Source organism: Diceros bicornis, chromosome 5 (assembly GCF_020826845.1).
Source record: "Diceros bicornis minor isolate mBicDic1 chromosome 5, mDicBic1.mat.cur, whole genome shotgun sequence".
Classification (NCBI taxonomy): Eukaryota; Metazoa; Chordata; class Mammalia; order Perissodactyla; family Rhinocerotidae; genus Diceros; species Diceros bicornis.
Genome location: NC_080744.1, coordinates 47,692,457 through 47,980,814, shown reverse-complemented (window position 1 = coordinate 47,980,814; position 288,358 = coordinate 47,692,457). Strand labels below are relative to the sequence as shown.

Below are 288,358 nucleotides of genomic sequence, written 5' to 3'. Positions count from 1 at the left end.
CAAAGGCATGAATATGCCAGGCACACTTTGGAAAATGGGAGTAGTTTGACAGGGCTGGGGGAATGAACACAAGTTAGCACCAGATTTAGAAGGCCTTGATTGGATGCCAAAACTTTTAGGTTGATGCTAAAGGCAGAGGAATTTAGATGATACAACTAGTATTTTAGAACAATAGTTCTGGCATGGATGGGAAGATAGGTTAGATGAGCAAGAAATTGGAGACAGAGAGAGGGTAGGAGAATCCATTGTTTTGTCTGCCCTGCATCCAATCTGCCTTATTCTGGTAACAATACTCTGACGTCCTTTAAGGAGCCACTCTTTCCTGTGTAAGTCAGAATTCTTTCTGTTACAGCGACAGAAAACCCAATCCAAACTCTGGTTTAAGCATGAGAGAGAGAGAGAGAATGCGTCTCTGGTGGACACAGAAAGAGTTTGACAATACAAGCAGTATTCGTGGAGCAGAATCAGCTGGACTTGGTGAATGCTTAGATGAGTGAGGGATAAGTCTTGGGTCACCCAGTTGCTCCCTTGTTGCCTGTTTGAGTTTAAATTCTCTCCTTAGGCTACTTGTTTTATCTTTTTACAATTTAGTTACCATCTTTCTATGAAGATAAACTACCAATATCATGATTTTCAAGATGGAAGGAAAAAATAGATTTTAGAAATATAGACCACTAAGCTTGATGCCAATCCCTGGAAATTTTCTAATAGAAATCATTGAAAACAGTGTATTAGGGAAAATGTAACAGTTAACAGGAGTCATCACAGATTCTTTCCAAGTAAGTCATTACAAAGAAATACCTCTTTCTTTCTTGATAGGATTATTGCATTACTGAACAAAGATGTTGGTCATCTCTTTTTTTTTTTTTTTTTTTTAGTGAGGAAGATTGTCCCTGAGCTAGCGTCTGTGCAAATCTTCCTCTATTTTGTATATGGGACACCGCCACAGCACGGCTGATGAGCGGTGTGTAGGTCCACGCCCAGGATCCAAACCCGTGAACCCTGGACAGCCGAAGCGGAGTGCTCGAACTTAACTACTATGCCACCACGCTGCCCCAAGATGTTGCTCATTTCAAAAAGTCAAGATACCTTTGTGGTGCTCACTTCGGCAGCACATATGCTAAAATTGGAACGATACAGAGAAGATTAGCATGGCCCCTGCGCAAGGATGACACGCAAATTCGTGAAGCGTTCCATATTTTTTGAATATGGTGTAATCTATGCAGAAATAGAAGTATAATGATGTACACCTGAAATTTATACAATGTTATAAACCAGTGTTACTGCAATAAACAAAAAATAAAAAATAAAAAATAAAGACACCTTTGTGGATAAGATGAAGAGATACGATTTGAGATTATTGCAAAGAAAGGTTGATTCAAACAGTGCTGATTAATGGAGTGACACTAATCTGGAGGCCTTGAGTTCTTAACACAAGCTATACAGATTTTTCCCCTTTTGTCCAGTCCTGAGTAATATTTTTATCAATGTTTTGAGTTGATACTTAGCAAATGTAAGGAAGGTGCAGAACTCAGATCAGAATATGATAGATGACAATAATTATTCAAAATCATTGTTTAAAAAGAGATGACTTTTGACTGCAATATATATAAAATATAGTATTGTTTTTCAGAAAAATCATTTGAAGATGGCCAGGATTTGGGAGACTTGGCTTGACATGATAATGTAACAATAAGTTACAGATATTCATGCAGTGTGAGCAGCCACCAGAAAACTAGTATAATGTAAACTGTGTTAATGGAAAACAGCGTTGAAGTCACAGCAGTACCAGACCTGTGCTATTCAGCTCAGGATTTCTGAACTTATGTGTTCAAAGATAGACACCACATAAAAAGAGATATCACACATAGCAAATTAGAATTCATTAGGAAGAGACATCTGAAGAGTGTGAAAACCATGTTCTCTGAAGAAAAGAAGAGGGAATTGGGTCTGCTTAACCTGCAGAAAAGAGATTTGCTAAAGGTTGCTATGCAGAGGAGAGAGTATATTTTTTCCATGTTCCTCTGGAGTTCAGATCTAAGGCCATGGAGAAGGCTGTTACCGAGAGGAACATTTTGGCTCAGCATAAGAAAGGACAGTTTTGGATATTGGAACTGAGCCACAGTGGACAGGACTTCCTGGTGAAGTGAGCTCTACATCAATGGAAACATTCAATCCGAAAACAACGGCCACCTGTCAGGGATGCTATGAAAGGAACTGCTGGGGAGAAAAGGAGTCAGCAAGGAGGTGATAACGTCCAAGGTCTTCTCTAACTTGAAGCAGGAGAGGCAAAGAATTATCTGTGCTGGTGGATAAGGCATCCAAGGCTGCTGCAGAGCCCAGCCGCCCACACGTGGCAACTGCATTTCCTGTAGTAAACGCTGGCTTCCATGCTGGTGGAGGTAGGAAGTGGGGGAGGAAGGAAGGCCTTGTTCCACTGCTGGGGCACGTTTTCCCGTGGAAATAATGTTGTGGGTCACAGTTCTCATCCTCTCACAGTCAGCTATATGTGGGCTAAATGGGCTTCTACAAGTTGGCCTGAGGACCTAACCAGTGTTTGTCACCTTGTTTCTCTGGGGAAAATGCATTTTCAGTTTCAAACAACTAAATTAGAAATCAACTTTTGGGAACATAACTCAGTCATACAGGGACTTTCTGTACCTTTCCTGTACTTTTCTGTACCTTCTCAGAAATGCTGAGACCACAGAGAATGATGGTATCTGTAAGTTCCAGATAAACAACTAAACGTTAATGAGAAGGTTACTAATACTAATAACCTCACTTTATCCTCTGGGTGGTATGAAGAGTCCAGTCCTTCAGATTCGCTACTTGAAGAACTTGATTGCTGGTTCATCAGGGATGATTGGTCTCTGGCAACCAGCACACACCAAACAAACCCAAGAGACTGCACCTTAAACCAGATTCCAATCCATTAAGAACACAAGAAAAGCTGTGCTGAGTTGGGCTAAAGATTCATCCTGTCTGGTATCCTCTGACAATGATTGTCAACTTCTGTGTTTTGTTCATTATAAACTCTAGTGTTGAGCATAGTGCTGAATATAATATTCTCTCAATAAATGTTGAAAATGAAGTGTTTTTGAATATTGTAATTGCCCTCTATGACATAAATTTCGGAAAGGTGAATGAGGATTTCATCCAAATATCCACTTACTTAATCCTGTTTTTAGAGCAACTTTCTTCTTAGGGAATCTATTTGATTATTTTAGTTGCCCTTTTCTGTGACCTGGTGTATCTCCTAGGCTCTTTTTTTTAAGGTTTCGGGGCAGAATTAGATGCAGGACTCCATGTATAGTTCATTACCATTTTGTTGAATGTAGCACAAAACAATGCTTTCAGTTTTGTTTTCCACATTCTTAGCAATGAGGCCTAGCATTTTATTGTTACTTGACTTTAGGAAACAGTCAACAACTCGTGGTTCTCTTTCTTGAAATAAAACGTAGCTCCAAGCTCATCTTCTTTTAAGTGTACTTCAGACTAACAAGCCTAAATGCGTTATCCAAAATCAGTACAGAATGAAACTCATTTGCCATACTTCTGGCCACTCACATCACTTTGTGCAATTTATCTTTTTTTCAATTTAGATCCATCTGCTTGGTGTTTACTACTCTGGAGAGCTTAAGGACATCTCAGCCCAGTGACTTTTCTTATATGAGCCTGCTTTCAGACAGTCCATGAAAGTTTTAAATAAGACAAGTCCCCCAGCAGGAATCCTTGAGGGCTCCTCTCTGGAATCGGAAGAATCCATCTGGTATCCTGGCACCAAGAGTAGTCAGCAGCCCTGGGTACTGGCCCCAGTTCTGACACTTACTAGTTGTTCGAGTCCAGGCAAGTCATTTAATTTTATCTCTAAAATGGTATAAATAACACCTGCCTCACCTCCCTTGCAGGGTTATTCTGAGGATTACGTGAGATAATGTGTGTGAAAGCACTCTGAAAATGCTAAAGGACTGTGTAAATAAGGGATGTTATTAATATTTCCATCCAGAGGCTTGCCTCTTTAAACCACGGTTTCCTTAAGCCAGCTCTCTTCTTTCATTCAGTTCATTCCATAGGTATTCTTTAAGTGCCCACTTTACCCAAGATAGAACTTTCTCCCCACTTTCTTGGTAATTTATTTGGGTAGGGCTTTTTTCAATGTTTAATATCTACATTGGTAGGAACTTTTTCAAAAATGTAGCATTCATTCTTTCCATGCTTATTTATCCCTCAAAGAAATGCAGTCAAATAGTGAAGCATGAGACATGCTCAAGCATGTGGCTGCAAAGATAGAAGACCAGAACACCATCTCTGCCTGCATCTCCCCACAGAAAGCAGGAGTGCCTTCTACCCTTAGCCTAGGAGAGACAGAAGGGAAGGGCCGGAGCAGGGCACAGCTGAGAGGACGGTGAGAAGGGGATGAGGAGTAACTGTATACAACCTCTCAGAGCCCAACAAGCAGTATTATAATAAATAGATTTACTTACATGAAAGCAGCTTAAGGCAATCTCCTTTAATTTAGCCTGTGGTCCATTCAGCAAAGAAAAACTTCTGTGTTTAAAAGCCTGTGATGAAGGTTTATAGACACTGTTTCCAAAGGAAAAGTAAAAGGCAAACGATTCTTGGGGAAGAGGGAAAAGGACAATTTTTTAAAATGATTTAGCTGTACAGCAGGTTATGAAGGAGGGAAAAGGAAGAGATTAAAATGGTTCGTTCCCTCCTCCTTCTGTGACTCAGAGAGTAATCCTAAAAATAATCTTCATCCCAGTATGGAGAAGCTGAGCCGAGACTCACATCTCCACATTGCAAGTTCCATGATGGCCTTGGAGAGGAAAGGAACAAAAGGAGGAGGGAGATAGGACACAGTAACTATTAAAGATAATCCAGAAAAGACTTTACCTACTCAGAAGAGGTGAGGTGAAATTAAAGGCCAGTCTAACTGTGATGAAATAGGCATTTTCTGTTCTTGCCCTATTCTGAAGTATGTTGTGTCAGCAAGGATGAAGCCTCAACTTGCCTTGTCACTAATTCTTCTGGTGATCTGTATTTTACTCATTCAAAGGAATTTTTGTCTTTCAACATCATTCTTTCCTTGTATCAGCAACAAGTGGCTCTTTTTTTAGGTATGTCCTTAATCACATTTAATTTATGTAAGTATATTTTTTTAAGTTTTTTTAATGTTGAAAGTGTTTCAAACTTACGGAAAAGTTGCACACATAGCATAATGAACTTTTTTTTTTTACCTGAATGATTTGAGAGTGAGTTGCTGACATGATACCTGTGGTGGACATTGAGATGCATTGACCTGATGCCCTTCAAAGAAGGACTTGTTGCCCAGCTGTGGGGACTGTGGTCAGCACACAGCTGTCAGCTGTCATTTCCTTCAGGGTTTGCCTCATTGGCAGACAGCCACCTTGTCCAAGGAGATGCCCCTTTCCTGGGTGGCCCAAATTCAATGGCGGATCAAGGCAAGGATAGAAAGGCCCGGCTATTTCAGCCTTGTGCAGGACAACTTCAATGGGCTATTTCCACTCAAGAGCTCCCAGTGGGGTTAGCTGAGGCTTTATCAGCCTGCATCTCAGATCAACTTCTCCCTCTGCCCAAGCTTGTTTTCTTTCCACCCCTTCCACAGATGTTGATCCCAAGAGCTCTCCCTAATAATTATCCTGAACACTAAGGTCTGTCACAGAGTCTGCTTCCTGGAACACCCAAACTGCCACAGTTGGAGCCCAGAGAGGTCTGAGAAAGCAGATGATAAGATGGGGTTTTGGAGCTGATCACTCACCACCCAGCTGGTAAGAGGACCTCGTCTCAGTGACAGATGGAGCACAGACAGTCCTTGGCACAAGGTGGCAGTACAGTTATTAAAACCTTGACCAGTGGTGAATTGGAATGGTATACTGGTGAAAACATGTATCAGCTGGTGCAATATTTGGAGGAAATAGTAACTATAAGGACAATGGGATAGGATGGTTATTGCTTAGCTCTGTTGAAGCTCTAGGAAAAGAAAACAGAAAGCTGAGAGAGGGACTAGCAGGCAACTGAAAGCCAAGTGTGAAAGCCAGAGGGTCTCTTTGATAGCATGTAAAGAGGCTTTCATAACCTGCAGCGGGAGGGCAGAGAAAGCTGAGGACCAGACCGAACTAAATCATCGGTGTAGCCAAGCTCCAGAGAAGGTTAAACTACTAACTAAACTAGGTCTCCTATGCCAAGGACAGGGCTGTGGTTAGAGACCCTGACACATGGGATGGGGACATCTGAGTTGCCCCCAAAATCCTGAATTCCCAGATGTCTGTTGACCCTCTGAGCCTGCAGAAGTGAGCCACATTTTCCTACCAAGAGCTACACACTCCCTTTGCTTGAGACAAGGCCTCTCCCTACAAAACAACATGTGACCCCCTCAGGATCTGCCCCCACCTACCCTCCTGTCTACTAAATCTATGGTTAGGGTTAAGTGACAGCATAACCCAGCTGGGGACTGTTCCACGGGAGGATCTGGAGGACACACCATCTACCAAAGCAACAAAGAATGTGTTGAAGAAGGGGCACCAGAATCATTATGAAGTTCAGTGGTGGCTCTCTTTTGCAGGCCAGACTGATGGTAGGAGATGCTGCTATAAAACTGAGCTCCTTATTAGCAATGGAGATAATACAACCCAAAGATAATTGAGCCAGATGGCATCACGCAACCGTCAGAAACCATGTGGACGCAATTATGATGAGTGGCAAGATCAAAGTGGCAACCAGGGGCACATAACCTGCAGAGAGTTATGGAGATAGTTAATAAAACATGGTGTCACCTACTGAAAAATAGCTGGATAGCCAATAAGGGTACTACTCAGTCTGTATAAGCAAAAGAAAACAGAGGGTGAAGGGAATGCAACTATTTGGGAGCAAAGCTTTTGTATACTGTTGAAATTAAGTTGGTATTAATCTGAACTAGATTGTTGTAAACTAAGATGTTAATTGTCATCCCCAGGGCAACCAGTAAGAAAATAACTCAAAAAATATATATAGTAAAAGAAATGACAAGGGAATTAAAATAATACATTGGAAAATATCTTTTTAACACAAAAGAAGGCAACAGTAGAGGCATAGAGGAACAAAAGAGACATGGCATATAGAAAAGAAAGCAAAATGGCAGATGTAAAGCCCTCACATATAACGTGACTCAGCCAGTTGTCTCCACCTCTGTCACTGACCACACCATCACTGGCACAATGGATACATGAAGGAAGTGGCCGTGGTGGCAGAGATTGAGGCTATTCCAGAAACAATAGCATGGATTCCCATTTATCAGGACTGATCTAGTTATTGCCACTGCCAAATGTCCACCTGACAGCAAAGGAGATCAGTGCTGAGCTCCTGGTATGGCACCATTCCTCATCTTCCACAAGTTGACTACTTTGGAATCCTTCTGCCCTGAAAGGGCCAGTGATGATTCATTCAGGTAGAAATGGACACATATTCTGAGTAAGAGTTTAAGTGTCTTACCTTCAGACCTCCCCCTGGGGTTGTACAATGTTTGGTCCACCAGCAGGGGACCTCACATAACATTGCATCAGACTAGGGGACCCAATTTACAGCAAAAAAGGTGTGAGAGTGGACCCATGACAATGGCATCTGCTGGTCCTACCACTTACTGCAGCACCCTAAAGCACCTGGCCTGACAGGGCATTGGAATGCCTTGCTGAAGGCAGAGCTGAAGTGTTAGCTCAGATGCAGTGCTCTGTGAGTGCCATCCTCTGGGATACATTAAACACATTGCATCAAAGATCTGTCTATGGTGCTGTGTCCCCAACAGAAAGAATACATGGGTCTGAGAAGCAAAATATGGAAGTAGGAGTGATCCTGCTTATCATCACTCCCGATGACCCCTTGGGGAATTTATGCTTCCCATTCCTGCTGTTCCGGACTCTGCAGAGTTAGAGGGCTTGGTTCTTAAAAGGAGAATATTTCCACCAGAGGATACAGCCAAGTCCCTTTGAATTACTAGCTAGAACTGCTGCCTGGGCGCTCTGGGCTCCTAGCATCCAGGGACAAGTGGGGTGGAGGTAGAGGAACAATCTTGGCGGAAGTATTAACCCTGCTCATCAGAAGGAGTTAGGTCTGCTGTTATCCACTCAGGGTAGGGAGGGATGTTTCAGCACCCAGACGACCAACTTGGATGCTTTTTGTGTTCCCTTGCCCAGTTGCAATGGTAAATGGATAATGCAGTGAGGACATGGTGACCAGAAACTCAGACCTCTCTGGGATAAGAATCTAGATCATGCTCCCGGGTAAGACCCTGAGGCCAGGAGAAATGGTAGCTGAGAATAAGAGGAATTTAGAAAGGATGATCGAGGAGGGAGGCTGTCAGTTTCCTTTGCAGCCCCAAGACCAGCTGCAGCAGAAGAGGCTGTAGTTTGTCCTACAGACGTTCCTCTTTTAAGCTTCCCCAAGAGGAGGGGCTCATCAGAAACCCGGAGAAGCTGCTAGTCAACATATACAAAGACATGGATCCAAGACCAGCAAAGGGAATGAACATAGAGATGAGCCACAGAGATTTCCCTTTGCAGAAGGACTTCTTCTCTCAGCTGCTTGGAGTACTGTCAGCAGATAGCCTTCAGTTATCAGCTCCTACAGCCGCAGAGAGCGCCTCATCAAAGCTCATGCCCTTTGGGGAGCAGCCCACATCCAATGACCAATCAAGGCATAGTTTTAAAGCCCAGCCATTTCAGCCTGGTTTGGGACAATGCTGAAGGGCCATTTCAGCTCCAGAGCTCCTCATGGGGTCACTTGAGGCTGCTGGGCCTTCCTTACATGCAGCTTGTTGTTTCCTTCTGTCTAAGCCTGCTTCCTTCTCTTCCCTTCCACAGGTGTTGACCCCAAAGGCACTTCCTAATAAACATCCTGGACACTAAACTCTGACTCAGAATCTTCTTCCTGCAGAGCCTAAGCTGTGGAGATGAAATGCCCCATCATCCCAAATACATTAGTGTGTATTTCTTACTAATGAGAACATTCATCCAGATAACCCCAGTACAAATATCAAAATCAGGAATTTACATTGATATGTTAGTATCTAATCCTCAGATCCCATTCAGATTTTGTCAATGGTCCCAATAATGTCCTTCTTATAGTAAAAGGATCCTGTCCAGAAATTATGCATCATATTTAGTTGTCTCTTCAGTCTTCTTCAATCTTGAATGGTTCCCTAGTTTTTCCTTTACTTTCATGACCTTGACACTCTTTAAGATTACAGGCCACTTATTTTTGTAGAATGTCCCTCAATTTGGGTTTGTCTGAGGTTTTTTCATGATTAGATTCAGGTTATGCATCTTTGGCAGAACTATTAGAGAAGTGACGCCATGTTCTTCTCATTGCATCCAATCAGGTGGCACATGACTTCAATTTGTCCCATCAGTGGTGATGTTCACTTGATTAAGGTGGTGTCTGCCAGGCTTCTCCACTGCAAAGTTACTCTTTTTCCTGCTTGTAATTAAATACTTTGGGGAAATACTTTGAAGCTATGTAAATATCCCATTCTTCATCAAATTTCCTATTTATTCTTCCATTTATTTACATCCATATTGGCTAAGGAATTCCTATTTTATTCAATGGATTATAGTCCATTACTGTCATTATTTTGACACTCAAACTGTTCCACATTTGGCCAGTGAGAGCCCCTTCAAATGCTTAATCCTTTTGACATATCTCCATCATTCTTTTTACACTTCGTTGCTTGCTGCTCAAGATAGTCCAAGCTTATTTTGTACTTTCCCTGCCCCAGCCCTGGAAACAGCCATTTTTCCAAGAAACTCTTGTTCCTTTTGGTGGAGGATAGCATTTAGAAACGAAGATCTCAGCGTTAGGTGTGCTCATTGCTATTGAGGTGTCACTGTTCTTGGGCCCTTTCAGTAGAGCTAGGGACTATATGAAATATATGTTTGTATGTACATAAATACACATATATTTCTATTTGTATATAAGTTTATATATATGTTTACACAAACACACATTTACATCTCTATTTATTTTTGTACCTACAGACAGTCCCCGACTTATGATATTTTGACTTTATGGTGGTGTGAAAGTGATATGCATTCAGTAGAAACCGTACATTGAATTTTGAATTTTTATCTTTTCCTGGGCTAGTGATATGCAGTACAATGCTCTCTGGTGATGCTGGGCAGTAGCAGCGAGCCACAGCTCCCAATCAGCCACGCGATCACCAGGGTAAACAACTGATACACTTAGAACCATCCTGTTTTTCACTTTCAATACAGAATTCAATAAATTACATGATATAGTCAACACTTTATTATAAAATACGCTTTAGGTTAGATGATTTAGCCCAACTGTAGGCTAATATAAGTGTCCTGAGCACGTTTAAGGTAGGCTGGGCTAAGCTTTGATGTTCAATATGTTAGGTGTATTAAATGCACTTTCAACTTATGATATGTTCAACTTATAATGGGTTTATCAAGATGTAACCACATCTATGCATATTCAGAATCATGAGTTCACACTCATACCTCCAATTCCAATCCAACACCAACTAGTTCGTTCTAGTTTTTTCACCTTTCATTTATGTAACTACCATCTCTACCAGTGAGAAACCTGACTCCCGTTATCCTTAATATGAATACTTACTTGATCAATCCTTCTGTACATAAACAATCTCCTGTGATTGCCCATTCCCCCCAGTGTAGACACCCTCCTCACCCTGCACTGGGCTGCTGCTCTGCCCAGATACCTTCTACATCTTGCTTGGGCTCCAATGCCCCAAGCTGGACCACCCCCTGCATAGTCACCCTCCTCTCCTTGGTCTGACTCTGACATTCTGTGCCAGATAGCCTTCCTTCATGGACGCCCACCTCACCTGGCTTGATCTCTGCAACCACAGTAGGCCTCCTCTCTTCCTCTCTCCCATCTGGATAGCTATCTTACCCCCTGTTGTGTTCCAACACCCGGCACCAGGCTGCCCCTCTGCAGGGACTCCATTCTCACTCTGCTCAGAATACCACCCTGGTATCCTCCTCCTTATGGGGACACCCTCCTCATCCCAGTCAGGCCACCCTCCACACAGATGCCTTTCTCACCCCGTTGGGCTCTGACACCTGCACCAGGCTGACCTCTTACCCAGATGCCCTCCTCACACCTCTTGACCACCATGGCTCCACACCCTGACCACAGGTACCCACCTCGCTTGGCCTCATGTAATGGCTTTTGGACTGATTTGTGCAGGAAGGGGAGGGAAGAGAATGGGAAAATGGAGGAAGGGGTGGCAAACTATTGCTTTATTCTTTTAGTTAATTTTTTTTGTGTGTGTGTGAGGAAGATCAACCCTGAGCTAACATCCATGCTAATCCTCCTCTTTTTGCTGAGAAAGACCGGCTCTGAGCTAACAGCTATTGCCAGTCCTCCTCCTTTTTTCCCCAAAGCCCCAGTAGATAGTTGTATGTCATAGCTGCACATCCTTCTAGTTGCTGTATGTGGGACGCGGCCTCAGCATGGCCAGAGAAGCGGTGCATCGGTGCGCGTCCAGGATCCGAACCCGGGCCGCCAGCAGCGGAGTGCACGCACTTAACTGCTAAGCCACCGGGCTGGCCCTCTTTTAGTTAATTTTTAATAGGATCATTTTTCTGAGATTCACTTTCATTTTGGTTTTTGGCTAGATCGATTTCTGTCATCATGTCTGTTAAATCTGTATTTGCTGGGAGAGCCAAAGTACCTGCTCAGCCCATTCCTTATCTATGATGGCCACCATCTCCTCTCCCAGAACCAGTATGGCTCACACGTAACAATACATAACAGGTTGTTCAACTGAAAATTCCCCTTTCTCATCTTTCTTCTCAGTGGGGTTTTCGAGATAACATATAGATATGGGCATGCATATTTGGGAAAAGGGTATCTTGCTTCAACACTTTCAACTTCCTTCCCTTTTTCCTCTTCCTATCAGAACTTTGTGAATCTTGCCAAGTTAGTTTAAATGGAACCTCGGTTGCCTCTAACTTTCTGCTAGACTTTTTCCCAGGGAGATACTTCAAATGTCCTAAAGCTGTATGGACCCCAGATTCAGTAAGAATGGATTATTCTCTTCTATTCAAATATGCCCCAAGCTGTTCTACTTATGTGCCTTAATTCATGCTGGTGCTTCTGCCTGGTCCATCCTTTCATTGTTTCTCCAAAGAACAAAGCCCTATATTCTGCAAAGTATGCTTCACATGCTACCTCCCACCCAAGTTTTTGCCAATATCCCCAACTCTGGACCCCCATAGAACTTTGTATGCATCCATGACGTATATCCTTTTCTGACATATTCTAATTATCATTCCTAGGAGACTTGGAAACTAGTTCCTTGGGTACAGGTACCATTTCTTTTTCATCTCTACTCCCTGGAGGCCTTGCACATAGTAGAGGCTCTATGCATGCTCATTGAATTGAAACATAATAAAGGTTTATATATTTTATATTAATTTTTCTTTACATAGTACACTCTTTAAAACAATTAAACTTCCTAGTAGTCCTTTCTGGTATGAGACCTAAATTTTCTTCCTCATAGAAGAGAAAGATGTTTACTTGTATCATCTAAAGGACAAGAAAGTGAAGGTGTTTATCTTTTTCCCAACATGATGCAATAGGTTCTATTAGTATCTCAAGAGATAAAATCTGTTCTCAAAGCAAATTCTTATTTGCCTATAGAAGCCTATATGTTCATCTTGCCCAAGTGGTACACCATGCTAACTTTTGAAATTATTAAATATTGACATTGTCTCTAGAACATATGTGTTACTTTGCATAGTGAATAAAATCATGTTTTTACCTGCAGAGAGATGGCCCCAATTCCTCACTCCCCTTAGGAATTATGTAGCTACAATAGGAGACTGACCTGCTTCTTTTGTGTTGGTCTTAGCCTTGATTCTTGTAATCTGTTCCAAAGTAGGGCGTTATCAAAAATCTAGGCTGCTTTGTCATATTTTTTCTCCATTTAACTGTTTATCGCAAGGGCAATCATTTGATTGTAAACTCTTTGACTCAGAGGTGTCTTCTAACTCTTTTGTATCCTTCTTTTATGTGTGATAACAGCACACTATATATGTGCAATGAATGATTTCACCAAATTAGTCTTAAGAGTGCTTCACTTCCCTAGGCTGTCACTACTAATCTTGCGGTGTTCAGTAGCCAAAAATGTGGACTTTTGGTGTTCTTCTCATGCTTAATCCTACTGCTTTTAGACCTCTGCTTGTCCCTAGTGTCCTGATAGATATTGCACCAAGTTTTTAAAGTTGGCAGTTTAAAGGATTTTAAGCTTCTCTTTCTGTATCATGCCTTGAAGCTGGAAGAACTGCATGGAGAAAGAAGAGTTGGGGACCATGAAGAGCTGTCCTGTATATTAATAGAACTCTTCCTGACATATATCTGTGGTAGGCTGAATTATGACCCCCCCCCAAAAGATGTCTACATCTTAATTCCTGGACTCTGTAGATGTTACTTTGTATGGCAAAAAAGAATTTTGTAGGTGTGATTAATGATTTTGAGATGAGAGATTATTTTGGATTATCCTGGTAGGCTCTAAATGCAATTACATGTATCCTTAGAATAGAAAGACAGAGGGAGATTTGACACACAGAAGAGGAGAAGGAAATGTGACCATGGAGGCAGGGATTGGAGTGATGTGGCCACAAGCCAAGGAGTGCTGGCAGCCTCTAGAAACTGAAAGAGGCAAGAAACAGACGGTCCCTACTCTCTCTGGAGGGAGCATAGCCCTACTGATGCCTTTCTTCACCTGGTGAAACTGATGAACTTCTGGCCTCCAGAAATGTGAAAGAATAACTTTCTGTTGTTTTAAGCTACCAAGTTTGTGGTAACTTGTTATAGCAGCCACAGGAAACTAATACAGTATCTTGTATTTCAAATGTTTCTATACTTTCTTTTTACTATCCCCCTTCTTTAGACTATATATATTTTTTAACTCCCATTTTATTCTTTCTTTTCTTCCTAATAGATTTTTCCTGTGGATGTCTCTAAGAAAACAACCTTTCATGTCCTTTTCAATTTCCTTAGATGTTGGGTTTCAAAACAATTTAATAAGCATTTAGTGACCATCTGCTATGTGTCCTTTTTATTTAAAGACTTTGGGGGCACATAAAGAACAAGCATAAACTCCATCCTTAAGTATGTATAAATTAATTAAGAAACAGTTTATATAATGTTATGACCCAATGTGTGATAGAATGCAAAGATAAGTACTAAAGTCAGGAAGTGCTATAGAAATTCAGAAAAGTGAGTAATCTGTGAGGCGGCTGGAATAGATTGGGTGAGTTTTATTGAATAGGTAGATTTTGAAGGTAGACATTTTGACAAAAGGAGAGGAGTTTAGATTTCATCCTCTGGGCAGTGGGAATTCAGTGAAGAATTCTCTCCTCGCTGTTATTTCTCTTTGCAGTATAAAAGTAATCTAGACTTTTTAAAAAATATTTCAGAGACGTAAAAGTTAGAATGTAAAATTCCCCTGTGATTCCACTACTCCCAGAGTGAAGCTTTGCTAACAACTTGGTATATATTCTTCCAGATTTTTTTTTCTGTACATACAGTAATATGTTTACATAATTATTACAGAAATGGGATCATGCTGTAAACATTCTTTTGCAACCTGCCATTAAAGGCTTTTGAGCAAAATGAAAAAAAAAAACATTTTAAGGTGCTTAATCTTTCGGCAACATGCAGGTAGATCTTTCTAATCTGTTCTAATTACAGTACGGACTGTACTGAGGGGAAATGGAAACAGAGAGATTAAGTGAAGGCTGTTACAATAGTCTGGGCAAAAATTAGGGTACAGTCTATGGCAGTAACTGATAAAGTAAGGGACTGGGAAATTTTTCTATGAAGGGTCAGGAAATACATATATATATTTCAAGATCTTGGGCCACATAAATAATAACTAATTTCTCCTTTTACTTTTGAGAGAGGGAAAAAAGATAAAAGATTCTGCTTATCCACATTTTAAGATAGTCATACACTCTGATTGTAGTAATAGCAATCCAAAAGAGAAGAAATTGCCTTTTAAGTAGTGACAGCAGGCCTAAGTATTTTATACATAATGATGTCTTTTCTGATTATAAAAGCATTACATAATTATAAAAGCATTTGTAGAAAACATGGAAAATATTGAAAAGTAAAACAAAAAGTCAAATCGGGCCAACCCCAGTGGCCTAGTGGTTAAGTTCAGCATGCTCTGCTTCAGCGGCCCGGGTTCAGTTCCTGGGCGTGGACCTACACCACTCGTTAGTGGCCACGCTCTGACAGTGGCTCACATACCAAATAGAGGAAGATTGGCAACAGATATTAGCTCAGGGCAAATCTTCCTCAGCAAAGAAAAAAAAACCCCAAAAAACAAAACGTAAAATCTCCCAGAATTCCCTCACTCAGCTATAACCACCACGTACATTTTGGCTTATTTCCTTTCAGACATTTTCCTGTGCAAAGGAACATATATATATATACACACATATATATATATGTGTGTGTGTGTATATATATATATGTGTATATATATATATATAAATGAAATTGAGATAATGGATGTGCTAACTAACCAAGTCTTTAATTTTTTTAAAAAAAAATCTTTGTTTTTCCAAATTGGCATTTTTATTCTTTTTCTTGATTACAACAGATACGATTTTATTGTAAAAAATGCAAATAAACACAGAAGTATGTAAGGTGGAAGATGAAAGTCTTCTCATAATCTCATCTCCCAGAAGTATAGAAAAGTGCTGGAGCCTGCTCACACTGGCTCATTGAGCTAACTGTGTGTATCTCTTGCCAAATGCATGTTCAATAACTACACATTGGGGCCGGCCCCGTGGCTTAGTGGTTAAGTGCATGTGCTCCACTACTGGCGGCCCAGGTTTGGATCCCGGGTGCGCACCAACACACTGCTTCTCCGGCCATGCTGAGGCTGCGTCCCACATACAGCAACTAGAAGGATGTGCAGCTATGACATACAAATATCTACTGGGGCTTTGAGGGGGGCGGGGGAGGAAGGAGGAGGTTTGGCAATAGATGTTAGCTCAGAGCCCGTCTTCCTCAACAAAAAGAGGAGGATTAGCACAGATATTAGCTCAGGGCTGATCTTCCTCACAAAATAAATAAATAAATAAATAAATAAATAAATAACTACACAGTGGTAGCTTCAAATCAGTCACAGCAGGAGTATTTACAACATGCAAATTGGCAAACACCACCTATCAGGGCTTTTTTTCCCGGAGAGCTGGTTGTTAGACTTTTACCGGTACATCACTATGTATAGACTCCTAGACATTTTCTGCATATTTGAATATTTGTTTACATAAATATAGAAAACATCCAATTTTCTTTTTTCCCCAGCTTTATTGAGATATAATTGACATTTAACATTGTGTAAGTTTAAGGTGTACAATGTAATGATTTGATATATGTATATATTGCAAAATGATTACCATAATAAGGTTAGTTAGCACATCCATCACCTCAAATAGTTACAATTTTTGTGTGTGTGGTTAGAACACTTGAGATTTACTCTCTTAGCAACTTTCAAATATACAATACAGTATTGTTAACTATAGTCACCATGCTGTACATTACATCCCCAGGAATTATTCATCTTATAACTGGAAGTTTGTACCTTTTGACCACTTTCACCCATTCTCTCCCAGCCCCCACCCCTACCCTCACTCCCACTCGGCCCCTGGCAACCATCAATCTGCTCTCTATTTCTGTAAGTTTTGTTTTTTTAGATTCCACATATAAAGGAGATCATACAGTATTTGTCTTTCTCTGTTCAACTTATTTCTCTTTGCATAATGCCCTCAAGTTTCATCCATGTTGTTCATGGCAAGATTTCCTTCTTTTTTGTGGCTGAATAATATTCCATTGTACATATTTACCACATTTTCTTTATTCATTCATCTGTTGATGGACACATAGGTTGTTTCCATGTCTTGGCTATTGTAAATACTGTTACAATGAATATGAGCATGCAGATATCTCTTCGAGATAGAGATTTTATTTCCTTTGGATATATACCCAGAAGTGGAATTGCTGGATCATATGGTAGTTCTATTTTTAATTTTTTGATGAACCTCCATACTGTAGAAAACATCCAATTTTCTAACTGGCTTTGGCAAGCTAACAATATATAATACTCTTCTCTTCAATACACATTCATCTACCTAATCCTTGCTACTTAGTATTTCACTGTATGACTACATTATAATTTATTTGAACAATTCTCCATTGATGGGCGTTTTGATTGGTTCCAATTTCTGGCTATTATAAACAAAGTTTCAGTGAACATTTTGTCCATATATATTTGCATATCTGTCAAATTATCTTCTCAGGGTAAATTTCTAGACACAGAAATGTTGAATCAAAGAGTATACCCATTGACAATTTAGATAGATGATACCAAATTGCCCTTTCAAAAGGTTGTCTTATTTTTATACTCCCTTAACTAGAATATTACAATACCCTGAAAAACATAATTTAAATGATTGCATAGTATTTCAGTTTATGGATGTCTGATGATTTATTTGATCAATTCTATATTATGGTATTTCCAATATTTCTCATTTCTATAAATAAGGCTATAATAAACACCTTTGTACATCTTCATGTGAATCTCTTATTTTCCTAAGATAAATTCTTTGATATAGAATTACAGAGTCAAAGGTAAGAATATTTTTATGACATTTTGATACATATTGTCAGCTTTAGGCCAATATTTAAAACTTAAGGTTGTTTTTAAGAGTTTACTTTATGCTAAATAGAAAAAAATATATTTCTAATGACTAATATTGTTTTTGGAAGTAAAGTCTTACGGCTCTCGAATAATCTATAGGTTGTTTTCCCTTTAGTTATTTCTTTGGCATTTTAGGCCCAAGATTCTACCCTATTCTCCCATCCAAATTTAGTTTCTGTTTAAGCAGCAGATTAAAAGTATGTGTGTTTGCATGTTGGAAAGTGAAATGTATCCATACATCAACATGAGTCATTATTAACCTAAAATGTCACACCCATTTAAGGTAGGGGATTAACTTAGCCTGTCATTTCCTTAATGAGTAAGGAAATAAATTGCAATCAAAGAAATAAAATCCTCACTGGACTCTTTAGGGAAATTTCATCTTATGGAGCCTAAGAAAAAATTTACATTTCCCCAAAAGGTAACGGTTACTTTATTTAAATGTATCACTTTATCAGTAGATAAAAATCAAATTGCATATAGCTGAAAAATATTTCCTTAGTGTTTGCCACTGCTTTCTTTTTAATTGGGAAAAAAGAGTAACCAAATGGATAAATACTTCTAAGTTTTGTTATAAGAAGTGTTTTGATTACTATCTAAAGTTAGTGTTTTTCAAATCTCTTCTCTCCTTCACACTACCCTCACTCCCCTGAGCCAATTTTTTGCTAAGGAAAAATTGATAAGGGGGTGTGTGTGTGTGTGTGTGTGTGTGTGTGTGTGTGTCTCATTTTGCAGATGAACCAAGTCGCTTCGGGGTATACCATCACCAACTGTGGCCTTTTGCCATATTGCCATAATGCTTTTTTGCAATTGCACGCATGAAATTCAGTGTATCTCCTTTTGGTAATCTCTCTGTAGATTAGGTGAAATATGCTGAGGGCCAGATACAGCCTGCATGCTGGGGCTCCCACTTTATGGCGAGGTGTTATCTCTGCATTAGTGCTATGTTCTCACTTGATTCCAAAACAACCAGTTGAACAAGGAAATCTAGTGAAGAGATTTAATCAGAGTAGTTTTATTGTAAAGTGAAATTTTCCCTTTTGTTTTGTGTTCGAGCCCAATCTGTTTTAGTGGTTCCTTTTGATTTGTAAAAATATTGGCTGGCAGGAGTGTCTGTAAATCTCCTAACTTTTTTCTGTCTCTTTGGTTATACTGTCAGAGTGTTTTCTCATTTTTTTGTTTCAATATTCTCCCACTTTAGTACTATTTTATTATGTTCTTTTTAAAAAATGTTTTTTCCATCCTCTTCTCTTGTGGATAGTTCCTCCTTCCCCTTTATTTCTTTAATCTATTTTTTCCTTCTTTTCTCTCCTTTGTCATACTTCTCATTTTCAGTTTCTTTGGTATCCTGGCTTCAAATCACTTTACTTATTTAGCTTTCTCTACTAGTAGCCGCACCCGCAGCGCGCTCCCCTTTCTACGTCCTCCTTTCTTTGTTCCTTCTAATTCCTTCCCCGGGAAGCTGATGTTCTGGCTCTTCTGGTGTTGAGTGCACTGACCTCATCTGGCCGGCTGCAGAGGTCTTTTAAGGACATAGCTCCCTGGTAAACCTGAAGCTTCAGGGAGGAACCTAAATCCTACCCATTCAAGGAAGCCAGCTCCTAAACCTAACCCTAGATTCAAGGGGAAAGGTTTCAAAAGGACAACCTTTGCTTCAATCCTAAGAAATAGCTTCTGACTCATTACTTTTCTTCTGTCCTTTTTTCTCAACATAAATGCAAATTTTCATAAGAACTGTACCGGGACATTTTCCAAGCTCAGATTTGCCTGTCCAAACTCTTATTTGCATAGGGAACAATTGTTTACCAGGGCTTTGGAGTGGATACTTGAGTCGTATAAAAGTGAGATTAAGGATGGTGAGAAGAAAGAGATTTAGGAAAATCTCTTTCGTTTTGGAAAACAGCTTAAATTCTATTGTGAGATGTATAGTTCTGTCTTTTTCTTGATGGCCTGAAAACTCTTCCATGAGGTAATCGGCTTTACATTCAAATAGCTTTTATAACTCCAACTGAGTAAACAGAGTTCCTATTAAAAAAAATTATTTGAGGCCCACCACGGATTATGACAATAACAATACTTTTCATTTATTAGCCCAAGAACCCCAGATGCACTCATTCTTCAGAATCTGAAGATGTCTATAGTCAGAGAATCCTAGATACCAAATTAGTAGGAAAAATACAGTTAAATAAAGGATATACTCCCTAAAGAAAGTTTTTTCTCCACTTATTCTAAAACTGTTGCTTGTTCATTGTAGAAAATTTAGAAAACATAGAAAAGAACAAAATAAAATAAAAAGCATCCAAAGTTAACTAAGCAGTACTGGCATTTTGGTATTTCTTTTTACTACTTTTCAATTTAATTTCGAGTACAGTCACTTGGTACAAAATTCCAACAGTACAAAAAGGTGCACAGTACAAAGTGGTGTTTCTCTCCTACTCCTGTCCTCTAGTTCCCTTGCTCCTCTCCTCAGAAGCAACCACCATTTCCAGCTTCTGTTGCAGTCTTCAAGAGATAGTCCATCCATTCACCTGTTACACACACACATGCACATTTAAATTTTAATAGTAGCTTTATATACACACTATTCAGAATGTTTTTTTCTCCTTGTTCATGTATCTTGGATCCTTCCATATCAAAACATAAAAATATTCCTCACTAAAATTATGTGTATGTGACATTTTAGAACTCAAATAATACTACTAAACTTAAAATATTCAGTGTTTACAAGTCTTATTAGCTATGTGACATAGGGCCAAGCCAGTCAGCTTCTCTGTGCTTCCTTCAGGTTCTTCATGTATAAAATAGGAATATAATACGATCTATCTTAGAGGGTTGTTATAGAGGATTGAGTAAGTTAGTTCTGGTCCATAAGCCCTTATCCACAATTCTGGAATCCAAAAAGCTCTGAAATGAAAAATTCTTTCATAACTCATTTGGTGGCTAACGCTGCCCAGAACGGATCTAAAGCTGTTTAAAGTTTTGTTTATCCCTCTTAGTTTGGGTTTTCATAAATTTTATCATAGAAATTTCGTTTTGATTATAGGATACTGCTCAGACCCAACTGGATGTGTTAGGTAATAAAGACCATATGCACTGTATTACTTTTCTAAAATCTGGGAAAATATTTGAATTTTGAAATACATATGGCTCCAGGGGCTTTGAATAAAGGACTGTGGACTTGTATATAAAAAGCACCTAAAACAGCGCCTGGCACAAGGTATTACGTATTAGCTGTTATTATTATCAGCTGAGCCACATAGTATACCATATGTACATTCATTTTCTTTTTCCTGGAGTTAATAATTGCCTTAGATTTCCATTTCCTTAGTTTTAGTGTGTCAGTTACAAATTTTTATATACTAATTACAGAAAAATACCCATTCAAAAATATTAAAGCACATCAGATATATGTATATATACAAAGCTTAAAGTGTATATATTTATAAATTTATTAGTATATTCCTTTATTGTGTCTCATCCTCCACCAAAATGCAAGTTTCTGAGAACAGACACTTGGTCTATTTTGTTCTCTGCTGTATCTCCAGTGTCTAGAATAGTTTCCGGCACAGAGAGGCACTTAAATCCTTATTGGATGAGCAGATGTAGCCGGTATTCTATTAGCCTCGTTTCCTTCTCCACCTGCTCTCTCTCGGAGCCTTCTGTCCTCTTGCTCCAGTCTGGACCAGCGGCCCTCGAGGCCTGCAGGCCCAACTCTCATCCTGAGAATTCTTTTTGCCTCTTTCTAATCTTGAGTTTCCTGCCTCTACAGCTTTTCTCTTCCTCGGTTTAGCCCCTCATTTCGGTGGGTCATGATTCATAGATTGTATAATTTTTGAGTACCTTTTCCAATTGCTCTTGCTGTGTAACAAACCACCTCAAAATTTAGTGGCATTATGCCACAATGCTCACTTATTTTCTCCTGATTTCTGTGAGACAGGAATTTAGGAAACGCTCAGCTGGGCACTTGTGCCTGGGGTCCCTCACTGAGGTTGCATTCAGACTGAGCTGGAATGACAGGAGGTCTACAGCAGCTGACAGCTGGTCAGGCATCTCTTTTTATGTAGTCTCGGCCTCTCCATTCGGTCTGGTCTGGTTTGGGCTTCTTCACAGCATGGCAGCCTCAGGGCAGTTAGACTGCTTACGCAGAGGCTGGCTTCCTTGGAATACCATTATTCTTCTCTTGTACTTAATGATAGTTTAGTGGGCATAGAATTCTAGAATGGATCATTTTCCAATGATCTTTTGTTTTCTGACAATTCTCTTGTTTTCTAACTTTCAGAATTGTTTGAGGAGTCCAATGTCATTTTAATTCCAAATCCTTTATATATCAGCTGATTTTTTCTCTCTAGAGGCTTTTAAAATGCTCTTTTTATGCCATGTTCTAAAACTTCATGTGAATCAGGGAATAGATTTGATACACTAACCAAAGTCTTTCTTGGTTGAATTTTAGGTTCTGTTCAATTTTATGTTCCCCAAAACTGGGTTCTCTCCCATTACTTCATTGATCTGGCTTGAATCATCCTGTCTGTCTTAGTCCGTTGGGACTGCTATAAGATAATACCACAGATTGAGTAGGTTATGAATAAAAGAAATGTATTTCTCACAGTTCTGCAGGCTGGGAGGTCCAAGATCAAGATGCTAGAATGGTTGCATTCCAGCTAGAGCCCTCTTCCTGGTTCATAGCAGAGCCTTCTTGCTGTGTCCTCATATGGTGGAAACAGCTAGAGAGCTCTGTGGGATCTCTTTAATAAGAGTAATCCTATTCATGAGGGCTCCACCCTCACAACCTAATCACCTCCCAAAGGCCCCCACCTCTTTTATTTATTTATTTATTTATTTATTTATTTATTTATTTATTTATTTATTTTTTGTGAGGACGATCAGCCCTGAGCTAACATCCATGCCAATCCTCCTCTTTTTGCTGAGGAAGACCGGCTCTGAGCTAACATCTATTGCCAATCCTCCTCCTTTTTTCCCCAAAGCCCCAGTCAAACGTCATAGTTGCACATCCTTCCAGTTGCTGTATGTGGGACACCGCCTCAGCATGGCTGGAGAAGCAGCGCGCCAGTGCGCGCCGGGATCCAAACCTGGGCCACCAGCAGTGGAGCGCACGCACCCAACCACTAAGCCACGGGGCCGGCCCTCACCTTTTCATTTAAAGGAAGCATATTAAGGCTTCTCTTTGGCATATCCAAATTGCCAGTACTCTTGCACTTTGGAGGTCATTATAAAGTAAAACAAGGGTTACTTGAACACAAGCACTGCAGTACCTCAATAATCCATCTGATAACTGAGCTAGCTAAGTGGCTAACAGGCAAGTAGCATATACAGCGTGGATATGCTGGACAAAGGGATGATTCACATCCCGAGAAACATGAGATTTCATTACAGCTACTCAGAACAGCGTGCAATTGCAAACTTGAATTGTTTATTTCTGTAATATTCCATTTAATATTTTCAGACCTCGGTTGACCATGGGTAAGAGGAACCATAGAAAGAGAAACTCTGGATAAAGGGGGACTACTGTACTGTCTGATTTTACAATGTACAATTGTAGCCGCATTTCCTAGCAAAATCAGACTTTTCCCCAGCAAAGTAAATAAGCCAATGGAACCCTCTGAATAGTGTTTTTCTAACAGCAGGTTGCAATCCATTAGTCAATCATGAAATTAATTTAGTGAGTGCACAGTCTACCACCATTAAAAACAAAACAAAAGCTGAAATAGAATAAAATGGAAGAGAATAGGAAATGTCAGACTGCATCTTAGTAGTAAGGGAAATATTGTTTTGTGAAATATTTATTTCAATTTTATACATAAAGTGTATACTGGGTTAGGATGAAAAATTTATGATGTTTGAGATACACTGCTCTAAAGCTGCCGTCGTGGTTTGAGGAAGACGTTTTCAAGGAGTCTGAGACGTCCTCCCTTTGCACATTACCTACATACCTGTATGAGGCCAGATTTTCTTCATATGCTTCAACCAAAACATTTCTCAACAGACTGAATGCAGAGGCAGGTATGAGAATTTCAGCTGTCTTCTTTTAAGCCAGACATTAAAGATATTTTCAAAACTAAAACAATTCCACTCTTCTAATTTCCTTGTTTTAGAAAAAATCTAGTCACTTAAAATTTTTAAATGCTATTTATGTTAACCTATTTATTATTTTTAAATGAATTTTTAAAATTTCTGCTTTAATTACTAATACGGTAAATAGCAATAGATGTAAACCCACATAATCAAAAGCGCTTTGGAATTCTTGACAATCTGAGAACTGCGGGTCAGTATGAAACAAAGGACTTCAGGCCTGATTCATGGCAGGCCACAAGCACCGCCCACTCCACGAACACCCAGACGGGGAACGTCCCACTCCCAGTGAGAATCCTTGCGAATAACAGATATTGACGAAAGGGCGGGGTTTCGAGCGGACGTATACGAGCTGACAGGCATAGGTTCGTGACGTATGCGAAAACTAGGTCACAGAAGGAAAGGAGCCTTTTAGCAATCTTTGCGACACTGTCGCGTTTCGTTGGTTCCGTGCCGTAAAGACAGCCGCGGGGCAGCCCCCAGCTGAGGCAGCCGCGAAGGCGCGGGGCGATGGCGGATATGGAGGACCTCTTCGGGAGCGACGCCGACAGTGATGCTGAGCGTAAAGGTGGGATCGGCCGGGCTTCGGGAGAGGGGTGCGTGGCGGGGCTTCTGCGGCGGGAGCCCGACAGCGGTCCAGTTCCGGGTCTGCGAACGCTCCGGCGCCGTGGGCGAGTGGTGGCGCTTCCTGCACTCCTGCCTCAGCGCCCCCTGCACTCCCGGCGGTGCCAGCCTCCCCGGCGACGGGAACGCAGGGACAGACGCAGAGGGTGCGCCTCGAGGTTCTTCGTGGAGCCGATGTCTGGGAGCGTGTGGAGCGAAGGGGGCGCGGGGCAGGGGTGGAGGCGCGGGCGAGCCTGCGCAGCCCGGGGAGGAACCTTGGCGTCCTGCTCTGTCCTGTCTTGCACAGGCTAGCGCAGACTAAGAGCTGTTTGTGAATGAATGAAAAGTAGGTGTTGAGGAATATGGGGATGGGATGGACGAATTTACAGAGGGGCTCAGAATGCCCTCTTGAGTGAAACCAGAGCATGGCCTGATGGGGAGTTTGAGAGATCCAGGTAAGGAGTCTGGGAAGGATACGGGCATAGGGCTATACATAGGCGTTAGGCACCGGAGAGAATGTGATCTCTGAGAGCCTGTGCAGAAACTCTAGAATTTCTTGAGTCTGTGACATTAGATTGGGGGGCATATGGGGTCTGTGTTTGGAGAGGAGAGATGAAGGATTTGTTGATGAAATGAATGAATGAATGTTTATGGAGCATGGAAGTATTTCTGGCATGAGGATTGCGGATATTTGAGTTTGAAATATGAATAGGAGTTATTTGAAGTGAGAAGGGTCCCCAGACCAAGTTCATAATTCTTGCAACCCTCCAGGCTCAAAGTAACGTATCTACTTTTTTGCTTAGCGAAGTGCATTGTTGTGGGTTTTTTTTTTCTTTTCTCCAACTCCAATTCATATAGTTTAAAGTGTAGTCAAGGGAGCACCAGGTGTACATCTAAAGTGAGGGCTCTGTCGGGATGGGTATCCAGAAGGTTCTAGTCAGGAAGACTCTGGAAGTATCGAGTCCTGTATACTAACTCTTGTTCCTCTACCTTTGCTAATGTTTTCATTTTCCCCTCATTTTTCCTGTCCATATCCCATTTGCCTTTCAAGGCACAGTTCTGTGTGAACCCTCGCATGACTCCTTCCATGAAGTTGTTCATTCTTTCAATAAATATTTATCAATCCCCTATCATGTTCCAGCTAGTCTGCTAAGTGTTGGGGATATAATGATGAAAAGATCGTCTCTGCCCCCCAACCCCCAGTTTACCTCGGTGCTTAATGCATATTTAATAAATAATTGGATGGGTAGAAGCAATAGTTTAGTAAGGTATGCCCTGCGGTTTCTTCCCATCGCAAACTCAGTGAGTGTATGGGGAAGTGATGTATGGAGATGGTTGCTTCTCTGGGCTTCATGTTTTACCTTCTTGTAAGTCGGTTGCTACTTTCTTCTATCTTACCATTAGATAACAGGACTCTATAGGATTTACTTCCAAATCTGTCCTTGAAGGTTGCTGTTGGTCCTGAAGGTAGTATGGATGTGACAGGGTAATTCGTCTTCTGCCTAGCGTGTTTATCTCCTTGCTTAGAGAGTTGTGGAAAATAACTACACCTGACAAATTTCTTGGCATAACAATGGGTAGAATCCCTACCTAGGCCCAGGGTGTTTCTTTTATGTATAAATGTGCCAGGTTGTCTTTAATTTCTTTAAACAATGTTTCATAGTTTTTATTGTTTAAATCCTGCACCTCCTAGGTTATATTTATTCCTAAGTATTCTATTCTTTTGGATACTATTGCAAGTGGAGTTGTGTTCTTAATTTCATTTTTGGATTATTCATTGCTAGTGTATAGACATACAACTGATTTCTGTATGTTAATCTTATATCTTGTAACCTTGCTGCTTGTGTTAGCTCTAATAGTTTTTTTTTGAGGCTTCTTCAGGATTTTCTATATATAAGAGCATGTCATCTGCAAATATGGTTTTTTACCTATTCCTTTTCAATTTGGATGCCTTTTATTTTGTTTTCTTGCTTAATTGCCTTGGCTAGAACTTTCTGTTCATTGTTGAATAGAAACAGTGAGAGTGGCCATCCTTGCTTTGTTTCTGATCTTAGGAAGAAAGCATCCATACCTTCACCATTACATGTGATGTTAGCTGTGGGGTTTTCACAGATGCCTTTTAGGCTGAGGAAAGTCCCTTCTATTCCTAATTTGTTGAGTGGTTTTATCATGAAAGGGTGTTGGATTTTGTCAAATACCTTTTCTTCATCAGTTAAGGTGATCACTTTTTTTTTCTTTATTCTGTTAATATGGTGTTTCACTTTGATTTTTAGATGTTGAACCACCATTGTATTCCTAGGATAACTCCTATTTGTCCTTTTAATATGCTGCTGAATTTGGTTTGCTAGTATTTTGTTTAGTATTTTTGCATTTGTATTCATAAGGAATATTGGTCTGTAGTTTTCTTTTTTTGTGATGTCTTCGTCTGGCTTTGGTATCAGGGTAATGCTGGCCTCATAGAATGAGTTAGGAAGTGTTCCCTCTATTTCAAGTTTTTGGAAGAGTTTGAGAAGTATAGGCATTCATTCTTTTTTGGGGGCGGGGGGGAGGAAGATTAGCCCTGAGCTAACATCTGTGCCCATCCTCCTGCACTTTATATGGGATGCCACCACAGCATGACTTGACAAGTGGTGTGTCAGTCCATGCCTAGGATCCGAACCTGGGAACCCTGGGCCGAACCTCTACGCCACTGGGCTGACCCATAGGCATTAATTCTTTACAAGTTTGATAGGATTTACCAGTGAAACCATCTGGTCCTGGGCTTTTCTTTGTTGGAAATTTTTCGATTACTGATTCAGACTCTTATTATAGGTCTATTCAGATTTTCTATTTTGTCTTGAGTCAGTTTTGGTAGTTTGTGTGTTTCTAGGAATTAATCCATTTCATCTAAATTATCTAATTTGTTGGCATACTATCATTCATAATATTCTCTTTTAATCATTATTATTTCTGTAAGGTTGATAGTATGTCTCCACTTTCATTCCTGATTTCAGTAATTTGAGTCTTCTCTCTTTTTCTTGGTCAGTCTACAGAAGGTTTGTCCTTTTTGCAAATGTTTTCAAAGACTGAACTTTTGGTTTTATTGATTCTGTATTTTTATGCTCTCTATTTCATTTATCTCCTTGCTAATCTTTATTATTTCTTTCCTTCTGCTTGCTTTGGATTTAGTTGTCTTTTTCTAGGTCCTTAAAAGTGAAAGACTATCTTATCAATTTGGGATTTTTCTTCTTTCAGTGTAGGTGTTTACAGGTACAAATTTCCCTTTGAACACTGCTTTCTCTGCTTCCCTTAAGTATTGGTATGCTGTGTTTTTGTTTTCATTCATTTCAAAATATTTTATAATTTTCCTTGTGATTACTTCTTTGAGCCCTTGATTGTTTGAGTGCATTGTTTAATTTCCACGTATTTGTGAATTTTCCACATTTCCTGTTGTTATTCAGTTCATTTCATTGTGGTCAGAAAAGATGGTTGGTGTGTTTTTAATTTTCTTAAATTTGTTGAGACTTGTTTTGTGTCCTAACATATGGTCTATCCTGGAGAATATTCTCTGTGCACGTGGGAAGAATGTAAATTCTGCTGTTGTTGGGTGTTCTGTTGATGTCTATTATGTCTGGTTAGTTTATAGTGTTGTTCAAGTCCTCTGTTTCCTTATTGATCTTCTGTCTAGTTGTTCTAGCCATTATTGAAAGTGGGGTATTGAAGTTTCCAACTATTGTTGTTGAACTGTCTATTTCTCCCTTCAGTTCTGTCAGTTTTTGATTTCAGGTGCATATATGTTTATAATGGATTGACTGTTATCTTTTTATAATGTCCTTTTTTGTCTCTTGTAAAAATTTTGTCCTAAGATTTATTTTGTCTAATACTAGTATAACCACCATAGCTCTTTTTTGGTTACTGTTTACATGGAATATCTTTTTCCATCCTTTTACTTTCAACCTATTTGTGTATTTGGTTCTCAAGTGAGTCTCTTGTAGATAGCTTATAGATGGATTAATTTTAAAATCCATTTTGCCAATTTCTGCCTTTTTGTTGGAGGGTTAATCCATTTCCATTTAAAGTAATTACTAATAAGAAAGCACTTCTGCCATTTTGCTGTTGATTTTCTATATATCATATTGTTTTTGTTCCTCAATTCTTCTATTACTGTCTTCTTTTATGACTGATTTTCTTCTTGTGTACTGTTTTGATTCCCTTCTTGTTTCTTTTAAGATTTTTTTCTTAGTGGTTACTCTGGTGATTACAATTAACATCTTAATTTATCACAGTCTAGTTTGGATTAATGCCAACTTAATTTCAGTAGTTTGCAAAAACTTTTTTTCAATATAAGCTCCATCCTCTCTTGCCTTTATGATGATGTTGTCACAAATTACATCTTTATACATTGTCTGCCCAGTGACATGGATTTATAATTATTGTTTTATGTAACTCTTTTAAATGTAATTGAAAAAGAGGAGTTACTAACCAGAAATACATTAATACTGACTTTTATGCTTTCCCATTTAGTTACCTGTACTGGTGTTCTTTATTTCTTCATATGAATTCAAGTTACTGTCTGTTGTGCTTTTATTTCAACCCGAAGAACTCCCTTTAGCGTTTCTTGTAGGGCAGGTCTGCTAGCAACAAACTCTGTTTTTGTTTATGTGAGAATGTCTTAATTCTGCCAATTTGTTTTTGTTGAGGTAAAATTCACATAAAAAATTAATCATTTTAAAGTGAGCAATCCAGTGGTATTTAGTACATTTACAATGTTGTGCAACCACCACCTCTGTCTAGTTCCAAAACATTTTTATCACCCCAAAATAAAATCCCATGCTCATTAAGCAGTTATTTATTTCCAATTTCTTCTTTCTGCCAGCCCCCAATCTGCTTTCTGTGTCTATGGATTTACCTATTCTGGATATTTCATATAAGTGGAATCATACAATATGTGGCCTTTTGTGTCTGGTTTCTTTCACTTTCCATGATGTTTTCATGGTTCATCTACATTGTAGCGTGTATCAGTACTTCATTCCTTTTTAATGACTAAATAATATTCCACTGTGTGTGGAGATATATATATATATATATATATATATATATATATATATATCCCAATTTGTTTATCCATTCAACTGTTGATGGACATTGAGTTGTTTCCTTCTTTTGGCTATTTGAATAGGGCTCTTATAAACATTTGTGTGCAAGTATTTGTTTGAGTGCCTGTTTTCAATTTGTGTGGCTATATACATACGTGTAGAATTGCTGAGTGGTGGTATTTCTTTGTTTAACTTTTTGAGGAGCAACTAAACCATTTTCTACAGTGCACTGTTTTACATTACCACCAGCAATGTTCGAGGGTTCAGTTTCTTCACATCCTTGCTAACACTTATTTTTACATTTTTTCATTTTTTAATGTAGCCATCTCTGTTGGTGTCAAGTGGTATCTCATTGTGGTTTTGATTTGCATTTCCTAATCGCTAATGATGTTGAGCATCTTTTCATGTGCTTGTTGGCTATTCGTGTAACTTTGGAGAAATGTCTGTTGAGATCCTTTGTTCATTTTTTAATTGGATTGTATTTTTGTTTTTGAGTTGTAAACATTCTTTGTATATTCTAGGTACTAGATACTTATCAGATATGTGGTTTGCAAATATTTTCTCCCATTCTATAGGTTGTTTTTTCACTTTCTGATAATGTCCTTTGTTGGACAAAAGTGTTTCATTTTGAGGAAGTCCAGTTTATCTATTTTTTTCTTTTCTTGCTCATATCACCTTCAGTTTGAAGCATAGTTTTGCTGGGTATAGAATTCTTGGTTGACAGTCTTTTTCTGTCAACCCTTTGAATATGTCATCCAGTTGCCTTTTGGTTTCCATGGTTTCTGATGAGAGATAGCTGTTATCCTTATTGAGGATCCCTTGTTTTGTTTTGTTTTTTGGTGAGGAAGATCTGCCCTGAGCTAACATCTCTTTCTCTTTTTGCTGAGGAAGATTAGCCCTGAGCTAACATCTGTGCCCATCTTCCTCCATTTTGCATGTGGGATGCTGCCACAGTATGGCTTGATGAGCGGTGCGTAGGTTGGTGCCCAGGATTTGAAGTGCAGCCCGTGAACCCAACCACTATGCCACCGGGCTGGCCCTTGAAGATCCGTTGTAGGAGACAAGTTTCTTCTCTTTTGCTTTCTTCGGGATTCTTTCTTTGTCTTCAACAATTTGATGATGATGTGTGTGGGTGTGGATCTCTTTACGTTTATCCTGTTTGGAATTCATTGAGCTTCTTGGATGTGTAGGTTGATGTCTTTCATCAAATTTGGGCGTTTCAGCCATTATTTCTTCAAATATTCTTTCTGCCCTTTCTTTTCTCTTATTTTGGGACTCCCAATATGTATATGTTGGTACACTGGATGGTATCCCACAAATCTTTTAGATTTTCTTCATTTTTTTCTCTTTTTGTTCCTCACACTGGATAATCTCAACTGACCTATTTTATAGTTTGCTGATTCTTTCTTCTTCTTGCTCACATCTGCTGTTTAGCTCCTTCAGTGAATTTTTCATTTCCGTTATTATACTTTTCGACTCCAGAATTTCTATTTGGTTCTTTTTTATAATATCTGTCTTTTCATTGATATTCCCTATTTTCATTTTCGTTGTCTGGGCTTCTTCAAGGACAGTTTCTAGCATTTTTTCATAGGTATGGGCTGTACTTCCTTGTTTCTTTGCATGCCTAATAATTTTTTGTTAATACTTGGGCATTTTGAATATTATCATGTGACAACTCAGGAAATCATGTTCTTCCCTCTCCCCAGGATTTGTTGTTACTATTTATTATAATAGTTATTGTTTAGTGACTCTTTTGAAGTAATTTTGTGAAGTTTGCAGTCTTTGTTGTGTGTGGCCACTGAAGTCCCTGTTACATTAGTTTAGTGGTCAGCTAGTGATTAGACAGAGATTTCCTTAAATGCCTAGAACCAAAAAAAGAAACCTCCCAGTGTTTGCAGATTGGCTCTGTGTGTGTGTTGGGGCATGGGGCATGCTTTCAACACTCAACTAGGCAGTTTACAACCTGTCTTGGCCTTCCTTTCCTGCTTGCGCAGAGCCTGAAGGTCAGCCAGAAGTGAGAGCTTTGGGCCTTCTCAGTGCTTTCCTGAGCATATGCACAGCCTTTGGCAAGTGTGTGGCCTTCCAGATCTCTAGGAATATGTGGGAGCTTTGAAAAGCCCTTACTCCCCATATTATGTCATTTCCCAGCCTTTCCTCACAAGCTTTTGGTTAGTTTATTGTTTGCCCCAACTGCTGTCCATTGTCCGAGGCAGAGGCAACTAATACATTTACCTGTAAATATTTTTGACAAACACCCCCAGGTAGCTGCATCAGCACTGAGAGAGTTCCAAGTCAGGTGAGCTAAAGCCAAGCCCTTTGAACTAGTCCTTCAGTGATCCACCAGACACATCAAAGCCAACAACCATTATTCTTTGCGAATGAGGTCCCTTCTGCTCCCTCCAGTAGTGATACATATACCAGAAATTCAGGCTGTTATCTTTAAGGCACCATTGAGCTGGGGGGTGGATTGTTGAGGGAGGGGGACCAGGGTAAGTTAAAACACCACAAAGTTCTATTTTCTTACTGAGATTCAGCTGGTTTTTCTTGTTCAGCATTCTCGTTGCTGAAACTTTTGGTTAGTCTCCAGAGTACCAAGAAAATTGATTCTGACAGTCTTTGACAGATTTTTCATTGTTTTTATGTTGGAATGGACTTTTGATGTTCCTTACACAGCCTTTTTTGTGACATCGCCTTGTGTTTATGTGATCCCATAGATTCCGATTCTGGATCAGACTCAGATTCTGACCAAGAGAATGTTGCTTCTGGCAGTAATGGCTCTGGAAGTGAAAGTGATCAAGATGAAAGAGGTGATTCAGGAAAACCAAGTAATAAGGAACTGTTTGGAGATGACAGTGAGGATGAGGGAGCTTCTCATCACAGTGGGAGTGATAATCACTCTGAAAGATCAGACAATAGATCAGAAGCTTCTGAGCGTTCTGACCATGAAGACAATGACCCCTCAGATGTAGATCAGCACAGTGGATCAGAAGCCCATAATGACGATGAAGATGAAGGTCATAGATCAGATGGAGGGAGCCATCACTCAGAAGCAGAAGGTTCTGAAAAAGCACATTCAGATGATGAAAAATGGGGCAGAGAAGATAAAAGTGACCAGTCAGATGATGAAAAGATACAAAATTCTGATGATGAGGAGAGGGCACAAGGATCTGATGAAGATAAGCTGCAGAATTCTGATGATGATGAGAAAATGCAGAACACAGATGATGAGGAGAGGCCTCAGCTTTCAGATGATGAGAGACAACAACTGTCTGAGGAGGAGAAGGCTAATTCTGATGATGAACAGCCAGTAGCTTCTGATAATGATGATGAGAAACAGAATTCTGATGATGAAGAACGGCCACAGATGTCTGATGAGGAGAAAATGCAAAATTCTGATGATGAAAGACCACAGGCCTCAGATGAAGAACGTAGGCATTCAGATGATGAAGAGGAACAGGACCATAAGTCAGGTAATCTAGTTATGAGAATCAAAATGGTGTAGTAGAAGCATCCAGATACAGCAGTGCCCATTCATTCTTTTTGCTTTCTCATCTTTAGTACCCTGTTCTTTCTCTTCTGTCTGTCCATTTCAACCTTGTCTAACTCTATACATTTTTCTTTTCAAAAATTTTCCTGGGCCGGCCCCGTGATTTAGCGGTTAAGTGCGTGCGCTCTGCTACTGGCAGCCCGGGTTCGGATCCCGGGCGCGCACCGAGGCACCGCTTCTCCAGCCATGCTGAGGCCGCGTCCCACGTACAGCAACCAGAAGGATGTGCAGCTATGACATACAACTATCTACTGGGGCTTTGGGGGGGGAAAAAAAAGGAGGAGGATTGGCAATAGATGTTAGCTCAGAGCCCGTCTTCCTCAGCAAAAAGAGGAGGATTAGCATGGATATTAGCTCAGGGCTGATCTTCCTCACAAAAAAATTGAAAAAATAAAAAATAAAATTTTCCTAATCCATATATTATTTCTATCTATTCCCCTTCCATTTGTTGATTGGTGATAGATCAAGAAGAAAAAAATTTGAAGAGGACGGTCTCAGAGAAAGATGTATGGTGTTAAAGTAGCTAGATAATGAATAGAGTTGGTTCCATTTCTAAAGGTAACTGAAGAGCATGTCTCACGTGAGAATAGATTTACCTGGAGAAGAAAAACAGTAACACTGAAACATCCCCATGATCAGTTATTTCTCTCTTACCAGTGTGTTCTTTCCCTTGGGGAAAATCTACCTTGGATGCCAAATTATAATAATCGGGAGGTTGCCTGGGAAGCATATCATCCAGGAAATGAAAACATGGCTGGATGATCTCAGTGAGCTGTGATAGCTTGACGCATGCATCCTCGCCCTAGGGAGATGTGCACGGGTCAGAATATTCATTCCCTAAACACTACAGGAAACTCACAGCTGAACTTTGGCTTCTGGATCCTTGTTTATAATAGCTGTTGACACTGTTCTGCTCAAGTTAACATGTTGTTCATATAGAATATTAAAAATTTTTAGAGATCTTGTTTCTTTGTATTTTGTGCAAGTCATCTTGATTAGGTTGGAAGTCTTCCTGAAGTAATATCTGGATTGCTTCATTTCTATAGGTGATTGATTATAATTACATATTGATCTTGTCTTCTTAGAGAGCTTTAATACGGGGGGAGGGAGTCTTTTCCCTTGTAATACGTACCTCACAGGATAGCATTCAAGACCACATTTTATTTATTTTTATTTTTCCCCCAAAGCCCCAGTAGATAGTTGCATGTCATAGCTGCACATCCTTCTAGTTGCTGTATGTGGGACGAGGCCTCAGCATGGCTGGAGAAGCGGTACGTCGGTGCGCCCCCGGGATCCGAACCCGGGCAGCCAGCAGCAGAGCGCGAGCACTTAACCGCTAAGCCACGGGGCCAGCCCCAAGACCACATTTTGGCATTATTTAGGAGAGGAGGTCAGAAAATTTTCAGAGATGGATATAGGTCTATATAGACTATAGGACTGCAGTGAGTATTCAGTAACTGGTTCTGGGTGGTTATTTGTACTGTTAACCAGAATCATTAAGGCTTATGCACTACTTCCTCAGTACTAGCAGACTAACATAAGACTAGGGTCATGGTAGGGAATCTTGTAGCTGGTCATCCTGCTTAACTCTTAATGAGTTCTACAGTGGTTCAGTTGATTATCTTGAAGTTTACAATTAGGTAAATAATTGTACCATCCAGAAATAATGACATATTTGTCTCTTCCACTGCAATATTTTTACCTTTTTTTCCTTCTGTAATGAGTCATATAGAAATTTAATTGTAAGTTTCAGTACTACTTTTCTCATTCTACCAAGCTTTTCTGCTTACAAAAACCGATGTTCCTTTTATTAATTTTGTTTTTGTTTTTATTTTTGTTTCTGTTTTTGTTTTTGTTTTTTTGTGAGGCAGATCAGCCCTGAGGTAACATCCATGCTAATCCTCCTCTTTTTGCTGAGGAAGACCGGCTCTGAGCTAACAGCTATTGCCAATCCTCCTCCCTTTTTTCACCCCAAAGCCCCAGTAGATAGTTGTATGTCATAGTTGCACATCCTTCTAGTTGCCGTATGTGGGACGCGGCCTCAGCATGGCCGGAGAAGTGGTGCGTCGGTGCGTGCCTGGGATCTGAACCTGGGCCGCCAGTAGCGGAGCGCGCGCACTTTAACTGCTAAGCCACAGGGCCGGCCCTAATTTTGTTTTTAAATTTACTACGTTAAGTTGAAAATCGTGTGTGTGTGTACAGTTCTATTAATATTAATGTGTGTATAGATTTGTGTAACCACCACCACAGTCAGGATACAGAACAGTTCTGTCACCCTAAAAAACTCCTTCATACTATCCCTTTTGTAGTCACATCCTGTCTCCACCCCTGACAACTACTCATCTGTTCTGTCACTAACTAAAGTTTTGTCTTTTCGAGAATGTCATCATATAAATGGAATCATACAGTATGTAGCCTTTCTTCTTTCACTTTAGTCTTTTTTCACTTAGCATAATGCATCTGAGATTCATCCAAATTGTTACATGTATCAGTAGTTCATTCTTATTTACTACTGAATTGTTTGCCATTGTAGGGGTGTACCACAGTTTGTTTATCCCTAACATTGCTTTAAAACACAAAATTCAGGGTTATGATATGACTGTGATTATGGAGAACCTTTAATTCTACTCTTACAGAATCTGCAAGAGGCAGTGATAGTGAAGATGAAGTTTTACGAATGAAACGCAAGAATGCAATTGCATCTGATTCAGAAGTGGATAGTGACACTGAGGTACCAAAAGGTACTCCAATTACTTCTTTTATATATTTGTATATTTCCAACCCTCTTTCTGCATTTAACTGTAGTGCAATCCCAACCCTGGGCGTTTACTCCAGACTGCAAGACCCACAGAAAGAGCAGGGATACAGTTAGTATACACAGGGAAGTTGTGCGGATATGAGAAAATCTCATGCTCAATCAGGTGAAGAAGAACTTGCTTCTTCATTTATAGTTACGGTGAGTCTGTTGTTAGGGGGCTGAGGCTCTGGTTGAAGTGGAGGTGGCAATCCATTCTTGAGTTTGAATAATGAGAGTTCCAGGGCAGCTTGTTCTTAAGTTCTTAACAGGTTAATATCAGATGAAGAACTTGGTTCTTTGAGCTGTGGATTAGACCAAGAGTTCATAAAAACAATGTTAGGTAAGGTAGGTTTGTTGTAAGGATAAAAGATCCACCTATTCGTTTCTATGTATGACTGTGTTTCAAATGGTAAATTACCATGCAATAAAGGTGTTAGTATAAAAGTTACAGCCGGGCCAACCCCAGTGGCCTAGTGGTTAAGTTCAGCACGCTCCACTTTGGCGGCCTGTGTTCGGTTCCTGGGCGTGGGCCTGCACCGCTCTGTTAGTGGCCATACTTTGCTGGTGGCCCACATATTAAAAAGTAGAGGAAGATTGGCATGGATGTTAGCTCAGGGAGAATCTTCCTCAGCAACAAAAAAAAGTTACAGCAAGCATAATTTTGATAGTTTGGTTATGCACAACCATTATTGTGCTGAATGGTAAATAGGCATTAATGTTAAATAGCTTATATAAAGGATTATAAGTATCATTATAACTAAAGCAAACATTTAGAGGGTCAGCTAGAGAGAAAAGGAGAGAGTTGGACAGAACAGCAAGTTCTGGGATTTACTTAAAGATCTTTGGATCTATAACTAATAGTTATGTGCACAGACTTCAGAATCAGATGATCCAAGTTAGAATCTTTGTGGTTCCAGTTTCCAACTATATGATTTTGGTCAAATTACTACACTTCAATTTTCTGGTCTGTAAAAGGGAGATATAATGCTAACCATCTTACAGAGTTGTTGTGAGAATTAGATATGTTTATCCTTTCGTTTTGTTCATAGTTCTTTGTTGAGAATGTGCTGTGTACTAGTACTGTTCTGGGCACTGGGAATGTAGCAGTGATCAAAACAGATAAAGATCCCTCTCCCTTGTAGAAGTCACATTCTGGTGGAGTCAGGGTAGGGTAGGGAGACTGACAATAACACAATAAGTAAATTAAATATATAGTATGTTGGATAGTGATAAGAACTAAGAAAATAAATCAAGAAGAGACATGAGAATATTGGTGGGTGGGGTTGTAGTTTTGGTAATTTTGTCATATAGATGAACTTTTTAATACCCTGACCTTCCTTGCCTCCTCCTCCTCTTTTTTTTTTTTTTTTTAATTATCATTAAGGCTTTATTTTTTTTTAGAGTAGTTGAAAGTTCACAGCAAATTGAAAGGAAGGTACAGAGATTTCCCATATATCCCCTGGCCCCCCATACACACACAGCATCCCCCCATTATCAACATCCCCCAAGAGAGTGGTACATTTGTTATAATTGATGACCCCTCATTGACACATCGTAATCACCCAAAGTTCATAGTTTACCTTAGGGTTCACTCTTGGCAGTATACACTCTGTGGGTTTGGACAAATGTATAATGACATATATCCATCATTGTGGTATCATACAGAGTGGTTTCACTGCCCTAAAAATCCTCTGTGCTCTGCCTGTTCATCCGTCCCTCCCTTTTAACCTCTGATCTTTTTACTGTTTCCATAGTTTTGCCTTTTCCAGAATGTCATACAGTTGGAATCATATAGTATGTAACCTTTTCAGATTGGTTTCTTTCAGTTAGTAATATGCATTTCAGTTTCCTCCATGTCTTTTCATGGCTTGACAGCTCATTTCTTTTTAGCACTGAATAATATTCCATTGTCTGGATGTACCAATTTATCCATTCATCTACTGAAGCACATCTTGGTTGCTTCCAAGTTTTGGCAGTTATGAATAAAACTGCTACAGACATCCATGTGCAAGTTTTTGTGCACATATAAGTTTGCAACTCCTTGGGGTAAATACCAGGGAGCACAGTTGCTGGAGTGTATGGTACGAATATGTTTAGTTTTGTAAGAAGCCACCAAACTGTCTTCAAAGTGACCATACAGTTTTACATTCCTACCAGCAATGAATGGGAATTCCTGTTGTTTCACATTTTTGCCAGCATTTGGTGTTTCAGTGACTGGATTTTAGCCATTCTAATAGGTTGCCGCCTCTTTTTCAGTGATCTGTCCTCTGCCTTGTCACAGTAACTCACTCTCATAGTTTTATCCTAGACCATGTCGTTACCAGTAATTGTAACTCTTCTGTAATCTGAATTTTCAGCAGTCTGCTTTCTGACCACCCTCCTATCTTTCTATTCACCCCCTCTACTACCCTACCTTGGTTTATTACAGATTATTGTGCTGGTTGTTTTGCCTATATTGAGGTGAAGTTCTGCCTGAGAGGAGGGGGCTGGGTGGACGTGTAACTTTAAAACTTGAGGGACTGTGTAAAGAATAGGCCTTTATGGAGTGCTTAAGCCCCACACTTGAGCATCTGGAATGTAGGGGGACATTTGGGCTCCTGGGAATAAAGGAGAGAGGAAGAATAAGGAGGCAGTAAGTGGAGGGAGAAAGAAGTGCCTCCTGTGCAGCTCTGCCTGTCGCTGGGTTTGCCCCCTTTCCTCTCCACAGACACGCTGCTCAGATCTTTGAGAGCCAGGCTCAGGCTTCTGTTTGGGGGGTTTCCTGGTGCCTGGTCCAGAAACTTTGGGACTGTGTTGAAGTGATAACTTTGAAGAACCTCTTCTAGATAGTAATACTGTGCACTTTTCCTCCTATATTGAAGATAATAGTGGAACCATGGATCTGTTTGGAGGTGCAGATGATATATCTTCAGGGAGTGATGGAGAAGATAAACCACCTACTCCAGGACAGCCTGTTGTAAGTAAAATTACCATTGTGTACTGGGCGCTTATTCAAGGCTAAGTAAAAAGTTTCAGAGACTACGGGTCTCATGCCGAGAAGAGGAAGTTGATAACTGAATTGCAGTATGAAAATAAAATGAACAGATGACTTTCTCAGTTATGTAGGGAACTCTTGGTTATAAGGGAGAGTGGAAATAAACCCCCTGGCACGACCATACCATGGAATACTACTCAGCAATAAAAAAGATGAACTGTAGATACACGCAACAACTTGGATGAAGTTCCAGGGAATTATGCTGAGTGTGAAAAAGCCAATCCTAAAACGTTAAATACTGTATGATTCTCCTTATATAACATTCTTGAAATGACAAAATTATAGAAATGGAGAAGAGACTAATGGTTGCCTGAGATTGAGGAGGGATGAGGGCAAGAGGGAAGTAGACGTGGCTATAAAAGGGCAACATAAATCTTTGTGGTGATGGAAATGTTCTGTATCTGACTGTATTGGGGTCAGTCTGCTGGTTGTGATATTGTACTATAGGTTTGCAAGATGTTACCATTGGGGGAAACTGAGTTAAAAAAAAAAAAAAAGAACAAACTGCTCAGCATGAGGTTGGTGCCACACCTTAAGAGATTAGACTTTGAGGACTTGTGATTTGAGAACCATTGATTTAAATGTTTTTCTTGTTCATGCCAAGAAATATGTGCTGTGTTGATAATCTTCTCTGATTTTAATTGGTGGAGTGACTTCATATATTGAAGTGTTGCTTAATTTCACACTTCAGTTGGTGAATATATGGAAGATAGATTTATCACAAAATCTTATTTTCTTATATCGATGCTTCCAAACTGATCTTGTTTCCCATGAGGTTTTTGGGTGGCTGGGTGGGTAGGGATGGGGAGTGAAGGCTGCTTTAGTCCTAAAGTGGTGTCTCAGTATTCTTCTTGTCTACCTAAGTGTGGAAGTAGTAGACCATTTCTAAGGTTCTATCAATCTCTAAAACTCCATGATTCTTGTACTAGGATGAAAACGGATTGCCTCAGGACCAACAGGAGGAGGAGCCAATTCCTGAGACCAGAATAGAAGTAGAAATACCCAAAGTAAACACTGATTTAGGAAACGACTTGTATTTTGTTAAACTGCCCAACTTTCTCAGTGTAGAGCCCAGGTAAGGGGATCAGTAAAAAGTGTTTCTAGATGTTGGATAGAAATATGTTGAATATTGATATTTTGCTTATTTTACATAAGTTGACTAATCACAAAATGAAAACCTGGTCATGTATCTCTGAAAAAATAAATCAAGCATATCCTATGATAGAAAAAGTATAGACTATTGGTAAAGGAGACTTTTAATGCTTATAATTGTTTTTAGCAATTTGATACTTTCTTATGAATTAACAGACATCATAAGTCTGGGTATTTTTGGCTAGTGCAGCCCTGAAAAAGCTGAAATTGAGCGTGGTGCAATTTGCTAGAGAAACTGCAAATGTCCTGTAGCAGCTGTTGTGGATCTAGAAACACTAATGGTTTTGGACAGTTGAACAGTATTGATGAGAATTATTCACTAAGTAACACGAAAGCTCTTGTGCGATTTAAATTTTTTTCCCCAAGCAAAATAAGGTGGAAAGCTAGACCTTGTGTGGCTTATTCGTTGGAAGACTCATGTAAGAATAAAGAATATTTTGAATATTTAACCTTGCTTGCACTTTATTTCAAGCAATATTATATTAACACCATTTCAAGGTGCAGTAATTTGAATACTTCATTGAAGTTGAACATAAAGATATCTGACCATTATGATTTTTAATTATATTAAGATTTTTTAGTGTAATGGTGTGTATTAATAGAGATGCTATTACATAACAGTTATACTATTCCTTACAAAATATGATTAATAGTTTATTTTAAAAACAATTTGTAGACCTTTTGATCCTCAGTATTATGAAGATGAATTTGAAGATGAAGAAATGCTGGATGAAGAAGGTCGAACCAGGTTAAAATTAAAGGTACCATTCCATGCTTTACTCCTTCCTTTCTTTCTTTTATAAGGAACCTGAGGATACCAACTTGAGACTTGAGCTTTTGAAAATGATTTTTTATGTTTCCTGTTTTATCAACAGATGAATTGTCTCTCTTTTCAGAATATTTTTAGGAAGAAAATATATAGCTTTTTCTCTGTAAAAATGTCACTTTTCTATCACTTTTCTCACTGTTATACTTTTTTTTAAATTTATTTTTATTTATTTATTTTTTGTGAGGAAGATCAGCCCTGAGCTAACATCCATGCTATTCCTCCTCTTTTTGCTGAGGAAGACCGGCTCTGAGCTAACATCTATTGCCAATCCTCCTCCTTTTTTTTCCCCAAAGCCCCAGTAGATAGTTGTATGTCATAGTTGCACATCCTTCTAGTTGCTGTATGTGGGATGCGGCCTCAGCATGGCCGGAGAAGCCGTGCGTCAGTACGCGCCCGGGATCCAAACCCGGGCCGCCAGTATCGGAGCACGCGCACTTAACCGCTAAGCCATGGGGCCGGCCCCGAGTTATACTTTTTTGATGCTTTTAATAAATGATTAGCTACTTCCTTCAGAATAAGTAATACTGTGGTTTGCTGTTTAGAACAACTACCTCCATATGTACTGTGGGTTAAGTTCTAGCAACTTCCTTCAAAAGGAAATTCATCAGGCTCTTTGATCTATGGATAAGCAAGTTATATACAAAAGGAGAATTTATTCCGAGTACCTAATGCTTCACTCTGTGGCTCTCTTTGTATTCTTCCGATTGCTTTGGTTGACTATTAGGAGAGATTTTTATTTACTTGATTCCTATTAATGCATCAGCAAATATCAATATATCTATTATATTTTCAGACCATGTAATACCAGACTCTAGTATAGGTATCAAAGTTTAGAAATAAATATTTTACTCTAAAACCTTGGTGCTTAGAGTACAAAATGTTGGTGTATGTCAGATGCTATCTTGAAAAGCTTGATTTAAAACCCTGGACTCTTTATTTCTTGAGACTAAGCTGACCATTCTTAAAGAGTCAGCTGGTGGTGTAATTAATTGTTTAATGAACAAGGAACCAGATACAGTTTATTTACCTCTATGAGGTCCTCTGTCTTTAGAAGTGCTTTAATGTGTCTTTCATCCCAGTAGGGTAGGACCTAGCAGTGTATCCTCTCATAGCATCGTTATTGAATCACCTTATATAATAGAAAGCATTTTTCAAAATGGCTTCTCAGTTAATAATGGCCCATATGTGTTTCCCTATTTATATGTAGCTAACCTATTTTGTGTGAGAGGGAAGGCAGGAATAGTGACAGATTATTTTGTTTTGTTTCCTTTATTAAGGAATATTTTAAATATACACAAATATAATGAGAACAGTATAATAAAGTCTCACGTGCCCATCTCTCATTTCAGTGGTTGTCAAGTGGAACAATCTTGTTTCATCTATAGTCCCCACCCCACCTTACCCAGACTGTTTTGAAAAATTTCAGCTATGACATCATATTTAATTCATGAATATTATAGAGGTCTTTAATCAGTTGGCTTCATAGTTGTTTGTTTATTTAGTGAGGAATAAAGAAGAAAAGGGGAAAAACTAGAAGGGAACCATTAGGACCCAGTTGCAAAGACAGTCACAGCTAACAGAGTGGAGATCCAGAAATTGAAGTGGGAATGGGAGCAGCTGCTTTTAGGGTTGGTGGTGGGAGAATAGGCATAGGGAAGCATGGGCTTAGCTCTGTCAGTTTTCAAAATGTTGGCTTCTCTTTGTTGCTATCTTAACTCACCTTCTCTTTATCCTTGTGAGTGTATCCCTTTTTAGTTCTTCACTGTCATTTTAGTGGGTTTCCAGGATGCAACAGTGATAAACTACACGTGTTTAGTGTGCTGTATTTTCCCAGAAGTCCCATTGAGTTTTTAATTTCAATAACAATGGTTTTCGTTTTTAGGAAGCTCTTTTTTTACAGATTTTTATTTTTTATTTTATTTTATTTTATTTTTTTTTTGTGGGGAAGATCAGCCCTGAGCTAACATCCATACCAATCCTCCTCTTTGCTGAGGAAGACTGGCCCTGAGCTAACATCTATTGCCAATCCTCCTCCTTTTTTTTTCTTTTTTTTTTGCTCCCCGAAGCCCCAGTAGATAGTTGTATGCCATAGTTGCACATCCTTCTAGTTGCTGTATGTGGGACGCGGCCTCAGCATGGCCGGACAAGCAGTGCGTCGGTGTGCGCCCGGGATCCAAACCTGGGCCGCCAGTAGCGGAGCGCGCGCACTTAACCGCTAAGCTACGGGGCCGGCCCCAGGAAGCTGTTAAATGTTTTCCAAATCTGCCTGGTGTTTCCCCCTGATGCAGTTCAGATAAAGTTAGACTCTAAACCTGCTCTGACCTGGGGTTTTAATTTTCATAGAGTGCTTCTTTTTCCTTACCCATATGTGGGGAGCTTCCCTGTCTCCCTAAGCCAGTAGGCAGAGTTTTTTGATGTCACGTTTATAGGGTTTTTAGCTCTGTGAGAGAACCTGCTGTATATAGGGAGTCTCAATTCTAAATTGCTACCTCATGTAGCTTCAAGCATTACTGTGTCTTAAAACATCTCCGAACTGCTACAGATTTAGCATCTGCTTTGGCACTCAGCTCGCTCTGTGATTCCAGCACTAGAAGCTCAGAAATTTACTTAAGCATTTTTTTTTCCTGTTATTAATTTATCCAACATCTCTAGGTAACTAAAACAAGAGGGTTTCAATGTTGTCTGTTTTTCTGTCACTACCTATGCATGCTTATTCTATGATTATGTATCTTTTGAGGAGAAAAGAAGCATAAACTACAGTGTTCTAAGGCACTTGTGTTTTAAAACAGGTAGAAAATACTATAAGATGGAGGATACGCCGGGATGAAGAAGGAAATGAAATTAAAGAAAGCAATGCTCGGATAGTCAAGTGGTCAGATGGAAGGTAAGCACAAAATGCCTGAAGAGTATTGAAATACCCAGAATGTGGTTGGGAGGGATCGGGTTTTGGAATAAGACGTTATTTGGGGGCTACCTCGTATTAAAGAATTTCCATTGTTTAGTCCCTGGCATTGCATAGAAAACCTGAGAGAAATAAATAGGTAGTTGCGGGTCATACAGGCTGATGGAAGACATTAAAAGTAGGCCGAAAATGTGATCACCCTCTTCGGCTATAGCATAGTAGTTTGGACCATCTCCCCTCCCCATTTCATGCTGCTCACTGTAAGTTGACAGTTTAGAAAAACTGCTTTTTACTGGGAAAATAATAGAGGCTGAGTAAATGTCACAGCGTGTTTTAGTTGTAAGCATACTTTACTGCTAACCATAAACATACAGCATGTTTTACTTGTATATAGGTTATTTTTCATACCATGCCTTCTTTATTCTTTTCTTTCCTTCTGAATTCTATGCAAGGGGAGAAAGCAGCAGTTGAATCACCTTTTAAGTGAAGTAAAATGGTGGAATGAAAGCTTTATGACTTTAATACGTGAGGTGTTCCTTCTTTCCAGCATGTCTCTGCATTTAGGCAATGAAGTGTTTGATGTTTACAAAGCTCCACTGCAGGGCGATCACAACCATCTTTTCATAAGACAAGGTACTGGTCTACAGGGACAAGCTGTCTTCAAAACCAAACTCACATTCAGGTAACTATTCTTATCAACACACGCTATTATTTGTTACAGTAAAAGCACTGAAGTATAGATGTTGTCCAAAATGTCTGACTCCTGATTGACATAACCTCACGGTATAGTTCGCCAAAGACCAGGATCTGGTTCTCAGCTGTGAAGGTTCAAAGGCTATTTTGTCAAGTGCACTAAAAGTTGCTGTTTCACAGGGAACCAGGTCATGCTAACTATACTTACAAGAGACTGTTATGTAAACCAGAATGTCAATGTATTAATTCCAGTGATTATTATAACTGCCAAGAGGCCTAGAATGCTTGCTGGTGAGTGTGTCTTTTCTTTTTAGTGAAATTGTTCTGGGAGACTAACTCATAACTAAAAGTTATTAGTGTGCATGCAGTCAGAGGAAAGGCAGTGAGGTGGTAGGTGTAAAGGCTGGGATCATCCTGTTCCTGAGGCTGCTTCATCCAATACCACTCCAGGGATGTGTCCCCCAAGCAGCCCAGAACACTCAGGTCAGCTGGCGAGAGCTCTTGCTTCTCTAGATCATGTAGGTTCTACACTGAAATGTTCATGTTTCTCTTTTCTTGATTCTAAGCAGACCATCCTCCTTGGGTAATGCTTAACTTTAGAGAGGGCACAATAATCTTGGGTATGACTTAGCTTTTTGAGAATCATAATGGTCAGAAGCATAGGCTTTGGAATCAGACCTGTATTTGAGTCCCATTTCCACTTGTGTGACCTTGTGCAACTTTCTCAACCTCTCTTTGCCTCAGTTTCCTAGTGTATAAAATGTAACAGTTATCTCCTAGAGTAGCTGTGACAATGAAGTCATATAGCGTGTAAAACATGAAGCGTGGTACTTGGCACTTAGCATTCAATGAATGCCGCTTGAGCCTATCCATTTACTGCTTCTAGAGGGTGATCGTGCTTTGCAAAGCTTTTTTCACTCTAGCTTTCCGTTCTTCACTTTATTCATGAGGTAAGAATATTTCAGTGAGCCACAGAATGAACAAAGTTCAGAATCCCCCACCTAGTATATTCAGTTTAGTGCCTCTCCCTATTTTTTCTAGAGAATAGGAAGTGGTCGTTGGCCTCTTGGTTTTGTGATGTTAATATGACTGGCTCACAGATGCGTTTGGTAAACAGTGAGACATTTTTGTTCATTTCCTGCAGACCTCACTCTACAGACAGTGCCACACATAGAAAGATGACCCTGTCACTTGCGGATAGATGTTCAAAGACGCAGAAGATTAGAATCTTACCAATGGCTGGTCGTGATCCTGAATGCCAGCGCACAGAAATGATTAAGGTATGTTGGCTAAGCTTTATCCTGAGATTTTTGGTATACTAAGAATAGCATTTCCCAAAACATTTATTCATCATCTCTTATTGACCCGCCTTTTCACTTTCCAGCTGGCATGAACAGGAAGCTGGATTCATTTCCTAAGCATCTGCCAAACAATGGGTGATAGGGCGATGGTCATAAAGCAGACAGAAGGGCCAGGTTCTCTCCCACTGGGTCCTGAGAGTTCAGCAACAAACTGGTGACTGAAAGAATCTGAGCTTTCACAGATAATTTCAAAGATGATTAAATCATCTATTTCTGGCTTAGAATCCATGTCAAAAATCAGTGAAAATGCTCGAGATTTAGTCTAAAATAACGTAAAAGTAGACCAGGAGTTTGAATGGGAAAGTGCCTAAAGGAGCATCAGGCCAAAAGTAGCTTGTGGTTTTTAAGGTCAGTTTTCTAACGTTCTACCTGGTGGGTTTCCAGATTTGACACAACTGTCAGTTAGGCACAAATTCAGTTCTGGGGCCTTGTCCCCAAAGGATGGAGCGTGTGCTTGTATCAATACCGTTGGCCTTTCGTGCAGCAGGCGCTTTGAGAAGCCGAATGCGGTGGTACAGTCTCATTCTCTCTCCTCTCCGTCATCTTTGATCCCTGCTGGATCTCGGCCCTTGCACTGCCGGCTTCACGCGATTTCATTCCTTAGTGCAACGGGTACAGTGAGGCTAAGACACTCTGGCTGCCTCAGGGCCTTCCTGACTAATCCCGTTGTTGGCTCTGCTGAAGGTTTGGCCCTGGGCCCCTGCTTTTTCCTTCTGCTTGTGTTTTGTTCCTGGAGGCAGGTTAACTAAGCCACATTCAGTAGCAGTGCCTAACCCAGTGGTGTGTAGCACGTTGGCTTTGGAGTCTGACTTCTTGCTCCATTTCTCCTGCTTTTCTCCTCAAGCTAGGGGAACCAGAGGGACCTGCAGTCTCCAGGCTCAGCATTATTGGAAGAGCCCTCTGGACCACCTTTGGAGATCCACTAAGCCCTCCTCCACTTCCCCAGCTTCCGTGGAATTGCACCAAAAATCAGCTAGTTTGTTCTTTTTTTTTTTTTTTAAAGAACATTTGTATTGACTCCATACTTTGCTCTTAGGGTTTTTTCTTTTTTTTTTTTTCGGTTACGAAGATTAGCCCTGAGCTAACCTCTATTGCCAATCCTCCTCTTTTTCCTGAGGAAGATTGGCCCTGAGCTAACATCTGTGCCCATCTTCCTCTATTTTGTATGTGGGACGCCACCACAGCATGGCTTGATAAGTGGTGTGTAGGTCCACGCCCAGGATCCGAGCCTGCGAACCTCGGGCCACCAAAGCAGAGCACACAAACTTAACCACTACACCACTGGGCCGGCCCCAGCTAGTTTGCTGAGGAAGATTGGCCCTGGGCTAACATCCATGCCCATCTTCCTCTACTTTATATGGGATGCTGCCGCAGCATGGCTTGACAAGCAGTGCGTCGATGTGCGCCTGGGATCTGAACCTGCGAAACCCTTGGGCCGCTGAAGTGGAGTGCACACACTTAACCACTACGCCACTGGGCGGGCCCCAGCTAGTTTGTTCTTAATTGCTGTCCTACCGACAGTGATTTTTACTCTACTCAGTACCAGCACTTACTACTTAATGAAACAATTTGCTGCACAGAAGGTCTAGCAGAGGAATTTGAGTTGTATGTAGTAATACAGTACAATTAAATGAGGAATTCAAAGAAATGCCAGAATATCTCTGACCTCTCATATCCTGTCTCTGTCTTGTGAACCGTGGTGTGTGGAATACCAGGCAAAGGGAAGGGAACGAAGGCTCTACTTTGGGGCTCAGGGACCGTCCCACCAGCACCTCCCCATCCTGTCGTCAGGAGCTGTGGGCAGCTGTCTGGGTTGAGGGGCCGGGACAGGAATATTTGGGCACCATGGTGGTTTGGTGGAGCCTGGGCAAGTCAGGTGTCAGTCTCAGGAGTGAGCAGAAACAGCCTCTCTCGGGCGTCTGCTGGGCATGGCTGGCCTTCCTGGGGCTGGTCGCTGCTCTCTGGACTCTGACTGGCAGCACGGGGGACGCTGCAGCTCCCGAGGCCGGTCCTGTGCCTGTTCTGATCAGCGGTTAGTGTGAGGGAGCCTCTGCCCCTTCACCCTGGTGTTGCCTTCACGCCTTGGAACTAAACATGACGGTCACTGTGTGTGGTCACAGGTGTGGAATAGGGAGAAGTGCGCTCTGAAGACAGGAAATAGGTGTTATCCTGAGCTGGGCGTTTACGTGGTCTCTACGGTAAAAGTAGGTTCACATGGGCACTAAACTAGTTCATTTGTTTAAGTTTGGCAGTTTATTTGCTTCTTTACAGAAAGAAGAGGAACGTTTGAGGGCTTCTATTCGTAGGGAGTCTCAGCAGCGCCGAATGAGAGAGAAACAGCACCAGCGGGGGCTGAGTGCCAGTTACCTAGAACCTGATCGTTATGACGAGGAGGAGGAGGGCGAGGAGTCCATCAGCTTGGCTGCCATTAAAAACCGATACAAAGGCGGCATTCGAGGTGAGTTTGTGCAGAAATTAAGTATCATCATTTCAGGGTTCAGGAATTTATCTTTGCATTCGGCCTACTCTGAATGCCCAGTCACTGGCGTTTTATTTTTAAGGAACCAGGGTTAATGAATGATACGTGTCAAGGTCTAATGAGCTAGGCGTTGCAGAGTTCTTTCAGGTGAGCCTGAGAGGGAGAAACTGCTATTGTTCCCACTTTCAGACTTGTCCCTTGAGCTTCTGCTTTCTGGTTTGAGAGTCTGCCAATTATGTTTGGAACTTTTCCCAACTTTTTTTATTACTAATTGGGAATCAAGAAGTTGAATTTTTCAGAGAATACATGGCGTTTCCTTTCACAGTTCTCCCTCGCGTGTTCCCTTCTTTCACAAGTACAGTCGGCCATCCATATCTGTGGGTTTCGCATCATTGTCCTATGCCATTTTATATAAGGGGCTTGAGCGTCTGTGAATTTTGCTATCCACAGGGGTTCCTGGAACCAATCTTCCGCAAGTACTGAGAGACGACATAATTTATAATGGTTAACATTTATTCAGCACATACTGAATCCCAGGCAAACACTCAAAACACTTTACATACATCCTATTTGATCCTCATAACAACGTTATGACCAAGTTACTGTTATTGTCTTGTTCTTTTTTTCTTATTGAGGTATAATTAACATATAACATTATATCATTTTCAGATTTACAAGATAATGATTTGTTATTTGTATATATTGTGAAGTGATCACCACAATAAGTCTACTTAACTTTTGTCACCATACATAGTTAGAAAATTTTTTTCTTGTGATGGGAACTTTTAAGATCTACTCTTTCAGCAACTTTCAAATATGCATTGCAGTATTGTTAACTATAGTTGCTGTGGTGTACATTACATCCCCATGACTTATTAATTTATAATTGGAAGTTTGTACCTTTTGACCCCTTTCACCCATCTCCCGCACACCACCCCTGCCTCTGGCAACCATCAGTCTGTTCTCTGTATCTATGAGCTTGGTTTTTTTTGTTGCTGTTGTTTTTCTTTTTCTTTAGATTCCACATATAAGTGAAATCATACTGTATTTGTCTGACTTATTTCACTTAGCATAATGCCCTCAAAGTCCATTTTTGTCTTCTTCTTATTGAGGAAATGGCGACATTGAGAGGTTGAGTAACTTGCCCAAAGACACATAGTTGTTAAGTGGACAGTTCTTGAACCAAGGTCCTCTGCCTTCTGAGGTGTCTGTCTCAGCCACAATACTGCATCCAGAGGTTTCCCCACAGCCAGCAGCAAGGTGGCATGCTGAGAAGCAAACTGAGCCAGAAGGTAGAAGACTTGAGCTGGACTCTGGATCCTGCCTGCTCTGATCTCAGTTCCGCCACTTTTTAGTTGGATGACTTTTGGAAAGTTACAATACCTCCCTTCTGTTACCTCATCATGAAAAAGACAGTCGTACTTACAACATGAGGTTGTCTTGAGAATTGAATGATATAATACATATAAAGTACTCACCCAGCACCTGGCACATAACAAGTACTAAATAAATGTTACCTAAAACTATTGTGATTGTTCTTACCACTCATCAGCTTCGGGCACGTGACTTCACATCTCTGAATGTCGTGTTCCCCATCTGTAAAAGGAGGCTCTAATTCTCCCCAGATTAGCTTTGACAGAGCTTTGGGAATCACCGTACAATGTAAGATATACCTTGGGTGACCATGCATCCTAGTTTTGTCCCTGTAGAGTGAGAAATTTTGAGAACACCCGTATTTCCACTTCTCTGACCATCCCATGAAACTCCTTTCTCCTTTTCTTACAGTGACTGCATTTGTTCTGGTGAGCTGCTATACTCTTCCTACCTACCTCTTTGGGGACAGAGACCTTTTATTTTTTGTTAGTGCTAGTTTCCCACAGAAAAGATTAATTGTGAAAAAAAAACACATAAAAACTAAAAAAATTGAGGATGCCTTTAGGGAAAGAGTTACATAATATTCGTTCACCAGAGATGAAAAACCTAAGGGACAAGTTCATTAGCGTTCAGTCCTGTCCAGTAGTCAGATGGCAGGGAGTGGGGGAAGGGGAAGTCTTTGGGTTCTGAGGCGAGGGGGTTGGTCTACCGTCAGCTGCTCTTTTTCCACCCTGAGGCTCAGGGCTGGGGCATCGGGACAGATTCTACATCTCCCTTCGAAATGTCCCCCTGGCAACAAACGGTCTTTACAGAATCAGGAAACCACCTCTTGGTTTTATCTTCAAAGCTTATTTTGGAATTAACGGTTACATCCCAGAAAGAATGACTAGGGCTTTAATAGCTTATTTTGGAAGAGTAGTGGTCTCTGTCTCTTTAGTCACCTTGCACACAGCCTTTTTAATATATAAAGTGGTCAGGTGAACCATTCTCATATTTTGAGAAGGTAAGTGCTTCATTTCAATGTATCTAAACTTACATTTATCTTTAAGTCAGAAAATTTTTATTATTTGTTTCCTTTGGGAAAAATGTATAGAAAGAACTGAAGATATCCATCAGATGAAAAATCCAGGAATGAATAGATCACTGTCTTTGAAAGTCACTCACAAATCTTATTCCTTTGCTTTCAGAGGAACGAGCCAGAATCTATTCGTCAGACAGTGATGAGGGATCAGAAGAAGATAAGGCTCAAAGATTACTCAAAGCAAAGAAACTCACCAGTGATGAGGTAAAACCAAATTTATTCAATTCTAGGGGTTTACCCTGTACCCATGAGTCACCTCCTGGAATGAAGAGGAGCTCCCAGCCCAGGGGCACTGATAGACATCTATACACTTCACTGAAACTCAGTGAGATAAATGCAGTAACAGGACTAGGAGTGGCCCAGAGGAGGCTCTGATACCTCTGCTCAGATGGGTGTTGGAAGGCTGCTCAGAGAAGGAGACCTCTTGCTGAGTGTTGAAGAAAGAGTATTAGCTTGCATAGCACAGTGGCCAGGGTGGATGTTCCAGGTAGTTGGAAAGGCCTATGAGAAAAGAAAAATGGCCCTGAGATACCAAGGCTTGACTAGAGAACTAGAAATAATTCATTGTGGGTAGATCAGAGGGTGTACTCGTCTTTCTTTTTGTTTATTAAAAGAAATTATTCACAGAAATTCACAGAAATTATTCTTATGGTAGAAAAACCTGTTTTCTTTTTATTTAGATGAAATAGTATTTGAAATAGTATTGAATAATTCAATAAATTAAATGTATCTATTGAAATAATTAAAAAATTATTTCAAAGTAATTTTAAAATATTTTAATTTATATTTTTAACAGTATCATTTTCAAATTATAAGAGTATAGCTGCTGAGAAATTTTGTGGGTTTTTTTTGAGATATAATTGATGTAAAATATTAGTTTCAGGTGTACAACATAATGATTCAATCGATATATGTGTATATTGTGAAATGATCACCACAATATCTAGTTAATATCCATCATCACACATAGTTATAAATTTTTCTTTCTTGTGATAAGAACTTTTGAGATCTATGCTCTTAGCAACTTTGAAATATACAATACGGTATTGTTAACTATAGTCACCATGCTGCACATTACATCCCCAGGACTTATTTATTTTATTTAAGTCTTTTTAGATCCTTTTTTTTATCTTTGGTGTTCTTAAATTTTACTTTGGTATCTATTTTGTATTTTTATTTTTTGGATCGTGATTCATTAGACTGAACCTGTAGATTGGTATCTTTCACCAGTTCTGAAAATTTCTCATCTGTCAATTCTTCAGATATTACTTCTGTACCATTCTCTCTCTCCTTTCTTTATGAAACTCTGATGAGATGGATGTTATTCCTTCTCACTCTATCCTCCATGACTCTTCAACTCTCTTTTCTATTTTCCATGCCTTTGTCTCTGCGTTCAGGGATATTTCTTCAGATCCTTCTTCTACTTCACTGCTTCTTTCATCAACTGTGTCTAATATGTTGTTAATCCCTTTCACTGAGTTTTTACTTTGTTTTAGTTTTCATCTCTAGAGGTTTAATTTCTTTTTCAAATTGGCCATTTAAAAATTTTTTAGTTTTAGTTTCTTTTTCAAATTGGTCGTTTTTAAAACTCCTACTCCTAACTCATATTTTCAATTTCTCCTTTTTATGTCTTTAAATATTTTAAACCTACTTATAGGGTCTTCTATGTCTGATAATTCCAATGTCTGAAATCTTTGTGTGTGTGATTTTACTGCCTGTTACTTCTGCTGACTCTGTTTCGTGATGACTTCTCTGTATGTTTTATGATTAAAGGATTGATTTACTTAGCTCAGATCAATGGGAATTTTTGAGGCCTAGATAGATGGATTCCTCCAAAGATGGTTTATATTTGCGTCTGCCAGGTGCCTTGGGCATCAGCTGTCTGGGACCACTTTAAATTATGTTCTTGGAATAAGGTCTTTTTAGATTACCTGAAAGTATGAGTTCTGACTTGTGGTTATGAGTTTTTCTAGAAATTTTTAATTTTTGTTTTTAATCCCCTGCCAACTAGTTCTAATTTATGAGGTTCAAAATTATCCTTGCAGTCATTTAGAACAGGGGTTGGCAAATTACATCCCACTGACCTAATCTGGCCTGCCACCTGTTTTTTCAAGTGGAGCTTTATTGCAACCCACCCATGCTTATTCGTTTATCTATTCTCTATGGGTATTTTCCTGCTACAATGGCCGAGTTGAGTAGTTGCAACAGAAATCGTGTGTCTTACAAAGTCTAAGACATTTATTATCTGGCCCTTTACCAAAAAAGTTTGCTGACCCCTGCCTCAGAGAAATGGGCCTGGGCTTATTTCTGGTTTCCCTTTACACTGAAGATGTAGTCTTGTGGGATCTGCTGTTAATCTGCTCCACTTGGCCCTTGTCTCCTGGCCTCAGCACCCTGAAAGGCAGGAAAACCAAGGCTCATGTTCACAGTTTGGTAAATGTCTTCAGGGAGAAAGCCTGCTTTAGTGCTCTGCTTGTCTCTGTGGGTTCTTGCCTTCACTTAATTTTTGGCCTCTGATTATACCTTATTTTGTTGCCATTACATTGCTTTGTTTATATTTTCCCATCATAGTTATGTTCAGCGAGAGGGTTATTCAAAGGATTGTTCTGCCATATTGTAGGAAATAGATGTTGTGTTCCCGTTGTCCATGATTTTAATGTACTTTGATCATTTTGACCTTCTATGAACTATGAGCTTCCTGAGCTCTTTTCTCATGTGAAGCAGAATTTTTTTCTTGAGTTACTGTTTGTTAATCACAGTGTTTAATATTTCCCAGTCATTCTTGGAAGTGGCATGCTATGCAAGATAACTAGACAGAAAGTATTAAATTATGCTGCAACATATTTGTTTCACATTAGATAGGAAACATCTTAATGATGCATTTACAGTGTGTTGAACTGTTGGCAAATGGGCATCCTCATCTAAGCAGATGCTGTTTTATTTCTTGGCAAGCGGAAACTGTGAATGAAATTGAGAAGTGCCATGGGACTTCTGTTTGTTCCTAGTGTTCTTAGAAATGAGAATACTTTTAAATGTGATCCATCAAATAGCCTTCTTCTAGGCTGAGCAATTGCAAACCTGTAACTGCCTGACTTAAAGATACCTCTTGTGAATTCCTCCTATCTATAATAGGAACTACTCCCTACCTTCCTCACCCAAATACTCTGTTAGGTCTTTCTGTGCCCGTCCCCTCCCCTTTCTTGACAACAAAGATTTTACTTCTGCCTGGACTTCCCAACGCCTGCCACTGCCTCCTCATATTACCCCAGTTCAAGTCCTGGCCATGGGTTACGATGGGAGAGAGGAGGAAGGGTTCGTACCTGCTCTAGTCCTTTCCTCATTTGCACACTAAACCCCACCCAAGCACCTTGAGCCTGGGTACGCCTCTGAGATACAGGGGAGTTTTCAGACCCTAAGTTCCCATACCAGCAAACCACCATTATCACCAGAGCATTCCTTGATATGGGGGAAGGGGCACGAGTCTGGATTAGAACGAAATGGATTATTGAATCTTGGGGCTTCCCTTTACCACTTGTGTGGCCTTGAGCAAGTCTTCCCACGTTTCTGAGTCTGTTTCCTCGTCTGTTCAGTGGGACTCATGCTTGCTGCCCTGTGAAGTTGTATTATAGTAAATAACAGATATGAAAGTGGGTGACACGTAGTAGCTGAATAGGAAATGCTAACTTCCCTTCCCCATAGGGTCTAAGTTACAAAAAGGAGAAAAATAGAGCTTTTTATCCTTTCTTATTTTCGTAAGCAGTAAAAACTTTAGAAAACCTAAATTACTTCAAAGGTAGAAAAATAGGTAGGAAAAGAGACTATGGAAAAGGGAAAGACCTAAGTGGAAAAAAACATGAAGACAATGGGAAGGAAAGGTGTCAGGGCCCGTCCTCAGTTTTCTTAGAAGAAAGAGGTGGCCTGCTGAGAAGGATTACTTAGAACGTGGTGCCCAGTGGTCTGGTTCCTCTCTGTGTCTCTCTTTCCTCTCCCAGCTCTCCCTTATAGAACCTCCATTCGCCGCTTGGCAGCCCTGCCTTACCTGCTAGAGTCCCTTCCCCTCTGTTTATGGAGCCGTCAGCACCTTGGAACCAAGATAGTCCCAGCTCCCCTCCAGTGTGGGGGTTCCCATGATTGGGGTTCTGCATTTATTTCTCTAGAAGCCTTGACTTTCTTGGTGTTGGTTTCTTATACTTTGACTCCCTTATTTATGTATATTCTTAGGTATATTTTGGGTTAAATAAGCTCTGGGAGCTGGTTTATTAGCATGGAAAAAACTGTGTGAGTTTTACAGTTAGTCTTAAAAATAAATTGTTGGAAGACAGCTCCTTCAGAACTGTAGGCTGCCTGTTCCTATATCTATAGGGACCTGTATTCATGGCTATATTAGCAAGCTTTAGTTTAGTGTAATATGAATATTTTTTATCATTCCTTCCATTTGTACATGGCCCAGGGATTTATTCCAGCTAGATTCAGTAAGGCAGAATCCCACATTCCTAATTTCACAGAATGAGGTCTCCTGAAGGATGCCACTCACTTTCTACATCCTGGGAGTGCCAGGCCTGCGGGCCTTTGCTGTGCTTTACTGTGCTTGCCTGTGGCTGCTGGGGAAGTCAGTCCTGGCAGGATTTCCAAAGCGGAATTCTGGAGCGTCCTACCCCGGACAATGGAGTGGGATTGGTGCCAATCAGACTTCTTTGGGAGAACCATGACCATCTTCTGGCTCCTGCACCCATCCAGGGTCCTTTAGGACAGGCTCTACCACTTTTTAGAAGTACCATGCCAGGTCTTCTTTTATTCACTCGAACTTAAACTTATTAAAGAATTTTAGAGCTAAAGAGACCATACACACTGAGGTAGACTTGGGCAAGGTTGCCACAAACAGGCTTGCATGTAAAGTGTTTAAAATAAAGATTCTTTGGTTGAAAATAAGTGAAAAGACAAGTAGTAGGGTTGACTGGGCTCTTTGCCTTTGCTGATGTGGGATTGGGAGAGAAGTACCTGGGTTTGCTCCAGGCTGGGAAGTAGAAAGGAGCACTTGTCACACCCTGGGGCAGGATCCATCTTCCAGGATTGCTGTTTGAGTAAGTTGACTGCTGCCAGCTGGGAAGTAAGTACAGGAGGACTTCTGGATCTCCTACTGTGGATTCATAATTTTGAATTCTCCTATGACACTTCAGGTCTGTGGGGATGCATTTGGGACAGTAAGACAGGAAACAAGTGTGAGATGGTATTTGCTCCTCAGAGGGCCAGACATGGGGACCATCAGAAAAAGTAGCTATACTGGCTTGTATTCTACCTCCAGAAGCATTGTCTGGTTATAGCAGCAAGATGCCTGGCCTTCCCCAGTCTCAACCTTCAAACTATTTGTTCAGCCTATTTAATTTTTGGTGAGGAGGCTAATTAAGGCAGTTCTGGAGTGTCCGTATTTGGTATCAGTTAATTTTAATCACTATTTGATATCATTTACATGTTGATATGTTCAAATTCTATCTGTAAAAATTGGTTTTAGATAACTTCCTGAATTGTTTGTTTCTATTAGAACATCATACAACATGATTTTAAGCAGTGGAAACTTGAGAATGGAAGGCCTTTAAATTCTTTGAATATTTTTTAAAAAATCTTTTGATGTGAGTTTTTAGTACATCTGAAACAAGAAATTGTTATTTTAAAAAACTGACAGTCTTTAAAATACTGAATTTTAGATAACGAAGAGGTGAAATGCTGAGAAAGCAGAGAAAAAAGCTTAAGTAATGACCTGATCCTGGTAACAATATTCAACAGAACAGGTAGATATACAGGCAAACTGCTTTGGGAGAGCCCGGCTCTTGCCAGAGCAAACCGTGTTGCCAGTTTCCTGCCTGCCCTTCTCCATGTGCAACAGCTTCCCTCTGAGAGGTGGGGTTACAATTGCTTAGCTCTCCCTTGCAGTCCTGACGTTGGGTTTGGAAACTGGCCGTGAACTTGACCACTGGTTTTATTCATCTTATGAATGTTCTTATTAAAAGTTATTTTATTTTGGGTTTTCAGAGGGTCATTCAGCTCAGAGATGCTTTTGATAAATTTTCCTAGAAATAGTCTCTATTGACTTTTAGATTTTTAAAAATTTTATCTGTTTAGGAAGGTGAACCTTCTGGAAAGAGAAAAGCAGAAGATGATGATAAAGCAAATAAAAAGCACAAGAAGTATGTGATCAGTGATGAAGAAGAAGAAGATGATGATTGAAGTACAAAATGAAGTGAAAACATTTTATATATTTTATTGTACAGTTTGTTTTATAAATATGATGTAAACATGAGTTATTTTGATTGAAATGAATTGATTTGCTTTTGTGTAATTTTAATTGTAATAAAAAAATTTAAAAAGCAAGTCTGTTCAAGAAATCGACTTTTCCTAAAGCGACTTGATTTTGTTAACATTTTACACAGTCTTAGGTTTAGTGAGTTCCTGTTGCTATGCCCCAGCCCCTTCTCCCCTCCCCCACAAAGAAGCCCCCTGGTCAGGGCAGGTGAGGCGAATGAGGCATGCTTCTGTGGTGCAGAGTTTAAAGGGGCTCAAAAAAGCCTCCGTAAAAAGGGGCTCAAAAAAGCCTCCGTAATTGTATTAGTTTGCTGGGGCTGCTGTAACAAAGTACCACAAACTGGGTACTTAAAACCACAGAAATGTATTCTCTCACAGTTCTGGAGCCTGAAAGTCCTAAATCAAGATGTTGGCAGGGCCATGCTCCCTCTGAAGGCTCTAGGGAAGAATCTTCCTTGCCTCATATTTAATTTCTGGGGGTTCCCGGCAATCCGTGGCTTGCGGCAGCATAACTCCAGTCTCTGCCTCTGTCTTCACGAGGCTTATTTCCCCGTGTGCCTGCTCTGTGTCTCTGTGTCTCTCCAGTCTCCATCTCCTTGTAAAGAGACCAGTCAATGGGTTTAGGGCCAACTCTAATCCAGTGTGACCTCATCTGAATTAATTACATCTGCAAAGATCCTATTGCCAATTAAAGTCACATTCTGAGGTTCCTGGTGGATATGAATTTTGGGGGTCCCTATTCAGCCCACTACAGTAATCAAGATAAATAATAGTGTAATATAATGTTTAAAAAAAATAAAATTAATGCAAAAAAAATCCATGATGAACAAAATGTCAAAATTTTACATAAAGACAGGATCTGACAGGGCTGGGATTAGGGTAAGGCAGGTGAGGAGAGTTGCACAAGTACAGGGCTGGGTGGGTCCTCTGGTTACTTAAAATTTTCATATTTTCATGGGTATTTTGCATGGAATTTAAAAAATATTGTATTGCAATATTATTTATCTTGATCACTGAGATTTAGCACCCCTTATGTTTTTCGCCCAAGGTGAGTAGCTTACTTGTTGCATCCTACTCCTGGCCCTGCTTTCTCAGCGCATGGTGGCTGCGTGCCAAAGGTGAGCACCCTGAGAGAGCGAGCAGGTGAAAGCGATGTGACCTTTTTTTGATATTACCTTCTATGACCAGCATCAAAAGTCACATTGAAATCCACCACGTTCTGTTCATTAGAAGTGCATCACTAATGTGAGCCCATATTCAAAGGGAAGGAAATTTGACTGCTTGATGGTAGGAATGGCAAAGAATTTGCAGATGTTTTAAATCCACCACGCACATATTTGTCTTTTCTGCGGTACGCTTCTACACACGCTAATTCATCTTTCCCTTACGAACGGACTCTACATCACTTCCTTCCTAGTGCTGCTAGTACAGTTCAGGAGTGGTGGCTACGGGAGGCTTACCCTGAAGCCTGGTTACACAGAAAGAAAAGTGACATGGAAAGAGGAGGAGGTCCTACATCACCTTGTGTCACTCTCCTAACTCAAAAACCTGTCCTTTCCAAGGCAACATAGTTTTGGGTTTTGGGTTTTTTTACTGGTAGACCCTTGTGTGTCAGGTATTAAGCTCTTGTCTCTCATCTCTAAACCCTTCTATACCAAGCTTGGCGGTGCTGGGGCCAGCACTCCACAACCACATTTCAGCTTTGCCAGCTGCCCTCTGTTAGGGGGCGCTAGAGAAGGACTGGAAGCCTGGATAACAAAAAAAGGGATTACTCCTTCCTGTTTACTTATGGAACTTTCTGGGGGCTTCCTGTTGACTTGCAGTTTTTCTAAAGGGGGCCCACCAACACTTCTTCACCCCAGCAGCAGCTCAATCCAATTTGCAGTTTTACCAACACTTGGAGAGCCAGCTTCGTTACAGTCCCCTGAGAGACATCAGTACCACCAGGACACTTCTCTTCCTCAGGTATGAGTTTCAGCTCCAAGGGGCCCTTTCTATGTTTTTAATAATTCCACCTCTTCCCTTTGTTCCCTCATCCCTAGGGGTGGAAGTTGCTCTCTGAATTTGCTATTTCTGTGTTCCTTTACAGTTCTCTCTCTCTCTTTTTTTTTTTTTTTGCTGAGGAAGAGTCGCCCTGAGCTAACATCTGTTGCCAATCTTCCTCTTTTTGCTTGAAGAAGACTAGCCCTGAGTAACATCTATGCCAATCTTCCTCTATTTTATATGTGGGTCACTGCCACAGTATGGCTGATGAGTGGTATAGTTCTGCCCCAGGGATCCAAACCTGCAAATCCAGGCTGCTGAAGTGGTGTGCACTGAACTTAGCCACTATGCCATGGGAGCAGCCCCTACGGTTCTCTTTTTATACTTTTTGTAACCTAATCAACAACTTTAAACCTAATTAGAATTTTTTTTTAATATTAAATTCTATCAGTATAGACAACTGATGTGTTTTCTGTTGCCCAACTAGGACCTGACTGGGTAGTCCAGGAAACAAATCCTCAAAGATGAGATTTGTAGATTGTTTTGTGTTTGAATGCAGGTCTGAGCTCCTCACCAATGGGAAACAGGATGCTAGTGATCCATGGTGTGCAGGGTATCATGGTGAATCAGATTCTCTCCTATGGTTGAGGGCTCAAATGGCTGCTACCCTTGTTAGACAGAAATGATGACTATAAGGTCTCTGGTATGGGATGGATACTTCTGAGTGCCATGAAGTACTTACAGAAAGAAAATTACAAGTGTAGGTTTTTAAATGTTCAGCTCAAGTCATTGTCAGAGAACCAGTGAGCTTTCATGACAGCCCTAAAAGAATCTCTTATATCTTGTAGTCAAAGGGCTGAGGTAGCTGCAAATCAAACACATTTATTTGTGTGGTTGCAGAATTACAACATCAGTTGAATTCACAGCCTCTTCAAGTCTCTCATGGGAAAGGGTATTGATTGAGAAAGAAACTAAGAATGGGAATGTCTGTCTGGACTCAGATGAAGCTGAAAAACTTAAATTTCCTAGTCACTTCAAGCCTCCCTTGCCTGTGAGAAGCAACTTCTCCCTATGTCTGAGGAGACTAGTCTTTTCTTACTTGAAAACACTGTAATAGTATCACCTGGGGCAGTTTCCATTCTCCTCAAGACTCACCCAACTGAGTGCTGTCTGACCCACTTTTTAGCAGTAGACTCATCACTAGGAACTCATCATACTCTGGCAAAGAAAGCATCAATTCTGAAGAAGAAGAAGAAATAGCTTATACACCAAAAGAATTCCAAGATTTTGCTGATTAGTATAGGCAGAAGCCTGGGGAATATGTGTGGAAGTGGGCTCAAAAATGTGAGATGAAGGACAGACAAAACACTAGCTTGGGCCACATTTACTGATATGGGTGCACTTATCATATATTTTGGATTTGATGTGTTAGTGCATTTAGCTGGGCGTGGCTCTATACTTGGTTGGTTAACTAAAACAAAGTCAATGGTGGCCTACATTTAATGGAGTTGAGATTCCAGAGCTTCCCTGGCATGTGGAGGGAATCCAAAGGCTCAGGGAGATAGAAGAATTGGAGTAGACATATCTTGTGTGACCTGCATACCACCCCTTACCTTCTCCGACTACATTCCCTGAGAGGGCCAGCTAAAAAACAAGCAACATTTAATGTGTTTCACAGTTTCTGAGGGTCAGGAATGACTTAGTATGGTGGGTCTGGCTCAGGGTCTCTCAGGAGGCTGCAGTCAAGATGTTGGCTGAGACTGCATTATCTAAAGGCTTGCCTGGGGCTGAAGGATCTGTTTCCGCGATGGCTTACTCACATGGCCCTTGGCCAGAGGCCTCAGTTTCCCACCACATAAGTCTCTCCATAGCAGTTTGAGTGTCTTCACATCAGGGCGGCTAGCTTCCTCCAGAGAAAGTGACCCAAGGCAGAAAAGCCACAATGTCATGGCCTAGCCTTGGAAGTGAGGTTGTATACTATTGATCACATAGACTAACCATGTTGCAATGTTGGAGGAGACCACACAAGAGCAAGAAAAACAGAGGCAGGAATCATTGGGGAACATCTCGAAAGCTGGCTATCACAGCGACGTTGCCTTCTACCAACCAACTCTGCTGCCTTCTTTCTTCATAGACACTCTCTTTGAGGGCCAGGCTCAGGGAGCCAGTATGAGGTTGGTTTAGTGGAGATTTGGTTTATGAATCTTGGGAATATGTTGAAGTGATGGGCTAAGAACTGTGTGAAGAATTTCAGTCAGAGAAATTCTGTGCATTTTCCTCCAACATTGAAGATTATAGTGGGACCATGGATCTGTTTGGAGACATAGATGACATTTCTTCAGAGAGTGATGGGGACAATCAACCACCTGTTCCAGGACAGCCTGTTGTGAGTACAATCACTAATCTAACTGGTCGCATTATTCAAAGTTAAGAAAAAAGTTTCAGAGGCTGATAGGTCTGACTTATGTGGAGAAAGGACATGGATAACGTGAATAGCATTCTGAAACATCTGATGAATGGGAGACTTTCTTAGCTCTGTTGGGCATTTCTGGATATTAGATGGCGTAGAAGGAACTGCTCTGAATGAGGTTGATACCAAACTTTAGGAGTTAGATTGTGAGGATTCATAGTTTGAAAACCTTTGATTTAAAAGTTTTTCTTATTCAACCTCTGCCAAGAAGTGTGTGCTATTTAACATTCTTCTCTGATTTTAATAGTTACTTAGTATTCAGGGGTTGCATAATTTCACACTTCTGTTGCTAAATATCTTATGCAAACTAGATATGTCAACAAAATAGATATTTTTTTTCTGGTAATTCAGGCTAACAGATCTTGTTTCCCATGGTGGTTTTTTTGAGGCGGGAGAGGATGAAATTTTAGGGAGAGGCCTGGAAAGGTTGCTGACTGCTTTATCCCTAAAGTGGAGTCTAAATTTACTTCCTGTCAAACCCACATCTGCCTAGTGCAGGAGGAGAGCTAGAGCATTTCTAATGTCGCTTCAAGCTTTCACAATCTGATTCTTGTCTTAGGATGAACGTGGGATGCCTCAGGACCAGCAGGAGGAAGAGCCGATTTCTGAAACCAGAATAGAAGTAGAAATTCCCAATATCCACTCTGATTTAGGAAATGAATTATACTTTGTGAAACTACCCAAATTTCTCAGCATAGAACCAAAGTAAGAAGACTGATTAAAGTTTTTCTTCCAAGATATTAAAAAAACTATGTGGAATGTAAATGTTTTTTCTTATTTATCATGAGTTGGCTAATCACAAAGATGGGGGATTTCTCATGTAACTCTGAAAAAATAAATTTAGGATGTGCTGTGGTTGAAAAATGATGGATTATCAATGTGAGAGATTTTTAATGCTAATAATTCTTCTAGCATTTTGGCACCTTCTTATAAATAGACATACAGCTGACGAAGATATTTTTCACCAATGTAAAGCTGAAAAATTGGAAAATGAGAGTGAGAAAGTTTTCTAGAGAAATCACAAATGTTCGGTGCAAAAGCCATTGTGAATCTAGAAAAGACAATGACTTTGGACAACAAAACAATGTTGATGGGTATTATTCACGAAGGTGCAGGAGTGCAAGCTCTTGTGCAGTTAAACATGACACTTTTCTTAAAAAATAGAGATCATGTGTCACCTATATTTTAGAAGACGTATTTCTTCAGACAAAGAGGGCTTTGAATTAGTAGTCACATTTGGATTTTATTTCAGGGAATGTGTTTTAAAATCAAATTTCAAGAAAGTCCAGTAATTCTCAAACTTCCTTGAAGTTTTACATGAAGTTATTTGTCCACTGAGATTTTTTTCAACATATTGGTGCGTGTTGTAAAGATTATAATTTTATAATATTAATCATATTGATTACTAACTATGGCTAATACATTAAAAAACAATTTTTAGACCTTTTGATCCTCAGTATTATGAAGATGAATTTGCAGATGAGAAAGTGCTTGACGAGGAAGACAGAACCAGGTTAAAATTAAAGGTACCGTTCCACACTTGATCCCTTTTTTTTTTTTTTTTAAGTTTTTCATTTTATCAAGTAAAACACAGGGATAACAACTTGAAACTTGAGCTTAGGAAATGATCTTTTATGTTTACTCTTCAATCAACAAATAACTGTTTAGAACAAGGAATTAAATGTCTTTTGAGAACATTTTTAGGGGAGAAGGTACATACCCTCTTTTAATCCCTGTAGAATTGTCACTTTCTAACCTTTTGTTTTTTTTTTTTTTTGCAGTTGTAATTTTTTGACAGAAGTAAAGATAAAAATTCTTGAAAATTGTTAGTTACTTCCTTCAGGATAAATACAATGTAGCCGGGTATATGGGACTGCCTCCACATTTTATAGTGGATAGATCCTAGCAACTTCCCACAAGAGAAATATCTCAGGCTCTTTGTGGAAATTCAGATTGTGCACAAAAAGAGGCCTTGTCGTTGGGCAGTTCCTCTCGAGGAGGCCTGGGATGGCAGAGCACCACCATTGCTCTCGCAGGCATATGTCTTCTTTAACGGAGTTTCTATGAGCTTCTGCCAGGGGCCCCAGTGGTAGCAAAGAGCAGGATCCATTTTTGTGCTACTTTTATGATTTGGAGTTCCCTACCATATGGATAGGGTAAATTTGAACTGAAAAACAGGGCAAAACACAGGTCTCAGGTTTTAATTTGTTATCAATTAGTTAATTGTTTATTCTTTTATTTTTTTTAATTTAATGCCCAGAGCGTCCCTGTCTTACTAATGGCTAATGGGTACTTTTTCAGTCCTTCTGTCATTGGGTTCATAGCCCTTCAAGTGGCCCTGCAGTAGGCAGGGGTCTCTGTTTTAACTGCCCACCTCGTGTGGGCCCAAAGCCCCACCCCTCTCCTATGGCGCTCTTCCTCTGTCTGATAACACCCTGGTCCTGCATCGTGTGTAGCTTCTGCTTCCACTGCTATGAATTGGAGCCCAGAAAAGATTTAAATGAAACGTCTGGTTAGTAACACCAGACATTAACCACCATCTCTAGGTATTTGTGGCAGGAGGTTTCAGTGTTGCCTGATCAGCTATTTTGTTGTAAGCTTATTCTATCACTATCTGTGAATTCTTGGCATGTGATTATAAGTCACTTGAGAAAAAAGAACATGCAGTTAGTTACACTGGGTTTCTAATGCCTTTGTGTTTTGAACCAGGTAGAAAATACCATACGCTGGAGGATGCGCCAGGATGAAGAAGGAAATAAAATCAAAGAGAGCAACGCCCGGGTAGTGAAGTGGTCAGACGGAAGGTGAGTACACACTGGCTGGAGAGTATTGAAATACCCAGAGGGAGGCCCGGGATGAGTGAAGTTTTCTGTGTACGACCTATTCCGGGGTCATCTTTCCTTAAAGAATTGACAAAATCTAGGCCTCTGGCATTACCTGGGAAACGAGAGAAATAAATAGGGTTGGGGTCATACTGCTGGGCTGGTGGGGGACTTTAGAAATGGACCCAGGTGTGATCAGATGCCTCGTATTTACCTTATTGGGGTGAAAGCCTAATGTTAGCTCCCATGTGTGAGCTATTAGATATTATAAATTGACATTTTTGAAAAATTGTTTCTGTTTTACTGATAAAGTGGTAGGGATTGGGAAAATGACAAAACAATTCTATTTCAAGTTGAAAGGAGGATGGATTTTACTACCTTTTGCTTTGAAAGGCAATAGGTTAGTTAGTTACAGTATCTTTTCTTTGTTTTCCTTATGAATTCGGGATGAGGACAGGGTCTGCAGTTCCACAGCATTTTGAGTAAAGCCAGCAGGGCGGAATGGAAGCTGTAGGATTCACTAAATATCCACCCTCCTAACTGAACTCTCTCTCATTCCCAGCCTGTCCCTGCATCTGGGCAGTGAAGTGTTTGACGTCTACAAAGCCCCGCTGCAGGACAATCACAGCCACCTGTTTGTGAGAGAGGACACTGGTCTACAGGGACAAGCCGTCTTTAAATCCAAACTCACCTTTAGGTAACTATTCACACTGACGGATTGTGACTTGCAGTTAAAGAGCAACAAGGCAGAGAGGTTGAGCAAAATGCCCCACTCAGCCGTGACTGACATAATTTCGACGTGCAGCTCACCAGGGACCATGATCTGGTTCCTATGCTATTTTTTCACCTTTACTACAAGTTGCTATTTCTCAGGGAGCCAGTCATGCTATCAGAACCAACCTGAGACGGCTGTATGAACCAGAAGGCCGGTGTCTTAATTCACATTGACCAGCGCACCTGGTAGAGGCCCAAATGACTTGTCTCTGCCCCTCTGCTGGTCAGCGTGTCCTTTCCCTGTGCTGAAACCTCCCTGGGAAGCTGGCAAGTCTTGAGAATGCTGTGGGTGTGCGCACGCAGTAGAGGAAAGGGAAGACGGAGACACGTGACAGGCTGTGGCCTGACCCCGTGCAGACGGGGCCCAGTGCCGTGCTCATCCGTGCTGCGGCCCCTTCTCTGGACACTACACACTCCCCTCCTCATCCCCTCCCTCTGAAGGACACAGCCTTGCCGTCCTCCACGCGGCTTTCCTTGAGAAGTGGAGCACTTGAAACTCTGTAACAGTATGCACAAGGTTTCTTTTTGGGGTCATGGAAATGTTCTACAATTGATTGTGGTAATGGTTGTACAACTTTGTAAATTAAAAAATCATTTAATTGCATATTAAAATGAGTGACTTTTATGGTATGCAAATTATACTCAATAAATCTGTTGCTCTGTTTTAAAGACTGTACCGGCCAGCTCTGAGGGTGTTTCCCTTCTGTCTGTGTAAGCCTGAGGAAGAGTCTCATCCTCACTCATTTTTAGTTTCCTTTTCTGTAAAATGGAGATAACAACATTTACCTCACAGGGATGTTGTATCAATTAAGGCAAATAATACATAAAACATCATGTTGTGCGGAGACCTGGCACAATAAACACTGCTCAAACCCACCCACTTAATGATCTCTTCTAGAATGGCAACCTAAAAGATCAACGATTCTACGCTGGGTTTTTGTCACGGTGCCCCGTGCTCCACATTGATAATATTTGGCTGACCAGCAGAATTTCTTTTTTTTTTTTATTTATAATTTTATTTATTTATTTTCCTCCAAAGCCCCAGTAGATAGTTGTATGTCATAGCTGCACATCCTTCTAGTTGCTGTACGTGGGACGCGGCCTCAGCATGGCCGGAGAAGCGGTGTGAGGGTGCGCGCCCGGGATCCGAACCTGGGCCGCCAGTAGTGGAGTGAGCACACTTAACCGCTAAGCCACGGGGCCGCCCAACCCAGCAGCATTTCATTCCTTACGTCCCATCTCTCTGCAGCTGTGCCCTCCTGAGGAAGAGAGTGCTCTTTTCTTCTCTCTGATGTACTTAAAATCCACCTTCCTTTAGTGAGGAATGCATTGCTTTCCGCCCCGGGGCCTCCTGTTCTGTTATTGTCGCCCTGGGCTGTCATGAGGCCCGCTGCTACTGTGACCTGCCTTCTTGTGTGACCTTCAATGTTATTCGGATGGAAGGACTCATCTTTAGTTCTTAAATTGTGCCATTCAGCCTCTGCTCTACCCTCATGGAAATGAGATTTCATATCCTTTCTCTCCTCTCTCTGGTTGTAGTCAGGGGTTTTCTTTGTAAAAGCATTTGCCCTGCCTCTCCTCCTTCCATTCCATTCCCACTTCGCCCCATCAGCTCTCCCCGGGAGGTGGTGCAGAGGGAGGAACTTCTCTGGGAGCCAGAGAATGAGGAAGGTTCAGGAGCGCCAGGACCTGGGGCCCTGCCTCCCGGCTCTGCTGAAAGGAAGGTGCTCATTGTCCACAGCCGTTCTGCTGTTGGTATGATTGCCTCCAAATGTTCTTAGTCAACAATGAGACATTTTTGTTCATTTCCTGCAGACCTCACTCTACAGACAGCGCCACACACAGAAAGATGACCCTGCCACTTGCTAACAGATGCTCCAGGACACAGATTAGAATCTTACCAATAGCTGGTCGTGATCCTGAATGCCAGCGCACAGAAATGATTATGGTATGTTGGCTGGGCTTTATCCTGAGATATTTTGGGTATAAAGAGGTGTGCTTTCCAGAATATTAATTCACCGTTTGTTATTGCCACAGCCATTTTATTTCTTGTAGTTATCAGGGAGCCAGCTTAATTTTCTAAGCGTGTGATTAACCATAGTATGTCAATGGCTGCTGGTGAGACATAGCAAACCAGACACTCAGGTGCTCTCTCTCCAATCTATGAGATTTCAGAGGAAAACTGATCATTTAAAAAATGTAACCTTTGAGAGATATCAGAAAACTGTGTTAGCCAGATAGGAAGTGATATAGGACGGTCAAAAGGACATTCCTGACTCATTCAACACGGGCCCCGCCTTGTGAAGCCCAATGTGTGGAATGCCAGGCAGACGGAGAGAAATGGAGTCTACTTTGGGGCTCCGGGACCGTCCCACCAGCACCTCCCCATCCTGTCGTCAGGAGCTGCGGGCAGCTGTCTGGGTTGAGGGGCCGGGACAGGAATATTTGGGCACCATGGTGGTTTGGTGGAGCCTGGGCAAGTCAGGTGTCGGTCTCAGGAGTGAGCAGAAACAGCCTCTCTCGGGCGTCCACTGGGCATGGCTGGCCTTCCTGGGGCTGGTCGCTGCTCTCTGGACTCTGACTGGCAGCTCGGGGGACGCTGCAGCTCCCGAGGCCGGGCCTGTGCCTGTTCTGATCAGCGCTTCGTGTGAGGGAGCCTCTGCCCCTTCACCCTGGTGTTGCCTTCACACCTTGGAACTAAACGTGACGGTCACTGTGTGTGGTCACAGGTGTGGAATAGGGAGAAGTGCGCTCTGAAGACAGGAAATAGGTGTTATCCTGGGCTAGGCATTTACATGGTCTCTACGGTAAAAGTAGGTTCACGTGGGCACTAAGCTAGTTCATTTTTAAACTTAAATAGTTTATCTGCTTCTTTACAGAAAGAAGAGGAACGTTTGAAGGCTTCTACTCGCCAGGAAACAGTCCATCTGCGGGAGAAGCAGAACCCGCAGGGGCCGAGTGCCCCCTACCAGGACCCCAGCAGTGACGAGGAGGAGGAGGAAGGAGATGAAGCCTTAAAAACCACGACCAACGGGAACTCCGAGGTGAGTTGGGGAGAGGTGACACGTCATCACCTCTGGGCCGCAGGGCCCGCTCTTGCTCTGGCGGGCTCTTACTCCCTGTCCTGCTCTTATTTACTTGGGACAACAGTACAAAGGCCTTTTATTTTCACTTTGTTTTTGTTCGGGCCACTTTCCCACAGAAAAACTTAGCTGGGAAAATAAGGCACCTGCAAAATAAAGAAAATCAATTAAATAATTTATGTCCTTATGGTGGAAAATATGTAATAGGCAGTTCGCCTGCTTGTATAATTAAGGACCCAATATTTAAACTTTGTAGTTTTTAAAAATGTGTGCATAAAGCTTGTTGGGTATTTAAAAGTGATCACACAATCTCTCTGAGAACAAAATCCAACTTAAGTCGTTTCAGCATGTCTGAAAGTTATATATACCTTTTCATCAAAACTTTGAAAAAATTGTTGGCTCCTCTGGGGCTGGCCTGGTGGCGTAGCAGTTAAGTTTGCACGCTCTGCTTCAGTGGCCTGGGGTTCACGGGTTCAGATTTTGGGTGCGGACCTACACACTGATAATCAAGCCACACTCTGGCAGCGTCCCACATACAAAATAGAGGAAGATTGGCACAGATGTTAGCTCAGGGACAATCTTCCTCACCAAAAAATAAAAATTGTTGACTCCTCAAGGAAAAATATACAGTGGGAAGTAACAATATTCAGCAGAAGAAAAATTTAGTAATAAACAGGTATTCATCTTTGAAGGTCAATCCCATGTCTCAAGTTCCTTTGCTTTCAGAGGAATGGGCTAGAATCTATTCTTCAGACAATGACGAAGGATCAGAAAAAGATAAGGGTCAAAGATTACTGAGAGCAAAGAAACTCACCAGTGATGAGGTAAAAACCACATTTATTCAGTTCTAAGGGGTTTGCCCTGTACTCAGGAGCCGACTCCTGGACTGAAGAGGAGCTCACAGCTCAGGAACACAGCTGATGTCTACACACTTCACTGAAACTTGGTGGGGTAAATGCAGTAATGGGACTAGGAGGGGCTCCGAGGAGGGTCTGACACCGTGCTTGGGTGGGTGCTAGAGGGCTGTTTGAAGCTGACCTCACTGGGTGTTGAAGAAAGTGTTAGTTTGCAGGGCACAGCGGCCAGAGTGGGCATGCCATGTGGATGGATGGGCCTGTGAGAAAAGGCACAGGGCTCCAAGACACCAAGCTCCCCTGGAGAACTACAAATAGTCCAGTGTGGCAGAGCAAGGGGTCTGTCCTGTTCATCGTGGTAACCGGGCGTCTTTATTGTTTGGGTCTAATGGCAGTTGAGGGTTATTTCATTTCTATGTTATTAAAATATTTTTCCTTTAATTATTTCCTTTTCCACTTATAAGACCACAAGTGAAAAGAAATTTTAAGTCTTAATCATATGTGAATCACTATGTTATTGCTCATATGCCATACGAATTCATTCAATGCTTCACTCTAGATTTTGGAGTCACAGGTCAGAGTAAACATCGCAGTAACAGAAATGTTCGATTAAGCAGTGGTCACTTGTGTAAGGGAGGCATTCATTTTTCATATAAAATATATAAGCATACTGAAAAAGCACATAAAACATAAGCAGTCCTTTTTAAAAATTGACAGGCTCTAAAATACTGAATTTTAGCTGGAGAAAGTGAAGTACTGAGGAAGCAGAAGAATGTATCTTAAGTAATATGCTAGGACTGCCAGTCAGTGCGGAGGGAGAAGGCCGTGTGCCTCCGCCCTGGCCGCTCGCTGCCTGACCTCTAGAGCCGTGTCTGAGACACAGGTCGCCGCGGGGGGTCGGGTTCTAGTGTGCAGGGCTGGCTCCCCCGTCAGCTCAGAACTCCTTGAGCAAAATTTCCAGAAATCTTCCATATGAATTTTACATCGTATCTCTCAATCTGTTCAGGAGGTGAACCCTCCAGAAAGAGGAAAGCAGGGCGTGAAGAGGAAGAGGACGACTGAAGCATAAAACGTGCACTCGTATATATTGTCCTTAACAGTTTGTTTTAAAACAATGATGAAAGGCCTTGTTTTGACTGAAATGAAGAATTGAGTTACTTTTGCATCATCCTAGTTGTGAATAAAAAATGTTCAGAAGCAAGTCGGTGACTTTAGAAAATCCATTTTTCCCAAACGAGAGGTTTATTTTGGTAACTGTTTGCTCTGGGTCTTGGGTGTTCACGCATTCCTGCTGCTCTGCCCCACCCTGTCCCCCTGGCCCGGCTGAGGCAGGCTGAGGTGCAGCTCAGGTATCACCTCCTCCGGGATGTCCCCCCTGTCCTGCCTAGCTGGGTTCGGGGCCCTTCTGTGCTCTGTTGTCTCTGTTGCCATGGTGCCAACTTTCCAGTGACCACAAGGCCCTGTGACCTTGTCAGAGCGAGGACAGCACAGGAGAGCTCACTGGACATGGGGTGCTTCGCCAAGTGCTGTGCGGGCCTTACCAGGGCTAAGCCTCAGAACGGCTTGAGGGGCAGGCGCTGTTATTCCCATTTTACAGACGTGGAAGCTGAGGTTTAACAAACTGAAGACCTCTGTCCAAAGCTTTTTCTTCCCAAGTGAAAGAATAAGCATTTTTGAGACAAAGGTCAGGCTCCTACACACAATCACAATGCTAGGCAGGTACATTAGTGACCTTACAGAGAGACACCCAAAATATCCTCCTAAGATAAAGTCACCAAGAGGTTCACAGAGAACAGTGGGAAGCCAAATACTAGATCTGACTGCTAGCTTTGTGGCTGGTGCAGGAGCAGGACCCTAAGAGGAACCTAATCAATATTTACTGAGTGAACAAACCAATGGGATTATCTTGGGGAAGTTACTCAACTTCTCTGAAGTCAGTTTCCTCAAGTCGGTGGGGTTTGGACTTGACCATGTAAGTCCTTCAGGATTTAATGTTTATATTTCTCTACCTCTGAGAGTGGAATACTAATTAGATACGTTTTTAAAACATTTTTTGTTAAATAGAAATGGTCAGAGAAAAAGAAATGACCCATCATCTCACCACGCAGAAAACCTGGATTGACACTGTATTTATTTCCCTCCCTTTTTTTTTTTTTTTGTGAGGAGATCAGCCCTGTGCTAACATCCGCCAATCCTCCTCTTTTTTTTTTTTTGCTGAGGAAGACGGCCCTGGGCTAACATCTGTGCCCATCTTCCTCCACTTTATATGGGACGCTGCCACAGCATGGCTTGCCAAGCAGTGCGTCTGTGCGCGCCCGGGATCCGAACCAGTGAACCCCGGGCCGCCGCAGTGGAGCGCGCGCACCTAACCGCTTGCGCCACCGGGCCGGCCCCTATTTCCCTCCCTTTTATACTTGTAAAGCATAATTTCGTGGTCGTGCAGTAAACACATCCATAATTAGCACTAGCTCCTGCAAGACAAGTTCGAGACTCATCCATCCAGAACACTGCGAGCTACCAGCACAGTTTAATCGTAGGGTCAGCCCTTCTTCACACGGGCTGCTGGCCTTGAGGCTCTGCTCTGTCTGCCCGCAGGACTGGGGTGGGGGAGTCGGGCTGGGATCTCCAGGCCCTCAACCCTGCAGACATGCAGGAAAGCTCAACACGTGAAGGACAAAAGATGTTTAGTGATTGTGCACCCACATGTGGTCAGCCACCCCATTATTTGGTACCTAAAAGAGCAGGGTGCCACTGGGCTGATCACAAGGGTACTGTCCCCACGGCCAGTTCCTGGCGCCATGTCCACTCGGACTCACAGGAGCTGGAGCTACCTGACAGCTCTAGCCCTTGAGCCTGCGACTCACCAAAGGGGACAGGCATCAAGGCTTCCTGTACGTGAATGGAAGCCCAACATTGAAGCTTGAAGGCCATCCTTGAAGGCCAGCCAACATTAAAGACTCAAGGGGAATTTCTTTATTCCCTTGTTTCAGAACTCTGAAAATTTTAAATTATTTGAAGTTATCCCTAAAAGTTTCCTCAAATCCATTACACGTTTCACTGATTTTCCCTTTTGGTTGGTGGATATCGGTGACTGATAAGAGATGGCTTTGCTTTACTGTAAAAATAATCTCTAGTTCGTTAGCAGGACTGGCTCCCATCAGGTCCAGAGTGCGCTGTAGAGAGGAGCCCATTGCTTCACATTGGTTAGCTCAGTTCAATTTCGTGGATGGACCTGACTGAGTGCTGATGGTATTAGATCGAACCATATAAAATTACTATTTTTATGGGTAAAAATGGTCAAGTATTGACAATTTTATATGGTTTAACAAGGTAGGATAGAATAACTCAGAGAAATTAATAAGCTTGTTCTTGAAGAGCTATGTAAGGAATGAACTTTAGACCAGAGGAACTGAAGGGATTTTTCAAAAAGTCCAAGTCTATGGGGTATTTGATAAACTTTATTGAAATTATTTATTCCAGTATGGAGTGGTAAGTTCTAAATGCCCATAGTACATATTTTTCAAAAGAAACTTCACTGTGCTATTATGAACCAGGTTAATAATATTTTGTAATATCTAAATATCAGTATTATAAAATTCACTGCTTTTATAAAAATTGAAAAAATAAAGCATTTACAGCATTTTGGATATTTTAGCATTGAAAATGAATTTAAATACCTGATTTCATGTGACAGAGAATGATGCATTGTTGCAAAGGTGATTTTCAAGCTCTTAAACATAACTAAAACCAAATATAATTCATCTAAAAGACTGGAAAAAAATGAAGTGGGCATTTATTTGAAATTACAAAAGTTTTTATGCTATCTCTGTGTGCACGTGTGTGCAATTTTTTTTTTACAATTCTTAATCAGATAAATCTAAAAAGTTGAAACAGCTGAATCAAAAATTTCCTTATCTTTCTTTTTTGAGTGGAGGTGAAATTTAAACTCCTAAAAATTGCTATGCATACACACCAAGAAGCACCCAGAATTTGTTCTTAAACTTTACTCTCTGAATGTATAACTACGGACTACAATATCTGACAGAAAAATTTTAGGCCAATTAATTGCTTTGCAGCAATTAAAACATTAACAGTGATGTTAATGAAACATAGCTGGTGGTGTTTCATAGTGTTACAATCTATTCTTTTCTAGCCACTAGAGCAGGTGTCCTAAGTAAAATTCTTTATATGTCAATGAAGGCTTTCTAAAATACTTGGTAATGGCTTATAAGTAGTTTACTTAGTAACGTCTTTTTTTCCTAGATAACCCCTAAGATTGGCTCCTCTGAATGATCAGACTGCAAGTTCGAGTTTAACATGAATAAAATGTTATAAATGTTTTATTATAAAAATTTTCCTATTTGTTTAGTTTTTATAGGGAAGGACTTATGGAACTGAATTATAGTGCAGAAAAATCAATATGACATAAGAAATGACCAAATTAAAATGACAAAAGAATATAAAAATCTTTGCTTATAAATATAATTTTCTCAATTTAAAAATAATTCGTGAAGAGTTTCTTTGATTTGTTTGGTAAGCAAGTCTTATGGTGAGCAATATCTAGAAACCATGCTCCGTGAGAGCTGATGAGAAGACAGTTCCAGAGATGTTTAGACCCAAGGACTCACAGCCCTTGTCTGGGAGCAGCAGCAGGAGTTGCTCTGGCACCTCCATGTGTTCAGTTCTCGTGGGTGCCACGTCTTCAGTTAATACTACTCAAAAGTGAAGTGGCCTTGAGGGCATTAGGCTGAGTGAAATAAGTCAGACAGAGAAAGACAAATACTGCATGATTTCACTTATATGAGAATCTAAAAAAACTGAACTCACAGAAACAGAGAACAGATTGGTGGCTGCCAGAGGCAGGGGGAATGGGTGAAGGGGGTCAAAAGGCACAAACTTTCAGTTATATGATAAAGAAGTCCTGGGGGTGTAATGTACAGCATGGTGACTATAGTGAACAATACTGTACTGTATACTGAAAGTTGCTAAGAGAGTAGATCACAAGAAAAAATTTTTTTAATTATGTGAGGATGTTGACTAAACTCATTATGGTAATCATTTTGCAATATATACACATATCAAATCATTATGTTGTACACCTTAAACTAATACAATGTTATATGTGAATTATATCTCAATAAAACTAGAAAAAAAATTTTTTTTTAATAAGTGCAGTAGCATTGTAACGAATGAGCAAAGTCGGACAGTACTGAACGTGCAGAGAATACAAGCTGCTATGGAGTCCATAAAAAGCCCGATCCTCGGGTCTCCTGGGAGGTAGTGGTGTTTCCTGATTTTATGAGGAAAAAGCGAGGCAGCCCCGGAAACACAGAGCCCAAAATATAAGATTTTATGAAACCTCATGAATCTTTTCATCTTATTTTAATGGCAGCAAGGGTTAAATATAATGTACAATAGAATATGACTAACATTTTATCAAAACATTTTTTTCTTTTATAATTTTTATTATACCATGGGATCCCCTTTTTAAATGAAAACACATCAGATACTGTCAATGAAAAAACAATTTACAAAGTTCTATTTACATGTAACTTTTCCAGAGTCCACCTACTGCACAAAGCAAGTGTGTGGGTTATTTCATTCAAATAACAAGAATTTGCAGTTTAGCGACCAAGGTAATTCTCCTTGAAATCTCTAACAATCTGCTAATTTTTTTAAACACAAAATGTTTACTTGGTCTTTTAAATGACAGGCACCCTTAGAAAATGTATTTCACCTGTACTTTAGACGGCTACAAGTCTATAGCACCAAAATCCATTTTAATAATATCAATATTAGTTATTAATATTGATTTTTTAATACATACAATTTCATGTAGACATACTGGAAAAATGAGAACTCCAGACAAATATGAATATCAAATTTTATAAAATAAAATAGCAATTTAAAAATGCAAAGAATATTCTTTGATTAGATAACCAGATAAGTTTAAATTGGTTAGATTACAAAACCTAAGGTCTTAGAAAATCTTTGGTTTGAAAATCAAGACTATTTCACAACCCTAATCTATTATAAAATTTTAGAGCAATATAGAAATACTGAAAGTTATCAAAAGGTGCCAGATTTCTTAAGATCAAAGTAAACACCAGTTTTCTCCCTTGTAATTACAATTTGTGAAAGATTTTTCTGTATTCAACTGAATGAATGTTCATCTTTAAAGTTATTTATGAAGAAATCTTTTCTTCAATTATATAATGAACGATTGTAGCTCAGAACTGGAATGGTACAAGCAAAACATTCAACTTCTTCATGCTTTGATAAATAATAAGTGAAAAAGACACCACCCATAAGTATGACACACAATTCTAGGGAGGGTCCCATTTACTTATATTTTAAAAAAAACTTAGGGGAGGAAGGGGTAACATACTTAATTTATTGACTTACAGGACAGTGCAAGCAAGGAAGCCTTGCTCAAAGTGTAACGGTAGCCTTATAGACCTGCCCGTGCTCACTCCCCACCCTGCTGGAACCATGCAGTCTCTAAAATCAAGTACATTTCCAAAGTTGTAATGTAGGGAGAGAGAGGGAGAGAGAGGGAGAGAGAGGGAGAGAGAGGGAGAGAGAGGGAGAGAGAGGGAGAGAGAGGGAGAGCGGGAGAGAGCGAGAGAGCAACACTTGCTAACTTGAAAAAAAAAAAATCAGCGACCTATAACTGAAAGGGAATAGTGCAAAGTCAATCTTTGGCGCCTTTAAAAACACTGGATACCGATTCAAAAAGACAAATACACCCAGTTCTTATCAGGGAAGCTTTCGCCTGTTAAGAAGGCTTATTACCATCATCTACAAGAAGCTGCCTAGCTCATTAGATAAACTATTCAGCCCAAGCTGAAGGAGTCGACTTTTTGTAATCCAATTTCACCAAGTTTAAAAAAAATTAACAGCAGACCTCTCTCCTACTCTGAAATAAGATTCTTCCCTTTAGAAAAATCTTCCTGTAAATGATACAGTCAGGCCTGAATTTTTGAGGCTAGGATTACTCAGATTCCTTTCCCCACTGACTTCTGTAGCTGTAAAGCCTCTGCCCTCTCCCGCTCCAGGGGTGCCCGGAAACAGGGCATGAATATACAGGTCCAAATCCTCTACTGCACTCTTGGTTCCAGAGTCAGTCTTCCCACCACTGTTCAATTGTCCATCTTAATACTTTGACCAATAGGAAGACAACTTTTGTTATGAGAAATTACTTTTATACAATACGGACAAAAAAGTACAAGATGACAGGAAACAGATTAGATTTATGAAGAATAGCAATTTCCTTGTTGGTTGGAAAATTTGTAGACAGTGGTGATTAAATACCATTTAAGCAATTCTGCATTGCATATAGGAACTTCTCACTATCCTATGCAACACTTAATTTATACTCATGCCATTTTCTAATTTACTTTACAGTAACTATCAGTTTAAATGACCGTTTTGCACGCTCCTCAGACTTAAACTCCATCATGTTTATCATCTTTGATTTCATGTGTTTAACAAGTCTTCTTTTTCCTTTTACTCTAAATAACCGAGAGTTGGCTGTATGCCTTTTACAGGGAGGAAAATTGCTTTCCTACTCAGATGCTTTTTACTATCAGCTTTCACAAAAATTTAACAATGCCCACATTATTAACATGAAAAACTGTGATGAATTTAGACATAACTATACTTTTAAACAAAGCACGTAACCTGGCCAAGCTGATGACTTTGTTTAAAAAAACTCGAGGTGTTGCTGAGACATATCAGACAGCGCAGTGACCTGGATGTGCAGAGGACCATTTTCTCTGTCCTAGAGATCTGCTTTTACTCCTAAACAGATGACCAGATTTTGAGTCATCTGTTTTAAAATTCTGGTATTTTGCTTTCTTGATGGAAGCAAAAAGCACACTCTTGCCACGTTCAAATGTTCTAAAAAGTCTCCATGTCATGGAATAAGGAAAGCTCTGACGTGCCTTGTACCTAAGAGGTGCAGCAGCAGTTCTGATATCAGCCATGTCCCTTTTTGATTTAAAAAAGATTGGTCCTTAAAAAGTTCATATTATTCTACATAAATGACTTCCTAAACGTTTTTACAATTGCATTTTTTTACCCAAGACTCATCATAAATCATTCAAGTAAGCTAAATTAAAATTGATTTTAGCAGAAAGTAGAAATAATGCTTTAAAATACAAAATATCACCTACTATTGATTTTACAATTTGAAACTGGTAACAACTTAAACTAGAAAAAAGATACATGTAGTTAAAAAAAAAAAAAAAAGAAAGAAAGATAGATTTCCAGTCTTTTCCCTTCTACCCAGGAAAATTTTACATCTGATATCACCAACACAAGCCCTTGGCGACCTTTCGAAGTCTCCCAAAGAGTAGACCTTGGTGGGATTTACTGCTGGTCTCCTTCAACTCGTCTCTTGCGAACTAAGAGAAAAATAAAAGAAAGTATGTTAGAAATCCCTGTTAGTTTGTACAGTGTTAACTTGCTTGTAACAAACAAGTTTCTGTATAATCCAGTTATGGTTGTACGAAAATGAAATGTCCATTTCTAGTTCACATGGCCATTAAAATTAAAAATTCACATCCTTGGAGAAAAGGGAACCCTCACACACTGCTGGTGGGAATGCAAACTGGTGCAGCCACTACAGAAAACAGTATGGAGATTCCTCAAAAAATTAAAAAGAAAAATATGATATGACCCAGCTATTCTACTACTGGGTATTTATTCAAAGAACTTGAAATCAATAATTCAAAAAGATATATGCACCCCTGTGTTCATCACAGCATTATTTACAATAGCCAAGATGTGGAAGCAAGCCAGTGCCCATCAACAGACGAATGGATAAAGAAGATGTAGTATCAGGGCCGGCTCCATGGTGTAGTGGTTAAGTTCTGCATGTTCTGCTTGCCCAGGTTCGCAGGTTCGTATCCTGGGCACGGACTCACATATAAAGTAGAGGAAGATTGGCACAGATGTTAGCTCAGGGCTAATCTTCCTCAGCAGAAAAAAAAAAAAAAGAAAGAAAGAAAAAGAAGATGTGGTATATATACACAATGGAATACTACTCAGCCATAAAAAAAGACAAATTCATCCCATTTGAGACAACGTGAATAGACCTTGAGGGTATTATGCTAAACAAAATAAGTCAGACAAAGACAAATACCATATGATTTCACTCACATGTGGAAGATAAAAAAACAAACACACAGATAAAGAAAACAGATTGGTGGTTACCAGAGGGGTGGAGGAGAGTGAAAGGGGTAAAGGGGCACACGTGTATGGTGACGGATAAAAACTAGACTATTGGTGGTGAACACGATGCAGTCTACACAGAAATGGAAATATAGTGATGTACACCTGAAATTTATACAATGTTGTAAGCCAATATGACCTCAATAAAATAATTTAAAAAAAAATTCCTGTCCTTCATCACTGTCATTTACCTGCTGAAAACTGAGGAGCTTCCAAATGGGAACTACATGTCCTGAGCTCACCTGTGCTGACACAGCAGCAACTTCCGTTAGAAAGCTAGAACAGAATGGTCAGCAATCGCCTTCAAGTCATAGTGCCTGTCTCATTTGCTTATTAAAATAATTTATACCTCCATTAAAAAAATGATTAATAAATTACTGTGTTAAATTTTGAAATGACATTCAGGCAGCTGGAATAAGAAAGTATTAAAAGTAACTATTTGCATGATCTGATTAGGCACTACAAGGTATTTCCTTAGTCTGTGAAAGAACATAACTAAAAACATTTTTGTCATTTTTACAGGGAAATGACTTGCTATTGCTCTCCAAAATTTCCTTCTCTTGTCTCCTACAAAATGAACCGGTGCAGGGCTCTGACAAAACAACAAATGCAGAGTGATGAAAATCTTAGACCCTGGTAATGTGGTGAGGTCCCATTGGCTACCATACACTGTGGCTACCGGAAGGGCCAGCCAACCAGTTCAGCTGATGGAGTAAAGAAAGGCGCGGATATCTCAGGCCCCCCGAGCCTCCTCATGGACTGGTGACCGAGAACCACTACGCTCACCAGTAGCAGCGCAAGGTCTTCATCTTCAGGATCTTGCTACCTTCACGCTCACCGATCAGCCACCAGAGACCCCTCACTGAGAGCCACCAGTCGGGGCTCCTCAGCGCTGTGGCCAATAACTATTTAGGGAGGACAAAACGCACAGGTTTTGGAGTCAGCGACAAACAGAGCGTGAATCATGGCTCTGTCACTTTTTTGTAGGGTGTTCTTGGGCAAGTAAGTGAACCTCTCTGAGCCTCAACTCATCCTCTGTAACAGCAGAATAATAACCTCTGTTCCTCACGGCTGTACCATTAAAGGCACGACACACTGCCTAGTGTAGTACTGAGAACACAGTAAGCATTCACTACAAGACTCAGCTTCATCACTCACCACAGTGGGGTTACAGGATGGTCTGAGGCCCTGGTCAGCCACCATTTTGGGATGAGGAAAGCCAATTTAGCTTTTATAGAGGATTTGCATTTACGTGTTATTGGTTTTGACACTCTTACCACTAAGTTCCTCTGTTTAAGTTAGATTGTTGGTCTATTAATTTTATACTCTCTTCTGTCTATGGAAGCAGTAGGAAGGCAACTGCCTTTGTTCAGCCTGAACTGGCTGTTGAACAGAGGAATGAAAAGCCAACAGGGGCACAGGCCTCCTGGTGCTCTCATGCTATTCTGATGCTGGCTTCTGTCTGTTGGCCTTCAGTAGATGAGCCCCGACATTCAAGTGATGGGCATAAAAGCTTGTCTAGCCACTGGCTGGGTGCTAGCTAGAAAATAAAAACCAGGAGGACTAAAGTATCGAGTTCCCATGAACATTTTTATACTTATCTCATTAAGGACGCCCCGACTCTAGTTTTAGTCCATGTTAACAAAGAACAAGTTTCATGTGTTTACTGAAATATTAAGGGAAAAAATCAAATGGAGACTTGAGTCCTCAAATACAAACCTAATTCTTGTATAGAGATCTCTGAAAAATATAGAAATATCTGAAAGACAACCCAGATAATTCTTTAGGGTAGAACATTTCCAAGAAAATTTTGAATTGTAGCAGAGTTTGGATGTTATTGGCAGACCATTTCAGGTGTTAAAATGCATGTTATAAAAAGATACTCGTTATAAGTAAGACCTATAGGACAGCGGAGCAAACAAAAAAGGTGTAGAAAATTGATGATGAGGTTAGCTGCTGTAAAGACAGTAAATGAGACTCAAAGTTCAATCGCATGTTGCATGAACACCATATAACCTCTTTGCTCTTACAGCTGTGACACATCTTAGCTGGAGAGATGGCGAGTAGGTAAGATTATTTCAATGAATAGTTGAGGCTAAGAAAACAATGAAAGAGGGAAAGGCTATCAAAATCAGAACACTAAAGATCTGATACAGCCCCATTTGCGAGGTGAAGAAAAATATGCCCAAGTTGTATGTACAAGTTGCAAGTCTCGTTCTTTGATATCTCTTTCCAGTGACTACATATTCAACTGCATGTAAGAAAACATGGTCTTCAGGCCCGCCCCCTTGATCTATAGGCAGAGATCAAAGTGTAGGGCTGAAAAACAAAGATCAAGCTGAGGGGGCCGTGAGCACAACACAGCAGAAGATAGGGCAAAGGGCCACTTCCGACTCCTCTTTGTCACCTGGTGCCCACTCGCTACCTTCCAGCAATTCCTCAGTTCACCCTCCAAATGAGAGGCTTATAAATGTGGCATATTAACAATTCTTTGGCAATTTATTTCCAAAGCCCACTCCACTAATATAAGTTCTCAAGACTTCATGATCAATCAATCGCGAATAAGTCCTAACTAACCTCATATCCTATCACTAGAAGAGTAATAAGAATAGTTTTTTTGAAGTATCATTTTAATCATGCACTCAGTGGCCTATAATGGCTCTCAAATGCCTCCCACATAAAATGTAAGTTCTTCACCATGTAATTTTAGTGCCTTCTACCAGCATTCCCTCTTAATCTGCTGACATCACTTTTTCATTCCGTTAGCTTCAAGCAGCAAGTACTTATTGAAAGTTTATTATGGAGGCAGCACCCTGCTATGAGAGGCAGTTCTCAAAATCTGCAGGCTCTCCTCAGCATATAAATAACTTGCTTGCTCCGAAATTTGAGCTTTTATCCATGTAATTCCCCACACAGCAATGTCCTTATTCTCATTTCATGCCTGAGACCCATGACTAGAAATCTAGTTTGCATCACAATGAAAGAGCCCTGGGGATGGGGTAGCAGGGGAGATATCTAGAGAGCCACCAGCACAAAGCTGTTTACTTTCTCTCTACTCTGCTTCGTGTCCAACCACAACTTCTGCAACATGGCCTCCCCATCCTTGATTACATGCTGCCGTGGACAGCTACTCCACTGCTCCATGTCAGCAGAAAGCAGGCTAGCAGATAGTTTTCATCTGTCCCCTCATCTTCCATCTGCCAAAATCTCCCTTGCCCAGAAATCTGGGCAAAGTGCCTGCCACGATCGGCTCGGCAGAAGATCACAACGGCTGAGGCCTCGCAAAGGCTGGTGTCCCTGTCATTGACAGAGGCTCTTGCTGTGCTCCTCCTGCATGACCGCTGCTGAGAGGAACACAGATGACAGAGACGGTTGGGGCTACAAATTTGCTGGTGAGATCCTGGGAGAGCTAAGGCAGTTTCAGAGGAGAGGAAAAATGGAGGATACCTCTGGTTTAAGTTTATGGCTAATCAGTTACCAGAAAACTGTAACTTTGAGCAGGGTTCAAATTCCATCACTTTCTTTATTCACATAATAAATCTTTATTAAGTACCTACTATTGTCAGGCATGCTTTTAAGAGAGTTGTAGATAAAACACCTAGTCACGGCCCCCGCCCTCAAATAGCCTGGAGTCTTTAAAATCGACAATTACAATGAAGTATAACTAACTTACTAAGTAAAAAACTAATTAGAGCCAATAATCTATGTATCCTTAAAACTTTCCAATTATTTGTGAAGTTCAGTCAGACCTGAGAAACAGTGCTCTAAAAAAGAAAAATTAAATACCTGAAGGAAAAAAATAGAAGCCAATTAGTGAACCAAAACTAAAACAATTAGCATGACTTTGCAGACTACGTCCAGAATCAATAATACACCAAAACACACCAATTTTCTCTTAAAGAGCAAGAGGCTAAATTCTTCTATGGGAAATTACAGTCATCAAAGGACAGAAAGGGTTTGAACTAATACTTTTCACAGCGACCTCAGTTAAAGAATGAAGCTGTATTTTTTCTGCTCCAGAAACGTTTAAAGAACGCAAACTCAGATACGGCTGAAGCTTGAAAGAACTGCATCACTTTGAAATGTTCCTCCCTTTAAAAAATCTCATTTAAATTCTTGTCTAAATGCATATTCTAAAATATTTCAGTGACAATCACCAAACTTAAAAGAAGAGTCAATTTTTGGAAACACGTAGAAACAAAATTATAAGTATCATATTCTTTAATTCAGCCTTGGCTGGAAAATTTATTTCAAACAGAAGCCACAAGCCTCAGCAGTTCAATAGGAGCCATGGAAGAAGGGAAACGAGTGCCTGCAGCGTGTGCCGAGAGAGGACTCACTGCCCAGTGACAGCTATGGTAGGGAGACTGGTAGACAGAGCCAACATTTACATACCACTGACTACAAGACTTCAGTTAAAACTATAATTTTTTATATTTTATCACATAAAATTGAATTTCCATCTAGGCCTGTTTGATAAAAAGGGCAAAAAACTTTCCTGTAATGTTGAAATCTTTGTTTTAATAGCTCCAAGGGGTGAGTTGTAACTGAGAATAAAATATTTGCTATAGGAAGCACTTATTATAATGTTTGTTGTAGAAAAATGTTTGTTCACTTCAAGCTGTGTTTGTCACAGGCAGCAGATTTTACCACTAACCCAATAATCACCACAACCACAGTTAAACTGGACTCGAATTCAATCACTATAAAAAGGACAGTGCAGACTTTAGAAACAAAGGCCGAGTAATCTCTCTGTTAAAATTTATTTTAAAAGTAAAAAAAAGTTCCTCCAATACATTAGCTTAATGATACAATTCACAAATTCGATTTGATACTGTATTTGTCTTACCTAAGTCGTTGTTTTTTGTTATAGCATTAGCTGCCCTGGTTCGGGGTCCTTGCTGTGTAAACTGATATCCAAATTTTAGGATATTTGTATTTTCCTCAAGCATCTTGGCCATTTCCAATTCTACAGCTGTCCCCAACTGCTGCCTCTGGAATAATCGAAATAAAGAATAATACTTTTCAAGGTAAGTCAGACTAAGATGTTCAGGTATATGCTGATTCTGTTGGTCTTTCAAAAGTTTTCCCAATTCTTGGGGCCGGCCCCGTGGCTTAGCAGTTAAGTGCATGCGCTCCGCTACTGGCGGCCCAGGTTTGGATCCCGGGCGCGCACCGACGCACCGCTTCTCCAGCCATGCTGAGGCTGCATCCCACATACAGCAACTAGAAGGATGTGCAGCTATGACATACAACTATCTACTGGGGCTTTGGGGGGAAGAAAAGGAGGAGGGTTGGCAATAGATGTTAGCTCAGAGCCGGTCTTCCTCAGCAAAAAAAAAAAAGGAGGAGGATTAGCATAGATGTTAGCTCAGGGCTCATCTTCCTCACACACACACAAAAAAAATTTCCCAATTCTTACAACATAGATAAGTGAAACAAAATTTTAAAGTTTGCTATATGATCATATAGACATCAAAAAGTGTGGATTACCACAGTGAGATACCACTTCATACACATCAGGGTGATTATAATCAGAAAGACAGACAATAACAAGTGTTGGCAAGAATGTGGAAAAATTGGGACCCTCAGACATGCTGGTAGGAATGTAAAATGGTGCAGCTGCTGTGGAAAACAATTTGGTCATTCCTCATAAAGTTAAACACACAGTTACCATATGACCTAGCAATTCCACTCCTAGGTACATACCCATAAGAAATGAAAACACATGTTCATATAAGAACTTGTATATGAATGTTCTTAGCAACATTATTCCTAATATTCAAAAAGTAGAAACAACCCAAATGTAACAGAACATTATTCAGCCATAAAAAAACAATACGTACTGATGTATGCTACAACATGGATGAACCTCCAGAACATTTTGCTAAGAGAAAGAAGGCAGACACAAAAGACCACATGTTATATAGTTCCATTTATATGAACTATCCAAAAGAGGCAAACGCATAGAAACAGAAAGCAGATCAGTGTTTGCCAGGGGCTGGGGTGGGGGCGTGAATAGGGAGTGACCACTAATGGGTATGGAGTTTCTTTTCAGGGTGGTGAAAATGTTCCGGAATTAGACAGTGGTGATGGTTGCATAACTCTATGAATATACCAAAAACCTACACTAAAAATATTAACATTCTGTATGCCTCAAATGTCCTCTCATCCCTTTTCAGGTCCCCACCTTCCCAAAGGGCTCTCTGGAAGCCCTCCTCCCACCTGCCTCCTGAGTCCCCACGCCCTACACAGCCGTGGGGGCTGTAGCTTCCTCAGAGTTGCCGCTGTAGAGCACCGACCTGATTGTCAATCTTGAGCTCGACCAGGGTTTCATTATCTCTTAATGCATCAATCAGTGCTAGAATCCCAGCGCCTGTAATAAAGTTGGACTCCATATTTAAGCTCTTCAAATTTTTGTTCACTCTCAGCATATCTGCAAAAGCCTAAAAATTAAAGAAAATATTTGGAGATTAAAATCTGATAGCACCTATTACAAACTGTACATGCCATCAACAAATACACTAACCAACATAACTGCCTTTATGTTTCTCATTAGACTGTTTTAGCTTGACACACACTACCTCAGGTCTCACAGGTATCTACTTTTCACATGTACCTGTCACAATCTTTAGATTTTTGGTCACATGTAATTCTCTGTTGGTAACATTCTCTACTGCTAGTCACATTCTTATGTTCATTCATACTCTACTTCATGTTTCTTTCTCCTGTGTCTCTCACACTTTCCGTTTCTGTGTAGGACTAACTTCATCAATGCCACTTTAGAACATCTTTTCTTACTTGGGTCCTTTTGCAGCTAGGTTACCAAGAAGCCAAAATGAGGGTAAATTACGGACTAATTTCTAAGGCAGAGACCAAAAGGAATGCCTAGGGCAGAAGGCCAGAAAAGATCACAGATAACTAGACCTACAAAAGCACAAAGACTGTGGAGAGTAGGGGCTAACTAAATATTCAATTCCTCAAGGAGTGGTATGTCTTCAGTCTGCTCCCATTACAGTTCTCACAGGGTATGGTAGTGCTAAGCATTTGACCCAGTGCTTACTAAACACCATATTGATTAACAGATGCCTGCAAGTGAGCAGGGGGTGGGGGAGGGAGAGGGAGAGAAGGGGAGAGCGAGGGGACAGAGAGAGAGAGAGGAGGAAGAAGATGAGTGTGAATTTACATAAAACAGCTCCGTAGAGGGGTCAAAAGCAAGGTCAAACTCCAGAAAATATGGGTAAGATCAAGCTTAAAGGTAAGTCAAGTTAAAGAAAAGGCAATGCGGGCAGGGATACCAGAAAGAACCTGGGATAGGTATCTACACACTTGTACTTTCTATTAGCGACAATCAACTATGTGGCCTGGAACAAATCCCTTATCCATCCATCTGTACAAACTTTTATTCAAATATTACTGACGGCTTATTATTTGATAAGTACTGCTCTGCAGATTCAGAAATAAAACCTACAAGTCCCTGCCTGATAGAACTTACATTCTAGTGGGGGGCCCAAATAATGAACAAGAAAATGTAATGTCTGATGGTAAAAAGGGCTATAGAGGAAGAAAAAAAGCAAAGTAGGGTAGATGGGGAGTGCTGGGGGTAAGGATGGGGTTGCTATTGCATATGAGGGGTTGGGAAAGGCCTCACCTGCAAGTTGACATTTGCACAATGACTCCAATAAAGTGATGAGGTGAAACTGTGTGGAATATTTTTAGGGAGAAAGTTCTAGGCAAGAGGAATAAGTATAGAGGCCCTAAGTTGGGAGCATGCCTGGCATGTGTGAGGAAGAGCAAGAAGGCTGTATGGCTAAGAGTGGAATGAAAGGGCAAGCAAAGGAGAGGAGGTCTGCTTATGGAAGGCCTTATGAGGCCACTGAAAGATTTTGATTTTTACTCTTAGTGAGATAGGGAGCTGCTGGAGGGTTCTGAGTGTAGGAAGGAGATCATTTAGCTTAAGTTTTAAAAGAACCACTTTTGATGCTGTGTAAAGAGTTGGCTTTGGGGTGGGTAAGATGGAAGCAGGCAGCTCAAGTGGGAGGTTGTTACGATAATCCTGAAGAGAGGAGACAGTGGTTTGGACCAGGGTGGTAGTTGTGAAAATGGTGAGAAGTGGTTGGATTCTAGAAATATTTTGAAGACAGGGCTGGATATACATTTAAGGTTGTGAGAAAGGGAAGTCAAGGATGACTCCAGTTTTTTGGCTTGAAAAAATGAAAGAATAAAGTTATTTAGTGAGAGAAGAACGAGGGTGAAGGAAGCAGGTACGGGATAGAAGTCAGGGGTTTGCTTTGGGACATCGATTTGAGATGTCTATTAGACATTCAAGTAAAGCTGTTAAGTAGGTAGCTGGACATGAGTATGGAGTTTAGGAGAGAGGTATGAACTGGAGATAACTTTGGGAGTCATCAGCTTACGCAAATAAGAGGTAGCAATGAAACAGAATGAGATCACCCAGAAAGTGAGTGAAGATAGAGAAAAGAAGAGGGCCTAGGACTGAGCCCTGGGCCATTCCAATGTTCAGAGATTGGGAAGATAAGGAGGAACTGGTGTAGGGACCAGAGAAGGGAGGTCCAGTGAGGCAGGAGGAGAATCAAAGGGAATGATGTCCTCAAAGCCAAGTGAAGAAAAAGGTTCATACCATCATCTAGTGGCTTTTTTTAAGATATAGAACACTTTATTTTATTATTTTTTTAAATTTTATTTATTTATTTATTTCCCCCAAAGCCCCGGTAGATAGTTGTACATCCTGCTAGTTGCTGTATGTGGGACGCGGCCTCAGCATGGCCTGAGAAGCGGTGCATCGGTGCGCGCCTGGGATCCGAACCCGGGCCGCCAGCAGCAGAGCGCACGCACTTAACCGCTAAGCCACGGGGCCGGCCCCATCTAGTGGGTTTTACCTCAGGAATGCAAGGTTGATTTATACAAAAATTAACCAATGTAACATACCATATTAATAGAATAAAGGACAAAAACCACAAATCATCTCAATAACACAGAAAAAGCATTTGACAACACCCTACCACCACAGATCCACAAATGGAATCTTCCGCAGATGTTAAAAGAATGGTGTAGAACTGAATGTGCTTATATGAAAAGATCTCTAAGATATGCTGTTCAGTGAAAAATTAAGTTGCAGAACAACATGACTCCATTTATGTTTTTAAAAACTCATAGAAAAAAATACAGGAAAAGTAAACATAAAAGGGTGGTAAATAATGAGCTAAACATCAATCGAAAAAAAGGAGTACATCTTGTTCATAAAATCACAGTTTAGCCCCCTCTGAAACATACGCTGGTGCACAGTCATAATTTCCATATTATCAACAGCAGCTTACTTACAACAGCAACAGGGTCATTGCTCCGGGTGGCTGCAAGACTGAAATGCTTCACATGTGTGTTGGTTTCCAAAGCCTTCGCAAAATCTTTTAGGGTTGGAATTGGGATGTTCTTGAAAGACAAATAATGTGGACCATTATTACATTTTAGTTTTCAGGAAATTCAGTCCATTAATCAAATATATTTGTACTTACTTTTTTTCATTAAAATGTATTCAGAAATTATATAAACACACAACAGTTAGTCTACAAATGAAAACAATTCAGCCTCCTCCCTATCTGATTTCTCCATTATGGTACATCTGCACAAACTGTTGACCTACAGCAGAGTATATATTACCATTTCTCTACTATTTAGGTTAAAGAAACTCTCACTATTCTACTTTTAATTATTTGTATTACAAGAATTCAACACTTGAGTATTCAAAGTGGATCCACTTTTCTACAAAGAGAGAGATGGGGGAGCCACCTCTAGTGAGTATGATTCCTGAGGGAGATGACATACTATTCTTAGTCACTTAGTTTAAGTACAAAGTATTAAGAGAGATTGACCCTACACAACTTAAAATGTAGACATGTACAGTTCTAGAAGGCACTAATTTCTCCCTTTAGTACCAAGACTTCAATTCCCTGTAGCCTGGTTATTTTCAGATTATTACTCTTGATTTAGAGACAGAGATACATGAGGATGTAATTTTTAAAAAATGAAGAAGATTAGCAATCAACTAGGGATATTAGCTTTTTCCAAGGCTTTCTTTCCTCCACTCACAGGAGGGAACACCCACTAAAGGAGCACAGAGGTCTTATTCCTTAGGTTCTTGTAATCCAGATGCTCCTTCTACCCCCAATTCAGATAAATCAAGATTTAAAATGAAGAATTTGTAATGAAGCTATTATATAATGGCCAATACCCAAGAGATAATCTGAGTTTACTCTTTGGTAATTGTCCCTATGCCCTCTGAACTCGTTTCTTCTTTCTTTACTCCAAGGAAGAACTGCATTTTTATAACCCACTAAGATCCGAGAAAGCCCACTTTTAGGTGTTTACTCAAGATAAATGAAAACATATGTTCACACAAAACATATGACTGCATGTGAATGTGTATGGTGGCTTTATTCATCATTATCCCAAACTAGAAGTAACCCATATGTCTATCAACTGCTGAATGGAGAAACAAATTGCAGCATATCCATCCAAAAGAATATCACTCAACAATACAAGGGACCAAACTATTGACGCAACAACACGATGAATCCCAAATTCATTATGCTAAGTGAAAGAAGCCACACTCAAAAGGCTAGGTACTATTATATGACTCTCTTCATATGACATTCTGGAGAAGGCAAAATGATGGGGAAAGAAAACACATCAGTGGTTGTGAGGGGCTAGAGCTGGGGGCAGAGAATGATGACAAAGGGGTGTGACATGTTCCACATCTGATTGTGGGGGTGTTTAACTGTATGCATTTATCAAAATTCATAGAACTGTACACTAAAAAAGGGAGAATTTTACTACGTATAAATTATACTTCAAGAAACCTGATTAAAAAAACAAAACCCAAAAGACTAAATGCTCTTAAAAGTAGGCAGTACTTTGGAAGCCAGAGAGATTTACACTAACCGTCTGTAGCATTTACATTTTTATATGACACTCTTTAAAAAGCGTGTCAGAAAAATACTATACTACTTTAATTTCTAAAACATGAAGGAATCTATGTTAGCATACTGTTGGGAGCAAAAACTTTACCTTTAAGTAGAAAGAATTACACTATATCAAAACTGCCCGGCTCTCATCTCAGATCCAGCTGACTGAAAGCAACTTAAAACTTTATTATGTGCTTAGCACACCTACCTTTATATTATTCAAATTAACTTCAACAAGACGAACATCATTTTCTTTAATTCTCTTTAAACTTTCTTCAACGTTGGTTGGATTTGGTGGCTCATCAAATACTGGAAGAATCGTTTCACCTTTTACCACATCTGTAGTAACAAATGAAAAAAGCAAGAGTCCCATTGGTTGATACTACTACAGTGGATGCATATATTAACTTGGTAACACATAAAAAACACACATACACACAGAGCAGAACTAATTTAAAAGTTTTTTCCCCACAATTTCTAAAATATCCTTTATGCATTAACACATATATAAATCAAATGAAATTTTATTGACTATACACCAAACATAATTCAACATTTAACTTGTTTGTAATGTATCAGCCTTCAAAAATAAATATTTTCATTACCTCTTGGTGTATTACGAGATATCTTTACACTAAAATATATTTGATAACAGAAGCTAATGATCTTATTTATTTTTAGCAATGTTTAAGATAAATTTCTAATATGATCAAAACTAACATCTCGTATCTCCATTTTCTCTGAGATTTGACTGTACTTGACTGTAAAGGCAGTAAGAATCACAGACTTGAAGAAACGCAGCCTCAATGAGAAGAGCAAGGTGATGGAAGGACACATGAACTCCTCCTCTTATGGGGAGCACTATGCAGTGGGGAGAGGGGGGACTATTAGGAAGAAGAGTAGGACCAGGGAATGGGGAGACAGAGAGGTAAAAGTGCTTGGAAGAGCGATTGTGACAAAGTCCAAAAGTTACTGCCTTCCTTCACTCCAACCCCCAATCCTTCACCATATTACACCCTCACGTAGCCAGCACACAACTATGCAAAGCTGAACAAGGACCCGGAAGCCTTGAGCCCTCTAATGAGATACAAGTGCACTTTGATGTGTGTGGCGGTCTATGAATATCTATAACAGGCAAACTTTTATGGATAAATTTTCTGAGGAGAACACCTTTAGCCTCAGATTTTCAAAGGGGCGAATGACCACAAAAAAGTTAAGAGCAACTAACATGGAAAGACTGAAAGGGTCACTGTCTGGCTTAGTTCTTCCCTTCTGCCCTCCTCGAGCTTTTAGGAGCAAAACTCATCCTAAGACAAGGTAAATTGATAATCATCCAATAAATTCCCTCTTAGAGTACTTTGTTCTTTTCAAATTCACACACACACACATGCACACACACACAGAGCATGCTGAGGAGACCAACTTAGACAAAGGTCTGAAAATTATTTTCCTGAGGACAGTTGAAAGATCTAGATATATTTAACCTGGAAGTATATGTTAAAAGAAAGTATGCTCGCTGTTTTCAGACTTATCCTGTAGAAAGAGAAGAGAGAAAGTTCATATTGTTCTGAAAGGCTGAGTTAGAAGAGGTGTACATTGCCAGGAGGCAGAATTTGGTTTGATACAAGAAAAAGCTTCCTAACAGAGCTCTGCTAAAAGGATAGAGCGGGCTCCCTCTCACGTAAGCTTAGCAAGGCAATCTTCTTCAAGATGGTAGATCATAGGGGTTGGAGAAGAGCTTCTTCATTGAATGGAAAACTGAATGAGTTCTTCCTCAATTCTAAATTTTATAAAACCAAAAGATTTCTTTCTCCACTCCACAGAATGTGTGTATTTAAAGAGCATTGATGGGCCGGCCCCATGGCTTGGTGGTTAAGTGTGCACGCTCCGGTGCTGGCAGCCCCGGTTCGGATCCCGGGCGCACACCGACGCACCGCTTCTCCGGCCATGCTGAGGCCGCGTCCCGCATGCAGCGGCTGGAAGGATGTGCAACTGTGACATACAACTATCTACTGGGGCTTTGGGAGAAAATAAATAAATAAATAAATTGTTAATAAATAAATAAATAAATAAAGAGCATTGTTCCCTAATGAAATAATGGATCCAGTCAACAGCATGCTGAAATCATTAAGAAAGGTTCATGGGGAACTTTAAATGGATGGACCAGGCTGCCGACATTTGAACTCACTGATGAATCTTAACACATTCCCCACAGAGGAATGACCAGACTCGATATGCTCCCTAATGTGATTCAATCACCACCTAGGAAGCATTCTTGCCAAAAAACCAAAAATCAAAAAACTGCACCTGAATCTGATCAAGCCTCTAGAAAATAACAGTTTATAGAAACATAGGAGATAGGGAAACACGTAAAATGATACCACAAGGTTCCAAATCCAGAATGTGGAAAATTCTACATGACAAATAACCCAGTTTCTTCAAGAAATAAATGGCATGAAGAAAGGGGGGAAAGAGGTTGAGGAGGAGAACTGTTAAGAAATTAAGAGGAACTGAAACCAAATGACAACCAAATGCAATATGTGACCCTTATTTGGATCCGGATTTGAACAAACTGACTGTGAAATGACGTTTTTGAGAGAATAGGGGAAATCTGAACATAGACTGGGTATTAGATGATATGGAGGAATTATTGTTAATATTTAAGTTTGATAATGGCATTGTGGTTATTTTAAAAGAACACCCTTTATTTGTGAGAGACACATTGGAAATATTTATGGGTGAAGTAATACAGGTGAACAAGATTTGCTTTAAAATATTCTGGAAAAAATAGTGGAAGGGGTGGGGAGGGAGGCAGATGATAGATGAAACAAGGCTGGTAAAATGTTAACAATAGCTGAAGCTGGGTGATGGATATATCGTGCTCTCTCCTATTATGTATGCCTGAACATTTCTACAATAAAAAGTCAAAAAAAATAGGGGGAATGGCCAAATTATAGAACATTCAAAAAATGGAATGTTATACAGATGTCTGAACGAGGCAGATCTATATGTACTAATTGGTGACATGATATATTGCTAAGTGATATACTATATAGCATGGATTAAAATCCTCACCATTGACTTTGTGTGATACTGAAGTTAGTTATTTAATCATTCTAAAACCTCAGCTCCCTCACATGCAAATTAAGTTCACATTAATAGAATTGTTGTAAGGATTAAATGAGAACAATTCACATTCAAGAGCTGTGTACAGAACATGGCCCATAGTCAGCATTCAAAAAATCAGCCAATAGTATTATTACTGAAAAATTAAGTTGCAAGAAATACTTATAGTATGATCCCATTTTTGTAAAAAACAAGACTATTTATGTATAACATGTATACATATATGTTTGTATAAACATAGTATAATATCTAGAAGGATATATACCAAACTGTTAACAGTTAGGGGTGGGGGTGAGGTGCAGGGGCAGAAGGCATGATGTCTGTGAATAGAGACACTTTTACTTCTGACCTTATACACTTAGGTATTGTTTAAGTGTGCCACCAAAGTATGTATTGCTTTGGTAATTTTAAAACACCCTATAAACAAATTTTTAAAAAAGCTTTGCTTTAGGCTATTTAATACTTTGCATAAAAGCATTAGGGGCTGAATAGTTCTGTGGTTTTTCCTGAATCTGATTTTATAATATACTTTGGCAGCATTGTTATGGATTTCTTGAAAATCAGTAACATTGAAAATAAAATGTCAACAGAAGCCAAGTTTGATTAGTTTTTATATTGTTTACCATTGTATTATTTAGTGACGTAAGAGTTGTTCCTATTACATTTGCTGACACATTAAGCATAAAATATTTAATATTCTATTTTCAAAGATTTTCTATGTCAATATCATCTAACTGGAATCTTAGGTTTCAAGTACATATACATAACACATTTGGTATGTATATAGTGAAGTTGCTATATGGAGAAAACAAAATATATTTAACAAAGAATTAAAAGTCACAAAGCATTATAAGTACTCACTTGAAAAATGTTCTTGGTCGACACCATTACTACTTCCCACTATATTACAGAACTGTGTATTCGTTATCAAATTGTGCATCCCAAGAATAGCTATAAATATAGAAAAAGAAAGTTAATTTTTATTTCCATCACTTTTAAACATAAAGAATTAATTTTACAACCAAATTTTCTATCCATGGTTTAACATTCTCAGGACATTTTCCTACTTAACTAAACAGAGATTTTGCAGCCAAAAGAAGGAGACAACATGATAAAAAATCATCTACAATCTCTTTCTCATCAGTACTTTGCTATTTTCCCCCACATTTGTTAATTTAGATTTCCCTACATTTCTGAATTCAGACACATAGCTGGAGCCAGCCTAACCCTAAACGTAAATCCATGCTTAGCTCCATCTGGTGGCTAAGAGAGAAAATTGAAATGATCTCCTTTTGCTCTTCATCCTTCCCACAAGGTTTTCAGGAACAAGATGTGATAAAAGGCAGATTTTCAACTTAACCTTCACTATTTTTACATTTGTTAACTCTCATATTAATTTACATTCATATTTTAGCTAAGAGTAGAAAACTAAAAGTACAGTTGAATTCTCATATTTAAGATTAAAGTGGCACCCCTCAAAAATGACACTTAGGAGAAACAAATTTGGTTTTTGTTTCTGCTGCCTTTTTGCACAAATGAGGCAGAAGCTACGGCATGCCCCTGGCCCATTCCACTCTGATGAATGCACCATTTACAAACCCATCAGTCCTCAGCCTCCCAAGGAAAAAGACACCTGCTCTTGCTGTGGTACCACACCTTGACTGTCCCTTTCCTGGGTCCTTCCTGTAGAACCATCATTGCTCCTTTCAAACATGTTACTTCTTGGGGTAGCTTGGTACTAAGATCTCCCCATGCATCATATTTTTTTCTGTCTAGGAAAATGGGTGTGTGTGGAGCTAGGTGGGGGAGATACTGGGCAGGCAATGAAGAGAATAACAGGGAGGTTTGGAGTGTTCCATATACACTTCCAAAAAGTTGGGAAAGTGGTGAGTACAGCTCAGGACTGACTGTTTCATCAGCTTTCCAGTTACCCATCTTGGGGTCTCCTGATAAAATGGGACAGCAGTGGACCCTGGAGAATCTTTTTTAGTCCTCAGATGGGACAGCTTCCAGCTGAGCCTCAGCTGATGAAAGATTTTTATAAAGATTTTCAAATATGGCAACATGGGGAAAGATGTCAAATAATACAGTAAATTCCATTAATATAAAAGTTTCACCATTGAGAAAATTTAAAGAAATGAAATCCTTTATGTCAGATTTATACGAAGCCAAATATGAGGTCACTGATTCAACAGCACTTTGCTAGGCAAAGAAAGCATTTGTATAAACTATACAGGTGTGGGCTGGTATCCCCCTCCCCTCCACACTCATTCACAAATTAATTTGTTTTAGGAGATACCTGCGAGGTCACACAATTCTGTATCAGAAGCACTTGTCAAAGCTTCTTCTAATTCTGGATCAAGAGACACTTTTTCTTCTGTAATAGTCTGTATAGGTTTCTGTTTAGGGATAAATATTTTCCCTGTAAAATAAAGCAATTTGTTAATTCCACTACTACTGCAATGAATTCATTACCATTTTACTCATCTAACAAAAAGTATTAAAAGTATGTACAATTGAAGCTGAAGGAAAAAGTCAATATAAACATCTACAATAGGGGCCAGCCCAGTGGCGTAGCGGTTAAGTTTGTGCGTTCTGCTTCGGTGGCCCCAAGGTTTGCTGGTTCGGATCCTGGGCGTGGACCTATGCACTGCTCATCAAACCATGTTGAGGCGGCATCCCACATAGAAGAACTAGAAGGACCTACAACTAGGATATACAACTATGTACTGGGTCTTGAGGGAGAAAAAAGAAAAAGACGAAGATTGGCAACAGATGTTAGCTCAGGGCCAATCTTCCTCAAAAAAAAAAAAAACTACAATAATTTTGTTTCATCTTCAATCCATATTTATAAGTTTCTTGGGCAATACTTTGCTGTACAAGTTGGAACGAAGAAAAAAAATCAACTGAGAAATTTTCCTATTTGTGGAAATAAAAATAGGCTCTTTTTGGAGTAATTATGAGTTGCTCTACAAAAACTGAATTAAAAGATACATAAGGAATGAACAAAAAATCTATAAAACTTCAAAGAGATTAAAAAAACCAGAATCTACTTTCTTATTCTTAAGCAACAAACTGTTACAGTCATGGGGGATGGCAGAGGCAATTATGATTCCAGAAATTCAAGTCCTAATTGCAAAAATTTCCTGTATGTCCTAAGTGGTATGCTGAAACTTTTGATCACTGTTCCGCTAAGCGTCAATGGACACTAACAAGGTTACCTGTTAAGAAAGTAGCTATTCTAGAAACCTAAAATCTTTATTATGTGAAAATCAGTATTTTATTACCATATGTTCAATCTTGCTTTGGGAATGGAAGGGAATGGAAAATGATAATGATCATAAGCTGACCAAACAAGCGTGTGGACGGGGTGACTAAGATTGCCTCTGGTTTCTCTCTCAGGACAGGTGAAAATTTTAACTAAGTGATCCGGAAAGGCCTATGTATGGATTCACAGAAGCGCCAATTATTTTCTTTTCTATCAGGAAACTACCAGGGGATTTAGTGAGAATATGTGGCTTGATGAACCTATGGAGTGCTCTGTCAAAAGAAATGTTTGTGGGCTTATAATTAGTGTATCGAGTGTTGTGTACTTCCTGTTCAAGGTAAATATCAATCAGTGTAACCATAAGAATCCTTCCATAATACAGACTGCCCCCAGGAGTCTGGCAAAGGCTGGTCAGGTATTTTCTGCTAAGCCCATATAAAGGATCTTAATTTCTGATACTGTATTTTTTATTTTTAGCATTTCCATTTGGTTCTTTTTTAAAAAAAGAGTCTCCATGTCTCTGCTGAAATTCCTCATCTCTTCACACATGCTGTGCACCTTGTCCGCCAGATTCTTTGGCATTTTCGTCATAGTTATTTTCAAGTCCCTGACTGATAGCACTGATATCTAAGTCATCTCTGAGTCTTCTATTGACTGTTTATTTTCTTGACTAGGGTCACATGGGTCTTAAGATATGTGACTGCGTGCGGGGCATTTTTGTATTAAAGTATAGCCTAGACTGGAGGACATGATATTTATTCGCAGAAAGGAGCACACTCCTTAAGTCAGGGCTGAATCAATACGCTCTACAGTTGAGCTGCATCTGGGCTTGGTTGCAACTTTATTTGATGCGGTTCCTCAATGGCTTCAAACATTCTGAGGACAGATCAGGACTTTCTCTCCAGCAAAGCCTGGGGTTAGAACCCTGGTGCGAGTTGTGGAGATCTCCTGAGCTGCCTGGTTTTTTTTGATGTGAAGTGTGAGAGATTTCTTCTGATGTGTAGCCCAGGCTACCAGCTTTCTGGGTGACCAGGGAGCTCTCTTTGTTTTCCAGTCCCAGCCCTTGATGTTTAGGCTTTGACAGATCTTTCAGCCCTACTCTTGCCTTGTCTGCTCTACACCCTGTGAAGTTGGGGATGGCCTGGAGGGGATTTCTCTCAGCTCTCCTGCATCTCCTTCAGTCTCTCCCAGCTGAAAACCTACGCCTCAGGAATTTTCTCTCAGCTCTGCTTCACTGCCTCTGTTCTTGGAGTAGTATCCCTAGCACTAAATGAAGACATGTAGAAAAGAATGTGGCGGGGGGGGGGACAGGTAGTGCAGTCTCACTCTGTCTCTAGGGTTACACTGTCCAATATGGTAGCCACTAGCCACATGTGACTATTTAAATTAATTAAAATTAAAAATTCAGTTCCTCAGTCACACTAGGCACATTTCAAGTATTCAATAGCCACATTTGGCTAGTAGCTACCAAACCGGTGAGCAAAGATATTGAACATTACCATCATGGCACAAAGTTCTAGTGGGCAGCACTGGTCTAGGGCTCCTCTGGATTCTAATCTATCATGTGAGCCCACACACAGTCATCAAAAGTTTGTTAAAAGTTAGGCTGATTTCTCCTTACTCCTCTCTATGGTGGTTTTCTCCTTTTCCCTACATTTCAGTCAGTAAAGAGAGTAGGAGTGGATCACCTTTCTCACGGATGGCTTGTCACTTTCTGGAGTCATTTATGTTTTGTCTCCATTATGTTTTGTTTTATGTCTGATTGTTTTTTTAAAAAACTAAGATCACACACTTATACTGCTTGTTTTGGTTTTTACGGTGAGAAGAATAGTCTCTCACAACTTTCTACATCTCAATCAGAAGTCTTTCTGGTCAAGCATTCTCTTATTTAAAAAATGGCACTAGGGGCCGGCTCCGTGGCTTGGCGGTTAAGTGCGCGCGCTCTGATGCTGGCGGCCCGAGTTCGGATCCCGGGCGTGCCCCGAGGCACCACTTCTCCGTCCAACCCGAGGCCGAGTCCCACGTACAGCAACTAGAAGGATGTGAACCTATGACATGCAACTATCTACTGGGGCTTTGGGGGGAAAAAATGAATAAATAAAAAATCTTTAAAAAAAAAATAATAAAAAAAATAAAAAATAAAAATAAAAAAAAATAAAAAATGGCACTTGGTCAATCCACAATGTATTTGTATTAGTAAGGGTATTTTTAACTGCATATAACAGAGCATCCAACTAAAAGTGGTTTAAACTGGTGCTTCTCAAGCTTTAATGTGCATTTTATTCACCTGGTAATCTTATGAAAGTACAGATTCTGATGCAGTAGGTCTGACATGGGATCTGAGGTTCTGCATTTCTAACCTGTCTCCCAGGTGATGCTGATACTGCTGATCCACAGACTACTTTTAAAGTAGCAAAGGTTCAAAAAAGCATTTTTATAATCCCAATAAGTCCACTGGTAGGTGGTTGTAGGGTGGTTCAGCAGCTCAATGTTGACATCAAGGATCCAGGCTCTTTCCATTTTTCTCTTTGGCTACAATCAGCATGGAGGCCTTTGCTCTTCAGTCCATCAGTCTCAAGATGACCTTTGTAACACTAAGTATCAAGTCCTCACTCAATAAGGTCAGGACAGGAAGGAAGGGCACTTTGTCAACTGTCAACTTTTACAGGGAAAATTGTCCTGCAGATTTCTCCTCTGGTGTCATGGACCAGCACTGGGTCACATGTCTATGCCCCAGCTGCAACAGTGGTGAGGAAGACAAGCACCTGGCATTTTCAGTCTATTTCAGAGAGAGGTTCTTCCAGTAAGGAAGAAGGGATTTGTGAACTGTTGCTGAATAGGCAACTATAGAGTTTGTCCCAGTATTGAACCAGATGAAGTAAGTACACTTCTGTGCTCTCTTAATTCCCTGTTCATTTCACTATAGCTCCACAGACACATTCAGCATGTTTGTCTTCTGTGAGCTTTTCAAGGGCATGGCCTATGTTCTGTTCATCCCTGCATCCTTGCCTAGCACACAGTAGGCAATCCAATTTGTTGAATAAATAATTTGGTGATCACCTCCAGTTCAACTGTCTCATTTTATAACGTATAATTTAAATACCTGGTTCAAAGTTACACAGCAGAGTTAACACTAGAAGGCAGCTTCCTAAACTCTTAACCTAATGCTCCTTCCAATAAACTGGTGGTTTTCAAACTTAACATTTTAGCAATGGACTTTTCCCCTCAAACAAATACCTATGTAAATGGTGGTATGCATAATTGATCTCCTTAGTATCAAATTTTGGAGTTCTGATGATTATTAGATAATCTTTTATTATTGGTTCACAGACTAAGGCAAATCTAAATCATTACATCCTAATAATTCCATAGTACTTTTCTCAGTGCTTGATATTAAAATTAAAGCGGCATACAATTCAGGTGGCATGCCTTTAATTGCCATTTCAGAATAATTACATTTTCCTGAGCTCAATCTCACCGCATTTTCAACTGTCTATGGCAGTGGTTCTAAAATTGGCTGCACATTGGATTCACCTGGGAACCTTAAAAAAATGCTGATGTCCAAGTCCCATCCCCAGAGATTCTGATTTAATTGGTCTGCTGTGCTGTACGGAACATCTGGATTTCTTAAAAGCTCTCTAGGGATTCTAATGCATAGCAGTCAACGTTGAGAACCACTGGATTATGGTATTCACTTACTAAACAAAACTACACAAGCTATCAAATAGCTGCCCATGCCTTATTCTAGGGACGAATGGAATCTAAAGCATTATAAAAATTTTAAATGTTTATTTTTGTAATCCTCATCTACATTCCATAAAGGCATTGTTCAAATCTAATTTTTCCCCATACACAAACTTCTGCTAATACTTACAAATACAAAATGCATCTCATCAGAAAAAACAACAAAGCAAAACACAACAAAATTTCCAAGGGCTTATGAAAATTCTTCTGTGATTATAGAATTTTGCTCTATTTTACACAGCTCTGAAATAGTTTGGTATCTCTTCTGGCACTCATCTTTATGATGATTTGTCTGTATGTAGAGATTTTTATTTTGGAGGTATTTAGCCTATACAGTATTGTGTTTTTAACAATATGAAAAGTAATTACTTCATATTTCTTCATGACTAGTTTAACACTATGTTGTAATGTGTATATACAAAATCTATTTATAGAAAGCTAAAAGAAAGGAAAATTAATTTTGTAAGAAAGGATAAAGTAGGCAGAACTGAAGTTTAGTATTATGAGTACAAAACCTAAGGGGATCTCCCCAAACTGATTTATAGATTCAAACAATTCCTTTTAAAATCTCAGCTGACTTTTTTTGCAAAAAGTGACAAGGTGATGCTGAAATTCATGTGGAAATCTAAGGGACCTAGAATAGCCAAACAATCCTGAAAAAGAAGAACAAAGTTGAAGGACTTATACTTCTCAAATTCAAAACTTAATACAAAGATAAATGTAATCAAGGCAGTGTTATGGTGCACAAAGAAAGATATTTAGATCAATGGATTAGAATTGAGAGTCCAGAAATAAACCCTTATTTTTATGGTCAATTGAATTTCTACAAGAGTACCAAGACAATTCAATGAAGAAAGAACTGTCTTTTCAACAAATGGTGCTGGAACAAATGGGTAGCTACAGGCAAAAGAATGAAGTTAAACCCTTACCTCATACCATACACAAATATTAATTCAAAATGGATTACAGACCTAAAGGTAAGGTGCTAAAACTATAACACTCTTAGAAAAAAAATATAAGAGTAAACCTCCATGACCTTGAGTTAGGCAATGGTTTTTTAGATATGACATCAAAAGCACAAGTGACAAAAAGAAAAAATAGATAAATTGGACTATATAAATATATAAATTGGACTATATCAAAATTGAAAACTTTTGTGAGGCAAATGATACCATCAAGAAACTGAAAAGACAACCTACAGAATGGAAGAAAATTATTTCAAATCACATATATGATACGGAACTTCTATCTAGACTATATAAAGTTTATCAATAATAAATGAATTGACTGATTGATGCCAATCAGTAATTTTGAAAAACTCAATTTAAAAATGGGCAAAAGATTTGAAGAGACATTTCTCCAAGGAAGATACACAGATGTCTAATAGCACAGGAAAAAATGCTCAATATCACCAGTCATTAGGGAAACGCAAATCAAAACCACAATGCATTACGACTTTATACCTACTAAGATGGCTATAATCAAAAAGATAGACAACAAGTGTTGGTGAGGATGTGGAGAAATTGGAACCCTCATACACTGCTGGTGGGCATATAAAATGGTGCAGCTACTTTGGAAAACAGTTAGGCAGTTCCTCAAATTGTTAAACACAGTTACCATATGACCCAGCAATTCCACCCCTAAGTATATACACCCAAGAGAAATGAAAAATGTATCTCCACAACAACCTGTCTACAAATGTTCATAGCACCATTATTCATAATAGCTAAAAAGCAGAAACAATCCAAATGTCCATCAACTGAGGGACAGATAAACAACATTTGGTATATCCATACAACGAAATATGATCTAGCCATAAAAAGGAATGAAGCATCGATACATGCTCCAACATGGATGAAACTCCAAAACATTATGCTAAGTGAAAGAAGCCAATCATAAATATACGTTGTATGATTCCATTTATATGAAATGTCCAGAATAGGCAAATTTAGAGAGACAGAAAATAGATCAGTAGTTTCCAAGGGCTGGGAAATCGAGCGAGGATGGAAATTAGCTGCTAATGGGTACGGGTTTCTTTTTGGGGTGATGAAAACGTTCTAACCTGAAGATTGTGGTGATAGTTGCCAAACTCTGAGAATATACTAAAAACCGCGGAATTGTATACTTTAAATGGGTAAATTTTATGCTGTGGATTGCATCTTAATAAAAATGTTCAAAAAAACCACTAAGAGGCTAATGTATTAAATATAGGTTTTTCTGTCTTCCTGAGTAAAATTTATAATTGCCCCCTAAAATGTAAAGGGGAAAAAAAAGATAATTTTCTGAGGTACATTGAGTCAGACAGCACGCTTGTGCTTCTTAGTGAAAATCAGCTGTTTTCTGAGAAACGCAAAATTAGCAAACTGCTGGATTGATTCCATATAACAGAAAATGCCTTTCTAAATATGTATCCTAATTTAAGTTCATCTTATATCAGTTAGATTTAAGTTTAAAATCTTCATGACTATAGAATGCTGACAACTATAATAGATCTCTTTTATAATGGGTAGTTTGGTTTGTGCCCTCAATGTCTTGCAGGATGGGTGAAATGTCAGGCTTCTATTGGATGCAGAAATATTTTGTAGGGGGTGTGTGTTTGTGTTTGCAGAGAGTAGGGAAATGCACAACAAATTGGATACTACTTTTATCCATAACCATCTATTAACAAATTTATTAGTAGTTCACTTTACTATGATCATCTTGATTCTTTTTTTTTTTTGGTGAGGACGATCAGCCCTGAGCTAACATCCATGCCGATCGTCCTCTTTTTGCTGAGGAAGACTGGCCCTGAGCTGACATCCGTGCCAATCTTCCTCCACTTTTATGTGGGAGGTCGCCACAGCATGGCCTGATAAGCCATGTGTAGGTGGCGCGCCGGGATCAGAACCCCAGCCACCAGCAGCGGAGCACAGGCACTTAACCACTACACCACGGGGCCAGCCCCTGATCATCTTGATTCTGATGTGGTTTTTTGTTTTTTAAATCATGGGTTATTTCTTTAAAGAAAACTCAATCTCATTCTGATAAAATGATTTAACAAATATAAAGGAACTGGCATATCGTAAACATAATAGATACGTGTTAATTCTTTATTCTTATTTCTCCTGGAATTTCTTGCATGAGAGACAGAGACAGATACAGAGACATAGAGACAGAGAGAGTTTTCCAAAACAAACAACCCAAGAAGATTGAAAACCATATAGTCCCAACTATCTGTATTAGTGGTTCTTCAACTCAGGGAATGAGGATTGGCTAGACATGGATAGTGCTGAAAAACCTCCGCAGGTGATTCTGATTCTTACCTACTCAGGTTGATAAGCACTAATCTGTATAATCATAGTTCTGAAAAGATTAGGATGAACTATCCTGGACTGATCTAACTTTACTTTTCTTCTCCTTGAAATATGGTCAAAAACCCCACATAACTTTTAATATTTGTATTTATTTCAAATAACATAATGTCTGAGAAAACAGCTACTCATTTTTATCCTTTAGTAGACACCAATCTATCTAAATGACTTTAATATCCTTATTTAACATAGCAAAGTCCAAAACTGGAAATTTTTTAAACTGAAATTACAATTCTTCACATTGTAGCAAAATAAGAAAATAAGCAATGACCAGACCAGAAAAAAAATCTCTCAGACAAGTATGAAATGACATGCCACCCCCCTACCGCCTCCCAAGTGAAACTAGACAAACAGAAACAGGGCCATGACTCTTGGTTGCTAAGAATGTTAAAATAGTTCAGCAATGTTTCTGAAACTACAAAATGGCAGCTAAGGAAATAGAAGAAACGAAGATATGAATTCATAGAACAGTAACTTAAATGCATGGCATTTATCCAAACCCATGTTTGTGCCAAGAGAGGAAAAAAAAAGGAATATCTTGCCAAGATCCTTGCTATTGTCACAAAATCAGTAAGAGATACCATGAACCACGTTAACAATTTCATTGCCAGAATCTTTCTTCACCAGTCCTCATCTCTTCTCCTCTGATATCAAGCTACAGCTACTGCAAATGTTAAGAATTATCTTAGTCATAGCTCCCATCCTTGCTGAGTACATAAAAAGTATAATAACAAGAAACAGAGATGGCTTTTATTTATTTCATTCCTACAGAGGTGAAAGGCCCTAGCTAATTTTACTGTTTGTTTATAAGCTACTTTGTTTCAGAAAAGATTTAAGGCAACCAGGCCTTAAATAACCTCCAAAGGGCTTTGGGATATACCTTTTGACAGGAAGCACACAAACCTCAAATCAACTAAACTAAAGGGTAAGGGGCAGAGCCTGAAAAGGCATTTTTGTTTTTACCCAATGATACACATAATACCTGCTCAACACTGCAATATGATCACCAATAAATGCTTATTTATTCAACAAATGTTTAGCGGGTTTGTGTACACTAGATAATGAGCTAGAAAGACACTAAGGAAGATAAGAGATTCTTTACTACTGTGGGGAGATATAATTCTGGAGACTTCCACTTCTGGCCACGATGGAGTAATAGGAACAGGATTTACACATATGCTTGAAACAATCCTCAAAAGGACGAAATATATGACAGAAGTTTTCAAGACACTGATGATCAGGCAATAAAGGACAGTGATCCCTGAGAGATGAGAAATGAAAGTGAGTCCTATGATCGCTCAGATACTGCCTGGAGAAAGCGCCCAGGCTGTAGCACCAGGAGCAGGAACCCAGGCAGGGCTTGGTGAACATTCTGAAGCGAGGAGACGGAGCTGAGGTCCAGAAAGACCAAGGCGGCCAGCATTTGCAGGACAGAGTACTGGAGAGCAGAGAGTTACACAGAGCTCGAGCTCTAGAGATCTGTAGACGGCTGCCTTTCAGTATTCAGCAGAGTACTCATAAGCACATGTCTGTGATGAAACTACCTTGGGCCAAGGAAAAAGCCATCTGAAAAGATTACAGGTAAAAGTGCCTGTGCTCATGCAGGGCTGAGAATAGGACCTGTTCCCGCCAGCCAGACAGGAAAACCTCATAATTCACAGGGCACTAGGTAGGTTGCCTCAGCAGTGGAGAAATAATTAGCCCCAGACCCACCTAACACTGCTCCAGTTCCACCTAACAAATCTTAAAGCAAGAACCTAAAGGATCAAACTGTTTCCAAGGAACTTAAATGTGTCCCAGAATGAAACTCAAGAATATTTATAGGGATACCAAAATATCCAGCACCAAACAAATTAAAATTCATAATGTCTGTATCCAATAAAAAATTACCAGGATGCAAAGAAGCAGGAGAATTCGATCCATAGGGAAGAAAAAAAAAATCAATCTATCAAAACTGACTTAGCAATGACAGGTGTAAAATTAGCAGGTAAGGATATTAAAACAGTTATTATAATTATATTCCATATGTTCAAAAAGTTAAGTAGACACACAGATGATATGAAAAAAAAAAAATAGAAGAAAAAGGGAACAAAGAACTGATGGGACAAAGAGAAAAGATATACCATGCTAGCACTAATCAAAAGAAAGCAAAATTGGCTATATTAACATCAGACAATGTAGATTTCAGAGTAAAGACTATTACCAGGGATAAAGAACGTCATTTCATAATGACAAAATTGTCAATTCATCAAGAGGACATAACAATCCTAAATGAATAAAAACTAATAACAGAGCCTCATAGTATATGATTGTGGAACAATTAAAAGCAGTATTCTATAGTATGTAAATTATACACAGAGATGTGGGAGGGAAAGGAATATTCAGAGCGGGTATGGTTATCCAGGGACAGTTTCCCATAAAACAAGGTCTTAACATGAGTGATGAACAATCCATCTGGCTGACTCCTTATCCCAAAGGAGGAATGAGTGAATCATTCAAAGGACACAGTGACCAGACAGAAAAGGAGATGCTGGGATCTGCATGACTAATTTAAGTAGCCCATTTCAAATAGCTTCAGCGTCTCGGAAGACCACTTTTTGGAGGTATAAAAGGGACATTTAGAATTCATAAGATGGGCCGGCCCCGTGGCTTAGCAGTTAAGTGCGCACGCTCCGCTGCTGGCGGTCCAGGTTCGGATCCCGGGCGTGCACTGAGGCACTGCTTCTCCGGCCATGCTGAGGCCAAGTCCCACATACAGCAACTAGAAGGATGTGCAGCTATGACATACAATTATCTACTGGGGCTTTGGGGGGAAAAAAATAAATAAATAAAATCTTTAAAAAAAAAAAAGAATTCATAAGATATGAGTACAAAAATAAAAGCCAGTCTTTACCTTGAACTTAATGGAAATCAATTGCCCACTAGCAGTTATATAATCCTGTAGATTTAGGCAGGTTATAACCACAATGTTTCTGGTTTACTGATAGTAAACCAGCTCTGCCTTTCCTTCAAAGAAATCATGTACTCAGCAAGGCGAGGGAAGCTTCTTTTAGTATAAGAGGGACTACCATAAGTTTTCTGGAAAGCTAAGGTAATTGTGAATAAATAAGTTGGAAAGTATATGAGAAATCCTTAGTTTAAGACAATCTAGTTAAATTCACCTTTAGGAAGCAGGGTGGGGCATATGAGATTCGTGGGAAGGAAACTCAAGGACATTCCTTTCTCAAGGAGGGGAAGGGAAAACAACAAAAAGCATAGCTGGCTCTAGCCCGGGGGCCAACAGGGAGAACACGTGTGCTCTGCAAGGAAGGGAAGAGCCCAGCCTGGGTGAGTCAGCAGCTCAAATGGAATTCGCTGGCACACCTGAGTGTAGGGTACAAGGTGCAGCATGGCTCTCATCCATCCATAAAATAAGGGACACTCAGGAAAAAAACCCTACTTAGGCTAGGTAAGGATGAAGTGTGATACTAGAAATGAGCAGGAAGACTCCTGGCAAAGCAAAGCAAAGCAAGAGGATAGTCAACACAAAATATTAAAGACTAGGGCAAATTATTTCCCCAGTGTCAAATTCATGGCAAGGCTCTATGCCTTATCTTCTTGGAGAAAGAATATTCAAGATACGTAAAAATATGATGGGAAATAATAACCAGCTATATAGTCATCACTCTGCATCTTCACTATTCTTAGGAATGAGAAAGAGCTGGATGAAGATGCTCTTTTACCCTTGTCTTTGTCTATGCCTCAGTTAAATATTTTGTAAAATTTCAAGGAGAAAAAGGTAAAAAGCTTCCTAACATTTTAATATTATATCTTCAAGTAAAAAGAATGTATATTAGAATTATGTTATTGTTTTAATCTTCTTAAACATTTAGTTTCTCAACATTTTGAACATAGTAGACTCAGAGGAAAGACATTTCCTTTCATCTTTGCCAAGATTACTCAATACCACGATACCATTCCTACTATGAGTTTGTTGGATTTAGATGAACTTAACAGATGTATATATATTGTGTACTCTACTGTAAAGAATGCACTTAGGGCCGACCCCGTAGCTTAGCGGTTAAGTGCGCGCGCTCTGCTGCTGGCGGCCTGGGTTCGGATTCCGGGCGCACACCGACGCACCGCTTCTCCGGCCATGCTGAGGCCGAGTCCCACATACAGCAACTAGAAGGACGTGCAGCTATGACACACAACAATCTACTGGGGCTTTGGGGGGAAAAAATAAATAAATAAAATCTCTAAAAAAAAAAAAAAAAAAAGAATGCACTTAAAAATAATCCTTAATACATCTTTTGTCGGCTGTGCCTGACTAGATGCCTAATACCTTCTTTTTGCTGTTAATAAAACTACACTATTAAAAGCAGAACATTTACTAGTATGTGATAAAATGTCCCCCAAAATGCATCAAAGACAATGCCTTGAACTTCACTTAGTTAGGATTAATTCCTCCTTCTCAGATGTTGACATACGCTTTCAAGTCTGTAAAATGTACAATTATAAACAATTATTTCACAAATCACAAAATAAAATTATTGATTTATCTATATATAAAACTCTCAAGTGTCCTTAGTCTGACAGGTCTTTTTCTTTTTTTTTTTTTTTTTAATAATTTTATTTGTTTATTTTTTCCCCCAAAGCCCCAGTAGACAGTTGTGTGCCACAGTTGCACATCCTTCCAGCCGCTGCACGTGGGACGTGGCCCCAGCATGGCCGGAGAAGCGGTGCATCGGCGCGCGCCCGGGATCCGAACCCGAGCCGCCAGCAGCGGAGCGTGCACACCCAACCACCAAGCTACTGGGCCAGCCCTGACAGGTCTTTTTCAAACATTGAGAGATGATCTAGAAAGATGAAATTTGGCAAGAGTACATGGTTTTTTTTGAGGTCAAAAGGAAAAATCCTGAAATATCTAATTTTCGGTTTTATGTAGGATTCCCTTTGTCATGCCAGTTCCATGTAATTTTAGCTCCAGAAAGAGGGTGTGCCTTTAAGTGAAAGAATAACAAATAATTATTCATCATTTAATTAGTCTCAGAATATGAGAAAGTAGTTGACTTTAATGATTGGATAACTATTCCTTTTAGTGGTTCCCAATTTTTTGTTAAAAGAAAAAAAACTGAGTAGTCATCTGATCAGTCTTTAAAAATAATTTACAGTGAGATCACTATGTGATTTTGGCATATAACTTGGAAGGAGTCCAAGGAACTAAGTGACATCACTACAACATTCTCTGGCACAGAAAGCTAAGACTGCCATCAGTACTAACTCTGAGACCAGACATCTTAGTATGAAAAATGATTTAGTTTAGAAACTAATGGCACATTTTACGGATTCTAACTAGTCCAAGTACATCAAAAAAAGTATAACGCTTTTATTTGTTAACAGAGGTAGGTTTGCCAACTGTTTTACAAAAAACTAGGAGAACCTCTACTGTCTGGGAAGGCATCCTCAATCTGAAAGTCTATTGCCTCTGAAATAATCTATTAAGAAATTTGGGACTTGACCCAGGTGTTCAGGGTAAAGCATCATGGGAGAGGCATCTGAAAAAAAACAAGCTTTGGGGCTGGCTCAGTGGCATAGCAGTTAAGTTCAGCGTGCTTTGCTTCAGTGGCTTGGAGTTCCCAGGTTCAGATCCTGGGTGCGGACTTACACCACTCAACAAGCCATGCTGTGGTGGCGTCCCACATAGACAAAATAGAGGAAGATGGGCACAGATGTTAGCTCAGGGACACTCTTCCTCAAGCAAAAACAGGAAGATTGGCAATAGATGTTAGCTCAGGGCCAATCCTTCTGACCAAAAAAAAAAAACAAGCTTCTAAATTTTCAGAGCTAAGGAGGGGAATTCACATTTAGCTTAATTGGGAAGTATGCTAATAAGATGTAGATGAATTATTCTGCCTTTTGGAATGTGATTAAGATCTTTGGAATGAGACCCAAAGAAGGAAGGCATATTAGTGGCTAAAAGTAACCAAGGCTAACTGATTCAAGGATGAAAGCCTAGGGTGGATTTGAGAAGATTAGAGCTGGCTTTTAGCTATATTTCAAAGTAGAGCTCTACAACCAAAGTTCCCCAATTGTTGAAGATGAATTCGCCCTTCTTCAGGTCTACGGCATTGTAACAGGGCTTTTAGGGCTTGACCCCACCCAGGCTCTGGTGGTAGTATTTGCTTCCATCAGATGGATTGCTAAAACTCAAAAACTCATCTCTGTAGTTCTGAACCACTCCATGACAGAGAACGGAAATGTCTTGTTTGGTAATAACATCACCATATGATCCTTTACAATGATTACACTATAAAGGAATTTTTCAGTGATTTCACTATATCCATTAACAAATTTGATGCTCACAAAAACTATATGAAGTAGGCAAGGCAGATACTCAGACCGTATGACTCCATTATATAAATTTCAAAACAAGTGAACTAATCTATTGTATTAGAAGCTATTATGGTGGTTACCTTCGAGAAGAAGAAAGAGAAAAGTGGCTGGGAGGAAGCATGAAGGGACCCTCTGGAGGTGCTGATAATGTCTTGACTTGGGTGATGATTACATATGTGTGCTTATTAAATAATTCATTGATCTGTATCCTGATCTGTGCATTTTCTCTAAGCATGTTACACTTCAATACAAAGTTCACTATTTTTAAAAATGCCATGGTCTTCATCACTGCATCATAGCTGCCCATAAATAGTATTTAACAGACATATAGAGCTAAAAAAAGGCAGTAAAAATACTGAATGTATTAAAAAAAGAAAACCACTGATTGTGAATGCAAAATTACCTCTTTTTTTTTTTTTTTATTGGTGAGGAAGATTCACCCTGAGCTAACGTCTGTGCCAACCTTCCTCTGTTTTGTATGTGGGTTGCTGTCACAGCATGGCTGACGAGTGGTGTAGGTCCACAACCAGGATCCAAACCTGTGAACCCCAGGCCGCTGAAGTGGAGCAGGTCAAACTTAACCACTACACCATGGGGCTGGCCACAAAATTACCTTCTTTTTAATTCAACTACTTTCACTTATTTCACACTCATCTAAAATCTAAACTAAGAAATAAGAAAAAAAGATTTAAATATATAAAAGGAAACAAAAACTATTACACTACAGTTCAGAATATAGCATTTTCTCCTTACTGTCATCCATATTCTTCACACTATTGTTTCTCCCCTCTGATTTTTTCTTATTTTCCACAATTCTTCTCTACCTTCTTGCCCACCTCCTCTAATCCTCCAACATCTTTTCCTAGGTAGCTGCAATTATGAAACAAGAGCATAGTGGGAGGCTTCCTGGGTCAGCTTAGGACAAATGCAGCTCTCTCACATCACTTATTTTCTCTTCTTGTCCTCAAATTCCATAGCTTTTTCTGCTATCTCTTTTTCTCATATCTCTCCCTCTTGTTTCTACCTACATTTTTCTTCCTAATTATACCCCCAGAATCCATATTAAATATACATAATAGTAAAAGGTCATCAACCAATGTTTATTCCCATAAAATTATGTTTTCCTATATAAACAGGATTGAAACTATAAACATGGTGTTACAGGTATGGCTGTACAGATGGAAATATAGCCAGCAGTCTTCTCTGTGACAAATACTGATGAACTGATGCTTTTGCCTATCTTTGTGATTCTCCATACTTCAAAACTATGCACTGGTTTTCAGTCCTTTTTCTGGCCCCAAACACCTGAGGGAGATGACATTCCCATCTCTAACAGTCGTGTGATGGTTAAATTTATGTGCCAATTTGGCTGGGCATAGTGCCCAGATATTTGGTCAAATATTATTCTGGATGTTTCTGTGAAGGTGTTTTTTGGATGAGATTAACATTTAAATCAGTGGTCCATAATGTGAAGCCATAATGTGGTGGGCCTCATCCAATCAGCTGAAGGCCTTAATAGAACAAAGACTGATCCCCCCTGAGCAAGAAGGGATTCTGCCAGCAGACTGCCTTTGGACTTGAACTGCAACTCTTCCCTAGGTCTCCAGCCTGCCAGCCTATCCTACTAAGTGTCCACAATCACATGAGTCAATCCCTTAAAATAAATCTCCCCCCTCCTCTCTACACACACACAAATACACACATCCTTTTGGCTCTGTTTCTGTTTTTCTGGAGAACCCTGACTAATACAAGTAGCTAAGGTAGTGATGCTCAACTAGAGATGAGGGGAGGTGGGGTCTACAGAAAGAGCAGAGGGGTTGGGGATGCTAGATAATTTTGAAAAGGCCTGGTGCAGACTTTGCGGAATACCTACTCACAAGTCATTCACTCGCCTTCCTCTGTTACAGAGGCTAGAATGCTAAAATGAATTTTCCAGCTTCCCTTGCAACTAAGGGCAAGGTAAAATTTTACCAACTAAGGGGTCACCATGTGACAGAGTTGTGGCCAAAATTCTTGATAAGGGCTTCCTTCCTAAATAAAAAGCTAAATTCACTAGGAGAAAGCACTGTGCTCTAACTGTTCTCCCTGCCTAGACTACTAAGGATTCAGAAGTAACAACAGTACCTGGGAGAGCTGATCTTCAGCTCTACTACTGCGGCCACCATTCCTCAGTGTTCCGTGCATGATATCCTAAATAAGAGTGCAAGTAGAATCTGGCTTCTTAGGCCACTCTGTATTGAAAGCTGAGAATCTTAACCTACTTCATCTAAGTGTTTTTATACGTGAAACTTAAAAAAACATAGTTGTACTCAGTCTCCACTGAGGCTACCTAAGGTCAAACTCTGCAATGGGAGGGACTTGGACTAGAAAAATTTCCCAAACGTAATGACTATGAAGCATTGACGATTATAACTATGAATTACTAAGGAAGGCTGTAGGATATCCTTTAAAGAGTCTTTGAAAATATGGCCTGAATTATTTTATGGCATTCCACTTTAAAGATAGGAGCTAGAATAAGCAGTGCTTATACATCATTTGCATTCTGTGAATTTAAAATTTTACCTCAGCACACTTTTAAATTTGTTACAACAGAGAACCAAAGAGAGTTACATACAATCATGGTGTAAGAAAACCTCACTAACAAATCATTAAGAAGAAACTTATTAGCCAAGTTGATGAAAAACATAAATGAAGTGCCAATTTATCTAACAAATTTTTAAGTCAACAGTGTCATAATCTCTAAGGCTACCAATGATGCAACTCAAAAAATATTATTTTCTCCAGACCTACCCATAAAAAGAAAAATCAAGTGCTTTCAAATAATGACTTCAAAAGTCTGTGTTTACCTTTTTTTTCCCCAGTGTAGGGCACATAGTCTTCCCTGTCCTTATGCTCCAACGCTTCCTTCTCCAGATACGAAAGGAGGTGCTCTCTATCAAACGGCCCCGTGGCGGACTTGGATGTCTGGTTCTTCTGCCGGAATCCTGCAGGCAGAAGGGCATTCTGCCAGAGAGAATGAATCAGCCATTACGACCACCAAGAATGCCAACGCTATAGGCTTTCACAGATTACCCATATAAGAAAGAATTATCGACTAGAAAGTGATACAGGCATTAAACAATTTGTCACAGGATTTTAGGGCAGTTATGTAAAAGTGTTCCAAACAAAGTTTTTTTATTAGGTAGAATTCACTTATATTATAAAAACAGGCACATACACATTTTCTTCAGAAAGTATTCTACTAGGAGGAAACACTCTTTACTTTTTAAATGTCTTGGGATGGTAATAAATATTTTTCTTAATGCTTAATAACTGCTCAGCATATATGTGTACACAGAAAATAATTCTATTACAAAGAATGCTAAATGACCGTATATATCATATTCTTTCATAATGACTTCTATTTCACTGTCAAGACTTTCTCATGATAAAAACATGCATACCATACAGTAGGATATCAGGAGATTAACATTTACTTGTTTGTCTTTAAATACAATGTGAAAGGTTCAACTTCTGTGTGTATGTACGTATATACACATCAGCGCTGGGACATATTTGCAGCAACCACTTTATTATTCATGCACCAAGGCACCCCAAGATACTCACAGCAAGAGCTATGTCTCTGGGTTTCCACATGGGTACAGTCTTTTTTGAGTGCATGGACTGACTGAGAGTGGGGCAATGGTGGGAAGCAATGGATTAAAGTTGTCTCCTGTAGTCCCTACTCTGTATTTTCACTAAGCCCGGGAATGACAAGCAGTGACTAGACAATGTGAGCTCCATCCTTTCGTTAAAAGCCAAAGAAGTGATATTGCCTTGTCTCACTATTCCTGAGTATTCTTTTGCTTTGAAAATGGGAGGCAGCCAGAGAAGGCACACAAAAGGGCCAACTCTCTTTTGCAATACCTCCCAATATTGGCAGTGATGCTCAATCTCATGGATGTTACAATTTTTTATTACAAAAGGAGATTTTATATAAATAATGATAATAGGAAATATTCATTTTATAACTAGAAAATCTAGCACTTCAACTTTGGCCATTTGCTAAGATCCATAGTAATTTTCATAAAACTCACCTTTGTGTTCTTCTCAAGTAATGGTATGCATTACACAGAAAGCTCACCTATAAAGATTAAACATAAAGGAGGTCTGTTCCTAACCCTGCATCAAGAATGTTTTTGTTACACAGAATTGTCTATGGGAACATAAAAAAGAGACACAAGATTTCTACCCACAGACTTTGAAATCAAGACAAGAACTACATGTGAAGAATTGATTCCCAATCAACCATCAAGTCCTATCCATTTTACTTCCCAAAAAACTCACTAGTCTGTGTACTTGTCTCCATCTCCAACACCATACTTTGGTCCAAACTATGATCCAAGCTGGCATGGAATGTTACATTAGCCTCCCAAGTGGTCTCCTTGGATCAGTTGCCTGATACTCTGCATCTCTCACTCCCACCCCACAATCTGTTATCCTAGCCTCATCTCACTCACCCTCTCCATTCTAGTCACACTCACCCTTGTTCCTCCCTTGTACTTGCCATATACTTCCTTCAACCACAAGGCCTTCCCTGGAATGCTAGGCCCATACTTTTTTGCTACGCATTTTTCAGACTGCAGCTCCATTCCCGCAAGGGAGGCTTTTCCTGACCTCCCATTATATGCTCTTATATTAATATGGCATGATTATTTGATTAATGTCTAACTCGCCCCACTCCTACCAGCTGCATCTTGAGGGCAAAGACTACATTTGTTTTGCTCATTCTTGTATCCCTAAGCCTAACATAGTACCTGGGCTCTATAGGTTGCCCCCCAAATATTTATTGAATAAATATTTGAGAATGCTTTTAAAGAAAAATTCTCATTAAGGCAAATTAATAAGTTACTTTCCTTCATCATCAATAAGGCACGTGTGTACACACTGCTATTCCACAGCAGCAGTGTCGGAGCTGCACTCTTCCACCCCCTCGCTCAAGCCCAAGGGAAATGTACAGGTTTTAAATGATATGTTAGCTGGAATTCTGGCTCCTTAAATACAGTTTCTGACCACAAAATAAATGACAGCTAACTGGCTTTGGAGGCTATAAACCCATGAATCAAGCTTTATTAGAAGTACACTTCAATTAAGTAAGTTAATGGATCTCAACTACTTAAACAGATAAAAATCTCATTTAAATGATTGCCACTAAAAAGTACATGTTTCTCCCCTGCAGTGGAATTTTGATGTAATAATATATCCCCAGGCTTGGAAATGAAAAAATAGCTTTGCCTAAGCTGACTGGCTGTCTTTTGGAGATTGATGCTTTGAGAAAATGCAGTCAGTTAGCAAATAAATATACTGAGTGCAGCATAAGGAAAGTACAATAGCCCTACGAAATACAACAAGGCACCATAAACAACATTCCTCTGCTCTTCTCTTATCTCCCTTCTGAGACTGTAAACACAATGGTGCTTCTCTGGCTGAAGCAGCTGCTACCCTTGCCTCTTGTCTTTCCTGGTCCCTTACTAGCATGCTTTCCAAAAACTTCACCTAACAAGTGGCACACTGTCCATAAACATCACCCTTCTTCCAGCCTCAACTAGGAGTATCTGAGGTTGGGGGAGTTGCAGCTGGGGTTGGGGAGCCAGCAAAATACATCCAGAGGTTAGAACGTGAGCCTCCCCACACAAGAAGCAGGCCATGGATTTGCACATAAGAAAATATACAGCACCAGTTTTTAGATCCATAGCATAGCACTTGTGTTAATAGGGGACTCACTGTAGTTTAACAGAGAGACCACTAGACTCTGCCAGGGATCAATAAGGCAGTGAGGGATCTAGTCTCAATTCTTTCCCTAATTGTAATAACTGACGCAAGTCACCTAAATTTGCTTTCCATCTGTAAAACAAAAAGCAAGTGCTTGATCAATGTTTCTCAACTAGGGGCGTTCCCCCAGGGGACAACTGGCAACGTCTGGAAACATTTTTGCTTGTCACAACTGGGGGGAGAGGGTATTAATCATGTTTTTTATTTTCTGTATTTTATGACACTTTGACATCTTGAGGGCCTTGCTAATCTTGGAAAGACTGCCCCTCCCAGATTAGCTAATTCCTAAGGATAGCAAACAACCCCCCCTCACCACTAGTGTGCCTTTTACATGAAAACTAACCAATCCAGAGCCCATACCCCCAACCACCTCCTTTATCTCTCACATACCAAGCCAACATTTGCCCTGCCCTAAATCACCCAGGGCCAGGTACTGGACAACTAGAGACTCCTCCTGTAGCCTAGAGCCCACTGAAATTATTCAAGCCATCCAATACTAAATTTGCTCAGACTTGCCTATCCTGCTTCGCCCATTCCTTCCCTCAGAAACCACAATCAGGGTTCTGGGCCATGCTTACTCCTCACTCCTTCTGCCTCTGGACCAACCTTGGGGCTTCCCCATGTGGCCCTGTGTGCATGGTGTGCTTCCTACTCTTGGCAACCATAAGTAATAAACTCTTCTTTCAAGGCAGTTGTCTCCATGTCTGTAATCCTACCATACCTGATTAAAACAAAATCCCAGGTACATTTTAAAACAGGGGGGTGTAGTGAGTAGAGGCCAGGGATGCTGCTAAACAATCCACAATGCACAGGATGCCCCCTACAACAAAGAATTATCTAGCCCCAAATGTCAAAAGCGCCAAAGTTGAGAAACTCTGGAATAGATGAGCTCTTATGCTCCTCCCAGTTCTACAACCACTGGATTCAAATAGGTCTAATAGGTTGAACTGCCAGTAGAAGATATTGCTGTGACAGGATCAAAACAGCATTGTTATTCTGAGTTATCCCCCAGACTTAGGTGTACTGAAAACTTTTCCTTATAATAACAATCACAGTTAAGGGTTTTGATCTATGGTACAGACACATGATCCAAGTGCTAAAGTAATGATTAGAATAGGAGTATAATTCTCAACAAAAATTCAAAAAACTTTCCAGCAGGAAATAAATGCGTAGTAGTAACAAAAATAATTTTAAAAAATAAACTCTAGCTCAATCTTTAAAAGGCACTAAAAATCAGTGGCTCGGCATAAAGAAACATGTGGTAAAGAAAAGAAGCCTAGCAAATAACCATTACCTTCAGGTTAAGTAGCCATAACCTTAGAGTTCTCTCCTAACTGCCTCCCCCCGACCCACGACCATACATACCAGAGAATAACAATTCAAGGGTCAAACAGAAAGTTATTCAGTTTGGTCAGCATCTTTCAGAAAGGTAATAATTAGATTTAAGGCCACAAAGAACTTTCTAGAGACATTCTACACTGTAGCCATCATGGTATATATATAGAAGCTCCGAAGAGGCACACACACAAAGAGCTAACCATCTGCTGCATTTTACTAAAAGCACTCCTCCTTGCCCAGAGAGAAAAGATTTCTTACAGGGCAGAAAATTTCTGGAGATGTTTGAAAATAAGGATGTTGGAGAAAATAGTTTAGAACAGGCATGTCAGTAGAGGTACAGAGGCAGAAGTGGGGGAACTGGAGAGGAAGAAAAAGTTCATCTGGATAAAGAGGAGGAGGGGATGGGGGTGCCAGGGAAAAGTCAGGAAAAAGCTAACTGCTCAAAGGGAGCTACTTAGTTTCAAAGGGTTTGAAAAGTTATTTCCTTTCTCTGCATTAGCTAGCACCTACCTCAGGGTCAAGATCATCCAGAACAGTTTCCAGTTGTTTCAGTTCTATTTCTGAGAGATTGCCAAGGAGCTCATCTTCATCGAGGTCCTTGTACTTTTCTAAGTCCTTCCGGAATGGTAGTGCCATGATTTGCAGTGTAGGAAGTCACCTAATTTTCTATTTTCAGTACAGTCAGAAGTGCTTACTGTTTCTTAAAGCTATGGAGAGAAGAAACAAACATATTTAAATATTAAGTCATCACCCCCTACTTAGATCTATTAGGTTAAATAAAATGTAATTTCCATGTGTCATATATTCTTTGGCTATATATCCATACTACCTTTGTCTATGGATCATTCAACCCCTTTACCTTTTGTCTTTTGTTGACCCCCCCAAAAAAAATCAATTGAGGAAAAATGGGGGAGGAGGGAATAAAATTCAAATCCATTAGAACAACTACTTGACAGAATTGAGAATTTCTGATATATGAGTTTTAGGAGGAAAGAAACTATAATATGTGTTTTTAAAGGAAAAAATATGGCATTCTGAAAATGTTTCAGTGAAAGACTCGAAGCCATGCTGGGAGATGTCCCCCATTGATTGGCAATGTTGGTCAGGAGGGTCTGATTACAGGAAAGGACCTTCCCCATTTCCTCACCACGTGGCCCTCTTCCACACAGCTATGAGATGACTCGACAAGCAGCATTTTTCCAGATAGAGCAGGACTGTTGTACAGGAAAAGATACTTAAAATAAGTCCTACCAAAAGTGTGAAGTAAAAATAAAGTATTTCTATAAATTCTAGCCATATATGTGAATTATTTGTTTCATAAAATGTTCTCATGTGAACAAGAAATAATCCTTAGACCTAGTGATTTGGCTCAATATTTTTTGGTTGCAAAGCACCCAGTACTTCCAAGTTCAGATATATTTCTTTTACTACCCCCTTCTCCCAAGTTTTCCCAACTTAATATTTTAACACATATTTTCCTCCTCAAACCAGTAACATTTTATGGATCCTTTTATGTGTTTTCATCTCCTTAGAAGAAAGACAGGCTCACCATAGGGGTCTGTCAGCTAGTGATCTATCGACCACCTGGGTCCAATAATAAGCAAATTAACAGAATTGTGCTTATGCAGATGCTAATTGCAGGTATTTTGTGTAACTGCCCAAGACAGGTCTGGCTTACACCTGTTCTACCTGGCATCTCATCTGGTTTAGCAATTACCCTGGATTTTGGGGTTTTTTTTTTTTTGACAACTTATCATTGTCATTATTTAGTCTGGTAAACCCCCACTTTTTACTTCCAACTTTAGGACAGTAAGTTTACCAAGTATCCTGAGAGTGTATTTTTTCAATTAAAAATAATACAGTCTGCAGAGAAGATTCAATAGATGTTATCAGCACTTTCAAATATATTAACCATAAAATGCAATTTTAAAGAAGATGGCAGGCAATTTTAGAGGAAAAAATAAAAAATAAGACCATTTTGAAAAAACACACCCTTCATAAAAATACCAATGATACGGTATTTGAGACAGATATGAATATATGAATACATACCAAGAGCAATTGTTTAGCTTATGCTATTTTTTAATGACTGGATGATCAATATAAAAAGTTTTTAATGTGGTTTAATATTTATTTTTGAGGTTTATAGTATATAATAAAGCTAATTTCTTAGTTAATAAAAATTTCAAAAAAATACATATTATTTTAATTATTTTGAGTATCCCCTCCCTTTACTCTCAAAAGTATTCCAGTACAGGCCATACTTTCAATGGTCATCCTACTAATAAGTTACTATAATGGACAAGATGATAGGAATGAGATATTGAGAGCAAAGGCAATGTGATATGCCATCCAGGTTCTATAGGTTTGGAATATGACATTCCTTAGTGACTAAATAGCTTACTCTAATAGATTGCTCTTTATCCCAAAGTAAAATCTGCCACACAAAGCATGTTTATAGTATTGCCATGAACACACTGCCCAGCTGCAGAAAGAAAACATTACTAATATGTACTATTTCATGTTCCCCTTTCCAGTTGCATCTCCCTCCCCAAGAGAAGTAGCCATTGTACTAAATTTTGAACTAATCATTCTCTCGCTTTCCTCCACAATTTTACCTTAAATGTACATATCCTTAACAGTTCTAGTTTTGCCCTTTTTTTGCCCTTTATATAAACGGACTCATAGAGTACGTATCCTTCTGTGACTTGTTATTTTTTACTCAACATTGTTTTCAGTTGATGCTTAGAGCTATATTTCTCTTATTTTCATTTCTATATATTCCATGGTATAAATGAATATTTGAGTTACTTGTAGTCTGTCCCTCTCTATTGTTCTGCTATAAACAATCCTGTTACCTATTTCCTGGTGTCGGGGGAAGAGGGAGAATCTCCCTCTGCCCTTTTCCTTAAGGTTCTTATGGCTGGCCAAATAATTAACAAGACAAGTTAGCAGGAGAAAATAATACCAAGTTTACTAACATGTATACATGGGAGAAACTCAGAAATGAGCAACTCGTCCCTCTGTCTAAGCTGCTTGCTTAAGTATTGCAGCTAAAGGCAAGGAGCGTGTTGGGGTCGGGTAGTGGCCTGGGACTTCATAGGGCAGGAGGACAATTCTTTTCAGGGTCATCTATAGATAATGTGGTCAGGGAGAGACAGAGCTTTTGATAAAAGGGGCTTGGTGCCTTTCCTATTGTAACCTCTTTCCTACATTATCTTTACAGCCATCATGATAGAAGATCTGTTCCAGGAAGGAGCCACCATGTCAAATTCTTTAGGCAGTTAGTGGGGGAGGTCAAAGGTCCTTCAGAGAAAACAATCAAGGTAAAGAGATATATTTCAGGGTGGCCAAATCTTGATCTCCCACACTGGTATACACGTGCAAGAGTTTCTCCAAGTTGTTCAAACCTAGAAATGGAATTGCTGGGAAAAGGGTAGGGTACTACTCAACTTTACTAAGTAACAAACTATTTTCAAAGTGGTTGTATCAATTTACATTCCTAGAAGATTCAGGACATGACAATTCATGTTGCTCATCCTTGCTAATTGTTGGTATTATCAGAGTTTTTTTATTTTTGGTCATTCTGGTAGATGTAAAATGTTATTTCACTGTGGTTTTAATTTGCATTTTGCTGAATGATGATGAGGTTGAGCATCTTTTCATATGTTCACTGGCCGATGGTGTTCCTTTCGTGTAAAGAATCTGTTACCCATTTCAATATCATGTTGTTTATCTTTTTTTTTTTTAATAGATGCTCTTACTATATTCTGGATACTAATCTTTGTCAGTTATATGGAAAAAATCTCTTCTTTCATTTTCTCTCAACTCCTACTAGTATTTTTCTAGGGGGAAATGTTTCTAAGTGTTTTTCATTTAATTTTTTAAGAAATTTACTTCTTTGGCTTATTTTTTCCTTTTCAAAGCAATGGAAAGGCATTTTCTTCAGATTCAGATTATAAAATTTTGCCAAGAGGCAAGAACTTCCAGGCAATATACCAAAGTTTCCCAGAAGCTTCAATTCTGCTTCAACAAAAAGCCAACAACTAGTGTTCCTCCCACCTAATGTTGCTCAAAACTTACCAATAGCATTCCTTCAGCAGGTCTTCACATTCTCAGAGTCTCTAGTTTATTATACCTTCCCTCTCAACTCATCCTTTACTGAGGAATATCCATATACCAACAAACTTCCAAGTGTTAGCAAGAGAAGCTCAGAAACTCCCTAGGAAGGGAAGCTCTGGAAGTGGTGCTTTCTGTCCTAGGGATAACACGTCCTTCTCTCTTGCTTGTCCTTTGACATCTGTCTACTGGAAGTAGAAAAAATTCTGAATGGTGAAGAGGTGAAAACAGTGTGCTAGAAAAGTATTTTAAATCTACACTGTGTCCACAGGAATTTTTCTTAACCCCCAAGCTAATGTAATATACTTCATAAAAAGTAACAAAGATAATTTACACAGCACAGGAATAGATTTTTAAGCATGATGCTCTCATAGTCATAAAAAAAAGTGTGTATATAAGCAAAACTTAGTTTTGCCAGATAAGGCTTGCCAGGCAAACCTTAAGGAAGAAGTAGAAAAAAATTTAATTTGAAATTTTGGTATGATCAGACTGTTTACTTCTTCATCCTTAATTCACTTTCTAGAGCAGTGGTTTTCAAGTTTTAGAGTGAACCAGAATGCCCTGGAGGGCTTGTTGGGATACTGACTTCTGGGCCCCACCCCCAGTTTCCTGATTAAGTCTGGGGCAGGGCTGAAAATTTGCATTTCTAACACGCTCCCAGGGGGTGCTGATGTGGCTGGTCAGGAAGTAGGCTTTGAGTGCAACTGCTCTGGAGGAGCTCACTTCGTAAGTTCTGACAACTAGGTCTCATAACACTCTGTGGCAGTCTATCTTGTCCTACTCACAGGCTGAAGAACTTTGTTAAGATAGTCCCCAAAGTCTACGGGCTGTTGCCATGGTATGCTTTCCTTTTCACTCTGCCACTGCTTCACTGGACTTCAGTTAATAGAGACTATACTCAGGGCATCGGGAAACTCCTGGAATATTCTGGGCCAAAAGCCTTCATTCCATTAACCAACCTCCTTTCCATTTATTACTTATCTTTAGAATCCTCCTTAGTTTTTTTTTTTTTTTTTGTGAGGAGATCAGCCCTGAGCTAACATCCGCCAATCCTCCTCCTTTTTTGCTGAGGAAGACGGCCCTGGGCTAACATCGGTGCCCATCCTCCTCCACTTTATATGGGACGCCGCCACAGCATGGCTTACCAAGCAGTGCGTCGGTGCACGCCCAGGACCCGAACCAGCGAACCCCGGGCCGCCGCAGCGGAGCGCGCGCACTTAACCGCTTGCGCCACCGGGCCGGCCCCAGAATCCTCCTTAGTTTTCAAACTGGACTTCCAGGACCCTGCTAACTTTCAGATAGATTCTCAGCCATCTCATTTCATGAGATGTTTTACATTTCAGCTTTCTATTGGACAATTTAAAAAAATTAATAGCCATATTCTAGATCTTTTGGATCACTTAAAATGAAGCACTGTTGTGAGATTTCAGATGCCATGTTTACATTTACATTTATCATTGCACCAGCACTGGGCAGAAGTGCTTTAATTGTTCTAAACGAATACAGAGGCAGTCTTAATACCTAAGAGATGCATTTGCACAAATGGAGACAAATCACTACGTAACCAAACGTTTCCCTGAGATTCAAACATAGAAAAGTGGTGGGAGAGTTAAGTTTGCACATGGCAGATGGTAGGACAGGCACACAGACCTCAAAGAGAGCTTTCACGGAAGCAGTCAGCACCATATTCCCATTCAAGAGCAATTTAGTTTTGTGAAAATCATCAGTTAACACTAGGATCCACAATAATTTTTTTCCTTTAAAAGGGCCCTATAAATTACATAAGGTTGAGAAACACTGTTCTACTCAATTTAACCAATCTCCACTTATTTTCTTCCAGATTCACATTTTTTATAGAGAGTAAGTTCTTGACACTGACTATATTTTTAAAAAACCAAATAAACAAACTGGAATTACATGATTCAGAGATATATTCCCTCAATACACAAGGTGTTAACCCCCATTTCATCACTCTTTCAACAGGCAGGCTTAGCGTCTTCAGACTTATCTGTTCTCTCTTTAATGTACACACGTGACCCTGTTGTTCTCTGGTTCAAAAACCTTCAGAGACTCATATGACCTACAACAGGGATAGGCAAAGCACAGCGTCAGCAGACCAAATTCAGCCTGCTGCCTGCTTTTGTAAATAATGTTTCACTGGAACATAGTCACATTCATTCATTTACGTATTGTTGATGGCTGCTTTTGTGCTACAATGGCAAAGTTGAATAAATCCAAGAGATCAGATGGTCTGTAAAACCTAAAATATTTACTATCCGGCTCTTTACAGAAAAAGTTTCCCAACCCCTGACCCTAAAGTCTAAATTCCTCAGCATGAGATACGCAGTTCACAACCTCATCCTAGCTAGCTTTTCAGTACTATCTCCAGCTGCTCCCCATCACAGCCTATACTCCAAATAGGGCAAAAACTTTTAGGTCTCTATTCCTTTGCTTATTGTTTCCTTTCTCCAGAATGAAGGCATTCTTTCTCATCTACCTCTGTCCTCAGTCAAGCCCCTATACATTCTTCAAGGCTTAGGTGAAATGTCATACGTATCTTCCCTGAAAAATTCCCTGGTCTCCATTCCCACCCCTAGGCAAGATTAATGGTTTCCTTATCTATGTTGCCATAATCCTTGTACATACCTCCCTTACAACCACAAGTTGTATATTAGTACCTTCAAAACTTAAGGGTGTAACTGATAATATCAACACACAATGGGAAAAGAATGTTTCCCAAAGAAGCAGATAGAACAAACTACTATAGAATGATGGTGACATAACTAAAGAAGGCGGTAAGCATACAGGTGTAAGAAAATGGGGTTCATCAAGAGTTGGCCGTATTCATTAAGCACAAGAGTGGCATGGTGTCCTGACCAGCAGATGTGACTGGCTGGTTCCCACTGCAGGTGCACTCCTGGTATGGAGAAGCATCAGGTGACCAAAGTCTGATGTCACTCAACCTTTACGTCACCCAATTACTTCCTCTTATTCTTCTCCATGCTCACCAAGTAATCTTCTAATTAACACTTGGCTACTCACATAGCTTTCCTCACTTTAAATTAACAAATCGACATTTTGCCTCATGTACCAGTCTTTTATGAATGTGGTTAGTATGGGCCACTTTTTAAGAGATTAGGCACCTACTGGTGGATTGAAATCAGGTCTCTGCCCAGGCAAACCTGAGGATGTGAAATCCTATCCAAGAGTTGGCTGGCCAGCTACTCCTAAAGACACCTTCTATCTCATGTCAAACCAACAATGACACTGGATTAGAGGTCATCTTTTGTATGTTTCCCTTGCTAGACACTATAAGCCCCCTGAAGAGCAGAGATTCTCTCCTAGATCTCATTCCTTACTGGGTTGCCATCACCAGGGACAGTACCTGGTGGCACATAGTTAAGCCAAATTTGATTTAATTGGATCACATCCCAGTCTCCCTTTTCCCCTCTTTAGTAGTTCCCTCTTCCCCTAGTCCCCCATACCTAGTGTCCTTCTTGCTCTCTAACTCTATTCCCTTTAGCGCAACTAACAAGGCACTGATAATTAGTCTTTGATATTTCTGCTAATCCTTTGCAGCCTCTGCATTAATCACCTTTTCCTCCTTCAATGCCAACCCGTTCTGGCTCAATATTCAGAGTCCTCTGCTATCTAATCTTCCCCAGTTACAACAAAACAAAAGAAAAAAACATCTGATTATCAGTCATCAGACCTCTGAAATGAAATATAAGCCCTGATGGAAATTTGATTTTCTTTTGGGTAAAGAAATGAATTTTCTCCTCAGGAGACACCAAGCCTCACTCTTCAGATGTGCGGGGCTCAAGACTGTGTGTCTTCTCCTTGCTGGCTTCTCCTAGGACCCCAGGCTACTGAACCAACCTGACCCACCAGATCAGAGATTTTTTTTCTATCTCAAGACTTCCTGATGAATATTTGTTTTCCAATATATTTACTGTTCATTCAACAAATATTTTTGAACATTTCCTATACCAGGAATTGACCTGTTCATAAGCAGCATACAAGACAGACCAGTTCCTTGCTCTAATTTATTTTAAAGGTGGCATACAGACAAAAAACAATGGACAAAGGAACAAGATAAAATCAGATAGCAATAAATACTACAAGAAAACAACCAGGACAAAGCTATGGGGCAGCTGAGGGTCGGGTAGGTTACTTGAAGTGGTTAAAAAAGACTGTTCTGAAAAGGTGACTTTTGAGCCAGGACCTAAAGGTCCCTAGGAGCTCTCACAGGACTCTGTGCTAACAGCAGCAATCTAGGTGAGAAACAGTAGGGTCTTTGCCTGCAGTTGTAGCTGTGGAGATGGAGAGAAGTGGATAAACGTGTGATATATTTTGGAAGGAAAGCCAAAAGGACTTGTTCGCAGATTGGTTGTGAGGGGACAAGGACAAGAGATGCACTAAGGAATGACTCCTACATTAATTTGTTAGTATTTAATAATATTTTTTTGTTCCAGACCTATTTTTTTCTGAAGAGCTAAACATGGTCCTATGCCACTTATATTTCTAGATTTGATTAAAAAAAAGTTTCTCAATGTTTTCATAATGGTTTGTTTTGAGATTCACAAAGTCAACTGTTCTAATATGACAATTCTTGAACAAACCCATTGATAACAACCAATTAACTACACAAGAGAATAAACCAATCAAAAATTACTAACTAAAACAACTGCTGGCTATGGCCTTTAATATATTTGCAGGCTGAACCAAAGCACGTGTCTTTGATAATACCATTTCTGGTATCATCTTTTGCAAAGAGCTGAGTCTAAAAAGCAAAACAAGCAAATAACTTGTCATAACTTCAGAAAAATATTATACAATTACTGTTTCTAACTTATTTTCTTTGCAATATTTTCAATGCCTACAGTCAAACTGCTGAAGAAGAGATGGTCATGAATTCAGCAACCAGCAATCACAGTGATTTCAAGATCCACATAGTTGTCCCTTCCAATACCTAGTCTCTGAGTTCTGCGAGTGCTGCCTAGTAAACCAATTGCATTTCTCTAGTCCAGTCAATCTCCCACTCTCTTATTTGACTAATTTACCTCTTCTTTTCCCTCAAACCTTTAATATTTCTTACGCTTTGCTCTCAGATGAAGATCTTATCTTAGTATTTCACCGAGAATATAGAAGCAATTATAAAAGGACATCTAAGCTACCTCTACCAACCAAACTGTGCCTGTACCCATATACTCTACCAACTCTCTTGCTTTTCTAGATAAACTATCCAGACTCTTATCTAAGGCCAATCCTACCTCTTATGACCAGATCCCATCCCTGCTCATTTATACAAGACTGCTCCAGTAATTGTGCCTTTTCTCTACGGCATCATGCCCATCAGCATATAGACCGTAACATAGCTCCCAAATTAAAAGCAAACTTTCCTTTGACTTCACATTTCCCTCCAGGCACTACCGTACTTCTTGGCTCCTCTTTACAGCAAAACTCCTTTAAAGAAAAACTCAGTACCCCACGTCCTCTCCTTCTTTTTCTCTCAAACCTTCTCCAAACTGGCTTTTGTCTCCAGCATTCACTCCACCCAAACTGATCTTGTCAGCAATGACCTACACAGCGCCAAATCTGACTGTCTATTCTTAGTCCTCATCCTATGAGACCTCTCAGAAGCAGCATTTGACAATAGAGCACTCCTTTCATCTAAAACACTTTCCTCACTTAGCCTTAGGGATCTTAGTTTTTCTTGGTCCCCCTTATCTCTCCAGCTGCCCCATCTCATTCTCCTCTGCTGGTTCCTCCTCATCTTCCCGATCTTTAAATGTCAGAGTGCCCCCGGGACTTAGGTTCTTCTCTTTCTATACTTCCTAGGTGATCTCATACATTGACAACTCTTGGATTTAAAACTCTAATCTGGACCTTTCTCCTCAACTCCAGACTTAAAACTAACTACCTATGTAACATGTCTACTTGGATGGTTAACAGATATCTCAAATGTTAATGCACAAAACAGACTCCTAATTTTCTCCCCATACCTGCTCTTGCCATGTCCTTCCCATTTAATGAACAGCAACTCCATTCCTTTAGATGCTCAGGTCAAAAATCTTGGAGTTAATTTGACTTCTCTCACATTCTACATCTGAGCCATCAAGCAAATCCTGTTGGCTCTATCTTTAAAACATCATGTCTTACCATCTCCACTGCTTCCATGCTGGTCCAAGTCATCATCATCTCTTAACTGGGCTATTGCAATAGCCTCTCGACTAAGGGACCCTGCTCCCACTCCAATGCCTGTACAGTCTATAGTCTATCTTCCCAAAGTACCAGAAGTATCTTATTCTTTCTAATTGAGGTTTTCATTGAGATAATTATGTTCACAAAATAAGACACACAAAAATGTTCACAGCAGCTTTATTCATAATATCCCCAGAGTGGAAATGACCCAAATGTCCATTACCAGTATAATACACAAATGAATTGTGGTATAGGCATAAAATAGAATACTACATAGTAATAAAGAGCAACTACTGATATGTTCAAAAACATGAATGAATCTCACCTGCATCATGTTGAAAGGACTATAAAAAGCTAGACATAAAACAGTACATACTATATGTTTTCATGTACATGAAATTCAAGAACAGGCAAAACTAATCCATGGGCATGGAATCAGAACAGCTATTGGGGGGTATTGACTAGGTAGGAACACCAGAGAATATTCCGGGGTGATGACAATGTGCTATATCTTAAACTGGGTGGTAGTCACACAGATATATACATACGTAGAAAATTCATTAAGCTGTCCACTTAAGATTTTTTCCCTTTACTCTAGGTTATACCTCAAAAAGTTTTAAAATATATGCTTGCTTTGTGGAAGTAATTATATGTATTTGATGTTGAGAATTAAAGTTTCCACAAACTTAGAAAAGACTGATTTTTCTGTAGTGATAGTAGTAAGTAGTCATCAAAAAATGATCAACAATTTGCCTTTGCCATCCCATCAGTCACTGTCAGTCTCTCACTTCTGCAAGTCAGCCAATTAGGAACAGACTCTCTCCAGTAACACTCCTGAGTGCCAGCCAATCAATCAACAGACTCATCCAAACATCATGCTTCTACAGATGATGTCACTAAGGCCTCAGAAAGTTTGCCAGGCCCTGAATTCCATGCTTCCCAAAGACTCTCTATAAGAAATTGGTCTCCTCTGCTCATAGAGACTGTGCCACACCAGCATAGCTCTCCCTTATTATAGTGAGTATTAAATTCAGCCCAGTCTTTTTGTTTCAGAAATTGGTAATCTCATCATTCTTTTATGCTAAAGAAAACTTTAAGTGATTACATACGTTTACTATTAAATAAATGTATTTCAAGCTGATACATATTAGATAATAGTAGTCAGGATCAAAATATTCCCTCTAGATAAATAACCATGTAATCTTTTGAACTGGATATGGTTCACCATCCAATAACTTCATAAGCATCTGCTTCAATTTGCTTTGGTTAAAAAAATTCAAATCAATATTCTTTTCTCTTTGGTGTTTGGACCTGGCTTCTGAATTAATCTGAAAACAGTTTTAAAATAAGTTATCTCTGCCTGGAGATTTTAACATTTAAAGCATCTAAATGCTCTTTATTTAATGTTAGGCTTGAGTTTCATCTCTGCTGGTTTGAGGAGAAGGAGAAACAAAGAAAGCCATCTATTTATTCCCTGCATTGTTAAAGCTAGAGGCTGAGTATGAATATCTGTCAGGGATAGTGTGCAACAGATTCCTCAACTGCAAGGGAGTTTTAAACGTTTCATAAGGTCATTTCCTTTTTATGAGCTTATGATTCTAGATAACACTAATTATAACCAAAAAATGTACTTAGTGTCCACCACATCCAAAGCACCATGCACACAGTATTGATCTTCTAAAAACTGAAAAACATTTTATTTTAGTTGTATATAATATGTATTACTTTTATAGTAAATAAGACTTTTTTTAAAGGAAATAAATTGGATGTGAAATACATCCTTCTGTTCAGTTCACTGCCTCTTCTATACAATGAAGCCTAAAAGACAGTACATTAAATAATGATTTTTGTGTTGATCTTGGGATGCTACGGTTGACCCAGATGTGGGCACATCTGAGTGAGGTACCTGCTTTGCACAGAGAAGTTTGAGAAAATGATGGTTGATTATTCTACAAGTTCCATGGAAACTAGTCAACCCAAGTGTGAGATTAGCTAAGTATCCCTGTCTTTCCCACCATTGCTACTGATGTCATGTTGAATTTTTGTTGTTATTGTTGTTGCTTGAGGAAGATTAGCCCTGTGCTAACATCTGTGCCAATCTTTCTCTACTTTATATGTGGGTCACTGACGAGTGGTGTAGGTCCCTGCTGGGGATCCAAACCCTCAAACCCGGGGCCACCGAAGCAGAATGCACCAAACCTAACCACTATGCCATGGGGCCGGCCCTGCCACGTTGAATTTTTAAAAATCAGATCTATAGATCTCAAAAGCATAAGGAAAATAAAATAAAGTCTGAAGTCTAAGGGCAGCCCAGAAAAGCTTGTTAGGGCCAGAACAAAGGAGAGATTTAACTGGAAGTAGGTTCCTGAGGGCAAACTTAGAGCAGAAAGCAGCCAGATCATTTCTGTGACTATTACAAGAAAATACTTCATGGGTTACTCATACCACTTCAAAAGCAATCTTTCAACAAGATTCTACTGAGAGACTTTGTGGTTCCCCTGTGAGTACCCCATTTCCTTTTCTGGCTCAAAGCAGCCAAACCAGCTCCCAGTCCTATCCCACCTCCTTTTTTTTTTTTCTTCTTGGTGGAGGTGCAGCATCAGAGACACAAGGCAAGGTCAGAGCAGAATCCACTCTGTGCGTACCAAAGATGAACCCACAACAGCCACACCCTTAGCATACCCAGTTTCTCAGTATCAAATGTTTTTCAGTCTTCTCTTTGGTTTGTTTAATAAATTGGGTAGACTAGGAAATGCTGAAGCTTTTCTAAAAGTTGTTGCAAACTCAAAAAATCTTAAAATGGAAATGACATCATATGAACAAGTCTCTTGGGGTAATAAGGTTATAGAGCTCTTTATCTCTGCTGATTAACCTAAGAGACCCCTCTACCAGCCATACTGTGGACACAACCAAATATAATATGAGGTGGCTTGCAGGGAAAGCTTATCAGTGCTCAGCCATCAAACAAAATGCTGAATCCATCCCAAGTATATAATGGAGAGACTAATCTGAGAGTTTTATTTCTCTTTCTCTCCCAAGGGGAAGTATCGCTCTGACTCATTCTTCCTCTTGTAAGAATTTTCTTAATTCACCAAGTTAGTAAGCACTGAACTATATACAAAATCCTAAAATAAACTAGGCTAGGTCTAAAAGAAATCATGCTCATAACAAGTAGAATTTTATGCAGTGAACGAAAGGTAAACAATAATATCTTTCCTCAGTTTCATCCCTTCTGAATTTCCTAGGCTTCAGACCACATTTTTTTCTTCATTCTGAAAAGCTCTCCTTTTTCAACCTTACCAATTTCCCCATCTTCAAATCAATATATATTTGTATACATTTATCAAGGGCCTATTACGTTTAATGTACTGCCCTGGGGAGGGGACATTGGACTAGAGGAGTAGGACATGGGGAGAGGAAAGGGACCATGGAAATGAGAGGAAAAGAATTTGAGAAAATTGCATGGAACAGATTCTTGTTCTCTCTCCCCACTTTAAAATGTTTCTCAAACTGGAATTTAAGAGATCACAAGAATCAAAGATATGGCACAAATAGGGCACAGAGACTGTAATACTCAATCGTAGATTTAATGTTAAATGTAGGTACAAATTAATCCTTTTAATTTTCTTCTGATATACTGTTGCTCTCTCTCAATTTACAAAAGTGGTGACCAGCAAAGTTGGGCATGGAGCAAAAGTAAATCTTTTGCCACTTTCCATCATAAGAGTACAGCCCAAGTGGCGCACTGAAAAGAATCCATCACTGAGATGTCTCTTCTTTCCTTTCTCTGCTCCCTTTTTATATCCACGGGTATGCAGAAGCCTATCCTCCAGCAATGCTATATATCAACAATTGTGCCACAATAAAGATTAAGAAGTACATCACTGTTCAACTGAAAATTTATATTTTATATAGAAAAATATACCTCCCAATGAGGAAACTATCCTGGGAGAAATCAACTACTCTCAACAAAATGTGCCTAGATGAAGATGTCCATGACTGTCCTGAGCAATACCTGCAGATCCACTGATTAACAATTAATAGGGCATCAGAATATTTTGTATGAAAGCTGTCTCAGCATTCTAGAGACTTTAAAAAGGTAAAGTTTTGATAAAACATGGGAGAAAGTGCTCTAAGGGATCACCAAAACTAATTTAAACCACCAAAATAGTTCCAAAAGATGTGGAAAATGTCAGAGAGGATATTTTTTATAGGAAGATTCCCAAATCGGTGATCAAAAAATAAATACTAACATACACACAGTGTATAGGTACTACTGTTATTTGTGTTGTATATTGTGTTATTTGCATTTGTAAGTGCAAAATAATGCCTGATGTTGGCCAAAACGTCAAACAGTACAGTGGGTAAATGTCTAAAATGAAAAGTTCTTAAAGTATCTCCCTACTCTGTCTCCTTCTACTAGTGTTTAAATCCTTTCAGACCAGATTTTGTTTCGAACTAACAATCTCTCTTCTAATAAAATTCATTCTTTCTAATAAAATTGTACTTTTCCCCTTTTTTGGGAGGGTAGGTCTGGTTGGATTGTAATGGGGATAAGATAGTAACAAGTTTTTAAAATTTAATGGAAAAATCTTCAGTCTTAAAAATAAATGAAAAGAAAGTTCCCAATTTAGCTAGACTATGTAACTCAAGCCCTTTTCTTTGCTAGAATAAGGAGAATCCTCTGTATCTTTAGACTGCCTGATGAATACTTCTGAGTCTTTCCCAAAGATATGACAAACTGTGACGAACTTAAGTATCTAATAGAATTCAATTATCACTCAAGGAGGATAAAACAAACAAAATCCAGAAGGAACACCAAAATTCTCAGGAAGAAAAAGCCTAGCACTGAGCTCCTAGCATTGAACTGGAGGTCAGTAAACCTATGGACTTAAGGGCTCTGTGACTCAGAGCAAGTCACTCCACTTCTCAGTTTCCTGGGCTAGAACAGGAATAGCCAAAATATGGCACTGGTTCTGACAATGACTCCTCCACCTCCGACAGACACTGCAAATCAAACAGCCTTCTCCCCAGTGAGTTGTAGGTTCCCCCTCAGTCCTTAGGCAGCCACTACCAGTAGATGAGAAGTGAGGGGGCAAAAGGATAAAGCCTGTTTGCGTTATCCCTGGGCTCAGTGCCTCAGGTCTCTTCTAGCTCTGATAGTCTATGATCTTAAGGAAACGCTGTTTAACCCAACCTTGGGAAAAAATAGTAGCTTGCCCTCATCACTGCCAAGATGAACAATGTACAAGTAGAAAGGAAAAATATGAAAGCTGAATCATGCTAGATAAGCACAAAAACAATAAAGTAAAATACTTCAGGAAAGTGACTTGAAAAACCAGAACAGATAGATTAAACAACGAAAAAAGTAAATGATGAAGTCAAACATGGGCCAGTGTTGTTAAGTACTAGAGAAAAAAAAAAGTTAAAGTGGAATGACCATATTAATAATGCTTTCCTGTCAAGTCATCGAATAAAGCAAATTTCTGCAGATCATCTCCTATTTTCCCATAAAATTAGACATGTTTCTATGAAAACATAAATTTCCAATGCATCATAAACCATATGAATGAATGCAAAAAAGTTTTAATCACAAAATTAAATATAAACTTTATTAATACAGTAAAAATACTAAAGTAGCACATTCATTTCTGCCATGTTATTTCATTTTCTCTTTTTAAAATAAATTTTAAAGTATCTAACTATTGTCTCTCTTTTAATTAAATTTTAAAACCAAGACACTTAAGAATAGGACAATACTGGAAGATATTAGAAAAAAGACTTTAGAACAAAGAAAATAGATTTGGAATTTAGGAGAGAGGCTTTTCGGAAACAGCCTTCATAAAGGCTTTAGTTTCAGATGGTGATATTCCAAGGAACTTTAGAGGGATCATCCAACCCTATTATTCATCCTTGTCCATTCCTCAAATCTGGCCCAATTTTCTCTGTTACCACAAGATACCGTAAAGGTTAACAAATGACCCCCAAGGTCCTTCCAAATCTATAAGTCTAGGATCACCCAACCTTGGGAATAACTCTGGAAGGATCCACAAGAACCAGAGATAAACTGGAGAGCTGAAGATACAGGGAGAGTGTCCACTCGGTGTTCACTATACATCCAGTGGTCCCTTTTGAATTTTGTATCAGATGCATTTATTTTATTTTTAAAGAACAACTCAATCGTTTGTTGCATTTTGATGCTGTGTATGAAAAAACAGTAACAAATATTGTCTCTGACTTTTGAATTATGCATGCCATACCCGGGTAAAGCAAAAAGTGCTTTGGTGGAAAAGCAAAACAACAAGCATTAGCCATCAAAGAATTCTATTAAAAGACTTTCAGAACATTAATTTAAAAAAAACTAACAATCTATGAGATTAATAGTAAAAATCATTTAAAAAGATATACAATTATATACCCTCTCAAGTTTCACAGCTTGGAACCAAAGGCCGTACATATTGAAACTCTAAAGCTGGGATTAGGGCCAGTTTGGGGATGTTTTTTCCTTTTCCCCAAGGAAACATCAGGAGAAACAACTTTAATTTTCCTGAAGTTCTGTGCAGGCCTTCAAAGCCTTGCGTCTCTGGGCCCTGTCCTTTCCCAGGAAAGGTTCCAGTATCCAGAGAAATTTCTGGAGCCTCATAAAGTAAAAACGTTGCTTTGCCAAGCCCTGTCTCCCAGGGTCAAGCAAACTCCTTGCCTGCTCTAAGCTCGTTTTCCTGCTCTAATGATCTTGCTTATAGTCATCTGATTATGCTTCCTGAAACAGTGCTTTTAACATTCATTCCTTTGCTTAGAAGTTTTTCTTATTTGTCAGTGTTTGTATTTTGACAGTTTCTCAGGTGATTTTGATAAAACTCCTCCTTCCTACTTTCGCTAAGAATTACTAGGAATCCTCCACTCTAATCAAGCTGGCTTCCTCAGGGTCTCACAAATATCCTAAGTTCACCTTCACCTCTTTGCCTCATTTGTTTCCTACAACGGCGTGCACTTCTCTTCCACAATCCTCCCTACCCCAGCCCCAAATTTCACTTAACTATCCTATCCAAACTCTGCACATCCTTCAAAGACTAGCTCAAGTCCATCCTCTCCAAAGTCCTTCCTAGCTCCTGGAACCCTACTTAGTACCTTTCTCCTCTGAAGGTTAACAATGCTCAGGGTGCACCACATCATGTAGCCCCAAGACTTGTCATTGATTCAGATGTCTGGTGCCCTGACTGATGTGAATGCATGCTCCCCAGTGGACCATGCCTCACTCTTACAAGGTGAAGGCATTTCATACACACCTTCAGGGAAACAGCATACTTGTGACTTTTAGGGATACCACTGGTTGTACTCTAATCAATTTCAGGGGCCTGGGGACATAACAAGCTTCACTATAGCAATTAAATTAATTTTCAGACTAACATGGAGAAGCAGTTAAAATGTTGGAAGAGAGACACGCTTATAATTTGCATAATGTGTCTTGATGTCTCAAGGGGGAGGTGAGGAATGTAGAACCAATCGAAGAGATTTGGTAGGCCCTGGAGTTAGGGTATAATTCTCATCAAGTGGAGAATACCTAAGAAGAGAGAATGAGTTCCCTCAGTTAACAGCTGGGGAAAGGGGAGCCATCCTTCAAGAAAATGGCACTGCCCCACTACTCCTTGACCCTGTGACCTAACTATGGAGAACCTCATTCTTAATGAAGTACTACGATATCCAGAATGAATAACTGAAGAATAACCAACAGATGAGGTACCTGTAAGCAACCACGTGGCAGCCAGGAGCAACATCCACACAACCCACCATAAGTGATCTTGGGAACAAAAAGGGAAAAGGGCAAGAGGACTATCCTCTTACAGACCAAAGACAGCACTGAAGAGTTTTTTTTTTTTTTTCCCAATTATTTTATTGAGGTCATATTGATTTATAACATTGTGTAACTTCAGGTGTACAAAAGTTTTTGATAGGTTATTTGGTATTATTGAATTGTACACTCAAAATGGATGAATTTTATGGTATGTAAATTATGCCTCGCTAAAATTGTTTCTTTTTTAAAAAAAAAAAAAGGTAATTTGGTGACTTGAGCTGGAGTATTTGCATGTGGCAAAGCATCTGACAGTCCAGTAAGGAGAGGGCATTCACAGGTTTTTATTGGAGTTTCAAGACAAAAGGCATAAAACCTCTGGTACAAAAACTAATATTTTTCATGACATTAAGACAGGAGAGTTCTCTATAAATGATAATGAAAACTACCAAAATATAGCCTTTGAAAAATACATATACACATACAACAAACCATATAAATCTACTGAAATAATGAGAACCATACGGCTAGTGGGGATAGTTTCTAGGAAAAGAGAAATGGAAGGGAGTGGGAGTGAAAAGAAAAACAAATTAATATTTAAGACTGGTAAGAGTTGAAAAAAGCAGAACTGATGAAAGAAAGGAAGTCTTAGAAATCATTGCTATTGGCCAAGAAGCTTGGTTTACTGCCCAGGGTCGTAAGGTCTGCCTTGGCATAGGTTCTTTAACAAGGGCTAAAGGACCTTCTTCCTTTATTAGCAAACAAGGGAAATCAAGAGAGCCACACGGAAGTAAAATGCCACTTAATTTAAGGCAGAGAAGGAAGGAGGCTGCTGAGAGTTTAGTATAAGGACCCAAAACAGGAGTTCAGGATAATAGTTCTAAAATTAACACTTACGACACCCACTGTAAACTATTATTTTTAAGTGATAGAATAAAGCTATCTATATCTTACATCTTATAAACACATTTCTTTCATTTACCTGAGTTTCTCAAGATTAACAGCGATCACATGCCATATTCCAATATAATGAAGAGAAAAAGAAAGGAATCCATTTTTATTTGCATATCTGTAATATGCCAGGTACTTTACCACATATCTCCTCATTTAACTCTGCAAAACATTACTATCTCATTTCATAGATGAAGAAACTGAGGTTCAGAGAGGATAAAGAACCTGCCTAAGGATATATAACTTCTTTCTCAACAGTAGATCTGAGATTTGAACCTGATGCTAAAATTCATGCTTTTTTTTTTTTTGTGAGGAGATCAGCCCTGAGCTAACATCCGCCAATCCTCCTCTTTTTTTTGCTGAGGAAGACGGCCCTGGGCTAACATCTGTGCCTATCTTCCTCCACTTTATATGGGACGCCGCCACAGCATGGCTTACCAAGCAGTGCGTCGGTGCGCGCCCGGGATCCGAACCAGCGAACCCCGGGCCGCCGCAGCGGAGCGCGCGCACTTAACCGCTTGCGCCACCGGGCCGGCCCCTAAAATTCATGCTTTTTACACTACATCACACTACTTCTATAAAACACTCACTTCCTACCATGTTTTTACTTTGATGTTACTACACACTACACATTAACAGAAGTGAATTAGTGAAGCGAAAGTAACGGGCAACAAAAAGCCACAGCTGGAGGCAAGAGAAGGAAAAACTACGAGGTAACTAAAACACAAAAGTGTGGGACAAACTGAACGCAATTCCCAACAGCCTATGAACTGCCACAACCTCAGCAGGCAAGTCAACAGCACAGCACACCTGAGGCACACAGTGAAGGCTAACTTCTATATCCTCCAAATCATCCAGGTTACATTAAGTTCGGAAGACTCCATTTAAGAAGGCCAAGAAAAACTATAATACCTTTTACAAAAAATGAAATTTAAAATAGCGTTAAAAAAAAAAAAAGATTTCAATCTTCTCACAAAGATTTCAGTGAACTATCTTTCATCCCTCTAGTTTTCTCATCTGTAAAATGAGAATAATAACAGTACCTATCTTATGGGGCTGATATATTAATTCATTAAATGAATAATGATTATGATAAATTCATTATTATCATTATCAACGAATAAATTCATTATCATTATCTTCAAACTTCATTTTTAAGAAATACTTCATTAGCTCATACTAAGTAAATGAGATATTACTATACTGTGATCCATATAACGCAGACAATTAACTGCAGAGATTGGGTGAGAGAGATGAAGACTATTTTTCGTGTGTGTGAGGAAGATCGGCTCTGAGCTAACATCTGCCAATCCTCCTCTTCTTTTTTTTTTTGCTGAGGAAGACTGGTCCTGAGCTAACATCCTAGCCCATCTTCCTCTACTTTATATGGGACGCCGCCACAGCATGGCTTGACAAGTGGTGGGTCGGTGCACGCCCGGGATCCAAACCAGCGAACCCCGGGCTGCCACAGTGGAGCGCGCACACTTAACCGCTTGCACCACCGGGCTGGCCCCGAGAGATGAAGACTAAAAAAGAGAATATAAAAAAGTGAGAGATGGATGTACACAAAGAGAACAGTAGAAGAGAGGTGTTAAGTCACCACTTTGCCCACACTTCTATCATTTGTCTCACTGTATTATAATCAGTTGTGTAAATATCTATCTTCTCCATAGGCTGTGAACACTTTGAGGGCAGGCACTTATTTTTATATTATCAGCCCAACATAGTGCCTGCAACATACTGCATACTAAATAAATGTATGGATCAGTAAGCTTTAAGATCAAGGATGGGAATACCTGATTTTACCATATCCTAATTGGGCTGAGGGCAGAGGCAGAGGCAGTCTAGACCAATTACCACTTTTATTTTTTTTTTTCGCTGGGAAAGATTCGCCCTGAGCTAACATTTGTTGGCAATCTTCCCCTCTTTTTTTTTAATTCCTAAAGCCTCAGTACACAGTTGTATACTCTAGTTGTAGGTCCTTCTAGTTCTCCTATGTGAGCCGCCTCAGCATGGCTACTGACAGACGAGTGGTGTGGTTCTGCGCCAGGAACAGAACCCCGACCACTGAAGCAGAGCCTGCCACACTTTAAGCACCAGGCCATCAGGGCTGGCTTGACCTAGTACCACTTTTTGTTTAACTGATTATCCATATTCTATTCCCCTATTCTCTCTGAACTAGGAAATAAATTTGAAAAACATTAAAAAAATTGTTAATTTGCTCTAAAATTAGAAATCTTTCAAATGATAAAACAAATTTTAGTAAATTATTTTAAATATTAAAAATATTGCTCTGATTAGCCTCTTATGCCCAAAAGTTAATTCTAATGGTCAAATGGTCAGAGTCAGAGCAATAAACAGATACTAAATAAGAGACATACCTACTTTTTAGCTGTTAATCTGCTAGATGCAGCGCAGATACAAAAAAGATACAGAACAGTAACTTTCCTCTGACCTCTGGTACCAAAATAAGCATGTTTGGGGATGACCAAGCCTAAACCCCCTTGTCTGGGACCACCCTTACCCCAGGCTCTGTGAAGTATGCAGCCTAAGTAATCATAACAACGCCCACGCCCTCACTGATGTTTGCTCAGGGGGTACCCCTAGCCTAAGCAGGATATATCAAATCCAATTATTCTCCAGGAATCTGGAAAGCTGGGAGACAAAACCTAAGTTGAGAGATCATGTATCATCCAGTCTCGAGGCAGCATCACAGCAAGCCAGAGTCCCATTTGCGCTGAAGCTAAGGGGAAAGCAGAAGCCAAGAGAAACCCAGTCCATAAAGGAGAGAATGGAGCAGGGCTGGAGTTCGGGTGAGGGAGAGAGGCACTTACCTCACGTGCAAGATTTAAGGGAATGCCAAAAAACTCAGTAATCAAGATAGATAATACTGTAATGCATGGTATTTTTAAAAATCCAAATTAATGTCCTGGAATGGAGCAGAGGCATAGAAAGAAGCCGATGAGAGTCCACGCAAGCTGTAGGCAGAGGAGGGAGAACAGGGGCTTTTCAAGTGCCTGCTCTGGGTCTAGCTGTAGTTCATTTCAGAGAGGGCAGTTGCCTTACCAAAACAACCCCCTGCAACTCCCAGCCCTGCCACCATACCTTCTCGTTGGCTAGCTTAAGTGGGCTGTGTTCCCTGAGACCTAAGAACCTTGACTAACACACTCTATTTGGGAAAATGAGACATGCACATAAAGCTATTTCTTTTAAAAAAAATCAAGGCAATATATAATTAAGTGACAAAAGAATGGTACTGGCAATTAGTGCTGCAGAAGTTCAGAGATCACTGTGGGTGGTCAGAGAAGGACAGATTTAGCTAGATCGCGGGGAGGAGAAGTATATACCAAGCAAAGAGATCAAAGTACATGCTAAAGGTGGTGGGGGAGAGTCGGGAAGGGAGCTAGGGAAAGGAGAGGAAGAGAGTAAAGAGGAAGGAGTGATCTTCACACACCTGGGATTACAGCCAAGAAGTAAATACAGCTCCATGCCTCTAGCCCTCCATCATACCGCTCAGGACACCTGAAATACCCTTTTCCCCCTTTTCTCACGTTCAAATCCTCTCACATCTTTCAGGGACCAGTTCAAACAACAATTCTTTGAACAGGCTTCCCTGGTATCCTACTCAAAAGGAGATACAGGTCAGAACTAAGATTTGGGCAGTGGGAAAAAGTAGAAAGGAAAGAGGCTACTGCAGGAGGGAAAGCTAAGGGGCTGAAGGCAGTGACAAGCAATATTCTCTGGTGGAGAGCAAACCCTACCGGAGTTCACTTGGGATGTCGCCTGATGTCACTGGAGAGTAGATGTTGTTGGAGAGTAGGACTTGAGATCCTTTGACAAGAGCGAGCAATAATGGGGGCTCAAAAAAAAGTGGCAAAGGAGGGGCAGGTGTAGAGGGTGTGCTGATGACTAACGGAAGGTTAGAGAAGGTTCAAGCTGCACTGAAGGCCTTGCAGAGGAGAAAATGTGCCAATCTGCCACACACTTCTGTGTATGGTTCCGGAATTTTCTTCAAGAAACTGTAGATCTTAGGGACAAAGAGTGGAAAAACAAAGAGGGGCGAGGCTTGACTTTCAAATAATCACATACTTACTGATATTTTGCAATCAAATTAAGCTTACTTCCCCACGCTCTATGCCACCCCCACCCACCCACTCCCATCCTCCAGCCAGGCAGGTCCAGCACCCCAGGGCCACACTGAAGAGGAAACAAAACAAAACAAAACAGTTATTGAAGAATACTAACTTGGGTTAATAATCGCCCACCATGAACAAAAATAAATCTTGGGATATATCAAATCTTGCCATGCTTGCCCCAGGGTAAGGGCTGCCTGAATAGATGCCAGACTTATAATGTATACATCTGAGGGGGCTCCTCTCTTTTCACTCGTATGCATATCAAGGAAATATCCTTAATGACTCCTCATTAAAATGATAACACCACATCCAGGGAACCAAAATATTTTTGTTGGTTATGATTTTTCATATGGAAATCCCCTACCTTATAATTATGATTAATAACATCCTGCTCAGGGGCCAGCCCGGTGGCACAGTGGTTAAGTTCGCGCCCTCCACTTTGGCAGTTTGGTTCCTGGGCACGGACCTACGTACTGCTCATCAAGCCATGCTGAGGTGGCGTCCCATAGACAGCAACTAGAAGGATGTACAACTAAGACATACAACTATCTACTGGGGCTTTGGGGAGAAAAAAGGAAAAAAGGAGGAAGATTGGCAACAGATGTTAGCTCAGGGCCGGCCTTCCTCAAAAAAAAAAAAAAATCCTGCTCAAAGCGACTGCTATGCAATAGGCTAAGGAAGTACAACAATCTTACCTACAAGTCTATATGCATATTAAATAATATATAAATATCAGCCAATTGCTACTGGTTAAAAAAATTTAACCAAAAGCTCTAGGAAGTGTTTTAAACACCAGGAGAACACACTTTAAATAAATTCAACTTGCCATCACACTCTCACTCACTCTTGTCCACTCAGTCCTCGTCTTCTCCCAGCTCACCACATTTTCACCCATTTTCTCACACCCGCTTCAGGATGTGTACGTACTTGTAGGGATATCAGTGCTTAGATATGCCCAGATAGGAAGCTGTCTGTTTGTAAAGGGTTATCTCTGTGGGGCAGTCACCTCAGTAGGTGAGTTTGTCTTGGTGTGTTTGTGCTCCTTCCTTAGTGAGTGGGCGTAGGTGTTAGAGCATATGTCCCTGAGGGAGTGTATATCTTTACAGGTCAGAAGGTGTGTACAGCTGTGGAGGAACCTTGCCTGTATTTCAGTGACTCTCAAAACAAACTATTAAGAGTAAAAGGTGAAAGGAGCCAGTCACAAAAGACTACATACTGTATGATTCCATTTATATGAAATGTCCAGAATAGGCAAATTCATAAAGAAAGAAAGCAGATTACTGGTTGCCTAGGGTGGGGGGGGGGTTGGGGGAGGGGGGTAGCCACTGCTAATAGATAAGGGGTTTCTTTCTGGTGTGATGAAAATGTTCTAAAATGCATTGTGGTGACGGTTGCACAACTCTGTGAATATACTAAAATCCATTGACTTGTACACTTTAAATGGGTGAATCATATGGTATGTGAATTATATTTCAATAAAGTGGTTATGCATTAAAGAGAGAGAATAAGGAAACCAAAGTTGTCCTGCATGTCCACAGAAGGGCAACTCTGTCTTTGAAAATCTTAACTTTGTTCTGATTCCATTTTAATTAAGCTTTAGATTCAAGATTTCCCACTGCTAATCCCCTAGTGGTCTCTCCTCTGTCTCCAGCCTTATTTGTCTTTCCTAACAAGGGTGACCCACATATGGGAGACAGCGTTCACCGGGTACCACTCACTGTCTGAACAGAAAAGAACACGTACACTATGATTACAACCGTATAAAGATATGTATGTGGATGAACAAACCCTGGAAGAAAATGAGGAAAAATTAAAATAGTTACATCAGACTATGTAATACGGATGAGGTGACGTTCTTTTAAAGATAATATTATCATTTTATTGTGTTATCAGCCAATAAAATCTGCAAGAAAAAATAACCAACTCGTCTCCTTAGAAATTGTTCCATGACTAATTCAGGAATTGTGTGTCACAAAGGATTGGACTGGAGTAGTGTAGCAGAAGATGGAAACTAAAACTCAAAGGTTATAGATATTTACATCTATTTTGACCAAGGCAATAAACAAGACAATATGAAGGTGTCTATAGCTTGCTCTAACAGAGTCCTAGGTGATCTCTCCAGGCTGGAATCTTCTTCCTTCTCCCCAAAATCTGCCCGGCTTACGGGCAGGGTGCAATTGCTACTGAAACGAGGTTGCCTTCATTAACTCAATCCACAGAAAAGCCATTTAAAATTCAAATTCATGATTAGCATTCCTCCATCAGGAAATGCGGTAACCAGGCCAGGACCAAGCTTAGCTGCAGTCTGAAACAGGTGCACACAAGTTTTTTTGTTTTTTGTTAGAGACCCAGGCTGGGTGCTTAAGAAACTGACAATACAAGCACAACTAAAATACAAAGTAGCTCAGTTGATTTTCAACTAAGATGCCAATCATTCTAACCCAGAAAGGAAAGTTGTTTTAACCTATGTTGCTGAAACAACTAGATAGCTGCATGGACGGAAAATGAACCTAAACCCCTACCTCCCATAGCACAAAAATTAATCTGAAATGGATCACAGACCTAAATGGAAAACTTAGAACAAGAAAGCTTTTAGAAGAAAACAGAATATCTTTGCAACCCTGAGGACTGGGATAAAAAACACCATAAAATAAAAAATTAATACATGGACTTCATAAAAATTAAAAATTTCTGCTCATCACAACATCATTAAGAAAATAAACAGAAAAGCCACAGACTGGGTAAAAAATATTGCCAACACATATATCTGACAAAAGACTTGTATCAGAATTTATAAAGAACTCCTATAAATAGCAGTAAAATGATGAACCACTCAAAGGAAAAACAGGCAAAAGTCTTGAATAGATACTCATAAAAGAAGATACAGTATAGCCAATTAGCACAAGATAAAGCATTCAACACCTTTAGTCATCAGGAAAATGCAAATTAAAACCATAATGAGGTACCATTTTACATCCTCTAGTGCTGCTAAGATAAAAAAGGCTGACAGAACTGAAATTTGGCAACATTAAAAACATGAAGCAACTGGAACTCATATATAAACCACTTTGGAGAACTGTTTTGCTGTTTTTTAATAAAGTTAAACATACATCTACCCTATGACTCAGTAATTCCACTCCTAGATATTTATCAAGAGAAAGGAAAACATATATCCACAAGAGACTTGTAAAAGAATGTTCATAACAACCATATTCCTAATAGCCCAAACCTGAAAATAACCCAAATATCCATTAAGAGGAAAACAGATAAACAAATTGAAGCATATTCATACAATGGAATACTTTGTACAAATAAAAAAAGAACAAACCACTGCTATAAACAACACAGAGGAATCTCAAAAACACTGTTACACAAAAGAAGCCAGACACTAAAAAGCACATACTACTGTACGATTCCATTTATGTCAAGTGCAAGACGAGGCAAAACAAATCTACGATGTCCGAACTATGGAGTCAGAAAGTGGCTGCCTTTGGAGGAGGGTGGGTGAGGGAAATAAATGGCTGGACAGGGATATGAGGGAACTTACTATGATGATAAAAATGTTGTCTATCCTGTTGGTAGAAGTTATAGTATATAAAATTGCCAGAACTCTTTGAACTGGACACTTAAGATATGTGCATTTCACTGAATGTTAATTATACCTCAATAAAAAAATACAAAGTAGCACTCTGCTTCAAGACATAGGTTAATGATTTTGTTTCAAATGAAATTCTAGAATACCACACATACATTTTCAATTATTCGCCACTTTGGATTATTCAGATCTGTAGTCCTTCATTACTGTAAATAACCTAATGGATTATAGACACAGGTAGACAGATATAAGCATATGTGTTCATGTTTAATTTTTCATAAATACCATTGAGTTTGATTCTTCACGATTTTAATATGTACCTAACAGACTGTTAGAGGTCCAGTAGAATTTTCCGTTTTCTATACCATTTTCCCCTCAATATGATTTTATAGTTGTGATTTTAGAGAATCTGAGATAAAACAAGAATAAGTAAGGCACGTAAATCAAATGTCAGCAAGGCAGGTCATGACAGGAGGAGGATAGTGCTTTAGCCACTATTACAGCCTAGAGAATAAAGTCCTCCTCAACTATTTTAATCAAGAGTGAGCCGATAGATATTTAAATTTAAGAGAAATTGAAAAGCATGAAGAATAGTTTTCCAGCTAATTTGATCTCTAAAAGATGATAACACAGCCAAAATAACAAAAGCAGTGTACATCAAACTGACGCCTGAAAACCTGAGCCCTTTTCTCCTACTGTTTTGCTAGGTCCTCCTCTGTCTTCCTTCCTCTTCACCTTGTCTCCTCCCTCTGTTGGTCTCTATCTAGGTACATTTTATCCCCACCACCTCTTACCCTCCCTATGATACTGCTCAGATCTGACTGATTTTCATATACCCAGCTCACCCCAGGTTCCAAATAAATAAATTTACAAAATTGTACGGTATTCTATGTAGATATGTCATATACACTCAAACAGAATAGAGAGTATAGCCTGGGGGGACAGAAATGACCAGTGAGTGGGAAAAACATGACTTCATTCGTTTCCCATCTCCACAACTGTAAAAGACCTCTCCCTCTGAACTCCTGCTGCACGTTTGTATTCCCTCAGATGGTTCTTGCAGTGCTGTGAACTATAAAGAAGTACACACGCCTTATCTCAGAGAGGGTAAGCTCCCAGACAGAAACCATGTCTTGTATGTCCGTGTTCACCACGAGCCTAAGACAGTGCCTCGTGCAGGATGGGATAAAACACATGCTGAATTACTGACTAAATGTGAATGAAAACAACTGAGGTGGAAGAGGACAAGAAATAAAAAAGCTGAGAGGAAACAGCAAAGAGAAAGGAGAAAGGAAAGAAAGAGGAGAAAAAAGAAAAGAACAGAAAAACTTGTTGTGAAAGCAATTATTTTTGTTAGAGTGAACAGAATTATCTTTAAAAACTGAGAGCTGGAAAAAGCCATCACTATGCATCTAATATCACAGCTATCAGCACCAGTCTTTAAACTGTCATTATAAACACCTTAAAACATCTCCGAACCCTTGATATTCAAAGTGTGGTCTCCCATAGCAATTACAGCATTCCCTATGTGACTTGCAGATTCTGGGGCCCCACTTCAAACCTACAAGATCCTGGGTGATCTCTGCGTGTTGAAGTTTGAGAAGCATCACCGTACAGCATTCAAGTACTTTCTGTTGTGCTAAAACTATGTTTTATTTAAATGGACCAGGAGCTGAGGCTTTAAAAATCTCATTAGGGTGAAACCAATCATTGTAACGGGGGATTTGGCCTGTACCTATTTAACTTTAGGTGAAGTTATTAATTACAGAGTAATTTGGCCTAGAAGGTATACCACAAAACTTTGGAATTAATCATAAAAATATGATTAAAGGAAATTGAGCATTAGGTCAGTAACATCCTCAGAAAATCATTTTTGTTCCTTTATGCCTAGCACAGGGCTAGGAACGACAAATATGGCCAACATTTCCTAAATGAATAAAATAAATGAATTTTAAAAATCATAGATATTTATGGCTGGAATAATCTCAGGGTCATCTGGTCCAATAACCTCTTTTTAAACATGAGCAAACTAGAAATCCTGAGAGGTTCAAAAGTAAGCAAGCTAAAAGTGTTAGAATATATTGGATCTCACATTTTAATTCCCTTTTTGTTCCTTTTGTAGGAATACATTATAAAGAGTATTCTAAGTATTACAGTAGAACGATTGTGGGCTCTTAAAGAAATGAGAGGGTAAAAAGGTGCCAAGCACGAGGAAGAAGAGACTGGCAAAGGTAAATGAGGCTGGACAAAACAATTTTTCTAAGCCTAAGATTTTTTTTTGACAGGCCAATTAATTAATCAACTTAATCTGCCGAAAAATTAATCTGTAGGATTCTCAGAAAAAGAAACACCAGCTGCATGAAAATGTTACAAACTAAGGGAGACCGCACATAACCAACTTAAATCTCCACAGGCTTGTTTCCTGTTCAAGTATGACCTCCTGGGATAAGTTTTACTGCACTGTTCATTACCAGACGACTTTTGGTTTTAAGAGAGGCCAAGGGCAAGTTGGAAATGCGATTCTTAACTAAACATAAAAAATAAATAAATAAATCTGCGGCTGTTTCCCATTTGCTTGTAATCAGAATGCAGGCTTGCAGAGGAAACACACAAGCTCTGTTAGCAAAAATAAAACGACCCAGTCACGTCCTCAAAACAAACCAGCACACAAAACTTCACAGCCGGATCCAGCTGTGCTGCACGGGAGCCAGGAATTTATTCTAAGACAGGGCAGAAAGATAAAAACGGCGAATGCAAGACAAGCCAGATTTCAATTAAAAAAAAAAAAAAAGAGTGTGCCCCTAAGGTTTTTTGTTTTTGTTTTTCTCCTTTCCAATTTTCAACAAGCAGAAGTCTTTGAAGAAGTCGTGGTGAAAAAACCCTTTAGACGATCGTGTCCCGGCTGCGCCTCGGTGCGGTGGAAAGCGCGGGTAGGCAGGGCGAGCTCGCACGGCCGCGGCGGGCGCGGGCTCCGGCGGGAGGGGAAGGGGCCGGTCCCGAACCCGAGGAGGCCGGGCCCCGTAGTGATTCATCAGCGACTCGGGGTTCGCGCGCCTCCACGGCGGGCGACGCCCAGCGCGCCCCACGGACCCCCATCCGGGCCCGCTCGCCCCGAGGCAGCCCCCAGCGTCCCCTCGCTCCCCGGGAGGGACCAGGAGGGAAGGAGACCGGAGCCGGGCGGCTGGAAGACAGCAACCTTTCCCTCCTCAGCCACCATGGCCGGTGCGACTCCCTGCCCGCGCCCGCAGACGGACTTCCTGGAAAGCACCGGGCTGGGCTTACCTGACTGGCGCCTGCTGGGGTCCCCGACCTGCTTCACAGACCCGCGTGGATTGCCTGCCGCTCGGTTCCCAGCACCCGCTCGTCTGCCCGCGCCTGCCTCCCAGGGAGTTGCCGGATCCACCCGCCAGCAGTTCCCCCAACTCGACGGCGCTGTCTGTGCGGCTGGTTCCCCCTCCGCCACCGACGCGCGTGCGCACTCCCAGGTCGCAGAGCATCCTGGGAGTTGTAGTTCGAGTGAGGAGGGCGAAGCTCAGCGAAGACCCTGGTCTTTACAATCTGCAGGACTTTGGAAGCAGCTGCGGATACCAAGACTTACTCCAGCCTGAGATCACGCTCTCTACTCGCGGAAATATTTATCCTCACCCTGTGGGAGCTATAAACAGTAGCTAGAAGCTCTTTGGTATAGATTTCCTCTTTACTTTGACTTTCACTAAAAAGGCATACGAGGCAGGGCTTGTATTGTACCCTTGGTTGCTAATGCGAGAACATGACATCAAGCCCTTTAAACTTATCAAGAAAAGCCATCGAAAAGTAAGCAAATATAGGCTAAGGCCAAGAGGGGCATAAATCAGGTGGATGTCACCTCAAAGGCATGGTGACCCTAGTGATTTCCTTAGGCATGCAACCAGGGATGATGTCGCAGCGATAGCCCTTATATTCCCCGGCAGTTTCGGCTCCATCCCATCCTTCCATTCCAGCTTCAAGCTCAACACCAAGCGGCGGAGCTGGGCTAATGTGGGCAGGCGCTGCTCAAAGAAGGGGACTGGGACAGATGGGTAGTCTGCAGGGGAGGATGAAGAGAATGGGAATACCTCAGAGGACAGTTCGATGGCTGACTTTTGTGCAGGGCCCTGAGGAGAGGGAGCAGCGATTGCCTTCCACTCATTCATTTAGTCAGTCACTGGGAATTTTCCTGGCCTTCTCTTCAGGGGTAAACCATGCCCAGGGATAATGCTCAGCTTTGATACACCTTCTTTCAAAAATGCAGCCAGGAAGAGGACTGAAGTTCCTGCTTGAGGTACATTCCAGCTACACCCAGTGTGGGAGCCGACTAATGGTTAAACCTCTCCTGGCATCTATTTCTTCCCCTCAGAGCAGGGAGCACTCTAGGTAAACCCTCGGGAATTTCAAGCAACTGGCACCCACTAATCCCAACAATGAAGATCACTGATGATTTGGAGTTTTTAAGAAAAAAAAAACCCTCCTAAATTGCAAATACTCTTAGAAGACCATCAACATTAAATCTTGTGGTCATTGCATCTTATTTTCTATAGCATCTTAGCGTGAATCAATTTCTCAAATATTCTTTGAGATAACAGCTTTCTGAGAGCAATTACCTACAGAATTCAGGTTCAACTAATATTTATTGAGTACTTAATCCACACCAAGCATTGTGCCAACACTTCATTTATAATGTCTCATCCAATCCTCAAAGTAACCCTACAGAGAATATATTACTATCCTCCATTTCTACAGATGAGAAAACTAAGACTCAGAAAAGTTAAGTAATTTACACGAGGTCACGCAGCCAGTATTGGAGATCCAGAAATAAAGCTAGGTACCCTCACTCAAATTCTAGTGTGCTTTCCACTGTTGATCAGACTAATGTTTCTCCTAAATATCATCAAATTCTTTAAAGTGAGATAATCTGTGACCATGTCCGTGGTACATGAAAAAAATTCTCTAACACAATCCAGGAGGATGGTACTCTAACTGGAGGAGATGCATATCTGGATTCATTTGATAGTTCTATATTTTATTATCAATTAATATATAGGTATTCTGGCCTACCAGCAAGTCTCTTGTGAATTCCTGCTATACCTCTGGGGCATCACTCTTGGGGAAACTGACAGAACGGAGTTCCTGAGCAAGCAGAACAGAGGACCATGGCCATCCAGAAATGGTTTGTTTTAAGAAGGACTTTCCTCTGCAATATGGCTTCTTTTGCTTTGCTTTTTAGGCAGAAAGGCTTTTAAATGAATGAATGACTGATTTAATCTATGACATGTTTCCTCCATGACCTTCCAATATGGAGTGTTAGGCATACATGCAATATATTTTCTCTTTTAGCTATTCATTTTAAGTTTTTCCTAACAAATGTCTGCATATTATTTTAGTTTCTTTTTTCTCAAATAGAGTGACTTGGTGCTGGATTTTTTCCCTTTCTTCCAACAAATGTTATCATTATGTAATCACGAGGCTTACAAACATGAATCTCCTAAACCCATGTACATTCAATACCATATACGGGACCAGAGGTGTTAAGAATGATATCCTAGTATTGGATAAAACTGTAAAAAAAATAGAACCTTCCTCGCTGCTTTCCCTCTCTTGCTACAATCTGTTCTCTACACCAGCAGCCAGAATGATCCTTTTAAAACAAATTAGATTATGTCACTCTCCTGCCCCAAACCACTCACGGCTTCCCATCACATTTCAAATAAAATCCCAAGTTACTACCTCTCCAAGTCCTTACGTGATTTTATTTCCTACCACACTCTCACTCTGCTCCAGTCACACGGGCCTCCAGCAGGTTTCTCAGGCCTGCCAGGTGTATTCCCCTCTCGAGGTCTTGGCACTACATTGGGCTCTTCCTCCCCAATACTCATGGCTCATGCCCTCGTTTTAATGAAGGTTCTGCTCAAGTGTCACCTCTGAAAGGCCTTCTCTGATCATCTTACCCTGTCTTTCTCCCCTTTCTGTACTTTGTCTTCATAGCACTTGTCGCTACCTAACATCGTCTTGCTTATTAGTGAAAGCTCAAGGAGGACTTTGCGTTGTTTACCCCTCTATCTCTAGCATCTGCAACAATGCCTGACACACAGTAGGAATTCAATAAATATTTGTAAATAAACAAATATTGAATCCTTCCCTCCCCCTCCTCCTCTCATTTTGGGACACAGAACCAGAGGGTTCGCCTGTGAATGCCAGCCAGTGACCTGATGCAGATAGAAACACCAGCTGCAAGAGGGTTGGCACCACAGGACAACGAGACCCACAGAAACGCATCCTGAAATGGGGATAGAGCTCTCTTTTAAAAAGACTATACTTTATGAGTTGCCATTATCAGCTTATAGTTAGAAGAACACAATTCTTGAAGAGGATAAAAAAAGGAAAAACCTGAAAATTGCATTTACGTAAATAAGTGAAAAGGTAAATCCACTAAATGCCTGTAGAAGATTGAAATATTGTTCCCAAATATTTGCTCTCCTCTAGAGGAAAAGACACCCTACCCACTGCCCTGTGACTTGCAGTGCCTTCCCAGAGACATTTTCAGGCTTGGCTATGGCCTGGTAATGGGTTTTTCCTTCTTTCTTCACACAATTGTTGTCCTACTGTAATCACAAAGCTTCCAAACATGAATCTTGCTTTGGCCAATGAAATGTGAGTGGAAATGACAATTCCACAGCTCTAAGTGGGAGCTTTAAGAGTCACTGCTGTTTCCCAGCATAGTGCTTACTCTTTCCCTCCACCGAAAGAATGGCATGTCCCAAATAGAGGCTGGTCCTTCTGCCTGGGTCCCAGAATGGGTCACATGGGTCAGCACCTCAGCCAAACACAGGTGCTGACATGTAATGTGAGCAAGAAGTAAACTGAGATTTAGGTTTTTTTGTTACTGTAGACTGACCTAGCAAGAGCTGACTACTGCAGTGCCTGTTCAGTGAAAGGCATCCTCTGAAACAGAAGTGGTGTGGCACCCCTCCTTCATGCATTTAATCCCACTTCAAGATTAAAGTAATGGGAGACAGTTTAAGTTCAACCTACTACAGAGAAGAAATCTGAGACTGTTAGGTAAAATATCTGAATAAGCGACAGAGTACAGTTCTTGTTAGTTTTCAGCGTTTGGTTAGAGTGAAAGTGATTGATAAAATAACACTGTAACTATATTTAATACATTACAAGCCCTAATTAGTGTTATCTTTAAACTTCCAGCTAGAGTAACAAATAAAGCATGTCACACTGAATCATCATCTGCAAATCAATGCCAGCAGCAGTTTTCTTGTTACTAAAAGTTTCCTTTAGGAAATAATTTCCTTCATATACTTAACCTGGTTTTTTTTAACCAAGTATTTTATAGAAGAGCTGAGAAAACTTAAACTGAAGACATACACTTGAAACTAAAAGGTAAGGATTTCATTCTGGGAGCTATTCATATAATGAATATGAGTATGAATGAGTATTCATATAATAAGGCAAGTCTAAATCACACACTTTGTTCTTATCAGTGACACTGTTGACCGATTAGATATAAGAATAACCTTTATAAACACCTAAACACCAACCGTACCAAAGTTCAAGGATGATGAAGATAATATGGAAGTAGACATTTCAAAGGCTGAGGCGCAAAGCCCAGGCCAAATAGCAGATTTTTGGCCAAATACCAAGACTCTTTGTCTAATGTCACTTAAGATGGCGTTAGTGTTTAGGCAGGCACATTCTACTTCTTATTCACAGTTAAGTTTTTGTCAGCACCAAAGTCTTTATGCACACAGATGGCAGTTAAATCATATTTTTCCCATTCTATCTTTTGTAGTTGTTTTTTTGGATTAAAAGTAGAATACTGTACTGTAACTTCTATTGAATTTTATCTGATTAGATACAGGCTTGTCCTTTGGCCTGTGCAGATGTTTTTCAACCTGTCAAAGTACTCCTTGTCCCTCCCAGTGCCCATCAGCTAAAGACTCGGTTGGTGTTTGTCAGTATCACAACCAAATTACTGATAAACTGCTGATCAAAACATGTCAAGGAAAGAGCCCTGTGGTGGCTACTATGCCCTTCTGGTTGAAATTCTTCTGTACATCAGCGTTTACCTATTACCAAGAGTCAAAAATACGCCTTTCTAAAATTTTGCTGAGGATTGATGAGTTCAGTGGTCTATAATTTGGAGAATTCCTATTCCCCCTCCCCCATCATCAGCCAAAATTTTGAGTCATGCACCTGCCGGGTTTTCCTACATCATCTCCCTTCTTAGGTTGATTGGGCCCAAAGCACAGCCCTACCTTATTCAAGCACACATTTATCTAATTCTGGTCCTGTGACGTGTGGGACACTTGCTGGAGGCTGTGGGCATTTGATCATGTTCCCTGACTGGTAGGACTGAGAAATGGGTTGGTAGCTGGGGCAGATAGGCTGTGGGGAAGAACTTCTTACAGCCACAGAGAAAGGCTGAATGATCAAACGGACAGAGGTGGTCCATAACAGAGTCAGGGCTAACACACAACAGACCCTAAAGTCAAGGAGTCGCTCCTGAAGCCAGACTGCCAAATCCAAAGGAGGCACCCAGAAAGCAGAGCAAGAACAAACAAGTTGAAACATCAGCAAAGTCATGAGGAGCCAAGCTAAAGGAGAGGGTGGATCAGGAGGAGCTCCCGGGTCAGCTTTATCTTGTTCACATTCAATTCTTGGAGTGATGGGGGAGGACTGGTCTGCCAGAAGGGAATGGACAGTGGGAACACAAAAATGAGTCACCTTCAGTCCTGCTTAAATTCCTGACCTTGTCAGCATAAAATGGAGAACTCTGTTGGCATTTATTTAGGTTAGAATTTAGGATAGCAATACCTAAGTGCCTTCTACATGCCAGGCACTGTTCTAAGTGTGTTACACACTAATCCTCATAACAGTACGACTAGGAAGTATGATTACGATTCCAATTTTACAGATGAAGAAACTCAAGCTAGGTAATTTGCAGAAATTCACACAACTAACAGAAGTGAGATTTGAACTAGGCAAGTCTGACCCCAAAGTGCACACTTGTAACTCCTATTCATTACAGCCCCATAGACTGAAAGAATCCTTTAAACAAAACAATTACTATATTTCCTTGTCCATGAGAGGGTGTGAAATAGCAAATATAGAAATTAGACACAGGCCTCCTAGGCTGCTTCTTGGACCTCGTCATCAGCCTAAGTGACAAAGAGTGAGGGCAGAGTTCAGCAGGAGGGCAGGAAAAGTAGGTTTTCTTGTTTTTCCAGGACAAACCTTTACAATGTAACTTTATGATTTTTAGTGTCTGTGTTATCAATCCTAGCATAGCTTAAAAAAAAAAAAAAAGGGAGTCCAAAGTTAATACAAAAAACTCAAGGTAAAAAAAATTAACCCATTTGGGTTATCTGTATTCCTGCTCCCATTTATTCTAACAAATTTTAACTGTTTAGCTGAATGTGTGCATTTTTGTTTTAATAATGAGTTCTCGTTTCCCCCTCTGGCTACTTCCTGTTGTCTATCTACTTCTTATCTTCTTCATAATAAGGGCACTTTATAGTCCTTTATAGTATATTTCTGCAAATACACTCATCTAATATGAGAAATGGTGCCAACTATTTATTTTAAAGAGACAGTATGTCTAAAAATTAGCCAGATTAAATCAGTTTTTATTTTCATTTTAAAAGGAAAGTTTATTCATTCCTAATGTTCTGTACATTTTCACTTGGAAACTGCATTCCAGATACAATGAATACATTATATCTTTGAAAGCAGAAAGATCTTGATTAGTTAAAACAGTATACATTTCCCTTAGCATTAGGTCTGGCTGGCTAATTCCAAAGGGTCAAACATTGCACCTATTTGTACCAACTGGGATCTTTATTAAGTAGAAGGGTAAAAGTATTCCACATTTCATACATTTTGCTTTATTACACATTTATTTCCCATACAATGTTCAATTTCACATTTAAAAGGCAAATTAGTCTTTAATTCCCTAATGAATACAATAAATGTTCACCTTTGATTGAAAAGTTTCAAAATGAAACTAGGTGGAATTTTCCAATAACTGCTTAGCCAAATAAATGTTGCCAATGTAAGTTTAAACAGTTTACAAAGTATTATTTCCTTTGTTCTCTTAAAAACAATACAGGTACACATAAGGTCACGCATTACAGGCATCTGAACCGGTAAAACATTACAGATCCGTGGCATGCAAGTATTTTACATTTTTAAATGCAATGAAAAATGCTGCTTGTTTGTTTTCTTTGAATAGATGAAACAGAATTAAGATAAAGGTTTAATCCAAATGTAAATATTATTCCATGAATATGGTGGGTTTTTTTTTTTTAAACCAAAGTGGCAGAGATAAGAACTTTAGGTCAGAATAATTTCTTTCTTAACTAAAGATTGTCACTGGCAACGTTTGGTACTAAAATAAAATTTCCTTAAAAAGCACATTTTCTATCCATCTCATTTCACCATATGGCCAATTCCTATCTATCCACATTTAGATTAACCATGGGAAATTTTTAATCCTGGGCCAGCTTCTCTCAACTGCACAGTGTACTTCTGATGGGCTTCTCTCTGTGATCCAGTCAATATGTGCTCAGAAACACACACACGCACACACATTTTAAATAAAAGCCTACGAGAAACATGCTGTGTTTACTGTGCTCAGTTTCTTTCTTTGCATTTCTTCCTCTCCTCCTCCACCAATTTTGAGGAGAAAATATTATATATTTTAAAATATCCTTTCAGAAAAGGTTGCTCCTCTAGAAATACTTGGAAGACGGTAAAAACCACTGAAGAGGAACAGATAAGTCTGTCTGTGGAACGTTCAGACCTCTTCCTCTGAACAAAGCCTTCAGAAGAGAGATGGAGCTGCAATGGAGGTGTTACTCACCCATGTTCAGAGGCAATGGAAACCTCTTAGAATTACAGGATTGTAATATTTGGGAGCTGGAACGGACCTTAGAGAGCATCTAATCCACTGACTTCATTTTGCAGATGAATGAAGACATGATAGATGGAAAGTCTTGCCCAAAGTCACACACAGCTGACATCCAAATCAGCATTGTTTTCTAAAAATATCACATGGTGGCAAATGGAGCATAATTCTTGTGAGGCTGAAGGAGAATTCAATTCAAGCAACATTTATTAAGCACCTATTATGTACAAGGCACCTTACTAGATGCTACTGAAGACACAAATATTGATGAGACAGTCCGTGCGTCCAAGTGCTCATGAAACTCCTATGAGGCCATGTTTTGATATCTTTCTTAGCAGAAAATAATACTGACTAGGGCTAAGGTTGCTGGTGATAACGAGGCAGCTGCTGCCCAGGAGAGGCAACTGACACTTTCGCCCCTTCTCTATCAGGGCTCGAGCCTGTTACACTGCTGCTGGAGCCCTCAGGACAGTCTCCTCACCTGGACCTCCAGTCACACCTCAAGTCATAGCCTACCCCACCCCCAAGGGGTGACAGAGCTGGACAGGAGGGCAGCAGTACCCCAGACCCTCCCCTCAATTTTTAATCACTGTTTGCTTCCCCCTTGTGTCCAGCCTTAGGCTGTCTGCAAGGGTCCTCACCATGTCCCAGGAAAATGCCCTACCACTCATATCACCGGTGTATATTACTCACCACCCCTATCAGCTACCTCTCCCGCCTCTATGTTGCAAGTAAAATAATTCCAGTCCTCTACGCCATACCCATGCTTCAATTCCCCATACTCGAAAAGATGTGAGAGATGTAATTGTTGGTCAGAAGAAAATACAACAGATTCAGGAGGCAGTGGAAAACATTAGTGAATAGATAATGAAAATGATCTCCCACTTTTGTATAGCCCTTTCCAGTATAGTGTTTTCATCCCATTATCTGATGATATTCTCAACACAACTCTGTGAGGTAGTTAGTGAAGATATTATTCCCATTATAATATAGCTGAAGAACCTTAGGCCTGAGAGACTAAGTGGCTTGCCCCAAAGTCACCCAGCTAAGAAAGTGTGGAGCCAAGTGTCCACGTTTCTTGACTCCAAATCCAGTGCTCTTCCCCCTATATAGTCTATAATTGTCAGGCAATTGAATGAATTGCCCATGATCATATACCTGCTAAGTGTTGGTGATGGGATTAGGAGTCAGTCACCAAATCTGTCAGTATGGTGCCTTTCCACCATACCAACTAGCAGAACCAATGTGCTCAGAATGACTATCATGGAAGATGTCAGAGAAAAGTCTAGCCTCCTTCACCCTCTCCCAAGTCAATGACGCATCACAAAACTGGGATAACCTCTGGTAATGTATGGCCTTCCTAGAATAGTACGCAGAGGCAGGTTACAAATTTAAACCTTGGAACTCCTCCTCCATCCATCTACTAAATGTTTAATCATTGCTGTTATGGGCACATGGGAAAGAGGTAAGCTGAGCAGAGATTACTTCTGCCCTTAAGCAAATGAAAACTTTTAAGTTCCATCTTCCTTCCCCACATCACTCAGCCCCTCCACTTTACTAAACTCCTGAACCACAAAACAAGATCCAATCTGATGTAGAGTTGGGAGCAAGAAAACAATGAATACATCCATGATGTTCTGGGTACTTTTCTCTCTCCAGCTTGTTACTGGGAGGCCTGATCACGTGATTTTTCATCCAGAGGGCTCAGCCTGATGCTTCCAAGCATTCTCACACTTTTCTTTTGCATGTGGCTCAGTCCCTTAGCTTTGAGGTTGGCCTGGTGAGTGGCACGGATATTTGAAATTAGGAGCAGTAAGGGGAAACTGCTACTCCAAGGCAGAGCCAAAACATTTCCTCTTAGTTCTCCGCTCATTAAAATGAAAATAGCTATTATTGCATCGTTAGTGGAAGAGAGGAAGGAAGCTTCAGGATCATGACTTAAAACCCGACTCCAGAAACAGTTCCAAATGAGCATAGGTAACATATCACATACCACAAAACCCAGTATTCACAACTTACTGCCCCCTGCCCATTTTTGCTGATGCTATCAATACTTGAACTAAAGATGGTATCCACTTTGCAAAAAGGCACTCTACCCCCAAATCCAGAAATTATATCAATCCACAGTTCTTATACTTCTCCTATCTCCTTCACAGTGCCTAGGAGAGGGCTAAGTACATCATATCCACAAAAAAATAAATATCTGCAAACTCTTATAAATTTAAAGGGCTCTCTTACATTTAAAGCACGCAGACACTTAACACCAGTTTCAAGTGTGAGTGTCTGAAATGTTCTCACGGCAGTTATTCAGAGCACACTGGTTTCTCTGATGCTGGTGCCCTGCCAGGGGCCACATTTCTGTCTGGAAGAGAAGCAGCTGTTCTCTTTGGTTTGGTGCACCAGGCTTCCCTTAGGGAAATTGTTCTGAGGAGTATAGGCATTGGGATGACTTCTGAATTTTTAAATGGAGATGGGCTTTTATTGTAAGATGAACTGCGTGCTCTACGATGGGTGAATTCCATGTGCCCCTCCAGGTTAGTGATTCTCTATCTAACCTAGGCCTGCAGCAACTCTGAGAGGGGTACGGGAAGAGGGACTGGGAGACAGCGTCTCCCTTCAATCAGTTGTCCAGCTTTAGTCAAATACCTCCTTACAGTATTTGGTGATCTTTATGTACAAAATATTTATATACAACACGCCCTACATAGATGGCAGGAAGGGCCTTAAACATGTTGATGAAGATGAAAACACTTCTCCTTATACACTTTAGGCAGATGGAGAGATTTGGTGCTGGAACAATGAAAAGATTTCCAGGCTTCCAATATTTATTCCCTAAGAGCTATCTTCTATATACTCTGTGAAATTTGGTGGTTGGTTACCAATGCCACAAACTCCAGGGAGTGATCTCACATTTAACCTGGGCCTGCAGCAACTCTAGAACGGACAAGGGAAATGGAGCTGGGGAGATAGCATCTCCCTTCAATCAGTTGTCCAGATGTAGCCAAATACATCTTTATTTAGATATTTGGCAAGACACACACACATACACACTTATTTACATTATGCCCTACCAAGATGAAAGGAAGGGATTTAATCATGCTGATGAGGATAAAACAGCCTCCATTATACACTTCAGGCAGATGGGGAGATGTAGTGTTGGACTAATTATATGATCTCTAGACTTCCAAAATTTACCTCTTAAAAGTCATCTTCCACATACGCTGTGATGGGTGTTGGTGATATGAGCCTGCGAGTCCAGGCGAGTGATTGCACACTTAGCGTGGACCTGTACAAGTCTAACGGGGAAAGGAGATGGTCTGGGGAGAGAAGATCTCCCTTCAATCCGTTGTACAGATGTTGCCAAATATCTCGACATAGTATTTGGCAAAATGCATACACATAAAAATATTTTATGTACATTATGCCCCACCATGATGGATGGTAAAGGATTAGTCATGCTCACGATCCTGAAAGAGCTTCTACTTACACGTTTCGGGCAGATGGGGAAATTAAGTCCTAGGCTAATTAAATGATTTATAGGCTCCCAAAAATGTAAGTTGGTCTCCTAATAGTTATCTTTAATATATGAATACTCGTGGAAATGCAACCTTTGAAGCTACTTTAAAAACACAGATAACGATAAGATAAACAGATTAGCAATAAATATTTGATTTCACAGACTCTATTACATGTGACCCAACTATTTTACAAGCTAAAAACAGCGCTAAATTTTGATAATGCCCCATTATCTTGTTTTAATACTACTAACAACTGCAGTACAGTCACTATCCAATTCTGACTTTTTTGCCTTGCTTTCTGCCAGGGTTTGTTAGGTAGTAACTGCTTTAGCTCCAGTCCACAGCACCTTGGGGCTGTAAAGAATACTCTGTAGGATCCAAGGTTTCTTAGGGATGAAGGCAAGAAAGAGAGTGAATGAGAAAAGAAAGGAAGAAGCCTTACTTGGAGGGGCATGTTAGGGACTCAGCACTGAAACATATCTGCAACAAATCTAAAGCAGAGAAGAAAGACACCTAAGAGAAATGTTCTTCCCTTTGGCAACATGGTAACCAAAACGTATACAAAAAAACAATTGTATACATTTCACCCAGTGGTGTGCTAATGAATGTTTATCAAGCAGCAACCTGAGGGGGCGAAAGCCCTGATTTGTAACATTTGCTAATTTCCATGGTATAAATACTCCCACCATGGCCAATTTCAAACTACCAATAAGAAGCGCTGAACTTCTGAGTTAGGAAGAGATGTACAATAGTACACCATTATGTAGTATTTCTGCCATACAGACACAATAGATGCAAATAATCTCAAGAGCACAGAAAACAGTAAAATGTATTTTTAAGTATTACTTTTGTTTTTAACATAACGTATTTAACTGTAAGCGAATGTCATTTAATTTTTAATAATGGCTGTGTTTATAACTAGTTTGCAAAATTCTTGAAATTCAATAATTGATAAGCCTGTATGAGTCAGCTCCAATATACCACACCTAAATGAGTAAGAGGGAAGGAAAAGTAAGACTGAAAACCATCAAATAATATCTACTATTTTTTTTTTATATAGATAGGGAGTTATAGTAGAAAACTAATTAAAGAATTTTTAGGGTTCCAAAATGTCAACATGTTCTGCTCATTATTCCCTCAAAAAGTGTAAAATATTCTCAAGAAAATGAGATGTTTCAAAGGATTTTAGAGATACAGATGTGGGTACTTATAGGCAAATGGCCAATTTTATAAAGGCTATCTATCCTAAACAGTTTTCTATAAGCTAAGTAGACTAATATATGAATTATTTTCCCATTAACTCATTTTATTGCTATCAAGCAACTCAGGAACATTCAATTACTAAACAAATTCTGGATTGGGCCCACCTTCCGCCTGAGCCAGCAATCTCTTTAGCTCCAGTTGTCACCAGCACAAGAGCTGTCACCTTTACCACAGCTCAGAATGACAGAGAAAAGAAGAAAAAAGAGAGAGGTAGAAGGAAGGAATAGGGGAAGGGAGGGAGAGGTGAGAAGCCAGTGTCAGAGTGCCACCAATTACAGCCTCAGGCACTGATGGTTATCAAAGACATGTGAGCTTGAGCCAAAGGCTGCAGTCGCGCTTCCTTGGCTGAGCACTGCACTGTCACACCGCTTCCTTGGCTGAGCACTGCACTGTCACACCGCTTCCTTGGCTGAGCACTGCACTGTCACACCGCTTCCTTGGCTGAGCACTGCACTGTCACACCGCTGGGTGAAAAGATTAACGCAGACTACCATACAATCATCTCGGTTGTACTTTCATGGGCTTTATCCTTGAGATGACAAACATCTGCATAAGTAATCATTCACATTTTTTCCTGATGTTTGCAAATATCTGGATGGATCACTCCATGTGGACAAAAATCTGATACAATTAACTTGAATGTTCACATTTCATCCTGTGATCTTATTACATACACTAAAGATAAAGCAATAGATACTTCTAAAATTTGCCAAAATAATGTAATCATGTGAATCAGACAACCTGAAGGTGCAATTATTATTGTTTTATTTAGGAATGTACTGTTTTAAAAGCCTCCCTCTTACTAAAATTTTAAAATTTCCCATCATGTCTGGAAAACTTCAAAACAGCTTTGTAAAAAGTTATCTACAGAGTGATGTTAAAGACGAAATTTATGTTGAATAATCAATAACGGTAGGTGTGCTAATTCATTTTGCTACCTGTGAGTCTGGTTTGAAGCTATAGTTGTGGGTTAATAAATATTTTATACTTATTTGCTAATGCTGTGTTAAAGTATCATAATGCTGTCTTGCTTTTAGGAAGATGACACCACTGATCTTCAATCAGTGGGCCATGTGCATTTAGTGATTTTTCTAGAACTAAGGGAGAATTTGTGCTAAGTTGCTCACATTTTCTCATCCAGTGAAAGATTGGCAATACTAACTTCTTATGTGGTCAGCAGAACACTTCTGATATATTTAGCCTAACTCAAAGTTATTCATGTAAACAGAGATAGGCCTCTATCATAATCAGAGTTACAAACACATTTATATACTAAATTCCTTTCAGTGGTTAAAAAAAAAAAGTTCATACAAGAAAGCAAGACAACCCAATATGAAAGTGGTTAAATCATTTTCAACTGTTGTCACCCACTAAGATCTGCACAAGTCCACTGGTGCAAGTTGCCAGAGGTGCCCATGAGCAAATAAAACATTATATATGTTAAAAAATCCAAGATAAATAAGTAGTGCTAAAAAAGAATAACAATTAAATTATTAGTTGTGTGATTAACGGAAATGAATGACCTTCGATAAAATGGTCCCAATGGGGAAGGAGAAGAGTGTTTGTTTGTTTTTAAATTGCCACCATGGTGAAACTTCGCCTCTTCTTGTGAAGTTTACCTTCTGTCTCCTTCAACTCGCTTTTTACGAACTAGGTAAGAAAGAAAGAAAGGTTTAGAAAGACAAAGTGAAGGAATATTCCCTAAATTTAAGACAAACAACATTAATCACACAGAATAGCAATCCCACACTTGAGGATACAGTTATCTTAAATTTCAATCCCAATCACCCAGGGCAATAAATGGAAATGACAGAATAATCCAATATCTTGTGGAATTTACATTTAAATAAAGCTATGTCTGATAGTTGGGAATTTGAATGTTAGAACTTTCCCATTTCTAGGGAGTAGAAGGTCTAGAATAGACCTATGAAACAGTGAACTTCTAAATATTTTCATGGTCACTTATCCATAGAACATCTCAGCTTCTGTGCAACTCATTCACCAACTGGCTTTAACTCCCAGACGACACTTGCACAATCTATTAATTCTGCTGATGGCTTGAAGACCAGGAGGAGCTGCAAACAGAAGTTCAAAGTTTCTAAACCTGTTTTAAATAAAATCTCCTAAAGTATCAACCTCCAAGGAAGGCATGATTCAGATGGCAAGCAAACTCAGAGACGAAGGTTCCCTTAAGCGGGTACTTAGTATCAAAGAAGTTGCCCCCACTGCCTGTTCCCAGTTTCTGCAACCCATTTCTTCCCACCTCCACCTCCCCACCTGCAACTTCTCCTGGTCAAGAGGAAGACAGCTACTCTAACCTTCGTGGATTTGGCAAAAAGGTACCCTGGCTGTGGTCCTGCCCCAACTCTCCACTTTAAATAGCCCAGCCTGCTCCTGCCTAGGCTGCAGAAAATTTGACCAAAGCTGTTGCCCAAGGCTGCTGCTCTTGGGCTCAGGATTGCCTGTTTACTTCAAACCTCTTATTTTGCCTCTTTTTCTTTGGTCTCTGTGTTGTTCAGCTGTGGACCTAATGTGCTTTTCCTAGGCACTTTCTGACTGCTGCCTCTACCCTTCCCCAAAGCCCTGTTTGCTGGGCTGTCCCCTAAGCCTCACCCTCGGCACCCCCAAGGCAAGCACTGCCATATGCCTGGCTAGCCTCTGGAGGCCACACATTGTACCTTGGCTGTGCCTCGGGGTCTTGGCTAAGCATGTCTGGGCAGGGAACTGGACACTAACCTTTACCTGCCCCCTTCTGGTTCTAACTCTTAGTTTCCATCTTGTCCACGATCTGAATCCTCCCCATGGCCAGCACTATACCTGGTAGAACACTTTGCCCAGTTCCCCTGTCCAAGGCCTGGCACTCTGTCCCTGAACCTCAAACTGGGGACTGAGGTCTGCTATTGGCTGACTGCTTGCCAGTGGACTGTCGGCTCCTGGATGTCCTTTTGCCACACTGCTCCAGGTGGCTGGGATGTCCCTAGACAAGTCTTCCCAATCTGTCTCATTCTTCTGTTCTGTGATTGACCAGGACATGCTCCACCTCACCCTAACAGAAGAAATGCCATGGATCCTCAGCAAGGAGTGGGCAGCAGGAAAGATTAAACGGGGGCTAACTGAAAAAGCTACTTCTGAGTTCAACCTTCATAACATAGCTCCATTTGTTTATTTCACACATAAATCACCAAGGTATCAGATGTAACCATATTTAACCCAAGTACAAAAGCACAGTCACGAGTCAAACAGAAGTGAACTGGGAATTTCCATATCACTGCATCCATCTTCTGGTACAGATAACAACAGAAGATGGTTACATGTAAGAAGTAAAGGAAAAGCAAATACCCAGAGGAAATCAAGCAAAAATCAAAGGCTGTCTAGAAAAAAGAACAAATGGTTCTTTTTGAGAGAATGCTACAATAAAACTTAAACATTATGAAGTTGAGGATTCCTATGACCATGGAATAATGTGCCCTTCATGAAGGGCTGACACCACAGGCCAGTGGAATGGTATGTGATGTTATATCTGAAGTGGAGAAATGAATGGTCATCATGCTCCTCTAATTGCTAACAGCACATATTAAGGCTGCATTACCCAGGTCATTATTCTTTGTGATGGCAGCTGCCACCCTTGTTCGTGGTCCTTGCTTGGTAAACTGGTATCCAAACTTGAGGATCCTTGAATTCTCCTCCACCATCTGGGCAATTTCCATCTCTACGGCTGTTCCCAACTGCTGTCTCTGGTTGCAGGTGTGGACACATACACAAGACCACCAAGAAGGAAGAGGACACAGTTACTTGCATGGGAAAGATGCATGGCTACTTGTTGGACAAAAAGGCAAAGAGGCAAAAGTCTCAATTTGAAAGGGACAAAGTCACTTGAGATATTTTCTCCCCTACTGTCATTTGAGACTTGCTCCTTGTCTAGAAGCAAAATCTAACAGTAGCCAAATCTGTCGGCGTGCTAAACCGAAAAGACTATGCAAATTATTTATGAAGGAAAAAATGATTCCAGGTGTAAAATTAAAGCAAAACTAATATTTGGTGTTTCTAATTTACCCCAGTATCTCCGGTTTAATCAAAGGGTGATTTTTTTGTTTGTTTGTTTGGTTGGGTTTTTTGTGAGGAATATTAGCCCTGAGCTAACATCTGTTGCCAATCCTCCTCTTTTTGCTGAGGAAGATTGGCCCTGGGCTAACATTCGTGCCCATCTTCCTCCCCTTTATATGTGGGACGCCTGCCACAGCATGGCTAGATAAGTAGTGTATATGTCCTCGCCCGGGATCTGAACCCAAGAACCCTGAGCAGCCGAAGCGGAGAACGTGAACTTAACCACTATGCCACTGGGCCAGCCCCTCTTCAAGTTTTTTAAGTTGGTAGAAAGAGATCTTTTGTTTGTTTGTTCCTTTTTTTTTTTTTGTGAGGAAGATCAGCCCTGAGCTAACATCCATGCCAATCCTCGTTTTTTTTTTTTGCTGAGGAAGACTGGCTCTGGGCTAACATCTGTGCCCATCCTCCTCCACTTTATATGGGATGCCACCACAGCATGGCTGCACAAGCGGCGCATTGGTGCACGCCCAGGATCCAAACCCGGGCCTCTAGCAGTGGAGCGCGTGCACCCAACTGGTATGCCATGGGGCTGACCTCTGTTTGTTTGTTCTTTAGGTTGACAGATAGAATAAAAAAAAATTAAAAGTAGGGTTTTTTAAAAAAATGGGGCATGTAAATACAGGAATTTAAAATTAAATTTAAAGGACATAGTATATTTTTTCATAACGTATTCATTAAATTTTTTAAAGTAAAAAGTACAGGCTTATCCAGAAAAAGCAAACAAGAAAGTGTGTAAAATATAAAAGCTCCCTGCCCCCAATATTCCATTCCCTATAGAGAAAGCCAGTTTGGCAAGTAGTATGTAGTCTTTTAAAAATTTTCTATGCATGCATATGTCTACATAATCACATGTACACCTATGCTTTTTTCACATAAAAGCATATTGTTCTGAAACGTTTTTAATTTTCATTTAACATTAAGAACACCTTTTCATGTAGGTAAATACATGTTTACTTCATCCTTATAAATAGCTGCACAGCATTCCAGTGCAGTCATGGAGAATAATTTATTTAGCTAGGCCCAACTGACTGCCTGTTACATTGTTTTCCATTCCTACAATGTTTCTGTGAACTTCCCTCCCACGCACAGTACATCCTGGGGGCATTCCTGCAAGTGTTCCTTTAGGGCAAATTATAGCTGAGTTCAAGAGTAGGCATGTTTCAGATTTTGCTATATTACTGACTTACCTTCAAAGGTTATGACAATCTTTACTCCCGCTAACAGTGTTTGAGAGTTATTGCTTGCCCTACCCTAGCCAACATTTTCATCTTTGCCAATCCAATAGGTCAAAATTTAAATTTCACCTGTATTTATTTAATTGTTTACCTTGCATTTCCTAAGTTATCAATAAGAACAATTAATTTTCTTATGCATTTGTATTTCTCTTTTTGGAAACTACCAATCTCTGTCATTTTCCCATTTTTCTACCAGCTTAGGGTTCCTGTTTTTGTTTTTTTTTAATTGATTTTTATTTTTAATTGATTTTTAAGTTTCTTATATATTAAGAAATTAGCCATTTTGTCAAATGTGCTGAAAATACTTTGCTCAGTTTGTCTTTTGATTTTCTTTTTGATTACTATAAAGACTTTCTTCATTTTCATAGGCTTAAATTTATGAATCTCCTAGATTTTATGTCATGTTTAGGAAGACTCTCTACTCCTTCTGATTTCTTCCATTTGTTTTATGATTTTGTATATTTTAATATTTAAATCTTCAATTCATCTGGAATGAATTTTAGTATAAGAATTAAGATAGAAGGCCAACAATTTTGTTCCAAAATGCTAGTGAATTGTCCCACCATCTTTCACTTTGTTCCTCCCTCACGGACTTGAAATACTACTTTGCTGCAAAATTCTCAGGTGTATTCAGATGTGTTTCTGGACTCTATTGCTCTGTCAAGTCTATTTTTGTGCCAGTACCATGCAATTTTGATTGCATTATGATATATATTTTTAAAATATACCTTTTAAATTTGGAAAACTCAAGTTTTGAGTAGATGAAGGAGAAAAGTTTATGGAGGAACTTTCGTGTTCTAGGCAAGTTCTAAGGCTTAATTCTGCTCCTCTTCTTTCTTTTCATCCAGGAACCTGTCAAACGAGCCTCTCCCTAAGAAACTAACAAATGTGGTCTTTCCAGTCACACAATAACAATTCTGGGTATCCACAGTGTAGAGATTAGGGTTCTAAGCAATGCAGTTCTATGGGAGGGAGAGGCAGCAAAAAAATAAAAGATACTGACCTCACAGTTTCTTGAGCAGTTCTAGCTCATGACACACTTTAGAACAGTGGGAGTATATTAAGGACTGAGATCTGAGCTAAGGTCGGGCTGCCATAGCTATGACTTATGCCCCTGGACTGGGCCAAAGTGGCGCTATCCAAGGGCCGAAGGAGCTCATGTGGATGGAGCTGACTGGGAGAGAGGAGATAAAAGTCTCTTAACTTCCCCTCACAAATCTCAAGTATCTGGAGTCCCCTACTTGGGTAACATGCAGGATGGGCATGCTGTTGGCTATATAAAAGATGTAGGAGTTGAAGAAAATTCTATTGGGAGTGGGGCATACATAAGAAGAGGAGAAAATAATATAACAGGGCATCTTTCTTCCTCAGCCTTAGTTTTTCTTTTGAAAGATTCACCCTGAGCTAACATCTGTTGCCAGTCTTCCTCTTTTTTTTTTTTTCTCCCCAAAGCCCCAGTACATGGTTGTATATCCTAGTTGTAAGTTGTTCTAGTTCTTCTGTGTGAGTCGCAGCCACAACACGGCAACCAACAGAGGGGTGGTGTGGTTCCGCCACCGGGAAACGAATCTGGGCCGGTGAAGCAGTGAGTGCGCTGAACTTTAACTGCTAGGCCATCAGGGCTGGCTCCTGAGTCTTTGTTTTTGATTTGAGGTCTTATGTGTTGTATAAACCCAAGGCACCAAAAGGGCACCAAAATTTCTAATAATTTGGATATATTTCTCTTTTTTATTTTAAGTCACTAAATACAAAGGAAAAAAAAGAAACAAAAGTTTAAGCATACATTTCTTCAGATCACCTGTTTTTTTTTTTTTAAAGTAACCTCTTTTCTCTAATCAAATTTATTTAGCAGTTACCCATCCGTTTCATTAATATGCGTCGCCGATTGTTCTTCTCGCAGGGGCACCTGATGAAATAATTATGTATTCACGGGGAGCCTAGGCAGCAGCCTGCCCCAGTGATAGATTCTCAGCAGGGCCTCACTTTGCTGCAGCTGTCTGCTGCAATGATGCTAAATTGGTCTCAGCTGCTCGTCCTGCCCGAGGAAACTTAGAGATTAGTTTATTTCAAACTCTTCATTAGACAGATGAGGAAACTGAGGTTTACTTCTAATAGGCTATGAGTTAATAAAATTTGGATGGAAGACAAGTTTTGACTCTGAATTTCGTCATTCTCAGTATAAAGCAAAGAATTTTTCCAATTGATCTAGAACTTAATCCTTTTTTGTCACAAGAGAAGCCATTTCAGAGGCATATTGGGGGACTGAAGTTGAAAAATTGCACAAACCCATTCCTACATGACTGAGGAGGGCTGATGAGGATGATTCAGAGGAGATTTAAGAGAGCAAGTTCAGACTTTGTAGTTCAGGGTCTTCATATGCATTATAAAAAGCTGCTCTATTCTAAATTTTTAGGATTTCAGTTCATTCACTAGTATAAGGTTGCCACATTTAGCAAATACAAAGACAGGACATTCAGTTAAATGTGAATTTCAATAAATAACAAACAATTTTTTAGTATAAGTATGTCCCAAATATTTCATAGGACATATTTATACTAAAAATTATTCGTTGTTTATCTGAAATTCAAGTTTAACTGTATTTTATTTGGCAACCCTAACTAGGTGGTATCTTACAAGGAACTAGGAATAGAGTGTCTGGAACATTATTTCGGATATGGGGTTTCACTATAGCCTAAACCAACACAAAAATATAAATATATTTTGGAATAAGGTACCCACTTCTGTCTTAAATCTCCTGAAATATTAACTAGGAGCCCTCTTAACTTCTTCCTGAAACTAGTCCATTCAATAAATATCCCTGAGCTATCACTTCTTTTTGCTCAGTTCATATTTCTCTCTAGCTTGTTTTTCTACTCTCCCACTCCTTGATGACTCTTTCTTAATTTACTAGCAGCTGGACTCACACCAGGGTACACAGCATCAAGCTTCCCCTGAGTGTGTATGGTCCTGGTGATGCATCCCTTCCAGGCAGGGTGTGAGTGAAGGAGCGTCTGTCTCCTGGTGGGGCTCCCCTGCTGCCCTGGCCACAAGCCTCGGGAGGAGTACAGGGACAGAGGACCTGCTTGTCCTGGTTAGCAAAAACGGAGAGTAGAGCTGTTCATGGGACCTGCTGGGGATCTCCAGGCTTAGGCAAAAGTCCTGAGTGGGATGTGGTGCTTTATCAGATCTTGGAGGGTCTAGACCAGGGAATTTTCCAGACACATCGGGGGGCACTCTCACCAGGCATTTCCCCCACTGTCCCTCCCTCCACCCCACAAGGGAATGCTCACAGCACAAGTCTCCTTGCTCTCTCCTCTTTCTGCTCCATTCCAGGGCCCTTTCTTCCTACTATCCAGTATCTAGACTCCTCAGATTCACTGAATCCCATTGCAGACACTTCCCTGTAGCCAAAGGGGCAGGGCACAGCATCACACTGAGAACTGAGACCTGCTGTCTCTGGGCAGGAGCCAGTTGAAGCCTGCAGAGCAACACCAAAGGCACTGCAGGCTGATGCTGGGAAAAAGAGGTGCGGGAAGTGGCGGCTCCAGGGAAAAGCAGCTGGCTTTGGCTGTTGATGGGAACCTGAGAAATGCAGCGACAGAGTTGAGATTGTGATTGCTCTGTGGATGTGGCCTGCTACTGGAAGCCAGACCATCTTCTAGATCTGGATTCTTTGAAATATGCTATGTGGCCAGCACCAGACTGCAGGAGCCCGGGTCCACTCTTTCTTTCGGCTCTGGCAGCCTCCAACCAAGGACAAGGAGTCTGTCTTTGGGCGTAGCCACTCTGCTTTCTCCTTGTAGCCACAGGCCCAGTAAGAGGCCACAGCAAGTCTGGGACAGGACTGGGCTGAGAATCCCACTAAGAAGCAACAGTGATGATGGCTGAACAAAGCAGCTGTCAACCCCTCTGCCTCCACCTCCTCTCTTTCTCCTCTGGTGCCTGACTAGCCCAGGGCTGTGGAAAGCTGGCTCTCTATGTTTCAGGATGCCCCACTGTGCATTGTTTAATTATTAACATGCTCTCCCCACACCCTCCACAGGCCAGAAGCTGTTATAATTTACAGGAGAGCCAGAGCATCAAATCCAGTCACAGAACATTGTCTTCAACTCACTCCACTGTGGCAGGCCCCCTTTCACAGGTTCCCATGAGTCAGCTCACCTGGTTGTCGATCTTGATCTCCGTCAAGGTGTCATTTTCTCTCAGTGCCTCCACCAGGGCCAGGATCCCAGTTCCAGTGATAAAATTGGATTCTACATTTAGACTTTTCAAGGTCTTGTTTACTTTCAGCATATCTGCAAAAGCCTTATTATACAAAAAAGAAATAACCATTAGAGTTTCTAAAGATTTATTTACTGAACTACCCACTCCCAAATTAATTAGATATCTTTTACAGTACTTAAAGAAAACCTTAGTTAAATCACACTTTCTCCTCCAAGCAACAAAGATAATCATTTAAAACTGCAATAAAAATAGTTTAGTCCAGCAGCCCAGACTTAGGAATTTCACACACCTGCAAAACTAAAACAAAGGAAAAAAAAAAGACACTGACGTAGGATTACCAACTTTGTTTTGTTAAATAAGGACATTAAAAAAAAAACCCACTATCATCTGTTATCATTGTCAATTTTTTGAGAAAAGGCATTTTAACAGTAGGAAAAATGTAGAAAGGATATAATCTCAGAATTATTTTATTTTGTCCCTTTTACCATGAATGGATAAAAAACTACCATTGATGAGCATTAGAGCACTACTGATTTAGTCATATAATTTCAGGTCATTTATAAATCAGAATTCATCAAAGATACTTTTGGAACAAAATCACCACTCAGAGGGGCAAACCCACTGGCGACTCCCCGTTCAAGATGGCAGACTGCACACATGCACCTGTCTGCCCCCCTTGCCCTCAAAGTTTCCCACTTCATGAAGAAAAGACAGAATTTTGAAGCAACTGGAACTCTCACAGTGCAAGAAAACAACAACAAAAAAAAGAGGGCCATTATCTTGAAGAATTGCTAAAATACAGAAAATAGACTGGTTGAGAAATTAGCACCAAGTTGCCTAAGATGCCAGAGGTAAGTCCCGACGGAGGCATCTCATTACAGAACGGCCTGAGCAACAGATGCAAGAGCCAGAGTAGATAGAGAGTACACCTCCCCTCTCTGCGGATTCCCCGAAAAAGAGCAACTGCCAGCACAACCGTCGATGAAAAATCTCCCTGGAAGAGCCTCTGGTGAGGGTGCTAGGACCTGAGAGAGCAGCAGTGCAGAAACGGAGGCACCTCCAGACCATCCACCAGATACAGCGAGGGAGCAAGGAGGGGAGGGGCAGCCATGCCCTGGAATGAAATCTACTGAAATGTACCCTCCAGCATGAAGCCCTCCTAACTGGAGCACTGGCGGGGACTCCCAGGCTGTCCGCCAGCTCCCCAAACACACACTACACAGGTGGCTGCCAGTCAATTCACCTGCCTGCTTACAAGAGCGCTCATTCATTCATTTATTCATTCATTCAAAAAAGACTATTTACTGGGCTTCTACTATGTACCTGTCCTAGGGAGCTTATATTTGAGCAGGAGGGCAGAGTCAGTATTTAATAAATAAAATATATAGCCTGTCAGATGGGGACAAATGGAGAAAGATAAAAGGGTCTCCCTTTTGAGGGAAAGGACTGTTGGTGAAACAGACCTACCGAACTACAGAGGAAATGATCCTGGTTTACACACACCAACCTTGTTCTCTATTCAGAAACATGAACAAGCAACCAACAATTGCCAGACATGCTAGGAAAACTGGCATCAAGAAAGAGAAAAGTCAGGTTGACCAAACAGTATTACATGCCATTGAGGGAACAGAGATTATTCAGGGAACAGAAATGTAAAAGTTCTAATTATTCTCTCTCTCCTCTCTCCCACCAAAAAAAAAAAAAAGAAAAGAAAAAGAAAGAAAAGACATTGTGTCCATAAAATAAGTACTATTATGGGAAAAAAAGAGGAATAAGAACAAGAAAATGTTTTGAAAATTTAAAACATTACATTGAAATAAAGAAAAGTAATGGACATCCAGAATTACAAAATAAGCATGGCTGAAGACCAAGCGGGTGAGTTAGAAGATAAAGCTGAGCATATTTCCAAGAATGTAGAGTTAAAAGACAAAGAGATACGGCCGGCCCCGTGGCTTAGTGGTTAAGTGTGTGTGCTCTGCTACTGGCGGCCCGGGTTTGGATCCTGGGCGCGCACCAAGCACCACTTGTCCGGCCATGCTGAGGCCGCGTCCCACATACAGCAACTAGAAGGTGTGCAACTATGACATACAACTATCTACTGGGGCTTTGGGGAAAAAAAAAAAAAGGAGGAGGATTGGTAATAGATGTTAGCTCAGAGCTGGTCTTCCTCAGCAAAAAGAGGAGGATTAGCATGGATGTTAGCTCAGGGCTGATCTTCCTCACACAAAAAAAAAAAAAGCCAAGAGATAGAAAATATAAGAGAAATGTTAAGAAATGTGGAGGCAAAGATACAGAAGTTCAACATTTATCTAATTGAGTTTCTGGAGGACAACAAAAAGACAACACAAAGGAAGAAACTACAAAATAATAGATTTCCCAGAGTTGAAGAAAGTAACAAATCTTTATCTGAAAGAACCCACTGGATGCTCAGTGGAATGAATAAAAAAGACTCATAAGTGGGCACATATAAGCGAAATTTCACAACTTCAAGGGAAAAGAGACGGTCCCAAAAGTTTCTAGCAAGAAAAAATAAGTTCCTCATAAAGGAACAAGAATCAGACCAGCATTAGTCACTAGGCTATAAGTGCCATGAGAATAGAGATTTACATGTTTATATAGCTAGATAATTGTAAGTGCTGGTGATAAGTTTTAATTTTTTGGAGTCAGTTATACACATAACATAGAATATGACGACATAAAATGTATAAATCTCAAATGTGTGAAAATAATAATATAACTACAATTTGGAGGTAGAAGAAGGAGAGAGAGAAGGCAAAGTGAGTACAGAACTGCCCTTATCTGTTCTAATGAAGACTCAAAAATTACCTAAGATGCTAAATTAAAAATTAGGTTGTATGTATATTAGTGTTTTTCTACCCCGGCTACACATTAGAATGACCTGGGAGCCTTAACAAATATACTAATACTTCAGCCCCACCCCAGCTGAATTAAATCAGAATCTCAGGCTGTGACCTGGACAGCTGCATTTTTGAAAAGCTCTCTAGGGTGACTGATGTTCAGCCAGGATTGACAGCCACTTTAATTAAAGTCATAAAGACAACAACGAGAAGAATGAATAACAAACTGCTAATAGTGATTGCTCTGGGGACTAGAACAAGGGACTTCTAAACTATTTTCATTGTGTTTACGGTGGAAACACAATAAGGAGGAAGGAAGGAAGAAGGAAGAACAGAAGGAATCCAACTTGGAACAAGAACAGGGCTTCTCAGCTTCGGCACCCTTTGAGGCCAGAGAATTTTTTGTTGTGGGAGGTTGTCCTGTAGTTTAGCAGCCTGTGAGACCAACTAAACACCAGAAGTACCCCTCCCAGTCACGACAACCAAAAATATCTCCAGACACTGCCAAATCTCCCCTGGAGGGCAAAACTGCCCTGAGTTGAGAACCACTGGACTAGAAGAATAATTCTGTGTATTAGTCAAGCATTTGCTTGAACTACAAAGAAAGCTCAAAAATTTGGACTGACATTATTGTACATCATGTAAATTAAAGTATATTTATTTAGTTCTAGGTCTTTAATTAGAATTAAATGTACACATTTTAATTAGAGCACCAGAAGGGAATGCATCAGGCCTTTCCTTACAGACACTCCAAGCTTTGGGATTTACTTTCATTATTAGAATAACAAAATGTCATAGCAATTAGGCCTTTACAAAAAGTTGCAGGACCTCCTGGCAAGTAGCCAGGATCTTGCCAATTTCTTTTAAACTTGAGAAAACACTTTTCTCATACGAACAAAATAGGAGAGACCCAGCCAAACATAACCCTGGGCTGTCAGCCCAAGTTCATTTCAGTTCAGCAAATATTTGAGCATCTATTACATGTGCTGGGGATAATAACATTAGTAAAACAAAGACGAGATTTCTTAACTGTTATATAAATAATTAGAGTAGAAATACATTTTTAAAGAGAAGGTTTTGCTTTCTGTACTTTACAGCATTGTATGGAAATGCAGTTTCCTGCACTGTCTAGACCTGTGCCACCAAATGGTAGTCACAAGACACACGTGGCTATTGACCCCTTGAAAAATGGCTGGTCTGAATTGAGACGTGCTGGAAATATAAAACACACACTGGATTTCAAAGACGTAGCATGAAAAAAATAATGTAAAATACCTCAGGACATTTTCAAACTACATTTTGAAATGATAATATTTGGGATGTATTGGTTTAAAAAATATTAAAATTAATTTCACCTATTTCTTTTTGTTTTTTAATGTGCTACTAGAAAACTTAAAATTATACAAGTGGCTTACATTTGTGGCTCTCATTTTATTTCTATTGGACAGTGCTGTCCTAAACTCTTGATTTTTTTTTTTTTTTTGTGAGGAAGATTAGCCCTGCGCTAACATCGATGCCAATCCTCCTCTTTTTGCTGAGGAAGATTGAGCCCTCGGCTAACATCTGTGCCCATCTTCCTCTACTATATATGGGACGCCGCCACAGCATGGCTTGACAAGCGGTGCGTCAGTGCACGCCCGGGATCCGAACCTGCAAATCCCCGGCCACTGCTGAAGCGGAGCGCGTGCACTTAACTGCTATGCCACCAGGCCGGCCCCCTAAACTCTTGATTTTTCCGTGGCATCATTGTTAATAACAATATCATTTTTTACAAATTTGGGCCTTTTCTCTACATTAGCATTCAGTGGGGGCAAGTTCCATTAATATTCACTGCTACAGATGTGGTTACATGGAATTGCTTGGGGCATGATGAACTGAACTTGATTACAGGTCATTTAAATTTGCTTCCTGGCTTGGCCACATGCTGTGTTATCTTAGTTGTTACTCAACCTCTCTGAGCCTCAGTTGCCTCATCTGTAAAATGGGAATAATGCCATCTCACACACACATAGCTGGTCTACGTTCACCATAATCCGGCAAGTGCTTAGTTGAATCTGTTTCTGAACCTTAAATAGAAAAGTCTCTTGAAGCTCTTTGCTTTAATGCTGACTTTTACTTCTCAAAAGCGAGTTGTTCAGCCATAAACCCAGTGTGAAGATCTCTATTGCCTGTGGGGTAATGAACCAATTTTCAACCTACAGAAAGGTTCTTTCCTGACAATGGCATAGTGAAAGGGGAACCCTCTGAGGGCAGCCAGGTGAGCGCTGGACCATGTAGGCATGAGGCCGAAAGAGGCTCTTCTCTTCATATCTTTAAGGATAGTAATTGTTCCTCACAATTGTATGGTGTGCTTGTCACATGGTATGCATTCAACACACAGCTGTCACCTTAAAAACAGTATCAAAGAGATTATTATATTTGGAATTTATTTAATTCACTTAGCAAGTTATCTATTTGACCTAGAGTAGAACGTAGATTATTTACTAGTAGTGTTGACAATGGACTATTCCTATGCCTGCCATTTTACTGTAAATAACATATTAAATAGGAGTGACAAATCATTTCTTTATTCATCCCTTTAGTCACTCACATACAAAATGTATTGTGAATACTTTGCTTTATTGAAAACAAATCTACTAAAAGGCAGAGATTATACAAAATCATATACATAACAGATGAGAACCTTTAAATTGCTAATTTCACATTACCAATGATCTGGTTCTGCTCTTTTTCTATTTTAATGATAGGTTTCAGATTCAAAACTGCTTTCAACCTACAAATTTAGATATGTAATAACTGCTGGTGAAAACATCAATTTTGTAGCTTAGTCCCTCTTTTTTCAGTGCTCATTTTAAGTTTGTTCTCGTCATCATGGAAATATTCTCTATTGCTGAGAGGCTGGAGGGCACATTCATTCAACAAACATTCTTCACACATCTACTCTGTGCCAGCACTGTAACAGGTAGTCATGACTTTCATGTTGTCTGTTTTTAACGGTATTTTAGATCTTCCAAAAGACATCTTACTTTAAATCACATCATCAAGTCAAGAAAACTTTTGTTTTTCTAGCTCGATTCAAAAGCTGAGCTTAGATGCTGTAGAACCACAGGCTGATGCTCAGGATCCTAATAAGTAACATATTTTAGCAAATGTATGATAGTGAGGCACTGTGTGCAAATATAGCATAGCTTGATAGTTAAGTATTGTGGCTGTGGAACCAGAAAGATCTGTTGGTGAATCCTGGCTTTGCTGCTTTCTGGCTATGTTACCTTGGAAAGTTCATTAACCTCTCTGAGCCTCAGACTGCTCATTTGTTAAAGTATGTATAATAGTACATAGCTCATCGTATTATAGTGAGGATTAGGTGAGATGACGTGTATAAAGCACAGAGATCAGTGCTGGCATTTACTAATTGCTCAAGAAATGTCAGCTATTAATAGGAGGAATAACACTGATGATGGTGATGGTAGTAGTATTTACTTGGGTCAAGGGGCTTCCTTATTTAGCTGAATTATCTAAAATGCATAGAAGGAAAAGAGCTTTTGGTTGGTTTTTTTTTTCATATTCTGGTTAACAATGTAAAATAAAAAATGTTTCAAGATTTGGTTGTTAAAATATTTTGAAACATTAATCCATTTCAAAGATTAAAATGAAATATGCTTTAAGATTTTTATATGTGCTGAGTTCCTGTAGGATTTGGGGGTCTTATAATATCCACTGATTGTGACAGAATGTTACTGTAGATGTAAAAGTTTCAGAAAATTTGTACTAAGCACAGAACAAAATCTAAATACTTACTTAGGTAAATGCCTAATGTAATATTTTCTTTCTCCTAAAAGTGTAGTGCTAACAAAATTCCAGTTAATTCAAAGTGCTTGACAGCTGGGTTCTGTTCTACTGTCTCATTATAACTAATTTTGTCTTTATTAACTGTGTAGAAAATAAATTTATCAGCTCTAAAAATTATTACTTGATAAAACAAATTAAAAATAGTTGCTAATGAGGGCCAGCCCCATGGCCTGGTGGTTAAGTTCAGCACACTATGCTTCAGTGGCCTGGGTTCTGTTCCTGGGCGTGGACCTACACCACTTGTCGGTGGCCATGTGTGGCAGTGGCCCACATACAAAATAGAGGAAGACTGACAACAGATGTTAGCTTAGGGCGAATCTTCCTCAGGGAAGAAAAAAACAGTTGCTAATGAATTAAATATTTTCATGTTATATTTCTAAGAATTTTACTCACAATCGCCACAGGGTCATTGCTGCGGGTTGCAGCCAGGCTGAATTTCTTTACGTGAGTGTTGGTTTCCAGAGCCTTCGCAAATTCCTTCAGGGTTGGAATTGGAATGTTCTAAGAAAGAGAAGACACAGATGGTTGATTAAACATTCTGCAGTGCTCCCACCCCAAGCTAAGGACCCACAGCTTTTAAATACTTTATCTGTTTAGATGGCTAATTGTGTGACATCCCCTCTAAGAGATAGTCAGCACCCATCCTCCAGCAACCACCCATCCCTAGCCAAGAGCACCACTTAGTGTCCATTAAGGGAATCTAACACAATGTGACATTCTGGCCTCCCCTTTCTGTTCACCCTAACCAAGAAATTATGCACAAACCACACTTCCCTCCTTTTCTCTTGCATTCTCTGTATTCTAGGCAGACTGACCTACTTGTTATTCTTTTAATATGCCATGGTCTTTCTCTCCTCCATACCTTTAGATATGCTTCTCCCTTTGCCTGGAAATTCCTTTGTACTTTTCTCTGATTAATTCCCACTCACCTTTTAAGACCCTGCTGAAATACTCCCTCCTTTGTTTATTGGCTCTCCTAGGCAGGATCAACATTTTCCTTACCCACAATTCCATAACTGTTGGGGGCTTACCACATCGTGTTGTAATTATTTGTTTAGTGTTTTTCTCCTAATATAAGTTCTTCAGAATAAAGGCCGAATGCATCTTAGTCTCCTTTCTACAGCACTTAGCACAGTACTGACCACTGGAGAGGGAGACAATATGCGGCACAGCTAGAGGTTGACGTGAGTCCTAGATGTGCCACAGACTAGCTCTGTGACCGTGGACAACTTAACCTCTTTAAATCCCATAAGGATTAAATGAGATAATGAATTTCAAGTATTAAACAAAAGATGTACTGAGTACTCAATAAAAGTCAGTCATTATTATTAAATGCTAGAAATTGGCCCAACAAGAATGAAGAAAACAAGACGTCAGGCAATGTGTTTTTTTCCCTCTCTCTCACACACACACACACGCACACACACACACTTATTTCCTTTCCCTTTGAGAATGACGTGACTTATTGCCAAGTAGAATAAAGCAGAAGTGACGATGTGTGACTTTAGAGAATAGGTCATAAAAGGCATTGTGGCTTTCTGCTTGCTCTCTCTTTTTCTCTTCACTCACTTGCTCTGGGGGCCGGCTGTCATGACACTCAGGCAGCCCTATGGAGAGGCCGATGTGGTAAGAAATTGAGGTTTCCTGCCAACAGCTACGTGATGTGCCATCTTGGAAGTGGATCCTCCCGCCCCAGTCAAGCCTTCAAATGATTGCAGCCCTGGCTGACAGCTTCACTAAAGCCTCATCTGAGACACAGCCACAACTACCAAGCTAAGTCACTCCCTGATTCCTGACACTCAGAAACTGTGAAATAATAAAGGTTTATTGTTTTAAGCCTCTAATTTTTGTAGTAATTTGTTACTCATCAATAGATAACTAATACACTATGTTTAACACAAGTACTGTGATTCTTTTCAAAGAATTTCAGAAATCACTCTTTTTTAAACCCACTTTTTCTTTTTTTAAACTTTTCTTTTTTAATAATTTTATTTATTTATTTTTTCCCCCAAAGCTCCAGTAGATAGTTGTATGTCATAGCTGCACATCCTTCCAGTCGCTGTACGTGGGACGCGGCCTCAGCATGGCCGTAGAAGCGGCACATCGGTGCGTGCCCGGGATCCGAACCCGGGCTGCAAGCAGTGGAGTGTGCGCGCTTAACCGCTAAGCCACGGGGCTGGCCCCCACTTTTTCCTTTGAGTAGGATGTCTTGCCTCAAAATCAGTAACACAAAGGATTGCAAAGAGGTGTGAAAGTAGGTAATCAGTTATCTCCATTAAGTTTTCCGCACTCACGATAAATCAAGTGACTGACAAGGATCATAATGAAATACCTTAATGTTGTTGAGGTTGACTTCTTGCAGGCTGGGATCATTGACTTTCATCTGCTGCAGACTTACTTCCACATTTGTGGGATTGGGTGGTTCCTCAAATATAGGCTTGACCTTTTCACCTTTGACCACATCTAAGACACAAGTTTTAATTTTAAAAAGAAAATGTAAGAGCTCTCCTGTCAAAATCAGAGATGACTTCCTCCAAAATGACCTTTCTTTCATATGCTCTGATTCAAATAATACCCTAATATCACTGACAGTAAGCTTATTCTCAACTAAGCAGTCATGGGAATGGTACAGCTCTGAGTCAGTTTTAAAGGTTGATGGTTCTCAACTGCAGTGAGAAGTCTCAGTGGCTGAGACTGCATTGGAGGAGGCCCTAGAGCAAACTCAAACCCCAAAAAGAACATCCATGGGCCATTATTGCTAATCCATATGGACCTCTTTCAGACTATAATAACCAAACCACAGGATGTGAGATGCAAAAATGAAATGATGAGCCTCTTCATTTTCCAAACCTTAGTACTCCTCTGGTTTCTTGACCATACCCTACCCTCCTCTGATCTCCATTTTGGAGCTTTACTTTTAAGGAAGGTATGGGAAGAAAAAGGAATGGAAAAGAAGAATGGAAGAATTCTCAAAAGTATTTAACAGAAAATGCTTGCAATATATATTACATATAAAAGGTTAATATCCCAACACACTCAGAGCTCCTACAAATCAATAAGACAACCCAGTTAAAAATGAACAAGTAGGGGCCGGCCCGGTGGCGCAAGCGGTTAAGTGCGCGCGCTCCGCTGCGGCGGCCCGGGGTTCGCTGGTTCGGATCCCGGGCGCGCACCGACGCACTGCTTGGTAAGCCATGCTGTGGCGGCGTCCCATATAAAGTGGAGGAAGATAGGCACAGATGTTAGCCCAGGGCCGTCTTCCTCAGCAAAAAAAAGAGGAGAATTGGCGGATGTTAGCTCAGGGCTGATCTCCTCACAAAAAAAAAAAAAAAAAAAAAAAAAAAAATGAACAAGTAATATGATCAGAAGAATTTCTGTCACCCAACTAAAAAATATAAAAAGTAATTAAACTCTAAGATAAAAAATGAGAGCCAGGCCTGAGGGCTTAGTGGTTAAAGTTTGGCACGCTCCGCTTCAGTGGCCTGGGTTCAGTTCCTAGGCGTGGAACCACACCACTCGTCTGTCAGTAGCCATGCTGTGGTGGCGGCTCACAAAGAACTAGAAGGACTTAAAACTAGAATATACAACTGTGTACTGGGGCTTTGAGGAGAAAAAAAAAAGAGAGAGAAAGATTGGCAACAGATGTTAGCTCAGAGTGAATCTTTCCCAGCAAAAAAAAAAAAAAAAAAAATGAGATACCATTTGACTAGCAAAAAAATGTAAAAAGAGATAACATTCAGAGCTGGCAACAATGTGGAGGAAAAGGCATCTTCATATATTGTTGGTGGGAATGTGAACTGGTGCAAACTTTTTGGGAGAGTAATTTGGTATTGTCAATCAAAATTTAAAATGTGGATACCCTATGATCCAGCAATTCTATATCTAGAAGCCTAATCTACAGAAAAAAATAGCATTGATACATAAAGATATATATTTAGGGATGTTCACTGATGTATTACTGGTGACAGCAACACATGGTAAATAAACAAAATGTCCATCAATGTGAAAATGGTTAAATAAGTTATAGCACAATCACATAATAGATGCTATTCATTAAAAGAATGAGGTAAACCTACATGTATTGATAAAAGAACCAAAATATGAAAAAAAGTTAATAAAAAATGAGATAGGTATGAATCTAACAAAATATGTATGAGATCTATATGGGGAAAACTACAAAACTCTATTGAAAGAAATCAAAGAACTAAATGGAGAGATATTCCATGTTCATGAATAGGGAGACTCAATATTGTCAAGATGTCAGTTCTTCCCAACTTGAACTATGGATTCAATGCAATCTCAATAAAAATCCCAGCAAGTTATTTTGTAGATATCAACAAACTGATTCTAAAGTTTATATGGAGAAGCAAAATACCCAGAATAGCCAACACAATACTGAAAGAGAAGAACAAAGTTGGAGGATTGACACTACCTGACTTCAAGACTTACTATAAAGCTACAGTAATCAAGACAGTGTGGTATTGGTGAAAGAATATACAAATATATCAATGGAACAGAATAGAGAGCCCAGAAATAGATCCATATAAATATAGTCAACTGATCTTTGACAAATGAGCAAAGGCAACACAACGAAGAAAAGATCGCCTTCTCAACAAATGGTGCTGGAACAACTGGACATCCAAAACCAAAAAAATGAATCTAGACACAGACCTTACACCTTTATTTAACTCAAAATGAATCACAGACCAAAATGTAAAACTATAAAACTCCTGGAAGATAACAGAGGAGAAAATCTAGGTGACTTTTGGTTTGGTGATGAATTTTTAGATACAACACCAAAGGTGTGATCCATGAAGGAAAGAATTGATAGGCTGGACTTCATTAAAATTAAGTTTCTATTCTGTGAAAGATACTGTCAAGAGAAGGAGGAAATGAGCCATAGATTGGGAGAAAATATTTGTAAAAGACACATCTGATAAAGGACTGTTATCCAAAATATATAAACAACACCTAAAACTCAACAATAAGAAAACAACCTGATTAAAAAATGGGTCAAAGACCTTAACAAACACCTCACCAAAGAAGATATACAGATGGCAAATAAACGTATGAAAAGATGCTCCACATCATATGTCACCAGGGAAATGCAAGTTAAAACAATGAGATACCACTGTACACCTATTAGAATGACCAAAATCTGGAACACTGACAAAACCAAATGCCGGCGAGAATGCGGAGCAACAGGAACTCTCATTCTTCTCTAGTGGGTATGCAAAATGGTACAGACATTTTGGAAGATAGTTTTCTTTCAAAACTAAACATTCTCTTACCATATGATCAGTAGTCACATTCCTTGGTATTGACTCAAAGGAGTTGAAAACTTATGCCTACAGAAAAACCTGCACATGATGTTTATAACAGCTTTATTCATAACTGCCAAAACTTGGAAGCAACCAAGATGTCCTTCAGTAGTTGAATGGATAAATAAACTGTGGTAGATGCAGTTAATGGAATATTATTCAGCGCTAAAAAGAAATGAGCTATCAAGCCATGAAAAGACCTGGAGGAACCTTAAATGCATTTTACTAAGTGAAGGAAGCCAGTCTGAATAGGCTACATAATCTATGATTCCAACTATACGACATTCTGGAAAAGGCAAAACTATGGAGACGGTAAAAAGATCAGTGGTTAGAGGGGAAGGAGAGATGAATAGGTGGAGCACAGAGGAATTTTAGGGCAGTGAAACTACTCTGCGTGATACTATAACGGTGGATACATGTCATTATACATTTGTCCAAACCCATAGAATGTACAACTCCAACAGTTAACCCCAATGTAAACTATGTACTTAGGGTGATAATGACGTGTCAATGTAGGTTCATCAATTGTAACATAGGTACCATTCTGGTGTAGGATGTTGATAATGGGGGAGGCTAACCATGTGGAGGGACAGGAGCTCTATGGGATATCTCTGTGCCTTCCTCTCAATTTTGCTGTGAACCTAAAACTGCTCTAAAAAAACCAAAGCCTTAAAGAAAAGTTAATCATATGTATTGTGTATGTATAAAAGCCCGGATAGTTACATACCAGATTTTTAATAGCAAACATGTTGTCAGAATGTCACCCTTTGATATTGAAGTTAAAAAGGATGAACATTTTTCATCTGTATGCATAAGAAACCAGAAAGAAAATAAAAGGAATATTGCTCATTGTCTGAGTAAATTACCCAGTATAAACGATGGTTTATAAATATGCTGCTGAGACTAGAAAGCATCTCCCAAGTCTCCATCAAAGAGAATAAAATATAATTAATCTTAGAAAATTTGTGATCTTCTGTGAGCTTTCATAGCATCTGGATTACACTATACCAAAATTACCTAATTATTAGTCCATCCCTACCACAGAGAAATAAGTTCCTTTGGGCAGGGGCCATCTTTTGTCTTTGTACCTAAGCCTTGAACATCCTGACACATAGTAGGTATTTAGTAGATGACTGACGAATGAGTGAGAGAGTCTAATGAACTGTACACTTCTCCAGGAAATGTTGACACAGAAGACAGTAATCTGGAACTTTCTGTGCCAGCAAGTCCATGCCAGTGTGTCTTTTGTGTTCTCTGGAGGAAGTGGGTATTCAAATTCTAAAGACACACATCCATTATTGAGACAAAAAGACAATCAAATAGAGAAGGGAACTTACCTAAGACATGATAATTGATTAAAACATCATTGGGAACATGAAACTCTGTTTCCATTCTGTGCTGACTATGCAACCTTTCTATCAGAAATTTGATCTTTTGACTGAACAGACCTACCAAGAGAGTATGTTCTGGGCAAAACCCACTGATTGGTACTAGTAACACCGCCAGACAGAGGTCCCATGATCATTCTATTCTGGGTTTTTTTTTTTTTTTTAATTTTATTTATTTTTTCCCCCAAAGCCCCAGTAGATAGTTGTATGTCATAGCTGCACATCCTTCTAGTTGCTGTATGTGGGACGCGGCCTCAGCATGGCCGGAGAAGCGGTGCGTCGGTGTGTGCCTGGGATCCGAACCCCGGGCCGCCAGCAGCGGAGCGTGTGCACTTAACCGTTAAGCCACGAGGCCGGCCCTCTATTCTGGTTTGATTGCTCAGAGCCCAATGATCCTTGGTGAACTGACAAAAACCCACCTTTGAAGCCTGTGACAGAGTCTGGATTCAGTAGGAGGCCCAGTCAACAGGCCTCTCTCCTATCAGCAACACCTGGAGGCTCCCAAGTTTCACAAAACCACAGATTCCACATCAACTTACTTCTCACAGGTCCTTTGCCACCTTTACTGTTGGCTGTTTCTTCATCAAACTTTGGATTGTTGAGCAAATTGTGTACTCCAAGAACAGCTGAAAGCAAAGAAAATCAGTGAATGAACATTAAGTTTGGGAAGGCATGTTAGGATGTCCACATTGTTAATTTGCCCCTCGAAGAACAATTCTTCATATCATAAAGGTAAGTCTCCAGATCCCCCTTGCCTTTCATAGTGTGTGGTACATGTATAGCACTAAATGAGCTTATAAAAACCTCTCCCTTCCAAGACCACTAGCAATCTTCACCTGTCTTTCTACATCCATACATGTGGAATCATTTAGGCTCTGAGGGACAATGGTCTGGTTTGTTGTTAGGGGTGTCGAGCTGATCCAAACTCCTAGTGACATGTGTAAAGTAGAACAGAACCCTGCGCTGTCTTTTCATGCCATCCTCTCACCTTCCGGCGCTATAGCAGAAAATGTTTCACTGCTATTCAGAGTTTTCATGACCACTCTTTTCAGAAGTGGGTGGCCAGGTCCTTCTTCGTAGTTTGTCTTAGTCTGGAAGCTCTGCTGAAACCTGTCCACCATGTGACCCTGCTGGTATTTGAAATACTGGTGGCATAGCTTTCAGCATCATAGCAACAAGCAGCCACCACAGTATGACAATCAACAGATGGGTGGTATGGTTCCCCGACCGGGAAACTAACCCAAGCCGTGGCGGTGAGAGCGCCGAATCTTAACCACTAGACCACTAGGGCTGGCTAATGGTCTAGTTATAGCCCCAATTACTGAAAATCTGCTTGGACCTCCTAGGTTAAGTAGATTGAAGCCTTCAGTTTTCTCATCTGTAAAAGGTGAGCATAGGACTGAGTCTAAGGCTATTTTAAGATCTAACATTATATAGATTATGGCACGTATTTTTCTGGAGGCATACAGCAGAAAGATCACAGGCCTCTTTCAGTGTAAGAGGTCTCTCCCATCTCTCAGTCCAAAAGGACTATCCTTTCCCCATCTAGAGCATCCCAAGGTGGGAAATAAAAGAAGAGATTGTTGGGCCCGCCCCGTGGCTTAGAGGTTAAGTGTGCGCGCTCTGCTGCTGGCAGCCCGGGTTCGGATCCCGGGCGCGCACTGACGCACCGCTTCTCCGGCCATGCTGAGGCCGCATCCCACATACAGCAACTAGAAGGATGTGCAGCTATGACATACAACTATCTACTGGGGCTTTGTGGAAAAATAAATAAATAAATAAATAAAAATAAAATAAATAAAAAAAATAAAAGAAGAGATGTCAGCAAGAAAAGGTCAGAGAAGCATGCTGAGATTTTGAGTCTCCTGTATTACATGGAACTTGCACCAGGAGGCAGCACAGTATGCAAGAAACAGCACCAGGGGAGAAAGAACACGGGGCAGGCTGAAATTGCACCTGCCCACCCAGCTTTCCCTTTGCTAATGAAATTACACGCGAGAAATTACAGGTGGCCACTCGGAGAAGGATCCCGGAACAGATAACCTGTGAACAGGTGGCAGAGGCGCACCTCTGAGCTCCTCATCAGCTGTCCTGTAATCTACATATTAGAAGGAGGGGGGCAGCCAGCCACATGAGAAAGGGCAATGTTTAGAGCCAGAAAGTCTAGGGGTGAAGAGTGGCACTCAGGAGCAGTCAGTCAGAGTTTGAATCCTGACTCTGTCAGGTACCACCTGTGTGACCTGAGAAGTTACTAAATGCCTCCGAGCCTCAGTTTCTCCATCTGTAAAACAGGCACAATAATTATGCTTTACCTATTACAAAGATTAAATGACTTCCCATGTGTCAGGCACTGTTCTAAGTGCTTTACAAATTCTTGTTAAATAAATAAGAATTTGTCACTGTGTTTCTGGCATTGTCTAGGGAGAAGATGCCCTATTTGATAAACACAGGCCACTGAGACCATCCAACAAACATATCTTGCTTTGGCCCCATACTTACTAAGCAACTTCTAATTATAATTTGGTTCCCATTGCCAAGTTTTAATTTTTGTTTTATGCGTTTCCTGTGAATCTGACTAGTGGGTCAGTGCCTACCACGTGGCCCCAATCTGACTGCTCCTATGTGCGCTGACAAGATCAAATCTCTAGACCAGAGCTGAGAACCAGACTCTGGGTGGTGACCATACTGAGATATGGCCACTCTGGAAGGTGCTGTCTTGGAGGTCAACTGCTGCTCCCTCGATGGACTGTGTGTCTTGCTCCAGATCTGCCCAGTAACATGGGCAGGGCATTGACACTCTTTCTTATCTAAACCTCAAAGCCTGCCAGCCCACCCACTCATGGGGCTGCTCTTACCTTCCAGAAAGAGCCACCGTAGAGAAAATGCTGACACTCACCCCCAGCTGGGCCTCCTCCTGAGTCCTGAGGAGGACTGGATGAAGGAGGGAGGCTGAGTAAAGATGAACAAGACAGTTTTCTATTGGGATTATCCCCCTGGTTTTACTGTATGAATTTCAGGATCTAGTATCCTCCAAATGATTGGTAATTTTCTCTTCCTCCTTTCTTAGGCATTTCCTGGGAATACAAGCTCAGCTTTGCATTCTCCCTTTGGGCAATTCCAGTAGAGACTATGAGGCAACCCTTGGGAGGAGCAGTAACCATAACAGATCCCTCCACAGTAACCACAAGGCTAAGAATACTGGTCACCTCAAAGCACCTTCTTAACTCTGTGATGCAGGTACCTCAACTCCTGCAGTGACTTCTGAGAGGGGTTTGAATATGTGAACTTCATATGGACCACTGATATCATTATCCCGGAAGAAATGAAAATGCAGCTGAGTGGCTGGCATGGTATTAGAATAAGGCATAGCTGGTTCTCCTGGGAGGAAGGAGATTGTTATTACCTATGTCTTTCAATGGAATAAAAATGTGAGAATTCTTGCTAAAGTTATGGACTGTTTTTTAAAGCACCTCTATCCTGTGGTGAGCCAATGACCCTAATACTCCAAATTTCCATCCCATTTGGAAAAAAATGCATCCCATTAGTGCACAAACATGCCGGTATATGCATAGAATCCTTCTTGAAGAATATACAAGAAATGGGAGGAGGCTTGGGTAACTAGGATGAGAGACTTTTCATTACATTTTCTTTTGTACTATTTGGCCTTTTTCTATCTGCATGTATAACCAATTCAAATAATAATAATTATTATATTATTGTTATTGTTAAGAAAACTAGAAAAAAATGAGCAGATTGGGTTGCATATGGATTTACCTTACAGGGTGAATGTAACAGTAGATTACTCCTGCTCCCTGGTTAGGCTAATGGACCTCTTAGTGGGAATCAAAATGGAACAGTGACTGTGGGAAAGAGCAAGAACTTTATGGAAATTTGGTGATGACAAAATGTGATAAAATGCCAAATGTGAAAGCTCCTTAGAAAGCATAAGGGCTGTTAATATATTGTTTAAGTTTTCAACACTCTTTCTTCTTTATTCTCTTTGATTTCTCAAACTCTTGAGTTTTGTAGGATGGGTAGTATTCGGGCATCTTACCCGAGATGTGGTTTTACATTTTAGAGCTGAGATACAGCAAAATGTTTGCTCAGAGAGGTTAAGTCGCTTGCATCAAGTCTTACAGCTACACAATGGCTGAAGCCAACCTGGAATTACAATCATAATCACCAGCTAGGGAGAGGCTCAAAGGCTGCTGCCATGGGTGCCAGTGCGCCTCTAGAGGTCACAGAGCCAGACAGGAAAGTTTCCCAGAGCCGAGGACTAACCTGCAAGATCGTAGAGTTCAGTGTCGGAGGCGCTGGCCAAAGCTTCTTCCAGTTCTGGGTCAAGAGTGACTTTTTCTTCTTTACGGGTTTCTATGGGCTTTTCTTTGGGGATAAAGACTCTCCCTTTAAATCAGAAGACAAACAAAAACCATTGTGCGCTGCTGCCTTATTGTAGTGTAAGCAGACTGACTGGACAATGCAGCTCTGGCCATTAAGAGCTGAATCATTAAGCCATTGCACATCCAACTGGGATTCCTTAATTGCTGGGATGATGCCAATATCAATAATCCACTATCAGACTATTAGAGGGAAGGAAAGTGAGAGGGGAAATCCTGTATTCTGCAACACAGAGATCAGCAGCATTGCCCTTAGACCCGGACAAGATGGGCCTGCCATGGGCCTCCCGACTCCTCCTGCCATGGCCCTCGTCTGCTGTAATCTACCTCCTCCCCCAACCCACTGAAGGGGGAGTCATGGGGCCAAGGGAACATTCCCATCCAGAATACAGGCCACCTGCTGGACCACACTCCAGGCACCTGGGACCCTGGAATTTCCTGCCCAAAGAGCCCTGAGTCTGCTTCCAGGACCTGCATAAGTCCCTTCTCCATGTCCATCCTCCTGAGGGCAGGTCACATTGCTGGGGTGTGGGCACCCAGGCCAAGAGGAAGCTGTCTGTGGGTGATATGGAAGAAGCTTGGATATGTAGACTGGGATGTCAAATACAGGTGTGTGAAGCCCCAGCAGTGTAGGATAGACCCATGTCCCTGCGTGGAACTTTGGAAGTCCAAGAGTAATGGTCTTCTAGGTGTATTTGTAAGAGGATGGAACATAGTTTAACAGTTTGTTAGCTTTCAAATATTTATAAAAAATGATATGTGGGCTTCTATTTGTGTTCGTGCCTTGGCCCCTGCAAATACTGGGAGCAGATTCATCCAAACTGCCCCAGGGGTTCCTGAGGGACAAACTGGTGATCCCCCAGAGTTTTCCCCCTTAAATTGGGATTGTAGATCACTAAGATGCTATATCTAGGGTCACTTGGACTAGTGTAGGGACCTGGGGACAAAGCCACCTCTCTAGAGCACACCAAAGTAAGCCTAATTTCAAAGGAAAAATCAGAGTTGTCAGAGAGATCGTGGGGGTCTGTGAACAGCAAGGAATTCTGTGTGTCCCACATACGCATTCTCTGCCACCATCTCCCACTTCATCCTGTCAGTCAGATTCCATTTATTTTGCCCTCTACTCACTTCTGAATATGTTGATATCTATGCCCTACCTCTGCAGCCCAAACTTCTGGACTGATGGTCACATTGTTGGGAGGATGGCACAAGGCATGGTACCTGCTCCTAACTTCCAGCCAGGCCACCACATGTGCATCCCACACACGCAATGGCTCATAAAAGTAAACCCAGGACACTCCAGAGCCACCGTAGCAATACTCCAGACCTACTCACACTCTTTCCCAATTCCTCCCAGCTTTTGACTCTTGGTTTCTCACTTTTTTGGAGCTGTTCTTACTTCTTAGCATGATCTTTGAAATTGATCTCCTCCATTTTTATCTTTGGAGTTCCCTAAAGACACCTCCGTTGCCTTCTCTTTGTCACCTTGGGTAGAATAGATAGCTGGCTTCAGCTTGAGCCAATGGGGACCCAAGCTCTGTCCAGAACTCCTTGGCTAGCTTGCCCTTCCCCACTCCCATAGGAAAGGAAGAGTCAAACCCAAAGTCAGTAACTCTCTCTCAAGAAAACTCTCCAGGAGACGTCCTAGTTACAGGGGCTGCCTACTTCCTGATGGTTTACCAGATCTTCAAATGGTTGAATAAGTAAACAGGGTCCAGGCAGAGCTGGGCACCCCAAGAGGCACCACTGCTTGTGGTCAGACTTGGGCATCCTGGCCACAAGGTCACCACCATTGACCATCATCCTGCTTCCTGCCTCGACATCACATAAGCTGCTACATTTCCCAGACACAAGGAAAATACACTGGGAAACAAACGGGAGAATGGCTAGAAGATAGAAAATGAAAAAAAAAAAATCAACCAATCTATAACATCTCAGATACTGGGGCTCATCCCAGACTTAATTTTCATAGTATATGTAGCCTGAAGCCTTTTTTTTCTGGCTCAGATGATCTTGGGTCCAGAGTCAAAATGGGCTTCTAAGTTCCTCCTTCCCAGTACTGTTAGGATTACTCTAAACACTAGGTGCACGGGTGGCCCACAGCTATCAGCTTTCAGGACAACTGCTGTTGCACATCCATTCCTGTGGGGCCAACCAGACAGCAAGTTCTAAGTGAATAAAGCTGCAGTGTAGAATAAAAGGTAGCCCAGGAACTGAGTGCCCAGGGCACATGGCATTCAGAACTGAGGTTGTGTGGCCCGTCTCCTGAGGCCCTCACGATAGCCTCCCACTGCTCCTAGATCATCTGCTGGTCCTTCCAGGGGCCCTGTAGACTCCACCCTGATCCCTCTGCTCTATTTGGAAAACTTGCTCTCTACTCATTTTGCTCAATTGTGTTGCTTCTCAACCTTCTCCTAAGCTATACTGTGCAACTTTACACCATTTTTGTATCCCCCATTTATTACTCAGACTGCTTTTGCATTCCTAAATCCCCCATGAACCATCTGCAGACTAATCTAGATCAAGAGCTAATTTACCATTGCCACTCCTCAGACATCTACTCTGAGAACAGAAGACAACAGGTTTCTTCTTATTATTCTCTCACTACCCTAATACTGGATGCTAATTGGGATTTTACGGAAGATTTGACATTATAATTTATTTTTTTCTTTCACAACTAAATTAGTCCAATAGGGACTATGCTGCCATAGAAACAGCTCCATATTTCTATGGTAATCCTTGGTTATTTGCCCAACTTGTCACTGTTTAACTTTACTTTCTTAATAAGATGATATTATTGGTGGTGCATGATCCATCGAATGTACACGATTCAGAGGAGAGGCAGGAGGCTGCATAAGAGAAGGCAGCAGTGCCCTGACTCGCGCCAGTTGAGGAGCGACCTCCTGCTCTCCTAGGCCACATATAGAAGCTCAGAGATGACATTCATCCAAATCCATATTTATTGAGTGCCTCTCCTGTGCCAGGATGCAAGAGAGACATAATCCCATTACACTCTATTCATTTAATTAGCCTATATATTCTGCCATGATTCTTTTTTTAATTAATAAACTTTATTTTTTGGAGCAGTTTTAGGTTTACAGAGAAAAGTAGACAGTTCCCATATACCCTGCGCCCCCCACACTCACAACCTCCCCCTCTAACGACACCCTGCAGCAGAGTGGTACATTTGTTACAGTCGATGAACCTACGTTGACATCATCACCCAAGTCCATAGTTAACATTAGGGTTCACTCTTGGTGGTGTACATTCTGTGGGTCTGGACAAATATGTACTGACATGTATCCACCAACCATGATTCTTTTTAACAGTAAATCCAGTTCATGGGCTGATTTTCCACTTTCAGGTCAGTTTCCTTGCTCGACCCTCCATGACAGCACATTAGGAGTACCTCTGTCCCAAGACATACTCCCTGTGGTCCTTACCTTTCTTTTCTCCAGTGAAGGGCACAAAGTCTTCCCTGTCTTTTTGTTCCAAAGCCTCCTTCTCTAGGTACATGAGGAGGTGTTCACGGTCAAACGGGCCAGTGGCTGCTTTCTGTGTCTGGTCTTTCTGTCGGAATCCAGCTGGCAGCATCGCACTCTGACAAGACAGAGGTGTGGGTGGGAAAGAAGGCGTCTGCCTGACTGATACTTTGTTACCTCCCTCCCTCTGCCTCCTCCCCTCACCTGCTGTATATGGGGGAGGCAGGAAGAAGGATACCTGTGCAGAGATGTGGGTGTGAGCTGAGGGCTGGGGTCTCTGGCATGTCTCTGAGGCCCTACTTGCTCTATCATCCCGTGCTGAGAAAAGGGCTCCCAACGAGCTCAGGCAGAACATAGATGACTAGAGTAGTCTCTGAGTCTTCTGCAGCTGCCTTCTAGAATGTGGTGGCAAAAGGCCAGCCATCCTTGACGGCCTCTTTCCTCGTAGCTCACACTTAGGTTTGACCAGGTCTGCACCTAAGGTGCTCCCAGGCAGGGAGACTCTATGGAGACTAACAAGGAGCCAATATGGCTACACTCTCTTATTTCTATCCCCTCTCCTGGGGAAGCAGCCAAGCAGGTAAGTGAATACTATGGTAGACATTGATACCTGCTTGATTAAGCTTAGAAATCCCTTCAGTTTAGGGCCGGCCCCGTGGCTTAACAGTTAGGTACGCGCGCTCTGCTGCTGGCGGCCCGGGTTCGGATCCCGAGCGCGCACCGACACGCGGCTTCTCTGGCCATGCTGAGGCCACGTCCCACATACAGCAACTAGAAGGATGTGCAGCTATGACATACAACTATCTACTGGGGCTTTGGGGGGAAAAATAAATAAATAAAATCTTTAAAAAAATTAAAAAAAAAAAAAAGAAATCCCTTCAGTTTAAAAAATAAAAACAGGGGCCAGCCCCGTGGCTTAGCGGTTAAGTGCGTGCACTCCGCTGCTGGCGGCCCGGGTTCGGATCCCGGGCGCGCACCGACGCACCGCTTGTCCGGCCATGCTGAGGCTGCGTCCCACATACAGCAACTAGAATGATGTGCAGCTATGACATACAACTATCTACTGGGGCTTTGGGGGAAAAATAAATAAATAAATAATTAATTAAAAAAATAAAAAGATAAAAACAGAATACTTATATTTTTTAAAGTAAACACAATATACAAAGTATCTGGCACATCAGAATATCATACAAGTAATATTTAGTGACATTTTTATTTACAGTAAAGTGATCGTTTTGGAGGCTTCTGATTCTAAGTCTATGATAATACCAACAGAGCTGAAGAAACTGGTTGCTAAACAAAGACTGCAACAGCTACTTAGCTTTCATTAAAATATTAGAAGCGGGGCTGGCCCGGTGGTGCAAGCGGTTAAGTGCGCGCGCTCCGCTGCGGTGGCCCGGGGTTCGCTGGTTCGGATCCCGGGCGCGCACCGACGCACTGCTTGGCAAGCCATGCTGTGGCAGCGTCCCATATAAAGTGGAGGAAGATGGGCACAGATGTTAGCCCAGGGCCGTCTTCCTCAGCAAAAAAAAAAAAAAAAAAGAGGAGGATTGGCGGATGTTAGCACAGGGCTAATTTCCTCACAAAAAAAAAAATAAAAAATATTAGAAGCTCCACTTAAATGTACTTGAGATTATGATTATAGTTATTCTAATCCATACGTTGTTATAGGATCGCCAAAGATTTCAAGTTATTTATGCATTTTAAAGAAATAAGATATAAAAAAGATCTGCGTCTGGGGTTAAAGACTGGGTTTAAATACCATCTCTGACATTTACTAGTATGGGGTCTTAGGTACATTACTTCTCCTAGTTTGTCTCCTTATTTACGAAGTGGGGATAATACAATTCACCTCAAGGGGTTCTGTGCCCAGCAGAGTGTATGACTCAGAAGAAACTCGGTAAGATTTGTTCCCTTTCCCTCTTTCCTTCTTCTTTCCTATGTGAGACCAGTCTCTACTCAACCAATAGGAAATGTTTTTCCCCAGTTACATTAAACTAGTATATGGGAAATACATTTGCCATATCATATTATAGATGTGGCTATTGAGGTTCTCCATGAATTTGTAAAAGTCAGTGACCCAGAACCAATCAGGAGAAGAACACAGAACTTGCATTTGGAGCTAAGGGATTCCTACACTATTGTTTAAGGATCAAGCACACCATTTATCCCATACCATCATTAACCGTGCTGCTCAGTCCCAGGACACTAACCTCGGGATCTAGGTCATCGAGAACATTTTCCAACTGTTTCAGTTCCTCTTCTGAGAGTTTGCCAAGAAGCTCATCTTCATCAATGTTCTTGTATTTCTCCAGCTCTTTCTGAAAAGGGAGCGCCATGGCTTCTTACATGCCTTCCTCATGGGCCGTGAACATCTAAATGGGCCAGCTTCCCGAGACTTCAGAATACTACTAATAAGAAAAAATACTATTATCTCCTTTCTGTAAACAGGACTTATTATCAGGAGACAAGGCTAAGTTATCTGCCCATGGAGTCTCTCTACTGGACGAATAATTCAACAAAAAGGCAGTATTACTTTCATTTGCAGAGCAACCTGACAGCTTACAAAGTGTTTTCATATGTATTATTTCACTTATTTAGATCATCACAACAACCTGGAAAGGAAGCCTGGACAGATGTTAACATTCCATTTTACAGATGAAGATTCTGGTGAAGGTGGCTAAGTGTCTTGCTTGAGGCCCAGAACTGGGACATGCCAGGCCTTCTGATTCCCAGTGTAGCCTTTCCACCAAACTACTCTGCCTCCTCCAGCTTTCCAGAGAAAACAATGAAGAACAAAGCACTGATTGTCAGGCAGTTGTAAGAAGCACACTTGTGTCTTTTCAGGGAGAGAGTGATGTGAAGAATACAAAATGGGGTTCATTCAGGAAAGAGGGTTGGAACATTCATGTGAGAAAGCATTGTCCAGTAACTCCCCTGCAATTAAACTAAGGAAGATCCTAAAATCCTGGCTACGTCATCACTCTCTGCACTTCTTTCCTCTCTTTTCTTCTCTCCTCATCTCCCACTGTCTTTCTAGTCCCATTTCCTCTTTGTTTCTTTAGCCATCCTCCCTAATTCTTTACTGCCCTCATCCATTCTCCTTTCAACCCCCCCGCTTTTTTGGTGAGGAGGATTGGCCTTGTGCTAACATCTGTTGCCAATCTTCCTCTTTTGGCTTGAGGAAGATTGGCCCTGAGCTAACGTCTGTGCCAGCCTTTCCTCCATTTTGTATATGGGACGCTGCCACAGTTTGGCTTGATGAGTGGTGCCGTCGGTCCACATCCAGGATTCAAACCTGCAAACCCCAGGCCACCAAAGCTGAGCGTGAGAACTTAACGACTACACCACCGGACCCACTCCACAACCCCCTTTTTTTATGCCCTCTCGCTTAAACTTCCATTAAAGAGAAAATTTTACTCAATGCCTTCCTCCTTGCAGAGGATTTTATACATCTTCCCTGGAAAAATAACACTGCATTTAGGAAATAGCAATGTACTTAACTGAGTATGTTTCTCCTTAGGAGGTGTTAACATCAATCAGATCTTTCAAGGCAATTAATATTTGCTGTATACCTACTATTTGCCAGGCACAGTTCTAGAAACCAGGAATACAAAGATAAATAAGATATGACCCCTTCCTCAAGGAGATTACAGCTCAGTGAGACACACAAATAGGGATAATGCCACTTGATAAGTCTTATAAGAGAAGTAACGTATAAAGTAGGTTTAAAAACACACGAGGAAATAGTCATTGGATGGGGGGTGGGATGTCAGGGAAGACTATGAAGAAGAGGTTGAGTTTGAGGATTGAAGGAAGAGGCCATGAGGTAGACGTGTGGGAAGGGTCATTCTGGGAAAAGGGCACAGTCTAAACAAAGGCATAAGATAAGAAAGTACATGATATGTTGGTGAATGGTTAGTGTGGCTAGAGGGGAGGATGGGGGTGGAGAGAGGAAAGAACTAAAGACAAGGTAAAGACATTTGTGAAGGGTCTTCCCTATATGGCTTGCCAAGGAACCTGGGCTTTATTATGTTGGAGATGGGGAGCCACCACAAATTTTTAAAGTAGAGGAATGATCTGAGAAGCTCTGTTTTTTAATAAGGTAATTCAAATGGTAAGAATGGGCATGGAAAGAGACCGGTTGCAGTGGGCCACTGAAGGGCTATTAGAATGTTGCTCCCCTCCCCTTGTTAATTCAACTGCTCACCGTGTTCGAGTTTGTGGTTTTCTATTTAGGTGTCTTTTCCACAAACAATGTAACTCTCTTTCCCTTTCATCAGCCTACCTTCTTTTAAGCTTCAGTTGCCATAGTGCAGTAAAAGAAACAAACAAAACCCACCCCACTAAAGTCAGAGAAACCAACTGGATCGTGTACACTTTGTTCTGGTCCCAGCCACTACTAATTTATCATGTGACACTGGACAAGGATCTCAATCTGCCAGGCTTTTAGCCACCAAATGACTTGGTTGAACTAATCTACTTAATGGATTCTAAGATGCACAGTTTCCCACACTTAACATTCTGAAATTGAGATGTGTCTTACAATTGATGGTCCTATAATTACTGTTGGCTCAGCAGCAGTCAAGGTGCGCTTGTCATTGCCTACATATGCATAAAATATCGAAAGCACCAGCTTTAGAACTAGCCGAATGGGTATCAGCGATTTGGAAAAAATCCCAGGAACTTTTAAAGAGAGTGGAACGCTCTTTTAAAACCTAGTGGGGAGGGAGTGAGGGAGGTGGTGACTCAGGTATGTTTAGCAACACTCCCAAAGGAAGGTCCAGACTAGGCCAGTTCCACATAACAGAGTGGGCTGAAGAGCCCAGCATCAATGGCTTTTAGTTCTTTTACAGACTTTTTTTTTAATTACCACTCTTGATGGCAAAGAGGAGATATTGTGTGGGAAAAAACCAGACATCGATGACTATGAGTCAAAAAGTGATTCAAAAACTTGGACTCTGAACGTGAAGAAGTTTTAAGAATATTAATCAATTCATTTCACTTGCATTCCCCCTTTTTATGTATGCACGGGGTGACATATGACTTAAAAAATCAATGTATATTCATAGCAGCTTTATTTGTAATAGCTAAAAACTGTAAACAACCTAAATGATCATTAGTAGGTGAATGGATAAACAAATTGTGGTACATCCACATAATGGAGCCTACTCAGAAAGAAAAAGGGACAGACTATTGATACACACAGGACATGGACGAACCTCAAAATAATTATACTGAACGAAAGAAGCCACATCACAAAGAATGTATACAGGATGATTCCATTTATCTAAAATTTTAGAAAATGTAAACTGATCTATATGACAGAAAGCAAATCAGTAGTTGCTTAGGGATGGGAGAGACGCGGGGGAGGGAGGGATTGCGAAGGGGCAAGAAGAAACTTCTGTGGGTTTTGCATATGTTCACTACCTTGATTGTGGTGACGGTTTCACAGGTGCCTGCATATGTCAACACTTATCAAACTGTACACTTTAAATACGTGCAATTTATTCTATGTCAATTAAAAGATTTTAAAAAATCTAGTGTAAGTCTAAAACATCTCTTTCAATAAAGTAAAAATTATATTTTTAAGAAGGCATGTGTCATATTTTAACTGGCAGCATTTTTTTCTTAGTGATATAGAAAATATTGGTTTGTTTTACAATTGATGGTGTCTTAGAGTTGATAAGATTCTATTTGTATTTCTGTTGCAGGATTCCAAAACTAGACTTCAACTCCTCATCTTCCCCTGAAACAGACTTGCTCTGTTGATTTTCTAGAGCATACCATTAATCTACTAGTCACTCACTTTCAAAACTCAGACCAGCCTTAGATTCTTCGCCTTCTTTCCATGTCCAGTTGGCTAGCACCTCCTGTAGATCTTACCGCACAGCACTTTTCACATCATCCCTTCCTCTCACTCCTGTTTTAGACCTTTGTTCCTTAGGACCTAGACTACTCTAATCGCATCTTGAAAGGTTTCTGTTCTTCCCTCTAAGCTGCCCAGAGCACCACGATCAATCATCTTCCTTAACAATGCTAACAAGCCACTTCCCTGATTAAGGACTTATAATGGCTCCCTCTTGTCTACAGAATGAAATTCAGACAGCTAGCATCCAAAGCTTCCATAATTTGACTTTGATCTGCACTTCCTGTTTTCTCTCTTCATTACTTTCCTAGGGAGCCCTCCATTCCAGTCAAAATGGTTTATTCACTCTCTGTGGTATGTGAACAATGGGCCCCTAAATACGTCCTCTTGTTAAACCCCAGAACCTGGGAATATGTTACTTTACATGGCAAAAGGGACCAGGAGTGATTAAGAATCTTAAAATAGGGAGATCACCCTGGATTATCTGGGTGGGCTCCCTGTAATCACAAGGGCTCTTAAAAGATGGAAGAGGAAGGCAGAAGAATCAGAGAAGGAGATGTGATGATAGAAGGAGAGGGTCAGAATGATGCCATTGCTGGCTTTGAAGATGGAGGAAGGAGCCAAGAGCCGAGAAATGTGGGCAGCCTCTAGAAGCTGGAAAAGGCAAGGAAATCGATTCCCCCCTAGAGCCTTCAGGAAGGAATGCAGCCCTGGTGACACACTGATTTTAGCCCAGTGAAACCTGGTTTGGACTTCTAACGTCCAAAACGCAACATAATAAATTTGAATGGTTTTAAGCCACTGAATTTGTGAAAGCAGCAATAGAAAACTAATACACTTTCTTGCCCTTCCATTTTCCAAGATAATTGTTCTGGCTATCTTGTTTTCCCCTCTACATCCACACCCCCACCCTGGTCTGTGCCCCAGGAAGATGATCAATTTACATTGCATCAAGGGGCTCCCTTGCTCTCTGGCTTCTGTTTGGCCAACAGGAGGCGCCAGGACATTGGAGGACAGGGGGAGAGGGAGGCTGGGTCCAGAGGCCACATCTCCTCTCAGGCAGCCCTCTCTGTACAGCTGCCCTCCCTTTGCTGACTTCAGGCCTGGGGGTGGTGAAGGGTTCTTGTGTGGCTAGAGCCAGATTGCTGCCTTGTTGGATTCCCTAAACCCTCCCTACATCTTTGTAAATAGCCTCTTTATTAAAATCCCCTCAAATTATCCAGACTGAGTATGTCCTCTGTTTCTTGTTGGGACCTTGGCTGATACAGTAACATTACAGTAATATTACTTGGAATGCCCTTCCCTATTCTCATCGCCTATCCATGTGCTCTGCTTCTGAGACCTGTCTCAGATGCCAGCTCTGTGGGACCACAGAATATCAACCTGAGTGAGGCCTTAAAGACCATCCAGTCCAGCAACATAGATGGTTTTTCTCCTTCTTCTCTGATCGATCACTCCTTCTTGGTCTCCTTTGGCAATTCCTCTTCCTCCACCTTAAATACTGGCATGCTGCAAGGTTGTGTCTTAGAAGTTCTTTTTTCACCCTATGTGTTCTCCCTGGAGGAACTCACTGCCTCCAAAGTTTTAATTGTAATCCATATCCTGAAGACCCCCAAATCCATATCTTTATCCTAGAGTTTGTTCCTGAGGGCTAGATCCATATATTTCCAACTGCTGAAGCAACATCTCTACTTGGCTGCCTCAGGCATCGCAAATGTCAGAAGTACTTTCATCATCTTTCCTTCCAAACAGCTTCTCCTCCTCTAGAATTTCCAGTTTCAGGAAGTTGGCCAAGAAACCAGGGAGCCATCCTTGATACCTTTTCTTCCTTGTCTCCTCCCCATCCATCAATCACCAAATCCTGTCCTTACCTAAACGTGTTCAGTATCCACCCACTTCACCCATCTGCACTTCCACATCCAGCTTTACCCCTTTTTGATCTATTTTCCATACAAATGGCCAAAGGGATCTCTTTAAACAACTCTCCTCTAGTTACTCAAAATTCTCCAGTGACTTCCCATTGCCTTGAGGATAAGGTTCAAATTCACAGCCTGGCCTCTGTCATCCTCATCAGCCTCATCCTGCATGGCATTCCCCATCTCCTCCTGGCTCCAGCCTCCTGGACCACTTCCAATTCCTGGATCATGCATTATGCTGTTTCCTCTCCTGCAAGCACTCTTACACCCTCCTCCTCTGGCTGACGGCTATCCTACTCTTCTTCCGGTCTCAACACAAGGTTCAATTCCTCAGGGAGGCCTTGTTGGGACCCCCCCAGACGAAATCTGAGTCACTCCCTGCACCCACAGCACACCCTTGATCAGAGCTCTCCTTGACTTTATTAAAGTTCATTGTTTTATCTCTGTTTTCCTTGCTAATCTCTGTGAGGGTGGAGACTGTATCAGGTTTAGTCACTGTTATAATTCTAGCTCCCAGCACAGGTCGTGACCCAGAGTAGGCATCCAACAAATATTGTGCAACAAATGTCACACGAAGGAAATGAGCTCATAGAGGTGTGGTGAACCCACTCGTCCAGAGCTCATTCCACGATATCCACTGCCTCCATTCTCTGTCATGGAACTTTCTGAGGCCACCTAAGCCCACAGAAGTTGCTCCTCTTCCTAAATTTGCATTGCCCATGTCACCAGTTTGGTGCTTGTCCCTTGCTCTCTCATTATCTCTTCATGTATGTTAAATATATGGCTCTCTCTCCAACTACACCATAAACTCCCAGAGGACAGGGATGATGTTGTAATCCTTTATTCAAACTCAGGTTTGTATATTAATTCAACAAACAAACAAACAAAAAGGTGGGAAAGCCCACCTTTTCCAGACACTGCTGGGAGAATAGCAGTGAACAAAACATGATATCCTGTGCCCCAACTGAGCTTACAGTTTAGCAGGGACAGAGACATGAATTAAATAGTTACAATAACATGTTAATACTACATAACAGTACCTGTTAAAACAAATTGCATATGTTGTGCCAATGTACTAGGGGGTCTCAAAGCCAGAGCAGAAAAAAAAAATGGTGCATCCTCCTGGAGCACAGCTTTGACTTGAAGATTTGGCGGAAGCTAGTCATTATTTTTTAATAACAAATATAGATATACTGTGGAGAAGAAAACAGCATTTACACAGCTTTTAAAGTCAAATCGCCGATTTCTGCCTCCTGGCTGGCCTGCTTTCACCCACCCAGGCCCCACAAGGGTTCACATCTGTCCTCCCCTCCTGTTAGCGACCCTGCAGTGGAAAGTCTGCAAAGCACTGTTGCGGCCTCACCTCCGGCAGAGTGTCTATCCCGTGGCAAGCACTCAACATGCAACAAGATACTAATGTACACACTGGAATGAAGCAAGTGCGAAACGAGGCTTCCCGGAGTCCAGGTGGGCGAGGACATCCAGCCAGTTAGAAAAATGGAAAATAGGAGTAAGGACTTGAGCTGAAGGAAGGATGATGTAGGCCCTCAAATAACCTCCTATTATCCGAAGATATGAGCCCTGGGAAGGAAAAAACAAGGAATGGGGCTTTCTTTACTTCTCTTTCCACTACCTTATTTGTATAACCGTGGTATGAAAGAGGAAAATCAGATACAACACGAAGTGCCCAGCCTTTGGCCCTGCCTACACACAAAGACTTATAACCAAAGCCAAAACAAGCAGCCCTATTTATTAAACCCAAACCAAACCAGAGACTCGTTTTTACAAAAGAGTAAACAAAAAATACTCTAAAAAACCTAGTGAAAAGTTTTTTAAATGGGCAAAACAGTGCCATAAATTGCTTTGGAGTACACACAGATCTAGGAAAGCTACAAAGGACCGCTCATGGAAAGGATAGACACCACACTGGGAGGAAAGGGGGACAGACTGGAGAAGGGGGACTCAGCTTCAACTACCCAAGTGGGGTAGTCGGTAAGTGAGAAGTTATTATTCTTTATTATAAATCTTCAATATTTCATAATAATTTTAAAATAATCAGGGAACCAATTTGCACAAGAGCCAAATTTACATTTTATAAAACTAGTAAATTAGAACAAAATCAGCATATCAATAAATCCTCCAACAAGACATGAGTTGATCCTATATATTTTACTCCTTTCTAACTGTGGGCAAATGCAAAGATGTAACAGCTATAGCCTGTGTTTTGGAATCGAGCTATTTGAAGACAGCCCAGTCAAGTCTGTTTCTTTTTTCAAACAACCAAATGGCTCCTGCCACATTCTGGGAAATACTTGCAGGAGACGAAGGGCAGGGAATGGGGTAGGATAAGAAGGAACTTCAGGCAAAAAATATGGTAAGGCAATTGGAAGGAGCAAGCTGAAAGGGGATAAGAAACAGATCAGACCAGAATGAAGAGTTTGTATCAGAGACTATTTGTTCTTAATTTCCCAATCTCACAACACAAAAGCTGCCAGAGCTAAAATTGAGCTGGTAAACAGTCCTCTTTTAAAACAATGCTCCCACTAGTGAGCACCTCCCTCCAGGTTCAGAAGAGCACAAAAGACTAAAAGCACAGGCCTTGGAGTTAACCAGCCCTGGGGCTGATGGTTATAGACCCATGTGCGAGTGACAGCCTCTCCAAGCCTCTGTTCTTTCCTCCGTAAAACAGGCAAAGAACAGTACTTACCTCAGAAGGTGGCGGTGATGCTTAATGCGATAATGTGTGTGCTAGGTGCAGTGATTAGGACGCGCAAGCCCTCAGTCAAAGCCATTTCTTTTGTCCTTGGTCTGGGAATAATCTTCTATTTGGGGTATTTGTTCCCTGTTATCCTTGTCAGGATCTGTTGAATATGGACAGGCAGCATCCTATAAGAGTCCTGAGTCAGCGTTACTAGGTGTAGCAAGCTGCTATGTATAGGCTGGCCAAAGTATGAGATAGGTTTCCACCTGGCAGGAAGTAGCCAAGAAGCTTCCCGGCTCAGGCAGAAGCTCTTTTGAATGGCAGTCTTATGGTCTGCCCAGACTGCCACCTGGTTTCTAAGTTTCTTGACGGGTCCTCCTTCCTTCTGCTGCCTTATCCCTCTGTCTTGCCCTGTTCTCTGTTTTCTGAGGAGTTCCTGGTTTTTGACCTCTGCCTAGCTCCTTGCCTTCCACTTGGGTATCTGCGACTTTCTAGTTCTTAACTGTTTGTTGGTTCTAGCCACATCCCTTCATCTTGCCTTCGGGAAGCAATGGGATTCTCAACTCCTGACTGGCACCATGCGTTCCCTGCTCTTTCTCTTTTGATTCACGTGCCCTCCTGGCTTCTGCCTGCTTATGTGGTCTTTGACCCACCTATCTTGTCTCATTCTCTGGCATCTGTACCCCAGCTAGGTTTTGACCAATGCTTTGTTGTGACTTATGGGTGCTATGTGCACCTTGACTCATGACTGCTCACCAAGATGATATGCAAAATATTTAGCAACTAATATGGAATGGGCACTGCCCAGTCAGAATGGTTGTCAGCTATAAAAACGGGGATGGCTGTCCCCCCACATACAGGCTGAACAGCAGCCCAGCTCACTAGACTCCAGACCCTTCCAACCACCCTCACAAGAGGGCCCTTGGTTCTTTCTTAGGACTGGTGCCCCAGATTTTCTCCTTTCTCCTCACGTCCAGGCTTGGCATGACTGGCCCTATTTCCTGTTTCCTGATCTCCTGTTACCACAGTTCCAGAGCTGATTTTCTCATCCCACTCCACTCAGCTGTCACGAGGGAAATCCAGGAATACTGGCAACAAACATGAAAGACATCATCAATGGGGCAGCTTTGATGCCTAAACAGGAGGGCAAAACATAAAAGCAGAAGTATAGATATTTCAGGTATAACAAAAATATCCTTGCAGCAAAAGGTTTTATATAAAATTAAGCGTTTATCTTAAGAGTTGATTCTGTCTTCTCGGTCTGGTAACAGGAAGTCTCTTCCGCACGTGCCTTCTGTGAACCTCTTTGAACCACACATAGTCTATATGGAAAACATTTGGTTGTTTGTGAGTCATACATAAAGAGAAGGAGAGGAAACTCCACAACTTCTGTTCTGTCAAAAAGCTGGATCTGTTCTTTCCCCAACACTCCCCTAACTCAAAATAAAAAGAACCACCACCTGGAACTTCTTCTGACACTGACACAGATCTTGGATGTAGAGAGGAAAGGGACCACACTTTAGGATGGTTCTCAGGTACGGCTAGAATTCCTAAAGTTTAGGAATTATTAATACTTTGAGGTTGGAATTAGGGATGGAGTGTCTCATGAATAAATGATTGCCAGTGGCCAAGATGAACCAATAAAGGGAATTTCCCCTGACCCCACTCACATCTCCAACAGGATTCAAATTTTGGGAATTTGAAGCCACAGAGTCACTGTGAGTTCCCCATAGATTCACTGCAGCTCTCTGTCACTAACCACACAGTCCTCTACAATCCTTTCTCTTTATTAACTTATTTATTTTATTGACCTTCCGCCATTTTTTTTTAGTAGCCCTTCTTTATACCACAGACTCAGACCATAGTTCCCAGGCCAGGGGCAGCTGACATCCCAACTGGGCAGCCCTTGCGGTCACTGGCCCTCAGCCGCAGTGGCAGGGCTTGCAGGTTACAGTTCGGGTGTTTCTTTTTACCTCCCAGAAAGAGCAGACAATTAATTTCCCTCCAATCCCATTCATGCTTCTTCTTCTTCTTCTTTTTAAATCTTTTATTGAGGTAACATTGATTTACAATATTGTACAAATTTCAGGTGTATATCACTATATTAACATCATGTTCCCATCAAAAGTTTAGTTGCCATGAAAAACACGGAATGCTTCAAGAATTTGCGTGTCATCCTTGCGCAAGGGCATACTAATCTTCTCTATATCGTTCCAATTTTAGTATATGCGCTGCCGAAGCGAGCACCCCAATTTTTTTATTTAAAAAGTTCAAATCTATGGAAAAGGTAAGAGAATAGTACCACAAACTCCTGTATACCATTCTCTTTGACTCATCAACTGTCATCATTTTGCTACATTCCTCAGCTTGCCTCTACCTTATACCTTTTTTTCCTGAACCAGCTGAAAGTTGCAGACGTCATGACTTTGCCTTTAACACCCACATCTTGAAAGAATAAGGACAGTGTCCTACATAACCATAGTACCACTACTGCACCTCAGAATATGAACAGTAATTCCACAATATTATCTAATATGCAGTCCACATTCAAATTACCCCACTTGTCTCCAAATCATCTTTTACAGCTATTTTTTTCTGATCTAGGATCCAAAGTTCACACATCCCAACAGGTTGTTACATCACCTAAGTATTTTAATCTACAACAGTCTCCACCCCTCTCCTCCAGTCTTTTTGGCAGGAACAGTACATAGGTGAAGTTATGACCTTCTCATTGCATCCCAACAGGAGACGAATAATAAGTGCTGGTAAGCTTGACCACTAGGCTAAAGTGCTGACCTCTCATCGCCCCACTGTACGGACACATTTTCCCTAGGCAATCTATGGTGAGATACTTTGTAACAATGGGAAAATCCTCTTCTCCAACAACCTTCCACTCAAAGGATTTGTACCCACGGCTGAGTCCTTGCTTGAATCAACTATGGTGGGGTTTGCACAGCGCTGGTTTTCTGGTTCTCTCATTCCTTCTATTGTCTATTTATTATTCAAACAATGACCCACCCATCAGTGCCCCTCCTCTCTTTCCTCAGCGTATATACTCTCTGGCTTCTTCCGCTGGGGCTTCCTCCCATCTCCCGGCTGACCACATCTGCCCACGCCCGCCCAGCCCCAGGAGCCATTTCCTTCTCCCTTCACCTGCTGATCTCACCACAGCACCTTCAGCACATTCAAAACAAGCAAACAAAAAACACATGCTGTTGCCTACCAATTAACAGTAATTTACAAAATTAAAATGGCTATAATGCATATTTATTGGGTTAGATTGAAGAGAGTAGAGGAAATCAGTTTTATTTTTTAAAAAATCAGATTGCCCAAGCTCTGAAAAATCTCTCCTCCTCACTAAGGTAAAGCCGCTCATTCTGTCACAATCAAGCTTTTTGTAATGGTGCTGGACAGAAGCACCCTCATCTCTTCAGTTTCCTGATGAAAGAATCTTGGAAGAACAGAGGTCTAGAAATCGTTTAGCCCAAATGCCCCATTTTACACGGAGAAAGAGGCTCAGGGAGATGAAAGGACCTGCCCAGACTCCCTCAGCTCCTTAATGGTAGAGCTAGGACAGGAACCCGGTTTTAAAAATACCTCCTCGGATGTTCTTTTCATTCCCTTCCCAAGTGCCTTGTGATTCGGAGGTGTAGCGAGCTAGATGAAGCCCTAGCATTCACGGCCTCCTCCATTGCTAATTTGCATGTTGCCTGCATCACCTTCCCACCTTTGAATAAGTAAAAATGCCTATTAGGAGCCTTTTATTAATATTATTATTTTAAAATCAATCTTCATTTTTGCAAGTCAACAAAAAATTGAGGACGACTCAAGAGAGCACAGGCTACCATTACTTTAATCAGGAAAAAAATACGGGTCTCGAGGACCTGCACGAGGCCGCTCTCTGAATGCTGCTTTCTCGGAGGCTGAAACGCCCTGCGGGTGACAGCTCCAGGGCTCTGAGAAAAACACACCAGCCGGAGGCCCCCCTTCCCGTCGCCGCTTTTACGATGCAGTGAGAGGCATCAGGCTCCAGGAGCTTGCCAAACGTGCACAGGAGAGGAGAAAGTGGGGAACAAAGCGCAGCACGGAAAGACCCAGCCCCGCAGCTCGGGGAGGAGAGGAGACCGCGCCCTCACTGCAGCGGCCCGGCGAGCTGCAGAGGCTGCGGAGCCGCAGTGCAGGGCGCGGGAGCCACACCGGCGGGCGCCTCCCGCCCGCGCCGCCCGCCGGGCCGGGGAGGCAAGAGGCAGCCCCCGCTCCGCGCGCCCGCCGGGCCGAGCGCCGACGCCGCGGAGCATCCTCCAGCCCGCAGGGAGGGCGCGGCCACCCCCGCGCTGCGGGCCGGGGGCTGCAGACAGCGCCTCGCCCGGGCCGGCCCCCACCCACCCCGGCGCGCTCACCCGTCCGTGCGCCCATCCCGGAGCCGTCGGCGCGGGCCGTCAGTCCGTCAGCCCCGAGGGAGCCGGGCGGCCGAGCAGGGGCGGCGCCGCGGCCGAGGCGAGCGCGGCGATCAACAGGCGGCTCCCGGCCGGGCGCGGCGCGGGGGCGCGCGGCTGCAGCGGAGCAGGCTGGGAAGCGTAGTTCCGGGCGGCGCGCCGCCGCCGCGCGGAGGCGGGACCCCCTCCCCGGACGCCGCAGTCGCGCTGGGGCTCCCCCCACCCCCGCCACTCTCGCGGCAGGTGTCCTCGCCCGCAATCTGTGTTCCGAACTCGTGACCGCCCTGCAGGCGAGGAGAACCTCAGCCTTGGGAAAGAGCCGTGCAGGCTTTTTTGAGAAGCTCGGGGCTACTGACAGGGTGGGTGGCAAAGCCTTTTCAAGCTTGTGAGGAGCAGTTGGGTGAGTGAGCATCTTTACGTGGAAGCCTTAAGACCTAGGTTTTCCGCGAGCCTGGGGCTGGGGCGTGCAGAGGAGGAGCAGCCAGGGTAGATGACTAGGGGGAGGGCGATAAGCAAGGTGGGATTTAGCTGATCTACAGTTTGGGGATGAAGGTGTTGGAGAGCCAACGCACAGGCGGTGGCTGCGCTAGATATGAGACTGGACGTCCGAGCCTTAGCATCCTCATCTGTAAAATAGGTTTATAGCTTGAAGACATGTTGTGAGGACTAAGTGCATATTAGGTGCCTACGTGAAAGCACCTCTGTCTGGCCCTTAGCACATCCTCAGTAAAGGTTCCTTCCTTGGGGGTTACAAGGGCGTTCTCAGGCACACTTCCTGCCTGGAAAGTCCTACATATACTACTAAGCTAAAGATAACTGGGCCCCATTGGGCTGGGTAAAAAAATGTTAAAACCCACCGGACTTGTTGCTGTCAGCCGTTTAGCCAGTTCACTTCATTTCTGAACACTGAGATGTTCTCTCTGCCATGTTCTTGGGCTACAAAGATAGAGAATATACTGTCTTGTCTCTGAAGCATGGAAGTGGGGTGGGGTGACATAGGACAAAGACCGAAATTACTAAAATACGTGGTGGAATGGGGTTACCTTCCAGAAGCTTTTTCTAATTAGATGTGGTCTCTCTCCTTTTTGAACCTTTGCTGCGTACTTCTAGTGTAACTCTTGCTTATAGCACTTATCTTGACAATTTAAGGTATGTTGAGTTTTGTAAGTGTCTACTATGCAGTGTTTCACATTATGGTGAGATTTGCATCTTAGAGATGTCGTGGAAGGAAAATGAACCAAAGGGGTGGATGCAGCATTGCTGGTGTAATCTCTGTCTAGGACAGGCAGAGGGTGAATGGAGGTGAAACAGCATTGTAATCTGACATGACCTGTGCAGTAATCATGTGGCCAAAAAAAAGGTGCTGCAGAGGAAATTCCATTTTTAAAAATAATAACACCACTTTGCATTTGTGAAAATACTTTTCTATTCATATTCTTGATTTTTGCAACAACTTGTGAGATGCAGAGTGAGAATTTTTCTTCAGTCAGAGTTCTAAGAGACACAGAGAGATGTTATGACTTGTTCAAGGTCATCCAGTTGGTTGTTAAGCCTATCTTCTCTCCTTCCACTCTGAACACTCTAGCCCTTCCCCCAAAGAGCTCTCTCAGCACTGTCTTTCCTTTGTACATTTCAAAACAGGCCCATACCTTTCCCTGAATCAGAAGATAAAGTTAATTCTCTAAGGCTCTTGGAACTAGCATGATGCACAATGGCACACAGGAGCTGTGGTCTGAGAGACCAGTGTGGTTTCCACCATCAACTGCACCCAGTTGCTTCCATGGACTGCACCCAGGGCTTCCTCACCAGAATGACAAATCTGAGCTGGAAAGAGTTAAATGAAATGGAGATGTGGCTAAACCAGCTTAAATCACATTCCCAAGTTTTCCTATACATTTGTTATTCCAAATGTCCTGTGTAACAGACACCGTATCTTTGACTTTATGTCGTGCATTTGTCACAGTCATAGCCTTCTGTTACATAAGAATGGGACTACTTACAGATCAAGCCAGCAGTTTTCCCAGAGAAAGCTAATGGTGGGCATAAGCTGAGAATGATAAAGCAATTTTATTCAGATTGGAAGAAAGAGTAGCAAAGGTTTGATATAGCAAAGATGCTCAGCAGTGTACTATCTTTCTCTTTGTTTCCTTGTGGTTCCTCACAAGGAAAATGTCTGTGTGTGGTAAAATGAATGGAACATTACTTTAGACAAAGACTGAAAGGAAGCAGATATGGAAGTGATTTCTTAAGTTAAAGTCATAGCTGGCAGCCAAAGCAGAGATACAAGAGCTATCTGACAGTCCCAGAGCCATGTATGAGCTCTGGGAGGATGTTGACGCCAAACTAAAAAAAGAGTTGTGAAAAGGAACATGTAATCAATCTCTGTCTGTGCCATCAGGGCTAGAAGCTAGTAGGTGTTAATGGATGAGTTGAGGAAGGTAGACTACTTAACCTTTCTTTTCTTTTTTTTTTGTGAGGAAGATTAGCCCTGAGCTAACATCTGTTGCCAATTCTCTTCTTTTTTGCTGAGGAAGATTAGCCCTGGGCTAACATCTGTGCCCATCTTCCTCTACTTTATATGAGGGACGCCTGCCACAGCATGGCTTGATAAGCAGTGTGTAGGTCTGAGCCTGGGATCCGAACCTGTGAACCCCAGGCCGCAGAAGCAGAGAGTGCAAACTTAACCACTACACCACTGGGCTGGCCCCTTAACCTTTCTATTTTTAATGTTAAAACTTAATGGAAAGACGTTATCAGTTCTAGTCTGTTTAGTTCTTTAAATCTAATGTCTGTGTCTAAAATTTTTTGAGGGAGAAAAGGATGTCAGTCATGTCTATGACTTATCAGTTGAAACCCATCGCCATTTCTGAACCATATCACGTAGGTTTAACTTTTCAACTTGCTTTTTGGAAGATGAAAATGTAAAATTGAAACAGAAGTCCTAGAGCTGGAAGGGACCTTGCAGATCATCTTGTCTAGTCTCTTCTCTGTGCAGATGAGGAAGCTGATACATCAACAGTAAATGTCACTTGGTAAACAGTGAGATATTCTATGTGGCAGTTATAATGCAGTATTTTCATTATTCCCAACGGAAAATGTAGCATACCTCATTAGGAACATGTAGTAGAACAGTAGATACTGTTGCTTGCTTACTCAACATCCATGCCACCCCCTTCCTTCCTCTTTTCAAAAGCCTACACAGGTGTTCACCCATTAGGGAAGGTGATCCTATTATAATTTCAGAGATACACTCCTAAACCTATCGTGGGCAAGGGGAATAGGATCCTGTTGAGTGGCTGGTGAGAGATTAGGGGTGGGCACGTGACCCAGTTCTGGCCAGTGAGACATGACAACCCATTTCTTCAATAAATAAATTGCAGGAAAAATAAAAGAGGGAGAGCTTACAAATATACAGAAACATAAGAGACAAATAACCAAATCTTGATTTGAATGAAGTAGCTGTTAAAAAATCACGTTTATGAGAGAATTGGGGGAAATGTGAACTAGGATATCTGATTATATTAAAGTATTATTTAAAATTTTTTGGATGTGATAATGGTATCATGTTATTTTTTTTTAGAGTCCTTATCTTTTGGAGAGATACTACTGAATATTACTAAAAAATTGGATATTTACAGAAGAAATAATATCTGGGTTTGCTTTTAAAATAATCCAGTGTGAGAGGGGTGGCAGGGTGACAGGGTGGCAGTATAGATGAAACAAGATTAGTCATGAGCTGATAATGATTGAAGCTGAGTGATGCAGCTTTATTAAACCATTCTCTCTACATTTTTTATACAGCTTCATTGAAATATATTTCATATACCACAAATTCACCCTTTTAAAGTGTACAATTCAATGGTTTTTAGTATATTCACAGAGTTATGTAACTATCACCCAGTCTAAATTTAGAACATTTTCAAAACCTCAAAAAGAAACCCTATGTACATTAGCAGTCCATTCTCCCTTTCTCCCACACTCCCAGACCCTGACAACCACGAATCTATTTTCTATCTTCTCAGGATTTGCCAATTTTGGACATTTCACGTAAATGGAATCATACAACATATGGTCTTTTGTGACTGCCTTCTTTCACTTAACATAATGCTTTCAAGGTTCATCCATGTTGTAGCATGTGTCAGTGCTTTATTCTTTTTTGTGGCCAAATAACATTCCACTGTGTGGATATACCACATTTTCTTTATTCATCAGTTGATGGACATTTAGATTGTTTCCATATTTTGACTATTATGAATAATGCTGCTCTGCACATTTGTGTACAAGTTTTTGTATAGACATATTTTCATTTTTCTTGGGTATATACCTAGGAGTGGAATTTCTGGGTCATATGTAACTTTATGTTTAGCATTTCGAGGAACAGCCAAACTGTTTTCCAAAGTACTTGCACCATTTTCCATTCTTACCAGTAATATGTGAGGGTTCTAGTTTCTCCATATCTTTGCCAGCACTTGTTAGTGTCTGTCTTTTTTTAATTATAACCATCCTAGTAGATGTGAAGTGATATCCCATTGTGATTTTGATATGCATTTCTCTAATGACTAATGATGTGGGGCATTTTTTCATGTGCTTATTGGTGATTTTTGTATCTTCTTTGGAGAAATGTCTGTTCAAATCTTTTACCTACTTTTTAATTGGGTTTTTTGTCTTTTTATTATTGATCTGTAAAAGTTTTTTTGTATGTTCTGGTTATAAATCCCTTATCAGACATGTGATTTGCATACATTTTCTCCCATTTTGTGGGTTGTTTTCTTTTTCACTTTCTTGATGACATCCTTTCATAAACACCCTTTATCAGTTTGAGGAATTTCCTGTCTATTCCTATTTTGCTGAATGCTTTTTACCATGCAAGGGCCTTGGATTTCATCAAAGACCTTTTCTGTGTCTGTTAAGATGATCATGTGGATTTTTTCCCTTTATTCTATCAATATGGTGTATTACATTGATTTTTCAGATGTTAAATTAACTATTTATTCTTGGGATAAATCCCACTTGGTCATGGTGTATAATCCTTTTCATATGTTGTTGGATTTGGTTTGTTAGTACTTTTTTGAGAATTTTTGTGTCCATATTCAAAAGAATTATTGGTCTGTAGTCTTTTTTCTTTTGATATCTTTGACTAGTTTGGGTATCAGAGTAATATTTGCCTTATAGAATGAGTTAGAAAGTGTTTCTTCTTCTTCTATTCTTTGAAAGTATTTGTGAAGGATTGGTATTAATTCTTTAAATGTTTGGTAGAATTTACCAACGAAGCCATCTGTGCCTTGGCTTTTCTTTGTTGAAAAATTTTAAATTACCAATTCAATCTCTTTGCTTGTTCTGCATCTCTTCAGATTATGTATTTCTTCTTGAGTCAGTTTTGCTGATTTGTGTCTCTCTAGGAATTTATCTATTTCATCTAAATTGTCTAGTTTGTTGGCATATGGTTGTTCATAGTATTCCTTTATTATCCTTTTTATTTCTGTAAGGCAAGTAGTGATGTCGCCTCTTTTGTTCCTAATTTTAGTAATTTGAGTCTTCTCTGTTTTTTTCTTGGTCAGTCTAGCTAACAGTTTGTCAATTTTGTTGATCTTTTCAAACAACTAACCTTTGGTTTTGTTGATTTTCTCTATTGTTTTTCTAGTCTCTATTTCCTTTATTTCTGCTCTCATCCTTATTAGCTTTATCATGGCCCAGATGGTCTCACTGGTGAATTCTACCAAGCATTTAAGGAAGAAATTATACCATTTCTCTATAATCTTCCAGGAAATGGAAAGAGATGAAACACTCTCTAACTCATTCTATGAGGCCAGCATTACCATACCAAAATCAGATAAAGACATTACAAGAGAGGAAAATTACAGACCAATATATCTCATGAAAATAGATGCAAAAGTCCTCAACAAAATATGAATAGGTAGAATCCAACAATGTATAAAAAGAATTATCTTTTTATCATGGCCAAGTGGGATTTATTTCAGGTATGCAAGGCTAGTTCAACATTCAAGAAATAAATTAATATAATCTATCCCATCAACAGGCTAAAGAAGAAAAAAATCATATGATCATATCAATAGATACAGAAAAAAGCAGTTGACAAAATCCAACATTCATTTATGATAAAAAGCTCCCAGAAAATTAGGAATACAGTATAGGGGAACTTCCTCAATACAATAAAGAACATCTATAAAAGCTCTACAGCTGACATCATACATAATGATGAGAAACTAGATGCTTTCCCCCTGTCATCTGAGAAAAGACAGGGATGTCTCTACTCACCATTCCTAGTCAACATACTGGAAGTCCTTCTTAATGCAATAAGACAAGAAGGGGAGGGGTAAGATATATAAAGATTGAGAAGGAAAAAATAAAGCTGTCTTTGTTCATAGATTGCATGATTGTCTATGTAGAAAATCCCAAAGAATCATTAAAAAAAACCTTATGAAACTAATCAGTGATTATAGTAAGGTTGTAGGATACAGGTCAATATACAAAAGTCAATTGCTTTCCTATAATTGGAATTTGAAATAAAAAATGCAACACCGTTTGCATTAGCATCAAAAAAACAAAGAAATACTTAGGTGTATGTATAACATCTCTCTGAGGGAAACAACAAAACTCTGATGAAAGAAATCAAAGAAGGGCCGGCCCGGTGGCTTAGTGGTTAAGTGCGCGCGCTCCGCTGCTGGCGGCCCTGGTTGGGATCCCAGGCGCGCACCGACGCACTGCTTCTCTGGCCATGCTGAGGCCGCGTCCCACATACAGCAAATAGAAGGATGTGCAGCTGTGACATACAACTGTCTACTGGGGCTTTGGAGGGAAAATAAATAAATAAATAAAATCTTTAAAAAAAAAATCAAAGAAGATCTAAATAGATATTTCACTTTTATGGATAGGAAGACTCAATATTGTTAGGATGTCAGTTCTTCCCAACTTGACCCATAGATTCAATGCAATGCCAAACAAAATCCCAGCAAGTTATTTTGTAGATATCAAGAAACTGATTCCAAAGTTTATATGGAAGGGCAAAAGAGCCAGAATAGCCAATATAATACTGAAGAAGAAAAACAGAGTCAGAGAACTTACACTACCTAACTTCAAGACTTACTATAAAACTTCAGTAATCAAGACAGTGTGGTATTGATGAAGTAATAGACAAGTAGATCAATGGAACAGAGTAGAGCGCCCAGAAATAGACACACAAATATAGCTAACTTATCTTTGACAAAGAAAATTCAGTGGAGAAAGGATAGTCTTTTCAACAAATGGTGCTGAAACAACTGGACATCCACATGCAAAAGAATGAATCTAAACACAGACTTTTCACTGTTCACAGAAATTAACTCAAGCTGAATCAGAGACCTAAATGCGAAGACAAAACTATAAAACTTCTAGAAGATAACATAGGAGAAAATCTGGGTGACTTTGGATTTGGCATTGACTTTTTAGATACAATACCAAAGCATGATCCATGAAAGAAAAAATTGATAAGTTGGACTTTATTAAAGCTGAAAACTTCTGCTCTGAGAAAGACACTGTTAAAAGAATGAAAAGGCAAGCCATAGACTGGGAAAAAAATATTTGTTGGCAAAGATGTGGAGAAATTGGAACACTTGTACATTGCCAGTGGGAATATAAAATGGTGCAGCTGCTATGGAAAATGGTTTGGTGGTTCCTCAAAAAGCTAAACATAGAATTAGCATATAACCCAGAAATTCCACTCCTAGGTAGTATCTACCCAAAGAAACTGAAAGCAAGAACTCGAACAGATACTTATACGCCAATGTTTATTGCAGCATTATTTCCAATAGTCAAAAGGTGGAAACAGCCCAAGTGTCCATCAACAGGTGAATGGACAAACAAAATGTGACATATCCACACAGTGAAATATGATTCAACCATAAAAAGAAATGAAGCGGTCAGCCCAGTGGTGCAAGTGGTTGGGTGCGCATGCTCTGCTGCAGTGGCCTGGGGTTCGCAAGTTCAGATCCTGGGCGCGCACTGAAGCACCGCTTGTCAAGCCATGCTGTGGCGGCGTCCCGTATAAAGTGGAGGAAGATGGGCACGGATCTTGGCACAGGGCCAATCTTCCTCAGCCAAAAAAAAAAAAGAGAGAGAGGAGGATTGGCATCGGATGTTAGCTCAGGGCTGATCTTCCTCACACACACAAAAAAAGATTGAAGTTCTGATATATGCTACAACATGGATGAACCTGGAAGACATTATGCTGAGTGAAATAAGCCAGACACAAAAGGACAAATGCTGTATGTTTGTACTTATACGAAATGTCTAGAATAGGCAAATTCATAGAGACAGAAAGTAGGTTAGAGGTTACCAGGGGTTGGGGGAGGCAGGAATAGGGAGTTATTGCTTAGTGGTTACAGTTTCTGTTTGGAGTGATGAAAAAGTTTTGGAAATAGACGGTGGTGATGGCTGTAGGACATTACGAATGTAATTAATGCCACTAAATTGTATACTTAAAAATGGTTAAAGTGGTTTTAATTTTATGTTATATATATATTTTACCATAATTTTAAAAACTAATAATCTAATATAAATATGCAAAAAACTTGAATTGCATACGTTAAATGGATGAGTTGTTATGGTGTGTGAATTATTTCTCAATAAGGCTGTTAAAATATGCAATTATATAATTATAGCACAATTTGCTTATCTATTCTGCTGTTGATGAATGATTGTTTCCAGTTTTTTGTTATTCTGAATGATGCTATGTACCTTCTCACACATGTCTTCTGGTGTATAGGTACTAGATTTTCAAGAGGGCACATACAGTCTCTAGTACTGGAATTTCTGGTTTGTAGGGAATGCACGGGTACAGTTTTGCAAGATAATGGCAGAGTGTGTTTCAAAGTGGTTGTATCAAATTGTACTCCTCCTAGCAGTCTTAGTTCCTATCTTCACCTATAACTGGTCTTGCCAAACTTCTTAATTTTTGCCAATCTCATGAGTGTAAAATGGTCACTTTGTGGTCTTAATGTGAATTTTTCTGATTATTAATGAGGTTGAATATCTTTTCGTATGTTTATTTACCACTAAGAGTTTTTCTTCTTTACAATTCTAGTTATGTCACTGAATTATTTGTCTTTTTCTTATTTTTGTGTAGGAATTAGCTCTTTCAATATTCTAGATATTAATCTTTTGTTGGTTGTATATATTGCAAATAAAACATTCTTTGCTGCCAGAATTTATGCAGCTCCTGAATTCAGATAGCCAGAGTTCAAATAATTAAGAAAATCTAGTTTTCAGAATCTATTTGGTTCCTGATTTTTATATCAAAATTAGCTGGAGTTTGGATAATGAGGGATACTTCAAATATTTTATTTAAATATTTTTGGTTCCTGGAACACTTGTTTCTTTTCTTAGTTTCTAATTTGTCTTTTCATTTTCTTTAAGGTATCTTTTTGTTAGCAGAAGTTCTTAATTTTAATGTTGTCATGCTTATCAATTTTTTCTTTTATGAGTATTGCCTTTTTTGTCTTACTACAGAAGTCCTTTCTTATCCTGAAGTCATAAAGATATTTTTCTACATATTCTTCTAAAAGCTTTAAAGTTTTATCTTTCACGTTTAAGTCTGTAACCCATCTGAAGTTAACTTTTGTGTATGGTAGGAAGTAGGGATCCTACCATGTGGATAACTGATCGTCCTGACATCATGTATTTCATAGATCATTCCCCAGTGATCTGTGATGCCACCTTTGTCATAGATGAATTTCTCATACATTTGTGATTCTGTTTCTGGGTGCAGTATTCTTACCCCTTGTTCTCCCAGCCTCAATATCACTCTGTCCTAACTATTAGAGCTTCATAGTAATTCTTGATATCTGGTAGGGCAATTTTCCTTTCCTTATTCTTCAGAAGTATCTTATTCTGTGGGTCTTTGCTTTTCCATGTCTACTTTAGAATTAGCTTGTTATGTTTTTTGCAAACCCATATTGGGATATTAATTGCTGTTGCATAGAATATATAGATCAATTTGTAGAGTATTATTATTATTATTATTATTTTTTGAGGAAGATTGGCCCTGAACTAACAGCTGTTGCCAATCTTCCTCTTTTTCTCTTTTCTCCCCAAAGCCCCAGTACATAGTTATGTATCCTAGTTGTAGGTCCTTCTAGTTCTTCTATCCGCCTCAGCGTGGCTTGATCAGTGGTGAGTAGGTCCACGCCCAGGATCCGAACCGGAGAACCCTGGCCCGCCGAAGTGGAACGTGTGAACTTACCTGATACGCCACTGGGCCAGCCCCAAGTATTACATTTTTTTATGATGTTGAGTCTTCTTGTCCATGAACATGGCTTAGCTTTTTTATTTAAGTCTTCTTTAATGTCTTTTAATAAAGTTAAACGTTTTTTTCTAAAAAAGTCTTGCTCATCCTTTATTAGATTCATTCCTTGGTTCTATCTATTCTGTCACTTAAGTTATTAATATTTTAATATTAAAGCACCCTTGAATTTCTGGGATAAAGTCATCTTGTTCATGATTATTTTTTGTATGCAGTGCTAGATTTGACTTAATATTTTAAGATTCTTATATCCATGTTCATGAGTGAGATAAGTTCCTAATTTTCCTTTTTGTACCTTCCTCAGTTGGTTTTGGTCATGGTTATAGCATGATGTTTATGAGATTGGATGTATGGTTATACCATGGACTGAGTTGGGGATTGTTCCTGCTACTTCTGTCCTCTGAAAGAGTTTACATAAGATTGGATTGATATGTTCCTTGAGAGATTGGTAGAATCTTCCAACAAAATCTTCTGATGCTGATTTTTTTTGGTAGCAAGATTTTTGACTCTAGTACTGATTTAATTTCTTTAAGGTGATAGAACTATTCAGATTTTTTGTGTCTTTATACATTAGTTTAGGCAAATTGTTTGTGGTTCTAGCTTTTCTTTTCTTTTTTTTGGTGAGGAAGACTGGCCCTGAGCTAACGTCTGTGGCAGTCTTCCTCTATTTTGTATGTGGGTCACTGCCACAGCATGGCTTGGTGAGTGGTATAGGTCCACGCCCGGGATCAGAACCCCGGGCTGCCAAAGCAGAGTGTGCCAAACTTAACCAGTATGCCACTGGGCCAGCCCTGGTTCTAGCTTTCAAGTTCCTCTTGTTTTGATGCATGAGGCTGTCCCTCTTATTATTTCCAGCTTAGCTATGAATTTCTTTTAAAAAATTAATCTAAATTGTAAATACTTTTAGTAGGAGGACTTTCATGTTAGTTTAGATTTATGCCAGAACAGAACTCCAGATAATGTATTTCTTCAACTTTACTAGATATTGTCACATAGCTCTTTGAAGTAATTGCACCAATTTGTACTGCCACCAGCACTGTTGAGGATTCCTATTGTTTGACAATCTTACCAGTACTTAGAATTGTCCAGTTCTTTAATTTCGTTAATCTCAGGCCTATGAAATTATAGTTTTCAATGGAAGTTTTCTGCTTACTGGTGAAGTTGAGCATCTTTCCCTAGGTTTATTGGCCATTTGAGTCTTATCTTCTGTAAATTGCATGTTCATATCTTTTGACCATTTTCTTTTTTTTTTTTATAATTTTTATTTATTTATTTTTTTCCCCAAAGCCCCAGTAGATAGTTGTATGTCATAGTTGCACATCCTTCTAATTGCTGTATGTGGGATGCGGCCTCAGCATGGCCAGACAAGCGGTGTGTCGGTGCATGCCCGGGATCCGAACCCGGGCCACCAGCAGCGGAGCGCGCGCACTTAACTGCTAAGCCAGAGGGCCGGCCCTTTTGACCATTTTCTAGTAGGTGTTTGTCTTTTAATAATTTGTAGGCATTTTAATATATTCTATATAGTAATACTTTGTCAGTTATATGTATTCAAATGTATTTTCCAATTTTATGCATTGTCTATTCAAATTTTTAAGTTGCCTTTTGAGGCACAGAAGTTTTTAATGTTGATAAATAGAATTTATCAGTCTTTTATCTTTGTGGTTTATATTTTTGGTATCTTGCTTAAGAAATCCTTTGCAATTCCAAAGTTATAAAGACATTATTTTAAGTGTGTTAAAATTAGCTTTTCCCAATTATATCTTTAATCAATCTGTAATTGATTTGGGTATATGGTATAAGGTAGAGATATAACTTCATTTTTTTTTCACATGCATGAATAACTAATTGTGCCAGTAAACATTTATTGAATGTAATTCTACCTCCGTCATAGATTAACTTCTCTGATATGTATGGGTCTGTTTCTGGGTTTTCTCTGTTGTCCCTTTGTTATATTTGTCTACCTCAGCATCAGTACTGCAATAGTTTAGTTCTCATTGCTTTATTATAAGTCTTGATGGCTGTGAAGGTAAGTCCCTCTTCTGCATTCTTCTTTGTCAGGAATGTCTTGGCTTTTCTTAGCCCTTTATCTTCCATATGAATTTTTTTTTTTAATTTTTTTTTTGTGAGGAAGATCAGCCCTGAGCTAATATCCTTGCTAATCCTCCTCTTTTGGCTGAGGAAGACCGGCTCTGAGCTAACATCTATTGCCAATCCTCCTCCTTTTTTTTTTTTCCCCAAGGCCCCAGTAGATAGTTGTATGTCATAGTTGCACATCCTTCTAGTTGCTATATGTGGGTCGCAGCCTCAGCATGGCCGGAGAAGCGGTGCCTCGCTGCGCGCCTGGGATCCGAACCCGGGCCGCCAGTAGCGGAGTGCGCGCTTAACCGCTACGCCATGGGGCCGGCCCCCATATGAATTTTAAGATAAGCTTGTCATGTCCTTTGAAGAATCCTATAGGGATTTTGGTTGGAATTTTAATGAGTTTATATGTTAGTTTGGGAAGGAAATTATATTTTCATTATTTTACGTCTTCTCATCCATAAACGTGGTATACTTCTTTTATTTTTATCTTCTTTTATATCCTTCAATAGGATTTTATTTTTTCCATATAAAGCATGCTTCTCTTTTGTTAAGTCTATTCCTAAATATTTTTTTGATATCTAGAATGTCATCTTTTCCACAGTTATATTTTCTGATTGATTGATGCAATTGATATTGCATATTGGTCTTGTGTCTCATAGCTTTGAAGTTTGAACAGTTCCAATAGTTTGAAGAGTTCCAATGTAGACATCATCTGTGTTGTCTGTAATCATTTTAGAAACATCTGTTATTGGTAAATGACAGTTTATTTCTTTTCAATCTTCATTCCCCATCCTCCCTCTTTAATGCTAGGACCTCCAGAACAAAATGAAGTAGAAGCAGTAATAGAAGGCTTCCTTTTCTTATTGACCTCAAAGGAAGTGCTTCTAATGTTTCACCATTAATTGTAAAGTTTGCTCTGTGTTGTAGGTAGTTACACATGAAACCAATTTTGAAATTCTGATTGAAGAAGGAAAAGTAAATATATAAAAATTTCAATATGAGCCACAAATTGTAGATATTAACTTTTATTTTTTGGATTAAGGAGAAATAGATATAAAATTCACAGGAAGATTAGATATTTGGAAATAGCCCAGATATCTAGGGGAAAACAACTTGCAAAGAACCCTAACTATAAAATATCATATAAGTATTAATTCAAGCTGATAAATTTCTGAGAGCTAGAGAAAACTCTAGTGAAGATCACAAAAAGGAATCAGGGAGAAAATTCTGAGAATTTCTCAGTAGGATTTATTTCAGAGCACTTTTTCAACTGTTATGGAGATGTTTTATGACCCAGGATTTCTTATGGCTGGAGAAACTGAAGATAACTAGGGACAGCTTAGAAATTAGCTCTCACAAGGGAGAAGTGGGATGGCTTTCGAATCTCTATACATTTTTGGTGGTAACTTTTTTCCTTCACTTTTACAGAGACCTGGGTCATTTTGTAAAGGAATTAAGCGATCACTTAGCCTTTTTCCTACCTGGGCTCATTTTCTGCCGCTTACTTTAGGTACCTACTGTTCTGTCTTTTGGTAATCTCTAACTCCTCAAAGTCACCTTCCTGGTCGCTTATTTAGGCCTGTCTTTCCCCGCTTTGATTCAGTATTTCCCAAACTGTAGAAATTCTGAGGACAAAAGGGTTCCATAGTCAAATGAGTTTGGGAAATACAGTGTCAAGAAAAATCCAATAGCCTACTTTACTACAGGACTTCCAGAGCCTTCAGTATTCTAATATGAATTGTGAATCTCCAAAGGAGAAATATAGCTTGCAGTGTTTCCCCAATTAATTGATCATGGAACCCTTTCCAAAGAACACCTAATAACACTTCAATAACCCAGTTCATTAATCTTCAAATAAAAACTTCCAATTCTTCAGTAAACTTTTCCTTAGTGGAAGACACGTTACTTGCTGTCTCACTACTAGATTGCAAACTCTTTGAAGTAATATCTAATCTCATCTATATATTTAAACTCTGGGGTTCTGCCTCTCTCTTAGGTCCTGGGATGGGCACACTGGATACCACCCAAGAATTTATGCATGGCAGACTCTTGTTAAATTATCTAATCTAGCTTTCAGGATCTTTTTACTATACCTCAATTCAACCACTTTTGATGCTTTATTCAAGGCAATAAACCAGGCACTGCTGGAGCTAAAAAGATGAGTAAGATCTACTTATACCTCCCAGGAGCATGTATACAGCAGAGAAGACAAGTACATGACACAAAACACAAGTTTAATGCTAAACAAGAGGTACAAACCACTTTGGAGTTCAGTGGAGAAACAAAAACAATTGGGCAGTTGGGGAGGGGAGCAGGTGGGAGGAATCAAGAAAGATCTCATGAAGGATGTGTCATTTGGGATGAGCCTTAAATTTTTTAAAAATGTAGACAGTATTGGAAGAGTGGCATTACAGGTGGAGGGTATAACTTGCGCAAGGCATGAAGGTAGGAATGAGGGGCAAGTTCAAGTGGCTGTGTTTAGCAGGAGCATGTGGAGTGTACAGGATGAGTTGTAGATGGGGTATGGCCATAGCATGAATAATAAAAATGGAAATAATAGCTTGAATGCCAGTGTGACTTATGTTAATTCTGTTGTCCCCAGGGAGCCATTGAAGAATTTTTGAGTGGGAGGGTGATTTGGAGACCATGTGCTCCTCTCCCATCCTTTATTGTGTCTCCTGAGCGCTAGTCTCTTTGCCTCTGTCCAGCACAGCAACATATTCAAACTTCAGCCAATGAATTCAACTTCCAGTCTCCTAACCTGCCTGTAGGGTACATCTTCTTGGAGAGCTGTCCAGAGTACAACAGAAACTCGGGCACTAGATTCTAGTAAATGTTCACCTACTGTATAGAATACTATTGAAAACTAGAATGTTGAGGAGAGTGTTCAGAGGAAGAATACAGATAAGAGGTCACTGGTGGATTTAATGATTATACTTTGGGGAGTTATGATTTCAGGGTATTAAAGAGGAAACTGATTAAAAAAAAAAAATGGGTGCAGATAGTAAATTCTAAGTAGTGAGCCAGGACAATGGACTAGCTACTCAGACATTCAAGGCAGCCCAGGGCTGAAATTGGCACTGGTGTGCAATGAAGAGTGAAACCGAAACAACTGGAGGGTTAGTTTGAGGTCACCCACCAGGGCTTAGAAACACTGTCTCTCTTGGTGTAATGTTCAAAGGACTGGACCCACCAGGCTGTTGAGTTGGGCCTAGAGAAGCTGTGTGTGGTTCATAAGGTCTTAATGTTTTCTGTGACATGGACTTGGAGGTCATCTGGGTAATCAGGTGTGGAAAGGGAGTACGCTTGGCATGGGAGAGCTTGAAGGTCTGAGGAACCTGGCGCCTGCTAGGGAATCAATAAAGGAGGCTGAGCAAAGCTTGGGTGTTTTGCTGTGGTCACGGCAGGGCTCTAACCAGGCTCTGTCGGCAGGGCGCAGGGTTGCACCCGGGCCGAGAACGCCTTAGGATGCGCTCCTCTTAGCCCCACGGCCGCGTCCCCGCTTCCGGGCACCGTAGGGCCTTCCCGGTACCGGCGGGCAGGGCAGGGTGGAGCCGCGGCAGTCGGCCAGGCAGCTGCGGGAGCTCGTTTCGCCCTTCCCCTTTCAGGTGCGCCCCGGGAAGGCGGCACGCGGAGGAGGCAGGCGCCCGCCATGGCCGGCGCGCAGCTTCCCGCCGCGGCCTCCAGCCCGCCGCCCCCGCAGCACGGCGGGCCGCAGCCCCTGTGAGGAGGAAGCAGAGGCGGCGGCGGCGGCGGCGAGGCACCGCCCCCTCGGCCAGCTTCCCGACCTGACGGCCTCCGCAGGACCCATGGCGGATTCCTCGCCCGCGCCGGCCCTGCGGGGAGGCGGCCTCCGCGCGCCCCGGCCCTCGGCGCCCTCGCCGCCGCCGCGCTCGCGCTCCGGCTCCGAGTCCGAGGAGGCCGAGCTGTCGCTGAGCCTGGCCCGCACCAAGACCCGCTCGTACGGCAGCACGGCCAGCGTGCGGGCGCCGCTGGGCGCCGGCGGCATCGAGCGCCATGTGGAGCACCGGGTCCGCGCCGGCGACACGCTGCAGGGCATCGCGCTCAAGTACGGAGTCACGGTGAGCTGGGCGCGCCGCCGCGGCCGGGCCGGCGGCCACGGGACGGGGAGGGGTAACGGCTCGGGGCGGGGCACCGGAGGAGTGCGGGTCGAGGAGGCAGCCGTCTGTCCCCCGGCGGCTCAGCCCCCAGCGCTCGCTCCGCGCGCGCTGCCGGCGACAGCAAGGATCGCCAAAGCTGGTCCCGTAGCCAGAGGGGCGGGCCGCCAGGGCTCCCTCGCCAAGTAGGTGCATCGAGTTCCCGGTGCCCTGCCCAGACTCGGACGAGATCTGTCGTGTGAGGAAGGCCAAAGAGGACCAGGGCTTTGGCACCACGGGGAGCCACAGCACCCCAAGTTTCAGTCCCATCATACCACCATATATTTACTCAAAGCTGAACTGAGGGCAGAGAATTTTGTTTTCTGTGTAAACAAGCGCTGTGATGAGTCAGGAATGTAGTTTTTCCCGCAGGATGGTTCTGGTTCTATTGATTATGCTGCTTTATTTAGAAGTGAAATTACACCCCTGGGCTCACTGGCAACTGTGAATGTGACACCTGTCGCTAAGCAGCAGCCAAGAACTGTGGTCTAGGTGAGCTGGAGAGCTGTGTTTATTATAAATTTATAAGTGTGTGTGTCTTGGGCATATTGCATTACACCTCTGGGAAGAACATGGAAACCTGAGAGAACATATTGTTTCATTAAAATTACCTACAATTAACTCTGAGCGATGTGATGGCCTTTTTACTTCTGAGTTCTGTATCAGCTTTCAATGTTCTTTCCTGAAGCACCTTAGACAGCAATGGGAAGAAAGGTGATCTTATCTATATCTTTCTCTTAAAGTGAAACTCTTTCTGGCGTGTCACCGAATGACGGAGATTGAGTCATCTATTTTGCACATTCAAGCTGGTACATGTTTACCTAGCAGGTCCTTCTCTCATGTAAACATTTTGAGAGCAGGGATCTTGCTGTGCAGGCCTGTACTGACATTATCATGGGATAGTCCCATTCTGCCCTCTTGGGAGTTTCTAAATGTGGACATAGAACTCCAATTCTAATGTGCATTAATGGGGCCTGGTTTGAGTCAGAGCTAAGCCGAGTTGGGAAATATCAGTAGCTACCTTCTGCTGAATGCCTGCTATGTGCCAGGCATTGCATTTGTCCTGTTCCATCTTGTTCTCGTTCAGTTTGATTTCCTAATAAGCCTTGGAGATAGGTGTAATTAATCTCCTTTTTACAGATGAAAAGATGGATGAGAAGGAACGATATTTTCCAAGTATGCTTATTCATTGAGACAGCTTGAATTAGCACAGTGAAAAAGCATTTGCTTTTTTCTAGATATTACTTTTAATTTCCACTCTTATATTTATCCTAGTCTTATTGAGAGCTCCCTTAGCTTCTTGGTTACTGAAGAAGGAAGGTCCCTTCTGTCTGGTTTCTATGCATCTTACTTACTAGGCCAGGGTGACTGCACCTAGGAATCCATGATATCCGGAGAAGTGTTATTTCCCTGGTCCCTACCCACAGCAGTCTCTCTGCCACCCACTGCCCTCCACGGTTTCACTTGAGTTGCTTAGAGCTCCTAAACATCCGCTCACTGCAGTTCTCTAGCTTTGATCAAATGCTTTCTAATCCTTGTTTTCTTTAATATACATCCTGTTACTCATAACCTTTCACCCCTTTCCAATAGAGTATAAATTATATTTTTCATTATGCTTATAATGACTTAATTTTAAGATATTAAGCTCAAATATAATGAATTGGGAACTATAATCTATAGGCACAGATAGTCTATTAGAGGATTTCTCAGCCTCAGCACTATTGATGTTGTGGACTAGATCCTTCTTTGTTGTGGGAGGCTGTACTGTGCATTGTAGGATGTTTAGCAGCATCTCTGATTTCTGCTTACTAGATGCCAGTAGCACCCCCCACCCCTATCCAGACATTGCCCAATGTTCCCTGGGAAGAAACTCACTCTTCGTTGAGAACCACTGGTTTATTACATATATATCATTTACTTTGGGCCCTGAACTCTAGTTGATAAATTTTTAGAGACTCTTCCACTGGTTACATAGAACCAGTGAAAGTGATAATACTTACTGTAACAGGGAAGTGATATTCTTGCTTTAGTTAATGTCTGTAGGTATGAATTGAATTTGCTCAATATAAATTGAGATTTTAGGTGGAAGCTAAAAAGGTAGAAAAGTTTTTTTCTTTCCCTGACTGAACAGAAAGAAGTTGAGTGAGTTAAGTTTCTAATATTGACTGCCAAGGTCATCTATAACATGTTTAAATGATTTTTTAGAGAAGTGGGTGATGAGATGTTGAAGATTGAGAGACCCAGAGCAGTGCACCTGGAAATAAAGAGTCAGTCCAGGCAAACAGTTGACTTTAACATCCGTTGTCTGGCCAGGACAGAGCACAGCTCTGCAGTCTTACTTAGAGGAGCAGGAACTCTCAGGGAAGTCTGTCTGCCAGTGGCAGCTCCCCAGCCACCCAGCTGGTTGTCCAGGAGGACTTTAGTCCCTTGGTGGGGGAGACTGGGAAGAGCCAGTAGTATTTTAGCTACAAGGAGGTTCCCAGAACAGAGACTCTAACTAGGGGTAAAGATGGAGACCTGGTTGCCAACCCTGGGTTACCAGGGGGACAAGTTGGAAACTGATTATGTGAAGGGGTGCTCAACTGTAGCAACAGAGTACATCCCAAGATGTGAGAATAGATCAGTGTTCTTTCAGCTTACCTGGGTAGGAGAATGCCCTGGGACAGACTCATAGAACTCTAGCTGACCTGGAACCTACCGGATCAGAATGTCCAGAAAAGGAGCCCAGGAATCTTCATGTTTTATAAGCATGGCCTCTTTATTTGTTCTCAAAGCACTAGGTTTTATGCTTATAAATTTTCTGCTTATTTGTTTACTGTTTTGTTTGAGTATCTCTGCCCTAGAGATGGGCCCTGGATTCTATAAATCCAGGAGGCTTTATAGAAAAGAAGAATGTGGATGTTCAAGAACCCAGCCAAGTCTGACACTTGGTGGACCCCAGTTCTTCTGCCAGTGGCTTAGAAAATATCTTGATGACCCTTCCCACCATCCCTTGTAAAGTCATTCATAGTTGTTAATAACTGTCATTCGTGATTTTTTAATTTACTTTTATTGAGCTTGGTTTGTTTGAGGCCCTGTGCTAGATGCTGGGGCTACAAGATAATGCGTGCTGTCCTCTTTTTGTTCATGGTGAGTTTATCAGCTACTACTTTCCGCTAGCTTGTAGCTACTTGAGAAGCCAGATTGCTTGTCTGATTCATCTCTGTATATTCTGCGCCTGGCCTGAGTCTGGCACGTGGTGGCCCCTCCACCCATGTGTGCACTTAATACACAGGAAAGCCTGAGTGGTGTGAAATCACTAGGCCCTGGAGTTAAGCAGACTCTGAAAGATGGGGCCCAGGGTAGGGGTTGAGTGAGGGGGTGCAGCCAGCTTGGCTTGAATTGCCAAGTTTCATTTGAGGCTGGCTCTCCAACCTACAGAAGAAGACCACTGCCACCACTGCTCGGTGCTCCTTTCCTCCCCTTCCACCAGCAATGGGTCTTTACATTGCATTAAATAGAGGTTTAGATTTGAGCATCTCTACCAGAGTAAGAGGCATTTGAGGAAGTGGGTCTGGGAAACCGAAACCATCTAGGCTGAGTTGAGGAATTATTAAGTACAGTTCAGATCTGAGACATGAACTTGAACTAGCTTGGGCTGTATTTCCCTGGCTCTGCTTATCTCCACTGAGACATTAAGGCCCCTTCCCTATCCCAGTATTCTAGATTTAGCTATGACTTTTGCAGTGATCCTAGCTCCTCTCAGTTGGCTTCAAGCCTCTGGAGGAAACGGACCAGCTCCAGGCAGCCTTGTGAACTTTTTGTTTGGAAACCCTGGGAAAACGTCCAGAGAACAGTATAGAAACTGAAAGTGGATAGGAGGCAGGGAGGGGATCTATTATTTGCATATACTTTTTCTTTGTCTCTTTGCTCCCCGCCTGGCAACTTGCCTGTCCTCTCCCCTCTCCAGAGGCCACATTGACCCCCGTGCCCTCAGTCACTTCCTGTCCAGTTCTTTTTTGTGTGTGTGTGAGGAAGAACAGCCCTGAGCTAACATCCATGCTAATCGTCCTCTTTTTGCTGAGGAAGACCAGCTCTGAGCTAACATCTATTGCCAATCCTCCTCCTTTTTTTTACGCCAAAGCCCCAGTAGATAGTTGTATGTCATAGTTGCACATCCTTCTAGTTGCTGTACGTGGGACGCGGCCTCAGCATGGCTGGAGAAGCGGTGCATCGGTGCGCGCCCGGGATCCGAACCCAGGCCGCCAGTAGCAGAGCGCGCGCACTTAACTGCTAAGCCACAGGGCCGGCCCCTCTGTCCAGTTCTATTCCCAGAGTTTTCTCTTTCTGTAAGCCCAGTCGCTTCTTAATACTTCCCCGAACAGAAGTCACCTTGCTGAGAAAAGGTGAAATGATTGTCATTTTAGGAGGAACAAGTGTTGTGAGTTAGAAATGTAAGTGTATGTAAATCTTTCATATTTATAACTTTAGCCCCTGCTGCTGGTGGAAATTCTTGACTCTTGCTGGTCAAGGGAAGAGAACCATAAATAACTAGTGCCACCTATAGTGAGAGGTACGGTAAATAGCCTTTAGTAGTTTGCAGTTTTAATATCTTCTCATGTATTTTTAATTTAAAAACAGCTTTATTGAGGTATAATTTCCATGCCACAAAATTCACCCATCTGAAGTGTACAATTCAAGGACTGTTAGTAAATTTGCAGAGTTGTGCACCCTTCACCACAATCCATTTTTAGAACAGTTTCATCACACTGAAACGGTCCCTGTGCCCATTGCACTTATTCCCTGTTTCCTTCTCTAGTCCCAGCAACCATGAACCTACTTTCTAAATCTATAGATTTGCCTTTTCTGGACATTACATATAAATGGAATCTCATATATTCTTCTGAGATAGCATGGGGAAGAAATAAATCCTTTTCCCCATTAGCGTATGGCAATGGAAGAGTCTGATTGCCACCAACACCTAGAACTTAACAGGAGACAGTAGGGGTGGGGGGGGAGGGGAGGGAATCCAGCACTTACTGGAAAATGATCTTGAGAGAATCCTTGAATATTTGTCTCTTGGCTTTTTTGTAAAATGATAATCAAATGAGAGTTATATGTGTATATTTTCATATACATTGTGAAAGCTGCACAGTGCTGTGTAAATGTTAGTTATTATGTATCCTGAAATGTTTTTGGAAGAGTTTGTCTTTTTTAAGGAGTGGAGAGGAAGAAAAGAAATTTTGAATTTTACAGTCACAGGCAGGCAGGTGAGCTGACCAGAGTAGCCTTTGGGGAGAGTTCTTGGCCATGCCCAGCAGCTGCTGTTGAGTTACGTTTTGGGGAGAAGTTTTTTGAGTTCCCACCAGAGTGAATTCACCTTTACAAAACGTATTTACAGGAGAGTCATTTTAAATAAGTTGTTTTTAAGTTATTGATGGCACTTGTACTACCTAATTTCATCATGGTCGACCTTGTGGCCATCCTGTTAGCTTTTTCTTAATTATTCTGTAATCTGTTTCTTAGTGACCAGAAGTAAATTTCAGTGAGTCATGCTGTTCAGTCCTGATTGGAGAGATTTCTGAAATGAAAGCATTTGATGGCTATACCTCCCCCTACTCATCCGCCCCCGAGAAACAGGGGGTAGTTCTGCCTCACTTTGAAAAGGTCATAATCTCTTCTCAGCATTAATCGGGTATTAGGAAACATTGAACAGAGGGCAGCTGGGAAAGCTGTAGAGTTTTCCAGCTCTTCCTTGGATTGGATCATGACTTTTCTTAGTTTTACGCGAGGTGGAAGTCCCAGAACATTAGACCCATATACGTTCACATAAAAGTATAAAGCATTCCTAAAACACCATTTTACTGTTTGGGATTATCTACAGTCTCTTATCTGTGCTGCTGTGGTTTCCTCCATAACTGGGCTTCTTCTTCCACTAATGCCTCTTTCTTGCCAGTCCATTTTCCACAAAGCTGCCAAAATGATCTTTGACTGTAATCAGATCGTGTCACCCCCTCCCTTCATTCCCCAATGGCTTCTTGTCGCATTTAAAATAAAATCCGATTCCTTACCTTGACATCCAGGGCGCTGTGCGTGTGGCCTGGAGCTTACTCGTTACTCCCTGCACTTCAGCCACACAATTTTTTCCTGCTCTGGGGCATTGCAGCTGTTCTTTCTGGCTGGAATGCTTTTTTTCTGGCTTTTTCATGGCTGGTTTCATTCCTGAACTTTACTACAGGTAACAGATTTTGGAGCCTATGCAGTTGGTTCAAGCCATTGCTTATAAAGGAGAACAAGTAAAGAAGCAAATTAGTTACCTTTTGAAAAAACTTAAAGCTCACGCCTCAGGGCAGTGACAATGTATAATGTTATTCATCTGGGCTCGTTTACATGAAATTCTCTTTATGTAGTTTTACTTTGTGGGAGAAATATTTTTTATTGGGAGAAAATTCCTACCTCCTTCCTTCTTGTTTGCTGAATACAGGTTAGCATTTGCCCTTACCTGTTGCTTTCTCTCTTTTAACCAAATTGAATGATAATAGTTGCTGACATTTTTGAGTGCTTCCTGTGTGCTGTGCATTGTTCTAAATGCTTTATATGAATTAAATCATTTAATCCTCACGATAATCATATTCTGTGGAAGGTACTAATGTTAGCCTTACTTTACAGAAAAGAAAACAGACGTAGAGAATGATTAGAAAGTGGCAAAGCCAGGATTTGAACCCAGCAAGTGTGGCCCCAGAGCCCATGTTTCTAACTACTACCTTATATTAAACTCTTTTACCTGTTTTCATCTTCAGACTTCAATCTGCTTGTCCTTAGAGTCATCCCTGATGTCCCTGATTCTGGCACCTCGTGTGCCATCTTAGAGTATAGACCATAAGAGTCAACGTCACCTTAAATGCTTGCTGATGATACTGAGATGGAGACGGCACAGTCCCTGACTTCAGGAAGCTCATAGACCAGTTAAAGAGGCAATTCTCTCAGTGAATCAATAGTACAACAGCATGCACAGGAGCCAGGGAGCCCAGCCCTTCACTCCCTGTGGACTCCTTGACCACACCCAGCCTTTCACTCAGTCACTTTGTTTTGTGCTCCCTGTCATTGGCCCCTAGCCTGGCTGTGATGGCCTGTCTTGCTCTGAATGATAGATATATCATTAGGGTCCTGGCAGGAAACAGGTAGTGGGCCCAGAGGGTGTGGCCAAAGAGAGTTTAATGAAGGGACATTTACAGAGGTGTGAGCAGGGTTAAGGGAACCAACAAGGGATGATGAAGCACCTGAGACTGTCAACAGCAGGGAGATATTCCTCTGCGCCTGAAGGGCCAGGGAGGAGTGGTGTCCTAACACTGATAAGAGCTGAAGCCTTGGACGAGGGGCTGCTTGGCAGGAACTCTGCCCTGGAGGGATGCAGCGGTGGGAGTCACAGTGTGGTCGTTCTGCTGATGCCTTCCTTTGGAATACCAACTGGAATTCCAAGGACAGGGGGGCTTGGGTGGTGCAGGCTCAAGAACAGGCTCAAGAAGAGTGGTGGATGGATTGGGAGATCAGAGTGGGCTTAAAGGGAGAAAAATCAACATAACAGATAACTTACTACTGCTTTCTGGTTACTTCTCTGGATTCATCTTTTATGCCTGTTCCTCTGACCTGTATCAGTTCGTCCACCCATCCATCCATCCATCCATCCTAAGCACCTAGTGTGTATAAGATCTTTGTTTGACCCTGGGGAGCTATAGAAATAACAGTTCCTGTCCTGAGGGAATTCGGGTTACGTTTGATGTTCGCATTCCTGCCTCAGCAATCAGATCCTGGTGCTCCCATCTGTTTCTGTCCTCCATCATCATTCCCAGAAAGCAATGACTATTAGCAATTGTAGGCCCCTGCCAATGAGCATTTCAGAGGACACTGTTTCAGTGAGGGCTCTTTCATTTACAAGTGACAGAAAACCTAACTCAAATTGGCCTAAGCAAAACAGAAAACACACACACAAAAACGAAAAATGGCATTTATTAGCTCATGAAACTGAAAAGTCCTGGGGTGTTCTGGCTTCAGGCTTTGATTCAGAAGTGGGATTGCTCTCCTCCAAGCTGGCCTTGCTGTCAGGTTCCATGAGGTGGCAGGATGGCTGCCGGCAGCTGCAGGCACATCTCCTTCCAGCAGAAAAAATAGAGGACCTTTCCCCTCCCGACCCAGCAAAAGTCTCCTCGCATCTCTGAGTGATTCTGAGATGAGACTGTGAGCTCTCACAAAAGCCACAGCTCTATAATGCTCCAAAGGGCAGGAGTGAGTCGTATACTCACCCTGGAGCCAGAGAGGGCTCAGTGCCGTTGGAAGCCCTCTCCATGGAGAGATGGAGGAGGTGGTAAAAACACGGAGTACTGAAGGCAGATTAGAATATACTTGAACCTGCTATGGATAAAGTATTCACGTTACTTAAGTCTCTCAAATCTAAGCCTCAGCTAGATGAGAGAGACTTAGGATTTTTAGGTTTTAATTTTGTATCTAAAATGCACCTGCCTATTCATGTTCTCTCTCTCACCCTTGCCTTCTTTCCTTTGACTAGAAACCAGAACACAAAAGACCACCTCCCCCCACAAAAAGTACTTGAACGTAGTATCTTTAAAAGAAAACGTTTTAAATGTACATTTTTGTGTGGGTTCAGCTTATAGTTAGAAAGCAGGAGGAACAGGGTCTGTTTATTTGACTATTGCTTTTTCAAGATCTTGGAAGTAGAAATCTAATTTTTTTCACTCCTGATGAATTTGGCGTTAAAGGGTCCCCATAATTTGGTCCCATTAGTCGTGCACTTTTATCCTGAGGTCATTGGACTTTAGAGTCAGACAGAAGTTCCAGCTCATAATTTAAAGAGTCATATACACTTGGTCAAATCAGTAATCTCTTGTATGCCTTAATTTCTTCATTGGAAAATGGAGAATAGTAAGTACCATTTACTGCCAGGCACTCTGATAAATGTTCTTTCTCTTTCATGTATATCCTGTATCCCTGTGTATCTATGTATCTATCTGTCTGTCTGTCTGTCTATCTCCTCTATGCATGTATATGTGTAAACTCTCATTGAATCCTTCTGACAGCCCGTGAAGGGTAAATAATACCTTTTTTATGCATGAGGAAACAGGCTCGATGCGAGAAGTAACAAGGTCATGTTCGGACAGTTCATGTTGGTGGAGCTGGGATCTGAAACCAGGTCTGTCCGATTCCCAAGCCTGTGTGCTTAGCTATTATACCAAACTGTCATGGTTACACACTCGCAAGAAAGTGTTGTGGAGAAAATTCGGTGACACAGTACTCGTAAAGAGCCTGGCATAGTGTGAGTTCCCAGGGTAGTTGGGTGGAGAAGTCTGCAGCTATCATAATACGGTGTGATGAACATAAGAGCAGGCATTTCTCCATCACGCTCGGCACCGGCAGACTTTGCGTCCTGTCTGCACTTACCAGCATTGTGGACTTAGGGGTGCCACTTAACTCACTTGAGTCTCCTTTTCTTCATTTGTGAAAAGGAGATCATATCTACATTGCGGAACAGTTATGAAGGTTAAATGAGATAACGTATGTAAATTCCATTCTCACTTTCACCTCCACTCACATCCCCGTCTCTGTGGTTTAGGGGAGGCATCCACAGGCTATGAAAGAGTTTGAAGTTATAGAAACCTGTGTTAAATTCCAGCTTCTTCATCTGCCAGTCGTATGATGATTCCATGGTACATAATCTCTATGAGTTTTGTTTCTTTTGTTTGTAAAGTGGATCTTCAAATACCTACTCCATAGGGTAGATAAAATGAGATACTGTGTGTAAAGTGCTCCCACCTCCTTTCCTTCCCTGTCCCATTTCTACACATTCTTCAAGGCCCATCTAAAGTCAAAAGAATCAAAATCAGAACCCCACCTTTTCCGAGAGGCCTTTTTTAATGACTGCAGCCCAGTCTACACTATTCTTCCAAATTCTCATTGTACTTACTCTGTACCACCTCAGTATCCATTATATTTACCAAACACAATTCTAGAGACACAGGAAGCGCTCCATAAGTAAAATAACAGCACCAGTAATTTTTTTAATCAGATAATAGAAATATTAAAATAAGAATTGAATTTATTAAATAAGTGCTAAAAATTCTACATTTTTTAACTTCAGAGATTTAAGGCTGCTTGGTAAAAGCTGCCGTGTAGGGGAAATAATATAGTAGGGGAAGTTAGTCTTTATTTTTTTTTAAATTGGAAACAGAATTTCATGACATCTCTTGAAATATCTGGGGAGGTAGCTAATCCTGAATTAAGAATCTCAATTCCAGAGAAAGCATTGTACACGTTTTGCTCATGAATATTTTTAGTTGTGTTGTGTAATAAGCCCTACTTCTGGATTTATTTATATGTGACTCTGTTTCCTTTTCTGTATTTTAGATGGAGCAGATAAAAAGGGCAAATAAACTGTTTACCAATGATTGTATATTTCTGAAGAAGACTTTGAACATCCCAGTTATATCAGACAAGCCTTTGTTGTTTAATGGACTTAACTCAATAGATTCTCCAGAAAATGAAACTGTTGGTAGTTTTTCTCATGAAGAGGAGCCAGTAGCAGCTGGGGAAGACCTCTCTCCTCCCAGTCCTCAAGAATCCGATGTTCGGCCTGTGCAGCCTGAGGAAGTGTCAGCCAGAGATTTCCTGCAGAGACTAGACTTACAGATTAAGTTATCAACACAGGCAGCCAAGAAACTAAAAGAAGAGAGCAGGTAAGAATATGCTGGTAAAATGTCAGAGGCTGAATAAATTACTCTTAAGATGTCCTTGTGTGGTCAAATTTTTTCGTTTCCTTTTTTGCTTTAAAAACTATATTTTAATTCCAGAAAGGCATTTTTAGTATATGAAGTCTAAACAAAGCTACTGCATTCTGCATAAGGCTTTATCTGTCCCAATGCTTTTGTCTCTGTTATTTATTATAAAGCATTTGCTTCTTTGCTTTAGTAGCATAACTGTCCAGCTAGCCATTCTGGAGAGCAACCAAGCAGAGACATCTAGTTGACCCCTTCAAAGGAAGCAATGCCCTAGAAAATACTTGTAATACTGATCCTCATAAAACTTGTCAAAGACATTGTTCATCATTTGTTACCGAGTGTTTCCTACGTAAGATCTTACGTGAGCTTTTTTCTTTGTTGTTTAATTTGGTACTAGGGCAAACCTTTCTCTTTCCCGTAGAGTTGGTTTCCTTTTTCTGTTGTGATTCCAAGAATTGGCACAACCTACTGTTATCTTTTTTGCCGTGGCTACCAGGAAGCTTGCAACTAAAATTGATGCTCAGTTCAACTACAGTACTATAATATTTCTTTTAGTTAATATATTTGTATCCTTCTCCTTTCCTTAGTCCTGATGTTTTATTTGTATTTTATTCCTTTTATTACATGTATGCCCTTTGTTGTAGGCACCTCAAATTGTTTTGAGAAAGAGGTGGAATATAAAACATATAAACAAATATAAATATGAATATAATCATTTTATGATTTAATATACTTTATTTAAATGTCATATAAAATATAAATATATAACAAGTACCATTCTTTATTCCAGTAACTGAGATACCAATAAAATGAAGACAATAAGGTACACCTTAATGAGTATATGCATTTCATATAACTTTCAAGGCATGCACAATATTGTAAGTTGATATACTCCTGCACTTCTTTGGCAAGTGGATACTAAGTTGTATAATAAGTGTATGTGCTAGTTTTTTGAATACAGTTTTTAAACACTGATTTATGCTGTATTTCTTTTTTTCAGAGATGAAGAAAGTCCCTATGCAACTTCCCTCTATCACAGTTAGATCATCAAGGGGCACGGTCTAACCTGGGATAAGAGATGGTTGGATCATAAGGAAAGCAACAACTGAAGATTCAAAAGCATCCCTTTTGGATTCTCGTGGCATACATCTTTAAATCACAATTAAGTAGTTCCACCTACTGCAAATGCACTCATGTGATCGGCTCCTTCTGGCTTTCTATAATGTTAAGTCTTTGTTATGGCATGATAGCAAAATTGTCTCCTAAAGCTCATCACTTTTGTGGGTGGTGGTAGTTTTTAGACTAGCTTTTGTAAACACTAGTTGACATAAAGCATCAAAGACTATTTACATATTCAAGCTAAAAACAATGTTTATCTCCTCAGAAATCCTAATTATGTGAAAAACATGGTTACTGTTTAAGTGATGCTGATTTTGCTATGTGTTTATAGCTTAAGTGCTATATATATATTATATATTTCGATATGTGTTACATATTCTGTAACAATACAAAGAACCAAATTTTGTCTGCTATTTTGTAAAAATAAACTATAAAAGTCTGAATGAGAAAATAAACTATGTTTTCATATTTGTCTTCAATTTTTTTCAACAAATGGGAAAATAAAATAGATTTTTAAATTATATTTTTGAAACTGACAGTTTCTCCTCTATTTTAATGTTTCTATTATTGTAATTGCAATTTTGAAAAAAAAGTCAGTAATCTAAAAGCAAATCAATTATGGTTACTAGTAACCTTTGCATCTTCATAATATTTGACCTGATGTTTCAGGTCAGATGTAGTGAAAACATGGAATACGATCAGAAGAAGAAATAAACAATACCATGATCTGACACATCGGCGAATTCTAGTTTAGATTGCATTAAGTCACTTCATAGTGTTTTGAGTCACTGTGCTCATTTGAATTGAGGGTTAGGTTTTTATTCACATAATTTAATTTGTCTCACTTTTATTATATGTATAGGTTACAGCAGTAAACCTTACAGCAGCAATATATTATTTACAATTAAATATTTTTTGGTCTCAATTTCTATTCAAGTACCAGATTAAATAAATCTTTAAGCTTCCACAAAAATTCCCCATATTTATCCCTCCCGAACATCCCCAAAGGAGTCTGCTATCTGTGAGGCAAAACGGACCTTTGTTTCCCTTCTCTCCCCTCATTTTCTCCTCCCCGTCTTGGCTCCTCCAGGCCTCCCATTAAGTGGGAAACAAGTGCCCTTGGGTGTTAAGGCAGCAGAACTTGCAGACCCAGAACCTCACAGATCCAGCCGCTGAGGCTGACCAAGAGGTGCGTGAATGGGAAACAGTAGCTGTCCGCCTTGTCTTGAATTTCTGGTTTGTTCATAACGTACATAATCCCTTGTTTTTTGTTTTTTTCTCGTTATTTTTTCTCACGTTTTTTCTCATGATAATAACATCTCGTGTTTTTATTTCTCATGTTTTCTCATGTTATTATCATCTTTGATATAGGGTGAACTCTTGATCATGCTTGCTGTTTTCTTGTTTCCACTACACCTAAACTATGGGGAGTAAGTTGGAAGAGGAGAAAACTAAAAGAAAAAAATAAAGGAAGCGAAACAGTTATGTATGTAAGCAAAGACCCAGGCCTCTGTGGAGGCCCAGTAACTAAAAAATGTAGTTATCATGCTGTCTCACATAAAACAATTGAAATTTGAGAGTAATCCAAAAGACAAAAATCCAAAAACTTGATCCAAAAGATATAAGCTCAAATTTGAAATTAAGACCACAATCTCAAAAACATTTTTCTGAATATTTTATTTTTGCCTAAGGGCTCTCTTAGCAATTTCTAGCCAAAACATCTCTCCCCTTCTTCAAGTTAGTAAAGACTGAATTCGTCGTGGCCACAACTGAACTGTCCTGACTAGAGTACTTGAGTCCCTGCCTCGCATGTAGAATCCTTGTGGAGGAGTGGGCTGAGAGACAAGAACCCTAGGTTCTGGTCCTAGGTTTACCACTTCTTGGCCATTCGAGTTTGAGCATATCCTGTGCTCTCGTTCTTTTTGTGAACCAGTTTCCTCATTTCTAAAACAGGACTGATGATCTCTCTCCCTTTTGTCTTGGGTATCAATAGGAGCTAATGAATGTCAGTGTGCTCAGAAAGCTACAATAAACTCCATAAGTAAATTTCTTATTTTTAAAAATACTGCACAGATATTTAGATAAATTATAGAAAAGCAAATAGATAAAATGCTGTAGTCACAGCCAGTTCTTTCTCTCTGATGTAGAAGCAGCCTGTGTGGACTATAGGACGTGGGTCCAGTGGAGTCGGTCTTGTCATCAAAGATGACTCGTTGAAACAGTCTGACTCATGGTGCTTTGACAAGCGCAGCTTGGGCACAGGTGTTTTAGTTCCCTCTCAATGCTCACCAGTGAGTACTGGCTTCTCTAGAACATACTGAGTTTGGTTTGCGTGTGTGTCAGTTTGGTTTTTGTTTGTATTTGCAACTATAGAGAGAGATGTGGATGAGGAGCAGTGCTCTCCTACCCGTGAAAAACAGCCCCTTACAGCTTCCCTTTGAGTTCCCCAGCCCTCATCAAAAAGTGAATACCAAGTAGGGGCTTTCAAGACAGGAAACAGAAGGCCATTTGAAGTAGTGACAGCTAATACACAAAGCATTATAATTTTTATGATTTCTAACTGAGATATATAGAAAAATATTTGCATAATTAATTTACACTGAATAATACATTTTCAAAGCATTCTTTGGTTTGGGAACATTGCCCATTAACATTTCAGGAGGACCTTGGGCCACTGAGTGTTGTCTCCAGGGCTGTGTTTGTGGTTGGTTGAGGAAGAGGAATTGCAGGGATCCAAAGTTCATTAACTTTTTCTTCCAGGGAGGTTCATCGCCCAGCTTTTGTTCACAGAGAAGGGAATGATATTTTTCTCTATTTCTACCCTACTGCCTGGCCATCTTGCTCTCTATTGAGAAACCTTGGCTTGGATCATATTCAGTTTAGATAACTGAGATCTGGCATAAATTTTTACCCTGCTTTGTGTAGTGTTTATGATCTCATTTTTCTTCTTGGAGAGTACATAGGTATCTCTCTTAATAAACAAGCTCAATGTCTGAAAACTCACTAATAGAAAGTGTTAAGAGTAGGGGAAAACTGCTAATAAATCCAGCAAATCCTATGTGCATTTTTCAGGTTCCTTTTTGTGCCATTGGGCATGATAAAGAGCCAGCAGGAACAGCCAACAAAGCAGATAGCTATCCTTTAAGCTCTAGAGGCTTTGAGGAAACATGAATTTATTTTAACTCCCAAAAGGGAACTGGTAGTGAAAATGACATCTCGTAACAGACATATTCTATGAGGTACTTTGGTACCCAGCATGCCTTGAAAACAGAACCCTCTAATTCTTCAAGGGGTGACAGTGGGAAGAAGGTTCAGTTTTAACTTCAGCCCGTTACAGGCTTTTCCAAACCAACACATCTCTGACTATAAATCTATAAGGAAATAAGGATTCTATATACAAACTCTCAGCTTACATACAACTTTACTTTTCAGAGTTTTTATGGCAAGAAAGCTATGTGTTAACCACTTCTAAAAAGTTAACTACTGTAAATTCAGCACTTTCTAACAATCCTTGGGTCAAAATAACTTTAATCACAGAATTAGAAGTGTTTTAAGCTATATTATGTTTTCTGAAATGGTTGAAAGACTCCCGGATCTTTTGCCATTTTTACAGGCTGCTGTAAATACGCTTGATGGCATCAGCTTCTTCTTTATCAAGGATGCCTTTCTCCACGTAGGCATCAGCTTGTTGGTTGATGAAGTCCCTCATCTTTGAAAGGTCATAATCTGGAAAATATCAGTAGAGTATCATGAGCAAAGATCAGGAAAGAACAATCCCATTACAGTGATTACCATTAGCTAGGAAGCATTTTGTACGACGACACAAGTGCCATCTATTGTCTTTCACAATGGAAAACATTTTAGTTCTCGGCAATTGTACAGTACTTTGCAGTTTCAAATCATGTTTATGTGCATTATGTTATCTCATGTGCTCTTCATCACAACCCTGTGAGGTGTTCAGGTGGGGAGTACCACCTCATTTGACCACAGAGGGAACAGGCTCATAGACCAGGGCTTCGCAAACTTGAATGTTTATACCAACCACCTGGGGCTCTTCTTGGAAAGTTGCGGATTTGTATTCAGTAGGTCTGAGTTGGGGCCCCAGATTCTTCATTTTAAACAAGCTCCCGGGAGATGGTGATCTGCTGGTCCAGGAATCACACTTGGGGTAACAAGATCCCAAAGTTTAAGTGCCTTTTTCAAGGTCACACAGGTAGTAAAATTTACGATCAGAACCAGCGTTTTGACTTCCTGAACTTGTTATGTTGGTTAAGTCCATGTTGATGTGACAACCCACTTTTTTTTTTCCATATTAAGAATTACCTCGATTTTCCTGTTGTTTGAATTGCATGGAATAAAAAGCCAAACCATAACCTCTTTATGTTTCCTCTGTCCTACTTAAACAAACAAATTTGTAAACCATCAAACCACCCACCAAAAACAAAGAGATCCCCCATTAAGGAGGCTGCTGGTGGCATCTTTCTGAAGGCTTTTTAAAAACCCCATATCTTCCCTTGATTCTTTAAGTATTATATACTTATTGTTTTAAAAAATGGAAAATACAGAAACATGAAAATAAAATTCAAATCACCCGAATTCTATTAATCATAGATAACCACAGTTGGTATTTTGTTCTATTTTCTTCTAGCTTTTCAATATATGTATCTCAATCCAGAATTGAGATCACAATGTATATACAACTTTGTAACTAGCTCCTTTCATTAACTTTACACGGTGAGCATTAATATTCTTCAGAAACACCATTTTTAATGGCTACATACAATACAGCCTATGGAGGTAACAAAATTGATGACACTCATCCCCCATGGTTGGACATGTAGGTCTTTCATACCATAGAGTAACTGGGGAGACCCCTCCAGATTGTGAGTTGCCTGAGGCTGAGTTTCTTGAGGACAGTGCCATTCGTCTTGGCTGTTGGCAGCCCCTGGAACAGAGCCCTGCCTTCTGTCAGTTTGTAAAGAGAAGAGAAAGGAGAGAGTGGAGTACAAAAGCTCAGAGCATTCCATGGCCACCTATAGCCAGACTGAATGTAACCTGAATCTGGGTCACTTGGGCATCTTTAAGCCCCTGCCTGAAAGGATAACTAAGCATGAGGGTCCTCTCTACAGGCACCAGGTATTTACCATATCAAAGTGAGCTGAGGCTTAGAGAGAGCTTGTTTCCTCTCCGCCAAGGAGAGCATTGGCTCCCCATTAGGGCATGGCCATAAGGATTAAAGAAGTAAGTCCCAGCATTGAGCACTTTACAACCATCATCTTATTTGCTCCTCACAAAGCCCAACAGGGCAAGCATTGGTATCCCCATTTCAGAGATGAAGAAACAGGACAGAGGAGGTAAGTCACTTGCTCGGGTCCTTTTAGAGTCAGGTTCTGAACCCAGGTCTGTCTGGAGTCACTGCTTCGACCGCTCTGTGGCCTTGAACTAGTGAATGTGAAGCATCTGACAAGTGCAGAGCAAACGTTCAATAAGTGCTTGGGTGTTTCGTCTTGTTTTGTTGACTTTCCCTTTCTCTGAGGCACAAAATAGAGAATCAATCTGAACGGACATTTTGTGCGGACCTCATGATGTGATTCCTGACTGACTCCCAGGGCACAAAGAGATGCCTCTTGATGATCCCTGGTTCAAATTAATACTGGCTCTTCCGAATTGGCTGCAGGGTCAACATCTTTAGTGGGACAAAAGGCAGACTCCCAAGGACAGATGTGAAGAGCTCCAGGTGATTTGAATGGACAAACAGGAAAATATTTTGCTTTCTTTTGAAATGGAAAAACTATCTTTATGACACAGCTGTCACTGTGTGCTGTGGGAAAACCAGCATGGTGCAGAGGAAAGGCTGCTGGAGTCCGTCCCAGCTCTGCCTTAGCTGGCTGTTAGGGAACACAAGTCAGTGGCCACCTTGCTAACCTTCAAAGAGATTTTAAGATTGTAAGGCTCAAAAGAGATAAGGGCTGTGATTCACTTATAAAAAAGTGCAGACTTTTTTCTAAGGCTGCATAAGATTTTATCATCATCCTCACTATTACATCACATGGACCTCCCTTTCCTGGATTTGGTAAAGAGATTCAGGTCGCAGGTCCCTGTCAAACAAAGGGCATCAGCAGAGGTTAAGGAAGGTCAGAGCTAATAATAAGACTTCCTGCTCACACAGCTGCAGCCACTGCATGGCCCCAGGACCTAGATCTCCACAGGCTTTGAGAGATGACCCAAGTCAAGCAGAACACCTATGAAGGCAGTGGAGGAAGAGCTGTTTCTGCCTTCAGGAGGTGTATTGCCTGTCACCCTCACTTCCTGGAGGCAGAAGAGAGCATCAAACCCAATATTGTCATTCTGAAGTTTGCTCACAGAGCCTTCGATATGCAGCACCACAGTCCCATGCTTCACTAGGTTAGTCGTTTCTGGAACTAGAAGATTGAATTGCAGGATGTTGCTGGTTATGACCGGGAGTCTGATTCATTTGTTAATCAGTGAAAGAAATAACATGAGTACTCCAAATTGTTGGACCATACAATTTACATTGGTTTCAGAATGCATTTTGGTACACACCATATTACATTTACTCTAAGATAAACATTTTTTTATTTTAAAGTCTTTGCAGTCATCTATGGCTTGTTATAGTTTTTCTTCCTTAGTGGTACATGAAACAATGGCGCATTTTTCAGTCAATGACAGATTTGATGAAATACAGTTTATGTGAATTTTAGTGGAGCTGACAGCCTGGAAATGCACATCATTTTGAATCAAATAAAATGAAGTATGTGTGAGGACCTGATGATTGTTTCCATCTCGCTCAACTTACATGATCACAGGCTACAGGGATGCTGAAAATACCTCTTCCTCCCACTGTGCTCTATCTCAGCGGTGCTCAAACTTGGCTGCACAATGGACTCCTGGGGGGTTTAAAACTACTGATGCCTGGGTCCTGCCCCTCAAGTTTGATTTCGTGGTCTTGTGGGCATCAGGATATTTAGAAGCTCCACAGGTAATGTGAATGCACTTTCAAGTTTAAAAAGTACTGCTTGTCTCATTTTAAAAGCATCACTCTGCAACTGCTCTGGCCAGATATCGGGGAATCATACTGGAATCCTCTCCATGTAGCTCTTGGGTTTCTCCCTTCTTCTTTATTTCCTCTGCCTTGCCTCGGGTTAAGCCCCATCATTTCTGCTCCAGATACTTGCCTCCTCTCTCTCCCCTGACTTCTGGGGGTCTTAATTTTTCAATCTGTAACCATACTGCTGCCAGATAGATTTCTCAGTTCTTAAACTAATTAAGCGCTGATTTAGGCTCCTCTGGCTAAAGCTAACCTCCTTTGCAGGGTACACAAGGCTCTTTCTGACCTGGCTGCCCACCTTTCCAGCCCTGTCTGGTGGTCCTCCCCACAGACACACAGTGTTCCTGGGAAACCGAAAGGCTCCAGTTCCCAGAACGCATCACTCTCTTTTGTCCCTTTATGTCTTTGTACCCAGTGTTCCCTCTGCCTCCATCTCTCCTCACTTACCTCTCCCGTGAAGGCTTTCCTTCGGCCCTTTCTCCCAGCGGTCCCTGTCCCTGTAAGGAGATGTGCCGCCTCCTCTTACCTCCTCTGCATCACCACTATCTTTGATAGCACCGAACAGGGCCAACCATAGCTTTATTGTTGCTGTGAGCGACTTGGCAGGGAGTGCAGGGGGCTGCATCTTACTGTCCTTCACATCTCTGCCCTCAGAGTCTGGTTCCGGGTTTTGTTTTAAGGAAGTGAGTGACTGCAGGGTGCACCTAACATGTGCTCAGAAAAGGCCTTTGTTTAAAATACTCCGAGACAAGGGGGGCAGGTAGACAAAACAAAACTGACAAAATGTTAATAATTATTGAAGGTGGGTGATGAATACGTGGGGATTCATCATACTATTCTCTCTACTTTTGTTTGATATTTTTCATAATAAAATGGAAAAGAAAAGAAAATGCCTTTGCTTGAAAGGCTGATGTGAAAAATAAGAGAAATGGAGGTTCTGTTCCCTTCTGCATCTGAGAAGTGTCTTTTGGACTCTGAGAGGAGACTTTAGCCCCCAATTTGATTGTGAGAGTCTTTAACAAGAGCCCCTAACAAATGGGTGAAGTTTGCAATTTACAATCACACTAAATCCTTACCTTCTTTATTTCCTTTTTTGTTGTGTTTCTTCAACCATTCAATATTTTTTCTGATGGCTTCCAAATAGGCTTCTGTTTTCCCTGGAAAAGGCAAAAGACTCATATTAAACATTCATAAAAAATATCACTGCGTTTCTTTTTAAAGACCTCACTTATGTTTGAAACCGTAAACAAATATTGGACTCACTGAGCGCTCGTGAGGTGGTGTCCCTAAGGAGGTAATGCACATATCTATGTGGGGGGTGGGTGCAGATAAGATTCCAGGAGACAGGACTAGGCTGGTAAGTGTCAAGGAGCCATTATCCCCACACACAAAAAACTATAGATTGATGTCCTGGCAGAAAAGAGTTTCGATGCTGTTCACTAGATAAGTGGGTACCTACAATTCTTACACTGGGTCATTTCTGATTAGGGATGGTTCTTCCAAACTGAGGAGCATCATCAGGTCAAGAACTGAATCTGAGTGGCAGATACTTAAAAGACTCCATCACCAAATAAGTGATGGTAAGTTCAAATTTGTGGTTTTGTGTAAGCAGCTATACAAGTCTTCTGCCCAATCTGGTAAGGAATGTGTGAAAACTCAAGTGAAGAGGTGATCTGGGCCTCATTTCAAGGTTTGCGTGGTGAACCTTAGAAGTCGTTCTAGTAGGGGCGGAGTCAAGATGGCGGCATAAGCAGACTCTGAACTCACCTCCTCCCGTGGACACAGCCAATTTACAACTACTTGTGGAAAAATTACCCCTGAGACAGAACTGAAAACTGGATGAGAGGAACTCCTGCAACAACGGACAATCCTAACTGGGGTAGAAAAGGCAGAGACTCCCTTCCGAAGAGGAAAGACGCCGCCTTCACAAGCCGCCAGCTTCACGGCCGCCGGGAGCAGCTCACAGGTACGCAGCCTCCCTGGAGACCCGGGGCCCTGAGCCGGGAGCGCCCCCGCTGTGGGGATTTTGTGGACCCAGCACAATCGAGACCAGCGGCATAATATCTGACTTTGTCTGCTACTAAAGCATTGGGGAGCACCCCCAGAAAACCCGGTTCACAAAGAAACTAAAACCGGCTCTTAAAGGGCCCGCGCACAAACTCACCCGTTTCAGAAAGCATCCTAAAATCACCAGAAAGAAAGGTGCACAGTGCTGGGGTGAAAAGAGACTCACCTAATAGGCCCTGAGTGCATCTCCGTGAGGGGTGAGACCTCTCCAGGGACTGGGACATTGGCGGCGGCCATTGTTGTGGTCTGGTGTGGGCGTGCTGACACAGAAGCCATTGGAGTTCTCCCTGGGGTCTGCTAGCCCAGGGTCTGCTCCACCCACTAGAGCACCGATTTAATCCAGCTCAGCCAGGGCAGGCAGCCCACCCTAGAGACTCGCCCCACCCAACAACAAGCCCTCAGGCAACGTGTGGGCCTGCATAGATTGGTGACTGGATTCTCTGCAGCCTGGCAACTGAGCCGACTTGAGTGGGGCAGGGTGTGCACAAGGAGTGAGTGGGGCTCCCGCCGTGGAGAGACTGGGTCGGCTTGGGGGTCGGGGCACTCACACAGGGCAGGACTGTGTTGACTGTGTGTGTGGACCTGTGGGCAACAGGGCTTGTCAGCTGCAGAAGACTTGTGCTTCTCAAAGACCCACATAGGAGGTTTGCCCCACCTCCCAAAGCCTGAAACAATTGGGTGCTCCTGTGCCTGAGGCCAGCCCCACCCAGCTGCAATCCTCAGAGAGCTGACAAGAGACCTAATAGGCTAGAGGCTTACAGCAATTGTAAGGACCTGAGCCTAACAACCTGCCACGCTGGGGGCCTACTCAGTTAAAAGAAATACTGCAACACAAATGTGGTATTAGAACTTACAGCCAACTGTGCTGGGGCTCCCCACACCTGATAAAGAGACTGAAGGGCCCACAACAACTACAAACAGCTGAGCATTACAACAGCTGGCCAGGAGCATAACTCAGCCTCCCTGGGCGCCTATAGGGAGAGCTAACAGGCCACAATAGAAGGACACACGTAGCCCACATAGGGGTCACCCCTGGAACATTGAGAACTGAGGGAAGCACACTGGAAACCTCCTAAGGCATCACTTACATAAGGTCACCTATCCAAGAGCAGGAGACATAGCTGACCTACCTAATACGTAGACACAAGCACAGGGAAAGAGGCAAAATGAGGAGGCAAAAGAATACATTCCAAGTAAGGGAACAGGACAAAACCCCAGAAAAGGAACTAAGTGAAACAGAAATGAGCAACCTACCCGACAGAGAGTTCAAACTAAGAGTGTTAAGGATGCTCACTGATCTGGGGAGAAGAATAGATGAACTCAGTGAGAATGTCAACAAAGCAATGGAAGATATAAAGAAGAACCAATCAGAAATGAAGAATACAATACTGGAAATGAAAAATTCATTAGAGGGACTCAAAAGCAGAGTAGAGGATACAGAAGAACGGATCTGTGAGCTGGAAGAAAGACTAGAAGAAATTACCCAAGGTGAACAGGTAAAAGAGAAAAGAATTAAAAAGAGTGAGGACAGTCTAAGGGACCTCTGGGACAACATCAAGCGCACTAACATCCGTGTTATAGGTATCCCAGAAGGAGAAGAGCGAGACAAAGGGGCAGAGAATCTATTTCAAGAAATAATAGATGAAAACTTCCCTAACCTAAGGAAGGAAACAGACATCCAGGTACAGGAAGCACAGAGAGCCCCAAACAAGATAAACCCAAAGAGGCCCACACCAAGACACATCATAATCAAAATGTCCAGAATTAAAGATAAAGAGAGAATCCTAAAAGCCACAAGAGAATGTCAAGTTACATACAAAGGAAACCCCATAAGGCTATCAGCTGACTTCTCAGCAGAAACCTTACAGGCTAGAAGAGAATGGCACGATATATTTAAAGTGCTAAAAGAAAAAAACTTACAGCCAAGAATACTCTACCCAGCAAGGTTGTCATTCAAAATGGAAGGAGAGATCAAAATTTTCCCAGATAAGCAAAAATTAAAGGAGTTTGTCACCAAGAAACCAGTGCTACAAGAAATGTTAAAGGGACTGATTTAAGGGGAAAAGAGAAGACCACAAATAGGAAAAATTATCTATTTCCATGATTAGAACGTAATGGATACAAATGCACAAAAAAGAGGTTAGATATGATATCAAAAACATAAAAGGAGGGAGGAGGGGAGTTAAAGAGTACAGCTTTCAGACAGAGGTCAAACTAAAGTGACCATCAATTCTGTATAGAAGAAGTAAGGAACAGAGAAGGACTACTACAACATTGAGGAAAAAAAAAAAAAAAGGTTAAAAAATGGCAGTAAGTACATACCTATCAATAGCTACTTTAAACGTCAATGGACTAAATGCTCCGATTAAAAGGCATAGGGTGGCTGACTGGATAAAAAAACAAGACCCATATATATGCTGCATACAAGAGACAAACTTCAGACCTAAAGACGCTCACAAACTGAAAGTGAAGGGATGGAAAAAGATACTCCACGCAAATGGCAATGAAAAGAAAGCTGGGGTAGCAGTACTCATATCAGACAAAATAGACTTTAAAACAGAAACTGTAAAAAGAGACACAAAGAAGGGCATTACATAATGATCAAGGGAACAATCCAACAAGAGGATATAACACTTGTAAATATCTACGCACCCAATGTAGGTGCACCTAAATATATAAAGCAATTATTAACAAACATAAAAACAGAAATAGACAGTAACACAATAATAGTAGGGGACTTTAACACTCCACTTACACCAACGGATAGATCATCCAAACAGAAGATCAATAAGGAAACATTGGCCTTAAACGACACACTAGAACAGATGGACCTAATAGATATATACAGAGCATTCCATCCAAAAACCGAAGAATACACGTTCTTTTCAAATGCACATGGAACATTCTCCACGATTGATCACATATTAGGCCACAAAACAAGTCTCCATAAATTTAAGAAGATTGAAATAATACCAAGCATCTTTTCTGACCACAACGGTATGAAACTAGAAATCAACTATAGGAAGAAAATCAGAAAAGCCACAAATACATGGAGATTAAACAAAATGCTGCTGAACAACGACTGGGTTAACGAAGAAATCAAAGAAGAAATCAAAAAATACCTGGAGACAAATGAAAATGAAAATACTACATGCCAGAATTTATGGGATACAGCAAAAGCGGTTCTAAGAGGGAAGTTTACAGCGATACAGGCCTATCTCAACAAACAAGAAAAATCTCAAACAATCTAACAATGCACCTAAAGGAACTAGAAAAAGAAGAACAAACCAAGCTCAAAATCAGTAGAAGAAGGGAAATAATAAAAATCAGAGCAGAAATTAATGAAATAGAGACCAAAAAAACAATAGACAAAATTAATAAAACCAAGAGCTGGTTCTTTGAAAAGATCAACAAAATTGACAAACCTTTAGCTAGACTCACCAAGAAAAAAAGAGAGAAGGCACAAATAAGTAAAATCAGAAATGAAAGAGGAGAGGTTACAACAGACACCTCAGAAATACAAAAGATTATAAGAGAATACTATGAAAAGCTATATGCCAACCAATTCGACAATCTGGAAGAAATGGATAAATTCTTAGAATCATACAGCCTTCCAAAACTGGATCAAGAAGAAGTAGAGAATTTGAATAGACCAATCACCAGTAAGGAGATGGAAACAGTAATCAAAAACCTCCCCAAAAATAAAAGTCCAGGACCAGACGGTTTCCCTGGTGAATTCTACCAAACATTCAAAGAAGACTTAATACCTATCCTTCTCAAACTCTTCCAAAAAATTGAGGAGGGGTGGAAGCTCCCTAACTCATTCTACGAAGCTGACATTACCCTGATACCAAAACCAGACAAGGACAACACACACAAAAAAAGAAAATTACAGGCCAATATCACTGATGAACATCGATGCGAAAATCCTCAACAAAATACTAGCAAATCGCATACAACAATACATTAAAAAGATTATACACCACGATCAAGTGGGATTTATTCCAGGTATGCAGGGATGGTTTAACATTCGCAAATCAATCAACGTAATACACCACATTAATAAAATGAAGAACAAAAATCACATGATCATCTCAATAGATGTAGAGAAAGCATTTGACAAGATACAGCATCCATTTATGATAAAAACTCTGAATAAAATAGGTATAGAAGGAAAGTACCTCAACATAATAAAGACCATATATGAGAAACCCACAGCTAATATCATCCTCAATGGTGAAAAACTGAAAGCTATCCCTCTAAGAACAGGAACCAGACAAGGATGCCCACTGTCACCACTCCTATTTATCATAGTATTGGAAGTCCTAGCCAGAGCAATCAGGCAAGAGAAAGAAATAAAAGGGATCCAAATTGGAAAGGAAGAAGTGAAACTGTCACTATTTGCAGATGACATGATTTTATATATAGAAAACCCTAAAGAATCCACCAGAAAACTTTTAGAAGTAATAAACGAATATGGTAAAGTTGCAGGATACAAAATCAACATACAAAAATCAGTTGCATTTCTGTACACTAACAACGAAGTAGAAGAAAGAGAAATTAAGAACACCATCCCATTTACAATTGCAACAAAAAGAATAAAATACCTAGGAATAAACTTAACCAAAGAGGTGAAAGATCTGTACACCAAAAACTATAAAACATTTCTGAAAGAAATTGAAGAAGACACAAAGAAATGGAAAGATATTCCGTGCTCTTGGATTGGAAGAATTAACATAGTTAAGATGTCCATACTTCCTAAAGCCATCTATAGATTCAATGCAATCCCTATCAAAGTTCCAACAACATTTTTCACAGAAATAGAACAAAGAATCCTAAAATTTATATGGAACAACAAAAGACCCAGAATAGGTAAAGGAATCCTGAGAAAAAAGAACAAAGCTGGAGGTATCACACTCCCTGATTTCAAAATATACTACAAAGCTATAGTAACCAAAACAGCATGGTACTGGCACAAAAACAGACACACAGATCAATGGAATAGAATCGAAAGCCCAGAAATAAACCCACACATCTATGGACAGCTAATCTTTGACAAAAGAGCCAAGAAAATACAATGGGGAAAAGAAAGTCTCTTCAACAAATGGTGTTGGGAAAACTGGATAGCCACATGCAAAACAATGAAAGTAGACCCTTACCTTACACCATACACAAAAGTTAACTCCAAATGGATTAAAGACTTGAATGTAAGACCTGAAACTATGAAACTTCTAGAAGAAAACATAGGCAGTACGCTCTTCGACATCGGTCTTAGCAACATCTTTTCAAACACCACATCTGACCGGGCAAGAGAAACAATAGAAAAAATAAACAAATGGGACTACATCAAACTAAAAAGCTTCTGCACAGCAAAGGAAACCATCAACAAAAGGAAAAGACAACCTAACAATTGGGAGAAGATATTTGCAAACCATACATCTGATAAGGGCTTAATCTCCAAAATATATAAAGAACTCATGCATCTCAACAACAACAAAACTACCAACCCAATTAAAAAATGGGCAAAAGACCTGAACAGACATTTCTCCAAAGAAGATATACAGATGGCCAACAGACACATGAAAAGATGTTCAAAATCACTATCAGGGAAATGCAAATCAAAACTACAATGAGATATCACCTCACGCCCGTCAGAATGGCTATAATGAACAAGACAGGAAACAACATGTGTTGGAGAGGATGTGGAGAGAAGGGAACTCTCATACACTGCTGGTGGGAGTGCAAACTGGTGCAGCCACTATGGAAAACAGTATGGAGATTCCTCAAAAAGTCAAGGATAGAACTACCATATGATCCAGCTATTCCACTGCTGGGTATTTATCCAAAGAACTTGAAAACACCAATTTGCAAAGGTACATGCACCCCTGTGTTCATTGCAGCGTTATTCACAATAGCCAAGACTTGGAAGCAACCTAAGTGCCCATCAAGGGATGAATGGATAAAGAAGATGTGGTATATATACACAATGGAATACTACTCAGCCATAAGAAACGATGAAATCCAGCCATTTGTGACAACGTGGATGGACATTGAGGGTATAATGCAAAGTGAAATAAGTGAGAGGGAGAAGGTCAAATACCGTATGATTTCCTTCATTAAGTAGTAGATAATAACAACAATAAACAAACACATAGGGACAGAGATTGGATTGGTGGTTACCAGAGGGGAAGTGGGGAGGGAGGAGGGTGAAAGGGATAATTCGGTACATATGTGTGGTGATGGGTTGTAATTAGTATTTTGGTGGTGAACATGATGTAATCTATGCAGAAATAGAAGTACAATGATGTACACCTGAAATTTTTACAATGTTATAAACCAATGTTACTGCAATAAACAAAAAATTAAAAAAAAAAAAGTTAAAACAAATTTTGGAAAGGGAAAAAAAAAAAAAAAAAAAGTCGTTCTAGTAAAACTCCCCTGGATGTAAATGTTCTCTCATGGGCCTCAAGTGTGGCCAGAGAATACCAGCCATCACTGAAGCATCTGCTCTGTGATGCCCTTTACATACATTGTTGTCTGCAAGTGGGTATTATAATCAACTTAGAGATGAGGAAACCAAGGCTCAGAGAGGCTAAGTGACTTGGCTGAGGCCACACAGGAAATAATAGAGGTGGAATTTGGACTCTGGTCTTGCCAAGTTTCTGCTTCCTGCACTATCTGAAAGACAAGACCTGTCTTCAGACGTGGACACTGATGTAACCTTGTTCTGTCTCAGAGAAATTGACCATCCCCTTAATCAGGTTAGGTCCCTAGTGCTCAGAGTGTCTGCGCCAAGAAAGCAGGTGATCTGGAGAGTACTGGATCGCCTACAAAGAGAGGCCACAAAGTCCAGGGCCTCTGCAGAAGCAACGGCTGCCACAGCTCAATGTGGTGACCACCCGTTCTGAGCCCCCTTTGAGCCCTGTTACCTCTAGTCTACTGCCCAGACCTCTTGGTTGAGCTACTTATACTGTGTGCTTACTATGTGCCAGGGCTGTGCTTTGTGCTCCAAAATGCATGATCTTTCTTACTCTTCACAACAACCTTTTGAGGCAGTCCTATTTCACCCCCATTTCACAGATGAAGAAACTGAGGCATAGAGAGATAAAGTAATATGCTGAAGATCACGTGGCTAGTAAGTAGTAGAGCCAGGTTTGAATCTGGGTACACCTGACTGCAGTCCATGAACAACAACATTGCCCTAAGATTTGCCGATGTGCCGATTTCCACCATTGCATTTACCTAAATGACTTCCTGAGCATCTTTCTTCCTGATCTTGTAAGCCCACTCTTGCCTCACCACTGGGGATCCACTTTGTCTGGTCCCCAAAGAAGCACAGAGAAGGTCTTGTGCAAAAAGGCTTAAGTGCGCAAGAGAAGAGATCCACAATTTTCAGCCCCTATTCACTTCGATCGCCTGTGTAAAAAAATTCTGATTTCAGTGCTTTGTTTTTAAGACTGTTAGAACATGTGAAAGACCAACGGTTCCCTGGCTGATGTTATAACACAACAGCACAATGAATACAGAGATAGGCGCTGTCTGTTGCCCGTTTGCCGTGAATGTCAACTGGATCTGGTAACATAAAAACGGGATTCTCTATTTCAAATTAACTCAGTAAGAAAAGGTGCTATGAACAAGGAAAGAAATCCTAGTGTAGACTATTTCTAAAGAATGCAACATCATATTTTCAAAGAGTTTAAATCAAATTAGTGGGTCTTAGGGCTTGCTTTAATGAATAGATAATAATTTAGCATTAGCACATTAGGGAATCAGGGCTTCTGAAACTTTTGAGAATGTGTGACAATAGTCTTGTTCTTTAGATAATAAGCATTCTTCCCACAATCTTGTCTATGATATCATATCATAATGTGGACAGCCTATTTGAGAAAAGGAAAACCAGGACTTAGTCTCTGTTTAAATACTGTATTAAAAATTCTGAATTAGGAGAGTAAAAAATAAATATGAAGTTTTGCCCTAGTGTAGCAGACATTGTTGATTCCTCACCCTCATGCTTCCCTATTCCAGATATGCTCATAGAGGAGCCCTCAACCAATGAAGGGCAAAATTGGTAGATGAATACCCCAGCATCCTTACTCCTCAGGCACGTTCCAGTCTCCCAGAGGTCCTCAGTGGGATGGAGCCCCAGTTGCTCACAGCTGAAGCCTGCTCACTAACACACCTTACATTGGCTTCTTTCCCTTCGCTGTCTCATGTACCTATCCCCCCAGTGGTGCTTCCTGGGGTCATCTCCCAATTAAACTACTCAACCTCAAATCCTTCTCTAAGATCTGATTCAGAGGGAACCCAACTTAAGACAATTTGAAACAGGGGACTCAGCATCATCTTGTTAGCTTGCTTTTTGCTCAGGAACCAATTACCTATAATAAAAATGGTGTTTGAATTTTAAAAAGTATGAAATGCATGAAAAGTAATTTTACTCACTATCTTGACATCATCAATGCATAGCAGAGAGTGAGTTTACTGCGGCTTAAAGAAAACTAGACTGCAATCCATTAAAAGACTACTATCTTGTGGATCATAACATCTATGATTAGGACTGTTTCTCTAACTTAAACCCCCCCATCACCCTCATCCCCCTTTTTGCTTTATTTTTATCCATAGCACTTATCCCTTTCTACCATATCATATAACATATTGAAGTTCATTGTTTGTCTTCCTCCTTTAGAAATATTTCTTGTTTTCCGATGTATCCCCGTGCCTAGAATAAAGCCTGACACGTAGCAGGCTCTCAGTAAATATTTGTCAAATGAGTGAATGGATGAAGCCTTCTTATATAGAAGCAGATTGTAATCAGAAGATTGCTCAGTGAGCATGGAGTAGAAACAAGGGAGACTACAATTTTTTTTAAAAGTATAAATGATATAGATTTCTTTTCTTTTTACAAAAAATGAATTGTTTATTTGAGAGACTTGAAATTTAATGGATTCTGAATTTAAATAATAGTTATATCAGAAACAATTTAAAACACCTACAAATGCGCTAGGCATACTATATCCATATGTCATTTAATCTTCACAGAGCCCTACGAAATAAGCTTACTCCATTTTACTCATGAGGGAACTAAGGCTCAGAGGGGCTAAGTGATGTGCCCAAGGGGACACAGTTAAGTAAGGGTCAGAGCTTGCACTTGAATGAGAATGAATCTGGAGCCTCTCATAGTGGAGCTACATAAAATTCACCTTTTAGACGAGAGGGAATTAGCGCCTGTTGTTATTACCACACTGGTCAACAAGGCGGTAGGTGGTTCTCAAACTCAGTTGCACATTAGAATCACATAGGGGAGCTTTTAAAAATCCTAATGCCCAGTCACTCTTCATGCCAATTAAATCAGCATATCTGGAGGTAGGGGCCAAGCATCAGTATTTTTTAACCATCCTGAGGTGATTCCAATATGGGGCCAAGTTTGGGAACCACTGCCACTGGTATTGGGAGCTCCACACACTTACTGGCGCACTGGTAACAACGAGAATAAATAAAATCAGGTGTCCCTCTGCTCTCGGAGAGAAGCAGCTGGTTCCTATTTACATTTTCTCTTCTCGGGAGCTGTAAAGCAAATCTTTTGTTTACACAGTGTACACTGAAAACCCATGACAGTCCACTTTGGAAAGCTGGCCTATTTTTTTTCAAATTTATTTTAGCTTCCTTTGGAAAAAAATAGCTCATGGCTGAGGTAATATGGCACAAGCCTTAAAACATATGCTGAAGCAGACGGGAAAAGGGCCAGAGTCAAGACGCAGCCCTGCTTTTCTGGCTGTTCTGGTTTTCAGCATTGCAAGAGAAATATCCTTTTTTATACATGAATTTGTTGTAACCCTGGTATGCTATCCTGATCTGCTCCTCCTTAAAAGAAAACTGTAGAAATCAAAAGAATTAACCTATTGAATACTGGGTATACTAAAGATACTAGATCTTCTAAAAAAGTGTTTATAAAAATTGTTTGATATAATGCTTGAAATTCTGTATAGTAAAGATCATATGATTACAGTTTTGAACTGCAGAAAACAAAGCAACTGATACTGGTATCATGGATGCCAACATGGGCCCCAGAGCCACTCAATTCAAGAATTTCTGGGCCAGCCCTTATGGCGTAGTGGTTAAAGTTTGGCACTATCACCGCTTTGGTGGCCTGGGTGGCATCCCAGTTGAGGAACCACACCACCCATCTGTCAGTTGCCATGCTGTGGCAGCGACTCACATAGAAGGACCTACAACTAGGATATACAACTATGCACTGGGGCTTTAGGGAGGAAAAAAAAAGAGGAAGAGTGGCAACAGATCTTAGCTCAGGGTGACACTTTCCCAGCAAAAAAAAAACAATAACAAAAAAGAATTTCTGCACAATGATGACATTTTACTTGTGCATAAGACGCAGCATGGAATACTGGGATGAGCACTGAATGGGAGTCAAGGGGCATGAGTTCAAGGGCCAGCTTTGCCACTCGTTGGCTATGAGATCTTGGGTGAGTCACTTATCTCCTGAGTCTTGGTTTACTTATTTGTAAATTAAGGAATGAATTCTAAAAAGAAGATTCATGGTTTCTATACATGGGAAGAAATTCTCCTTCGCTGTCCTTAAAAAACCCGTGTTGGTGGTAGACCTCTGCCTGTGCTTAGCTCCTGGCACACTTGCTGACTCACAGAGGAGAAGACTGGACTCGCTATTTTTGGACATTTCTAGCAGGATGCCTTGGGGCTTGAATAAAGGCATGAGCTTTCTTCTCTTACGTTGTTTGAAAAATAAAAGCATCCTCATGAGTTAGTCAATTTATTATCAATTTAATAATTAAACAAGCTGTCTTCTCTTCTGGCTCCTATAAAGAAGACATGTGAATAATATGATATTTAGGTGAAAAGTATCTTAGAGATCACCTTTTTCAATCTAATTCTATTATCTAGCCATAAACTTGACAAATAATAGCACTGGAATGAGTTTATGGGTATCATAATGCTTATCTCATCCCTTGGATGATTTTAAAAAAAGATTTTCAGTGACTCATAGAGCAGAAGTGAATGAGTAAACATCGAACTGGCAAAAAGAGCCACACTTAGATCATGGAATAAAGTTTTAAAGCACTTTTCTTTGGTCTCCAGAGAGCAATTTACTTGAAAAATTAAGCAACTTGATAGATACGGTTGAAATTAGAATAAATTCAATTTCATTGGTATATCCCTCAATTTAGGAATAATTATGGAATCATTCAAATAACTGCACCAATTAGAAATCAATATTTTAAAATGTTATTCTTAATGTGAGTCCTTGTAGAAAGCAAGAGTTTAAATTGTCTAAGTAAACTATATTCAAAGGTGAATGTGTCATTTTTCATCATTGGTAATTAAATTGGATTTTTTTACATTGAACCTGAAATGAGATGCATGTAAACATGCTTTGTAATTTGAAGAATGATATAAATGTAGGATATTACTGTTTACTATTATTATTATTATTCCTGTTCCTCACAGGACCCAGCATATGTGTGGCATGGTTAATAAATATTTGCCGTCGTTAGATGGGGCCATCACCTCACATTGCAAGACCAAAGTAGACTCTACAGATATTCCTGCCAATGCATCCCGCTTATAATTATTTCCTTAAGTGGTTCTAGCTGGGCCATTACCTCATCCCTTGCTCTGCTTTGTAACACCCTCCAACTTTCTCTCTGAAGGGAGCCTGTTCTACACACTCCTGACTCATCAATAAGAAAGATAAGTATGCACGTATGTGGCTTGTGTTACACTTGCCTACGTATGGGAAGAATTATTCTCATTTCAAAACTTCTTCCAGTCCTCAGAAGCAGGCATTGGTTCTTCTGTTCCTTCTGTAGCTCTACTTCTTGAGCACAGTGCCAGGCACACCATCAGAATAAATGTTTATTTATTGCTGAATAAATGTCTCAGGAAAGCCAGTCAACACCCAAGCCTTCACACACATGGATGCTTTTATTTTTCTGCCTAGAGACAAGAGGTGTTTTCTCACCAGCTTTATAACAGAGAAGCAAAATAGCCTTTGAAAAAAGTGCAAATAAAGCAACTGTGAATACAAGGAGATATGTCATAGTATGTCCTTTTGGGGATTAATTACATTTTTTTCAAAGAAATGTTGGCCCTTGGCTTAAGCTGTTTGATGTTTTCTAAATGGTACTAGAATCAGTTTTCCTTATCCCAGAGTAATGGGGATCAGGGGGAGCGTGAATAAATTAAATCTCTAAATAATGGTGGTGGTGGGCACTAATTTTAGCCCCAAATCTCTACCTTCTTCCTAATGTTTCAGGAGAGCCATTACAAAGAGTAACACCAAATGGATGGAGTTTTACTCTCCTCTCTCCCCACTATTACCTGATGGAAATCTTAATGAGAAAAGAAATCTAACCTCATCATTAGTCTCCAAACAGTGACATCCTAAATAGGCAACAGTGGGCTATCAAGAATCAACTCCTTCATATTCCTTTTTTACATAATGTTTTCCTAACACAAGCAAAGAGACTTGTCAGCACCCATTCCTAGGAATATTTGCACAGCGATATAAGGCGTTGTCTTAAGCACTGAGCATGCTGCCTCAGCAAATCAAAGGACCTGGACGATGGCTTGCTGTGTTCTAGGAAAACGCATTCACTACACATGAGTTGCACTCAGAAGAGATGATTTGGGCATACCGGGTTTCTATGGGGGTGAGCTGAAGTGCTTTGTGATGCCCAGTTCCTGGCTCTCTACCTCAGGCCACAGGACCAGTCTTTTCCTGGTTTTTAAATTTTTCAAAAGTTTATCACTCATCCTGTACCTCACATCCATTAGGATGGCTACCATCAAAAAGACAGAAAATAAAAGAAGTGTTGGTGAGGATGTGGAGAAATTGGAACCCTTGCACACAGTTGGTGGGAACGTAAAAGGGTGCAGCTGCTATGGAAATTCCTCAAAAAGTTAAAACTACCATATAATCTAGCAATTCTACTTCTGGGAATATTCCCATGAAAACTGAATGCAGAGTCTCAAGATATCTGTACACCCATGTTCAGAGCAGCATTATTCACAATAGCCAAAAGATGGAAGCAACCCAAGCATTCATAGACAAATAGATGGACAAAAAAAATGTGGTATATACATCCAATGGAATATTGTTCAGTCTTTAAAAGGAAGGAAATTCTGACACGTGCTATAATGTGGATGAACCTTGAGGACATTATGGTAAGTGAAATAAGTCATCTGCAAAAGGACAAATACTATATGATTCTACTTATATGAAGTACCTAGAGGAGTCAAATTCATAGAGACAGAAAGTAGAATGGTGGTTGCCAGGGCCTGGGGGGAGAACAGAAATGGGGAGTTACTATTTAATGAGTACAGAGTTTCAGTTTTGCAAGATGAGAAGAGTTCTGAAAATAGATGGTGGTGAAGCTAGCACAATAATATGAATGTACTTAATGCCACTGAACTGTATACTTAAACACGCTTAGGATGGCAAATTTTTTTATGTGTATTTTACCACAATTAAGAAATATATATATATTAAAAATAAGTTTACCATTCATCTAAAGTGGGCCTAGGGTTGAGTGGATCAAGGCATTATGACCGTTCAGCAAACAAGGCACATATATCACCAATTCCCCCTTTTCATACCCATGACAGACATTATTGATTAATCAGTCCAACATTCTTTCCTCCTGAGTCCAGTTGCAACATCATAACCTTTCTCAACATAGGTGATTACCAGACAATCAGAGTTGATACGTCAGCTGTGTCAGTGTAGGAGAAAACTGTGATGGTCTATGAAATGAATGCTAGAGAAAAAAGGGTACAAAAATACAAAACTTCATAAGATAGAAAAAAATCAACATAAACTTGATACATTCAGAAAAAATTTCTTTTTCAGCCCTGTCTCAAAAAAGTCCCAATAACTAAAATAGAAGCAATACCTTCGGCCAACATCATCACTCATTTGAACCCATATAACCCAGGTTCAATTTTCTATATTTTCCACAAAAAGAAACCAGAACTCTTTGAAGGGGAATTGATTTCAAGTCTTGGGACAGAAAAATTCAGAGTGGGTCTAGAATATCCTGTTGTTGCTGGAGAGCAAAGATACTTTAAAAACCCCTGGGCACAGTGCTAAAAGGACAAAAGAGAAACTTAGGGGGGCTCCTACTGCCAAGGCTATGCCAATTTAAGCACAAAATCATCATCATCATCTTCGTCAACTGGTACAACTTACATAAATGGAAAAAGTTAATATGTATAAAGTGTTAACAAAGGTAGTAATAATATAAAAGGGAAATGGTTTGTAATTTTATTGCTAACTTACAAGGTATTAAATACATGGCTAGTTTGTTTCTTTTTTACTTAATGCACAGACACTGTTAAGCATGGATCTGTTATTAAGTATGAATGTGAGCCTGTTTCTATCTGTACGAGCAAGGAGAGATTGGGAACCTGTATGTGGGCCAAGCAGTCTCTTCAAAATTAAGAGCTATACCATGAACATGATCAGCTTTTGTGGTCTCATGTCATATTATAGCAAGGAATAAGCAAAGTCCATCAATTCATTGTCACTCGTGAGTATACATCATAAACAATGAAAAGAGAGCCCAGTTGTATGTTTTCAGGTGAGGAATTAGTGGGATGTCATACTCCCCACCCCCCTGCCACGGGAGAGCAACGATTCACTCCCTCAGCTTCCAGGGAAGAAAACCTCTAGACGACTCTACTAATGAGACACTGAGAGGATGTAAGTAAGGTTCCAATTACACCAAAGAGGTCAATGTATCATAATGACAGAAAAATAAGATAGGCTTAAGCCACCTGTTCACAACTTCTGGTAAAGACACTGAGCTTCAAAGAAAAGAATATCTATCTGAGAGAGAGATGTAAATTTTCCATGTGTAACTAACACACTTTGTAATAAAAGGGGCTTGAACCACTGGACTATGCACCTGGATCCCACGTCCTGACCTGAAATCAAAGGGTTAACAACTTAGAACTTGCAACCTCACAGGGTCTTTTTCTTTAAGGGTATGGTAAAGTTTCTAAAATCTTAGGAAGATATAAATTTTATGTCATATAGACTTACTAGGACAGAGTAAAAATTGGACCCCAGGAATGTGTAACAATAAAGATAAAAACATAGGTTTTGTAATTCTTGGGCTAGTTTATTGTATGCTTTTTCGCTTTTTAAGGTATTTAGATTATGTAAGGAAGTTTAATATATTGGATTTATGATTTTTAATCCAGTCCTTAAAAGTGTTTGTCAGGTTGCAATCATTATAAATGATGAAAGAAATTCACTTTAAATCCATACATCTTGGGCCGGCCCGGTGGCTTAGCGGTTAAGTGCGTGCGCTCGGCTGCTGGCGGCCCGGGTTCGGATCCCGGGCGCACACCGACATACCGCTTCTCCAACCATGCTGAGGCCGTGTCCCACGTACAGCAACTAGAAGGATGTGCAACTATGACATACAACTATCTACTGGGGCTTTGGGGGGAAAAATAAATAAATAAATAAAATTATAAATCCATACGTCTAGATGATTTTGTTGAATAAGTAGTGAGTATTTTGAGGAGTATTAATTATGTCTAAAGAAATATTGCTTAATAAATTCATAAGATCATAAATTGGACATTAAACAATGCCCAAATGGTCGTGAGTATTCCTCCCCAAGAAGAAAAGCCTCTTGCACACTAAGGACCATCAAAAGATGAAACCAATTTGTCATCCCAGGAGACTCAAGACCGTTAAAAAAATTACTATTCAAATAAAGGTATCACAGGCTGAATCTTTTCTATACAGATGGTGCTAATTTCTCAGAGTTGCGGAGGTTTGCCTTTTGGATCACCCTTCCAGGTGTGGTAAAAGTTTCTGCATCCCCAATATCATTGCCGACCTAGAGCTGTCAGTTCCATACCTTTTGGCTTATCTGTCTTTCCTCTTGGGTTGGAGTTATCATCTTTTGTGGAATCCTTCAAGGTTCCATATTCCTTTTCCATCTTAGCTGCTTCTTCCTTCGTACTATCTGTTTCTTCATGACTCTTCTCTGATGGCACTGTAATCAGATTACGCACTGTTGTTATAACCCATTTTCCTATCTATTAATTAAATCCTAATGTAGAAATAAACTTTACTGAAAAGATACATTTTGAGGTCAGATCGTTTTTTGAGCTGAAAGAGATCTTAGTGATTATCTAATCCAACTCCCTCCCTCTATTTCACAGAAGAGGAAACTGAGGCCCAGAGAGGAGAGAGATATACCTAAGCTCACCCACTGAGTTAGCAGGAGAGCTGGGCCAACCTCTGGCTTTATGGATTCTGGTTCAGTGTTCTTTCCCTTCTGCCACACTGTGTCATTAGAGCGTAGATTATTTTCTTTTCTTTAATCAATGTAGGCAATCAAGTGGGATATGTCAGGTCCCAAAGTAAATTTGAGTCTTGATTCCAGATGAGAATAACTCTATAACTGCCCAATATCTCCTTGACATTGTGTTTTTGAAGAACAGTCTATTACTCAGAGTGGCACTAAGGATTTGGGGCTCTGGCAGGACTTCTCTCCTTCTGCCTCCTTCTTCCTATTCCCTTACTCGTGGTCTCCCCAGTGTGAAGAAGAAAATTGGACTCTTGCTGTCAAGAAGGGATAACCCTGCTCACTTTTCACTTAAAAATAACTATATTTCCTTCTAGCAATCCTATATTGAATTAAAAAAAATCATAAACCCTAAAGTAGGTAACCCCTCGAAAACAGTTATAATGCATCCCTGTTGTCAACAAAATAGGGAATCTCAAGCAGTCTAACAATAGGCTTTTTTTTTTTTGTAATAAAAGGGTTATTAGTATAGAAAAAATAGGAAAGAAGAAAGAAAGAAATCAGTTATTGTCTCACTATGTAACACATCCACTACCAGTGCTATGGTCTCTCTATTTTTTGATGCACATTTTTTTCGTAGTTGTGGTACAATCTTGTTCCTTGCTTTTGTCATTGTCACCATTATGGAAGGATGTTTCCAGGTTATTAAAAAACTACTTGCAGATGACATTTTAAAGGGCTCTGTGTTATGCCATCAAATATATGTACATAACTTCTGAGATAGGGACACAAAATTAAAGTCTATGAACTTGCGATCTTTTCTCTTTTTGGCTCCACCCCGGGAAGGAGGCTCCTTTGCACAGCTCGGCTCCGTGGTGTTCACAGTGCTGAGCAGGGTGATGGCTGGAGATGCAGCAGTGAAGAAACCGAGAGAAGGGGCTAAATCATGTTACATAGGGGCACAGACTATCCCAGAAGAGAGAGAAGACCTGGGAGGGGAGAGCAAGTGGAGGGAGCAGCAAAGAGTGGACAGATGACCAGGGACAGGAGTCTGGAAAAGTGGTGACTTGGGGAGAGAAAAAGATACCTAACGGAGCATTTTAGGAAGGATTGCTCCATTTTATGATGTTGCCCTCTCCTTTCCCCACCAGCCACCTCCTAAGAATCTTCAGTAAAGACATATTTCTTTTCAATACTTCTTGGGATCAGATTTCTGTGCTGAGATTGGCCACAAAATAGCCAAAGTGATAGCTACTTAATCCTATGGTTGGATTTCAGATTTTAAAACTTTTTTAAATCTGTAATTCTTCATCAATGTTTCTTGAAGATCATTATTTACTGCTCAAAGGGGTTATTGCACTAAAAGCTAGAAGAATAGTTAAATCATACCTGGGAAAAGCTTGCTTTTATTGTCAGTGACATTTTTTTCTAGCTTGTTCTTGGTCTGAAGAGCAATTGTTTCATCCAAGTTTTCTGGAGGGAGGAGGGAAAGAAATATAATTTTATTTCCTGAAAGATGATATCAAAATTGTACTAAAAATGTTTAAATCTCATCAGAAATATCACAACAGCAATTCCGCAATATTAACACTGCTAGTAAGATGCTTTGACACAGATTTTATTTCTAGGAATCATAGACTTTCAGGACGGAAAGGCATGCTATTTGAGATCCCAAAGTTTGGCCTCCTACTTGGTTAACTGCAGAAGTCCCTTTCATGTCTCTGTGGTCACTGCTAGAACACATCCAGGGTTGGGGGCCTATAAGGGACAGCTGTGATTTTGGCCTACTCAGCACCTTCTAGTAACTACACCTTGATTTTCCTTTGGAGAACCCAGAGCTCTCCCACCAGCACATTTGCCTCAAGTGGGGGCTGAATAACCCAGGCCTGGCTCCTCAGGGTCTTCCACCCGGCTCCTCTGAGACTTCTGCCTTTCAAGGAGGAACACACGACTTAAGCCAGGCCAATGAGAGTCCATGCTAGGACCCCTGGGAGAAAGCGGCTCTCCTCCCACTAGGATTGCGGTACTGTGGGGATCTGACACTGGGGCTGTGCCAGCCATCCTGTTCCCATAAGGGAGCAGCTTGTCTGGAATGAATTGACATAGGGAAAGTCAGAGCTGTGAGATGGGGAAGGATAGATTCCTCACACCATTGGTGGACTTCACAAACCTGAAGCCAGGCCACCCCTAGCCCTGGACTTTTCAGTTATAGGAGGCAATAAATTCCCTTTTCACTTAAACAAACAGTTGGATTTCCGTCATTCAGCTTCCTCATTAATTCAGGAGGCAGCCATTTCTACTGTCAGGTTGTCTTAAGGGTAAGAATTTCCCTACTCATACTAAGCTGAAATCTGTATCCTTGTCTTTGTTATAATTCTGCTCTTTGGAGTACCATCATTTTAGGTGTTACTAGACAGGAATCTAGACGGTGACCACCTCAAAGTAGTCAATGAATTAGAATCCACACTGTTAGTGTTTAGTTATTCAACCAGCCACATATCCATCTCACTAATAAGGCAGGCCTTTTTTGCTATTTGCAAACAAGCACTTCTTTGCAATTAGTCTATAAAGATTCCATTATTACTTTGTATTATTTCTTCCCAAGTAAACCCCTCCTTCCACCCCACCTCACCCTCCTTTTGAGAAGAAAATCAGTATATCCTATTGAGTGATGTTTTCTCAGCTTACACTATTGGGACCACGACAGAGAGGTGGATGACTAGTCATTATTTGTCACTCGCTGAGAAGGGAGGAGAGGAGGCTGATCCATCCTTTCCATTCTACCCATGGTGCGCCCGAGCCCTCGGGGTCTGAGGGTGGACCCCACAGCAGCAGAAGTCAAAGCCAATGTACTTATACAGAAAAATTCTTTAAACATAACATTTTCTGATTGTAAAAGTTACACACACGTATATATACGAGAAAATGAAGAAAACAGAAAATTATAAAGAAAAAAATACTTATTATGCCCAGATCATGTTTTGCTATATTTCCTTCCAACTTTCTATACATATATCCATTTTTTAACACCAAAATTGAGGTCATATTCTAAATGGCTTTAAGCATTCAGCAGTATATCATGACTATTTCCCCCTGTCATTAGTCTTTGTAAACAATATTTATATTGTAGACATAATAAATATATACAATTATTAAAAATACAAACATTTAAAAATAAAATTTAAATAGTCTAGATTTATCATAATAAATAAACAATTTTAGATATTCTCCTCCTGTGGAGTATCTGGGTTATTTTCATTGTTTTGTTCCTATAAACCAGTGCTGTCCAATAGAACTTTCTGCAATGATGGAAATATTAATTTCTGTGCTCCTCAACATGGTAGCCACCAGCTACATGTGGCAATTGAGCTCTTGAAATGTGCCTAGTGTAACTGAGAAACTAATTTTTAATTTTGCTTAATTTTAATTACTTTTACTTTAAATAACAACATATGGTTAGTGGCTACCATATTGGACAGCACAGCTATAAATAATAGTGAAAATACTTCCCTTGCGTATCAACCTTGTGCCATCTCTAACTTATTTCTAAGTCACAGGGTATTGGTATGGAAAAATGAGTGATTTGAAAAATGTCTTTGATCTACTGTTAAGTGAGTAAAGTGGACCACAAAGCACTGTGTGTAACATGAGCCTATTTCTTGTTAAATAAGTTAAAAGAAAGAAACAACATAGGTATATACGTGTGCGTGTATACACACACACACACACACACACAGAGAAAAACATCTGGAGAGAGATAAACCAGAACGTCACCTGAGTTTTGGATTATGAGTGATTTTTCACTTCCTTTTTGCAATGACTGATTTTTTAAAAATAAATATGCTTTTTATAATCAGAAAAAAACAGCAAAACTATTTTCATGTAGAAAAAAATGGAGTTCATACAGAATAATTCTGGATTACTCTGTCTTATGAGATTTTCTCTTGTTTAATTCTCCCTCCTGCATCAAAGATCAGAGTGAGGGGCGGAGAGCTCATCCGCCCACAGGGCATGAGGGCAAATGGTATTTGTGGATTAACTAAACCAAACAGGAAAACAAAGAGCGTTTTTTTTTTTTTTTTTTAAATAACTGACACGCAGAATCAAAGAACGTCCAAGCTTATCTATAAAGTTCAAGGAATCACGGGTCGGCAAACTTTTTCTATAAAGGTCCAGAAAGTAAATATTTTTGGCTTTGAGGGTCATATGGTCTCTATCGCAACTGCTCAACTCTGCCGTTGTTGCACAAAAGCAGCCATTGTTGCACTAAAACAAATGAGCACAGCTGTGTTCCAACAAAACTTCATTTATGGACACTGAAATTTGAATTTTATATAGTTTTCTTGTGCCACGATGTACTATTCTTCTTTTGATGTTTTTTCAACCATTTAAAAATGTAAAAGCCCTTCTTAGCTTGTGTACTACACAAAAATAGGCAATGGGCCAGATTTGGTCCAAGGGCAGTAGTTTACAGGCCCCTGTTATAGATAACAAAGTCTTTTATTTTACAGATGCAGAAACTGAGGCGCAGCAAGGTGAGTACCTTCCCCGCCCGGACAGAGCTGGTCCGTGGCAGAGTTGGGACCAGGAGGCAGAACTTCCAATGCCCGGTCCAATGCTCTTTCCTTCCCACCACACAAGACCTCACCAGTTAAAATCAAGACTTTTTTAGTCCCGACCATCCAAACACAATTGAAAAAAAATAGTAAGTCAAATTTTAATTAAATTGTGTTCATGGAGATTACTAGAAAATGTTAAGACAAAATATGGTAAATGTGAAATGTTTGTACTCAAGCTGGATTTATAGAGATAAAGAGTTGAAAACTTCTTGTTAATTTTATTTGTATGCATTATTAAGCTGGGCTATTCTGGTTACCGGATGATTCAGGCTATTTTGGTGTAAATTATCAGATTAGTGAAGTAATTATTGCCAAATCCCTTTTTCACTTTGGACAATGAACACTAACCACAGTAAAAACAAAACAGACAGGACTCTCACCAAGGTAGGAAACACCTTCCTCCGGGGATATTGTGCCGTACTTGACCATCATCTTCACAAAGTCAATCAACGTTTTCATGATGGTAATCAGCGTTTCTTTCTCTTTTGCCTCTTTTTCTATATAAAAGGACAAAATTTTAAAAAACTAGTGGAGTATAGCTTCATCTTTCAATGTCAATTTATGAAGTACAGCATCTTATTGAAAGATTTCGCCCTACGTTTATAGTTAAAATCATGTATACAGACATCTGGTCCCAGACTTAAGATGGTTCAACTTATGGTTTTTCAACTTTACAATGGTGCAAAAATGATATGCATTCAGTAGAAATGGTATGTTGAATTTTCCATTTTGATCCTTTCCCGGACTAGTGATATGTGGTAGTTACTCTTTCGTGATGCTGGGCAGCGGCAGCAAGCTGCAGCAACCAGTCAGCCCAGCGATCACGAGGGTAAACAACTGATACACTTCCAACCATTCTGTACCCACATACCCATTCTATTTTTCACTTTCAGTACGCTATTCAATAAATCACATAAGATAGTCAACACTTTACTATAAAATAGGGTTTGTGTTAGATGATTTTGCCTAACTGTAGGCTAACGTTAGTGTTCCAAGCACATTTAGGTTAGGCGAGGCTAAGCTATGATGTTGAGTAGTTTAGGTGTATTAAATGCATTTTCAACTTAGGATATTCTCAACTTACTGATGGGTTTATCAGGTCGTAACCTCATTGTAAGTCGAGGAAGATCTGCATTTAATTTACAAAAAGCCTAAGACTTGATTGGGAATACAGGATAATGTATGGGTATACGGAAATTTTTCAGAAACAGGCGATTATAACTTCTCCAAAAAGGTTTACTTTAATTGAAAATATTTTATTAATAGAGTAGATGATAAAGAGACAGTTTGCAACCAAGATAACATGAACTCAAAAGGAAAGTTAGAAGATTGGTGACCCAACAACTTTTCTCTACTCAACTTTACTCTACTTTTTCTGTACATTTTTGAGGGCAAGAATGATCTGTTTTCATTAACCAAACTTAATATTTGAAATAAGATCACACACGTATCTTTATTTTTTAAATGTTAGGTTGATTTTTTAACAATAGTATATACTGTTTCCTAAACTTTATTTCATTTAAAAGAATTTATACATATAGTAAAAATATTCCAATAGTACAGAAGTAAATAACAGTGAAAGTAACATTCTCTTCCTCCTCGCCAACTCCTATTCCCTATAGGTAACCACTGTTCAGTTTCTCGGGAACTCTTCATATCTAACACACTATTCTGCATCTTGATAAAACCAGATGGCCAAGGATTCCATAGCAGTTCAGTAGATGTATCAATTCTAAAATCAGAAAAAAATCCATTTCCATTTTTGAAGAAAAGAAAAACTAAGATGCTAGAGGAGAGCCCATTTTCCCTATTCTTTTAGCTGCCTTGAAGGATTTTCTCTAAATATTCCTAGCCCTTCTCCCCCCATCTTTTCATCCTCCCCACAGATGTGGTTGGTAGGCAATAGCCATTAGTTTATATTTCTTGACTGATCAGGTTTGGAATCTTTCTTCTTTCCACTCGCCTGGAACAGCAGAAGGCAGGGATCTGAGAAAAGTGTCTGCTTTGCAGATTCAAATTATCCCTGAGATTGGCTGTTCTAAGAGCTAAACTGACAAGCAGGGAGTGAGCAAGCCCATTGTTGGCTCTTACACTAATCTATACTCTACAACTCAATGTTTTTTTTTGTTTTTTTTTTTTGGTGAGGAAGATTGACCCTGAGCTAACATCTGTGCCAATCTTCCTCCATTTTGTATGTGAGACACTGCCCCAACATGGCTTGATGAGTGGCGTGTAGGTCTGCGCCTGGGATCTGAACCCGAGAACCCCTGGCCACTGAAGCAGAGTGCGTGAACTTAACCACTACGCCACCTGCCAGCCCCTATAGCTCAATCTTTTTTTATCGGTATCAGACATATTTTGGTTTTCTACCTGCTTTATTATTTCTCAATTGGTTCAGACCTTGGGTGAGAAAGATGAGTACTATCAAAGACCTCAGTGTAAGTATTTCAATTAAAATTCTATAAAAATAAAGGCAATAAGGAATGAGATGAAGGAAATTGAAGGATAAAAACACATAAAATAAAGGACATTCCATATAGTGGAATCCTAAAAATACCATAAAAATTACAAGGTTGGGACAGAAGAAGGTGGGGGAAGAGATGCTGGAAAAGTGCTGGTAAATAACTTCAGCCAACACGTTATTTACTCAAGGTCACATCCATATAGGTATTTGGTATCATGCTGAGGCTCTGCACTGACAAGAAGTGACTCACCAGGATGACAGAGGTTCTGAGCCACACATCTGCCAACCAATGGGGCAAGATGGCTCAGAATGGACCCTCAAGATGTACAAGCCCTGCAGACACCAGAAGAGGGGCCAGTGCCATCTGGGCAATGTCTGGAATTGAAAGACAAAGGATGTTCTGCAGAAATGAAAGCTCACTCTAAGGTCACTTCTTGGGGGAAATATGTTACAATTATAGAAATCTTGATTACAAATGTTCGATGTGGGGCTGAATCATTGAACAAGGAGAAGAAAATCCATAAGGCAGTGTAGGGCATCTGTCTGGACAGTAACAACAACAGAAACTTTGCCCGTTATTATCCTCCATGCAGATTAACGAAAAATAAACATGAACTGAAATCTTCACTTAACTTATTTTGGTGCACATATAAGAGAAAAGAGCAAGACACCTCAAGGACTTTTTTTTTTTTTAAAAAAATACCATTTTCCAAGTGTGCTTTGGGCTCCTGACCTCCTCTAGTCCAAGGTTTATTTCACTTTAACTCATTCGAAGACTGAAGATGAAAATGTCTAAAAAGCAAATTCTGAATCATTTAAAAAATGATAAATTATGTTCCACACATTGTTCCCACTAAGAGAGGATAATAAATAAAGCCGTTTTAAAAAAAGATTTGCAACAAGAGTTGAGGCTGTGCTGGGTCAGCCCAGGGACACTGATTCATCTCCACGTCTGCACAAGGTTCCCTCTAATACCATGAACACAGCACATGTTCCATAGTTGTTTGTTGAACAAACAAATGAACCCTCTGTTAACAAGAAGATTAAATTATCCCGACACTCCACCTTTCCTGATTAGCTTTTACTAAATGTTTCCATGACTAGCATGCTTGAAAAAAATCCATGTGAACTCTTTTCCCTGAGGCCACAATATATATCATTGAGGATTGCATTTGGAAACTGAAAACAGGAAGAAGAAGAAACCCACCCACACATTTCCTGGAATGACTGTTTCTGTTCCAAATGGTCAGAAAACAGTGTTTACCTGAATCGATACTTTTCAGGAGTGCATAGAAGTTTGGGAAATATTGAAGTTCCTCGAAGCTGTCTTCATTGTAGGTTTTAGTTCTCCTTTCCAAGCCATTCGTCGAAGTTAAAGTGTTAGATACTGTTTCATCATTTTCTCCATTAGTAAAACCATCTTGAATTGCCGCCATTGGAGTCTCCAGTGGGGAAAGAATCAATAAAAAAATAAACATTTTGTTAGAACTAATGACACTCCAGCTTGATTCTTTCCTCTGTGCTACCCTTGAATGTGAAGTGCAAGGATACCTCCTCCTGTGCAAGCTCTTGCAGGCATCTGGGCATCTAGTCACATGGAAAGGTCATTGGAACTTACAGACAGGTGCTTCACCTGAAGACCCTAGCCCCTGTTCAGGGGAGACTAGACAGGGAATTTCTAGGTTCCCGTTCTGGCCAACTTCCCCTCTATCAGTCTTCATGAGTGTCTCCTTGTAAAATTGCCTTTCACCAAGGAGAGGAACTTTGAGGTCACAGAATCTATGGTGTCAAGATCAGTGTCAGAATATCTAACACTAGCAGAGCAGTCACACCTTGGGGACTTCTCAGCGACATTTTAAGGGTTGTCTGGAAAAGTACACAAGACTTTCCCCCAGAACTGATTTGTGTCCAGTGTTCCCCATCTTAGTTAATAAGCCATTGTCCATTCAGTGAACTAGACAAAAATTTAAGAGTCTTTCGTGCCTCTTCCTCTTCCCTTCCCGCATCCAATCCATCAGTAGTCTTGTTGGCCCTACTTTCAAAATTTATCCCAAATTTGTACATTTCTCTCTTTCTCAACTACCCCATTCTAGTCCAAGCTGCCTTCATCTCTTACCTTCTAGCTGGTACACGACTCATCTCCAATCTATTCCCAACACTGCCTTTTCCATGTTGTAGCCAGTTATCTTTTTAAAAGTATGGTCATGTGACTCCTTTGCTTAAAATCCTTCAGTGTTTTCCCATAGCTCTTATGATAAAGATCAGAATCCACACATGGCTCAGAGGGCCCTGCCTGGCTTGGCCCGGGGCCACTTCCCCAGTCTCATCTCTCATTGCTCTCTCTGTGCTAGCGACACTGTCCTTGTTTCAGTGACTTGGATACTCCACATATCCTTCTCTACATGTTGCCTCTCATGTTCACAAGTTAACTCCTATTCAGCCTTTGGTTTTTGCCTCAAGTCATTTCCTCGGGGAAGCCTCCCCTGAGCCCAAGTCCAGGACGAGTTCCTTTTTTTTTTTGGTAAGGAAGACTCGCCCTGAAATAACATCTGTTGCCAACCTTCCTCTTTTTTTTTGCTTGAGGAAGATTAGCCCTGAGCTAACATCTGTGCCAATCTTCCTCCATTTTGTATGTGGGTCGCCACCACAACACGGCTGATGAGTGGTGTAGGTCCACGCTTGGGATCAAAACCGGGCTGAACCCAGGCTGCTGAAGCAGAGCATGCCAAACTCAACCACCATGCCACGGGGCTGGCCCCAGGATAGGTTCCTTTTTTATGAGGTCTCATAGAACCATGTTTCTTTCCTTAGAACACTTAGAGCAATTGTAATTAAAACGTGTGACTATTTGAAGACCATCTACCTCTTCCATTAGACTGTAAGCTTCATGAAAGCAGGGATTATGTCTCTTTACATGAGCATTGTCTCCCCAGTGCTTGATACATAGTTAGTACCTCAATAAATATTTATTGAAAGAATATTTCAGGGGCCAGCCCTGTGGCATAGTGGTTAAGTGCGTGCGCTCCGCTGCTGGCGGTCCGGGTTCGGATCCCGGCGCCTACTGACACACCGCTTGTCAGGCCATGCTGTGGCGGTGTCCCACATCAAGTGGAGAAAGATGGGCATGGATGTTAGCTCAGGGCCAGTCTTCCTCAGCAAAAAGAGGAGGATTGGCATGGATGTTAGCTCAGGGCTGGTCTTCCTCACAAAAAATAAATAAATAAAAAACCCAAAAAACTTCAAAAAAATAAAAAGAATATTTCATTTGCGCTGATGCATTTAGATAGCGTGAGTGAACAGGTCAAGCATATGGACATTTTAAAGATGGGTAAATGAGGACTACATACTGGGAGCGAAGAATCGTGAAAATAGCCATTCAGTTTCAGTTCAGAGTGGTAAGCTTGAGTGAAAGTCATGAGTCTTTGATAAATCTAGAAAGCTTTTTTTAGAGTCAGTGGATTTTCAAAAGCTGTTTAGAAAGATGAAAGCTGGTGGGGATTGGAAGCAGGGAGAGTAAAGGAGAGCTTGTAAGCTATCTAGTAAAAAAACAAAATCCAGACCCAATTTCTGTTTCTTAGCCTCCTCTAAAACAGGACCATAAGCCTATATAGTCTTTTTCTTTGTATTTGGGATAGGATGTTGGAGGAGACAAGCAGCGTTGGGGCCTGGGTGCTCTGGTGGAGAAAACCAAAGAACAGGTGAGGAGTCTGATATCCTCCCATTTCCTCCTATGATCAGCTCCATTTAGAGTTTTAAAAGGAAGTCAAGGAGGGGAGACAGATTCCAGTAGCTTGGCTGATGCCAAAGAAAAGATTAAGAGGCACAGAGACCAGCAGGGAGAAAGAAGGATGAATGACTGGTCCAAGTAAATGATGACAGACAGGCCTCTGAACCAATGAAAAGAGGAGGGAGCAGGTGGAAGAGTACAGGGTGGGACAGACAGGCAGCAGCAGGCAACCAGCTCTGGGGAATAGAAAAGCTGGTGTGGCCGAGGATCAGATCAACCTGAATTTCTTTTCTTGGGGTTCTGGGGGCAGATGATGACATTCACTGTGAACAGAAGTTGGATACCAAAAGAGCTGTGAAATATCTGGTTCTAGTAGACTGGAATTACACAAATAGTTGTTATGCACAATAACCATTTCACATAATATGTGTTATTCTACTGTGGGGTATAAGACAGAATCTTTACTATGTAACACAATATAACATGTATGTTTAAATTATTTTCAAAGTAGAGTTCATTTGTATCTTTTCATTTATTGGTATTTCATGAATATGTATTTTAAGTGGGCTAAAAATGTCACATATCCCAAATCTGCTTTGGGACCAAGTGAGGTATTAATTATACACAGGTTGTATTAATTATATACAAATACAAGTAGACACACACACACATCCATGCACATGCATATACACACATCCACAACGTACACATATACATTCACATATACATACCACTTTCTCTGGTATTTTCACAGCCTGGCTCTCAGTTCTGCTTGTGGGTTTATCGGGTTCCTCTTCATAATTGTTGGCTTCCTTTGAGATCAATTTTTGTAAAACCTCAGCTACTTCATCTTCCAGTGTGTGTGCCTGGCTTTCTGTGATCTGTTATAAACACATATAACTGTTATTCCCATTTTTGTGATTAAAAAATCTAGACTAGGGCCAGCCCCAGTGGCCTAGTGGTTAAGTTCATCATGCTCCACTACGGCAGCCTGGGTTTGGTTCCCGGGTGCAGACCTACGCTGCTCTGTTAGTGGCCATGCTGTGCTGGTGGCCCACATACTAAACAACAAGAGGAAGATTGGCATGGATGTTAGCTCAGGATGAATCTTCTTCAGCAAACAAAACAAAACAAAACAAAACCAATCTAGACTAAACTCTGTAGTTGAATACATATTTTTAGAGAATCTTCTGGTCACTCTTTCTGGACAACCCCTGTTTATGCCTGTACTAGTTGCTGGCTGTTACTGTGACTGCCCAGCACTCTTTGGGCCCCCTGGGCAAGTGGTCAGTCCTGTCCGTTGGAACCCGTGGAACACACTCACTTTGAGAAACATCTTGAGGGTTGTTTCTCACCCTCAGTGGCAGGTCATGGTCAGGTAATGTAAACATGCAAGTTTAATATCCGAATAAAGCCTGCCAGGGTTGTGCTAGGGCTGGAGGCCAAGATGAGCAGGGTCAAATCGGATTGCTTAGAGTTTCCCAAATATTGTTTGCCCTTGCTCATGTTATTTCCTCCTCACATCACACGTCTTTTACTTCTGCTGGTTAAATCCTAACCATCCTTTTAAGCTAACTTCAAACACCTCCTTCTCTGAAGCTTTTCCTTATTGCCCAACTGGATATAATCCATCCTCTGGCATGCTGAACTGCTCTTATGGTTCTTATGCTGCTTCCACCATAGGCACGTGTGTACTTGACTAGTTCTACCGATAGACCATACATTCCTAGAGGGAAAGAATGTTGCCTTACTTGTCCTCAAAACCTATGGTGCCTAGTATAAAGTAGATGCATTATAAGCATTTGGCTACTTGAATCTCATGGCTTGGCTTCTTAGCATATTCCAAACTGTACTAAGAATTGGGTTTATTCTCATGCATGACTTACTAGGCCAAGATTCAGCAGTTTAGAAACGATCTTGTCAAACACTCTTCTGTCATTTTCCTCATAAATCCTGGTAGCAATTTTCTGGACAATGTCTTCAGCAGTTAAAGGTGTTCCATCTAGTTGATGAAGGCCATCTGGATCATCTAGACAGAGCAATCACAGTTTCACATCATAGTGATCACAGACATTTCATGGATCATATTACAGTCATATGTCACTTAGTGATGGGGATACGTTCTGAGAAATGCGTCATTAGGCAATTTCGTCATTGTGCGAACATCAGAGAGTGTACTTACACAAACCTAGGTGGTATAGTATACTGCACACCTAGGCTATATGGTACTAATCTTATGGCACCAGCACCGTGTATGTGGTCCGTCATTGACCGAAATGTCATTATGCAGCACATGACTGTATATGATCTATACCTTGCTCTTGTATACTCAGAAATGTTTGGAATATATCTATGGTCCTGCTTGGTCCCCATAAACTCTTGGTTTGAAATAAAATTTGACTTGAAGTTAAGAACCTAGGATGATAATGGAAATTCTGAAAGCTTCTTATGTGGTTACAAGAGGAAGGAAGATCTGAAGACAACACAAAAGGCCACTCCAGTTTTTATTCTAATAATACAAACAATATTATACTTTTAATTATTATTGTATGCCGTACTTATATAGCATGCCATACTGTTCAAAGCACCCTTCTATCTATTATATGGTTTGATATTCCATTTCCATACAAGGAGTATATTGGTACTATTTGTACATGTATTCCCTTTGCTGGCACATTCCTGGGCTGAGGGTGGGGGAAACCGCCTCACACCTAGAACCAGAGAGTGTGTACTGAAGATTTTATGACTTACCTGGAACAAATATTTACTTCTAACTGAATGCGTATCAGAGTGCCTTTATGTAAGACAGGTTAATGTGATAAGCCCCTTTCTCCAGAGAATAGGAAACTTATTTTAGGTGCCTGGAATTTAAACTTTTAAAATGTGACAACAGATTTGCACAAAGCAATATGTAAATCTCTGCAGAGAAACTTGCAAATCTGTATGCTTGGCTGTCCTGGGAATACATTTGGCAACACTACTTCAGACTAAAGCAAGGGCCCGCCCTGAGGGAAAGGGAGCATACAGTAGAGTTGGTGGTGAGGAAGCATTGTACCACGTCCATGGAGAACTCCTGGGAATCAATTGGTCTCTTCTCAGCTATACCACATGGAGCAATATATTAATATGTGCAAGTTTACAAGGCACTCAACTCTCCCTGTCACCTCTAGGCAGACTAGAAAGATCAGAATTTTAGCCCCAGTGACACCACTATGTATCCCTGGACCCCTGTAAAGGAAGATCCTAGGATTATCTATTTCATGGAATTATTGTGAGGATCAGATGAAGTAAGATGTAAATGCACCTTTGAAGTTGCAAAGTACTATATGAAAGCTAATTACAATATTACATGAAAGCTAATTATTATTATCTACAGTGGATTTGTACCTGAAATAAAAGAATTGCAATTATCTTCCAGAGACAATAGAAATTGAGTCCCTGGCCAGATTCTGCCCCAATAATTCTGATTATATTCACTCTAGGGAAGAAGAACCTAGTATTTCTATTGATTCTGTCCTTTTCTTCCATGAGGGGTTCAAATAAGGAATTTCTCTCAGGGCCTTTCTTCCAGACTCTATGGAGATGGAGGTATATGCAGCCTCAGGCAGAACATCTTCTTGTTGTTTGAAAAGAAGCTTAGGAAGCTTAGGGGTAGAGTGATTATACACAGAGGACTGGAAGTTCCCTGACAGTATATTCTTGCTGAGCTGTCAGCCAATCCATGAGCTGTGAGCCCTTTGAGCCCTGTGGGCCAGTGACTAATAAGCAGAAAAACCCCTTAAAAAAAACCCGCAAAATAAGTTCCCCTCCAAGCTGAATAAAAATTGGGTTCATCATCCATTTTTTCACAAGCGGAGACTCACTATCATTCAGGTCTGATTTTTCCATTTATAGGTTGCAACACAGACTCTTGGGAATATGTGGAGCAGAAACTGCCCTGGTCTACACAGAGGTGGAAGAATTTATTTCCCTTCCCACTTGTCCCTCAGGATCTGAAACAGGAAGTATATTGGGTGCCTGCTGGAGCTGGGCAATAACTGAGATGACTGTTTTTCAGTTCATTTACTTCACAACAGGGAGGATGTTAGCAACGCTCTGAAGAAATAGCCTCTCTCCTCTGCTGCTCTGCTGTATTCTCTGGAGCCAGGAACTTAGGCCTCCCCTAGCAGAGCTTTGCTAGACGGGGTTAATAGTTGAGCACTTGGGCATTGCTCCTTACCTTCCACTGATTTCTCCTGGCTCCTCTAAAATGGACAGAATTACTCAGAGTGACTCCTCTACTGCTCATGAAGGGGTATCTCACCCTCCTGTATAGACCCTCAGAGGAAAGCCAAACATGAGTTCAACATTTACAATCTTTTTAAAGCAGCAAAAACATTCTAAATGGATGTAAAAGAGCCATGTTCAAGTCATCATCTTCCCCGTTATGTTTTGAATCCTCAGCATCTAACCTGGCACTTGACATTCACTTGTTTAATATATTTTTATTAAAGACAATGTGGGCCAAAACTGGAAATAGAGTAATAATTAGTTGAGGCATGGTCCCTAACTGCACAGAGTTTATTGCCTAGTTCATAGTCGGAAAGTGTAATTGCTCAATGAATATTTGTTTGGTAAATGCACACAGGAGCCCGAAAGCACTGCTTCATAAAAGAAACTTGGAAAAATCCTGAATCACACATACTGTAGAAAACGCTGAAAAGGAGAACTGATGGGCCCTATAGCACAAGCCCATTTGGAGGTTTCCTAAAGGCAGGAAAGTACCTTGCAGAAGTTAGGCTCTCTCGCTCTCCCTTCTGCAATGTAAGCCTGCATGCCTCCGAGGTTCTAGTCACCTCCGTGGTCCCAAACCCTTTGATTCCAACACTTCCAAGGTAGGAGAGGAGACCAGTGATTTACTCATAGATCATTCTCTCCAAGAATCTTCTCTGTAATCTCAAGTGGACTTAAAATGACTCCTAGGGTAAACCTAGAGCCCTCAGGACTAGCACTTAGTATTTCTGAACCCGTTTGGGATGCTAACAAAATTTTGAACAATTTAAAAATAAGTTACTCAGGTTAGTGGTCAGATCACAAACAGATCTGTGCCTCCGCCTGCGTGTGCAACCAGTTGGACCAAAAAGATTCAGTCAAACAAACATTAGACTATTTTTTAATTTTATTAAATCAAATGGTCAGTTCAGTCAAAGTGGTTGAATCTGTTTTGTTTGTTTGTTTGTTTTTTAGGAAGATTAGCCCTCAGCTAACATCTGTTGCCAATCCTCCTCTTTTTGCTGAGGAAGATGGGCCCTGGGCTAACATTCGTGCCCATCTTCCTCTACTTTATATGTGGGACGCCTGCCACAGCATGGCTTGATAAGCGGTGCATAGGTCCGTACCTGGGGTCTGAACCTGCGAACCCCAGGCCGCTGAAGCAGAGCGCACGACCTTAACCGCTATACCACTGGGTGGGCGGGAATCTGTTTTGTACGCAGCCATGCCCAGTGTCTATTCATTTCTAGTCCAAATATTTTTGGTTAAAAAGTAGAATTCAGGGGAAAAAAAACTAAATTTCCTTGAGTAGTAGGCAATATAAAATGTTTCAAGGGAGCCGGCCCCGTGGGGTGTGGTTAAGTGAGCGTGCTCTGCTGCTGGCGGCCCAGGTTCGGATCCCGGGTGCGCACTGGTGCACCGCTTATCAGGCCATGCTGTGGCTACATCCCACATAAAGCGGAGGAAGATAGGCACAGATCTTAGCCCAGGGCCAGTCTTCTTCAGCAAAAAGAGGAGGATTGGCATGGATGTTAGCTGAGGGCTGATCTTCCTCACAAAAATAAATAAATAAATAAATAAAATAAAATGTTTCAAAATATAAACCATCTCCCCCACCCCATACATGCACAACATACTTCTGAACTCTGCTCAGGCTACAATAACCAATGAAAGTGAAATGTAATTGGTAGTTGTTTTCTGGCAGAGATAATCGGCATAATTCTCTTGTGGACATGGAACAGAATAAGGACATATAAGAAAATCCATAGTCACTCTTAAGCACTGGTTCTCAGAATGGGAAACACACCCTCTTCCTCAATGCCTAGGTACAATAGTTCATTTATTCCCTCATGTATTCTTTTATTTGTTCATTTACTCATTCATCAATTCTTTGTTCTTGTGAAGTTTTCAATTTATTTGAGGAGAAAGACATAAATCATAAGTAGTCACACATAGGAATGTAAAATTGAACTGCATGAAGTGCCATGAAGGAAAGGAACAAGGTTTCTATCATATCATGTATGCTGGATAAACCTAGAAAAGCAGACAGAAACCAGTCCATGAAGGACTGTGGAAGCCACATTAAGAATTTTGGTTCTTATCCTAAGAGAAATGGGAATCTACTAATGGGTTTTATGCAAAAGAGTGACATGTTCATATTTGTGTGTTAAAAAGATCACTCTGGCTGCTATTAGAAGACCATTAGAAGATTCTGCTGTAGTTCAAGTGAGACATGATTGGAGCTTGGACAAGGATGGCGGTGATTGGGGATAGAGAAAAAAAAATCTGAGAGATGCATAGGAAGTCAAGTCTAGTGGATTAGAATTTGAGAAATGAGGAAAAACAGGAGTAGTTTGATTCTTAGATTTCTGTCTTGGAATATTGTCTGAGTAGTAGTGCCTTACCTAGAGAAAGAGCCCTCTAAGAGGGCTAGGTTGTAAGGTGGACAGAGATTATGAGTTTAATCTTGGACACATTAATTTTGAGGTGCCTCTGAGACTTCCAAGGGAAGATGTTCAGTAGATGGACGGATATGTATATCTCAGAGAAGTGTGGGCTAGTGATATGAGACATCAGAATATAGATGGTAATTGAAGCCAAGGAAAGATTAGAATGACCTAGAAAGAAAGGATATGGCTAGGAAGAGAACACTGAAAAGGAAGTCAGGGATATTTCCCCTTTGGGGGAGGGTATTTTTTTGATTTAATTATTTGAGAATTATGATATTTTGTTTGTACTAATATTTAAAATAAATTGGACTGTTAAAATGAATTCAGTAACATAAAATATGGATAGTAGGTTTAAGTTTTTTTCCAAAGCATCAGTAAAGGAACCTTTAAAGAGAAAATAAAATTTGGGTTTCTGTGGAGCTGGGCCTCACACATTATCAGTAAATTTGGGCTCTATCTCAGTTTTGGTCCTGACTAATAAAGGATTATGAGTGTATAAGAGGTATTTTTAAAATAAAAGACGTTCTCTTAACCCATAATGGGAAACTCCAAGTTAGAGAAAATGGGAAGCAAAAGTTCTTTTTCCTCATTTACCTTGAAATTTATGATCCAGTCCACTCTTAGTAGAATCATAATCATCAATCAGTCTTCGATTCTTGGTTGAATCAACATCTTCCACATTCAATTTATTATCATATGGGGAGCTTCCTATGGATTGTCTTTCTTTCTCAATTTTTTCCTTTTCTGTTATTGCCTTTAGCAGGTTCAAGTTATCAACAAAGGAATAATTGCTTTCACTTGGCTTGTTTTCTGCAATAAAAGTCCCCAAGCCCAACAGATCCATTTTAGTTAAGATTCTCATAGCCTACATCATTTAAATTTAATATCATTATAATTTCTTTTTACCTGGAGGGTATGTTTTTTTAATCTTGCCTGCTTCTGCTTCAGCAATCTGTGAAACAAACAGGAGATAGACCTGGTTTTAAATCATTGCTCCACCACTTATCAAGTATGAGAGCTAAATGATTTAATCTCTGTGGGATTTAGTTTTCTTATTTGTGAAATATAGATAATAATTTCTATCTCAAAGCATTGTTATAGGATTAAATGAGATTTAAAAAAGGGGCAGATGTTCTATAAATATTAACTCCCTTCTATAATATTGGTGAAAGATAAAGCTCTGATAAACAATATTACAATAGAGTGGATGTGATGTTGAGCTCACTGGATTATAATACAGCCCGCTCTGTGTATTATACGAAACTCTACGTATATAACTGTCAGGACAGAGAAATTGCCAAAACTGTGTTTCTCATCCCAATTTCTGTCAACTTATTATTAAGCTCCTGAGGTTTGTGAATTCAAAGTGGCTAAAATGTCACAGTATAATTACATTAAATAATAATAACTAAAGTAAAATGAAATAACATTTATAATTTTACTTTTGACCTACCTGTTCATTTAAAGGTCTTTCTGCACTTAATTCTCTATTATGTAGGGGTTTGTCTAGAATAAACAGACATATAAATTTAACTGTGCATTGGAAAGACACAATATGTCTTTTATTACATAAAATCTTCAAAAAAGAAAAACAAATATTAAAAGAAATATTTTTGGATGACAGTGAAACAAAAATATATATTAACAAAGATTATCAAGATTGTACAATAACGATGATTATCGATGTAGCCTTGCTTATTTGCCTGGTTTATTTCCTGAGTTAATAGAATTACACTTTTTTTCCTAACCAGAAATCTAACATATAGTTCTAATACTTGGTTTACCAGCTGTTTTCAACTAGACAGAGCATAATTTGAATTGGCATTATTGGCACGTTAAAAGTCTTTTATCATACACTGCACTTGTTATGAATAGAGTATCTGAGAATGGTTGTAAGACAACTAGAAAAAAAACCAAGCCATTTTATTAGGTTTAAAAGCCACCCCCCACTCCCCAGTTTCAAAATAAGATCTTTCATAACGACCATGTTATTCCTCTATCATTTAAAAAGTAGGGGGAAAAATCTGTCTTCTGCCTCTAAATTCAAACTGATTTCTCTGTCAATATGCACGGATATAATTTGATCAGAAAATGAGGCAAGGTGATTTACAGCTCTCGGATTATGCCAAGCTTTGCCTTTTCGTGGCGAAATAAAAGAGAGGTGGGAAGGAAAGTGTCTGCGTACCTTGGCTGCCTCCCGGTTTGGGGAAAGCTTGAATTGGGCTGCTGTGGAGCACCAACACCAGAATCCAAGTGCCGGTCCAAAGGAACCCCATTCTTCCACGCTTGGCTCAGAAACAGCCTGGCGCCGGGCTCCCGAAGCTGTAGCTTTTGTTATGAATGAAAAGGAGGAGTAAAAACAGGAAGAAGGAGGGTGCAGGGAGGGAGAGTGGGGGGGACCGGCGGTCGGTGGAGCTCTGCGCGGCTAGGGAGTAAAGGGATTAGAAAGGCTCGGGGCTCGGGCGTCAGGTCTTCAGGTGGAAGAGAGCGCTGTCCGCGCCGTGGGTGCTGAAGTTCCTGTGACGCGGAGCCGGCCGCGGGTCGGCTAGGGCGTAGCCTTACTCTCGCTCGCTCCTTGAGAGGAAGTGAGGAAGAAAGCGCATGCTCGCTGAGATCCAGAGGCGGGAAGGGATGGCGTCAGCGACTCCAAAGCTACTCCAATCCCTGGGAATGGAAGGGGGAGGGGCGACAGACCTGCTAGCGTATTATCTTGCCGCAGTCCTAGGGGTGCTCCTGTGCTCAGGGTCACCTGGATTGCTGTAAACTTGGAAATCACTGACATTACCTCCCAAGTAAACGTCACCTCAAGGACCAAATGCCTTCTCTGCCCGAGCACCTGTCAAGGAGAGTTAGATAACCTTGTGTGAAGAGCTCTGTTTTGGGATTATTCTGGGATATCTGCTCCAGAATCCCTTCTTTCCATTCTACCTCCTGCACCCAAAAGGTAGATATAATTCTTATAACCTTAGAAAAGCCCTGCCTTTTGTGATTTGGGTTGACATACCAAGCATCGTTTGGTGCTCTTCTTTGTGTCTCAGCTCTAGGGAGTCTTTTGAATTGGGAAATTCAAGGAACATTCTTTCAAATAGTCCGATTGCTGCAACACACTCTCACTCTCCTAGATGTTGAAACAGAACTAAAAAATCATTGCCTGTTCCCCTAAGAGTGAATGTCCTCATCAGTGTTACGTAGGTGAGTAGCAAGGGCCAGGTTCATTCTAAAATTTCCCCTTTCCCCCCAAGGGGAAATCTCGCCTTTCACCACTACCAAACAATAGACGACGACGACAACAACAACAACAACAACAACAACAACTGTACTTTTGTAAAATTCTTCCCCAGAATTCAATTATGCCTATGGACCTGGCTGTTCTAGGGGTCCTTGAAGAGAAGAGATAGTCATGAAAAGCATTTTATATCATAACTAGGTCAGGGAGGTGCTTCCTATATTCTGAGAATATTCCCAGAAGCCTAACATTATTGTATAAAAGGAGCTATCAAAAGACTTGGTAAATGATGAATACAAGCAAGACTAATGTGAGCAGGGTGCTGAGTAAGTTCTTTAGTCTCTGATTTTTAGACAGAGCTTGGACCCTTTCCTTTGCTCTGTGGCATGCTGGGAACCAGTTTGAATAAAGACCAAAGAGAAGGATTCAGCACAATCAGGCCTTTGATTTCTGCACCCTTGCTTTTCGAGGAGCAAGTTAGTTATTCAAGTCCTTAAAAACAAACAAACAAACAAGCTAACAAACAAATCTCCCTCATTCTGGAAGTTTTTGAGTTTGGAAGTCACTCAAATACTTCCTTTAAGAATCTAAAGAGTACTTTTAATCCAACAGCTACTTCAAAACAAATAGTTGTTTCTTGGCAGCGATAACATAACATCCTTATCCCAGCATACTGCATTCAAAAAATTAAGTCACAATTTAAAATCCCAGCTGAGTGAAGGGTAAATTTCCTCTTCTTTAAAGCAGAGATGGCAGGCTCTGCCTGCCTCCTGATGTTATTGTGGAGATCAAATGGGTACATGTTTTGATCAAGTTATTTTGATGCCGGGAATATTTTGACACAGCCTAAAAATAAGTCATGAAATGTTTTCAGCTTTTAAGAAACATTACTGAATATTATGTGATATACCCATTCACCGATCCTAAGACTCACTCTATGCTTTGTCCTGTTCCTCACTCACACCTCCCCTCAAAATATGTTTGCAGCTGGGAGAGGCTCGGGATGAAATGAAGGTAAGGGATGGCTATCAAGCACATTGCATTGCTTGCAAAAATAAGAAAGGTATTTGACCATTCTCTGCCATTTGGCCTCAATGTGACTGTGTTAAATGGATACTAAATCTAGGAACATTTTATGTTTCTGATCAAATGAGCTGTGGACCACTGAGGAAACTGTGAGGCATGAATTAGTCTACATTCCTCAGTCTTATGGATGCTTCTGCTTGACTTAGTATAGGCCTATGAAGGGAGTAATCCTATGTTTCATTCATTCATTCATTTAACAGATGTTTATTGAGCACTTGAAATGTACCAGGTATTGAGATAATTGTTGGGTATACAAAGACAAGTAAGATATGCTCACTGCTGGTCTTATAGCCTAACAGAAAGGACTGTGATTATAACAGCAAAAACAACAACCACCACAACTATTTGCTGAATAGGTTTCGTGTACTACACATTGATCTCATTTAAATATAAGTGAACCAATAAGCACAAGAGTGTATTATGGGTTCCCTGTTGTATGTGCAGAGTTCAGGTGAGGTGCAAATAATGGAACAGATAGTCAGGAAAGATTTCAAAGAGAAGATGTCTTTTTTCATAATAATAAAAAGGTTAAAATATTTGATTATTGTATGTAAGCACCATATAAACTTTGAATAATATCAAAAATATATGTTGAAATTATAAAAACAAGTGTCTTTGACACAGATCAGGTTATCACGGAATAGACAACAGGCAATGCAAAGTGAGTTTGTTAATACTGCTTGTGCATATGTCAACACACACATGGATTGATTGTCATGTGCTCATTCACTGGTAGAGAAGATGCCTTTTGAGCTGAGTCTTGAAGATAGAGACATTTGAAGAATGTTTTTATTTATTATAGGAAAAATTGTTATATTAATTATTATTGCATATTTTATTATATAAAATTTCAAACACACACAAAAGTAGAGAAAATATTGAAGTGAGCTCCCATAAATTCATTACCCAACTTCAATAATCATTAAATCATGACCACTCTTTTTATTTTATATCCTCAACCACTTAGCAACCCCAATGGATTTTTTTTTTTTGCTTGAGGAAGATTCACTCTGAGCTAACATTTGTGCCAATCTTCCTCTATTTTGTATGTGGATCGCCACCACAGCGTGGCTACCAACAAGTGGTGTAGGTCCGCACCCGGGAACCAAACCCAGGCCACCAAAGCGGAGCACACCGAACTTAACCACTAGGCCGTGGGTCCAGCCCCCGCAATGGGTTGTTTACCCATAAAAATCCCAAAGTTCCTATCATTTCATCCATAAGTATGTCAGAATGTTTACCTAAAAGATAAAGATTCTTTTTTTCCCAACATTACTGTAATACCTTTGTCATAACTCATAATAATAATACTACCTTAGTATCATCAAATATCCAGTCAGAGTTCAGATTTCCCCCCTTGCCTTATAAATATTTTTACAGTTGGTTTGCTTGGACCAGGATCCGAACAATGACGTGACTTGCATTTGGTTGGCATGTGAGAGACACGTTTGAGTGTAAGACTGGAAAGGTAGATGTTGCAAGCTTTTGTTTGACTTCCTCAGACAAGTTAGTTGCTTCCTTGGAATACAGTGCACACTTCCAATATAGCATGTATCCCATTGTGCTGCTTTTTGTACATGGTTCTTTCCTCCTTATGTCAAAAATTGAAGGAAAAATTCTGAAAATACAGATAAGCAAAAAGGGAAAAAAATCATTTTATAGAGATAACCACTGCTGATTTTTGGTACATGTGCTTTTAGTGCATGTTTTTTCTAAGAAAATATTTTATACATATACTTGTAAAATTGTATCTTTCACTGTAATTATCTGCTTACATATATAGCTGTCTATCCTACTAAATTGTGAATTCCTCGAGGAAAAAGATATCGACTTACTCATCTTTCATTTCTCAGCCCTTCTTATAGCATCTGGAAATGCATTTGCTTAAATAAATGAAAGAAGTGATGGAGAGGGGCCGGCCCCGTGGCTTAGCGGTTGAGTGCGCGCGCTCCGCTGCTGGCGGCCCGGGTTGGGATCCCGGGTGCGCACCGGCGCACCACTTGTCCGGCCATGCTGAGGCCGCGTCCCACATGCAACGGCTGGAAGGATGTGCAACTGTGACATACAACTATCAACTGGGGCTTTGGGGGGGAAAAATAAATAAATAAAATCTTAAAAAAAAAAAAAAAAAAAAGAAGTGATGGAGGATGGCCTATTTACTTTTAGTCTTCAAATGCCGGGACTGTGATGGCTGTCCCACATTGGAAGCTCATGACAGTCTTGCAGTGCCAGAAGCTGTCAGTTCCTTAAAGAGCTGTTATCCACCCTGTCATTACGATTCTCCACTCAACATTTTCTTTACAAAAGAGTAGTCTTGCAGAAGAAATGTTCATGAAAGGCCTAAGAATAGAGAGCCAGAGCTGGCAAAGGCCCTCACAGCTACAGAGTTATAGGAATGACGCAGAATGCCAGCACTGGAGATGGCTGCTGATATAGCTCAAAGGAGAAGTAGATGTGGAATCTGAAAGTCACCATCAGAGGCAAATTAAAATAACCAAGGATAATGGAAGTGAGCAAATAAAAAGGCTAAAATAATCAAGGAAAGTGAAGGCATGGAAATGAAAAGAGTATACGCATAAAGAACATGGGCCAAAATGACAAGATGTTATTGGCTACCTACAGAGTGGAAAGAGCCAGAACTGAATCTGAGATGGGTAGGAGGGGAAGGTAGCTAGTTGGCTAACTTATCTTGTTATTTACTTACCTTACTTGTACCATGGTTGAACCAGATTGGGTCAATCACCTGCCCAAGGGGCCATGGGAGGAAGGTGTGAGGTACTATGATTGAGGGCTCCCTCCAGAACTACAATGTAGAGCATTTAGGGTATCAGGGTAGGGCATAAGGCAAACAAAAATAACAGACACTCACTGCACCATAGAATATAGTATTTAAGATGGATCAAGCATTATTGAATGAAAAATATCAGGTTTCCTATTAGCAGTTTGGTTCCTATGATAAAAATTGTGTGTGTGTGTGTGTGAGAATGTATGTGCACACATGAATAGAGAGTTATCTGAAAAATCTGTTCCCGTAATATTTACAGTGGTTTCCAGGTTAGATTTTTTTCTTTGTTAATAAGGCAATCCTGAATTCCTTGAAATATGAGTTGAAAATGTGAGTATGTATTGATTTTATAATCAGAAAAAAACAATAAAGCAATATAATCTAGATAAATAATTTTATATGCTACAAACATACTCCATTATGTTTCAGACAATTGTAATGAATTACTTTCTTCTGGGAGATGAGCATAGATTGTGATAAGTTCGGGAAAGGAGAAATTAAAATCTGGCGGGAGGGTTTTTTGTCTTCTCTGACGCTCTGCTACTGCTTGAATGCCATTCTAAACAATTTTCACAGTGCATCGTCATTGCTTGTACGTCCTTTTTACTGTGACCTCTTTGAGGGGAGGAGCTAGCCAGGATTTATCTTTTTATATTGGTATCTAGCATATAGTAAAGAGGTCAATAACTGTTTGTTGGATGGAATTTTATCATTTTATGTGTCTACCCAAAGCTGTTCTCTTACATGAGACTTGGCACTTTTTTCCAAACCATGGGAGTACCTCAAGTAGCCAAACTGCAGCAGACACCATCCCTCCCCAACAGCTTTGCCCCTCCCCTCCCTTTCCAGGGGCATGCTTGAGGTGGGCTAAGGCTTCCCAAGGGGTCTTCAGATTAGTACGCACCCTCCACCCTGCCAGTAATTGCAGCTGGCCTCTGTGGCCCTGGGAATTAGGAATAGGGGATTATTCCAGTTTTTCTCCCTCTTCAATGGTGTAGGTATGGGGGTTGAGGGGACGGGGGAAGGGAGATAAATGGTATGAACTGGGATTCCTTCCTGTAGGGTCCAGCTTTGACGGATTTGCTAAAATACTGAAGACGTGCTCCCTTGTGGATCTTCACAAGGTACTAGCCGTGCAAGGTATGTTCAGCTTGCATGAAGTCAAGGTCATTCTTGATTGCCTTAATTAGTGTGGTAGTCAGGCTGGCCTTGAGTGAGCTACTCCAAACCCTTAGACATATTGGTCAGCATCATTTCAGTTTCCCAGGAGAAAAGGGTAAAAGGGTATGCTTCAAAAGCTTGACCTCGAGCTGCTGGAGGTCACCCTTCTCCAGAGATGTGTGAGAGATGGCAGAGCAGGAGGTACACCAGTTATCTTGTCTGGGCATCTGAGGTCAGGTAGAGGACAAGGTTGAGATGGGCACCCACTCACCCCCTCACATGTGTCCAGGAGGTCATGCAGGATGCTGATCAGTGCACAGGATTGTGGCAGGGCTAAAGCAGTTAGCAGCTCTGTCCAGTAAGGGGCTCCATGAAATCATGGCTATGTGGGCCTCCTGCGACTGTTAGTGTGACAGGAATTGGAATCCCTGTCTCATTATGTGTGGTGGGCTTGGGGCATGAGTTGTTTCTGACCCACACTTAACGTAAGTGGAGATGATGGGCAAGTACCAAGAATCATGTCCTAAAGAGGGACATGATTAAAGTTGTGGTAAATAGTATAAACCAGGTCACCAAACTAAGGGATGCAGAAGCAAGAACCAGAGCTCAGAGCTGAAGGGGGCAGGGAAACTCAGAGAACTGATGAACCAGACTGCTAAGAAGGAGGCCAGGCTGGAAGAATTTCTGCCGTGGCATGTAGGCACCTACAGTGGCTTTTTATGCAATTGTTTTTCTGGTTTGCCTCACTGTGCCAGGTAAATTAAAGGAACTTAAATAGACTGACCAGGGATGTGTGGAAATGGGCACTAGTCTTGAACTATCACCACAGGACTCACTGCAGAGCTTAGCTCTCCATTCCTCTTCATTATGAACAAGATGAGAGGGCTCCATAGGGCAGATGAATTCCCATTTTAAGTTCTCATCTATGGATTCTAAGAAGGTCTAAATCTTCTAAATTTCAGGCTCTATGATGGAGTATAACCCTTAGGTCAGTATTTGGGGCCTAGATGAGAGTATTCCAAAAGAAGATCTCCCTAGATGTCAACCCAATCATAGACAGTGGAAGCAGCTTCTACCTAGCTGTATCAGCCTCTACTTGACCATGAACTATATACCAAGGGACTGAGGAGTCAACATCCAGATGCAGGTGTCCACTCGCCAATGAACTAAGGTGACAGTCAGTTCTGTTTGTTCCTTGCCTTGGCTCCATGTTAGAGCCAAGCTCCCTCCCCCTAGAGGGAGCTTCCTAAGCCTTTCTCTAAGAAAAGTGGTGGCTTAGAGGCTGATGGGAACCTGGTCCAGTGGAACAAAAGCATTGTTGAAAGCTGGGCTCCCATATGCCTGGTAATGACGGGTTAGGAGCTCCTTCTAGGTATGGGGGCTGGGGGCTTCCTTGCTGGATGTGAGTTTAATCTATTTATCTGAGTCATGCTTCTGGAGGAAGATGAGGAATATCTGGAAATCTTGTCTAGAGAGTTGAGTCTTTTGAGGCAGTTTGGGGGAGCGAGGGAGTGACAGGGACCTTTTGGGAAATTCTCAAGTTCTCTACTTCACTCTGAGAAAAAGCCAAGTCTTTAAATGGTCTATATGTCTCTACACTTCTTGGCTTCCCATTACATCTCTGATTCAGTATTTCATTACTCCTCCCTTACTTTTTCTAAACCCGCCACATTCGATTCCTTGCTATTCCTCAAACACAGCAGGCCCACTTCTACCTCAGGGCCTTTGCACTTGTGGTTCTCTCTTCCTGGAATGCTCTCGCTCCAGATATTCCTAGGACCCAGTCCTTTACATCATATCTTTGCTAAAAAGTCATGTTCTTAGGAAGACCTACTGTCTCAGGTTGTGTGCCCCAGGAAGCAGACTCTGCGAGATTAGCATGCAGGAAGTTGATTAGGGTGTGCTTCTGAATCACCATTATGGAAGGGAAGGGATGGGACGGATGTAGGGTTTGGCAGAAGGACAAGTTGAGCTGCAATGCAGTCTCAGGGGAAGCTTTAACCAACCCTACAGGGAGTGCTAAAGATGAGACGACACTTCAGAGCTGTCCTGAGTTGCCACAAGAGGTGTAGGCCTTTATACTCCTGCATAGATCCGTCATTGGGTGTAGGCCTTCCCAGGAAGGAGTCATGACCTTGGATGAGGTGGTTCTTTTTAGTAGCTGGAGGAGTAAGTCCCTTGGTCCTGAAGTGGGATCTGAGTAGTGCATCCCAACGTTCACCACACGTACCCTGAGCCCTTATTTAAAGCTGTAACCCCTGCCCCTGCACTCCCCCCGCCACTGCTTTATATTTCCCCATTGCACTTATCACTAACATACTGTACAATTCACTTACTGTTTTTATTTATTATCTCTCTCCTCCAACTAGATTATGAGATTTTTGTGGACAGGGATTTTTTTCCATATACTTCTTTTCATTGCTGTATTTCGAGCATCTGGAATAGTGTCTGACATATAGTAAGCACTCAACAAATATTGATGCCTGGAATATGCTTTAAAGTACAGAAAAAAACATATAGCTAGATAAATAGAAAAAATGAGATTGGCCATTCGTTGATAATTTTTAAATCTGGGTAAGGAGTACACAGAGATTCAATATACTATCCTCTCTAATTTTGTATATGCTTGAAATTTTTCAGAAGAAAAACTTTAGAAAAAAATATTTATTTTAAATTTACTGCACACCAGTGGAGAGAATAATGAGAGACTGTTTTTCTTTTCTTTGTCCCAAAGGTATTCTGAAAATACGATTAAACATCTTCCTCAGTGGAACAGAAAATCGATAGCTCTGCTCTGCTGCTCCAAAGCCATCCCCTAGTGATCCCCGGGGGCGTGCTGCTGCCATGGGAACCCCAAGTGACTTAGCTGCCAATGCTCCTGCAGGGTTAGCGGTGCAATTTCAGTTTCCTTCTCCTAGGATGCCAACATTTTGTAGACATTGGGGAATTAGGCCGGCATATCTTGCTAGACACTGCATGGGTACAATTAAACAGGACTGATGCATTCTGAGAAACTAAGAGAGATTACTGCGTTTCCCCTCCCATCAGTCGTTGTGAGAGTACTCACCTCTATCCAGAGTGGAGGGTGGGTTGACTTATGCGGAGAGGCAGTTCCCTCTTCTCTGCTGCCTCTGCTCCAAACAAATCCCTGAGAAAAGCCCTACATGATACAGCTCCGGTGGCCTCTCTGACCTCGTTTCCTCCCACTCACCCTCAGGCCCCTGAGCGCCAGCTACACTGGCCTCTGCTGCTCCTGACATGGCCAGACCTGCCCTCGCATTGGTGCCTTACAGTGACCTCTTCCTCTGCCTGGAATAGTCACCACATGGCTCATCCTCTCACCTCCTCCAAGCCTTAGCTCAAATGTCACCTGCTCGGTGATAGATTATTTAAAATTGCACCCACTTCTGCCACCCCTGTACTCCCAACCCTGTTACCTTGCTCTACTTTTTCGTTATTCCTTGCCACTTATCTATTTCAAACATACTATCTAATTTTTTTTATCTGTCTATCCTGAGAGCCAATAATAGTTAGCCTGGCACTTAAATAGTTATTGAAAAAATTGAATGAATGAATGGAGCTCAGAGAACTGTGTTTCTCGGACCGTGTTCATATATTCAAGATTTTTAAAGTCAGTCCTGATTTTAACTCTGTTGCTGTCAATATCTCTCTGCTTCTCTTCCTCTTGCCCTGTATCTCCATCCCTCCAGTTCATACTTTAAAGAAACCAGAGTGATTTTTAAAAAATGTAAGTCTGATCAAAGGTAAGGGTGGAGCTTGGCCAAAGCAACAAGGAAAGATGCAGCACCCTGTGCCTAGTCACAGCTGGGAGCCGTGACCACCCGAGGCCCTGGTGAGAGCTGTACGAGAGGGCCAGCCGATGGCAGCTGCAGGCATCAGCAGAGGGTGCAGCCAACAGGAGACAAGCCAACAGGCAGGGAGCCAAGGAAATAAATCTCCTGACTCCACTCTCCTCTCTCCCTCTCGTCTCCTACCAGTGGCTGAACTCAACCAGAAACCAGAGGGCAAGGGAGCCACTGATGCAGCCCTTAGAAGTCAGCCTTCTTGGGGCACAGGGTGAGGTGAATAGTGGATCTGGGGGGAGGGAGAAAATAGAAGCTATCCACTTATTCTCTCCTTCTATGGTGCTC

At 40.5% G+C, this 288,358-nt stretch overlaps 6 protein-coding genes, 1 long non-coding RNA gene and 2 other non-coding genes across 15 annotated transcripts in view; 5 read left to right on the top strand and 4 right to left on the bottom strand.

Moving 5' to 3' along the window:
• The window catches only part of LOC131406087 (uncharacterized), a 12,129-nt gene extending 2,562 nt beyond the window's left edge, over positions 1 to 9,567 (top strand). For 2 of the 4 annotated variants that reach the window (XR_009220053.1, XR_009220051.1), the window contains exons 2-3: positions 353 to 504; positions 883 to 9,567. This is a non-coding gene — a long non-coding RNA (uncharacterized LOC131406087). The remainder of the gene's footprint in view (positions 1 to 352; positions 505 to 882) is intronic. The other 2 variants (XR_009220052.1, XR_009220054.1) reach the window with 2 other exon arrangements.
• LOC131406631 (U6 spliceosomal RNA) lies at positions 1,097 to 1,203 on the top strand. Its single transcript, XR_009220264.1, has one exon. It is a non-coding gene; the product is annotated as a U6 spliceosomal RNA (small nuclear RNA).
• A 14,744-nt stretch (positions 9,568 to 24,311) lies between the features above and the next one.
• On the top strand, positions 24,312 to 57,141 carry LOC131406085 (RNA polymerase-associated protein LEO1). The gene is made up of 12 exons (XM_058541586.1): positions 24,312 to 24,416; positions 32,241 to 32,996; positions 35,710 to 35,814; positions 38,732 to 38,826; positions 39,834 to 39,979; positions 40,733 to 40,817; positions 43,675 to 43,769; positions 44,335 to 44,469; positions 45,625 to 45,760; positions 48,113 to 48,299; positions 50,882 to 50,979; positions 56,893 to 57,141. Exons 1-12 carry the CDS (start codon positions 24,359 to 24,361, stop codon positions 56,995 to 56,997), a joined length of 2,001 nt encoding a protein of 666 aa, XP_058397569.1. The 5' UTR covers positions 24,312 to 24,358; the 3' UTR covers positions 56,998 to 57,141.
• A 1,830-nt stretch (positions 57,142 to 58,971) lies between these two features.
• LOC131406084 (RNA polymerase-associated protein LEO1-like) lies at positions 58,972 to 70,563 on the top strand. The gene is made up of 9 exons (XM_058541585.1): positions 58,972 to 59,037; positions 61,347 to 61,441; positions 62,085 to 62,230; positions 62,967 to 63,051; positions 64,235 to 64,329; positions 64,910 to 65,044; positions 66,937 to 67,069; positions 68,001 to 68,165; positions 70,065 to 70,563. The coding sequence occupies exons 2-9, from the start codon at positions 61,361 to 61,363 to the stop codon at positions 70,125 to 70,127; spliced, it is 903 nt and encodes a 300-aa protein (XP_058397568.1). The 5' UTR covers positions 58,972 to 59,037; positions 61,347 to 61,360; the 3' UTR covers positions 70,128 to 70,563.
• Positions 70,564 to 74,421: 3,858 nt separating this feature from the next.
• Positions 74,422 to 146,519, bottom strand: TMOD3 (tropomodulin 3). The gene is made up of 10 exons (XM_058541584.1): positions 146,366 to 146,519; positions 116,800 to 116,996; positions 111,987 to 112,143; positions 94,703 to 94,825; positions 93,265 to 93,354; positions 89,486 to 89,616; positions 87,638 to 87,745; positions 84,598 to 84,741; positions 83,145 to 83,289; positions 74,422 to 77,466 (listed from the first exon to the last, which is right to left on the bottom strand). The coding sequence occupies exons 2-10, from the start codon at positions 116,923 to 116,925 to the stop codon at positions 77,432 to 77,434; spliced, it is 1,059 nt and encodes a 352-aa protein (XP_058397567.1). The 5' UTR covers positions 116,926 to 116,996; positions 146,366 to 146,519; the 3' UTR covers positions 74,422 to 77,431.
• A 12,714-nt stretch (positions 146,520 to 159,233) lies between these two features.
• Positions 159,234 to 204,634, bottom strand: TMOD2 (tropomodulin 2). 3 transcript variants are annotated; one of them, XM_058541580.1, is made up of 10 exons: positions 204,542 to 204,634; positions 191,869 to 192,063; positions 189,617 to 189,773; positions 186,058 to 186,180; positions 182,316 to 182,402; positions 177,400 to 177,530; positions 175,461 to 175,568; positions 168,298 to 168,441; positions 162,387 to 162,531; positions 159,234 to 160,447 (listed from the first exon to the last, which is right to left on the bottom strand). In XM_058541580.1, exons 2-10 carry the CDS (start codon positions 191,992 to 191,994, stop codon positions 160,413 to 160,415), a joined length of 1,056 nt encoding a protein of 351 aa, XP_058397563.1. In that variant the 5' UTR covers positions 191,995 to 192,063; positions 204,542 to 204,634; the 3' UTR covers positions 159,234 to 160,412. The 3 variants fall into 3 exon arrangements, with proteins under 3 accessions (XP_058397563.1, XP_058397564.1, XP_058397565.1); XM_058541581.1 differs by having other exon boundaries at positions 191,869 to 192,066; positions 204,542 to 204,610; XM_058541582.1 differs by lacking the exon at positions 159,234 to 160,447 and having other exon boundaries at positions 160,454 to 162,531.
• On the bottom strand, positions 202,283 to 202,388 carry LOC131406694 (U6 spliceosomal RNA). Its single transcript, XR_009220320.1, has one exon. It is a non-coding gene; the product is annotated as a U6 spliceosomal RNA (small nuclear RNA).
• A 141-nt stretch (positions 204,635 to 204,775) lies between the features above and the next one.
• Positions 204,776 to 233,471, top strand: LYSMD2 (LysM domain containing 2). Its single transcript, XM_058541579.1, has 4 exons — positions 204,776 to 204,977; positions 220,565 to 221,038; positions 231,509 to 231,837; positions 232,880 to 233,471. The coding sequence occupies exons 2-4, from the start codon at positions 220,766 to 220,768 to the stop codon at positions 232,920 to 232,922; spliced, it is 645 nt and encodes a 214-aa protein (XP_058397562.1). The 5' UTR covers positions 204,776 to 204,977; positions 220,565 to 220,765; the 3' UTR covers positions 232,923 to 233,471.
• A 2,685-nt stretch (positions 233,472 to 236,156) lies between these two features.
• Positions 236,157 to 278,495, bottom strand: SCG3 (secretogranin III). 2 transcript variants are annotated; one of them, XM_058541577.1, is made up of 12 exons: positions 278,135 to 278,495; positions 277,403 to 277,455; positions 276,856 to 276,901; positions 276,544 to 276,759; positions 271,135 to 271,277; positions 269,980 to 270,129; positions 266,786 to 266,963; positions 263,438 to 263,554; positions 259,828 to 259,911; positions 258,046 to 258,183; positions 241,144 to 241,224; positions 236,157 to 236,724 (listed from the first exon to the last, which is right to left on the bottom strand). In XM_058541577.1, exons 1-12 carry the CDS (start codon positions 278,223 to 278,225, stop codon positions 236,606 to 236,608), a joined length of 1,416 nt encoding a protein of 471 aa, XP_058397560.1. In that variant the 5' UTR covers positions 278,226 to 278,495; the 3' UTR covers positions 236,157 to 236,605. The 2 variants fall into 2 exon arrangements, with proteins under 2 accessions (XP_058397560.1, XP_058397561.1); XM_058541578.1 differs by lacking the exons at positions 236,157 to 236,724; positions 241,144 to 241,224 and adding an exon at positions 254,061 to 255,927.
• Between the last annotated feature and the right edge of the window lie 9,863 nt (positions 278,496 to 288,358).

Excerpts from the sequence above, each read along its gene's own strand:
- LOC131406085 (XM_058541586.1), top strand. The coding sequence starts at position 24,359 with ATGGCGGATATGGAGGACCTCTTCGGGAGCGACGCCGACAGTGATGCT. Across the intron at positions 40,818-43,674 it reads GAACCAGGTTAAAATTAAAG|GTAGAAAATACTATAAGATG; the intron begins GTACCATTCCAT and ends GTTTTAAAACAG. Across the intron at positions 45,761-48,112 it reads AGCGCACAGAAATGATTAAG|AAAGAAGAGGAACGTTTGAG; the intron begins GTATGTTGGCTA and ends GCTTCTTTACAG.
- LOC131406084 (XM_058541585.1), top strand. The coding sequence starts at position 61,361 with ATGGATCTGTTTGGAGACATAGATGACATTTCTTCAGAGAGTGATGGG. Across the intron at positions 62,231-62,966 it reads TTTCTCAGCATAGAACCAAA|ACCTTTTGATCCTCAGTATT; the intron begins GTAAGAAGACTG and ends AACAATTTTTAG. Across the intron at positions 63,052-64,234 it reads GAACCAGGTTAAAATTAAAG|GTAGAAAATACCATACGCTG; the intron begins GTACCGTTCCAC and ends GTTTTGAACCAG.
- TMOD3 (XM_058541584.1), bottom strand. The coding sequence starts at position 116,925 with ATGGCACTACCATTCCGGAAGGACTTAGAAAAGTACAAGGACCTCGAT. Across the intron at positions 89,617-93,264 it reads CGACCAAGAACATTTTTCAA|ATGTGGTAAAAGGTGAAACG; the intron begins GTGAGTACTTAT and ends TTGTTACTACAG. Across the intron at positions 83,290-84,597 it reads AGCTCAAGATTGACAATCAG|AGGCAGCAGTTGGGGACAGC; the intron begins GTCGGTGCTCTA and ends CGATTATTCCAG.
- TMOD2 (XM_058541580.1), bottom strand. The coding sequence starts at position 191,994 with ATGGCGCTCCCTTTTCAGAAAGAGCTGGAGAAATACAAGAACATTGAT. Across the intron at positions 186,181-189,616 it reads CTTCACTGGAGAAAAGAAAG|GGAGAGTCTTTATCCCCAAA; the intron begins GTAAGGACCACA and ends TCTGATTTAAAG. Across the intron at positions 162,532-168,297 it reads AGATCAAGATCGACAACCAG|AGACAGCAGTTGGGAACAGC; the intron begins GTGAGCTGACTC and ends ACCTGCAACCAG.
- LYSMD2 (XM_058541579.1), top strand. The coding sequence starts at position 220,766 with ATGGCGGATTCCTCGCCCGCGCCGGCCCTGCGGGGAGGCGGCCTCCGC. Across the intron at positions 221,039-231,508 it reads CGCTCAAGTACGGAGTCACG|ATGGAGCAGATAAAAAGGGC; the intron begins GTGAGCTGGGCG and ends TCTGTATTTTAG. Across the intron at positions 231,838-232,879 it reads AAACTAAAAGAAGAGAGCAG|AGATGAAGAAAGTCCCTATG; the intron begins GTAAGAATATGC and ends TCTTTTTTTCAG.
- SCG3 (XM_058541577.1), bottom strand. The coding sequence starts at position 278,225 with ATGGGGTTCCTTTGGACCGGCACTTGGATTCTGGTGTTGGTGCTCCAC. Across the intron at positions 271,278-276,543 it reads ACTGGATCATAAATTTCAAG|ATGATCCAGATGGCCTTCAT; the intron begins GTAAATGAGGAA and ends TGCTCTGTCTAG. Across the intron at positions 241,225-258,045 it reads AAAGACAGATAAGCCAAAAG|GGAAAACAGAAGCCTATTTG; the intron begins GTATGGAACTGA and ends TGCCTTTTCCAG.